The 288,358-nt window shown below is 40.7% G+C and overlaps 1 protein-coding gene across 1 annotated transcript; it reads right to left on the bottom strand.

Moving 5' to 3' along the window:
* Positions 1–250: 250 nt before the first annotated feature.
* LOC102461967 (protein eyes shut homolog) lies at positions 251–190,706 on the bottom strand. The gene is made up of 10 exons (XM_014577321.3): positions 188,505–190,706; positions 185,735–185,848; positions 110,975–111,168; positions 108,396–108,523; positions 101,134–101,248; positions 74,258–74,417; positions 44,917–45,021; positions 44,453–44,592; positions 23,735–23,901; positions 251–515 (listed from the first exon to the last, which is right to left on the bottom strand). The coding sequence occupies exons 1-10, from the start codon at positions 189,256–189,258 to the stop codon at positions 251–253; spliced, it is 2,142 nt and encodes a 713-aa protein (XP_014432807.3). The 5' UTR covers positions 189,259–190,706.
* Positions 190,707–288,358: the final 97,652 nt, after the last annotated feature.

A 288,358-nucleotide genomic window follows, 5' to 3' on the forward strand; every position in this document is an offset into this window, starting at 1 on the left:
GATTTTTCCCACAATCTGACCATTCCCCATTTTTCTTTTTCATTAGTACCACAGTCAACCCAAAGATGCTGACAGTGGATAAAGTGAGGAGTAGTAGGAAAGTTAGAAAAGCCAATCTAAGAAGTTCTATAGGTATTGAAAACATTCATAAATAAGAATCTATATATGATTTAAAATAACAATGATCAGAACTTTACTGAGATAGAGCCAGGCAATCAACTGTTTCCAGTCAAAGGTAAATATTTCTATTTTAAAACTTGCCTTTGAAGCCTCTTACACATTGACATGAAAAGTGGCCAATTAAATCCATACAGGTGGCCCCATTTTTGCAGGGTGAACTTGAACATTCATTAATCTCCACTTCACAGAAGGGTCCTTCATATCCAAGCATGCACTGACAGCTATAATTATGCAAGTTGTCCTGGCAGAAGCCATGATCCGAGCACTGGTTTACAATGCAGTAGTCTATATCAAGCTCACAGAAAGATCCATTGTATCCCAGAGGACAGATGCACCTGAAATGACAAAGGGAAAAAATAACAAAATCAGCTACTAAAGTTTCTGTACATCATAATTAGATCTAGGTGAATTAATACTAGTTTTATTAAGTGTGAGTCTTATGTATGTGAAACATTCCATGAATGGGTTGTGATTTTGTCAGAATTTGTATTATTTGAGATTATTCACTGAATAATTTTGGTTTTGTAGCTTTTTTGCAATGGTTAATTGGAAGTATCTGATAATTAAGACTACCATTTAGACATGGATACATTTAGTAATAGTCATGGACAGGTCAAGGGCAAGAAATAAAATCCTTGCCCATGACATATCCATTGTTTATTCTCTAAATACTCATAACTAAATCTTAAAGAAGGGTGTCACTAATGACGGAAGCCTGGGGACTGTCACTATAGGGTGGACTGTGAGAGGTAGACTGTACTGGGGGATGGAGGAGAAGGGCCAGTTTCCCCAACTGCTGGAAGACACAGAGTAGCCACTGCTCTAGTTGCCCTAGGACTGCTGCCAAGGGCCACCTCTGCAGATCTGTGACAGTAGCTGTTCCTGGGGTCCTCTTCAAGGGGCTGCTGATAGCACCTGATCTGGCCACTCAGGAATAACTGATGGGATGGCTGTTGACACCAGACGCTCTGTCAACATCTGTGACTGCTGCTCGAGTAGTCTCTGCACTACCCACTGTTCAGGAGGTCCCTGGGGTCAAGTGCCCAGGGTCACCCAAGCAGCTGGTGTGGATGGCTGCAGGGTGGCCCCAACAGCTAATTACAAAGCTGCTCCAGGAACAGAAAATGTGGCTACATCCAAAGCCACCAAAGTAGCTGTCCCTAGAGCTAGCTAGTTGGGTGGTCCTGGGGTCAGTCATGCTGTCCACTGTAGAAATCATAGAGGAGGCAGAAAGTTACAGAACCAATGAGTTCCACAATCTCTGTGACAAACTAGAGCTTTACTTACAGTCAAAATCAGAGCTATTTAGAGTAGGCGCATAAATTATGTAGTATGTTTCTATTTCCTGACTTGATTAACATATCTTTTAGAGAGGAAAGGTGGGTGAGATACTATCATTCGTGGACTAACGTCTTCTGGTGAAAAGTCTCAGGGGGTAGTTGTGTTAGTCTGTAACTATAAAAAAAACTTTAAAAACAAGGATCACTCATTTTTTTAAGTTTTCTTCTGGTGAAAGAGACAATTTTGGAGAAGGAGAAAGAGAATGTATGTGCAAAGCTCACCACTTTCATCAACAGAAATTAGTCCAATAAAAGACACTATCTCACTTGCCTTACCTCTTTCATATCCAGGGACCAATACAGATACAAAACCAATCCAAATAACTTTCACAGTCATATTTCCAGTAAAAATATTCACAATTACAAATTTTAAATTAATTCCCCAAATATTAGACAAGAGTCACTTAAAATTTATTGTTTTGGCAAATATCCCTGACTATAAACTCATTTGTTCAAGTATCTGGGGGAAAAAAAGCTTATTCACAGGCAGAATATTTTCATAACAGTAGTCACACAGTTCCAGGAAAAAGAATTATTGCAATCTTTTCCCCTTAGTGGTATTCAGGTGCCCATTTTTTTATTATCAACACAATGCTTACACACATTATTGTGGACCACAAGCTAAATGTGAGTCAACAGTGTGGCACTCTTGCAAAAAAAAAAAAAAAAAGCAAACAATGATTCTAGGATGCATTAACAGGTGTGTTGTGAGCAAGACATGAGAAGCCATTCCTCCGCTCTACTCTTCACTGATTAGGCCTCAGATGGAGTATTGTGTCCAGTTCTGGTCAACACATTTCAAGAAGGATGTGGAGAAATTGGAGATGGTCCAGGGAAGAGCAACAAGAATGATTAAATGTCTAGAGAACATGACCTATGAAAGAAGACTGAAAAAATTGGGCTTGTTTAGTTTGGAAAAGAGAAGATTGAGAGGAGACATGATAGCAGTTTTCAGGTATCTAAAATGGTGTCACAAGGAGGAGGGAGAAAAATTGTTCTTCCTGGCCTCTGAGGATAGAACAAGAAGCAATGGGCTTAAACTGCAGCAAGGGAGGTTTAGGTTGGACATTAGGAAAAAGTTCCTAAATGTCATAGTGGTTAAACACTGGAATAAATGGCCTAGGGAGGCTGAGGAATCTCCATCTCTGGAGATATTTAAGAGTCGGTTAGATAAATGTCTATCAGGGATGGTCTAGACAGTACTGGGTCCTGCCATGAAGGCATGGGACTGGACTCGATGACCTCTTGAGGTCCCTTCCCGTCCTAGTATTCTATGATTCTATGATTATTGGAAATATGGCCCCAGAAACAATAGTACAGACATCCATTAAAGTAGGGACTCCATTCTGAATATGTAAAACTGTGCTTCACTTTAAACATATGAAGATTTCACTTTAAACATATGAAGAAAAACTTGGGTTCTATTCCTGTTGGCCAATGGGCTGCTGTGTGACTGTCAGGTTATGTTACTGTTCTGTACCTCTGTTTTGCCTCCCTTCCATTGTCTATTCAGAGTATTCTCTTTCACACTAAGTAACTAGCTCTTGCAGTGTGTTTGTACAGCATCTAGGTCCTAGTGAGTGTTCTTTATACTGTTTCCAAAGAGAATTCAATACATAGAGGATCACTACAACTGTTGTCCCCTGACTGCCTAGGGGACATTCAAGGTAGCAAAGTATTGGTACTGTTTGAACTGGCATCACATGAGATTTCTCTCATTCCTGTCATCAGACTCAGGTCTCCAAGGTTGTGAAAAACCTTTCTTGTTTCTCTTTATTCTCGCAGAAAGGAAATAATGTAAAGTAGGTGAAGTCTTCATGTTTTTGAAAGTGAGTGGAACATGGGTAACATTTTTGTTTATTTTCCCCAACCCAGTCTTTTTCATTTATTTTATTTTACTTTATTTTCTACTTCACCCAGAAGTATTTACATGAACATAAGATAGACTATAAAGGTTTCTGATACCAGAAACATGGACTCTAAATTTAGTCTGTGAATTAAAAGTTTAACTTTTCTAACAAGTGAAGAGGGAAATGATTTTTCTCGTGCTTATTAGACTTTTTGAAGGGGCAATAAGTAAACTGTAAAGCCCAAAGAAGAGAAAAGATGACAGGGAAGAAAGTTCCCCTTTTCTTCCTCTGTCCCCTTTTTCCTAGTGTTTTGATTTCAGAAGAAAAATATAGGTCACAATGTGGAGAGGATAGACTTAGTAAAGAACAGTGCATGACTAGGGGAATCATAGGAGCAGTAGCAGCCAGGAAGCAGCATTATTTGTGCTATAGCTTCTGAGGAATAATGGGTGAAAAGATTTTTTTTTCACTCATCATCTGCACAAAGTCAGTTTATTTGGATTTTGAACAGGAGGGGAGGATTTGGGCCATAAGTACTTGCTAATTGTTTGTTGCTGTACAAGTAAACAAGCATGTGGGTATAAATAGCATTCACGTACTTATAATACAGAAATATTCTAAAGTAGAAGCAATTGTAATGACCTCATGCTAAGTAGGCATTCACTGAGTTCACAAAGGACAGTTTCATGTTTTTTCATGCCTTCAAGGTGGTTATTTGTTTGTGTAAATATGCATGTGTGTTGAGACTAGTATTTAGGTTGCTGTTACACAATTAGTTCACAGCTAACTACTTTGCAGGCATGAACATAAGTATTTGCAGGACCAATTAGTCCATGAGTAGACTGTTGAATCAGCTCTTAAACCAATCTTTGAAAAATTGGCTCTTATTATTTAAACTGTATGCAATATAGTTTGTATTCAAGAAATTAAAACAAAATATCAAACTCGGTGAAAACACTGAAGAGATGTATTATTTAACTTTTAACCTTTTCATTCCCATTAAGGATAAAGGAAAATACAAGAAAAAGGAATTCACCTAATTTAAATTAATCCTGTTACTATACTAAATTGTTTGGTTTCCAATATATTTTCTGTTGCATTTAATTTTATTCTAATTTTATGAAATGCTAGATCAGTTATAAGAGAAATAACCACAATGCTGTTGATTTAATTATTTTGCTTTCGTGTTTCATAATAAAACGCATGCTGTTATGAGTATCATATTTCACATTCTTCAAGTGTCTGCACGAATTCAGAAAAAGACGAGGCTTTAATGAATATGCATGCCTTATGTTTGTCCTAGAGTCATCATTATCACTGGGATGCTTTTCAACTTAATGCAACAGATCCACTTCACCAGATAGCTCCAGTTAACATTTGAAAGGACAGACTCTTCATTTTACACTATTGCCCAGAAAAAAAGAGTGTAACCTTGTCATTTCAATGTGAAAAGTTTGCTAAACCAAGCTGTGAAACACTGATCAATGCTTTCTCAAATATACACGAGCTGCTAATTGTTTTCTGTGGAAAACATTATTCAAAAACAGTATTATAAAGAGTAGGCTCTTCCTACTACATGGAACAGCGTGGCTGAGAAATATACCTATTCATGTCCAGGACTGTAATTAATATTTACAGTGGAAAATACAGAAGCTAATGGTATTGAAACAGCCTTTGTTCAATCAGCATTTGCTGTGTACATATAATAATTCAAAAGGAAGCATTTCTAACACTCAAGATATAAAATTGTGTTTCTTCAGTGAAATATTCATCACCCTTTGCATTAAAGTGCCATTTATAGATAATAAAGGGTTTTTATAAATGATTAAGAGATGTTTTACTAAATAAACATAAATTGTTATAGCTTCCAGAAGTTCAACAGGGCACGACTGTCACTTTCTCTCTCCTGTCTTTGGTCTTCTAATAATGTGCTTATAACACATGCTATTCATGTCTGTAGTGTTCTTATAAACTCTGTGAATAATTTATTAACCCTTTAAAATATCTATAAATTGAGCTACATGTTGAACCTCCCTGGTCTGGCATGGTTGGGATCTGACTGGTTCTAAGCCACAGAATTTGTCGGACCAGGGGAGGTGTCCCCTGTGGCCCCAAAGCAAGCAATCCCCCTGCCTTTGCCCCCCTCTGTTTTTTCCCCCATTCTACTGCTGCCAGCCCTGCCCAGGACTGCCTTTGGCAGCTGTAGTTCTCTTGCTCTGACCTACACTGCCATGTGAAGCTAGTCCTGCACTGCCACGGCAGCCAGGCTTCTTCAGCCCACCTAACCCTGAACTGCCTCTGGCTGTCAAGTTTCTCTGGTTCCGCGCTGTTGCAGGCTGCCATTTGTGGCTGGACTTCTCTGATCCCTGATCCCATGCTGTCACGGGCACCCAGGCTTATCTGGTTCCCGACCCCATGCTGCCGCAGGCACTGGGGGTTCCCTGGCGTCTGACTCCATGCTGCAGTAGGCCGTCAGGATTCTCCAGTCCCTGGCCCCAGCACTGCTGTGGGGCTTCTCCGGCCCTGCTGTCTCTGGCCCCGGATGAGCTGCTGGCCCTCTTGCCATTAGGCTCCGGGGCTATCTGGTCCATGAGCATCCGTCATCCTGCCGGACCACGGATGCTGCCAGATCAGAGAGTACCAGTTTTCAGAGGTGAAACCCGTATAAAATAAAGTGAGACTAAGTATTTTTAAAGTCTCATACAACAACCATTAATGAGTTTGGTTTGTAAAGTGCTTATTATTACTCTTTATCACAAATTGACTGCATTTTACTTTTTCATACAGGATTGATCTAGACTAGACAAGTTTTGGCCAAGATCCACAAAAGAGAGTTATAGCACCTAAGACCTAGTTTTACAGACCACAGTGATCCACACTTTTTTCCATAACCCTCACACATAGACCCCAGCTTCTAGCTATGCCTTTGGGCATGTAAACTAACTTGGTACTTAAACGTTTGCTGTAAAAAATTCTTATACTTTTTAGTTTCAGTCTCTGTCATGTACATTGCTTCATTATTCTAGACATCCAATGCTTATCTCCTGTCTGAGCCCTCAGAGTAATCCACAGATTGGGGAAGATAGGTAAAGCCCTGCAAATCTATGGATATCTGCTTATATCCATGTATGTAGCTGCGGACACCCATGGCTCATTTTGTGGATGCAGATACAAATTGTGTATCTGCACAGGACTCTTAAGCTAACCACTTAAGTGAGTGGGTTAGATCAACTCAGTAGACAAAAAATGGCTGGCTGTGGGGAAGAGGCATAACATGTTAACCCAATTGTTAGGGTATTCACCCAGGATCTGAGAAACTCTGATTCAATTCCCTTTTCTGTCGGATGAGAATAAAAAAAAAACGTTTACAGGGATTCTCTTCATTGAGGGAAAGGGTGTTAAGCACTAGACTGTGTAATATTCTGAGGTGAGTCTCTCTTGTAGAAGCTCTTCTATGATGAAATAGAATAACATGTATTGGAGCATAAACGTTCATGGGCAAAGACCCACTTTGTCAGATGCATGTAGTGGAAATTTCCAGAGGCAGGTATATATTTATATTTATACCTGCCTCTGGAAATTTCCACTACATGCATCTGACAAAGTGGATCTTTGCCCACAAACGCTTATGCTCCAATACATCTGTTAGTCTAAAAGGTGCCACAGGACTCCTTGTCACTTTTGCAGATCCACACTAACACAGCTACCCCTCTGATATATGATGAAATAGTTGAACAATAAAACATTAATGAAGCCAGCAAAAGAGAGCTCTATGGACCAGTGGTTAGAGTATGCCCCTAATAGCTGGGAACCTCTGTTCAAATCCCCTTTTTTTCAGGCAGAGGGAAATAGAACTGGAATCTGCCAGAGGGAGTACACTAACCATGGGGATAAAGTTTACAATGAAGTCCTCTTTCCCCTCTGCCCACTTTTTTGGGGGAGGGAGGAGAGTTGGAAGGTGCCAAATTCATTGTCACCATAAACAGCTTACCCAACTAAACTCTGATAACAAAGTTCCTGACTGTGGCTTGCAGAGACAGGCATCTCCTTGCAGCCCAGACGTAGGCAGTGAACTCCATCTGAGGCTATTGGTGCAGGATGAACTCCTCTCATGAGTGCATTCCATTATTTAGCATAGCTGGTTTCCTGCTTAGCATGCTGCCTTTGCTGGATCCCACTCTCATCCCACTTTTTATTGACTATATAAGGAGGTTAGGCATCTGATTCAGGTTTTGCAAATGTCAGTGTTATTCCACTAGCACCTGAAAGTTAGATATTTCAATGTTGAACATTGTGCTTAAGTCCGTTTGAGGCTCTTGTTTCCCTCCTCTGGCATTTCTTTTAACAGTACCAAATACAAGTAATAGCTTGTTAACAACTACTCTAGTTTCATTGAGCATGGCCAGTTTTAATTGACATAGCATGCATATCTTAGCTGGAATAAAATATAATGTAAATCCAATTTGGGGACTTTGGGGACAATTAACTTATGTTTTGAAAACAATAACATTCTTATAGGATAGTTAACAATACAAATGTTTAAAGTATGTTGGCAGTTTATTCCAGATTGCTTTTATGTGTTGTAGTGTTAGTGGGTCTGTCTATACTACAGCACTAATTCGTACTAACTTAATTCAAATTAGTTAATTCGAACTAAGCTAATTCGAATTAGTGCATCTAGACCTAAAAACTAATTCGAATTAGCGTTTTGCTAATTCGAAATAGCATGTCTACATTGAGTGGACCCTAAACCGAAGTTAAGGCTGGCTGGAACCAGTGCTGGCAGGGCATCAGGTTAGGACTTACAGTGTGGAGCTGCTGCCTCAGGCTAGCCAAGGGATGTGCTTAAAGGGACCTGACCCCCACCCCGGACAGACAGTTCTCAGGGTTCCTCGCTTGCTTGTCTAACTTGATGAGGGACAGCAAAGCAGACTCATAGTCTCATTGGCTGTGTCTACATTAGCACCCTTTTCCAGAAAAGGGATGCTAATGAGACAAGTCGGAATTGCAAATGCCACGGGAGATTTAAATACCCCCCGTGGCATTTGCATGAACATGGCTGCCGCTTTTTTCCGGCTCAGGGCTTTGCCAGAGAAAAGCGCCAGTCTAGACGGGATCTTTTAGAAATTAAAGCCTTTTCCGGAAGATCCCTTATTCCTGATTTTAAGAGGAATAAGGGAACTTCCGGAAAAGGCTTTATTTTCTGAAAGATCCCATCTAGACTGGTGCTTTTCTCCGGCAAAGCCCTGAGCCGGAAAAAAGCGGCAGCCATGTTCATGCAAATGCCGCAGGGGGTATTTAAATCCCCCGTGGCATTTGCAATTCCGACTTGTCTCATTAGCATCCCTTTTCCAGAAAAGGGTGCCAATGTAGACACAGCCCTAGACTTTAAGGTCAGAAGGGACCATTATGATCATCTAGTTTGACCCCTGCACAGTGCAGGCCACAGAATCTGAACCACCCCTCCTAGAATAATCCTCTCACCTATATCTCAGATATTGAAGCCCTCAAATAGTTTGAAGACCCCAAGATGCAGAGAATTCTCCAGCTGTGATCTGTACCCCATGCTACAGAGGAAGGCGAAAAACCTCCAGGGCATCTGCCAATCTACCCTGGGGGAAAATTCCTTCCCGACCCCAAATATGGTGATCAGCTAAACCCTGAGCGTGTGGGCAAGACTCATCAGCCAGACACACAGAAAGTTCTCTATAGTAACTCCATTGACCTCCATTGACCTATTTCCCACTGCTAATGAATGGTCAATTAGTTACCAAGATCATGTTATCTCATCAAACCATCCTGTCTTGGCACATCACAGCACTCGGCCGTCAGCCCGGCTGCACAAAGTCAACCTGTGGAACTCCTTGCCACAGGAGGCTGTGAAGGCTAGAACTATAACAGAATTTAAAGAGAAGTTAGATAAATTCATGGAGGTTGGGTCCGTGGAGTGCTATTAGCCAGGGGGTAGGAACGGTGTCCCTGGCCTCTGTTTGTGGAAGTCTGGAGATGGATGGCACGAGACAAATCACTTGGTCATTGTCTTCGGTTCATCCCCTCTGGGGTACCTGGTGCTGGCCATTGTCGGCAGAAAGGCTACTGGGCTAGATGGACCTTCAGTCTGACCCAGTATGGCCATTCTTATGTTCTTATGTTCTAAACTTAGGGCTCAGGGTCAGGGGTCTCACTGAGCCAACTTGATTTTCATGCAAACCTGCTCCTGGGTTCGCATGTGGCCAGGCTGGCAGCTATCCTGCCCTAAACGGCCACATTCCTGTGCCTAGTGTGGAGGTTGTGGATGTTAGAGGCCTCCCCTGAACCTCAATGAGGTCCACGATCTCCGCACTAGACCAGGGTGCCCGCCTCTTACAGCCCTGGGCAGGCTCCTGGGAGCCTACAGCCTGGTCCTGGGAAGAGGCAGAGGGCTAGGTGGCAGCGGGTGGATGGCTCATGCCGTGCCAGGTGCAGGGTCTGCGGGCTGGGTGCTGGCAGGCTTGCTACTGGCACAAGCACTGTAGCCAGACCGTGCCCCTTTAAGGGCTCCAGGGCCGGGAGGGGGGCAGAAGAGTTTCCCTGGTTGTGCCCAGAGTGGCCACCAGGGCAACCTAGGAAGGGCTAGCCTCCAACTAGTTCAAATTAAGTGGCTACACAGCCCTTAATTCAAACTACTTAATTCAAACTAGGCATTAGTCCTCATAGAATGAGGTTTACCTAGTTCGAATTAAGTGCTCCGCTAGTTCAAATTAAGTTGGAACTAGCGGTTTGCATGTATAGATGCTATGAAAGTTAATTCGAACTAACAACTGTTAGTTCAAATTAACTTTGTAGTGTAGACATACCCATATAGTGTTTTCCTATTAAACACTGCTCAGATGTAGCCCTGACATACATGAACTTGAAAGAGTTCTTCCGATCTGTCTGTGAAAGTGTTGTATGTATTAACCATTTTAAAGTAATTAAAACGCTCTTTTACTTATCCTAGGAAAACTACTATTGTCATGATAACCTCTAATGAACATGACTTTGCATTAATATCCTAGACCTCTACAACACCAACATACTGAGACAAGGATTGACTTTCTGTTTAAATTTGCTGGAAGGTTAAAATGGGTCCTACAACAAAATCAACATAGCTATAAAATGGGAGAAAAAAAATCTCCGAAACATTCTGTAAAAAGATCACAATTAGTGCACGTTTTCCATTTTGGTTTTAAGTCAACATTTGTTTTGCCTTATCTTCATTTTTATGCCTTTCCTTCCACATCAATTCTCCAAAGCCAGACTCTATGGATAGGCTAGTTGTATCAGAATCTCTTCTAATCCCTGGGGGTATGTCTACACTAGCCCCCTAGTTTGAACTAGGGAGGCTAATGAGGGCGACCAAAATTGCAAAAGAAGTGCGGGATTTAAATATCCCGCTCTTCATTAGCACGTTCCTGGGTGGTCGCCATTTTGGAAATTGACTCACCCAGAATAACTGCCTGCGTCTACACGCAGCAGTAAAACGGGAGTTCGAAATAAAGCCCTTAATTTGAATTAGCTGTTAAACCTCATTCCAGGAAGAATAACAGCTAATTCAAGTTAGGGCTTTACTTCAAACTCCCGTTTCACTGCCACATGTAGATGCGGGCAGTTATTCCGGGCTAGTCAATTTCCAAAATGACGACCACCCGGGAACATGCTAATGAAGCATGGGATATTTAAATCCCGTGCTTCATTTGCAATTTCGGTAACCCTCATTAGCCTCCCTAGTTCGAACTAGGGGGCTAGTGTAGACATACCCTAAGAAATTAAAACAAGAATTTATATTGAAACTGTGATTGAGTGATTATGTAAAACAGACATAGTCAGACCCTATCATCATTTTTTATTTTCATTACTAACCTTTCCTTGATAGAATGGAAAGGGTTAATTTTACTTTCACTCCTCATGTGCTCTAGACTGCTGTTTAGTTATGAGTGGATGTTTTGGATGGTAAGTTGATCATGACACCTGTTGTTTTCCCTAGTTGACCTGGTCAGGGACATCATCTAGTTGTATCTTTTGTCCTTATATAAGGCAGGCGTGTATGAATTCTGTATAGATAATTTCAGAATATGACATAAATCTGAGAAAATGAGAGAGAACATAAGGGCAATCAGAAACCACACAACAACAGAAGGGAAAACAATACAGGATCTTATGTTCCTCGGGCTTGTATGAACTTAATAATTTCAACAGATAGGCTGAGGACTTGGTGTCATGAAATGGTGATGACTCTCAGTACCCACAGAAGAAAACAATGTTCCTTAAACAAGAGTGAGCCAGAAAGCCCCTTTCCTAGTGGGTTTCATCTGAATTAATGTAAAAAAAACCTGAGCTAAGTTGAAATGAGTTGCAATGCTGGTAGGTTGGGAGATGACCTGAGAGAATAACGATTCTCCTTTTTTTCCCCCTTAAAACGTTTTTTTAAAAGTGCAAAGAGAGCAAAATTAGGTGGCATATTTTACCCTCATTAACATGTTCACTGATTAAATACATTTCCATAAGGCCAAACTGGAAGAGGTAACATTTTTCCCCACATTTTCTTGTTTACCATGTATAATCTCACTTTAGTCTTTGATCCATATAAGCAGGCAATTTGCATTTGGATGAATTTATTTCTGTCTGATTTTCTTGACCCTGTTCATAATATTTATTTATTGAGATTAATTTGTCCTATTTACCATGGTCAGCTCTTAGGCAAGCAAGATAGGTTCTTATCAACATTCATATCATTTTTCACAGATACTTATGGTAAATTTTAAGTCCAATAATTACAACCCACCACTTCTGTGTAGCTACCACATGCTAATAGGGATGCATTACATCTCTGCTAGTTCAGGGGAAATTCTGGGTCATTAAAAGCCTGTGTGAGATAACTTGGAACAATGACATTCCTCAAGATAGGGGAAGAGAAAAGTGTGGGAACTAGGGATGTTGGTCTTGCTTCAGCACCGCTGCACAGGTTTAGGTGGTGCTCTGCTCCTGGCCCAGCACATGGGCTTCTGGCCCAGGGTTTGGGCTTCCGGTCTTGTGATCCACCCTAAATTATGGCCCCAGCTTGAGCCCCCTTATCCATGTCCAGATATACACTTCCCAGCCCTAGATCTTGGAATGGGAGAGTCAGACATGGGTAAGAGGACTAGTTGTCAGCACCACCCTACTATAAATATTGCAGCACTACTTGGGGAAGATAATTCTTCCTCTTCTCTAAAGTGAGTGGGGAAGTGCAGCCAAGAAAGATTCCCTAGGCAGGGCAAAGAGATTGATGTGATTTAGAAGATTATAAAAGGAATCAGGATGGAAAACTCAGAGAGAGACACACAGCAACTTTTGGGCATGGGAAATGAAGAGGATGAACAGTGCTAGGTTAGGTGAAGTAAGCTGCAGGGGAAAAGATTCCATGTTTCAAAACTGAAGCCATGCACTGCAACCGGTCCCTGGACAGCCTCAGCCAATCTTGGCCCCATCCCAAACAATGTGGAATGATGAGGAAGCTCAAGCAAGGAAATACATGTAGGGTTTACAATTTTTGTATGAGTATGAATATGTCTAGTAGTATTAAAATTAAAGCAGTAGTATGATAGAATCATTTGTGAAATGTGTTTGTAAGTTACACTTATAGCTCAGTGTTTCTTAAACTTTTTAAGATAGAGGAACACCAAACAATAATTTTTTTTATGAGGAAAAAAAAGGGTTGGGGAAAAGTTATTGAGCCAAAAAAAATGTCATCTGCCCCTTTAAGGGTGGCCATTTTGAACTCTGTTGTTCTCCGCGGCACACCTCTGACTGCCTCACAGCACACCGGTGTGCCATGGAACACAGTTTAAGAGACACTGATATAGATCCTTGGAAGAGATACATGAGAAGGTTCACATCTTCTAGTGGGGTTCTGAGAGAGGATGTGGGAGTTGGTGAGATCAACACTGATTATATGAACTAAGCAATGTGATTGGGACTCTGAATGTTAGATAGACGATCTACACCCCATGAGTATTCCTGGGGATTCCAAGATATGGGATCCAGTGGCTGCGAGTTGTCCAGAAGGAGAAGTGATTGGATTCGTGATCTTCCTTTAGCTTACTTACACCTACAATATGAGTCTGTAGAGCTGATTTTGCAGTGTATGTTGACAGAAAACATGGCTTCACTCATTTGTCATGGTAATGTCATATTACATTTGATTGAAAAGATATGATATACACTAGAACTAGAGAGAAAACATAGCATTTATGGCCATCAATATTGTATATGAAACTTTATTGTGATTTATCCACTCAGAATATACACCTTAAAATAGTCTGGCAGTTTCACACAGAATCATAGAATAGAAGGATTGGAAGGAACCTCAAGAAGTCATCTAGTCCAGTTTCCTGCACAGTACACTAGAAATATCGTAATGTAACTAAGAACATAAGAACAGCCATACTGGGTCTTTTCAGTTTAGAAAAGAGGAGACTGAGGGGGGATATGATAAAGGTATATAAAAATATAAAATCATGAGTGGTATGGAGAGGGCGGATGAAGAAAAGTTATTTATTAGTTCCCATAATAGAAGAACTAGAGGACACCAAATTAAATTAACGGGGAGCAGGTTTAAAACTAATAAAAGAAAGTTCTTCTTCACACAGCGTGTAGTCAACCTGTAGAACTCCTTGCCACAAGAGGCTGTGAAGGCTAGAACTATAACAGAGTTTAAAGAGAAGCTAGATAATTTCATGGAGGTTAGTTCCATAAAAGGCTATTAGCCAGGGGATAGAAATGGTGTTCGTCAGATGCTGGAGAAGGATGGCAGGAGACAAATTGCTTGATCATTGTCTTCAGTCCACTTTCTCTGGGGCACCTGGTACTGGCCACTGTCAGCAGACAGGATACTGGGCTAGATGGACCTTTGGTCTGATGTTCTTATGGGTCAGACCAAAGGTCCATCTAGCCCAGTATCTTATCTGTCAACAGTGCCCAATGACAGATGCTCCAGAGGGAGTGAACACAACAGCTCATTATCACATGATCTCTCTTCTGTCATCCATTTCCAGACAAACAGAGGCTAAGGACACCATTCCTACACATAGCCATTGATGAACCTAACCTCCATGAATCTATCTAGCTTTTTTAACCCTGTTAAAGTCCTAGTATTCTCAACATCCTCTGGCAAGAAGTTTCACGGGTTGACTGTGCTGTGTGAAGAAAAACTTCCTTTTGTTTGTTTAAACCTGCTACCTATTAATTTTATTTGGTGACCCCTCAGTTCTTATATTGTGGGAAAAAGGAAATAACTTTTCCTTATTCACTTTTTCCACACCACTCATGATTTTATAGATGTCTATCATATGACTCTTACTCTCCTCTTCTGTAAGTTGAAAAGTCCAAGTCTTGTTAATTTCTCTTCATATGGGACCCATTCCAAACCCCTAATCATTTTTGTTGCCCTTCTCTGAACCTTTTCCAATGCCAATATATCTTTTTTTTGAGAAGAGACAACCACATTTGTTCACAGTATTCAAGATGTGAGTGTACCATGGTTTTATGTAGAAGCAATAAGATATTATCTGTTTTATTTTCTATCCCTTTTTAAATTATTCCTATCATTCCGTTTGCTTTTTTTGACAGTTGCTGCACATTGAGTGGATATTTTCAGAGAACTGTTGTATAAAGCCTCTGCTTGAGCTTTTACTTGATTTACACATAAATTTTTTTGAAATGCATTAAATTGTATGGTCCTTCCAACACATGACTTAGAGAATGACAAAAACCTGCTGCTGACTGCATTGTTGTGAACACTGTTTAAGGGGGGCAGTTGTCTTTAAGTAACTTTATTACTGATGATTTGTAAATTACTAAGATGGAAATTGTTTTCAGTCAGTTGCTGTGCTCCCCTAAGATCCTCCCCTAAGAGATGTCTCTGTCTGATCCATGTGCTCCTCTGCACTCATCGGCTTTTCCCCAGCCCTTAGGTTAAAAACTGCTCTATGACCTTTTTAATGTTAAGTGCCAGCAATCTGATTCCATTTTGGTTTAGGTGGAACCAGGGGCAGGTGAGGATTTTGCAGGGTCCAGGGCCCCCCCCCCCTTTGACACGGCACATGCACGGGGCTTCCTGAAGCGCGGGGCCCGGGGCAACTGCCCAGCTCGCCCTCCCCTATATCCGCCCCTGGGTGGAACCCATCCTTCCAGTATAGGCTTCCCTTATCTGAAAAGTTTTCCCAGTTCCTAATAAATCTAAATCCTTCCACCCTAAACCATTGTTTCACTCATGTATTTAGACTCTGAAGTTCTGCCTGCCTACCTGGCCCTGCGCATGGAACTAGAAGCATTCCAGACAATGCTACCATAGAGGTCCTGGATTTCAATCTCCTTCCTAGCAGCCTAAATTTTGCCTCCAGAACCTTTCTCCTACTCTTCCCTATGTCATTGGTACCTACATGTACCATGACCACCAGCTCCTCCCCAGCACTACTCATAAATCTATCTAGATATCTTGAGAGATCTGCAACCTTCACACCAGGCAGGCAAGTCACCATATGGTTCTCCCGGAAATCACAAAGCCAGCTATCAATGTTTCTAATGATTGAATCCCCTATTACTAACATCTGCCTTTTCCTAATGACGGGAGTTACCTCCCCAGGAGAGGTATTCTCAGTGCAAGAGGATACCATAACATCATCTGGAAGGAGGGTCCCAACTATGGGATGATTTCCCTTTGCTCCGATTGACTGTTCTCCATTCCTGAGCCTTTCATCCTCCTTAACAGCACAGTGGCTGTCTGACTGGGGGTGGGACAGTTCTACAGTGTCCCAGAAAGCTTCTGATCTTTATTAAAATGTCTAGAGCTAGATCCTCTGGTCTGATAGAGCTGTAATTATTGAAGAACTAAAGAAAGGACGAGCAAAATTGTCTTTATGCAAACTTTACACTTCTATAAATGCAGAGCAAGCCCATCCTGTAGTGTACAGTACAGCAGCCTTTAAGCAGCACTATACATATCAAATATCTATGTCTCTAAGGATATGTCTAGACTACATCCCTCTTTGAATTTGACTTTCCTGCGCTTCATTTTCATAACCGTGTCATGGCGCACTTTTAAGAAAGCGCTATTTCAAAATTAAAACTGCAGTCTACACACAGCTCTTTCAAAAATAGAAGCCTTTTTTGAAAGAAATGCATCTAGACTGAGGTTTCAATTTAGAAATAGCACTTTTTTAAAAGAGTTCCATTACGTGATTATGCAAATGAAGAGTGGGATATTTAAATCCCGGCTTCATTTGTACTTTCAAAGTGCTTCATTTACATCACTCTACTGATAGAAGGATATAGTCTAGACGTAGCCTAAGAGGCCATCTAGGCAGCAAGAGATCACTGGAGCACAAGAACAATCCTGTAACACACAGTACGCTGGGGGATGGAGAGAATCATAGAATGTTAGAACTGGAAGGGAGATCAAGAAGTCATCAAGGCCAGTCCTCTGCCCTCATGGCAGGACCAAGCCCTGTCTAGATAATCCCTGATGGATGTCTATCCAACCTGCTCTTAAATATCTCCAGTGATGGAGATTCTACAACCTCCCAAGGCAATGTATTCCAGTGTTCAACCATCATGACAGTTAGAAAGTTTTTTCGAAAAAACCCTGTAGTCTAGACACAGCCTAGAAGTAATATAAGTATGTTTGTTGTAGGTAGAGAGGAGTAAGGTAGATCTAGATGATGAAGCTTTCCTTACTATCACTGTTTCTCTTCTAAGTCCTGTATCACTCCAAAAATAGTCCAGATACCTTCTGCTTCTAGTTAGGAAACAGAAACTTTTTGTCCTCTTCAAATGGACCTTCAATATGTAAAGTTTATGCCAACTGTGTTAGGATAAAGCAGCAGTCATTCCCACTCATCACTAAGGAAACATAATTTCCTTGGGAGAAGTCTTTGTAAAATAGCCATATCCTGATCAAGCATGTGTCTATGAGGTACAATGTTGAGTATTTTTAATGGCAAAAGATTAAGCATTTTTAATAAGGAGACTGCTCTATAAAATACTTTACAACCATTTTGATATTGTGTATTTTTCAGAAGCATTTTTACAAGCTTTCTAAGGAGCAACCTGCTACATAAATACTAGTCAATAAAAAATATATCACCAATGGTGATGGGAGAATAGCAATGTGTTTTGAGAATCCTTTTCTGTATGAAGAATTTACTTGTGAAAGTTATCAAATTGAGAACACGTCAGGCAAATGTCCTCTTTCTCCATAGAACAGATATAGAGCAGACAACAATGACAGTACTGCAGTCAAATCTGGATTATTATGAAGAGAAACAGGTAATACTTTTCATTGGTCATGTGATTCTTCAGCACAACACATGGCTATCATTACCCTCAATATTAGATACCTAAACCAATGTTTCAGAGAAGTAGACATGTTAGTCTACTTTAAAAACAATAAGTAGTCACTAAGGTGCCACAGTTACTCATTGTTTCTAAAATAATGTGTTTATGACATTTTGAGGCTGAATCTTTTGTTGATGATATTGACTTTGAATTGTGTCTAAAGCCACTGTTACTAAAAAATAGCAAACACAGGACAGTAGTTCTTTCAAACCAGCCACTGTATTTTCTCTGGGCCTAGCCCTGTCTCTAATGAAATCAATGAAAATGTTGCCTTTATGTTCAATAGGATTAGAATATTCCTCTCTTTGTATTAGGGGATTAAGGTTTTCTCATTTCTTACATTGTCTACAACAAACTCTAGTTATTCTAAAAGCCAGGCTGACTTTCCTGTCCACAGCGAAGCAGAAAACATCACTATGAGAATTACAATGAAAAATGAGATAGATCCTCCATTTTAAAAAAGGAATACAAAAGTTAAATGTTCATTGATATTTCAGATCCTGTAATTCTCAAGATTAGGTAAAGTATATTGGCAAGTTTGGGTATACAGTTTGAGATTTCATTTCTTCTCAGTACTCAGAAAGGACACGTTAATAAGAACAAAACAAGACTTATAGACAAACTCACCACTTTGTTCCTTTCAGAAATCAGGTCCAGGACTGGACATAATTAACATGAATGGTTATTCTTGATTGGTACTCTTTTCTTATGCCTGTATATTTATACCTGCCTCTGAAATTTCTACTACATGCATCTGATGAAGTGGGTCTTTGCCCATGAAAGCTTATGCTCCAATAAATCTGTTAGTATATAAGGTGCTACAGGACTCCTCATCACTTTTGCAGATTCAGACTAGCATGGCTACCCCTCTGATACATGGATGGTAGAGTTATTTTCCATTAATTTAGGAAATGAAGAAAGGAAAGGAGAGAAGAAACACGTTTCATATGACTATTCTATAGGAAGCAAGTGTATTTGTGCATTAATGTATTTGTGCTATATTTCAACCAACACTCAGTACCTCTACAAGCAGAGAATGCGTAGTTGTAATTTATATTTCAAATGTGAGGAAATGTGGGAAAGAAAGAGCTGCTCACTAGCCTATTACCAAGTGGCAGCAATCTGTCACCAAGGGTATGTCTAGACTACATGGCTCCGTCTATGGAGCCATGAAAACTAGTTTACCCGGCATAGTCAATGAAGCGGTGTAGTGGTCAATTGCGGAAGAACTTTGTATGTGATAGTTTAGGGGTGGTGAGGCCTGCATTCCTTCCCCCCTTTTCTCTTTCCCCTACATCTGATGATCCAGAAGCAAGTCTTTGGGAACATACGCCATTTAAGATAAGCATTGTTGCCAGCATAGCAAGAACAAGTATAAGATAAGGTTAAAGGACAAGAACACATAAACAACTCTGTTTACCCTAAAGTACTGATCACATAAACAGGGACAAAGGACAAGAAGAACCAGATCAGAACTAGATCTATAACTAACAGCTAAGCTCTACATCAGCACTAATGAGTAAGCCCTGGAAATTTCCAAACTGCCGAACAGGGCAGGAAAACTGTATTTAAGGCTGCCTCAGAGCCTAGCAAATCGGATTTCGCCAATGGGCTTTGGGTACCAGCGCCTCGGAAGCTGAGACAACCTATCACTTCATCCGCAGCCTACCCGGGGTCCCAGGCTTGCAGGAAGGGACGTAAGATATGCTGCTTCTTTGTTATATTGTTCTTCCATTTATGGGGCACAGCTGTTAGTTTAACAAGGCATAACGGAGCAGTTGACAAAGGCTTTCCTTGTCGACCAATCTGCATCTAGACTACCATGCTGTGCCGGATCAGCTGATTGTCGGCACAGCGCAGCGGCTATTTTTATTTTAATGAAGTGTGGATAATTTAATTCTCCCCTTCACTGACTATGTCAGGAAAATTAGTTTACATGGCTCCATCGACGGGGCTATGTAGTCTAGACATACCCCCAAGTAACAGCGTTAGGAAGCGAAATCCACAATCAACATGAAAAAAATTATAAAAGAGGGCTGCATGTAGGACATCCCTCTACCTTGATTTCTACATGATATTCTACTCCTCAACTACATTCCAGTATAGAAGGATACACTTTTATCTCTTATGCTGCTGCTGTTGCCCTCTCCAGTGCAAAACATTGGCACATGACTAATGCCAAGTTCCAGGAAGGTCTGTGATTTCTCAATAACCTGAAGTTAGTTTACAACATTGGTCCAACTTTGTACTTCATTACCTGTCCATCCTTACTTATTGTGCTCAAGCTTTGCAACTAATTCACACCAAGAATCAGAATCACAGATAAAGCCAAAGATTAAATCTGAGACGAAAAACTTCTTCTTGCTTGTCTTATTTTTTAAGTTTACTTGTCTTGGTTCCCCCTTTCTCCTGGTTAATAATATCTTTTCAAGATATATGGAAGATAATAGATGACTGACAGTGGTAGAGCAGAGTTGTGAGATGGAAAGTGTAAGGAAAGGCAAAAGGAAAGGAAAATGAGAGCTAGCAAGAACTGATTCAACTCTCAAATACACTAGTGTAATTCAGAAGTATTCCCACTGAAGTCATTGGAGTTACAACAATGTAAGATTGATGTAAAAATTGATCCAGCTTTACTGAAATATTGGAAGAACATAAGAACATAAGAATGGTCATACTGAGTCGGACCAAAGGTCCATCCAGCCCTGTAACATATCTGCTGACAGTGGCCAATGCCAGGTGCCCCAGAGGGAGTGAATCAAACAGGTAATGATCAAGCGATCTGTCTCCTGCCATCCATCTCCACCCTCTGACAAACAGAGGCTGGGGACACCATTCCTTACCCATACTGGCTAATAGCCATTTATGAACTTAACCTCCATGAATTTATCCAGGTCTCTTTAAAACCCTGTTATAGTTCTAGCCTTCACAACCTCCTCAGGCAAGGAGTTCCACAGATTGACTATGCGCTGTGTGAAGAACTTCCTTTTATTTTTTTTAAACCTGCTGCCCATTAATTCCATTTGGTGGCTCCTAGTTCTTATATTATGGGAACAAGTAAATAACTTTCCTTTATTCACTTTCTCCACACCACTCATGATTTTATAGACCTCTATCATATCCCTCCTTAGTCTCCTCCTTTCCAAGCTGAAAAGTCCCAGTCTCTTTAATCTTTCCTCATGTGGGACTCATTCCAAACTCCATTCATTTTAGTTGCCCTTCTCTGAACCTTTTCTAATACCAGTATATCTTTTTTGAGTTGAGGAGACCACAGATAGTATGACAGTTCTTATGCATGATTCTAGGCTCTTGGCACAGCCTGTAGCAGTCACTGAAAGATCAAGTTAGACATGTGCTATGGATGCTCTAACCTTGCTGGGGGATCAATCAGCCACCAGTAACTTCAAGATAGGGGAAGCACAAGAAATCCCCAGGCTCACCATTAACACAGGATAAATTCCTCCTAATGGAGCTGTAGAGAATTTTTAAATATTAAATTATATTAAAATTAAATATTATTTATTATAATACTCTGAACAGATTAATGGTATTTGCTCAATATTAATTATTTCAAATGCTAACTGAAATAGGAACTGTACACACATTTGTAAATGGATTAAAGGTTATTTAGTTCCACTGTGGCTTCTTTAAGAACCTGAAGTCTCTGCAAAGATGATATTATGTAATTTGTTATAGAAATACTCCTTGAGAAATAACAATGTATATCCATATACTGGACTTACAGTAAAGTAGGGGAAAGAAGATACCTCTTTTTGGTACCATGGAAGCCTATTATTGTTACAGAAGGCTATGCAGATCACAGACCAAGCATTTTAAATGGGGATGTCAGTAAGGTCCTAGAGTTAAATTCCAGATGTACAATAGAATGAAAAAAATATGGAAGTGTAAAGCTTGAGACGAAAAAAATATATAATCCAACTCTTTAAATTTTCCAGGTAGCTTTAAGCCAAAAGCAGATCTGGATATTTCAATAAAAGCTTCAGGTTTTTTGCTTCTCAAAACTTAGCTGAATATATATCATTTATAATCATGCTGGCAGCACACAAATTGACTGTTTCATATTCCTGACCATTTTGCAACAGTGCAATTTTAATGTTACTATTTGTTAGTGAGATTATTACAAAATTATATTATACATACTGATAGGAAGATGCACTGAATATGTTAGGAATATGAAAAATTAGCAGAAAATTTAGGTGTTAGTGTCTACTTTTATTGGTTTTCTCTTTGAGAAAGATTTTTCAGTATGATTTTCTGAAATGGAGTCCTCAAAACTATTTCTATACAGTAGGATACTTTTAAAATATGAAACTAGGTTCATCATCACATTGTTTTAAAATGGTAATCATAACGATACATAACGATAGCAACAAGTATAAATAATCTATTAGCCCCCAATACAGCATTTTGATCCATGTGGGCAGACTGCTGCACCTGGGTTGAATCTACTGGGGCTGGTTTCAGTGTGATGAGAACTCAGTAGGAGTGCTGACAGACTCCGCAGACCCTTGAATAAGGTGGGGAAACCAGCTCTGTGCTCCTGGAAGGGGTTGTGCCTCAGGTAGAAGTAAGGGGCTGGGGTTAGCCAGTCCTCCTCAGCACCTGGAACGTGGCATGTCTCCCTCCCCTCTAGCCCTCATAACCATCTAGAGTGTGTGGTGTGGTTCTTCAGCAGTGATTTAAAGGGCCCAGAGCTCCAGCTGCTGACGCTGCTACGGTAGCAGCAGTGGCCAGGATCCATGGACCCTTTTGAATTGCCGGCCCAATGGCAACTGCTACCTTTGCCTCTCCCCATCAATGGACCTGCCATGCACTGCCCAGAAAGTTGCACATCCTGCCCAGCCATCAGAGCTGCCCAGAACATGTGGTGTGGTTCTCTGGAGGCAATTAAAGGGGAATGGTGCTTCGGCTGCCACCACTGCTGTAGCAGCAGAGGTAGGTCGGGAGCCCTAGGCACCTTTGAATTGCTGGGCTCCAGGGGCCTCCTCCTTCTGTCCCCATTGCCTCCTCCTATCAACAGTCCTGGAGCTAAGCATTATAAATCAGATGGCAGGATCAGGGCCATAGTTTATTTAATTAAAAACACAGTTAATTTATCATAATTATATAAAAGGTACTCTTTCTTACTAGCGTGTGGGGGTCAATTGCTATTTAAGATAACTATTTATTAGAGACTTCTAGAACACCACTTCTAGAGAGCAAGAATATTTTTATTTCATATATTTGAATAGATTCTATTATCAATCTTATAATACAAATTATAAAAAATATATGAATTATAAATATTGCCTGTGACTGGAGGTAGCCTAAAAAACACAACTTCCAAAAATATTATTAGAGATTATACAGAGATTTTGTTTACCACTTCTTTTCTGACAGAAAAATAATTCAGTGTTCACTATTACAGCTGCATCGTGCCTATGCATACAATCTTTTTCTCTCTAAATTCACTGAACTGAGTTTAAAATATGTATAGTGTGTTACAGCTTATCAAGGAAACTAGAATATGTTTGACAATTTTTTCTGAACATCCATCAGAAAAAGCCCCAAATACATCAGCATTTCTATTATCCATGTAGTTGTTTTTATCTATATTTTAATAAGTAGAGCTACTGCATTTGCCACTTCATACACTTAAAGTTATTTGCCATTTTGTAAGTGAAGATGAACCATTTTGCTGGGTTCACATTTTATTTATTTTAGCCTCCTGTCAAATAAAAATGTGTATAGTTCTGAGAACAGCCTGTGAAATATTTCAATCTAAATAGTACATTTTATTGAATGTATGTAGTTATTTCAAGTTCCTGCCCATGACATTTTAAGATTTGAAGGAGGACAGGAATGCAATAGCAAATCACATTTTAATTTCAACTTTAGGGAATAATATTTCAACTTTGCCTTTAGTCTGCACAAACTTCTATGAATACACTTATAGTGTCATGTTCGTACCTGTATTTGTTGATTCCATCTTCACAAGTGGCTCCATGCTGGCACCAGTTCTCTTCACAGTCATTAATGTTCTCCAGGCACGTTTGTCCAGTCCATCCAGGAGCACAGACACATAGAGGATTCTGGTTGTCTTCATCAAGGAAGCAGCTACCTCCATTTGCACATAACTAAAAGTGAGAATTACACACATGCAGGAAGAGGGTTTAATCTCCACAGTTTGTCCTTACCTAAGCAATTTGATGAAATAAGCTGTTTTGGAAATATCTGCGCATATGACAGTTTTCTCTCGTAGTGCAGTCAGAGACAAATCTCAGTGATAATTTATAATTAAATTATAAAATGTAATGAAGATAAATCAACCTTTGACTCTATTGTTGAATATAATGTTATGATATAATGTAACCATTTACTTTGTTATAATTGGTTATGAACACACTTGTGTTACGTAACATGACAAAGAATGAACTCGCCTATTATTCTGTTAAACGTAGAAAAAATTTACATTGCACCCTCTGACACAGTTGCAATTTAACTTAGAATAAACCTCTATGAGATGTGAACATTTTTGCATTTAGGTACTGACTAGCTAGAATAGTGGTTTTCATCTTTTTTTTTTTTTTTTTTTTTTTAATTTGAAGACCCCTAAAGCATTTTGAATGGAGGTGCAGATACTTTTGGAAACTATAGACAAAATCTGCAAGTTGAAAACCACTGTTCTGTGGTAACAACAACCTTTTGTAGACCCCTTGGAGATTGTCTGCTGACCCCCATGGGTCCTCAGTCAGGCCCTATTTTGAAATCAACTGAGCTACAAGAAGCAAAAAGTTGTATGAGAAGCAAAAGGCACACTTTAGAATATGAATGGGCAACTTTTATATTATAAAATACATGTATCAAAACAAAGTTATGTGACTGAGTGGGAAAACACCATGTTTTATCTGGTTTTGGACTTAGAATGCTAAGTCAGAGATTTGTTGTTACCGTTTAAAATATACTAAACTTCGAAGAAGAAGAAACAAAATAGTAATATAATTTTCAGATAGTCATGACAATTCTTGTTATGGTAGACCTTATTAAAAACTAGGTTGCTGGTCTAATTGAGAAAATAAGCCAAAAACACTAGAAACAACACAATAATATCAAGTCTGGCAGAAAGACTAATTCCCTGGCCTGTCACTGAGAGATTACTATTTTAGTTAGTAATTTCAAAGCTTTATAATTATATTAAATATTTTTGGGGGCATAGAAGAAGCATTGAACAAATGAATAAGACTTCTTGAACCAAACTCTGTTCTTAATTAAAGTAGGGCAACTCTACTGAAACTCATATAGAGCAGAAGTAATTTCTTTCATGCATCTTTCTACCTTTCTCTTGAGCTTAGTTGTGCTGCACTGAAGTCCTACTCTGTTTTGAGTGGCAAGAATTGTTGCATAAAAGACTCCGCTCAAGCTATTACACATGGATTTTTCTAGAAATACACTAAACTGTAAGGTCCTCACCACACATGACTTTCTTAGAGACTGATGAAAACCTCCCACTGACTGCTTTGTCAAGACTATTGAGTGTTGTGCACAAATCCAACAGCCCATGTAGCCTGTCATCTGTTTGTTTTGGGGTTTTTTTTGCAAATAGGGCTTGAACTATGAAGGGAAGGTCTTGGATGGACTTCTGTACCTCCATCAGCAGGCCCAAGGATCATAAATACGACACCCTTGTCAAAGGGATGGCTGAGGCCATGGTCCATGCCACTAAGTCAACAGTGTCCGAGGTCACCTGTAGCCCCACCCCTGGTCATTCCCTTGCCTTCTTCCATGATAGCCTGTAACTCTTTCCTGAGGTCCTCTGGGAAGATTCAATAAATTTGGCAATAGACAGCCAGATGGTGAAATCATAGTGGCCCAACAGGGCACTATCATCTGCAGGATTGATGATGAATAAACCATTCTCCCAAAAATGTCTGGTTTCTTCACTTCTTTATTTCTGGGAATAATCCTGGCTACCCCTACTTTCCCACTCATTAACAAATTTAGGGTAGGGTGGATATATAGGTACTGTATTCATATCCTTTTGTGGGCACATAGTACTTGTGCTACACATGATTAGACATTAGGGTATTGAAGAAGGTGTCTGACAGAGGGCTTTGGTAATTTTAGCCACCTCTTCAGACACTGGCAGTGCAATTCTAGCTAGCACTCCTGAGGTAATTATGTTAAAGAGGGAGTATGAGAGCTCATCTAGCTTCTTGGTTTCTAGCCCAAAGGTCAAGGCCACCCTCTTCAAAAGCTCCTGTTGAGCTTTGGCATCAACTTTGAAAACTACAGGCAGGGGCCCTGACAGCCTCATCAGGGAATGAGGAGGACGATGCAGATGCCACAGGTGCTGCCTCATCTGAGCCACTCAGTTAGCTCTTTCCTCCAACTATTATATCCGTGGAGTCCTGAGTGTGGTGGATTCTGTCTCAGGTGGTTGGGAGACTATAGTCAAAAACTTGTCAGATGGCTGTGTGAACCGCCAGAGGTTCCATGGATGCCGTGACATAGGCCCTGGTTCTGAGTCCATGAGAAACCTTGTGCTGTGAGAAAGAGCGGTGTCATTAAAGGAAGATCTTGACCCTCCTGACTCTGAGACCTGAGATGGAGAGCCATGCTCCAGTGACTGGGACTGCACTAAGACCAACCAGCTATCCCTGTCCCTGTTGTGTCCTCTACTATGTTTGATTTCGATCTGTACTTGGTTAATGACCCTCCATGTGGAGATCCCAGTAACAACAGTATTCTGGCAATCTACACCCAACACTTGCTGACTGGTGCTGAATGTTGGAATAGGAATAGGACCATGATCAACACTGAGATGTTGAGCATCAGCTCTGGAATGGTGACTTCAGCCAGTCAGTCAGAAACCTATACTGAGAGTTCTAACAGAGAACTTTGTAGGATTGGTGTTGTGCTGATGGAAAGTGACTATCACACACTCGGTACTGTGGTTATAATGTTGAGCGTGCCTTGGTACATCTACTCCACCTTGCCAGTGACTGATGCTTTAAGCCTGCAGAGTGATGTCTGGAATTCAGAGACCAGTGCTAAGGGCTCTGAGTAGGCGCCATCCCTATGTCCAAGGTGCAGTGGTTCTGAGTGGGCAAGCATTGGTGGGATGCTGTCTGAGGTGGTGAGTGCAGTCGCACTGATTTTGACTGAAACGGTGGTCTCAGGACAGGCTTTCCCTTCATGGGGAAGGTGACATCTGTAATTTGGGTGGCACCATGAGGGACAAACTGTCCTGTGCTGCTTTATATGCCACCTTGGTCAATGGCATCTTCAGGGTCTGGATCCCCAGACCATTGTCTGTTGTGGTAGGTGCATCCATGAGAGGTCTAATTTGCTTGGCTGAAGCAGGGCCCAGCTTCCACCTACAGGCAATGAACCATCCTCTATGGATATAGCTTGCTTCCTGCCTTGTCCTTACCCATAGAAATTGACTTCTCCCAGGCTACGTCTACACTGGCCCCTTCTGCAGAAGAGACATGCTAATTTCAAACTTTGGAATAGGGAAATCCGCGGGGAATTTAAATATCCCCCGCGGGATTTAAATAAACATGTCTGCCGCTTTTTTTCCGGCTTGGGGAAAAGCCGGAAAAAAGCGTCTAGACTGGCGCGATACTCCGGAATAAAGCCCTTTTCCGGAGGATCTCTTATTCCTTTCAGGTAGGAATAAGAGATCCTACGGAAAAGGGCTTTATTCTGGAGGATCGCGCCAGTCTGGACGCTTTTTTCCGGCTTTTCCCCAAGCCGGAAAAAAAACGGCGGACATGTTTATTTAAATCCCGCGGGGGATATTTAAATCCCCCGCGGATTTCCCTATTCCAAAGTTTGAAATTAGCATGACTCTTCCGGAGAAGGGGCCAGTGTAGACATAGCCCCAGTGTTCTGGGAGGTGGATATTCACTTGTTTGATGATGTTGCAAGCTGGGTGCTTTATACCGAGGGCACAATATGTTAGGTGGAGTTTGACCACGGTAGTTCCAGTGCTAGTGTCTGAGCCAACTAGTAACACTTTAAAGTGAATGTTCTGCTCTTTCTAACAGGACACATCTAGACTAACCTTGGTTTTCAAAAAGATATGCAAATTCGGCATGAATTTGCATATCTTCTGATTCCTTTTTCAGAAGATGGGGTTTTTTTCGGAAAAAAAAGCAGTCTAGAAGGGGGTTTTTGCACTCCCCCTTTTTCAAAATAACCCTGTAAACTTCATTTTCTGAGGAATAAGGGTCCTTTCCAAAAAGGGAGGGTTGTGAGAAAAACCCCATTTAGACTGCTTTTTTTTTCTGAAAAACCTCTTCCAAAAAAGGGATCAGAAGAAGATAGGCAAATTCATGCCGAATTTGTATATCTTCTTTCAGAGGCCGAGCATAGTCTGGACATGCCCTAAATGCATGGCTTCAAACTTTTACATATGCAATATCTGCCACCAATATGAGAGTCTCCTAAGCCCCATCCCAAGGATAAGATGCATCAGGGACAGTCTAAATATCAATAACACAGTAAGGGAACACTACTAAACTAAAAACAATGATTTACAATAGCAAGTTCACATCAAAAAGATCTGGAGATAACGACAGCTGAAGCAAAGAAACATTCCAGCATCATCACTGGTAGTAAGAAGGAACGGAGCGTGCGGGAAGCCGGCAGCACCTGTATGCTACGTCATTCAGGTGCCGCTCCAGAGGGCACCAGAGTTGTTCCCCCATGAATATTGCTAAGAGAAAAAATTTCAGGATAGGTGCATGTAGCAAGAACATACACTTAACATGGATTGGACATTAGCAAACACTCAAAGAACTAAGGCTTTTCTCTCTCATCTATTAACTTCTAAAGAAAATGGTGAGTTTGGTTCTATCATGATCTATGGAGCTCCCTAGCAGCTCCATTTGATTGAGTCTGAATCCATTTAAAATGTTATCAAGATTTGTAGTAATAACAATTCTTGCCAGAAATTCGCTATATTAATTTGTCTTTGATTAAGTTTTAAATTGACCTTAAAATTGGATCTTTTTGCTATGCTATTAGTATTAAATACTGGAATTATGCTGGCCTCGTTTCTCAATCTGACTATTCTTGATGGAGGCAACTACTGAGCTTGAATAAAGTTGGTAGAATTAAACTCTCTTTACAGTTATGGAAATATCTTTTATATATCTTGCCTTTTAATTTTTTTCTGAATGTAACTTCAGGGTATATCTTGAGGTTTTGCTTTTTTTTTCAAGGCTCTAACTGCTCTCTCCCACTCCCTTTATCATTGGGGCTCATATATACTATTTTTCTTGATTTCAAAATTCATTATTGAATCATACATCAGGAAATGACAAAACTGTTAAGAAAGAAGAGTGTTTGAATTAAGGAATAAAACAAAATATATGGTACTTTATATCTCCAATATGCCTATATCAGACTATTCATTCCACAGTTATTCCTCTGTTTAGTCAGAGATAATAGTAGTATTATTAGTGTCATATGTGTATGTGTAAGTGTGCTTCCTAACCAATTATAGTCATAAACCTTAAGGCCAAAAGGGACTATTATGATCAGCTAGTCTAACTTCCTGCATATATCAGGCCAAAGATACCTTTACCTGGCGATTCCCGTATCAAGCCTTTAATTTGTTTGAGCTAAAGCAGACTTTTTAGAAAGATCAATTCTTGATTTAAAGACTCCAAATGATGAAGAATCCATGATGTCCTTAGGTGAGTTGTTTCAGTGATTATCTTGGAATGCAATGCCAATGAAAAGAACCATTGTGATACAGTAGCTAAGAGAACACAGTTAAAAATATGCGTGTTATTGTTAGTCTGAATTTGTATAACTTCTAGCCATTAGATTTTGTATTGTCTTTCTCTGGTCAAAGAAGAACTGACTGCTATCACAAATCTACTTCTCATTTAGATTCTGGCAGACAATGAACAAGTCATCTCTTAACCATCTCTTGGATAAACTAAATAAATTGAGCTCTTTTCGTCTCTCACTATATGGCAGGTTTTCTGCCCCACAAATCATTCTTGTATGTCTTTTTGAGCTTTTTACACTATGTCAACATCCTTGTTGAAGTATGGGCTGGACATAGAACCAGATAAGGGCTTCACTAATTCTTTATAGGTAATAATACTGCCTCCTTACTGTTTCTGTATACATCCCTATGTTTACAACCAAGGATCTGATTTATACTCTTAGGGTATGTCTACACTACCACCCTAGTTCGAACTAGGGTGGTAATGTAGTCAACCGGAGTTGCAAATGAAGCCCGGGATTTGAATTTGCCGGGCAGCATTTGCATATTGCCGGGCACCGCCATTTTTAAATGTCTGCTAGTTCGGACTCCGTGCCCCGTGGCTACATGCGGCACAAACTATATAGTTTGGACTAGGCTTCCACGAGAAGTAACGATAGTTCGGAATAGGAAGCCTAGTCTGAACTACCTAGTTCGTGGCGCGTGTAGCCGCAGGGCACAGAGTGCAAACTAGCGGACATTTAAAAATGGTGGCGCCCGGCAATATGCCAATAAAGCCCGGGAAATTCAAATCCTGGGCTTCATTTGCAACTCCGATTGACTACATTACCACCCTAGTTCGAACTAGAGTGGTAGTGTAGACATACCCTTATTCATAGCACTATTCAGGAGTTTATGTTCAACTGGCATTTTCAATGACCCCTAAGATCAATTTATTCTCACTGCATTCCAGGCCAGTCACCCATCCAGTACATGTGACCTAAAACTAATAACACTTTAAATTGACAAAGTGCAGAAGAAAGTCACTAATTAAATATTAATTAGGGTATGATCGTTCAACATACACATTTTAGAGTGTTTCTGTGAGTCCATTTGTTCAAGTATTCTTCCTAAATGGTAAGAGGTTAGCATACCAAACGTGGTATGCGACTTCCTCTTCTCCAGTCTTAAAGCAAAGTCGGGGTTTGGTTGTGCCAAGAAAACTAGAAGCCCTGGCTGGGAAAAGGACAGTTTTCCATAACATGTAAAAAGAGGGCCTGCTGTTCAGAGGGTCGTAACATGAGAATGACCACTGGAGACAGTGAGCCCACAGGGGAGAGCTGTCCTTCAGACTAGGGACATGAGAATGACCACCAATGGACTGGCCAACAGGTCTGGGGCTCTGCCATCTCTCGTGCCAGCATACAGTAGGTAGCCCCTTTGACCCGAAACCCTTTCTCCTGCTCCTGGCCCATGGCTGCCGCACTAGGGAGGGAAAAAAAGAACAGGCTCTGATGGGCATGGGGGGGGGGGGTGGCCCAGGGTAGGAGAGAATAACAGGCCTGGGCAGGCTAGTGAAGGTATGGGGGGGGGAGGAAGAGACCCCGAGTGAGCTGGGAGAGTCACTAGAGAGGGGAGAGAGAACAGGCTCTGTGCAGGAAGGGAGTCTGGGGGAAGAGAACATGCCCCTGGCCCCCAGCCTGCTGCACCCCACCTTACATCCACAAGGCATTGCCTTGAAGGTTTTAATTGCTAGTGTGTAAGAAAAAAATACCTAGCACACATTAACAGAGTCCTCTTTCAAACAGGATAACATGTTAACATGGTGCTGTTGAAAGATACTATCGTAATGCAAACTAGGTACATTTTAGTTCACACCAACTACACCATTACAGAGCAGTACAGTGCAAGAGTACTATGAAATTAATCTCCTATAACCTGCACTTCAGTGTAGTGTAGACAAGCCCTTAGATCATTATACTCCAGATTACATAGAGAGAGAACTCATTTTAGAAGGAATTTTAAGCTAAATACAATTATTGAGGAAACAGGATGACTTCTCCCCTGCTTCTTCCCATCTTTGGCATCACTGACCAGTTTCTGCCAAGACTTTTCCCAATCCGCTTTGCCTGACTTCCTGTTACAATTGTAATGTGAGTTCTGTCCCTTTTTATAGTAAAGGCTAATTATATTACTGAAGATTACATCAAGCACTTTCACTGCAAAATCAATCTCATATCTGCAGACTGGGCAAGAAAAAATACCTTAACATTAAAATGATCAGTTAGTTTGTCCTAGATGGCAAGTATCGTGGAGCAGGTCCTCTTGACCACGGCCTCGCATGTATTGCCCATACTGCCACACTAAGGCCCCTCACAAGAAAAACACAGGCCGCTGAGGCTGATCCAGAGACAGAATTTAAAGTCCCTTGGGTGCTCAGCACAGTTCTCAGTAAACGGAACTGAACTTGGCAAGCACCTGGTCCAGGAAGATAAGAATAGGGAAATGAACTAAATTAATGAGCACTAAAAACAGGACAAGATAGGAATAGGGAAATGAGCTGTCATATACACCAGTAAACAAGCATCTGGAACAGGGAAAGAAAAAACATAGCTAGTTCTCACATGTGCCAGTCATGTCTGCATCAGGCACTGACCGCAAATCCCTGAGGCAGACGTCATGTCAAAAGGAAGGAACCCTAATATGGTACTGGATATCAAAATTATAGTATAAAGCATCCTGAACCCTAAGCTCGGGGAGGTTCTGTATCAAGACGGAAGGCACATATCATCCAGCCTGGCTGAGGGGCTGATCACCCGAAGCCTCCTCCCACCCACCGAATCAAGAAAAGGGGGGTACGAAACTTGAGCATGCTATACGTTGTTTTTGTCTGTGCATCATAACAGTTACTGGGCTTTTTAGTATCGCTTGCTATATTGTATTAACCATTTCATATTTAGAAGTTGTTAAGTATAAGTAGACCAATGTTTAATTCCACCAGCTGTTCAAAGATAACCATTGAAGGACTGGCTGTAGGACGGGTTTTATTATTTCTGTACTGGTTTTATTTGTTATATTTTTTATTGCATGCTGCGCTGTCTAAGACTATTCAGAGATGGCAATTTAATATAATCAATCTGTAGTCAATAAAGTTTGTAATTGGTTAAGTACATTTTAAGCTCGGGCTTTCCTCCTTCACGGCCGCAGCACCTCGCCACATTCACCACCCCTAGACAATCTTTTGAGACTCTGGTTCTTCAGCAAGTGAGAATATTCTTTTCTGGACTCATAGGAGGTGTAATAGGCAAAAAGCAGGATGCTGTTAAATAGCTTTCTCTTCAATAAATGAAACAAATATTTGCCTTTTTGCAAAAGAACTATGCACCCTCAAATTAAGAAATGGTCTTGAATTGCAATCTCAATCTATCATGTGTAGAAAGAGGTTAATTTTTTTTCAGAATGTTATGATGGTTGCTTGTGGTGTCTTACAATTATGCTTATAATGAATACTACTTACCGTTTTAACGGTTAAGCTATTATTACATTTTTACACAGATTTCATCCTAAAGTATGTCTCAGACTACAATCCTGAAGTTTTATAATTCCATCTTTCCCTGCCAAGGTGGATTATGGAGTTCCTAAAAATGATAACCAGGGCAGGTCAAATGTTAAGGCTCCATGAATATACAAGTATTGTACAATATCACTGAAATAATAGCCTTCTCTGGGGTAGAATGGCCCAAATAAAATCCCACAAAATTTGAAAGGGAATAATTTTATATCGTTTATATCCACAAGAGTCCTGTAGCACTCCAATGTACTATATTAAGAGAATACCATGTAAGAAAATATTTAGATTTGCGGGTTTGTCATTAGGCCACATTCAAAACAATAAAAAGTAGTTCTACTTTGAAAAGCAGTTCCTTAATTGAAAAAAAAAACTCTACATCAATTGATTGCATCTCACTGAAACCAGATCAAATCTGTTTTATTTACATTGCAAATATAGCTTTTTTCTGTCAGACCTGCAAAGTCTACCTGGAATCTAGAAGCCAAGCCATGATATTTCTGGCTCATACATCACCAGTAATAAACATTCTACCCAGAGAAGAATTATTTATGTGGTGGACAAATCTGAGATTAATAAGAAAAGCCATTTAAAAAAAATGTGGGGTTTTGGTTTAGAAAATAGTTCTTTCCCCCCTAGTCATAACTTAATAATGACTCTCAGTAAAAACTGCACATCAATCTTATAAGCTGACCTCAAGGAAGAACTAGTAGGAAGGACTCTCTTTGGCAACTTTAGAGTAGAAAAGTGTTTAGCTACTAGGGATTGCTAAAATGTTTTTAGCTACTAGAGGTTGATTTTTTATTTATACCGAATCCACTGCTCCCCTGAACAGTGCTTCTGATCCTGGTCTCCAGACAGAGCCCGAATATCTACACTGTAGTCTTTAGAGCTATAACCTGGGCATGTCTATACTTACTGGAAGATCCAAACTCCGGAGCTCAATCTTCTGGCATTTGATTTAGTGGGTCTAGTATACACCCATAAATCGAACGCTGAGGGCAGCTCCCATTGGTTCCAGTACTCTTCCTCTTGGGATGTGTAAGGAAAGTCAATGGGAGCATTTGTTCCTGTTGGTCTCCCACAGTGTGGATGCTACCACAGCGTGACTTAAAGTAAGCATTTTGCATAGCTGGAGTTGCGTACTTTAAGCCAACCTTCCACGTCCAGTGTAGACCTGGCCCCTGAGCCCCACAAGCCTGAATCCACTGACACTGGCTAGCAAAGCTGTACCAGAGATATTTGTTGCTGTGCAGATATATCCTGACAGGCCTATAGTTACCCAGATCATCGTGTTTACTGTTTTAAAATACTGATGAAATATAGGCTTTCTCCAGTCTTCAGTCTAATATTAACAGTCGTGCAAGATCCTCAAACAGCTCCTCTAACACTCTTGGACTGTAAGATAGCCAGACCCACTGATTTAAAAATCTCTAAGGGTATGTCTACACTACAAAGTTAATTCGAACCAACGGACGTTAGTTCGAATTAACTTTGATAGGCGCTACACAAGCGCTCCGCTAGTTCAAACTTAATTGGAACTAGCGGAGCGCTTAGTTCGAACTAGGTAAACCTCATTCTACGAGGACTAAGCCTAGTTCGAACTTACTAGTTTGAATTAAGGGGTGTGTAGCTCCTTAATTCGAACTAGTGGGAGGCTAGCCCTCCCCAGCTTTCCCTGATGACCACTCTGGCCAACACCAGGGAAACTCTATTGCCCCCCTCCCAGCCTCGGACCCCTTAAAGGGGCACGGGCTGGCTACGGTGCTTGTGCCAGGTGCAAGCCTGCCAGCACCCAGCTAGCAGACCCTGCACCTGCCATGGCTCAAGCCAGCCACCCGATGCCCCCCAGCCCTCCCCCTCTTCCCGGGACCAGGCTGGCGGTGCCCGGGAGCTTGCCCGGGACCGCAAGAGGCGGGCGCCCACCTGGTCTAGTGCGGACATCGTGGACCTTGTCCACGATCTCCGCACTAGGCACAGGAAAGTGGCCATCTAGGGCAGGAGAGCTGCCAGCCTGGCCACCCAGGAGCAAGTGTGCATGAAAATCAAGGTGGTCCACTGAGATCCCTGATCCTGAGCTTACAATGGCCGTACTGGGTCCCTGGAGGGGATGGACCGAAGACAGTGACCAAGCCATTTGTCTCGTGCCATCCCTCTCCAGCCTTCCACAAACTTTGGGCAGGGACACCACTCCTACCCCCTGGCTAATACCACTCCATGGACCCAACCTCCATGACTTTATCTCACTTCTCTTTAAATGCTGTTCTTGTTCTAGCCTTCACAGCCTCCTGCAGCAAGGAGTTCCACAGGTTGACTCTTTGCTTTGTGAAGAAGAACTTTCTGTTATTAGTTTGAAGCCTGCTACCCATTCCTTTCCTTTGATGTCCTCTAGTCCTTCTATTATGGGAACTAATGAAGAACTTTTCTTGATGCACCCTCTCCACCCCACTCATGCTTTTATAGACCTCTATCCTATCCCCCCTCAGTCTCCTCTTTTCTAAACTGAAAAGTCCCAATCTCTTTAGCCTCTCTTCATATGGGACCTGTTCCAAACCTCTGATCATTTTAGTTGCCTTCCCCTCTCCCACCCTCTCTCTTCCCCTCTCCCACCTCTTTTTCCCAGTCTCCCCGAGTTTTGTTCAATTAAGAGAGATTCTATTTTTAACCACATGTTTTATTTATTTTATGCATCAGGAAGGGGGCCTAGGGAAGGGTAAGTGGAAGGAGGTGAGGGAGGAATGGGGTACGAGCCCCCAGTGGGGAGGACTGGGCTTGGTCTGTGGGCTTCTGGGGGTGGAAGCTCTCCTGCAGCCCCCTAATTGCCCCCTCTCCCCAGATGGCAGCCTGCGGCAAGTGCAGCTGGGCTGATGGCCGAGTGGCGTGATGTGCCCAGTGTGGGTACTCCGGGCAATCCAAGCCAGGACTGCTTTGCAAGCGGGGCACCCCTGAGAACTGTCTGTCCGTTGTGGGGGTCAGGTCCCTTTAAGCACAGCCCTCCGCTAGCCTGAGGCAGCAGCTCCACGCTCTAAGTCCTCATCTGATGCCCTGCCGGCACTGTGTCTGGCTATCCTTAACCCCGGTTCAGGGTCCACTTAATGTGGACATGCTAGTTCGAATTAGCAAAATGCTAATTCGAACTAGTTTTTTAGTCTGTATCCGTTAGTTCAAATTAGCTTAGTTTGAATTAACTAATTCAAACTAAGTTAGTTCGAATTAACTTTGTAGTGTAGACATACCCTAACTTTAGTACCCACTTTTAAATATTCTCTTGGGACACTACTGGATTGGAAAGAGTGTTATACGATAGGATGCCTCATCTTTTTTTTTCTAAAAACATAACAGAAATATTTATTGAATACTTCTATCTTATCTGCATTATTATTGATAATTTTATCATTTCTAACTCGTAATAAATAAATACATATTAAAAATTGTGTTTGTCTTGTCTTGTTCCTAATATCCTTAGAAAACATCTTATTTTCCTTAATCATGCTAGCCATAGATTTCTCCTTGTGTCTCTTTGCTTCCCTTATCAATTTTCTATATTTCTGAGCTCTGGATTTATGTTCATTACTATCAAATTCTCCTTCCTTCCATTTGTAGTTTATTTCTGACTGATTAGACTCTGTTGAAATTTGTAATTATTAATTAACATAACCTCTAGAAGAATGGGAAACTACACGTGACTTGGTCAGCCCATAAAGTCATACATAGATTCTTGCAGAAATAAGTTGCATTTTAACATAAGAATATATGAATGGCCATACTGGGTGAGACCAAAAGACCAACTAATCCAGTATCCTATGTTCCAATAGTGTCCAATGCCAGGTATCCCAGAAGGAATGAACAGAACAGGTAACTTTCAAGTGATCAGTCCCCTGTCACCCATTCCCAGCCCTGACAAATAGAGGCAAGAGACACCAGCCCTACCAATTCTGTCTAATAGTGATTGATGGACCTATCCTGGATGAATTTATTTAGGGTTTTTTTAACTCTAAACCAATGAGGGGCAATTTAGGCTAGTGAAAGGGCCACAAGATTAACATAACAATGTACAGACCTGTTGTGCATAGACATCATGTCAAAATTGTTTAGCCCCTAGGGCCAGATTTTTAAACTATACAGGTACCTGAAGATATAGATATGCATATAAATAACAGGACTTGCAAAAGTACCCATGGTTATTAGGGGACTAAGCATTTCTGAAAGTCTCAACTGGGTGCCTAGCTTCATCTCTAGGCCCCTAAATAAGTTTAAAAATGTATCCATTTGTGAACACACTTGGTACCAACACTAGACTAAAACATTGTTTTCTCAGTTAGAAGAAATGCATTCCAATCTGTGTTTAATAAGCACTCGTCTGTTCTGGAAATCATAGTATTCCTTTAACAGTTATAGATATTCCTGAACCAGTTCATATGGATCAAGAATGTTTTAACTGGCTTGGATCCCTATTTAAGGACATTTACTTTCTCCTGAGATTTTTTAACATGTTAGAAATTCTCACATGTAGAAGCAGTACATTTGTTTTGTAAGGAAATAAAACAGGAGGAAAATACTACTATTAACTTCTATTCCTTTAAGTACAACATTGTCAAAAATGATATCAGATAACATTTTTTTGAAGTTCCCAGGGTTTCTGGCACTGTCACAAAATCTCATCTTATGGAATGACATAGACTGTAGTATTAAAAGCTTGGGACTTGAAATGCTGTCCATTCCAAATACAGCTATGTGTTTTTTCAGGGAGAAATAAAATATCCCCTGCAAGACTAATCTAATGAGAACACCATTAAGCTTAGCTAAAACCCTTAATGCTCAGTCAGGTTTCTCTGAAACTGACATGTTCATCTCCTGGTAGTTGAAACACCAGTATGATCATTTGAAGCAACAGCACATGATGATTTATAACCCTGATGCGATTTCTTCTTTCCTTACTAGCTTGACTCCAGCTAGTTCATGGCAACTTTGCATAGATGCCAAGAAACCTAGGAAATGTCATACCAGATTGAACCAGTGGTTCATTTAGTCCAGTATCCTATTGCTCACAGTAGCCAATAAGATCTTCTAAGGAAGTTGTAAGGAACTTTTAAATAAGCAGTATTGGAAAAACTTCTGGCAAGAAAAAGATTCTTCTTGACATTATACAGCTAGACTGTGGAGACGGGGGAGGGGGAAAGGTTTCGTAAAAACTCCACTGCGTCCAGGCAACACATTTGCTCTTCCGCTTTTTTTTTTTTTTTTGGCGGAAGAAGTAATGCGCTGTTTCTGAAGCCCTTGTATTCCTCATTCTACAAGGAAGAAGGGGGCTTTTGAAAGAGGTTTTTTTTTCTGACATTTGGCCCAGTTTAGATGGGCCATATGTCAGAAAAGCCTTTTCCGACAAAAACTTGTAGTCTAGCTGTACCCAAGAGAACAATGGTTTTAATCCCTGCTATAGTAACTGAGGATTTTCTCATTATCCATATTAATGTCCAATTCTCTTTTGAATTCTACTAAGGCTTCTGTATGTCTCAGGTGCTAATCTGCAGGCTCATGGTGTGCATTTTCAATCACAGCACAGAGTACCTCTAGCTCTGAAGCAATATAGTAACATCACATATGCATGTGTCAACACTAAAGAAAAAACAGTTTGACTTAAAAATGTCAAAGTCTCTCACTCTCCTTTGCTGGCAATGAGACCTGGAGAATAGCTACACAGGGGGGAACCAGAAACAATCACTTTTTGTGAAGGAGATGTATATGAACAGAAGGAAAGAAGCACTATGCAGTATTATAGATTACAGCTATTAGAAAGATGCAACAAATTAGGAACAACTCATCATGTAGCTAAAACAAAGGAAAGAAAAAGTTGAAGCATGAGCAGGAATAGCTATGGAAAGATTTTGATTCTGCTGACATAACAGATTTTCAGAGATGTTATTATATTGCTCCGCCGCAGAGCATTCATGCAGGCTGGCCATTGCTCCTATTGACAGGCTAATTGCCTGTTCTGTGTTCTGAGCTAAGTCACAGTTGATGTACTAAATACCCAGTTATCTGTCAATCCACTGTGGGTCAGAGAGACATTATACCCATCCTCTATATGGGCTGGAAACTCCAGTCTATCTACTTGAGTCATTGTACTGATATGTATCAGAGGGTATGTCTACACTACCCTCCTAGTTCGAACTAGCGGGGTAATGTAGGCATACCGCACTTGCAAATGAAGCCCGGGATTTGAATTTCCCGGGCTTCATTTGCATAAGCGGGGCGCCGCCATTTTTAAAACCCCGCTGGTTCAAACCCCATGCAGCGCGGCTACACGGGGCACGAACTAGGTAGTTCGAACTAGGCTTCCTAGTTCGAACTACCGTTACTCCTCGTTTGAACTAGGAGGGTAGTGTAGACATACCCAGAGAGATCAGCCTCAAATAGTAAAATCTTTTTGTTTACTCTACACACTGGTCACAGAATACCCTATTTATATGAAGAGGTGCTTTATTTCTTCTCCTTCCCCCGTATAGAAGAGAAGGAGCATATTTACAAAAAAGAAAAAATGGCTTTAAATATATAATAATGTTTTAAATTAATTCTTTAATGGAAATTGTAGTGTCACTTATGATATTACTAGCACTACAACAAAAATCATTCTGAGTTTGTCAAATCTTTTCAGTAAGCAAGTTATATTAATTTGCCAATTTCTGCAATAAGAAGACACAAGCAAAAAGCAAATACATCTAACAGTTTATTTTTATTTCTGTTTTTTTGCAGTTTAGAGAAAACAGTACATTATAGTATTATGAACAAATTAAATGCCTCATACAATATATAAGTTGTCATGGGAGGGAAGATCCTTTCATGGACTGAGAACTGGTTAAAAGACAGGAAACAAAGGGCAGGAATAAATGGTAAATTTTCAGAATGGAGAGGGGTAACCAGTGGTGTTCCCCAAGGGTCAGTCCTAGGACCAATCCTATTTAACTTATTCATAAATGATCTGGAGAAAGGGGTAAACAGTGAGGTGGCAAAGTTTGCAGATGATACTAAACTGCTCAAGGTAGTTAAGCCCAAAGCAAACTGTGAAGAACTTCAAAAAGATCTCACAAAACTAAGTGATTAGGCAACAAAATAGCAAATGAAATTTAATGTGGATAAATGTAAAATAATGAACATTGGGAAAAATAATCCCACCTATACATATAATATGATGGGGTCTAATTTAGCTACAACTAATCAGGAAAAGATCTTGGAGTCATCGTGGATAGTTCTCTGAAGACGTCCATGCAGTGTGCAGCAGCAGTCAAAAAAGCAACCAGGAATAATTAAAAAGGGGATAGAGAAGACGGAGAATATCTTATTGCCCTTATACAAATCCATGGTACGCCCACATCTTGAATACTGCATACAGATGTGGTGTCCTCATCTCAAAAAAGATATACTGGCATTAGAAAAGGTTCAGAAAAGGGCAACTAAAATGATTAGGGGCTTGGAATGGGTCCCATGTGAGGAGAGATTAAAGAGACTGGGACTTTTTATCTTGGAAAAGAGGAAACTAAGGGGGGATATGGTAGAGGTCTATAAAATCATGAGTGGTGTGGAGAAAGTGAATAAGGAAAAGCTATTTACTTGTTCCCATAATATAAGAACCAGAGGCCACCAAATGAAACTAATGGGCAGCAGGTTTAAAACAAATAAAGAGAAGTTAAATAAAAGGTGTCCCTAACCTCTGTCAGAGGGTGAAGATGGATGGCAGGAGAGAGATTACCTGTTTGATTCACTCCCTCTGGCATTGGCCACTGTCAGCAGACAGGGTACTGGGCTGGATGGACCTTTGGTCTGACCCAGTATAGCCATTCTTTTGTTCTTATATAGTCCACATAAATTTTTGACTGTCTCTACAATGTTTGCAGGAATAAATTAGAAATATCTTAAGGCTTTTAAGGAAATATTACAATAAAATGTTTTAGTAGCTCCCATCAGCATCCTTGGCACATCATCACTTCCCATCCTAACTAGCCATAATGATTATTGCGTCATTATAGTGTTATGCGATGTACAGTAAATTTGCACTCAGTATAGCACTTTAAATCATAAAAATGTTAAAATTTACCAGATGCTGAATAATGTAACTTTAAACCTTTAAGGTAATAAGTATTTCTGTGTTATATTTCATATTCAATGGGGTACCCAGAGACTTCAAGGTAAAATAAATGTTGATTGCTGCTTTGTAAAATCATTGCCTGCTTTGCACAATATATTTTTGCAGGAAACATATTTCAGCAAAATAATTTACTAAGGCAAATCTTTTAAGCACAGGGTATCATATTGGGGGCAGCTGTTTGAAATGATTAGGTCACAAATACTGTTTTAAAAATAAATCGCATTATGTAAAATACAATGTAATTTCATTTCCTCCAATAAAAATACCTTAAAAATGTAAACTGTAAATGGACTATTCATATGAGCAAACACTTTCTATTTCAAGATCTTCTTACATCTTTCTTTAAAAATTAGTGGAATCCTTTTAAAAATGGAATTTTTAATAATACTGAAAATAGCTAACTAAATATGCATTTGTCCTGTATTACAGAAAGAAAAAATAAACAGCGTCTAAAAAAAAAAAGCAGGAAGAAATTCTATCACGCTTTCAGTTGCACTGCTGAGTCTTTACAGTTGGATAGCATATCTTGTAGGTATGTCCATAGTCTTGAAGGTTTCTTCATGCAGTCTAACTCATTTGGTAGCCCACTCTCTAGCCTCTGGACTAAATGAACCTTGAAAAAAATTTCTACACATGGAATCAGCCTGATTGATAATATTTGCTCTGGGATGCAGAAGCAACAGTACTATTATTATTTTGTTACCATGCTGAATTGAGGCTTCTTCCACACAATTGTCCAAACAGATGCATAGTATTCAATTTAACTTTTTGAATAAGAAATAAGAATTCCAATCTTTCCTTGAGAAGCACATCTTCATGTAATAAAAATGGATTCTTATACCTTAGGGCTACGTCTACACTGCATGCTTCTTGCGCAAAAAAAGTATTCGCACAAGAGAGCGTCTACACTGGTCACAGTGCATCGTAAAAGCTATGCGCTTTTGCACCCACACTGACAGGATGCTCTTGAACAAAAACTTCACCCTGGAACTACTTTGGAGAGGGCAAAAGAGCACCAGGACATTCTGGCAGTGGGGCGGGGGCTGGAGCTCCTTTGAGACGCTTGCTTAAAGGGATCTCCCTGGACAATCGTTTTTCTCCTGCTGCGTGATTTGGGACCCCTTGTAGGGACTGAAAGCTGGAGCATTTCTAGTTGTTGTTACCCTCTGCCTTATTGGACACCACAGCTTGTGCCCTAGTGCCTTTTGTGCATTTGGCCTTCTCATTGCTGTGCCGTAGAGCCAGGAGTGGCCCTGTGCCTGCTCTGGCACCATAGGGCCATGTTGGAGTTCCTGCAGCTGCTCCTCTATGCTGCTGCGCTACTCCTGCAGGAGCTCGACACCGAGCTCACTCTGGACTCCCTCTGCACGGATGCGGTGGCATCCCTGTGGCATTCCTACCCGATGGTGGAGAGGCGATATTGGAGACTGGACACCAGTACCGACTGGTGGGACCGGCTGGTCCTGGAGCAATGGGACGACCAACAGTGTCTCCGGAACTTCAGAATGCGAAAGCAGATGTTCCTGGAGCTGTGTGCCTGGTTCGCCCTTGTGCTCCTGACACATACCACAGTAGGGTTGCTTCAGTCTCCTATCTACATCTCCCTCCCTCCCATCCCTAACCCTTCCCTCCCCTGCCTCCCCTTACCTCCCAATAAACAAAACTGTTTTTTGTTCAAACAACAGAAAACTTTTATTTGTATTTACAATAGGGAAGAAGGGTGGGCAGTGGGAGGGGGTCTGAATTGAGAGGGGGAGGAAGAAAGGGCTCTGAACTGGGAGGGGAAGTTATTGCTGGGAGGGGCTGCTCCTGCCAGTGCCTCTGTGGGTGCTGAGGCCTTGCCATCCTTCAGGCCAGGTTGGGGCAGGCAGCACCGGGATGTGGGCAGGACAGGGTGCAGCAGGTGGGGGCATGGCAGCGGCTGAAGGAGTGGCTGGGGGGGCAGCAGGAGAGGCGAGTAAGAAGTGCAACACTCACTGGAGGATCCTTCACTGGCCTCGGATGAAGCCCAGGAGATGTCCTGGCTGCTGACCACTAGCTCGAAGTGGAGGGTGATGGTGCAGTTGTGGTCATCCTCATCCTCCTCCAACCTGGACCCGGTGGGCAAGTCACTCTCTTCCTCTACATCAGGTGGCCTGGTGACTGGGGGGTGCAGGCTGGTGTCCACAGGAACCGAGGGTCCTTCCATAGCTGTCTCCCCCAGGATGGTGTGGAGGCGGTCTTAGTGAAGGCAGGTGTTGGTTCCTGCCCCCTGGCCATAGGTGGTCCGGACATAGCCCAGGTGCCGCTCCTTAACCTTAGCCCAGACCTGTTCAACAATCCAGGCCGGATGTCCCTGCTGGGTGAGCGCCTGGGCCATGTGGCTAAAAATGTCTGCATTGTGGCAAAGGGCATGAGGGTTGTGGAGGGCTTCCTCCTCAGCCCACAGGTCCAGAAGAGCCTTGACCTCTGGCTGGGACCAGCAAGGGGTATGCTGCTTTGTGACCCTCTGGGCCTGCTGAGAGCCCTTCGGTGTCTGCTGGGAGAAGGGTGCAGGCTCTCGGTGTCCCTCTGTAGCAGACATCTCTGTGGGGGCTCATGGGTGCAGCAGGGCAGAGCCACGTGGTGGAGCTTCTGGCTATGCTGATGCTGCCACACGGACTCTGCAGGCTGCGTGTGGCTTTAAGGGGGCGTCTGGCAACCAGGAAGTAAGGAGCTGTGAGTGCAGAGCGTCCAAGTAGCCACTTGGCTTTTTTCCTGGGAGGCCAGTTCTTGTGCAAAAACTCTTGGCTGCCTGTCCACACTGACCTCTTGTGCAAGAACACTTGCACATGAAGGCTTCTTCCTGATATAGAGCATCAGAGCTCTCATTCAAGAAGCCCTGTTTTCCGACGCTATACTGTAAATTTACTTGTACAAGAATGCATGTGCAGTGTAGACAGCTGGCAAGTTTTTTCACAAGAATGGTTGTTCTTGAGCAAGAAGTGTGCAAGGTAGACACAGCCCAGGTGTTTGGTTTCATAATGGATCATATAGTTGCACAAACAGTCATTGCATTACTGTTAAAGAACTCATTACTTGATAAAATATTTTGAGATACTTTGAATATGAACCAATTTAATTCAATCTTATCTATGCACTAATTTAATTTGATAATACTTACAATATTAATGTGTATAGGTTTTTTGTATACATCTCAACTGTCATTACTAGCTTGTAGTTTTATTTTATTTTATTTTTATAAGGTGTGAACATATTGCTTTATCTTACCTCTGTATTTTCAATACATGGCAGCAAACATGTGGAATTGAGTTCATGGGGTCTGTCCACACACAGTTTTCCTGAGATGCACTTTATATTGTAGAACGAGCAAGCATCAATATCCAGTTCACATTTTTCACCTTCAAACCCTACACCATATAAAGAGAAAAAAATTAATGAAAACTTACACACATATATTGACATTGGGGCTAATCACGATGACAGTAGTTAACATAATACTTAAGAGTAATTTGACCATTTTATTTCTTGAAAAGGACACTTCAAACAAAGCATAAAAGCTGAGTCCTTGCAAAAAATTATGCATTGTATTACAATGCATTAAATCAAATTTTATGGCTACTGTTATATACGGAAATGAGTGAAAGAGAATTTAAATTGGTAAATTAAATTAAATTCTCTCCTTTTTAATATTGGTATTATTCAAGAAGTTAAATTTATCTGGACTGACTTACCCATGAGGCAAGTACACTTGAAATGGCCAATGGAATCAATGCATGTTCCTCCGTGTTTACATGGATTGGAATCACACTCATTAATTTCCATCTCACAGAATGTTCCTGTTTAAAAAGCCAAAAAATAGTGTTTATTTCTCCCAATTTTTTTTTAATGAAGGATGATTAAATTCCTAATAAATAAAATATCTAACAAATAGTTTATAGAGAAAAATATTTAAATTTTTAAACAATAGTTAAAAGCCCCAGACAAATATTGACTAAAACCTAAGGACTTCTTGTTTTAAGTATCTAAGAGCCCTTACTTTCTATTACTGTCTGGAAAGATGCTTGCTTCCTTATAGAATAAGTTTCTTGAGGCTCTGCTCTTGCAGCTTGATCCAGTACAATAGGTCCCAAGCACATTAATCTACAGGTTGAACCTGTCTAGTGCAGCACTAACAGGACATGACCAGTGCTGAACCAGAGAATTTGCTGGAACCTGGGAGGTCAATATTAACTAGCATCATTACCAACATTTTCCCTGTTTACTGGTCTCTTAGAAGACATTTTAGGGGTAAATTAGACCTAAATATTATCACAGAAAAATAAGCACTGGAACTAGTGAGTATAATCAAACTTCATGGGACTGTGAGGAACTTGGCCACACCCATGATAATCATGCTGGACCATGGATGTTGCTGCACCAGAAAATGCCAGACTAGAAAGGTTCAACCTGTAGTTGAATGATTGAGGCTTATATGTAGGAACTTCCATAGGAAAAATAAATAAATAAGAACAACTGAGACAATACCTTTTGAGGTATTGAGGATCTTTTTTCTACTGTTTTTTCTAACAAGGATCCACAAAGATCTTTAGCATGGATAAGCCCAGAATGCTGTTCTGTTTTTTCTGTGACTCATTTTTTTCTGTACCCCATCTAGTGGTAGAATCCATTTGGCTTGGAAAAATGATAGCTTGTCATAGTGATCTGTTATCTTTTGTTTTATACTTAGATTGTAAGCTTTTTGTGAGCAGTTCCTTTTTTTTAGTTCTGTTTTTCTACAGCACTAAGCACATTGGGGTCTTGGATCATGACTGGCTGTCCTAAGAGTGATAATAATTAAAACAATAAATAATAACAACAGTCAAAAAAAACCTGAAAAGATTTGTCAGAAGGGAAACACAGAAATTCCTATGGAGTATAAATGTGGTTTCAAAATGAATTTTTCCATATGTTATTTACCAGAGGTAAAATGAAAGAAAAACTAGGGAAAAATCCCTCTGATGAGCATTATTGCATAATACAAAACATTAAACTGCTTTCTGGAATCTCTAATACTTTCAGTTTTACACCACTCTTTTCTCCTCCCTCCCCCCCATTTTTAAATTGTGTTGCAGTTTGTATCTTCAGAAGCAGAGCAGACAATGAAAATGCAAAATCTTTGGTCTGGGAAAGCTAGCTTAATTATGCAAAAGAAAAAAAAACCTAAGTATTTTCTCCTAAACCCAAGCAAAAATGTTAGTGGTTCAGAGGATTTCAGTAACCAAAGGGGTTATTATAATACTCTGACCTAATTTACTGAGAAATCAGATACTAACCACAAATGTTTTTCTTAAAGTGAGTTACCAAGTTCAATATTATTCATGCAGAAAGCTCACAAATGAAATACTGCTATAAGAAATGCTACTGTATACACAAATATTGTATATTTCTTGGGCTAAAAAAGCATTAAAAATTGTATTATAATTATGTGTTGGTCATCTTCATTGGGATGAATCTCATCTTTAATTAATTTATTTAATTTAATCGGAATGATAAAACTGCTCGGGAAATAGGGTTTCATTAAAGAAAAATGTTAATAAAATAGCAGAGAATTTCATCTTTTTTTAAAAATTGAAAGTTTTATGGCCAAACCCCCAATTTTTGTTCTTGTCTGTTTTAAAAGGTTGATATTTCCCCAAAAATGCAGACACTTTTTGTGAAAAAGAAAATGTAGACCTGAAACCTCATTTTTCCATCCAACACAATTCAGACAGGAAAATTTCTATTAGTCCTTCTTAAATATTCACATGTTATGTGGACATTTACATGCCCTCTGGAACACAGGGAGTAATTTATTTTTATGTATGAGTAAAATAATATTTTTCTATCATCTTCCAAATACAGACAAATATATTTTTATATTTGGTATGGTAAATTTTTGTATCAAATTTGCTGGGCTCATATAAAGGTACTGGAGGAAAACACACATATCTGAATGACATAACACAGGAAGGCTATGTTTGCTTATATTGCGCAGTGTTGATTTTATTTTAATTTCTGTAAGGCTTATTCAATGAGATTAATAGTTATATGAAGGATAGAACAAGCTACTCAGAAATAAGTGACCCAAAAGACATTTAGAGTCAGCTGTAAAGTTGGACCAATCTCAAATCTGAAAAGATATTTAAAAAGTATAATTCATAAAATAGCAAAACATAAATTGGCAATCTGTGAAACTGGCAGAGAAGGGTGTGGTAATTAACTGAGACTCCATATCAGCAAAAGATTTTAGAATGTGATTTATTCAACCCTTCTTCTTCAAAGTACTCATGCTTATTCTTAACTAGAAGATTTACCCATCATTGTTCAGATCCTTAACTCGATTACGTTTTGTTTTTTGGAAAATAAAATTAAAATGTCCATGCTTCATTTCAATCATTTCTCTGGGGTAGGGGTCAGTAGTCAGGTTTCCCCAGGAGAGAGAAATACTCCAGCCGTCTCTCACCGCAGCAGCTTGGAGCCAGAGGCTATATCTACACTCGTGGCTTCCTGCGTGAGAAATATGCAAACGAGGCTAAGCGTGGAATAACACCGAGCCTCATTTGCATACCTAATGAGCCGCCATTTTTGCAAAAGAAGTTCTTGCACCAGAAGGAGCTGTCTACACTACCCCTTCTTGCACAAGAAAAACCCTCTTGCGCAATTCCGATGCGCCGATTATTTTCAGGAATAATGGCATTGTGCAAGAGGGTTTTTCTTGCACAAGAATGGGCAGTGTAGACAGCTCCTTCTGGTGCAAGACCTTCTTTTGCAAAAATGACGACTCATTAGGTATGCAAATGAGGCTCAGAGATATTCCACGCTTAGCCTCATTTGCATATTTCTTGTGCAGGAAGCTGCGAGTATAGACATAGCCAGATAGAAGCACTTCTCCATGGCTGCTGCAGCACCAGCGGGATCAGCTGTGTAGGGGTATATGTTCCCTGATTGAAGCAGGTCCAGCTGCATGTGCCCCTCTGAGCTTCCCAGCCAGAGTGAGGAATGGAGCAAACTGTGCACTTCCCCTTACTCCCTGGCAAAGGAAACATATAGCAATGTTCCTTTATGAATCAGGATGGGAGGCTTGGGGTTGGGGCAGCTCCTAATAGGGGGGAAAGCACCTCCAGCCAGCCCCTTTCACCTGCCTTGTGATTCTGTCTCTATTCTGTATGGTTTTATGAAAAGCAATCCCATTGCAGGCATATCACATTTTCCTTGTACAACCAAACCCTGGCCTTGCTATGATAAGAGAAATCTGTCTACCAAATTTGGTGGACCTAGCTCTTACTATTTCGGAGGAGCTCTTTATCAAACAGATAGACAGACAGACAGACAAACTCTCTCAAACATATAGTACATGCCTATGAACTAAGAGCCTGAAGTTTTAGCTTTTACATTCTCCTGTGAGTGAGAGAAGTCCTTGTCCTGTGTAGGTAGCAACTCTTCATGTGCAGAGTCCCACTGGGATCAGTGGGGGTTTGTTTGCATTCAGTAACCATTTTCCCCACATTTACTCTATCCTTCTGTTCCTGACCATATATTTTGTAGCACATTATTCAGGATGTTTTCAAATGATTGAAGCAAGGAGTTTTGTTTAAACAAGATTAAAGTTAAGTGAGCAGAAAAGAAAGAAATTACATGGGACTAGTCGACGACGATTGTAAAATAAACAAAAATACAAACATGTAACAGCACAATCCTATTCTACCTAAAACTAAGGAGAACTAAAACTAAAACAAACAAGAGTGTGAGCATGGATTTAAATAGTAGACAAATTCATCATCTTGAACTTTTGCATCAGGCTGTGCTATAGACATATTCCAATTATTAACAAAGACTTTTTTCTGGAAGTTCTGCAGGTAAGATTATTTTTAAAGGAATTTTCTAATTTAAGGTTTTGATGTTTCATTTTAAAATGAATTCCATAAAAATAAAATCAGATTTAACTCTAGCCTGTTTTACCCTTGTAACATCTCCTGAGCATAGGATTTTCTTACAGATTTATTCCTAAAGGGAAATTTGGAAGCATTGTGTGTTCAGATTATTTCATAAAGATAATCATAATCAACCCACATAAAATAATCACTATATGGTAAAATTTTGAATCTTTTAAGTAGCCAATTCCATTAAGCAACTTTTCATCACCAGAAAGAGGTTGACAAACTAGTAACTCCAAACTGTTATAAAGTTTATTAGGATCTCACTGCTGCTGAGAAATGCATAATTTATGGTATTAAGATCTGATTAAGTGTTAAATAGATGTCAGGAGAGATCTCCACAGTAATCTACTTAGCTTTTAATGCCTAATTATCACTTCATAGTGGAGTGAAGGCTGAATAATTGAGAACTGCAACACTTAAAGAACTCAAACAGGATTTTTGAATGCAATTAAGCAAGATATTCCCCTATCAAGAATAAGTTTAACATGTACAGAGAACAAAGGAGAAATAAGACATTTTTAGAAATAGGAAGGAAAATCTTTTCGTCATTTTTTTATTAGTTATGCATTTAAATGCATTTAACTAGACCTTGTAATCTGATCTCCAGATGATTTTGTTTAGGAAGGATCATTTATAAAGCCCCACCCATAGCTCCTGGATAAGGCAAAACAAGTTAAAAGAAACAGAAGAAGCTACTTACTTACAATACAATTAGGTAAGAAAGCAGGGAAATCAGTTGGGCTGTGTCTACACTGGCGCGATCTGGCGCAAAAGCGGCTGCTCTCATGCAAAAACTTGCTGCCCATCAACACTGGCCGCGTATTCTTGCACAAGTAAACTGACATTCTAATGTATAAAATTAGGGTTTCTTGAGCAAGAACTCTGACGCTCCCACTCAGGAATAAGCCCTCTTGTGCAAGAGCTCTTCCAGAAGAAGCCAGTGTAGACAGGCAACATGAATTTCTTGTGCAAGAAAGCCCTATGGTTAAAATGGCCATCAGAGCTTTCTTGTGCAAGAGAGCATCTACACTGGCATGGATGCTCTTGTGAAAAAGCACATCTCTTGAGCAAAAGCACATGCTAGTGTAGACACTCTCTTCTGGAAGAGTTTTTGCAGAAGAACTCTTCCACAAAAGAGTTTTTGCATGAGAACATACCAGTGTAGATGTAGCCTTGTTGTTGTTTGTAAAATGGGGAAAATAAATGATAGGAGATGTATAGGTTATAAACAAGAATCCAACACGATTCAAAAAACAACTGAACATTTACATGGAAAAAAAATAACAGAGTAAATAATGCTAATAAACATTTTGGAAGGGATATTAAACATCATGCTGCAGGAAATTAGCTAATCTCTAACTATAAGTCTAGCATGGGATCTAATGTGGAGGGAGCTAATCATCCCACAAATACCTAGTATAGGATTCTTACACCTTTCTCTTAAGCTTCTGGTACTGGCCTCTGGCAGAGACAGGATACTGGACTAAATGGGTCTGATCAAGTCTGGCAATCCCCATGTTCTTATATTCCATTACTTAATAACTGTAAATATCACCATGCAGAAATAATCACAAATTATCCATTGACAATCCTTTGTCATAGGGAGCCTTGTCCCAGAAAACTTCCTCCATTTTGCTTCTTTTCTCTCCGTGATTTGCTTGCTGATTGAAAATGGACAAGTTGATGCATGTTTTGCCCATCATTCATCATCTCTTTGTTTCCACTAATGTGATCTATGCCATCAAATGCCAACAATGCCCCACTGCCATGTATGTTGGCCAAAGTGGACAGTCTCTACAGGAAAGAATTAATGGACACAAATCAGATATTCGAAAAAGCAGCACACAGAAACCTGTTAGAGAACATTTTAACCTGCTCAGGCACTCATTAATGTATCACAAAATCACCATGTTGTTTCAGGCCAATTCCACAAGCCAAATACAGAGGGAATTATTAGAATTTACCTTTATTTACTAGTATAAGATCTATGAGAAAGGTATGAATAAAGATATCACCTAGCTAGCACAGTACCTTCCACATCTTAGGGTAGGTCTACACAGCAAAGTTATTTCGAAATAACTGCCCTTATTTCAAAGTAACTTTCCTAGCGTCTACACAGACAAACTGCTATTTCGAAATAAATTCGAAATAGCAGAGCACTTATTTTGAATTTGGTAAACCTCATTCTACAAGGAATGAAAGTAGGAATAAGAGATCCTCCGGAAAAGGGCTTTTCCCCAAGCCGGAAAGAAAGCGGCGGACATGTTTATTTAAATCCACGGGGGATATTTAAATCCCCCGCGGATTTCCCTATTCTGACTTACCTGCGTTGCATCCCTTTTCCAGAATTTGGGGCCAGTGTAGACGTAGCCCTATTGTCTTCACTGGGGAATTATGTGCTTAAGAGTAATCAGTATGAAGTTATTGTACAGAATGAGACATTCCTGTAAGAGGGCTCAGTAGTAACTGGGAAGATGTTAGTCCCAATATATTAAGCCCTAAAAGTAGGCAACGTATTACAAAGACAGTTTTTAGCATGCATGAGAACCTCTGAGTTACAGAAATCTTGGGAATGGAAATTGCCTGTTACTCTGAAATGTTTGTAACTCTGAATAAAGCATAGTTTGGGCTCTAGATCCAGCAGCTGACACTTCAGACCAGGTTTCAGTAGGAGGTGAGCTATATTCTGGACTGATGTGAGTATGAAAGCTTTGGCCCTCTCCTGGCTCTGGAGGTAAAAGTGAAAGCGCTGCTGACCCCAGCACCGCTCCTGATTTGCTGCTGCTTTGGGCTGGCATCCCCAGTTGTACATGACTGCCCCCTGCACATGGGGGTGGGATGTGGAGATCAGGGATTGCACTAAACATTTACCAACCTCCATCACACAAGGCAGCAAGCAGCAGGAATTTATGGTCAAACAAGCTGGCAAAAGCTGTTAAGCCACCAACGAGTTTCTTTAGCTGCAGTACTCCAAAATTTGGTGATCTGTAACATCATTCATTTTAATTTATAAAAATGAAGGCTGTTTATGCAAGTTATGCTATTGCTTTCCCACTTCAAGATTTAGGATTTTGATCTTTTGTTTTTAAATAATCACGTCACATCCCATTAGATTAAATTATATACACAAAACCATTATTTTTCTGTCCATTTTTGTCAAGAAGCTAACAGGAAGATTATTTATACTTTATCTTTTTCAAAAAAGATCAGCTCTCCAGAGAATGAAAAAAGCAGACAGTATGAAATTCACTTAGAAACTGAAGCCAAAAGGTGAAAAGATCATTGAACCTGATTACTGTAGAACAAGTCACATAGCTGGTTAACCAACATTATGAACCTCAAACAACCTAGACAGATGCACATAAACTATTATTAATTTAGCTAGGCTTTCGCCATGTGCATATGTAATGCAGAACTCAGTTTCAGCCATTGCTATATGTGTCATATTAAGGGTTTAATTTAACTCTGAACAAAACAAGCTAGAGATGTGCTACATAAGCAATCCATTCTCACAGCCCACAAAATATTAATGAGCTTCTGAACACAGGCTGCAGGCTCTGGTGCTAACAAATGCAATTTGCTAGATGATATTCAGGTTAGCAGCCATGTGAGTAAAATCTTTCTTTCAAAGCACTTCATCTTCAGTCTTTTGAAACAAATATTAAAAGTTTTCACTTTTTCTGGAAATTGATTCCCTTGATCAATGTTTTGAAAGGGGGGAAAAAAACTATTATCTTCAAAAGGCCTCAGCTAGTATGATTAATGAAAATGTGAGTGCTGGTCTACTAGATTTCCTCCCACCAAGTATAGTTTTCTTTTGGGATTCTTTTGCTTCCATTAGTGCTATGATTTTTGGATGTCTACTGTAGAAAACCTCTCATTCTGCATGTGTAATATGCACTGATAGAAGACATAGCCCTGCACAGAAAATATTATCCTTTCTCTGCATTTGTGCAACACCCTACATAATGGGGTCCTAATCTCAGTTGTGGCCTTTACCGCAATATATTTATTTACTACTACTACTTTATTTTAGAAATTGTGTCAGTGACCTAGTTAAGTGATACACTATTCCATATGCAAAATTTACCTCTGTTGCTACTGACCAGTCTGTTATTAATATGCATAATGCCATTGCCAAGGAACAGGCATCCAGTAACTATGTTTTTTTACTTTTACTTTTACTTTTTTGAGGGGAATTACACTTGTGTACACTAATGCATATTTAATTCATACCATAATTTGAAATAAGCCCTAATTGTTATTAAATTATTTTAAAAATAATATTATTTTTATTACAAGATTTTCATGGCATTGAATAGTCAAGAATTCTTTTTCGCATGCTATCCAAAATGCTCCATATCATTATATTAGGGCACTATTTAAGCACCGATTTGGAGAGATCTACTGAACCACCAAAATCACTTCTTAAATTATATCAAATTTTATTTAAAGAGCTCCTATTCAAGGATTAACCAACCCAAACTTGCTTAGCCTGCAAAGTTTGGAAAACCAATACATATACCTAAACTAAATGAACTCTTAATGATCAATTTCAGTTTGGCAAATGTCACTAGAGATTGCTCACATTTCCAGTGAAGGATATTTCTTTTGTGTATGTAAGCAAAGTATTAAAAGAGCAAGCTGCTTCCCTCCAAGGTATTTTCCTACTGGAAACTTATGTAGGTTGATCACAAGAACTCTTTCAAATTAATATAATTGAATTATAAAATCTGTAAAGGTGAAAATAACTTATTTTTCATACCACAATGCTATCCTTTGGCATCTGGTTTGAGATTTTTTTAAAACAACTTTTCTTCTGTAGATTTCTCCTTTTTCATTTGTTTCTTTAAAATGGTTTGCAAAACTCTTAGCATAGTTCCAGCATCTTATCTCTTTCCTTTATTTAATTTTAATAACAGCATGCTGTTAAAATCTGTGCTCTTAATAATACCATATTTTTTTCTCAATGGGAGGGATTCCCGGAGATAAACAGAAGGAAAATGTGATACTAATGATTTGCTAATGATAGGATTATACTGATTAGGATCTAAGTTAAAAAGATAAGATGCTATTATTGCGTTATACTCCAAAATGTGCTGGAGTTGCAGATGACTATTTTGGGATTAGAAATGACTAGCTGCTAAATATTGCACACTGGATAAGCATGCATATTACTTACTAGTTATATAATGTAAGTACAGGTAAGTTTTAGCACAGTCACATTCCCATGCAAATAAACATTAGTATGCTAAACTGTATCTTCTTTTCCTCACCTAGTATTGGATTCAAAGCCTATGGAAATCAATTGAAAAACTCACATTGACTGCAGGGGACTTTGGATGAGGCCCCTAATGCCTGCAGTTACATGAATTATAGGAAGAGTTGTACTCCCAAGTACAAGACACACACGAAAAATACCATCTCTCTGTTTAGAGTCAAATAAATTATTCAAGGACTTTTAGAAACTGTCTTTGTAAACATCTTTTTTTTACCATTGTTTTAGCTACAAATTCTCTCACCTAAGTCACTTTGAGATGAGACTCTTTGTTGTCTGCTGCATTAGCCAGGAGTTATGATGCAGCTGAGTGTTCTGAAAAGTCCAGTTTGGCTCCTGACACTATCATAAATTATTTGTCCTTCCTCTTCATTTGGTCCAGGATTTTGCTAGTGATCTGAGTTTAGAAAATAAGCTCTTGACCAAATCTGTCTTTTTTTTCCCAATACTTTCTCTTTCCAGCAAGTTTTCCTATTCTCTCCTCAATTGCTTTGTCCAAAATACTGTTCATATGCCTCTCATACATACTACAAGCTGATTTCCTTAACATGTTTGACAAGAGCCTTTTCAAGGACAGTAAGGGCTATGTGAATCTGCCAACGACCCATAAAAAATATTTAAAAATCTATATAGCTGATCTGGTTGAAAAATGGTAAATACATTCAAGAAAATATTCAAGAAAATTAAATGTGTGGGGGGGAATGAGTTGTTTGGTGATTTTTTTGTAAATTGTCATTGGAATTTTCCATTTGCTTTTCATTCCCCCTTTCCACCCTCCCACCCCCCAGTTTTTTGTCGAACTAGAAAATTTCAAAGAAAAAAATCCCTAAGGAAAAAGGTCATTTTTCAACATGGTAATAAAAAAAAGATTTGTCAAAAAAAATGTGTGAGCACATCTTATGTAGTACTAAGCCATATATGCAGGTATCTGTTCTGGAATTGACAAGGGTTAATAAACTTAGTTATAAAAATTTTAGAATTTGGGATAACCAAGTTTATATGGCTTTTTTTTTTTAATTCCCTGAAACAACTACAGAATAACAATTACTACTGCAAGGCTTAGACTTTGTTTGCAGCTGGAATTGTACTCAGGTTCAGCCCGGGTCAGATAAAATGTTCAAAGGAAAACTGTGTTAAAAATCTGAACAATCAGAGTTTTGGCAATGATAGTCAAATGGATTCTGCCATAGACAAGCTTGTTCTCTAGTAATGCCTGATGACACTTTTTTGAAGGTCTTCAGAAGAAGCAAATTTCTACTTGCACTCTGTCAAAGACCATGTTAAAAACAAACATTTTCCATTAGCCTATAAGTTCACCAGGTAATCAAGCTTTGGTCTACAAAAAAATGCTACACACCTTTGTTTGAAAGAGTCATATGTGTGGGTGTGCGTGTGCACACGTGAATTAGGGTAATGTTTACACTGCATTCCTCTTTCGAGAGAGGAATGCAAATGAAGCTGAACAAAATTGCAAATGAAGCGCGAATTTGAATTTCCCGTGCTTCCTGTGCATAGTTGCATCCGGGCACTATTTCGAAATACCCTATTTCAAAAAAAGAAATGCTGTCTAGACATGATAATTTTGAAAGAAAATCCTTCTTTTGAAATTACCCTTAAACCTCATTTTATAAAGAGTAAGGGTAATTTCGAAAGAAGGGTTTTCTTTCAAAATAACCGCGTCTAGACAGCATTTCTTTTTTTGAAATAGGGTATTTTGAAATAGCGCCTGGACGTGATTATGCAAATGAAGCATGAGAAATTCAAATCTGCACTTCATTTGCAATTTCATTCAGCTGCATTTGCATTCCTCTCTCGGAAGAGAAATGCAGTGTAGGCATACCCTCAGAGTGGAAGAAGAAAGAAGGAAGGATTTGGATATTTCTTTAGGGAATAGGGCTACCTAGAGAGACATTTCACAACTGTGAGAATGACTGATTAGCAAGTGTGGGAGGAGGAGAACACAGGGCAAGGAGACAAGAAATAGTAAGTGTCCATGCTGCACCATACCAAAATATTAAAATACATGATAAAGGTCAGATAGGTCTGTTCTGACTCATGATTGGTCTTAGACCCACTTGTAGGCCTCGCCTAGAATTAATGATAACTTGCACTGTGAGGGTATGTCTACACAGCAAAGTCATATTGAAATAACTGCCCTTATTTTCAAATAACTTTCCTAGCATCTACACAGCCAAACCGCTATTTCGAAATAAATTTGAAATAGCGGAGCACTTATTTTGAATTTGGTAAACCTCATTCTGTGAGGAATAATATCAAATTTAAAATAGCTATTTCAAAATAAGTGCTGTGTAGACACTTATTTCGAAATAGGGGGCCTCCAGCCTTCCCAGGGTGCCCTGGTGGCCACTCCAGCCTCAACCAAGAACACTTCTCTCCCTCCTCCGTACCCGGAGCCCTTAAAGGGGTAGACTCTGGCCACAGTGCCCTTGCCAGCTCCAAGCCTGCCAATCCAGAGCCAGCAGTCACTGCCCCATACCCAGTGGCCCCAAAACATGAGCCAGCAAGCCACTGGAAGCCAGCCCTCCACCACTCCCCAGGACTAGTCTGCCAGCTCCCAGGAGCCAGCCAGGGGCCAGAGAAGGCAGGTGCATTCTGGTCCATGGTGGAGATCATGGACCTTATTCAGGTTGGGGGGGGATGCCCCCAATGTCCATGATCTCCACACTAGATGGAGAAACATGGTCGTCTATGGCAGGATATCTGCCAGACTGGCCACCAAAGGCCACTTGCAAACCCAGGAGCAAGTTTGCATGACAATCAAGTTGGTCCTGCAAGCCCCCCAACCCTGAGCTTCCCCTCCCCCTTCTTCCCCTTGTTTCCCCCTTCCGGGTCCCTCCTCCCAGGTTTCCCCCTCTCCTCTTGTACCCTCTCTTCCCCCCTCTCCTGCCTCCTTTCCTCAGTCTCACCATAGTTTCATTCCCCTCCCCAGTTTTGTTAAATAAAGAGACCTTGTGTTCATGAAAATACGTGTATTTTATTTGACATCAGGAAGGGGGGTTAGGGAGAGGTAAGCGGAAGGATGTGAGGGAGGAATGTGGCACAAACCCCCAGTGGAGCAGACCAGGGAGACTCTTAATTCTCCTCAGGGTGGAAGCTCTCCCGCAGGGCCTCCTGGATACTGACAGCACCTGATGGACCTCCCAGATGTCAGCCTGCAGAAAGTGCAGCCAGGCTCTCTGCAACACATCCAAGAGAAGCACCACAGTGCCCAGGGTCAGCTCTGGCTCCATGTTGCCATGTGCTGTGGTGTCCTGAGTGAGGGCAACCAGAGCATACAGAGACAAAATGCTTTGCTGTCCCTCATCGAGATAGACAAGCAAGCAGGGATACCTGAGAACTGGCTGTCTGGGGGTGGGAGAATTCCTTTAAGCACAGACCTCAGATAGCCTCAGGCAGTAGCCCCACACAATTAGTCCTTACATGAGATTCAGAGTTCACTCAGTGTGGATGTGCTATTTCGAAATAGCAAAATGCTATTTCAACATGAATTTTGTGCCTAGATGCGTTAATTTGAAATATACTATTTTGAAATAAGATATTTCGAAATAACACTGTAGTGTAGACATATCCTGAGTGCGTAACATGTTTCCTGTTTTGATTATCTTTTGCATTCTGATCTTGACTGTAATTTAGCAATTTTACCCCACTTCTAAAGTCCTTTGGTTTAGTCATAGAAGTGAAATTATTTTTCATTCAGGAGTCACTTTTACTGAGAACTAGCAGATCACAATACCAACCCACTAAACTTATGATGAATAAATTCATTGATCTTGGCACATCTCATTGCTAATTTAACAGAAATTAGCATGATCATACTTTATCTGAAGGTAAAAAATTTCACACTTGTATGACTTAGGGTTTCCATTTTAGTTGGATGTATTCCTGGAGATTTGGTCGCATGACATAAGCTTTAATTAAGAGTTAATCTTTTGTCTTTGGAGATGAGGGATGGCAGGTTTGTAGATATTTTGGTGGTTCCCAGAATGGGTTCAAGTCTCTCCTGCTCCCACCAGACTAAGGCTTTGGGAGGGCATGGGTGTGGATGAAGTCTGAGTGCTGGGTGCAAGTTCAGGGCTGGGGAAGGGGATTGTAGTTCAGGAGGGAGTGAGAGTGAAATATCTGGGAGGGAGTTTGGGGACGGGAATGGTTTTGGGGAGGTGGAACTTAACTGAGGCACTCCCTTCTGGCAGTGGCTCCTAAGCAGGCCACCAGACATCACAGTTCACATTGGATGCAGGGACAATTGAGGTGGGGGAATTTCATGGAGACACAAACCATCCCACTCTTCCCGCAGCCTCAGGTATGGCTTGGCAACTGTAAGCTTATCAAGAGTGGGCGGGAAGCCAGTCTAGCCCTACTGTGCTGCCAGTGGAAGTGGAAGGGGCCCGTGTGCCCTTTCAAATTGGGGAGAGGTGTGGCAGATGGGGTAGGGAAGCGACCTGGCTCTGAACTTTGCTGGTGCCAGGCCTTCAGTCCTGAAAAGTTCAGCATGGGATTAAATAGCTCACAGACCCTACTAGAGACCCCTGGACAATCCTGGAGGGTGGACTACTTTTATGTGCATGTACACCCTGTATTTCAGTGCGTAAAAAAAACAGAGGCCTGGTTTTCAATAGTATTGAATAACAGTGGCTGCTATTGATGTAAGAGAGTTGCTTTGAAATTAACACTTTTAAAATTAGAAGTTATTGGCTGATGTAGAGGGAGTGGAGAGAGGTGGAAAGAGGTAAGAGCAGCAGTAAGTCACAGAAAATAACAGATATAAGACCATAAAAAGAGCAGAAAGGTATAAAAGACTTTGCAATTATTAAAACAAGTACAGGAAAATTCCATTAGTCGGCATCCAATGCTCAGGCAATCCTGATGATCCGGCACCATCAGGAACCCAGAAGTGCTCTGGCTGCTGGATAATTGGAACTGCTCTGTGCCTGGCTTCCCCGATTCAGCCACTGCTGAAACTGACCAGCAGCTGAATCAGGGAAGCCGGGGGCAGAGCAGCTGGGGTGCTGCCAGTTTGGTCCCATAGTGCTGCCCCTCGGGGCTGCCGGACCAACCCGGCAGCACCCCAGCTGCTCTGCCCCAGGCGTCCCCAAGTCAGCCACTGCTGAAACTGATCAGCGGCTGACTCCAGGAAGTCCCAGGCATCCCCAAGAGCAGCTGGGGTGCTGCCGGGTTGGTATCGCATTGCTGAAGGGCAGCGCTACCAGACCAACCCGGCAGCACCCCAGCTGCTCTGCCCCAGGCGTCCCGGATTCAACCACTGCTGAAACTGACGAGCAGTAGCTGAATTGGGGACGCCTGGGGCAGAGCTGGACTATCGGAAGAGGGGGCTATGAGGGGTCTGGAGTGGCATTCTCCCCCACCCCACCCGAGACCCCTCATAGTCCCCCCTTCCGATAGTCTGGCATATCTGATAATATGGTACTCCCTGGGTCCTAAATGTGTCGAATTATCAGAAGTTTACTTTAGTTGGGGGAACTACTTCATGGGGAGACCTGAATAAAGCAAGCAATTTGTAGGCCCCTTATTCAACAACATACTTGAACATACTCATAATTTTAAACACTGACAATGATAGCATTACACTAATGCTTAAATTTAAGTATGTACGTGATTACCTTGCTGAAACAAGGCCTTAAAGCTCATCTTTCCTTAATAAGGTCCTAACTAGGTCACCTTTTTTCACATAGTAAATAGGACCTTACTGCAAAATCATTTGAGTTTATTTTAATGGGACTACTCACAGAGCAAGATATTAATCACTGTATAATGTTAGAGTCAGAACCAATAAGAGTCATTTCATTTTAAAACTCTAAACTTAAGAAGCCTCAAATAAGCTTTTGAAAGTCTAGTGAAGCCTATGTTTAGATGACCAACTTGGATGAGTGCACTAAGCAAACTTCTGGTCTATTTTTGGCAAAGTAGCAATCACAGTGGTGATATAGGAAAAAATACCTACATTTCAAGAAAAAAAAATCCAACATTTCTACTTAAAAGGGAACAGGTTACTTTTCTTGGGGGACAGACATTGAGATGGTTGCTTTTATTTATTATTATTATAGAACTTAGTTGTGCACTAGGCATTTACAGGAAAAATGAAATCTTGATGCTCTTTTATGCCTCTTTTTTGGAGGCCCATTTAAGCAGATGGGCTGATTTAGCCGAAATAATATTAGTTATTTTAAATTCTATTGTATGTCTTTTAACAAGTGCTTTGTGCATTTTTATTTGAAGTTTTTCAATTCTGTGACTGATAATAATTTTAAAGTGTTAATAAAAAGGTATATTTTTGGGGGAAAACAAAAGTTGCTAATACTGCAATAAAATCTTGAATAGCAGCTTAATTTAGGAGCGCTACCACATCAACTTTTAAATAAATTTGAAACTATCAGGACCAAAAGATCTTTCAACACTAAATATTTTCAATGATTTTATTTTCTGATTTTCTATTTGCAATTTCTCTATTTTTAATTTTTTTCCCTTTTTTTTGGTGTGTGTGTGTGTGTGTGTGTGTGTGTGTGTGTGTGTGTGTGCACCATTCACAGCCAGTGGGAGCTCGCTGGAGCAGCAGTCATTTACTACCCATCCCTAATCTAAGAGATTGTCAAAGAAGGAGATGGTGGTTTCCCTCTAACTCTCTCTCTTGCTGAAGAGAAAAGAATAAGAAAGATTTTAACATGAAAGCCTTATTTAATATTTTATAGTCCAAATGCTTTAACTTTTTCCTCGTTCTTCACTGTGTTTCTAATAAAAGGTTACAAGTTTTTTAATGGTGTGTTCAACATAGCTCTAAGCAGGCTCAGGTCTCTGCCTACCCAAAACAAAATATTGTTTAACACTGTGCCATGTTTGACATTCACTGGTTTATGCTAATGCCTTTAACTCTTTCACCCTTTATATTACTACAACACTTCACCACAGGCATTCTTCTCCCTTTTTCAGTCAGACAGCTCTTCTTAGATCAGCCCATGTGTCACTGTGTAAAGGGGGGGGGGGGGAAAGCTAGCGATAATACTTGTCTAAGGGGTATAGACAACTTACTCGCTAAAGTCTAGATTCACAAAAGGGATTTAGGTCTTGTAATGATAGTGTTGTTGTGCTGAATTCACAGCCTTCTTAATTTATGGAGGGTATTAGGTACCTAAGAATAAAGCACAGATCCACCCAACCAAGCAATTGTATCCCACAAAGAGAAATAGGTACTTATGTCCACCCATGATTCAAAGCTGTGAACTTTCTCCTGTAGTAAGATGCCTAAATCAGGTCTGCCCTTTCTCAAGACAAAAATAATAAAGAGGAAGTGGTGCCCACCCTTAATTTAGTCTGTTGGTCAGAGCACTCATCCAGGATGTAGGAGGCCTGAATTTAATTCCTTCTTCTGCCTGATGTGGCAATAAGATAGGCACTGTTCTCCCAGGAAAGTGCCCTAGCCAAGGTGCTACTCCAGGGCAGATCTCTCACAATTTCTTCTGTGGTAGTTGTTTCATTTTATATAAAACAGGAACAGAGAGAGAGTACAAGAGACTCCATAACCAAGTGGTCAAGGTTTAATGTTTTAACTGGTTTCCTCTATCCTGTCAGAGGAGTTCTAACAATAAAAAAGTAAACAAAATTTTTAAAGAAAACCTTTGTAAAAGGCCAATCTACACATGCAGATGCTATCTTACAGTATTGTCTAAATTGTGTGTTTGTTTGTTTTTTGTCTGAACGAATGAAAAAAACAACTAGCAAGTCTTCCTGCTCAAAATGTGATTTTTTTTTTTTTACTTCCTATTGGAAGCAGCAAGTAATGGATATTTTAAATTTGACTCGCTTGCTTGAAATTATGCAAATATGTTTTAAGGTTTGTATTGTCTGTTGCCCGGCCTTCAGTCACTGTACACAACTGCCTTCATTAACTATTGGTCATGCACTTTATTTTAATTGTATAATGAATTAGCTTTGACAGCTCATCAGTACCAACACTTAACAGTATTTTCTTAATTGAAATTGGATTGATATTTGCTTATACATAAACTACATTTTGGCTAATTAACTCAAAAAAGTATCTCTGTGTTGTACTACCAATCATGTGGTTAAAGAGAAAGGATAAAAAAAGGATAAAATTAGACACAGATGTTCTTTAGTTAATAGCTTAAACATATTCTAAACTATGTCTTTTCTACTTTTGATTTCATCCTACAATTTATGCTTTCTTTTGCTGTACAAGTTATTCTCTACAGTGACAGTTGGGTACAATTTATACATAATAATACACAGAACTAACACAGATTATGACACTCAGAAGAAACAGTCCATGTCAGCTCTTTCTCAAGTTATGCACAGTAGACCAATTGTCCTTGAAGAAGCTTTCTCTAATTAAATACTATCTTTCCTTTTGTGTAGAGCAATCATATTGGCAGGAATTGATTGGGCGTGTTAGACACTTCATTTAGCAAGTAGAAAAATCCTTTAATTAAAATAATCTTACTGCTGGTAAAAATTAATTGCATCCCATGCAAACTTGCCAGCTGAATTTAAAGTTCCACTTCAGGGTGGGTTTTTTTTTTTTCAGGAGAAAAAGAAATCTTTCAATACTCAGGAGATTCCCTGATACCAAGGCTTGATTTATTATCAGATTAGTTTATTGTCTTAATTTTTTTAGTCATTATTATTATTGCTATTTAATATTAGACTTGAGCATCAACCAAATCTCCAGATCCAAGAGATCCCAAACTCTGAGTAACTAAAAACTCAGATCTGTTTCCAGACAGGTTTGTTTGTTGTGCATGACACTAATATGTATATTGATTGCAATAGGGTCTATAAGGTGTTTTTTAAAATTCCACCTATACATGCCTATATATGGATTTAAGAGCCCAACTTAAGATCCATTTTTTGAATTTTTTTGTCAATGGGACTCCTTATTTTGTATAAAGTTAAGCACCTGTATAAGTCTTTGCTAGACTGCAGCCACTAATAGCAAACATGTATATTGATTCACTGTGTAAGATGATAGATATGCACTGGTCAGAAACCTATTTCCAGCCCATCAGGAACAACAATGAAGAAGCCATACACAGAGTTAATAGCCCATTAGCAAGAGAACTATCTTCCTGTAGGCATGCTACAAAGACATGAGTCTGTGTCACCTGATGCTATAATCCATCTTGAATTTTGTACCTGTCTACAGAAGTTTTAGAGCATTGATCAAAGGCTTTCTGCCCCAGGGAAATTGTACGTAAGGCAAGGGAAATAAACAATGATTGTGTTCAGGTGGCTTTATGGACTGCCTTCCTCAATCCATGAGGATATTTTAAAACACCTGAAGACAAAATATCTGGACTGAAGGGATAAAGGAGAACTACTGGACCTAGGTCAGAAAAGACATCTCTGACCTGGGAAGACATTTGCCTGAAATAAGAACTAGGGTGAGAAAATTATGATTTCTAACAAGTTTTCCTAATATATTAAGCTTAGAGTGGCATGTTTTGTTTTATTTTGCTTAATGACTTATACAAGCCAGTCCTTAGGGTAATCCGAACAAGGAGGTTGCCTTGGGGCCTGTGCCATCAGGGCCCCGTGCTGCCTGGCACCCGTCTACCCATTCACTTGCTTGCTTCCCTGGCTGTGAGGTGCCGGGCACACAGCGCTGCTATCTACAGCAGGCTGCCTTGGGCCTTGCAAGCTCTTTAGCCAGGCCTGAGCTTATATCTTACATTATATTTTCATCTATGATTTTTCTGCAACCACTTGAACCCTACTTTTTGTACTTTAAAATCACTTTTGTTTATCAATAAACCCAGTGTAAATAATTGTTACCAGGGATTGGCAAACAGCTATGAATATCTCTCTTTCATTGATAAAGGGGGCAAACAAGTTATGAGCTTTCTATATAGAAACTGTATACAGAGTAAGGCAGGTTTATTGGGGTTACTGGTTCCATTTAGTCTTTGCACCTAGTTGCCGTGACAAGTACCTTTAGACTGAGCCTACCCAGACCTGAGAACTGAGCTGATCTCAGTGTCGGTTATTCTGCTGTGGTCTCTGACCCCAACTCTATGTCATTGCTGGGGGAGAGGTTCTGGCTCATCAGGATAGGTTGATGGGGTGTCTTAGAGCAGTCTCAGTGGTATATTCAAGGGCACATCTACACAGCCATATTATTTCAGAATAACTAATGTTATTCTGAAATAACATACACTACAAACAGTTATTTCAACATAATGTCAGAATAATGTGGAGCTGGAGGACTTCTTACTCTGACTCCTGTAACCCTCATTTGATGAGGAGTGAGGGAAGTCAGAGGAAGAGAGCTCTTTCTCTGACTTCCTGCTGTGTAAACAGTGCCAAAAGCCGAAATAAGATATTTGGACTTTAGCTACTCAATTGATGTAGTTCAAGTTGCGTAGCTTATTTTGGCTTTAGCCCTGCTGTGTAGATATGCCCCAAATGACAGTCTCAAGGAGATCTCTATGGCCAAACCCATCACAAAGCACATTCCATTTTGACTATTTGTGAAGTGCCAGAAAGGAATGTATCCAGAACATAATATACCTAGGAAGATTTCACTTTTCTCTACCCTTCACATTCTGAAGCAAATCCTCTTCCCCGAGTCACTGTTGCTTTTTATCTACTCAGATCTGGGGTAGACTGAATTTCTCTGGAGTAGTGCTCCCCTGGGAAAATGAACTCTTCAAGTTCATGTTTTTATCGTATACCATGGAACTACACCAGTTCCTTTCCAGCAGACTATTTCAGAGTACTTATCTAGACAAGCAGATAGACACGAACTGTACAAAATATAGGAAATGTTATACCAGCCTGGAAGAATATAGCATTTTAGAAATAAAACAGATAGAATCTTGAACACTAAACACAGTGAGATGGTTTACAATTCAGTGTTTTACTTGTGGGAACTCCAGACAGTCTGTGACATACAGTAGGTTAAGTCACTATTTTTTCTTGGGTCTTGATTTCCACTAGAAAAATTAAGCCTACTGAATGTTTTATGCTTAAGGAAAAAACACCTCTTTTCTTCAGCATTCAGCAATAACATGAAAAACCAAACACTCTAAAAACGCCCACCCTATATTTCAAAGTGAAACATGATACCACTATTCAAATTCTGTCTGTATTTAAAATGGAGCAAAGGGTTCCAACTGAGTTTGGATATTTATGAATATGTTCACATTTCAGATCTCTATTTGAAGCACTGCATAGTGAATATATTTCGACTTTATGAATAAATTTAAAAGAAAAACTTCATCAGTGATGTATAAATATACATGGCACAACATCCTTAAAGACACTGCAGTTTGCTTCAATATTTATATCACACAAATGACTATGGATTTACAGGTTTATGTTTACATAAGCTAATATAATGCAAAATTACACCTACATATAAAAATCATAACACCGTCACAGATATATAAGACATAGTTTGGTATCATCTATAGTTCATACTATTTTCCTTACAAATGCCAGTCTTTCTATTTTGGTGTTCTTCCTTAAGAAAAGTTCTAAGTCCTACAATTCTTTACTTGTCTAAAGACAAAAATATCACTATAATCAAAGATTACAGGATCCGTTCCAATAATCAGGACTCGACAAATAGTGTAACCTACTCGCCTGTGGCGAGTAGATTGCAACCTGGAAGAGCCGGGTTCGGGTGATCTGCGCATGCACAGATCGCCGGAGAGCGCAGCTGGAGAGTGGGGCAGTTCAGCGAGCCCTGCCAATGATTGTAAAAGGACTTTGGACTGCAGCACTAAGTGAAGAGAGAATGTATTCTCAGTGGGGTTCCTCTCTTCATCATAATTTTGCTAATTCATCCAACCCAATATCCCAATAGTTATATTTGGAATTTCCTGAACAATTTATTTTCTTCTTTGATGGTTAAACCTACTAAATCCTTGTAGATGGTTAGCATGACTTCCATAGTTTATCACTAAAACACTACATAATTGGCCATACCTGTCACAGGTGCGATGCACTCTATCTTCACTCCAGTTAACAGGGCTACATTAATTTACACCAGTTGTGGTTCTGGCCGAGTTCATTCTTTTAAGGTTTCTGGTTCTGTTTTTTTTTTTTTTTTTTTTTAATGAGTCAGTTTATTTTGTTGGTCATGTTTGAAAAGTCTCCATTTTTGTGAATAGTGATAGAAATGTAGCCGTGTTAGTTGGTGTAGCTGAAACAAAAAACAGGACTATGTAGCACTTTAAAGACTAACAAGATGGTTTATTAGGTGTAGGTCTGGACCACCTAATAAACCATCTTGTTAGTCTTTAAAGTGCTACATAGTCCTGTTTTTTGCTTCATTTTTGTGAACTATTTCTTCTCAAACCTGCCTGACCTACCCTATAGCAGAAGGTCAAATTAAAATATGAAACTCCAGCTATGTTAATTATGTTGATGTATCTTAAATTGAGTTTCTATGCCATCCACACAGCAGGAGGCCAACATGAGCAAACATTCCCATCAGCTTCCCTTACTCTGCATAAAGAGCAGGAGTACCAGCATCAATGGGGGTACCTTCTGAGTTCAATTTAGTGAGTCTTCACTCGACCCAGAAAATCAAACCTCAAAAGTTTGACCATGGCAGTGTTGATCTTCTGCATAGACTAAACGTGGCCTTAAGGTCTTAGACTAGTGAACATATCCTAAGTATTAAATTTGATTTCAGCAGTGCCATAATGCCTGTGTATATCCAGAACCAAATCACTCTCAGAATTGCACTGCAAAGTCATATCTTGCTAACATAGGAACATAAGAACAGACATAGTGGGTCAGATCAAAGCTCCATCTAGCTGAGTATCGTGTCTTCTCACAGTGGCTAATACCAGGTGCCCTATAGAGAACGAATAGAATAGGTAATCATTAAATGATCCATCCCCTGGAACCCATTCCCAGATTATGACAAACTGAGGCTAGGGACATTATTCTTGCCCACCTGCCTAATAGCCATTGATGGATGTAGCCTCCATTAATTTTGCTAGTTCTTTATTGAAACCCATTATAGTTCAAAATAGTACCTATATCTTGCACATCCTTCAAATCTTGCTCTCTACTCTCAGCTCTGGCTATAACATGTGTGTTTTCTGAGAATCTCCCCCCTACTCAATTGTTCTGTTCTATTTTTTGCATGCTTATATTAGCTTGCTGTCTTTCTTTCCAAGATGACTTTTTTAATAAAAATTCCTGTTAATTAATTTAGCCTCTCTAGACCTCTTGTATTGTATCTCTGTCCTCAATAGTACTTGAAACATCTCCCAGTCTGGTATAATCTCTGAATGTGATTAATGTGTTGTTTAATCCTGCTTCCAGATCATTAATGAAGATGTTAAACAACATTGGAACTAGCATCGATCCCTGTGGCACCCCACTGGACATGTGCCCCCAACTTGATGCATTGCTATTTATCATTGCTCTAGGTTAATGGTCCAACTCAGACAGTTTTCTATTCATAGGACTGTGCTGATAGCCAAGTAACTGGAAGTGATTTGCCAGGGAAGGTTTTATGAAGAATATTTAAAGTATTTTATGGAACTCAAGGGGTTAGATTCATCCTTGGTTTATGCTGGTATGTCCTTCCTCCTCTGCAGGCATAACTCAGGACACAGGACATTTGGAAACAGAAAGTCTGCTTAGAGGTTACTGCAGCAGTAAAAGAGCCTGTAATTCTACTTCAGCCACGCATGGGTACTGTAGCCAACCAACATAGCCACAAAACTGGATAGCACAGGACAGAGAGAAATCATGGCAAAGGATATGTTCTGATTAAATGAATTATCTAAGTATCCCAAACATCTGCATATAACAAGACAAATGTTCCTTGGGGTTCAGTGGTTTCTTATGGAACAATAAGTGAATTGTGCACATTCTTGCACCAGAAGAGGCTAAAATAATATGTCCGCATGGCAAAAATGGTAATTTTAAACTTTTTTGTAACAGAATAAACTTTGTTTCAAGTGTGCGGTAATTATGGACCGCTTCCACTTATCATATATCTTATAGAATTGTTACCTTAGTATCTGAGGGTATGTCTACACTAGCCCCCTAGTTCAAACTAGGGAGGCTAATGTAGGCATTCGAAGTTGCTAATCCTCCTTCTACAAGGAAGAACATCTATTTCGAAAGAGCTCTTTCGGAAAAAGGTGTGTGTGGATGGGGAAGAGGGTTTTGTTTTGAAAGAAGAGGCATCCAGGAAATAACACAGTTACCCTCGTGGCCACTCTGTCCAAAATAATCACACCTCTATAGTTCTTGTCTCCGGGCCCCTCTTAAAGCTTCAAAAACCCTGGACAAATCTTGTGGCAGGAAGCCGACCTTGGAGCAGCATCCTGACCATGCAGCTCTCCCTGCCACAGGCCTGCTCACTCATGGCACAGCCACAAGCCCTCTGAGACCCTCCTGGCCCTCACAGAGAGCAGCATCAGGGCTCCCAGGACCCACCAAGAGGGACCAAGCAGTGGGCACCCTCATGGTCTGGAGTGGAGATTCTGTCCCTCCTTGAGCTATGGGGCACTACAGGATCTTCGCTCCAAGCACTGGAATGCAGACATTTATGGCCAGATGGCCAAGTCCCTGGTGGAGAATGGATACCCACCCCAGACCTTAGAACAGGTCCAGAGTAAGGTGAATGAACTCTGCCAGGGATACCTGAGGGCCAGAGAGCGCAGCTCAAACTCCGGGGCAGAACCCCACACCTGCTCCTACTACGCAGAGTGCCACCAGATCCTGCAGGGTGTGGGGAAGCCTTTTTCCTTCCCATCGTTGTGGACTCTGGCCTCGACATGACCGTCGGAGGTCATGGTAGAGGAGGAGGACAAGGGACAGCAGGAGGAGGACGATGACACGGCCACCGTCATGCTGTCCTTGGAGCCGGTAGCTGTGATCCAGGACATCTCCCAGGCATCGTCATTCTGGGGAGGGATCTTCAGGTGAGTGTTCTCGGTTTGTCACACACACAGGGTGGGAGAGACGGGAACAAAGGGAGTGGGGTGCAAGTTTCGGTCGGCCTGTTTGTGCATGTGGAACCACGTGCAGCATCATTGTGCACCACGTGGACTCAGCAGGCAGCCCCTGAGCCCGCCCACGCTCCTGTACCCAGGCTCAGGGGAGGCCACACACATGTCTGGCCCCTGGGGGTGGTGGTGGGGAATGCCCTCCCACCACCTGTCATGGCTGGAAGCATGCTAACCACAAGGGCACAGGCACAGCCCCATACACACCAGGAGTGCCACATACAGCACATGGGCATGCCTATACATGTAAGGCACCATCTTCTCCTGCAGACAGTGCTGCAAGGTGCAGGTGTGTATGTGGGCCCTTGGGAGGGCCAGGCAACTCCCAGCTCCTCTGCTGCCCATGGAATCTCACAGAGGCCGGGCACTTCCCTTGCCTGCTTGTTCATGGGGGGAGGAGCAAGCAGCATGGTTCCCTGGGCACCTCGGGGCCCCTGGGAGGCAGGGCCTACTGTGCAGACCACACATGGCCTTACTCCTGGGACATTCCCCATCCTCTAGCCCAAGGGCTGTTTGTTCGTTGCTCACAGAAGAGGGCACAACCTCACAGACAATGTCTGCATGGATGACTGATTGCCTCTCCCTCTTTGTAGTCTCCACTGCCAGACCAGCTGGGACTGAGGGGCGAGACACGCCACCCGTGCCAGCTGCCTGATCCAGGGGGTACCCAAAAGTGCTCCAGAGTGCAGGAAGAGCTGATGAGGCAGTATGTGGGCATCCTGCATGACATGCAGCAGACCCTGGCGCAGATGGTCCAGGAGGATGCAGACTGGTGAACCCGCATGTGGGACCAGCTTGTGTGACAGGGTAATAACATGTGTGCCATCATGCAGGAAATGATGGCACACCCAGCACCCTCCTGCCCTGCCTGCTATGCCCATTCTCTCTATCCCTGCCCCCCAATTGATGCATCTGCTCCCTCCCACTGCTATGCCTGTGACCTGCCCCCAAAAATGTCCATGCTCCCTCTTCAAGCAATGCCCGTGTCCCCTCCTGCTGCCCCCCTGCCATCCCTGTCCCCACTCTAGCCTCCCCCACCCAAGCCCCTTGGTCCCCAAAGCCACCAAACACCACATTCGACAAGGTCCTCACACCCGAGGCAGCACATCCAGTTGCCCTCCAAGCCACCCCCAGCCCTGTGCTTCCTTCCCCTTCTAGTTTAGGAGCTCCCCCTCCAACTTATGAGTCCCCTTCTCCAGTTATATTTTTTGAAAAATAAATACAAAGTTCATTGTGGTGAAATCCAAACAGGTGTGTTTATTCAGAGGTCAGGGAGGAGGAGGAGAAGGAGGGAGAGATTGTGGTGGGAAAGGTATAGTGGAGCAAGGAGAGGCCCCTAGTGGGGAGGCCCTGGGGAGAATTACTGGGGTCCTTCAGAGAAATTCTCCTTCAGGGCCTCCCATATGTGCACCCCAGTCTGATGTGCCTGGTGGATGGCAGCTCTGTGGCTGCTCAAAGGGTATCTCCTCATGACTGGCCTCTGCCCCCACCCTGGGAGGAAGACCTTCTCCTTCCTCTCCACGTTGAGGTGGGTCAGGAGGCACCTGAACCATGCCTTGAGGCATTTGAAGGCGCACTCTACCTGGCTCCTAATCCAGCTGAGGTGGAAGTTAAATTGGTACCTCCTAGGGTCCAGGTGGCCGGTGTAGGGATTCATTAACCACAGCATCAGGGGGTATCCCCCATAACTCACAGTGGCATCTGCACATCCCCAACCACAAAGTCATGGCAGGGAAGAATGAGCCCACCTCCAGCTTGCCATCGAGGCTGGAGTTATGAAACATGCAGGCATTGTGTTCCCTGCCCAACCACCCAATAAAAATGTCTGTAAACTGTCCACAGTGGTCGACCGGGGCCTGCAGCACCACTGAAAAGTAGCCCTTCCTATTAATATACTGGTTTGCTTGGTGTTCTGGAGCTCAGATTGGGATTTGGGTCCCATCTATGGCTCCGGTGCAGTTTGGGAACCCTATGGCAGCAAATCCTATCATAATTGGGTCTAGGTCTCCCAGGCAGATGATCCTGCACAGCAGAAAGGAGTTGATGGCCCTCACTACCTGCAGAAAGAGACCAAAAAAACATATAAAACAGAGAATGGGAGGGAATGCCTGAGCTCTTGGGAGGACCCCCCCCCTCCCCTCTCTTCCCCCTCTCAGAACCCGTGGAGCCACCCCCTATGAGGCCACCCCCCAGCACCAGGACTGTGTGAAGGTGGGATGGGGGCTTCCCCCCGACTCACAGGACTCCCCTGCCCCCCACCCTCCCTTTTCCTGATGGGTCCCCTTTTCCAGGACTCTCTCCCTCCCCTGCAGGGACTGCATCACAAGAGTGCCTTACCTCCATGAGGAGGGCCCTGACAGTGGACTTCCCCATGCTGAACTGATAGCTGCCTGGGATGATGAGCTTCTACATGGTGATTGCGACCCGCTTCCTCAGGGGGATGGCGGGCCACAGGTGGGTGTCCTGTCCTGGACCCGTCCTGTGATGAGAACAGGGGCGAGCCAGGCTCACTGCTCCAAAAAGGTGACTTTCCGCATACTGAAGTTTTGGAGCCACTGCTGGTCATCCCACTGCTCCATGACCAGCCGGTCACACCAGTCAGAACTGTTATCCCACCTCCAAAAACACCTCTCCACTGCGGGGTGAAGTTGCATGGGTCTTGCTCCTATACACTGGGAGAGTGTCTCTGGAATGAGCTTGGAGTCAAGCTCGTGCAGGGCCAGGAAGGCAGCCCGCACAAACTGCTGCAGAAACTGCAGTAGAGCCGTGTGGGGCCAACACATGCCCAGGGGCAGCTCTGGCTCCATGGCACAAACAAAAAAGCTGTGGCATCCAAAGAAGTTGGGCAAATCTGAGATAGGCAAGCATGCAGCAGAAGCAGAGAAACGGCTGTCCGGAGTGGTCCCTTGAAGTGTTTGTCTCTGCCAGGCTTTGGCACCAGCACTCGGAAAGCAACTGGTGACCTAAAGCCCTGGCTGAACAGGTTCCAGGTGGCCTTATATGCAAGATAGCATCAATCAATATGGGCGCTATCTTCCGAAAAAGCAGATAGTTTTTTCAATGCACTTTGGCAGTGTGGATGCTCTCTTTCAGAAGAAGTTTTTCCGGAAGATCTTTTCCGGAAAAGCTTCTTCCAATAGAAGACTGCAGTCTAGACAGAGCCTGAGTGACTTATCTCCCAGACAGAAAAGAAAAAAAATGGTTGGAATTCCTGACATGGATGAAGGGGAAAAGGTGAGGGCCTGGAATGCACGGAAGAGGCAGCTTCTGGTATGGGAAAGAGAAGAGACACACAGAATACTTGGTATGAGAGAGATGATCATGGAGGTTGCACTGAGTTCCTGAAATACACTGAGAATAGTAAAGCAGTACACAGAGAGCTTATTGGGAAATGGAGGGATGGTCAGAACCCGTGGTATACCAAAAGCTTTCTCTGTGAGATAGGGAAATGCAATTATTCCCACTTTACAGATGGGGAACTGAGGCACAGATAGGCTAGGCAATTTGTCCAAGTTGCACAAGAAGTGCGTATCAGAGTTGGAAACTCCCAAGAGTTTCCAAGTTAGGCTCATCCTCCCTCTATGTTTCCACATATGTGCTTAAAACCAGTCTTCTATTATCTCTAGATAAGCCACTCCAAGCATTACATAAAGCATGTCATAAAGGCTTCTTAAAAGAAGAGGAAAAAAAAGCAAAAATGAATGCATCTAAACAGCATTTTTAATCTCAAAATAGAGTATTTTGAAATAGCGGCTAGCCGCGATTATGCAAATGAAGCGCGGGACATTCAAATCATGCTTCATTTGCAGTTTTATTTGTCTGCATTTTCATTCCTCTCTCAAAAGAGGAATGCAGTGTAGACATACCCTAAGTCTGAGGTAGCACATCTGCATTAATGGACCCAGCCTTGGACTAATTTCAATGCTTCCTCATAGTGAAGACACACTAGTTCAAACTTATGAAATTGGGAGTAAACTTATGAAATTGGGAGTTCTTAAGTTGATTATAGTAATTTCAGAATAGTTTCCCAATGTATACATGGTCTAGCGAAATGTTATGAGACAGTCCAGGCTAAGGTGTCACAGTGATACCCCAGCTCCAATTTGCACTGTCAGAATCCTGTTATACTATCTAATTTAAATTGTGTCAATTTAAATGATCTTCTTTAGCATTAAACTGCTAGCTGGATTTAAATCTCATGCACAATACCCAGAACGATGTCTTATTTTATGAAGGAAGTTTATCAGTCTAGTATTTGTCACTGATTACCAACAGGAAGACTCATAGGCTACCGAAAATCAGTCAGACATGCAGAATGAAAGGCAATCAGTGCACTAGGATTCAGGCCCAAAATCCTGTGATTCTACTTTGATAGAATTAAGGGTAAGAGGTTAAAAAGGACATTAGAGTATTCTAACGTGAATAAAAGGGAAATTGGGCTAAACTTATCTTAATTTTTCAGTAAATGATATTGCTAACACACAGATTTTGCATCTATTACAGTCCATGGAAGTTTCATCACATAACAACAGATATGGGTATTTAAGGGATCAAAGAGATGATGAAAATACAATCAATATCATAATTTCTTTTGAGTGAGAGCCAGTTTATACACTCTCATGAATATCTTTATTCTTCATGTTCAGTTATCAAAACGGCATAAAATTATTGCTTTTAGTTTCATTGACTTTAAAGATGTGAAATACGAAATTCTTATGTTCTGATTATAAAGAAACAAAATTAAAAGTATTACTTCTGCTCAGTGTTATATTGACAATCTTTACATGCACTTTAAGTCCCTCCTTACCTGTGAAGCCTCGAAGACACAGGCATTGAAAATGTGGTTGCTCTTTAGAGTGGGTCACATCAATACAGGTAGCTCCATTGTAGCAATTGTCAGGGTAAATTAAACATGCATTTTTGACAAATTGACAGAATTCCCCTGTCCATCCAGGTGTGCAGAGACACTAGAAATAAGAAAGAAAACAGTGAAAAAGTATACAGATATTTCATATGACATTATGAACCAAATAATATCATAAGATGCATCTGGGCTACTTCCACATTGTGCAATCTTGTGCAAGAAGATATGCAAATGAGGCGTGGCAATGAATATTGCCGCACCTCATTTGCATACCTAATGAGCAGTCTGCACTCCTGAAAATAAGCAAAAGAACAATTCTTGAGCAAAAGCCCCTTGCGCAAAAATGGTGGCTCATTAGGTATGCAAATAAGACATGCCGATATTTATCACTGTGCCTCATTTGCATATCTACTTGAGCAAGAATGAGCAATGTAGATGTAGCCCAGGTATTTGCATCCTGCTAAAGGTATATTGAATACATGCGGTTACAGATGGTAAACATGACTGACACAGTACTAACTTGGTTGCTGGGAAGGGCATAAGTGGGTAGAGAAATGTTCTGGGTTCTGTACATAGCTGGGACTAAACCAGTGGAGTGAGGGAGTGCTGATAGAAGCCGCCTTCGAAAGCAAAAAGATTAGATTATAGGTCACTTGGTAGGGGTGGGGAAAACACCCACAAAATGGAAGCAATTAGTCTGGGAAGCCAAGTGACTAAGACAAAGGCTAACTAACCAGCCACAAGTCAGAGTAGTACAGGGAAGTTTCCATCTCCATTATCCAGTCAACTATTCCCATCTTTTAAATATAAAATCAGCTTAGTATGTGTATGTTATGTATGTATACGCACATACATACATACAGAGCTGGAGATCTATCTATCTATCTATCTATCTATCTATCTATCTATCTATCTATCTATCTATCTAACATCACTCTTTAATAGTTGACTTGTTTTTCACTTAGGCTTTCCTTAAAAATGCAGCCTGATGTAGATACCCTGAATGGAAATTTTCAGTCTCAGTCATTAAAGTTTGACAAAGTTATAACCACATCACATCACTCTGGTAGATGGGAAAATACTTACAGCGGGAAATACAATGACACTGGGGGTGAGAAACAGTTTGCGGTGTTGAGCTAAAGTAGGATTTTACAATAAAGGGGATATTGCATATAATTCTCACAAAATTGTCAGTTCATCACATTCACTTTCTTAGTTTCATGTTCAGCTTTCTCACTGCAAGTAGATATGGAAGCACCAAAGTCTTTTTTCTTCAATTATTTCTCCGTTTTGGGATCATATATTTGAAATCCAATTCTGTGACTTTTGAGATTTCTAGGTTTTAAAAAATGCACTAACCACACTGTGAATTCCATAATATTAAGTTGATATGAGCATAATAAAATGTTGTGTCTATTATAGGCCATTCTTAATTTTGTCTCATGAATATTCATGAACCAATCCAGCTAGGTTTTACTAGGGTTAAAATCAAAATCACCTTAGTAGCTAACATTAAAATGAAATCTTTCTTTTATGCCAGAGTTAACATTTGCAACACTCAACTAACATTAATGCTAAATGTAAGTGCTCTGGACAAAAGCATTCTCAGTAGAGGAAGTGACACACACTTGAAAATAATAGTTTGGGAAAGAAAGTAATTAATAATTAATCATTTCTTCTCACTCCCAAAATAGTCTTCCCAAATGTGTGTCACATTCTCTGCTGTTTTTAAATGCAATATAATTAATTATAATGGTGTTCCAGTTCTGGTTCATTCCAGCTTTTACCTCAAGTCAAAAGTAAATATAAAATTTACACTTGAATTCAATTTTTTTTGTGCATCATCATCATCATCATCACCATAATCATAATTACAGCAAATTGCATTCATCAGGACACATGATCTTTGTTTAACTTTATCCATTTTTACCTCACTTTATGGAATGGAATGTGATGTGATGTGATACATAAATAACATTTGTAAGGGGCCTCTCTCCTGAGAGCAAAAGTACAGAATGTGATCTGGCTTCAATACTAATTAAAATTAAAGGGAATATTGCTTTGTTGTCACATGTAGTTTTACAAAAATTCTGTATCACAGCTGTTCAGGCCTGATGGCACACTGGTTGGAAAACACAGGTATATTGCATTCAATGGCATCATAGGAAAGTTTTCTTTAAACATTTTTTCCTGAAAAAAATGGCATTTAGGTAATATGTAAGGGTATGTCTACACTACCACCCTAGTTCGAACTAGGGTGGTTAATGTAGGCAACCGAAGTTGCAAATGAAGCCCGGGACTTGAATTTCCCGCGCTTCATTTGCATCTTGCCAGGCATTACCATTTTTAAATGTCCGCTAGTTTGGACTCCATGCCTGCGGCTACACGCGGCACGGACTAGGTAGTTCGGATTAGGCTTCCTATTCTGAATTACCAGTACACCTCGTTCCACGAGGAGCAACGGTAGTTCGGAATAGGAAGCCTAATCCAAACTACCTAGTCCGTGCCGCATGTAGCCGCAGGCACGGAGTCCGAACTAACGGACATTTAAAAATGGCGGCACCTGGCAAGATGCAAATGAAGCCCGGGAAATTCAAATCCCGGGCTTCATTTGCAACTTCGGTTGCCTACATTAACCACCCTAGTTCGAACTAGGGTGGTAGTGTAGACATACCCTCAGAGTGTTATCATTAGTAGTTTTACCCATACAACCAAAAGGAAAATAGAACCCTACACCATCCTTCCCTAAACACACAACCAAATCCCATTTTACAAGAAAGGTAATTCTTTAAAGAACTTTACCTGGCTGCAGTCTAATTTCCATGGTCATGTGTTTACATAACCCACAGCCATTATCACAATGAAGGATGGAATGCCAAAGACTGAAACAACATGGAAGCAATACTACCCTTTAATTCAGAGAAGTGGTTTGTTCATGTCTGAAGAGAGCAAAATTGTCAAGGCAGTTGATAAATGCCTGCATCTGTTTTGTCAATAAATACAGGACACCAAGTCCCCGGGCTCTCAAGCAAGCAGTAAATTCACCTTTTTCATTATGAAATACTCTAACAGATGCAGCATATTGGAAGTTTTACTTGAAGGCTGAGAAATACAGTTTTTGTTGCACTTTTTAATTGTCAAGCAAAAGTTGACTTGCGAAGTGAAGGGGTAAGTGTGTTTGTATGTGGTGGTAATAGAGGGGTAGAATGATACTGATACTTCCAAAGTGGGTCTAAACAACATACAAATATGAAACAAAAAAACAGAGGACAAACCAGGTGACATCATCTCGGTACTATGTGTATTCTCTTTCCATCCCATTGACCCATCACTTTCTTTTTATGTACATATTTTCTTCATTTTTACTTATACAACAAATGTAAGATCTGTTATGTGCCTTTTCCTTTGCTATTTCTGTCCTGGGGATGTTCAGCACAGAGCCTCATGGGACTGATTGATGAGGAAAGATTTGAAGACCTCAGCATGTACTTTTTGGCTAAATGACAAATAAAGAGAAAGGAATGTACTTTTTTAGATTGATGAACGGAGTGTAGCTATGATCAATATACAGAATAAAGAAAAAAGAAATCTAAGGTGGAAAAACTAAGGGAAACATTCTGCTTGAAATCTTCAGTGTGTAAAATAATCTTCAAAGTAAAGTACAGGAAGTCACATAGGTTGTCACTTTATAACTACAATGGGAAAAATAACCACAGGAAAAATAGTAGAGTGTAAGTAACAATCCTGTACTATTTTGTTACATCAGTAGGTCCTTTTCTCAATAACCTCTTCAGTTCTAATTATGATTATCCTATGAGGAAAAAGGTTCTGGACCTTATCCTTTCAAACTGTTTATTGTAGAAGAAAATTAAATTCAGGATAATTCTACAGATGTCAATAAATTGCTCAGGGATTATTTTGGCAAATGATTTATTACTGTAATGTTGAATCATCATCTTAGAATAGATTTTGGGATGTGAATGGACCTGTAACAACATATAGAAAGAACCAGATCAATTCCTTACCTATTGTGTCATACCACAAGAGGAACTCTGCTCTTCTGAAGATTACAACTAGATAGTATACTGTGAGGCACAGTCTAGGGCTTATCTTCATATCTTCTTCTGATCTTACTTTTGAAAGCAGAGCTTTTGAAAGTGAAAGTAATCAAGACACGGCTTTTTCAGTGTGCCCCCTCACCCCTTTGTCAAAAAGCCACTCTCCTCAAAAAAAGAGGTTGACGCAGCTTTTTGACAAAGGGGGGGTGACTGAAAAAGCCGTGTCTTAATTACTTCCACTTTCAAAAACTCCACTTTCGAAAGTGAGATCAGAAGAAGACATGCAAATTCCTGCAGAATTTGAATATCCTCTTTCAACACTCTAGTGTAGTCTAGATAAGAAACTCTGTTACACTAGAATCTAAAATTCTTGGGACCAAATCATTCCTCAAAGAAAAACATTAATGTCCCTCCCACCAAAAATATTGCATCAAGGAGGAAAACTGGGTTTACCCCACACTAGTCCAATCTAGCATAATATGCAGAAATGCCATCCCCAATAGCAGATCACATGAATATATGCTGAGGTCACAATGACCTTAGAGAACTCTTGTTTCTCCTCACAGTTCTTGAGTGTTGCTGAAAGAGCTTTCCCTGGACATTTCTGTCCTAGGGAACTTCTTAAGGTAAACATCTGTCTAAAATTAATACATGTGTAGTTGTGACGGGGTGGAGCAATCCTGTCACCCCCCACTAGCGCAAGACAAAGGGGGGGGGGGGTAGAAAACGGCATCGGGACCCAAACTGCTCCAGGCGCGCAACAGGACAGCGGGGTAATGCGGCATCAGCAGGCTCCAGAACAGGGTGCCTGCGTCATGAGCGCGCCCAAGCCAGCCGCTGACATCACGGGCGCACCCGGGTGCGTCAGAGGGGAGGGCAACCCGGAAGGGCCGGGTTTAAAAGCCACAGGCGAGTTAGCCCGAGGGTAGTGGTCGGGCGGCAAGCGGGAGGAGAAGAGGGGAGAGCACGCTCCCGACTATGACTGAGGGAGGAGTGACCAAGGTCCAAGGCGGGCCGTGAAACCAGATAGCAGGCGCGTTTGGGGGAATCTCCCCGCCTGCTACCGCTGAGAGCCTCGCGCTTGGCGTCAGGGCCCTGGGCCAGGGTCCGGAGAGAGGGTGGGCCCGGACCACCACTTCGCCCGGAAGGTGGTATCTACAGTCACACTAGGTGCCCTATGGGGTGCCTTGCGACAGTAGTGCTTCTGGTGTGTGTTGGTGGCAGCAATAAGGGCTGGGTTCATTATGTGTAGGCATCCCTTCTTAGAAAACATTAGCCATGTAACAGATGGCATGGAGGTCTATGTAGTCAACTGATTGTCTTTCACCCCCTGCTTGCTTGAGGAGCCTTAGACTTAAAAGATGCTTTGGAGTAGAAGAGGTGGGAGCGCCCACAGTGCACCATTTGGTGCTACATAGTTAATTTAAAGGGCATGGGAATCTGGTGTCACCACTGCTGCAGTAGTCGCAGCAACGGCCAGGAATCCTGGGTCCTTTAGAATCACCAGGCCCCAGAGCAGTTGTCCCCTTTGTCCTCCCTATCAGTGGACCTACCATTCACTCATATAGTGATGCTCAACTGTTCATGGTTTTCATCCTAAATTCATGCCCAAGTCATTCCAGATTTTCTCAAAGCTGTGCTCTTTGTAGAGACAATTTCTGGACCGGTGCTCAGGAAGACCATGTATGTGTTTTGTCTTAGCTGTGGCAACTACCCCCACCCAGATATTCAAACAATCTAATTCCCTTATCTAGTTTGACCAATATATATAGTAGAGGGGAACTGTTGGCATTTGATGGCGTAGATCAAATTACTCAAAGAGCAGTCAAAGGACCCTGTGATTTTGTGGCCAGTGTTGTTTGGTCAAACTGGACAGTCTCTACGTGAAAGAATCTATGGACACAAATCGGATATACATAAAGAAAATACTAAGAAGCCAGTGGCAGAATATTTCTGTTTACCTAACCATAATCTCACAGATGTGAGTAGGTGGCGGTCTTGTCACAAGCCAGTTCCTCAAGCCAAATCCACAGGGAAAGCTTGGAATTACAATACATATGCAAATTCAATTCAATTAATTATGGACTTAATCAAGATTTGGGGTGGTGGAACCTTTATCAAAGAGGGTGCTAACTACTTTCTGAATGGTATCCTTCCTGCCTTATCTATCCACTCACTTTGATCTTTATCTACTCAGGTTTAGCACCTTTTCTTCTGATACCTTATGCATAGAGGTAGGGGGCTGGATGACAGAACATCTTTTGTTTCAGCTAGACCAGATTAACACGGCTGCATTTTAATCACTAATCTACATGTTTTGTTCGTCTATAAAGTGCTACCACTTTTTCTGTAATAGACTAACTTGGCTGTTTTTTTTCTGTAATAGACTAACTCAGCTACCCCCTGAAGCTCCTTATGCAGGGAGTAGAGCATCTACTTATCACTTGTGAGGTGGTACATCCCTGTTCAAATCTTTTATTCTTATAAGGCAGAGGAGCGACTTAAACCAGGAGTTCCCTGAAGGCCCTAAGCACCAGACTAAAGATTTAGGAGAGGTACTCATCCTTTGCTGTTTTCTATGAAATTGAATGGTCTGAGCACACCAAGGGTGCATCTTCACTGCACCCATAGCTCGAAATAAGTTATGCAATTTGAGCTATGCAAATTGTGTAGCTTATTTCGAGTCAATTTCAAAATAGCTTATTTTGAAATTTGCTGCTTTCTACACAGCACTTACTTCAAAATAAATCACTATTTCAGCATCTTCCTTAATCCTCGTGCAATGAGGTTTACAGGGACATTGAAATAGTGAGCCCATTATATTCCGAAAAAACGGGTGCTCTCAAAAGACATGGAATAGCTATTTCAGGATACTGCAGTGTAGATGTAGCCCTACAAAATCAACCCTTCTACATAACTATCTTCATCCAGTGCACAGGGGTTTCTGCAGGAAATATCCTTTGTCCATAGCTCAAGCGGAAGTCACCTCTCCTTTAAGCAGAGTTTATTTAGTTCCCTTGTGGCTTTTTATAACTTTAATTTTTTTAAACAAAGTGATACTAAGTGTACCCAGTACCTCTCTTGAGAGTTAAACATGATTAGCAAGAAGCAGCAGAATGTGCTGAGTGCTCACCTTGCAATTTTGAAACAGGCATCTGCTAGAAGGAGTCGCAAACTTCACGGAGCTCATGAAGTGTTTCTGATCCTACTGGTATTAATAAGCAGGTAACAGAATTTTATTATAAGTTATGTACTTCAGAATTATACAGTGCTGAGCAGGCTGGCTGAACTTTTATGGAATCTTTCCATGTCTATCCACCTTATCTCAAGGAGACAGCTCCTTATTAGATAGGGATGTGAGAAAAAAAATGGTTTGGGAACTCATTGCATCCTGGAAAAGTGGTTCAAACCTGAGCCTAGGCATGCTGCTAAATTATTTTTATTAAAAAAATAATTCAGACTCAGCTAGCCTCCTGATGATAAAACTTTTCATGAGACTTGGGAAAATAAACTTATTTTAGAACAGTCACTAGTTTCATTTAAGATTGTCAGTTGCATATTATGAAATATCTGCTTCAAATTGCAGAAGGGTGAGGGATATGAGGGAGAAATGAGGGGAAGACATTCTTACTGCTTCTGGGGGATCAATCAGCAGGCCGTCTTTATGTCTGCTTACTTTTGGTGTTCAATTTATTTGAAGCAATAACATTGAACAGAAAAAACCCCAACACACTCCACCCTGGAAGATTTGTGCTGTTGTCACTGAGAAAACTCCTTTCAGGTAGAGATTATACACATGCAAGAGAGCATTGAGCAGATGGCATTCTTATACTGATAAAGCTGGTAGTACATCAGCATAACACTGCTGAAATTTAAGGAATTTTGTTGATTTATATTAGTTGAAGATTTCCTCTGTGTTGTCTAATGTTGATCCTGACCTCCTACCCATATAGATAGGTTATCACAATTATAAGTAACAAAAATCTTAGCCCCAATTTTCTCTCAATGTTGGTTGTTCTTAGAGCTCACGAATCTCAGATCCTAGATTCCTCTACCCAGAAGGTGTTACCCCTGTCTCTTACCACCCTGGATTCCGTTGAAGCCAAATGAGTCACACTGTAAAAAATCAGGGAAGAATCATCCATTGCTTTCTTCTCTAGTTTCTTAGGTGTTGTAAGAATTTTTGTTTTCTCCTAACAGTGAGGAATCAAAACTGGAATAGATAGTATCCAGCACAACCTTCCTTTTTTCACTCCAATTTCTTTATGACCATTATAATATTCCTCTTATTATGTGTTGATGCCAGTTGAACATGTGGATGACTGAAGGGAATGAGTCCTCAGGAGATCTTATGTGGAATAATGGTTTACTGTTTCTTGAGATACTGAAATTAAAATATGGAATTTGAAATTGTAATCTTATTAGGTTTCTGCAACCCTAACACTTTAGAGAGATATTTGGTGTTGGCTTCAGTGTACCCATGATCACTGCTTTGGGAATGGCTGTGGTATGTGATTCATCGTCTCATTAAAAAAATAGTGCTTTGCATAAGGGTTTTGTAGAGGCTCTCTGTGACTTTTTTTTAGGGATCGTAAAAGTGTTTTAGAAACATGACTCAGCAGTTTCCATACTTGAAGAGGACTGCCCAAATAATACACAGGATAATAATAAATCAGTATTCATGTTAAATTTTTCACAGCTGCCTAATGACTTTAGTTAAGATATACTCAGCAGTTTATGAGTAATGCTTCAAGTGGCAAGCTGAATCGGGGAGTTTTGTTTATAACCTTTCAGTGTTGTGAATGGTTTAATATTTCAATTGTGGACTTTATGGAGATGGCATACTTTGAAGGACACTTCCGAGATGACTGGGATGGCTGGCATTAAGCCAAAGCACTGCAGTATACATATTTAAGATCACTTAGTAATAGCAAAAATAGCATTACTTTGAAAATTAAAAAAAGAAAGAAAGAAATTAGATATACCTGTAAGTTAAATTAATTATCATGTATCACTTATTTTAACTTGGATAATTGTGGAGAACTGTTGATTAGTCTCTGTTCAATACTATTTGAGATTTTTAAAAATATTAAGTTGTGAAGAAACACATTTTGTACAGTAAATGAATGATCTAAACTGCAAGTGTGACCAACCATCCACTCTTACCTCATTTAAATTAATTTTAATGGCTCACTTCTGCAGCATCATAGATAAATGTGGATTTACATATCTGACTATATTTCAAATATACATATTTTCAAACCAGCTAGATGTAAATTTGTCTAAACTGAGTAGCTGTAGAATCATGTTTCCATAACCACTGTCCTTTCTTCACTTTTCTGTGTCTTTGTGTATGTGTTTTTCCTCACTTGTCTGTCAAATCCATTATTTAGATTATTCTGATCCTTCAATGTGATCTGCATTCAATGGGTATGGGTATGTCAGAATAATAACTCCCAAAATAAATATTTCAAAATAGCATGTCCTCATTACAGGGAAACCTCGAAATTAGTCAAAGGCAGGCTCCCCTAATGTGGACGTGCTATCTCAACTTAGAGCCCCAGGAAACACTGGGGAGTAATTATATAGAATGGCCCTGGAGAGGAGCTATTTCAAAATCGCAACAGTGGAGCGTCCACGCTACTACTATTTTGAAACAGCAATTTCAAAATAAGTGTTATTCCTTGTAGTCGGCAAGAGTAAGTCTCAGGTCCAACACTGGGTTCCCAAAGCACAAAGAATGCCACACAGGTATCTGTCAAACACAAGTCGTTTATTTCTTGGCAGCTAACAGCTGTGCCCCATAAATGGAAGAACAATATAACAAAGAAGCGGCATATCTTATGTCCCTTCCTGCAAGCCTGGGACCTCAGGTAGGCTGCACACAAAGTGGGAGGTTGTCTCAGTTTCCGAGGCGCTGGTACCCAAAGCCCATCGGCGAAGTCTGATTTGCTAGGCTCTGAGGCAGCCTTAAATACAGTTTCCCTCCCTTGTTTGGCCGTTTGGAAATTTTCAAGGCTTACTCAATAGTGATGATGTAGAGCTTAGCTGTTAGTTATCGAGTTATCGATTTGGTTCTGATCTGGATCTTCTTGTCCATTGGCCCTGTTTACGCGATCAGTACTTTTAGGGTAAACAGAATTGTTTATGCGTTCTTGTGCTTTATCCTTATCTTTACTTGTTCTTGCTTTTCTGGCAACAATGCTTATCTTAAGTGGCGTATGTTCCCAAAGACTTGCTTCTGGCTCATCAGATATAGGAGAAAGGGAAAGGGGGGAAGAAATGCAGGCCTCACCACCCCTAAACTATCACGCACAACGTTATTCCGCAATTGACCACTACATTCTTCATGAAATGAGGGTTTATTATTTTGAAATGAGAAGCCTGTTATTTTGAAATAATTTTGCAATAACAGGCTTTATGTGTAAATGCTTGCCTTGTTATTTCAAAATAGAGTTATTTCAAAATAAACAGTAGTTTATGCTCTGGGAGGCTAGGCCCAGGTGTAAATGTTCATCTCTGTTGATCAAATGGAAGGATCAGAGCCATACACTGCAAGATCATTGACATAGGCATTGTTTCCCATGCATTTCATGCTATGAAATTAATTAAAGAATAATAATTACTACTGGGACTCTTAATGGATCTTTTAATAGCTCTTTCAAGCAAAGCTTTCCCATTCACCTTTTCATCTCTAAACTCTACTCCTTCCATCCTCCTGCTCTGAAACTTATTTTATGTTAACTTTTTCACTGTCTTGCTAACATATTTTCCTGTCCAGTGCTTTTGTACATCAGTGGCACTATATGAACAATATTTTTGTCTCACCTGTGTCCATCTTCCACTGTACTCTTTACTGATTTGTGCTATTTAATTTGTAATATGTTTTGTGCTTTGTGCTTTTCCTTTATTTATTTGCATTGTTGATGTTAAGAAGAAATTATCAGGAACAACTGTTTATAAAATTTTTTAAAAAAGTTTTAATGATTTCAAAATTACTGTTTTAAGCCTCCATTACGATAAAGCAGGGCAAGGGAATGTAAGGCCCAGGGGCTGGAAGTGGACCCAGGCTTGCCCGGATCTGGCCCCTGAGGTTCAGGACTCCTCTCAGAATTAGGGAGCCCACACTGGCACTCCAGCCCCCTCACCATTCCACTGTGGGGCTAGAGTACACAAAATATTCTAACCTGGGCTGCCTAGGCTCTGGTGTATGAAGGGAATGTGAGGAGTGCCTTTCTCTTTCTCAATTGCGGGCCATATCAGTGAGGGGTTTGTTTCATTTTATTTTTGCTTTTCATTTGTGTGAGGCCCTGACTGATTTTTCTGTGGGTCAGTGGCCCTTGACCCAAACAAGGGTCCCCAGGCCTGCTTAATGACTTGTACATATTACATTTTGAAGTCAATGAGACCACTCACAATGCATACATGTAAGCACAAGTGTCTAGGCTGTTTCCTATTCTGGCACTTTGAGTGCAGAGGTGGGGGCTCACAAGAGACATTAAAATATTTTGCTACTAAAGGTGAGTGATTCCCTGGCCTGGTATTGCTACCACTACACAAATGCAAAAGCCTCCTTGAAAACCCAGGAAGGTGCACATGGGAATTCTTTCCTGTGAGGTACCCTCAAGCTCTTTTAACCCTCTAACTGGAATTAGCTTGGAAAACTAGCTGTTGAAGTCAGCTGAAAATGGAACTTTAATTTCTCTAATGGTTTGGCATGCAGTGTTAGGCACACACACACACACACACACACAAACAGCCTCCCACATTTTATGACACAAGAATCAGATCAAGGATTACTTTCACAGACCAAAAAACTAAAAAAGAAAAAAGAAGACTCCCTCCCCCCCCCCCCCCCCCCACTTGGTGAAACACACACCTTGGTTGCTGGGTATGACAGAGCAACTAGAAAAAAAAAGATTTAAAAACACAGAGAATTGCTTCCCTGGGATTCAGTTGGGGAAGTTACAATATAAGGGGGCAGTTACATGGGCTCAGCACAGAGAAGTCCAACAAACTCCAAAATAAAGAGAATAACTTGACCATGTCTGACTAAACATTCCCTATTCTGCTCGTATATCTGTTATTTTGAGGCTTAGTCCTTTCCTAGGATTGCTGGATTCTTCATACCTGGCTCCTGGCTCCTTTCAGGTCATGCCATGATCTCCTCCGGCCACACAGGAACAGGGAGGCTGCTGCTTCCAATTCAAAAGCCCACACTCTGCTTTCGTTGGCTCTTCTGGTCTCCTGCCAACTCACTTCCTCCTTCTCTAGCATTCCTGTGGACTTTCTAGGACCCACTGTCAGCGGTTTTTACCCTTATAGGCAGGGCAATTAGGGTTAAATCTAAAGAGTTAACAACATGATATTTTGGCCTTGGAAAGGGTTGAGAAAAGGGCAACTAAAATAATTAGGGATTTGGAACAGGTCTCATATGAGGAGAGGTTAAAGAGACTGGAACTTTTCAGTTTAGAAAAGAGGAGACTGAGGAGGGATATGATAGAGGTATATAAAATCATGAATGGTGTGGAGAGAGCCGATAAAGAAAAGTGGTCTATTAGTTCCCTAAATAGAAGAACTAGAGGACACCAAATGAAATTAATGGGTAACAGGTTTAAAACTAATAAAAGAAAGTTCTTCTTCACACAGCATGTAGTCAACCTGTGGAACTCCTTGCCAGAGGAGGCTGTGAAGGCTAGGACTATAATAGAGTTTAAAGAGAAGCTAGATAATTTCATGGAGGTTAGGTCCATAAAAGGCTATTAGCCAGGGGATAAAATGGTGTCCTTAGCATTTGTTTGTCAGAGGCTGGAGAGGGATGGCAGGAGACAAATCGCTTGATCATCGTCTTCGGTCCACCCTCTCTGGGGCAACTGGTGCTGGCCACTGTCGGCAGACAGGATACTGGGCTAGATGGACCTATGGTCTGACCCAGTACAGCCATTCTTATGTTCTTATATTCTAACTACTGAGAAGAGACTTAGCTAACTGAATTGCTGGAACACCCTGAAAATGGTGTTATCCTCCAATTTACCACAGCATGCATTGAGGGATCAGGACCTCAATAAATATTTTTATTTAAAAACAAAAACTTGAAAAACATATGAGTATTTAATCTTAAGAAAGAAATATTGCTGAGTAAGTTCTGTACTTCTTTGAGCAGTAGTTAACTATGAACAGCAAGTGTTAAATGTACCTGCTGTGCCTCAATGCTCCATTAACTTCAAAAGACCTTTATTTTAAAGGAACAGCACAAGATAACAGATATATCAGCCGACACACTATGGGAAATCAACACTATGAGGGACCAACACAGCTATTAGGTGTTGAAGGGCCATCTCTAGAGTCTTTAAAAAGTTTTAATATTCAGGTGAGCTTTCACAGAAGATTACTGATATGATGTGTTTGGAAATGGACTAATTAACTAGTGCATGACTAGTTGCTAATGAATCTGGCTGTCTCAGAATTACTGCTGTTAGGCCAATCAGTTGGAGGGACAGATGCAAAGGAGATGGTGGTAGAATTAATGACAGTGACTAAGTGGCTTCACAAAAATGGAACAATATCTTTGGCAGAGTCAATGGGAAAACAGCAGCAGGAAAGACTCTAGGATTGTTTTTTTAAAAGAGAGAAAATCATTCATTTTATGTGGCCTAGATCAGTATAAAAGTTGCATCTGAGAGAGCAGATTTCACACTGCCAATTTTTTGTAGCTCCTAGCTTAGCTGGTAGAGACATTATAAATATGCATAACAATTTTATCACTCTAACCAACTGTTTTAATGTATAATATGCCAAACATATTAAATGTTTGTTTCCTTAAAGCTTTTTATATTCAGAATACAATTTTTGATTGATATGGTATGGAGGGCTTTTAAACAACTCTAGTGGCTTTTTAGGTTTTTTTAAAGAGCTACCATTTTTTCAACAAGGTAGCATTTTCTTTGAATTGTACCTTCTTTTCATTCTGGATTTAACATTCAGATTTTTCTTTCTTTCTTTCTCCATGTAATGGATAGAAAGGGGGGCTGGCAAGAGGGTCAGTCAGAGTATGTACCATGTCCCCCTAGGGACATAAAATCTGAGCAGAGTGACGTAATCTTGTTCTGAAGATCATTGCTAATTCTGTACAGAGATGCCTTATTTTAGGGGTAGGAATTCATCCAGAAAAAGAGCAGAATTCTGTACTTTCTGAGGGAGCAGCATATAGGGTGGAAAGGTAGACCAGGGACAGTAAGGAGTCTGACACAAGATCCATCCTCTAAAGCAAGATGGCTCAGGATGGTCTAAAACTCTAGGCTGCCTGGTGCTGGTCACTACTCTCCTGATCATGAATAGCCTATGGCCCCCACTGAGGGGGTTGCTTCTGCTCCCTCAAGGGCAATTTCACCTGTTTAGGAATGCAGTACAGTGCCTTGTACGTTTCATGGCATTTTCTACTAGCATTCTCTTGAATGTTAACAATTTACCAGTGGTCAGAATATAAAAAGAAAATATAACAGAAAGGGGAAAAATGTATGATGATATTTTGTGACACTACTGCACATGTTAGTGCGTGAGGCCATTTGGGCAGCACAGCGTTATTGTTATATGAGCAACATTACAGTAACTTGTCCTTTGGCACTTGATGTTTCTTTATTCTGTTGAAACTCATCAATCTTTCTCTTCTAAATATATTTTCTATTATTATTAAAAATAATCATAATTTCACAGAGAAACAGGAAGTTTAAAAGGTTTGGCTCTGGCTAATTATACTGAGTGATTAGGAGAAACATAAAAAAGTATAGCTATAAAACAGCCACAGAGCCATACCACGGGGAAACATTTTAGCTACATATTTTTCCATTCCATTTATTTTTGTCCTCTAACGTGTCTGCTATACAGGATCATGTCACTTGTGTAAGAGTATATGCTGATATGCATTATTACAGATGAAAAATAAAGAAAAAGGCTTAGCCAGTGGGGAGCAATCCTCTGAAAATGAAAGTTGTTCATGTTGCTACATAATCTGACTGTTCCTAGTTTGTTGCTGTTACACAACTTTCTTCATAACCAATACTTCCCAGAGCTCAGTGAACCCATCCTCATATCCACACACATTTTACATACAATTTTTAAATGTTAAAAGTATTGCCAGCTTTGTCTTGTCTCTCCTACTGGTCAACAATAAACTTTATCTCCAGCTGTGATGTATGAACACCATCCAAGAAGCAGCAGTGATTCCTGCTGTTCTTCATAAAGGCACAAGTACTTCCACAGATGATGATTCAAATGCCATGAATTCCCACATCTCCTGTCAGATATAGTCTCTCAATGAGGAATTAAATACTTGCTTGAATAACCAAGGATATATGCAATTTCAAAATTAATAACATAGTTTAAAGAGTATAGTTTTTTTTTATTCTCTAACGGTTTTAGTAGGTTTTTTGGTAATTCAAGGCAGCCCTGATATTCAAGAAATAGGAGATTTTTTTTCTTTCGTTAGCAAAAAAATCCTGATATTCAAGTGTAATTCATAAACATGGAAATGGTCACAACAACAAATAGTGTTTTTGATTTCTTTCTTTATTGTTACAGTTTATACCCATAAAAATCAATTGCCTGATAAAAAGCTTTACTAAACTGAATTTAATGTTGATATTATTATTATTATTATTATTATTATTATTATTATTATTATTATTATGCACTTGTTTGCTGAGAGAGAAAAGAAGGAAAATTGATTAAACAAAGCAGAGTTAAGATAACAATGCAGGCTGATAGATAGCTACTTATATGCAATATTTTGAAGCTAGAGGGAACATTGTAGGAGTAACTCTTATACCTGGGAAAGGGACAGAAAGGCCTCCCCCTGCACTCATTCTACCAGAACACAGGGAGTAGCCTATCCCATTTTCTGCTCACCTCGAGCAGGTGACTAGATTGTTACTGTCCCTGTCTGGATGTATCTTCTCCATCTAACACAGCTGTGTAAATTCAACTATCAATTAGCCATGAGGTTGTCAAACTGTCTGGAATGTATAATGACTGTGGATGTCAGCCTCATCACAGACTGTCAAATAGCAGGGCAGACACCCCAAACCAGCTGCATGTTCTATAATTAGATTTTACCAAACCGGTAATGAGAGTGAACTCCTGAAGCACTGTAACACAGTCACAGATAGTCCACTTGGCAGCCTCGTTTATCTTGCCACATAGGCCAGTTCTCTTAGGCTACATCTAGACCACAAGCTGCTTTCAAAGGGAGTGTCTAGACTACACGCAGATTTTTCAAAAAAGCAGCCTCTTTTTCAAAAGAGAGTCTAGGCGCTCTCTTTTGAAAAAGCACAGTTTGCATTCAATAGTACCTTTTTTTCAAAAGAGTACTTTCAAAAACAGGTATTATTCCTTGTAGAATGAGGTTTACTGTGATTGAAAAAAAACTGCCACGTTCTTTTGATTTACTTTTGAAAGAACGCGGTGCAGGTGAAGTTTTTTTTTTAAAAAAAAGGCTACCTTTAAAAAAAAAAAAAACCTGTAGTCTAGACACATCCTTAGTGATAGCTGATTGCTATACACCAAAGATCACATAAAGATTTAGATTGATTTCAGTCCCATGAGACCCCAGGACTTATCCCAGGTCAATTGCTACTTCAGATTTCACACCAGAGACAACCCTTTAGTTAATCATATTGTAAACTAATTAAGTATTCTCTAACTAGGACAAGTTAGACCATCATTTATAGGTTAAGACAAGAAAACATATGCACAAATGAATTACAAAATGAGTTATACTCTGTGGTTTTAAAAAGTGACAGATTTTTAGTATTCTGTAAACTCTGAAGGTATGTCTGAATTACATCCCTCTGTGGGCAGAGGGATGCATATTAGGCAGGTTGATGTTGCAAACAAGGCAGGGATTTAAATATCCCATACCTGATTTGCATAAAAATGGCCACCGCGTTTTGCTGACTCTTATGACCCTTATGCCTCCTGTAAGGAGGTTTACAGGATCTGTCGAAAAAGGCTTTCTTTCTCAACAGATCCCCCTCTAGACTGCTGCTTTTTGCTGACAAAGTACTGAGTTGGCAAAATGTGGCAGCCATTTTTATGTAAATTAGGCACAGGATATTTAAATCCCTGCCTCATTTGCATCACTGACCTGCCTAATCTGTCTAGACATATCCTGAATGTCTTTTAAGGCTAATCCAGTTTGACCCTCGCAATCTCTGTTTATGTTTTGTAGCTCCAACCTTATGGGAGTCCAAAGAGCAAAGATGAAATATTTTCATGTCAGCTACCTTTTATTTCTTTCAGAACCCAAACTCATGGCACAAGTCTGTGCAGGGAAAATTCTATATTATGATGTCCCAGATCTGGCCCGTTTTGTTTTGTTAGAACTTCCTGAGGGACAACAGATAATATCTTTCATAGGGATCATATCTTTCATTTTACACTTGATCTTTTTTTTTTCTTGTTTGATGAGTTACATAGCTCAGAGCAAACATTTTATAATAATGTAACAAACATTTAAAATGAGGATAGATGCATTAATGGGATTAATACAGGTAGCAAGTTATAAGCATTTCATAAAATCTAACACTAGCTATATTGTTGTAAGTCGAATACCCATCTTAACCTTACTAATCAACAGGTAAACTATGCTTGTGTGAGGCCTAAAGTTGTGGTAATAGCTGGTATATCTGGATTGCCAGCATCTTAGGCTTGGTCCACACTACGAGTTTAGTCAAACTTAACCACATTAGGACGATTTTCTAAACAATGACTCCACACCATCAAGACTGTTCCACTGACTTTAAGGACTGTTAAAGTCCATTTCTGTACTCCTGCTTGTTGAGAAGAGTAACAGAAATTTTAACCTTTCATGGTCAACTTTCCAGATGTACAGGAAAAACTCTGGGAAAAATTGAATTTTATTTTTTTTGGCTAGCCTAGCAAGTATAGCATCACACCTCAGCAGTATACTTGATAATCAGTGCCTAGGCTCACAAATGAACTCCAACATGGAGCGTCTAGAAGATCCTGGATTGATTGCTATGTGGGAGATGAATCTATGCAGGCAGAACTATGATGTTGATATCTATGTCAAAATTGCAATGAACACAGTGAAAAAGGGATACATCAGGGACACCCAGAAGTTCTATGAGAAAATAGAAGACAAAGAAGGCAAATGGACGGTCTGGATCACAGCTGCAAACTGGACGCTTTTTTGAAAAGCTGCATGGGATTCTCAGGATGAGGGGACCCGACCGTGTCCCAAACATATCCATGGATACGTCCCAAGAGACTCATCAGGCAGATTTGGGCAATGACAAGAAAGATATTGTTGATGAAGAAAAGAAGGAGAATACTCAGCAGGAGAGCGGTGCATATAATCTCACCAATAGACAGGATTTTTTTTTTCAATTTGGAGCCAAATTTCTCCTCCCAGGATGTATCATTACTGGCCTCTGATGGCAAGGAGGGCACATCTGATGAATTCACATTTTTAATCATGGTACAAGTGAATCAAAGTAATTGGGTTTTATCTGTGGTGGCCTTTCTGCCTACACAGCAGGAGCTCTCTGGAACATTTCTGGAAATGGAGTGGGAATCCTCCCTGCACATCTCTGAAAAGCTCTCATAGAGGTACCCTTCCATCCTTCTTCTGTGGTTTCTGGGGAGACCTGCCTTATTCCATCCCATTTGGGAAGACACTTTTCCATGCCAAGCAGCACTAAGTGATCTGGCATCAGTGCATCAACAAACATTGTGGCATAAAGTCCAGGTTTCTGGCCACATTCAGTCAGCATCCCCTCTCCAGCATTCTGTGTGATTTGGAGAAGACTGATGTCATGCATGGCAACCAGGATGAAGCAGGGAAACTGTGACCACATTAGTACACCTCCATTTGCTCATCTCCATTAAAGCATGGTTTGAGCCCCTGCCCTACACCATGCCCAGACCTCCTCCCCTCTCTCACCCAAACGCTCTTGGATAGAGGTTCTTAAAGCTCTTATAATAAGACATTTTTCCCAGATCTTGAATCACTCCTTCAGACTTTTCTGAACCCTTTATAAAAGTAGATACCTGAACTAGACATAATTTTCTAATAATGGTCTCACTGGTGCTGCATTCAGCAGTACTGCATTAATCCTCCTGCTGCTACTTGATAATCTTCTTCTGCTTATGCATCAAAGGCCCATGTTTGCCCTTTAATCTACAGCATTACACTGGGAGCTCATGTTGAACTGATTATCCACCATGACCTTAAAGTCCTTCTTATCATCAGTGAATACCAGAAGATACTCTCTCACCCTTGTGTGACTTACATTCATTATTCCTAGATGTATGGCTTTATATTTGTCTGTACTGAGATGCATGTTCAAATTAGCACATCTTATCAAATAGTCTAGATTTGTTGGGATAACTGATCTGTCCCTATGACTATTTAGCTCTCTGTCCATTTTTGTGAAATCTACAAATTTTACCAGCAATGGTTTTATATTTTCTTGCAGATCATCAACAAAAATATTGAATTGCATAGAGTCAAAGGATAGATTCCCAAGGAATCCCACTGGAAATACCCACACTGAATGATGATTCCACATTCACAATCCCTTTCTCATATCTTTTACTATCAGTTAACTATTTTTAATTCTTTTAATATGGGCTAGAATGACTTTGTACAGTGCTATTTTTTCATGAATTTGTTTCTAAATTAGAACAAGTCAAATGCCTTAAAAAGTCTAAGCATATTAGCTCAAAAGTCATCTGGTCACAGAAAGGCCTTTCTGTTTAATGGAAGATGTCAATATTTTGAAATTTGATTTAGTTCTGATTTGGAATTTAGACTACACATTTCAAAATTCTCAAAATGGAATTGAGTTGCAGCTCCAAGGCAGTCTGCTTCATGGGTTTTCCTGGAACCAAGGTTTCTGAAAGCCCTAAGATCTCTGAAAGTGGGGGTGTCTGGCAGGTGGGCCGATGGGTGGCTGTGCTGACAAGAAACCAAGAAGGTTTTGAAAACTGATTTTCCCTTGGAAAATCATCAAAAGTAAACCAGCTCTGTGAAATGTTTCTAGTTCAACAATCCTCAAATGCCAATACAAAAATATTTCAACAGAATTTTTATGGCTAGCTTGCCAATATAGCCAAGCTCATCAAAAAGACATAAAGCAAAACAAACAAACAAAAAACACCCCGACTAAATCAACATGGATTAACATGACCTATTTTTTTGTAAAACTATTCTGACTGGACTTAATTAAATTATCATTCTTTAATTCTTCATTGGTTGTGTCCCATATCAATAAGCGGAGCTGTAGCCATTAGAGCTGAGATAGCAAGAAGGAGAAAGTTGTTTACTCCTTGAGTAGGCATGTAGCAAGTTCTGGAGAAGCATTGAGGAAATTGTAAGTTTTGTTGGAAAGTTACAATTCCTTTCTTCATCTCCTCCTCAGGCAGTAGAACTAAATACTACCTTTTATTCAGTGTAATAATGTAGCCAAAAGTAAATAAATATATCTCAAGGACTCAGTGATTTTATAATATATGTAAATGAGCACATGTTATATTATTATTACTATGAATATATTTTACAATATATTGTGTGTCGATTACTCAGTGAGTTGATGCCATCTGGAGAAGAAAGTGAAACAAGGTTGTGGACTGACAATATCCATAAACAAAACCTTGCTGGAGAGCATTCATAAATGACTATGGACAATACAAAGAGAAAGCTGGTATGTACAGCTGGTTACCCTTTCAGATAACGATTCCACAGCAGAGGCAGACATTCAAAGGAAAGAACTAGGATTTTTAATCCTGGGTTATATGTGTTCATGTACCTAATGTTTCAGTACAATATTCACTCTCAACAGAAATGCCAGTAATTTGTGCCAAATTCTCTAATCCTCTTCTTCACAGTTCTCTTACTTTGTTTGACCAGTATTGTCTGTCAATCCTCAAGGCATGTCATGCTGGTTTCTAGGCATGTACTGTGTATCCTACTAGCCACTTCTCTCAAGCATTAAAGTTTAAACAAAGAATTTCAACCTTTGTTGTGCCAGCTCATTTATTTGTATCTGTTTTGAAAGTTTAATCATTTTCTCATTCCATAAACCCTGTTTTGCTATATTGGTCCTGAAAGCATATTTTCTAGGACTGTCATACAAAAATATGTATCTTTGGGCACATGTTTTGCTTATATCTTTCATAAACAAAAATAGTATTTTATTTTCCCTTTTTATTTTCCCTTGATGTTTGCTTAGTATTCACTTTGATGTCTGCACTTCTATCATAAATAGTATTCACTTTGATAAGTTAAGCCACTTTTATATTTTAATCTTTACCTTGTAATTCATTTATTGCCAGATGTAAAGGGACATGGGAAATAAACAGATGAAAGGAGAGAAAAGTTGTGTTTATGCCTTTCTTCCATTATAACACTGTATCTACCATGTAGATAAATTGATCAGTAGACAACTTTAAAGTCATTCTTCCTCTGCTTACTATAGCAGGAAGAAGACAGGGCTCTTGTCTTATTTTGTTAATCTTTCATGAATAAAAAGCAGATTCTCATGATAGTGAATGGAGATTTAGTTGTGTGATTCCTATTTACCTATGCTGTGCTCCAGAGATATCTATCTATCTATGGTTTGGTTGTGCCAGGATAAGAAGCCCCCATAACAACTATTTTCCACATCATACAAAGAGAGGGTCTGCTGTTCAGAGGGACACAACATGAGAGTGCCACTGGGGGTTGTGAACCCACAGGGGAGAGCTATCCTGCTGAATGTTCTCTGGGGGCAGTTGTACCACCAATGGCGTGGCCAGCAGGGCTGGGGCTCTGCCATCTTGCCTGGCAGCATGCTGAGTAAGCCTGCCTCAAAACCTTTCCACTATCCTGGCCCTTAACCACAGTGGCGGGGGTGAGGGAAGGCCTGTGTCAAAATGGGGAGTGGGAAGAGGGGAGGAAAATGGCCTCTGTTGGCCATGGGTAGTATGGGGAAGAAAAAGGCCCTCCACCACCTCCATCCTTCTTTACTCCCCACCTACATCCCCAACACCCTGCCCCTGAGTTCTGTACCTCTGCTACCCTGCCAGCCCTCAGCCTTGAAGGACCGAGGCAACACCGGGTACATCTGCTTGTTTTAAATATTGTGTACTCAATGAAGATTTTTTTTAAGCTAAGGACTTTTTAAGAGGATAGGAGTCATGGTGCCTAAAGTGACTCAGCTTAACTGTAATGTTATCAAGTATGTCATACATTTGATAGAGGTGTGAACCCTTCAGAATCACTACTATTATGTTAAAAATATATTATCTCACACATTTTTTGCTAATGATGTTTAATAATATTTTACCCATAGTGTTTTCAAATGTGTTGGCTGCTTGTTGTAAATCATAGCTAGAAGGGACCTAGAAGTGCTAGGGTTAACAATACCACATATATAAATAGAAAGGAAACCTACAGCACCTTAGAGACTAGCAGATTTATAGTCTCTAAGGTGCCACAAGACCCGTCATTGTTTTTGCAGATACAGACAAACACAACTACCCCTTTTAGACATTTATAAACATGGCTTATCTGTGCATTCACAAAACACTAAGTCCCAGATCTTCATTGATATTATCCTACTAACTTCCACTCAAAGCAGTGGAAGTTAAGTGCTTAAATATCTGAGGATCTGAGCACCAGTTTTATTCAACACCACGCTAATTAAAATATGTTAACAGAAAAGTTGGACATCCCAAATCCATAGGACTGGAGCTAATGCATTGAGGGTGCTGAGGGAGTTGGCTGATATGATTGCAGATCCATTGGCCATTATCTTTGAAAACTCGTGGTGATCAGGGGGAGATACCTGACAATTTGAAAAAAGCAAATGTAGTGCCCATCTTTAAAAAAGCAAGAAGGACAATCCAGAGTACTACATACCAGTCAGCCTCACCTCAGTCTCTGGAAAAATCATGGAGGGATCCTGAAGGAATCTAGTTTGAAGCACTTGGAAGAAAGGAAAGGATCAGGAATAGTAAACATGGATTCACCAAGGGCAAGTCATGCCTGATTAATCTGATTGCCTTCTCTGACAAGGTAACTGTCTTTATGGATATGGGGAAGGTGGTGAATGTGCTATAACTTGACTTTAGCAAAGCTGTTGTTAGGGTCTCCCACAATATTCTTGCCTCCATGTTAAGGAAGTATGGACTGGATAAATCAACGGTGAAGTGGATAGAAAGCTGGCTAGAGTGTCGGGCTCAACAGGTAGTGATCAATGGCTCAATGTCTGGTTGGTGGTCGGTATCAAGCTGGATATGAGTCAACAGTACACCCTGTAGCCAAAAATGCTAACAGCATAGTAGGGTGCATTGGTAGGAGAATTGCCAGCAAATCTAGAGAAGTGATGATTCTCCTTTATTCAGCACTGGTGAGACTCATCTGGGGTATTGTGTCCAATTCTGGGGCTCCCATTAAAGAAATAATGGATGCATTGGAGAAAGTTCAGAGAAGGGCAACAAAAATTATTTGGGGGATTCAAGCACATAACTTATGAGGAGAAACTGAGGGATTTGGGCTTATTTAGTCTACAGAAGAGAAGAGTAAGGGGGTATTTGATAGCAGCCTTTCATGACCTGAAAGGGGGTTCCAAAGAGGATGAAGAGAGGCAGTTCTCAGTAGTGACAGATGACAGAATGAGGTGCAATGGTCTCAAGTTGCAGAGGAGGAGGTCTAGCTTGGATATCAGGAAAAACCATTTCACTAGGAGGGTGGTAAAGTACTGGAATGGGTTACGTAGGGAAGTGGAGGAATCTCCATCCCTGGAGTTTTTCAAGTCCCAGCTTGATAAAGTCCTGCCTGGGATGATTTAGTTAGGGTTAGTCCTGGGTTGGCAGGGGTTTGGACTCAATGAGTTCCTGAGGTCTCTTCCAACTCTATGATTCTAAGTGTGGTTCCCAACCTTAATACACAGAAGTGCCATAAACCTAAGTACAATCTTGTGCAGTCCAATCATATTCTCCACCTGAAGACAGAAACCATTGTGGGCCTCATGAAAAGCTCTGGTGAGTTATGTATTGCTTGTGGCCATAGTTTTGGCTCCCTGGCTCTAACATATTTTTTTAACCTGGAACAATTTCCTAGTGAAGACATGACTCATGTTTTTGCAGGGTCTTAGCATGCCTCCCAGATGAATAAGCATAGAGACTTAGCTAATGAAGAGAAAGGGTGAGATAACAGAAAGTGTTGAAAGAGGGTGTGAAATGGAAGATGAGAGGAGTAACACTTGATGTATTAAAAATTTGTTTCCATCACCACTAACATCTCAACATGAGGTCCAAGAAGAGATGATCAGTGCCTGCTGATGGGAGAGGAGCAGAGTAAGGTCAGCTGGCTTCTGCAGTGTTACACGAGTTGTCTCTGGTAAGAATATGCTATCCACTTCTTTCCAGATAGTGAATTGGCAGCCACTAGAGAGAAGAGCTCAATTCCTACTCACGTTTTTGAGAGCAAATGGGGTTTGGAGTTAATACACAGATAGATACAAAGATTATTCTGATATGAATTGCATTGTAATAGAATGATCAGCAGATATCCCTCAGGAAGTATCTTGGAGTGATACCAAAAAGTCAGCGCCACATTATACATATATAATAATATATATAATAAAAGTCTTTATTAAATAGTTTTGGAGAAGAAATTGCTTTGGGAAATTTAGGACATTTACTACTGATTAAGACAAACTGATGTGTGACATAGGCTCTGAGAGGTATAAATAAGCCTCAGGAAGTAAGAAGAGAAAGAACTCTTCTGTCTTTTTATCTTTTTAGCTTTTCAATTCTCTTCTGTATATTGTTGTTGAACAAATACAATTTGAAATATGTAACTTCCACCTAGTCTTTCCCAATGGAAACAACAGTGGAGAGAAGAGAAATAACATCTCACCATGCATATTTACTGCTGCTATTACTTTTTTGGGGGAGACTATCATCTCCTAAAGGTGACATTAGGGTATTGGCACATTCCTTCTCTAGTTCCTTATATACTGTTTTACAATTTACTTCACCTGTCCAATTAAAAAAACATTTCTTCAAATTATGCCACTCAAGATGGTAAAATACAAGGAAAAGATGCCTTAAAGCCACCTTTCTCTCCCATTTCATAAGTTATATTGAGCAAAAGTTTAGTGCAACTGAAAATTTTATCCACCATCACTAGTAGGAGCATTCCGTATCAAGGCATATAGAATTGATGCTTTAATTTAACTTATGTATGATATTTTACATTACAGTTTAACTATGACACCTCAAAATGTATATATATACAGTACATTTAAGTTCTGTATGATGTCTTTACATTACAGTTTAACTAGGACACCTCATTTATATATTATATGCTACTAATAAAAAAGTTGTCCAACTAAGTGATTATTGCCAACTAAGGGATAAGATGAAAGTTTCTCTCATGGATTGGTAACCGATTAAAAGACAGAAAACAAAGAGTAGGTATAAATGCTTTCAGTTTTCGGAATTGAGTGAAGTTTGTTCTGGGACCAGTCCTATTCAACATGAAAAAAGGGGTATATAGTGAGGTGATCTAAATAAGCTATTACCAATAAAGAAAGAAATCTTGGAGTAATTGTGGATAGTTTTCTAAAATAACCACTCTATATGAAGCAGCAATCAGAAAAGTGAACAGAATGTTGAGAATCAGTAAGAAAAAGATAGATAATAAGACATCTTGAATAGTATGTGCAGATGTGGTTGCCTCATCTCACAAAAAAGATACATTGGAATTGGAAAAGATTCAGAAAAGTGCAACAAAAATGATGAGGGGTGTGGAATGGCTTCTATATGAAGACAAATTAGTAAGACTAGTACTTTTCCACTTGAAAAAGAGACCTCTAAGGGAGTATGTCACTGAGGTCTAAAAAAAATCATGACTGGTGTAGAGAAAGTAGATAAGGTAGTGCTATTTCCTCCTCATAACATAAGAATTAGAGGCGACCATATGAAAAGAATAGGCATCAAGTTTAAAACATATAAAAGGAAATATTTCTTTTAACAGTGCACAGTCAACCTGTGGAACTCTTTCCCAGAAGATGTTGTAGAAGGCCTAGACTAAAACACAATTCAAAAAAGAACTAGATAAATTCATGGAGCATAGGTCCATCAATGGCTATTAGTCAGGATAGGCCGAAATGGTGTTGTTAGCCTGTTTGTCAGAATCTGGAAATGAACAACAGGGAATGGATCACTTGATGCTTACTTGTTCTGTTCATTCTTTCTTCAGCATCTCATACTGGCCACTGTCAGAAGACAGGTTACTTGAGTAAATGGATTTTTGTTTGGCAATTTTATTTGTGATTAAATTTTGCCTCATGTTAGGTAAAAAAACAAAATTCTACACTCAGTTCAAGAGAGTTTTTTTGTTTGTTTGTTTGTTTGTTATTTTTGTAAATGCTATGACACAAATGGGACTGTTATTTGCATGTTTTTTAACACTAGATCAAAATTATTTATATAACTTTTTTACAATACATATATTGTCAAATCCACTTACCTGATACAGTCCAAAGCATAATCCCAATAGAAAAGTGGTGAATGAAAATCCATATGATTAGAGTTAATCCTTCTTGAATTATTGATTTAAATAAATAGCAAACACATAAATATGCATTTCTCTTCTCTCAGAATAATAAATGCTTTTCAAGTTCTGGTTGGCTGAAGCTTTTATAGTTTGAAGTACTGAATTAGTTTACCATATATTAAATTACTTACACTGAATCCTCCAATTATATTGAGACACAATCCTTCATTCAGACAGTTGATGCTGAGCAGCCTGCAGTAGTCAATTACTTCCTCACAGTTCTTCCCAGTGAATCCTGGCATGCAGCTGCAAATACACCAGTGTATTTAAGAAGACTCAGATTTTAAAAGTTAATTGCATTTAATTCAGTTCCATAATACCATTAAATAATGTTCTTCCGGTAACAAAACAGATATTCTGTGTTAATACAACAAATAAACATGCTTCCAAGAAATTAACAATAAGTTGTTTGATTCTGGATATTTTCACTTCTGCACAGAATTAAAAATAAATCATTAAAAGAAATGCATTTTTTATAGTAGAGCTTAATATTGTCTGGGTAGTTAGGAATAAAATAATCTTTGAGCTAGGATGGTGAACTATATAAAAGAATTTGGAAGCTTTTAGAATAGATGAGTCTATTACTGAGCAGTGGGGAAAATGATGATAAATGAGATTTAGAACCCTCAGCATAGTCTTGCTACACTGATGATTAGTGCACATTAGTCAATAATGAAAAACTTGAGTTTGAAGAAAATGTGGGAAGCTTCTGCAAAGGATAATGACATGACTGCTATTGTGTTTGTTTAATTATAATTATAGATTTTCTTTTAAGAAAGAAACTAGCATTCTGTTCTGCGGTGGCAGTTTAGCTCCATTTTAAGACTATGAAGGAATGGTTAGCTCTGTCATGGTAGAGGAAGCTCTGTGAAGTTCCTATGGCTCACTGTCATATGTTGTCATGAGTAAGGTAAAGTCCTTTTTTATCACTCCTGCCACTTAAAAAAAATCCATACTGAAAAAGGATGAGATTTTCAATTTATATTAACTTAGCATTGTTCAAGAGAGACAGCCAAATATTGGAGAATAAGTCAATATTTAAGAGTTTCATATCTGGCCCAAATTATCAATATATAATATGTGAAAGCCAGATTATTAAATCATTCTTAAATACTGAGAGGGATAATCTTCCTTTGATGTACATGTCATTCTGTTAAATTCACTCCTACAAGCACTTATAACATGCTAAGAAGCAGCTCCTGGTGACAAAGTATAGCAGGGTTGGGAGGGAGTTTATGTGGGCCATGACAGAGGTGGCTGAAATGAAGAATGCTCCCGCAACTCAAGGCTGCAAAGTAATTCATAGGCAGAAGTTAATGAAATTTGCTGAGTTTATATTGGAGGCTATTTTGGTCCCTGTTACAGCCTAGAAACTAGAAACATTAAAGATGACGTAGAGCCATCTTTGTCTCTACTTCTCTTTGGCTGTGCCTCCTGACAGGTGGAGGACAGTCAGGTTCCTCATAGTTCTCCAAATTAAAAAAATAATAGTGCCAAGTCTAGCTTAGCAGTCTATTTAGCCTTTTAACATATAGACAGTAGTAGAGAAAGATACTTTTTCTATAGAATTTTAAAACCAGCCTATAGAATTCTATGTATCAGTGATCAAATTTTTTAAACCAGCCTAGAAAAATTAATAGAAACACTCTACAGTATTGAGTTCTATAAGCTGGTTTAAAAAAATTCCAAAAGGCAGTAAATCTTTCCCTGTTAAACTCAGTAGGACTTTCACATAAAGTGGCAGCATATCCAAATCAAGTCTGGCCAAAATCTTCCCCTCACTTCAAAAATAATACAACAAAAATATTATTTGTCACCCCAAGCAAATAATACAACAAAAATATCAGCTCATCTGATGTAGTGAGTTTTACCCACAAAAGCTCATGATGATACTAAAAATATTTGTTATTACTCTCTAGGGGTGTGTCTGGAGAGCAATGCTATTTTGGGATACTTACAGTATCCTGAAATAACATTTTCCACATCTTGACAGCTTTTGAAATAACGATGTGCTATCCGACATCCCTGTAAACTTCGTTCCTCAAGGATTAAGGGATGTTTTGGAATAGGACTAAAAATTAACTCGAAATAAGCTGTATTGTGCACTGTAGATGCACCCTAAGGGCATGTCTACACTAGAGGTATATCTACACAACGGGACAAGGTCAAATTAAGATTTTCAAATTCAGCCACGTTAATTGCGTAGCTGAAGTTGAAATACCTTAACTCAACTTTTGGCACTGTCCATACTGCAGGAAGTGGAGTTGTTAATTTAGCTCCAGCTCTGTTTGATGTTAGCATATTTAAGTGAAGAGACAGCATATAGTAATACATAGTGATGTTAATATTAGACAAGGCCTTGTCATAAATAGAACAAAAATTAATGTTGAAAGATTTTGTAACTTTGTTAAAGGAACTAGAAGTATCCTTTTTTTCCATGCTGCAATTCTGTAAATGTATTGTTTGTGTGAATGAGAGAAAGAATGTTTTAGGAGAGATAAGTGTGACGACCACTGCATGCTCAAATGGTCAGAGGAGCATCTGGAGACTGAGAAGCACCAAATAATTATGAATTAAGTGAAAGCACACTGAAGACACAAACTGGAGTGAGGCAGATAAACGAACCCTGAAGTCAGTGGCAAGCACCCCTTGATATGGAACCAATAACAACTTTCGCTGGAAGACAACACCCCTGAAGGGTCATCAGCATATGGATATCAAATGACTGTGAGGACAACTTCTTCCCGATAAGCATGTCGTAAGAAGCTTGATTGTGATGCTGAATAATAGATAAAGGCCTGACAAAGCAAAATGCATAGAAGGAAAATCCTATAAAGGATGGGACGTCTTGTATGGTTCTTCGGGTTCTCATCCTGCTAACTTTGGAGCATCAGTATGGACTGGCAAGAACCCGGTTCCTTTCTTGCACCTGACCTATCTGGCCAATAGGTTCAGCCAAGCAATAGATTGGCAACTATTGTGTCAGCACGGGGTGTGTGTGTGTGTGTGTGTGTGTGTGTGTGTGTAAATGCATATGTCACTTTGTTATATTATCAAAACATGCAGCGTATTGCCTTATCTCCCTGAAAAAGATCCTGTGTCCTTCTTTCAAGTATAACAAGGGATTTTTGCCCTTCCTCATGCTCTGAAAATCCAGGGGACTGTTTTACACACCAGTGTAATTGAAGTTGTATCAGCTTGACTACAGACAAAATTTCTTTTCTGACAAGAACAGTACTTAAAATGGCAAATCAGTATTTTTCTTCTGGCAACGTAAAAAGCCTTTGGATATGAAATGAGGAACACTGCAGTTTTCAGTCCAGTCTGCTTAAACAACTGAAGAAGTCGGACGACAAGTCAGATAATAAAGAAATATATATGTCTTGATGAGGACTCTGTGTTACAGTGTACTTTTTCATTAGGGTTTATTCTTTAATTGTGTCCTGTAGATAAAGTCAGTAATACACGTCTGTAAAAAAGAGTGTGAGACAGCATTACTAATATACCTTTAATTTAAAAATTACTTTTGAGAAGTTTAACCATTTATATGGTCTAATATACACATTAATACATTATTATGGTAAGCAATTGTAAAAGATCTTCACTTGTACAATGATTGAGGGTTATTAGTATAAAGTTAAAATTTAAATACATTACCCTGAGCTGATTGTGTGTGAAGGAGAAAATTTCATTTAGAGGATGGGAAATTCCTTTTGAGATGTTTTTTGTTGCCCTGATTCAGCAATAATGTCTGGCTAAAATCTTCCCTTCACCTCAAAAATACCCTCAAATAAATAATACAACAAAAATATCAGCTCATCTGGAGAAGTGAGTTTTCCCTATGAAAGCTCGTGATACTATATACATATTTGTTAGTCTCTAAGGTGCCACAGACACTACATATACTATATACACAAAGCATATTACAGTATTTCAAGCATCAAGATCTGTAATTCTGACAAAGAAGTCTGTCTTACTAGATTTTCTGTCTAATGTTTGTGTCTCAAAATAAATTTGTAAAATGAGTGGGTGCATTCACTCCATTTGTTCAATAACATAGCTACAAGCAAAAATGCAAATATCACTTTGTGGTAACTATTAAAGGCTGAAGTTTAAATGACAAACAGTGAACTCTTTCGCCCTCCTTTTTATTTGTCACCATTGAAAGTTATTATATTTAAGACTGAATCAGGTTGCCATGTATACCTTTACCAGGGTTTTTTTTGTAACACATTTTTTTTTAAATGAACAGCCCTATTAAAGAACTTATTTTATTGATTTGCTTCCAATTATGGTCATAGATCAGGTGAGAGAGGCACAGCTTCTCTTGGTCAACTTAATTGGGCTAGAAGCTGCACAGCATTACTGAGTCAATATAATTGGCCTAGTTATTTTACAAAACTGCCATAGGTTAAGAAATGAGCCCTATTTTTAAAGCTGCCTTTTGCAGTTTCTCTATTTGCCCAATTTACCTAGTGACTCAGGCTTTTAAACAAGCAAGCCAATAACAGACAAAGGAAGTGTAAATAAATGTAAATAAATGTGTGTACATAAAGAAATGTAAATAAATTGAGATAAATAAATAAGGAATTGTAAATAAATAAACTCTCTTTCCTATATTTGTGACATTGTATTGTCCTAGATAACATGAATAATAGAAGCAGATAGTAAGGAAATAATCACAATCTATTGTGATGGATATCCTTGTTCACTGAATATTTGAATTCACTTTAAATTTTGCCATTTAAGAAAAAATACTATTATCAGATTCTTAGTATAAAGTTCTACATGATATAAAAACTGAAACAATGGAATTAGGATTCAAGGTAGTCATACATCATATCTGAAGTGAAGAAAATTAAATTGAACCGATTTGGTAATATGTTTAGAATAGAAAACAGCTGCTTTCCAAGGGAACAAAGGGTAGGTTGATAAAAGCTGAGCATGTGAGGGACAAAGGCAAAAAAAGAAGTTGAGAGTGAGCAGAACTAAATGATGCACTGACAGCTAAAAACAGAAAACTAAAACAAAGTGATGAGATCTTGTGCAAATAAAATATTCATTTGCTAATCTCAATCTCTCTTTTCCTTCACCTGCACTCTTACTCCCTCCTATAGAGAGATCCAAGCACAATGATCTTTTCTTAAATACTCTAGGGTGGCCAATTATTTTCCATATACTGAATTTTGTCCATAAAGATGCTGGAAGCTGACAGCAATTATAAACAATTAATATCTAAAAATATATGGAAAAATACCATTTTGGCCAACTCCTGCACTCATTGCTCAGGACAAATTCCCTATCATGTCACACAGGAGTTTTGCCCAAGACGTACAGGACCAAGCCCTTTGTGTGATGAAAAGTTAAAAGATGAACTGTCTACTGCCACACATATGCTATTTTGCTTACAGTGTTCTACTTTCTATCAATTCATCATTAAAAAGCAATATTTAATTCTCAGTGTTTTATAATCAGGCTTCTCAAACAAGTTTTCAGATGCCTGATGTGTTTGTCTTAATTATTTTTGTATAGTTGCTTTTGCCTATGATACCAAGCTAATATTATGGTTAAACATGTGCAAAGCGTGCAAACAGTAGGGTGAAATCTTGACTACACTGAAATCAATGAGAGTTTTAACAGTGTTTTACCCTGAATAGTCACTAGCCCAAATCAAATACGTGTGAAGCTGGCTTAGGTAATCAACTGGTCAGTGAGACTTATTTGGTGCCTTTTGTTCACAGTCCACCAAGAAGTCTGTTACAGACTCCAGCTGCAGCTCTTTATCTCAGTCTATAGACACTCATGCGTCTAGTTCTGGAGTTTCTAGGTGCAAGCATTACTGTAATGGCCAAGATGGTGACTATTATACCAGTATAAATGTAATGGGCTTAAAGTGCAGCAAGGGAGGTTTAGATTGGACATTAGGAAAAAATTCCTAACTGTCAGGGTGGTCAAATATTGGAATAAATTGCCAAAGGAGGTGGTGGAATCTCCCTCTCTGGAGATATTTAAGAACAGGTTAGATAGACACTTGTCAGGGTTGGTGTAGACGGAGCTTGGTCCTGCCTTGAGGGCGGGGGGCTGGACTCGATGACCTCTCGAGGTCCCTTCCAGTCCTATGATTCTATGATCAGTTCACTAGAGGGAGATTTTTTTCAACTGCTGGGTCTCTCATTGTTATTTTTCTTTAACTATATGTTACCCACAATTGCTTTTGCATATAACATTTTTAATCTAACCATGCACACATAAGAAAACATAGAGACAACTGTTTTAAAGATACAACCTATGTTTTTGGAATAAGTTCATTTTATATTCATTTTTTTAAAATGTAAGCTTCCAGAATCCTTTTAGACTGTTTTAGAAACATGGGTGTATTATGTAATGGATTGTATATGAAATAGTGTGTTCTAAACAGCTTCTTGATGCTAGCTGTTAGTGTACAAATGACCACAGTGTGTGTCCCATTCATCTCAGCTTGCTAGATCTTCCCAGAACTATATATCAATTATGTTCTCTTTTCCTCTTTGGGGAGTTATATTCAAAGCCCTACAAATGTATTTTAAACTTTTCTACTGTGAATCTTTTTCTGATGGACTAAAGCACTGTGGTTCTATACGTCTGTTATGTCATGGGCATGCTCATTCTAAGTTAATTTGTAGTATGTATGTTTCAGGCTTTTATGTACCCCAGGTTTTAATTCTCAGCTTTTATGAATACTGTAAATTTGTGAGGTTGTTTACTACACTTGAATAATGCTCAGCAGAACCTACTTTAAGGCAGCAAGATAAAAGTCAAGCAAGTGTGAAGAGTACAAATTGTACTTCTTAATGGTGTGAGAAAATAGCCATAAAGCTATTTAAAATGGCTGGAATTATAAGTCCATATATCTGGGTCACGTCTGTCATTTGCAAATAGATGCTTTTTTAGTATAGCCCTATTTAAATAAAGTAATATTTTAATATGTTGGTTAAAGAATCCAGTTGAGAACTACTAAAGTAGAGAACTACTAAAATCTATGAATTAGGAATGTCTTAGTCTTTTGAAAGATAATATAATCATCACACATACTGAATATGAGTAGTATTTCCGAAATTTAATTGTCTCACTAGTCTCCAGTTTGTTAGGAGTTATTTATTTTATCATTCCAAATTCAAGAAGAAACAATTTATAACTTCTTCTATAGCTTTAGATCTATTTTAGGACTTTTTCAAACATTTTTTTTAAATTACTAAACCTCATATCATATAGTACCAAATCATTAAGGGGAAGCTATTAAAATGAAAATTTAGTTTTCTGTGCTCTTTGTGACTAAGGATTTCTTTTTGCAATCAGCTGTATATCATCAAGTGATACAGTGAAGTACAGAAATAAATTCATTTCTTTATCTTACCAGCAATAATAGCTGTGCTGCTGATCTACACAAGTAGCATTATTTAAGCAGGGTGATAACTCGCATGGTCTCAACACGTTGTCACAGAACTTGCCAGTGAACATTGGCAGACAAATACAGGTCACATCCTATGGAAATGAGAGAAATTGGAAAAACATTTTTGTCACATTCTAGGCAATGTAAAAATTCTTTCCTTTTATTGCAGTAGAGGTCCTGAGTAGGTCTGGGCCCCACTATACTCAGCACTATACAAAGGCAGAATAAAAGTCAGTCCCAGCTGCAAGTAGCTTACTATCATAATTTAAGAAAGGGGAAGCAGACCTATATGCCTCCCAGCACAGATTATGCAAGAACTGACTTTGTTGATTGAAATCACACCAGCTCTGAATTTGCCTGACTTTATGATGTCACTATTGGTTCAAGCAGAAGGAACATTGAGTTTGTATAGTTTTTCTCATCTTCTATGTTTGCTCTTCTGTGAAAGTCTTGATTTAAGCTATACAAACAGTAACGTCGCACCACAGAAAACAACCCCAAAAAGAGCAGTAGAAATTTAATATGTTTGGAAGGTGCCAAATTATTATGAATTTATATGAATTTTTGTGGTAAGCATGAGTTTGGTGTGGCTTGGGATGCCTGAATTAGCTAAAGGATTTTGGGAGCAGGATTTTCTCAGCATCAGACAGTTGATGTGGAAATTTACTAAAAGTGCTGAAATTGAACTTGATAGTTAATTGAGATTCCAGCTGTGTCTGAGACTAAGTCCACACTGTACTTCTTTTTTGGAAAAAGGTAAGAAAATTGCACTCTGCAATTTGCGTACCTTTTTCTGATTTTTTTTTTGGAAGAGGCTTTTCCAAAATTTGTCCTGTCTACATTGGGCCAAATTTCAGACAAAATCTCTTCTTTCTGAAGAGCCTTTTTTCCTTGTGAAACGAGGTTTACAGGGCTTCCGAAAGAGTGCATCTACTCTTCTGCAAAAAAATGTTGGTATCCCGGAAAAACTTCATAGAGTAGATATAGCCTGAGTTTAAATATGGGACTTTGAAATGTCAGCTGATCGACCAGATCACAAAGTAAGGAAAACCTGTAATAAAATGCCCAGGATATATTTCTGGAATATGTGATCCCCTTTGAAAACAAAAAGGTATAAATACGAAGCAAATTAAATCAGCTAGTTAGTTCCCCAATTAACATTGGAAGAAATCCATGACTCTGTAAGACAGAGGGTCCCAGGGTAGCCCAAATACTGATATAAGGAACTTTTGTAGGATTTTTGAACCAGAATACCAAAGCGTAAGTCTAGATTACAGGCTTTTGTCGACAGAAGTTTTGTAGACAGATACTGTCGACAAAGCATCTGTCAACAAAGAGTGTCTAGACTACAGCCAGTTCTGTCGATAAAGCTAGTCAAAACTCTGTTGACAAAAGGCGTTATTCCTCATAGAATGAGGTTTACAGCCATCAACAAAACTGCTGAGTTCTGTCGACGTTATGTTGACAGAAATCGGTGGCAGTGTAGGCGCAGGTATAGTTTTGTCGACAAAAGTCCACTTTTATCAACAAAATCCTGTAGTCTAGACAAATCCTAAGCGAGAAAGACATTTTATAGTAAACAATATTTTGGTATTGACATTCTGATCTCTATATTTCTAATACAATATTATCTACTTGTATTTTGATTTGGGTTTATTACTGAAAAGAAGACAGTGTTGGCATTATTGTTTTTTTTTCACAGACAGTTATAGTAGCATCAGCACATAGTCTTATTGTAATCTTAGGTGAACAGATACATATAGTTATGTATTGATGTAAAATAAACTACTGAATCGCACCTCACAGTTAACGGATTTTACAAAATGTATAAGTATCTTGCTTATACATTCATAAAAGACTCAAAACCCAAAAGTACAGGATATTTAGACAGATAGGCACAAGATATCTATTCAGTTACATATGTAGACATTTATAGGTGTGTGTCACAGACATTCAATATATAATGATTTAGTCACAGGGGTTGTGGAAGTCATGGATTCCATGACTTCCAGTAACAGCCATGATTTTAGCCTGTGTTTCTCTGGAGCTGAAGGGTCCCCTTCCATCTGTGGGATCTGGGAGCTCTGGGGTACCCCTGACATCATGGGCAGCCCCCAGAGCTTCAAGCTACCTCAGGTGGCACTCCTGGCTGTCACAGGTAGTGGGGACCCTAGATCTCCTGCTGGTAGGGGTACCCTGAACCTCCCAGCTTATGCAGATGGTAGGGGCCCCTCAGCTTCCAGATGTGGACTGCGGGGGATGCTGTAATTCCAATATCCAATCCATGGTAGGAGTCCCCTCAGTTTCTAGCTGCCATGCAGATGCCGTGTTGCAGGGTGTGTGGGGACCCATAGATCCCCATTTTGCCACAAATATTTTTAGTAAAATTTACGGACAGGTCACTGCCTCTGTGAATTTATTTTAATTGCCTGTCACTTTTACTATAATATCCATGATGACATCTTAGCTTTACTCAAAAGCGCCATATAGATGGACAATATGATGTGAATTTTTCTTAGTATTTGTATGACATTTAGACTTACATTTGACATATCAATGCAGGTAGCTCCATTCTGACATGGCCTTGAAGAACATTCATTGACATCTGCTTCACAGTCATGGCCAAAATATCCGGCCAGACATTCACAAACATATCCATGTTCATTATTCTGGCATATTCCCCCATTCAGGCATGGCTGCGAAATACAATGTTCAACAGGCTCTTCACAAAATGGACCTAAATGAAATAAGAAAAAAGTTAGATGGGATATACTGAGAATATTGCCCATCATAGATTCTAAAGCCAGAAAGGTATGCTATGGTAATCTAATCTGACCTTGTGTATAAAAGCCCATAATATTTCCAAAAAATAATTCACGGATAATATTTTTTAGAAAAAAAATGTCAGTGATGGAGACTCCATCATGATTGTTGGTAAATTGTTCCAATAGTTCATTCATTTTACCATTAAAAATATAATCCTTATTTCCAGTCTGAATGTGTCTAACTTCAGCTCCCAGCTACTGGATTGTATTATATCTTTCTCTGCTAGATTGAAAACCTCATTATTAATTATTTGTTTCCTAGGCAGATGCTTACAGATTGCCATGAAGTCATACCTTGCCCTTTTCTTTGTTAATCTAAATACACTGAGTTCCCTCAATCTAGTAATATGAAGCATGAATTCTAAAATTAATCATTCTTTATGATTCTTTCTTAACATTCTCCAATTTCTCAACATTATTCTTGAATTGTGGACACCAGAGAATTCAAGCAGCAGTTGTACCAGTTTCAAATATGCATAAAAATAACTATGTGGATCCTACTTGAGAATACCCAATTTATGTATTCCTGAACCATTATAGCTGTCTGGGACACCATTTCACACGGAGAGCTCCTGGTGAGCAGACTAGCCACCATGACCCCCAAATTATTTGCATTCAGTTCCTCTTAGGATAGAGTCTCCCATGCCATAACTATGCTTACATGCTTTGTTCCTCGTGTACAGTTTTACATTTGGTCATGTTAAAAGACCAACTGTTTGTGTCCATTCTACCAATTGATCCAGACCTCTCTGGATTAGTTACCTGACTTCTTCATTGTTAATCATTCCTTGATTTTTTGTGTCATCTGCAAACTTTATCAGTGATGATTCTATATTTTTTCCAGGTTATTGATAAAATGTTATAGTGTAGGTGAAAGAACCAATCTCTGATGGATCCTACTGGAAACTCACATGTTTCATAAACATCTGCTTGTAACCTTGTGCTCCCACTGTCTGTTTTTAACATTCACTGAAACGCATACTAACACACTTATAATAGTCATCAAATGTGTGTATGAGATGTAGTGAAACTTATGAGCAACTTTATCTACTGATATACAACTTGTTCTACAGCTGCCAGAACAAATATTTTGCAGTAAAACTTGAGCTTGCAGAAATAGGGCTAAGCCATGTTTGCCTTCCTTTCACCTACTCTCTTTGGCTTCATTGAAGCCATTTGTTTCAGTAGGTGAAAACACTGGTCCAATTGCTTTAGGAAATACTAATTTATTTTCCTAACTACAGATAATATCCAGTGAAACCTTGGCTGTAGATTTTCTTTTCCTCATCACCATAGTAACTGAGCTATAGAAGGACATCTTTCTAAGAAAGGTAAAAGTACATTGCAACACATAACATCCAAAGCTTACAAATGGAGATGAGGTAACCAAAAATGACAGCATTCTAGCAGCATGATGCAATCTCTAAATGGACAGTATCAGCACATATATAAGGGAACATTTGAATCACCAAATTCAGGGGATTGACCATTTATCTTCCATTATTATATTAAATATTGTACTTCCATCTTACACTTTATTATAATATGCTCTTGAAGCACTCAAAGATGACTTAGTTTTGGAAGCAGGCAGAGGTTACAACTCAATGCTTATCATAATGAACTTCTCTTCAGCTTTAGATTAAGCTGACATCAGGGTGCTCTTGATTGACTTACACAACAAAACTGAAGTAAATAACATAGAACTATCTTGTCTTTAATCATTCCTCCCAAAGGGAACCCAAAGAGTAGAGCTCTACTATTCAAAATAACTGTATTCTTGGGCTGCTCCCACACTTGTCCCAGCCCATGCTTCCTCTATGAAAGCCTGCATGTGGTGCATGTCTTTGTATGCTGATGCTGCCCAACTACTGACTCAAAATTCTCTCATGGGCCACTGGATCTCCTTAACAGATACTATGGAAAAATACCTCACAAGCATTTAAGCTCATAACTTCCATTGTTTTCAGTTATTGTTAGAGGCTCGTGAAGCAAGGTTTTCAGGAGCGGTCTGTGACGGGGGGACTCACCCCCGCACTAACAGAGGCAGGATCCACAGCCCCGGACCCCGCGTGGAAGATCAGGGGGCGCCGGGAAGCCGGCGCAGCGTGGCAGGGCAGCCAGCAGAAGCGGAGAAAACTAAAATGGCGGGTGCGCATGTGCCCAATAGGCAAGAGGCTAGCGGGGGGGGGGGGCGGTAGGACCCAGGGAGACGGCGGCGGCCCCAGGAAGGGCGGGGGTGGGAGGAACGCCGAGCGGGAAGTTTAAAAGCAGGGAGAAAGAGACAGGAAGGGGGGAGGCAAGCGGAGAGCAGGGGAGATTCTGCTCTCAGCCTCCTCCGCAGGACGGACTGCGGGACCAGCAGGGGACCCAGCCCGGAGAAGACCCGGAGAGGAGCCGGCCGACGGGGGCAGCCGAGGTGGCCCGGACAGGGCAGACGGGGAGCCCTGCACTAGGAGCAGTGCCGGACCAGCCAGCGACCCGGAGCAGCGGTGCGGTGGACACGGCGCCAGGAGAAGCCGCCGGGGGGGCGGCGAGGACGTGAGGGAGGGACTGTCAGGCGTGGACCGTGGGGACGGCGCATTAGAAGCCGGGAGCAGGGGCAGATCAGGGTAGTGCCCCTTGAGCTGGAGGAGACCCCAGGGCTCTAGTAGGCCACCCGGTTACACGGTCGACAAAGGCTTCCCTTATCGACTGCACCGCATCTAGACTGCGTGCTGTGCCGGATCAGCTGATTGTCGGCACAGTGTGGCAGCCATTTTTATTTTAATGAAGCGGGGATTATTTAAATCCCCGCTTCTTTCACTATGCCGAGTAAACTATTTTATATGGCTCCATCAACAGAGCCATGTAGTCTAGACGCACCCCCAGTGACAAAAATTGACAAGAAAAAAATGATTGACTAGACACTATTCCCTTCTCTGGAGGCATCCAGGCCCAGTTGTCAGCTTCTTCAGAAGGGACAAAGAAATTCAGAGCAAACTATACTTACATGTCTATTCAAGAGTAAACTATATTTACATTAATATATCTACTCTGCATAGGTGTCTAGCAGACAGGAGTTGTATAGCTCCAAGTAATCAGCTTTGGCTGGTGTTGGGTTACAAATCACTTTAGTATTGAGGGGTCACCCTCAGCTGATTGGAACTTGCTAAGCTAGGGGACTGGATGCCATACATCTGTGAAAGCAAGAAGAGAGTGGAGAGTTGTCCTAGCCAGAAGGTGTGGACTCTTGCCAAAGTTTCCTGGTCTGGTTTAACCTGTTTCTGCCCACTGTTCAAAGATAGAGCTACATTATGCTTCAGTAGGAGTCTTTTTGTTATATCAAAGTGCTCAAATAAGAGCTGAATTCACTTGTGGTGGGACAGTGGTTTGTCTGGCCTGCAAAGAGATGAAAATCACTATGAGAATGATGGGCAAAGGTCACAGCAGAGAGAGAAGTGGCACAAGGTGACTGACAGATAGCGAATAAGCAGCTGGAGAGTTGGAAAACAGAATGAGCCGTTAGCAAGGCAGCAAGGAACCATAGCTGGTGGAGAGGAACCATGGTTGCCAGAGTGCCCAGCGGCAAGGATAAGTGGCTGATGGGGCAGTCAGCCAGACTGAGATGTTAGATCAAGCAAGGTGCTTTCTTCTCAAAGTGGGAGGTGAAATCACACAGATACCCTGAATACACCTCTGAACCCTGAATCTTCACTGATCTAGGACAACCACTGTGAGCAGGCTATGGAGAGGGAGAAAAGAGAAGTGTAGAAAAGGAATTTGTTGTTGTAGAACTCAAGAAAATGAAGTAGAAAGAACTGCCCTATGCACTCGGGGCTGGGTGTCCTGCCTACAATTTTCTGATGATCATTTTGCTTGTGGAATTTTCCATAATTAATATTGAGTGACTTCCCTCTTTTCATTGAAAGTTTATTTTCCACACTCAGACCCTGTGCTTGCCAGTTCTGTGTTATATTGAACCTGGAAATGGTTACTGCTGGCTCCACTGGCACCAAGGTAATATTTAGGAGGGGGAGATCATTGAGCATCCTGGATCAGTACCTTTCACAAGCACATCTTGAGTGATTAAGTTGGGGAAACAATTGTGTTCATATTTTTGGGAAATCAGAGTTTGTATAATGTCAGGTTTGTTGGCCCCTGAATTAGAAGCTGAAGTGAATGAATAGACAAAAGCACTTGGAACAAGTATTGGAAAGGGCTGCATTGTTCCATGCTATGTCAAGCCCCTAATGTAAATTAAGGTTATTTACTAGGGGGTCCCATCATAATACCTGGGGAAGAAGAAGTTTTTACCCTGGTTGGAACAAACTACTGAAATACTGAAGGGCTGTGTCTACACTGGCCGCAAGTAATTGCGCAAGAACACTGACATTCTAATGTATAAAATCAGTGCTTCTTGCGCAAATAATCTGACGCTCCTGCTTAGGGTTAAGCCCTCTTGCGCAACTGTTCTTGCGCAAGATGCCAGTGTAGACAGGCAACGTTAATTTCTTGCGCAAGAAAGCCCGATAGCTAAAATGGCCATCGGAGCTTTCTTGCGCAAGAGAGTGTCTACACTGGCATGGATGCTTTTGTGCAAAAGCACATCTCTTGCACAAAGGCACATTCCAGTGTAGACGCTCTCTTGCACAAATACTTTAACGCAAAAACTCTTGCATTAAAAGTATTTGCGCAAAATAATGCCAGTGTAGACGTAGCCAAGAAGTGGGCCATACCTGATGTAGAAAAGCAAAGATATCTAGTAGAGAGTCTCAGGGGCTCAACATAACATGTGATCCTTACCCCGATGCTCGCTTACCCTGGAGTCAGAGTGAGGGACTGCTTAGAGGCCCTTAATCACATCTTTGGGAGTGTAGAGAGTTCCGAGGCCATTTATTACAATTTCCTTAATTCCTGAAAGCACAGAGGTGAGACACCCTTTATAAGGAAGCTGGAGAAACTGCTTCAGACAGCTGTCCAGAGGGGAGCAGTGAGTGCTGAGCATATGGGCAGACCAGACTGGCTCAAATTATAAGAGGAAATCAGTATCAGAACCTGATTCTCCTTCACCTCCTGTTAAGAGACCAAGAATACCCCCAAAATTACTCCTAACTGATTAAACAAGTTAGAGTTGGAGGAAGAAAGGCAGGCTGCCAGTGGGTTTTGGAAGCCCAATCATTTGAGCCAGCCAGAACAGCATCCCTGGTGAACAGATAATGTTCTGATGGTGAGCACCAGAGAGGAAATAACATTGACTTAGCTAAGACTTCCAGGCATAAGGAATCTCTGGCTTAGGTGATGGGAAGTCATCTTAGAACCATTTTAAGCACATGATTACTTTTTGAATTTAAGTGCAATCCAAGATCTACCTCAAATATAAATACCCTTCCTAGCCCTTCTCTGAGGCCCCAACCCTTCTCACTCCATCCTCCCACTCTTGCCCATCCTTACTCACTTTCATCAGGTTGGGATGCGGGCTTTTGTCTTGGATTAAGGGAGATGGAGTGTGAGGGGCTCTGAGCTGCTCTTGGGGCAGGCAGTTGGGATGTAGGAGGGGGTTCTAGGTAAGCTCTGGGATGGCATTTGGATGCAGGGGTGCTCAGGCCTAGGACAAGGGCCTGGGATGCAGGAAGGGGTTCACGACTGGGATAGGAGTTCAAGATGTAGGTTCCAATTGGCCACTGCTGGTAGCTCCTAGTTGGTGGTTCAGTGGGGCTAAGTGTTGTAATAAAAATAAGAAACCTGGGAGAGCAAGTATATCCTCCTGAAACTCACAAATAAGTTTATGCCTTTGACATTCACCATCAAAACATGCTGGACACCTTCACAAATGCAAAGTAAGTTATTGTGCATAGCATTGGTAAAAACAATGGAAATATACTTGCTATGCAATTGTTAAAACAATGAAAAGATTTAAGAATAAATCTTCATAAAATCAAGTCAAGGAAGACAAACTGGAGGGAGGGCAATTTTATTTATGCAACAAGAAACATTGATACAACCTGCAAGTATAGCAGGAAAATGTTTAAAAGTCCAAATAATCAAAGGCTCAAATATCAAGGTCATTAGATTGGTATCAATAACTGGATAGATTGCTTCATGATCTTTTTCTATGTATGGATATTAATGAGAGGCTAAAGGCCCAAACCACAAAGATGTTGTGCACAAGTTACACTCATAGAACTCAACAGAAATGGAAGGTGGTCTGGTCCTCTCAAGATCCGGCCCCACATTTCAATTAAAGGGAGGAACTGATGTTTGTATCAAAATTTTCATTAGTGTTAGATATTGTGTGATTAGCCATCTAAAGCAATAATTGGTCTTTCAAAAATTGTCCAGGTAACCAATATAACATCAAAAAGCATTATTAAAGTTATTAAACTCTAATCTGTAAACAACATAATTAGCAACTTAAATGATTTTAGTGTCACTTAAGGATAAAAAAGAAATTATAGAGTGTATCAGTGGCTGGATTCATTGAGGCTATTTAGCACATTTAAAGCTTATTTAATTTATTTCAATGAAATAATATTACAAATTCTTATAATGCAAACATCAGTGAACAAGAAAGAGCATGTTGCAGAGCAAAGAGAAAACCTCATATGCATTATTTTGAGTAATTGAAACTTGTTTCCCAGCATCTTTTTGTTATATACATGTTTGAGGTGGGGAGGTGGGGGAATAAAAATGAACACTGATTCCCTGATAGTCTTCACAAGTTTTACTATCAAACTCTAATGAAATTCCATTGTTAATGGACATACCTGATACATCTAAAAGCATATTGGGCAGCACATAGTAGATTACGATCATAGGGTATGTCTACACTACCCCGCTAGTTCGAACTAGCGGGGTAATGTATGCATACCGAACTTGCTAATGAAGCCCGGGATTTGAATTTCCCGGGCTTCATTAGCATAAAGCCGGCGCCGCCATTTTTAAAAGCCGGCTAGTGCGAACCCCGTGCCGCGCGGCTACACGCGGCACGGGCTAGATAGTTCGAACTACGTAGTTATTCCGAACTATCTGTACGCCTCGTGGAACGAGGCGTACAGATAGATCGGAATGGTTACGTAGTTCGAACTATCTAGCCCGTGCCACGTGTAGCCGCGCGGCACGGGGTTCGCACTAGCCGGCTTTTAAAAATGGCGGCGCCGGCTTTATGCTAATGAAGCCCGGGAAATTCAAATCCCGGGCTTCATTAACAAGTTCGGTATGCATACATTACCCCGCTAGTTCGAACTAGCGGGGTAGTGTAGACATACCCATACTGCATAGTGTCCTACACACGTAGGGTACAGAGTTACTAAACAAAATAAAGCCATTTTTATTTTTAATAGAAATCACAGTTGGGAGTCTGTTTATACAGCCAATTGTGCTCGCCAATTGAAATGCATATTCATAAAAAACCTCATTCTAAACTATTATGTTTTTGTTTTAATATAATTTCACTAAATTTATGTTCTCAATCCTCTAATGCAGGGGTTCCCAAACTTTTTGACATGGGGACCAGTAAATCCATTCACGAGCTTTTGGAGGACCGGTAACATTCATTTGCATATTTGTATATTCAATAAGAAAGTGATGAATATTCAAAGAAATTGTTTCTGGTCCTCCCAAAGCCCCCAGTGTCAATGTTAGCAAAGCTTTTGATACAGTCACCCACAATATTCTTGCCAGCAAGTTAAGGGAATATGGATTGGATAAATGGACTGTAAGATGGATAGAAAGCTGTCTAGATCAGGGTTTCCAAACTTTTTACTTTAGTTGTAACCCGTTTTTTTTTCTTTCAGTACTGTCTTTTGCAGCCCTAAAATATAAATGCATATAAAAAAATGAGAGGCTAAAGGCCCAAACCACAATGAATAAATTTTCAATGTTTTATCCGGCTGCATCCTCCACCCAGCCTGGGCCAGCACTGCTTTTGCCACCCACCCGGATCTCCACGGGAGAGCTGCGCTGCTCCCAGCCCTGCTTTGTCCACCTGCCCGCCTGCCCGGATCTCCACCAAGACAGCCCCACTGCCCTCAGCACTGCTTCCCGGTGGCCAGTTCTTCCCTTCTTCCTTCCAGGCCACCCTGCTCTGCTCCCCTCCCGGCAGCCATGCTGAGGCCTAGTATTTTTTTCCCGGGCCATGGCCCATAGTTTGGAAAATGCTGCTCTAATGAAATGCTAAGATTTCTGAAGCAGTTATGGATAAAATAATGTATGTTAGGAAACTGCATATGTTGCATCTGGTGTGAATTTATTTAATCTATATTTTCATGAGGAAGAAGCAAATGTATTGCAATCTGAGCATCCTAAAGGCACTACCTAGAAGGAGAGAATTTTGCTTTTTATTTAAATGAAATAACTGGTTGCTAGGAGCTTTGCTCAGGGACCAAAAATATACAATAGGCAATAAACAAGATGAAGTCTGGGAATGAAGTACTGCAGGGGTATGTCTACACAGTGGCATGTATCTCAAAATTAGCTGCGTAATTTGTCCTAAGCAATCTGTGTTATCTTATTTTCGAAATAGTTTATTTTGAAATTTGGTACTGCCTGCACAGCTCTAATTTCAAAATAAATTGCTATTCTGGTGTCTTCCTTAATCCTCATGCAACAAGGTTTACAGGAAGCCACAATAAGAACCATGTTATTTCAAATGTATTTTGAAATAACAGGTGTGCTGTTGAGACACGCAGAACGCTATTTCGGGATAACAGATATTGTCCCAAATAGAGGTGCTGTGTAGACGTACCCAATGTGAATTAACTGCTCAGATTATTTTAATATTTTCATAATTTCAGTTACACTAGCCTCTTAATTTAAAAAACATATATCATATCATCATTTATTTTCAACTATTCATCTAATAATTTTACATTCAGAGCTGTTTAAAAACTAATTCTAAAGTCAGGTTTCTATATTCTGAGAAAGATCAAGATTCAGTCAATTAAGTGAAAGTATTTTTGTAATTAAACTAATCCCTAATTGCATAGCTCAATTAACAATTCAGTGCTGTTAGCCTAATCCAGTTCACTCCTATCTGTTTTTGTTTTCATGAGTTTAATTTAATGCTCTCTTAATTATCCATGATAAATATTTGTTTATGAATTAAATGAGTTAAGACATGTTTTAGCTTCTCCAAATATAAACAAAAAGCACCACAAATTCATTGTTGTCTGAACCTATTTTTGAACATAAATGATAATTGGATGATCAAAACCATATATGAGTTCCATAGATAAAGACTGAAAATCAGTCTTATTGGCATAATTCCAGTTAAATCAGTGTAGATGCCAATTTATAACATTTGGGCCTATGTAAATATAGCAATATAAAATTGAATTCAAGGAAATAACTTTCCATAATTATGGTTTGTGCTAGACACATTTGAAGAAAATATAATTTGTATTACTAAATGCTTCATTTAGAGATGAATAAATTCTTCGCATTGTTTTTTTTAATAGTCTTGTTAAAAAGCTGGTAATTTGTCAGCAAAGTCAACATTGTTCATATTTTGTGAAACTATCCATTATATAGTTCTTAATTTTTATTGAAATTGTTATTGAGATTTTTCACTTACCAAAAAGCATTTTTAAATTGAAAATCAATACATTAAAATGTTAAAAATTCCCGTTTGTTGATACAACACACTATTCCCATAAAAATTACTCTAACCTAAACAGGTTCTCCTTCTCTTTTCAAACTCTGAAACATACCATTCCCTTCATTGTTTCACTAAAAGGCTCACCTTTTGGAATATGACTACACTTACCTTACCTATTAATCAAAATTAAGCATCTTGATGGAATTATACTGGAGAAACTTGAGAATACTAGCAAACTTTTCCCCCTTATTTTAATCCTTCCTAAACTCTGATAAAGACTAGGATAATCAAAGTAAACAGAACAAGCCACATTCTGACCTTGCTTCTGCTCCAGTGTGTCACTGAGACAATCTCTGTGCACAGTAATAATTTGCAAAAACCTAGGATAGAATGTATTTAGTCCAGGAGCACTGCCAGGCTGATGAAAGTTAACCCATTCTAATGCCACCTTTTAAATCTTTTGCACTACTATTCCTTTCTTCTAAAAGAGTAATATCTTTAGATTTTGCTAAAATTGCTACCAACTAATAATCACATGGAATTGACTTCCCTTCTCTCAAATAATATATGCATCTTACATGGTCCTAATATCATATATATGTGCCATGTGATTATTAGTTGGCAGCAATGCTAGCATCATCTAAAGAAATTGCTCTTTTAGAAGAAAGGAATAGGGCTGCAAAAGAAATCTAGATTTAAATGGTGGAATTAGCATGGGTTAGCTTTTATATATATTCAAGGATTGCCAATGAGTCTATCTTTGTTTATTTCTTTCATAATGATTTAGCTGAATCTGTAAACCTCATATTTAATTCTTACATAAATCTACAAATGTGATTGTTCCTCCCATACTGTATGAGATTGTCTTATGTATACAAATTTGTATAATTTGAAGATACTTTGGACAAAATACCTCATATAACCTACGAATTTTAAGGTTACAGTTGCTGGATCTGTATATCTTATTTTGGTGGATGTGTCATTCTTATACGTACAATTGGAAGCATGGGGTATAGAATGATTTTTCATTTAAATGTGCAAATGAAAACCATGAGAGGGTGTTTCCGGTACTTGGATATGTCAATAACTGGGGGTATGTCTACACTACCCCGCTAGTTCGAACAAGCGGGGTAATGTAGGCATACCGCACTTGCAAATGAAGCCCGGGATTTGAATTTCCCGGGCTTCATTTGCATAAGCGGGGAGCCGCCATTTTTAAATCCCCGCTGCTTCGAACCCCGTACAGCGCGGCTACACGGGGCTCGAACTAGGTAATTCGGACTAGGGTGCCTATTTCACGAGGAGTAACGGTAGTTCGGAATAGGAACCTAGTCCGAACTACCTAGTTCGAGCCCCGTGTAGCCGCGCTGCACGGGGTTCGAAGCAGCGGGGATTTAAAAATGGCGGCTCCCCGCTTATGCAAATGAAGCCCGGGAAATTCAAATCCCGGGCTTCATTTGCAAGTGCGGTATTCCTACATTACCCTCCTAGTTCGAACTAGGAGGGTAGTGTAGACATACCCTGTGTGATCAACTTAATGACTTGATAACAGCCTGGTTTTGTCTCTTAAGATAGAGCAGTGGTTGTTCTTGGAAAGACATTTGGCCAAAACCAACTTATACTCTTATACTAGTTTAACCAAGTAATTTTCTATGGAAGGGGGGAATGTAGAAACAAAGCCACCTCTCCTCCCAAAGCGCCAGAGGAGCTGAAGGAGAAAGATAAGGTAGCATCCTATTGGAAACATATTATCCTATTGGTTAGGGCACTAACCTGACCTGTTAGAGACCCAAGTTCATATCCCTTTCTATAAAGCAAAAGTGAAAATTGAAGCTGGGTCATTTTCATCCAGCCTGTCTCAATAGACCTAAGGACTGGAATGTTCATGAGGACACAGCAAAGCACACAATGGCTTAGATTCTAACAGGTAAAAAGAAACATAACTTGCTTGTAGATACTCAAAGTTCCATATAAGGGTGATCTGGTCTAAATTAAAGGGGAAGGTCAGCTTAAGATACTCAACTCCAGCTATGTTATTTACGTAGCTGGAGTCAACATATCATAAATCACCATCCACACAGCGGGAGGTCAACAGGAGCAAATACTCCCATCAGGTTCCCTTATTTCTCATGAGAGCAGGCCTACCAGCATTGATGGAGGCACCCTTTCAGTTTGAATTAGTGAGTCTTCACTTGACCGGCTAAATCAAACCCTGGAAGATCAACTGCAGCAGCATCAGTCTTGCACATGGTGGACATGGCCTTCAAATGTTGAACCCTTCTGCAATTTCTCTGTGATCTAGACATGCACAATTTCCCAGAAGAATAAGGTGAATACAACTCAGTGTCTTAAAGGCTAAGACCACCTCCGTGTTGAAGTAGCAATAGTTCTTTTTTGGAGTGAGGACTCTTTTGTGGCTTCTGCTTTCTTTTGTGGCCTTGGTTATTTATGTGATTTCTTGATCTGCTGCCATTTTACCAATGAATAGGAAAGGTTCAGAAATTCCTTACTCAACAAAGGAAACATTGAAAACAAGTGTAAATTATTGTCAATAGGTATGTCTGGGGATAAGCCATCTCTAATGCTACTTTTTAACAATCATGTGTAATGGAAATTGAAGCAGCATTTAGTGTCATAGAAATAGGGGTATTTTGATCTTCCATAGAACATAAACCAAATACTTTTTAATCTTTTCCTCTAAAAAAAAAACCTTGCAGAACGATGCTTGTATTATTAATTTTGTGTGAGACATAAAAGGTAGACTGGATTTTCTTTATTAGATGGGCACATGGTATGAAAAAAATCCTACATATTTAAATAATGTTACTGAGACAGCCAAATGAACAATGGAGAATTATTTTAAACTTATTTTTTTAAATATTTGCAAGTTGTAACTGCGCCGCGCCGACCTGCTCCCGCGCCGACCTGAAAGCCCTTTATCAACCTCCCAGTTATGCCTCGTAGGATGAGGTTTACTGGGGAGGTCGATAAAGGGCTTTCATGTCGGTGTGGGAGCATCCAGACTAGCGCATTGAGCCGACAAACAGCTGATCAGCTGTTTGTCGGCTCAGCGCAGCAGCCATTTAAAATTAAATGAAGCCACGATTATTTAAATCGCGGCTTCATTTCCCTTTGCTGAACAAACAAATCTACATGGCTCTGTCGACAGAGCCATGCAGTTTAGACATACCCTGAGGGTATGTCTACACTACAAAGTTAATTCAAAGTAACAGCCTTTAGTTCGAATTAACTTTAATAGCGGCTATACATGCAAACCGCTATTTCGAATTTAATTGGAAATAGCAGAGTGCTTAATTCGAACTAGGAAAACCTCATTCTACAAGGAGTAACGCCTAGTTCAAATTAAGTAGTTGGAATTAAGGGCTGTGTAGCCACTTAATTTGAACTAGCTGGAGACTAGCCCTTCTCAGGTTGCTCTGGTGGCCATTCTGGGACAAACCAGGGAAACTCTTCTGCCCCCCTCCCGGTCCCGGAGCCCTTAAAGGGCCACGGTCTGCCTACAGTCCTTGTGCCAGTTGCAAGCCTGCCAGAACCCAGCCAGCAGACCCTGCACCTGGCACGGGATGAGACAGCCACCTGCTGCCACCCAGCCCTCTGCCTCTTCCCAGGACCAGGCTGGTGGCTCCCAGGAGCCTGCCCGGGGCCGCAAGAGGCGGGTGCCCGCCTGGTCTAGTGCGGAGATCGTGGACCTCATCAAGGTTTGGGGGGAGGCCTCCAACGTCCACGATCTCCACACTAGGCACAGGAACGTGGTCTTCTACAGCCACATGGCTACCAGCCTGGCCACCAGAGGGAACATGCAGACCCAGGAGCAGGTCCGCTGCAAAATAAAGGAACTGAGGCAGGCCTACTCCAGGGCCTCCCAGCCAGCGGCCGACCAGGAGGCCTGCCCTCATTATGAGGCCTGGGACCACATTCTGGGTGTTCACACAGTCCATGCCCCCCGGGCGGTGACCGACCCCAGGGCAGAGGGCCCTGTCCCTGACACGGAGGAGGAGGAGGATGTGGAGAGCCAGGAGCCTGCAGGGAGCCTGCCAAGGACTCAGGACCCCCGAGGCAACCCACAGAGCACATCAGCTGTGTCGTCCGAGGCAGGGGAGGGCTCCACATGTGAGTGCCATCATGCTCCCCTTATGTGTATGGGTGGAGAGGGAGCCCAGGGACCGTGTCCCTGGGTCTTGCCCACCATGGAGCAGCAGCTGGGTGTCATGCAGGGGCCCTGGCCCATTCCCCACACGCCGACCTCGCCTTGCAGAGGGGGCTGGGTTTCACCCACTGTGTCCCCAGGGAGAAGTGACCACTGCTCTTGTTTCACCACAGCCGCAGCACCTGAGACTGCAGGGCGTACCACCCCGCCTGCAAGAGCCACCCACACCCGGGTCAGCAGGTGCACTCGCAACCTGAAGGACTATCAGCGGCAGCACCTGTGGCTACTGGAGCACCAGCTTCGCACCCAGGACTACTGGGTATGGGAGGACCTGTAGCTGTGGCAGCAGAGCTTGGAGGTGCTGGAGAAGGATGGCAGTGCCCTCCGTGGCCACCTCCAGACCTTGGTGGACAAGTTCCTGCCTCCTCCTGCTCCAGCCCCTGAGGCCGCCCCAGCTCTCACTCCTCCTCCCACACCTGCTCCCTGTCCCACTTCCTCTGCACCCCCCATCCCTCCTGCCCCACCCTCCACACCCACTGCCCCAACGCCCCCACATTCACAGTGCTGCGAGATGGGAGAGCCAGTAGGACCCCCAACCCTGAGCTTTCCCTTCCCTTCCTCCCTGTTCCAGCTCCCTCCTCCCACGTTTCCCCCTCCCCTCTTCCACCCTCATTCCTCCCTCCCCCCACCCCATTTATGTAAAATAAAGAGAGTTTTTTGACAAAACAGGTGTTTTTATTTAACATTAGGAAGCGGGGTTAGGGAGGGGAAAAGGGAAGGAACGGAGGATGGAAGGAAGCCCCAGTGGAGCATGCAGGGAGAGTTCAGTCCTCCTCCACCTGGAAGCTGTCCCTCAGGGTTTCCCGGATCTGGACGGCCCCTCTCTGGGCCTCCCGGATGGCATCAGTGGAGGGCTACACATACTGGCCTGCCATGCAGTCAGCCTCAGCCATCCAGGCTGGCAGGAAAGCCTCCCCCTTCCGCTCACATAAATTGTGCAGCTCACAACATGCTGCCACCATGAAAGGGATATTGTGCTCGGTGAGGTCGAGGCACGTGAGGATGCACCAAAAGCATGCTTTCAGTCAGCCAAAGGCCCCCTCGACCACAATGCAGGCCCTGGTGAGCCTGGCATTGAAGGCCTGCTGGGAACGGTTGAGGTGTCCCGTGTAGGGCTTCATTAGCCAGGGCTCTAGGGGGTAGGCCACATCCCCCACCAGGCAGATGGGCATGTCCACGACCCCGACCCTGATGTGGCGGTCGGGAAAGAAGTTCCCGGCGTGCAGCCCCCGGCACACTGAGGCGTTCCCGAACACCCTGGCGTTGTGTGCCTTGCCGGACCAGACCACATTAATGTCCATGGTGGACATTAATGTCCACATTAATGTCCAGGCCTTGGTGGTCAGACACGGCCTGCAGGAGCATGGAGAAGTACCCCTTGCTGTTGATGTACTGGGAGGCCTGGTGTTCCGGGGCACAGATGAGGATGTATGTCCCATCAATGGCCCCCCCGCAGTTGGGGAAGCTGAGGGCGCCAAACCTGTGGATGACCATGTCCGGGTTGGTGAGGCAGACCAACCTGCGGAGATGCACCCTGTTGATGGCCTTGACCACCTGCAGAGAGACACACCAAACCACGAATCACTGGGGTGCCTGGGTGGCTGGAGTGTTCATTTGCTGGCACTGCCCACTCTTCCCCCTCCCAGAAGCAACCCCCACTTTCAACCTGGCCACCGCGGGCAGCGTGTAGTATGGCTGGGACAGACCGAACCCTCCTATGCAAGGGTCTTTTGCCTCCTCCCCCCAGTTTTCCCTCGGGAGGACCATCCCCTCCTAGCAGCCCCCTCGCCCCCCTGGCCCAGTGGCCATTGAGTGCCGTTCTTCCATGAGCACTGCTCCGACGGTGGATTTCCCCATGCCGAACTGGTTCCTGACGGATCGGTAGCTGTCTGGCGTAGAGAGCTTCCACAGGGCGATGGCCACACACTTCTGGAGGAGGATGACGGGCCTCATGGGAGTGTCCCGTCACTGCAGAGCAGAGCGAGCCACTCACAGAGCTCCAGGAAGATGTCCTTCTTCATCCTGAAGTTCTGGGTCCATTTTTGGTCTCCCCAGCATTCCAGGACAATGAGATCCCACCAGTCGTTGCTGGTGTCCAGATGCCAGATGCAGCCGGGCACGCTGGCATCCAGAAGCTGCTGCGGCTCCTTCATGGCCCCCAGGGAGGCCACGGGAAGAAGCGGGAGGCTGATGTGCACCAGATGGTGCCAGGCAGCCTCCAGCCATTACTGGCAGGCTTGCAGCTGCAAGTCCAAAAACTGGAGCAGAATACCCAGGGCAAGCTCGGGCTCCATGGTGCCAACTGTGGTGGCATCCCCAATGAGAACCACCGACACAGGCAGGTGGAGAGGAAAACACTTTGCTGTCCCTCAGCGAGGTAGGCAAGCAAGCAAAAAAGCTGAGACCCGGCTGTCCAGAGGGGTCTCTTTAAGCATGAATTAGCGCTGTAGTGCAGACCTACCTTGACAGAGTTATCAGATTTGGAATTGACTCTAGTGTTGAGAAGCTAAGACAAAGTGATAAAAAGTTCCAGAGCCAACTTAATTTATTAATAAAACATAAGTTGAAAAATAGTTTATATGGCTGTTAAATCAAACAATTAAAAGTAACTATTTAATTGCCCCTATTTCAATGTGTAGATTATATACAAACAGCTTTACATTTGTCAGACAGGTTAATGGTATAACACTTAATTTTGCTATTCACCCCATGTCCAACTACATTAGGATCAAGAAGTAATGTGATAACTGTTACTCGTGTCTCTCAGGCCATGGATTCTAGGGGTCAGGCCTGGTGACTGGAGCAGTGTTTGAGTCCAGATATAGGGTCAGGGTGAGACTGAAGACAACACTGAAACCAGAGTTTGGGGACAAGCTCTGGCTCAGATTGGGATTCAGTGTCAACAGAAAAGACAAATCAGGGTTATAGTCAGGAAGAAGGACAAAGGTTGAAGTCATGTTGGGGTCAACACAAAGGTCTGGGTGCTAGGACACATGACAGATCAGAAATGGGTCAGAGCAGAACATGTAGAAGGCTGAGGAAGGTTGGAACGAGACTTGGGTAAAGATGGGGCAAAAACAGTATAGGATTGGGGCAAGATGGAAACCAAGGGTATGTCTACACTACAAAGTTAATTCGAACTAACGGATGTTAGTTCGAATTAACTTTGATAGGCGCTACACTAGCGTTTCGCTAGTTCGAACTTAATTCGAACTAGCGGAGCGCTTAGTTCGAACAAGGTAAACATCACTTTACAAGGACTAAGCCTAGTTCAAACTTACTAGTTCGAATTAAGGGCTGTGTAGACCCTTAATTCGAACTACTGGGAGGCTAGCTCTCCACAGCTTTCCCTGGTGGCCACTCTGGCCAACACCAGGGAAACTCTATTGCCCCCCTCCCGGCCCCAGACCCCTTAAAGGGGCAAGGACTGGCTACGGTGCCCGTGCCAGGTGCAACCCTGCCAGCACCCAGCCAGCAGACCCTGCACCTGGCATGGCTCGAGCCAGCCACCCAATGTCCTCCAGCCCTCCCCCTCCTCCCGGGACCAGGATGGCGGCTCCCAGGAGCTTGCTCAGGACCGCAAGAGGCAGGCGCCCACCTGGTCCAGTGCAGACATCGTGGACCTCGTCCATGACCTCCGCACTAGGCACAGAAAAGCGGCCGTCTAGGGCAGGAGAGCTGCCAGCCTGGCCACCCAGGAGCAGGTTTGCATGAAAATCAAGGTGGTCCACTGAGACCCCCGACCCTGAGCCCTGAGCTTACAATGGCCGTACTGGGTCCGACCAAAGGTCCATCTAGCCCAGTAGCCTGTCTGCCGACAGCCGCCAACACTAGGGACCCTGGAGGGGATGGACCAAAGACAGTGACCAAGCCATTTGTCTCTTGCCATCCATCTCCAGCCTTCCACAAACTTCGGGCAGGGACACCACTCCTACCCTCTGGCTAATACCACTCCATGGACCCAACCTCCATGACTTGATCTAACTTCTCTTTAAACTCTGTTCTAGTTGTAGCCTTCACAGCCTCCTGCAGCAAGGAGTTCCACAGGTTGACTATTTGATTTGTGAAGAATAACTTTCTGTTACTAGTTTGAAGCCTGCTACCCATTCATTTCATTTGGTGTCCCCTAGTCCTTCTATTATGGGAACTAATGAAGAACTTTTCTGGATGCACCCTCTCCACCCAATTCCTGCTTTTAGAGACCTCTATCTTGTCCCCCCTCCGTCTCCTCTTTTCTAAGCTGAAAAGTCCCAGTCTCTTTAGCCTCTCTTCATATGGGACCTGTTCCCAACCCCTCATCATTGTAGTTGCCCTCCCCTCTCCCACCCTCTCTCTTCCCCTCTCCCACCTCCTTTTCCCAGTCTCCCCCAGTTTTGTTCAATAAAGAGAGATTCTATTTTTGAACACAATTGTCCTTTATTTTGTACATCAGGAAGGGGGACTAGGGAGGGGTAAGTGGAAGGAGGTGAGGGAGGAATGGGGTACGAGCCCCTGATGGGGAGGACTGGGCTGGCTCTGCAGGCTTCTGGGGGTGGAAGCTCTCCTGCAGCCCCCCAATTGCCCCTTCTCCCCAGATGGCAGCCTGCGGCAAGTGCAGCCGGTCTGATGGCCGAGTGCTGTGATGTGTCCAGTCTTGGTACTCCGGGCAATCCAAGCCAGGACTACTTTTCAAGCGGGGCACTCATTTAAGCACAGCCCTTGGCTAGCCTGAGCCAGCAGCTCCACGCTCTAAGTACTCATCTGATGCCCTGCCGGCACTGCTTCCGGCCATCCTTAACCCTGGTTCAGGGTCCACTCTGTGTGTACATGCTAGTTCAAATTAGCAAAACGCTAATTCGAACTAGTTTTTTAGTCTGCATGCGTTAGTTCAAATTAGCTTAGTTCGAATTAACTAATTTGAACTAAGTTAGTTCGAATTAGCGCTGTAGTGTAGACATAACCCTGGAGACTATGAAACATTATCAGGTAGCGAGTGAAATACCTGTGCCTTCGGGTTATGTGACCTTGGGCCCTGAATAGTGATAGGCTTCTCCAGCATATATGGGAGATGGATCAGTAAATGCTCTGCTAGAAGTGTGAGTCATTTATTGGCTGAGTGGCTATGCTACACATCATCACTGGATGCATTACTGGAAGGTGTTCCACCATTACAGCGATGGATATGATCTCATATGGAATAGAATAAAACTGAACACAATAAACTTTCAAAAAAACTGCCATGTTTGTACAAAATGTGTCACCAGGACAATGGCAACGTAAATTCAAAGTTACATTTGTATTCAAAGCTTTCTTATGAGAAATATTTAATCAACATTTTAGTATCAGTTTAAATAAAAACTCCCAATATTTCAACAAGCTGAGGACCCTCCAGTTAAGAATTATACAAATATTTGGCAGAGAAAGAGAGAAGCAGAACTCCCATAGAAAATGTTTCTTAATTAAAAAGTAATTGTGTCTCTTCTTTACCATTTCTCTTCTAGAAATATTATTCACTATAGATATCTCACATCCTCAAATAGAAAACAGAAAAAAAGAAACAACACAAGTAAAAAACTTCTGATAAAGTGAATTGCAAATTTTCATTGTAAAAATAACAATTAATGGACACACACACACACACACTGCAAGAAAGAACAAGCAAAAGACAAAAGAAACCTTTCTTTCTCCCAGATGAAGAAGGCACCAAATATTAACTGAAGAAAAGTCATTACAAATAGAATCAATAAATTTGTTATCCTTAGCTTTTCCCCACAAGTCCATGATTTATGGGCCATTAAACCTCAAATGAAATTAACATCCCCATTTACCAAAAAAGTACTTATTAGAAAAGGAAGCAATAACAATGAAACCTGATTAAAACTTTTGGATCCAAGATTAGTTACTGTGTTAGGAAGACAAGGTGAATAAGATAATATCTTTTATTGGACCTGCTTCTATTGGTGAGAATGATACTAGCAGCTGATATATCTTAAAAATACTACATAACTTCAGAATAGAAAAGTGCAACACTGGAAAGGACAGGAAAGGGGGAGAGAAAGGACAATGAGAAGAGGTAAAGTGGGAAGATGAAAAGGAGAAGGAAGAAAGTGGCAAAGAGGTGGGTGGGAAAATATTGAAAATAGAAAGAAACAGAATGATGAAACATGAGAATGAAACAAAATGAGAATGAAATGAAGAGAAAGGAAATTCCCATATTTAATAACTACAATTTAGTTTCTTCTTTGTTTATACATACATACACATTCCATCTTGTAATACATATCATAAGTGTTCAAATATCATGAGCTAGTCTCCCAAAATGAAGATATTGGCTTAAAACATCATAAGGTCTTTTTTGGAGGGACTCGAGAATTCTTTTTATTTTGCTTATTTTTTTTCAGTCTCTTAGGAGTTGCATTTACAAGATCTTTCTGCAAGCAGTAGAGCTAGAAATGTATTATTTTTAACAGTACAGCTGAGATTCTTGAATAATCATGTGACTCCATGAGTTTAAATAAAACAACACAAGAAACAGTGCAAGAATAATGACAAAAATCAGGAGAGTTGGCGAATATTACTTTCCTCCTGAGACATATAGCCTTCCAGTCACCTCTGTCTTCTCATAAACTCAAGACAAGTGATTAACTTTGCTATCTACCATGGAGGACATCAAATTAAGACTATATCAGAGCAAAGGTGGGAGTGAATTCAAAAGTCAAAAGGGTTTTAGGAATATGCACTGCTGGTAGCGCTCTCTGTCTTGCTCTCTCTCCCTTTCTCCCCCTGTTAAATTAAACCAAGAGAGCTCAGCTTGAGCTCCTCTTCTGCCTGCAGCTGCAGTATTATGTGAGAAGAGACACTATCTCTCATTTAAGCAAGTTCCAAGCCATTTACCAATTTAAGTCAAAACTAATACAATAAACTGCACATGAAACCAAGTACAGATCACGGAGCACCTAGTATAATGTGTTAGTGAAGAAGTAACACACTTGACAAGCAGGATGCCACATTCTTCATCAGCTTCAATGAGTGGACTTAATATGTAACCTCAAAGGAAGCACAGTGCAGTAGTCCCATTTAATTAGCCCTCCTAGGTTCTAATGTATCACTATGGTACTCTGACATGCACTGATGAAACATACAGTATCTATGGCAGGCTCCAGACCCAGATGAATTGCCATGCAACCATAGAAGAAGTGCTATTTACATCACAGTCTTTGTAAAGGGAGATAAGGCTGTTCAGAGGAGTCCAAACCCATGCACAGTTGAATGCACCTGAGGGAATTGATAATTCAAGTGAACAAAACCTGTCTTAAGGCCAGAAGATAAAGAGATTCAAAACAGCAAAGCTAGTGACTCATCTGACTCTATAACTTGTTGTAATCTATTAATTCTTGTTAAAGAGTTTATTTTAATAGAAAAGGATGGAGATGTTAGAATGTGTGTACAATCTCTTTTAAATTCTAACAGGCAGGGGATATGAAGCAGGGGAGAAAGACTATATTTTTAAGGGTAATACTCATTTCTGTATTAAAATAATATATAAAGAATTAAAATAAAATTCCTTGTTCAGTATTAGAAGAAATATTCTTTAGAAATCCCCAACCTAAATGGCAAAGCCCTTACAATACAGTGAAACAAAGGGCTTTACAGCGAGATGAACTACTGCTAAATTATTTAGCAATGTGCAGAAACCTGACTGTTGCTTTGAGACAGTATTGTAGATCTTTCCTGCAAAATAGATCCCTAAGAGACATCCATTTGAAATTCATCAAGCAGGGCCAGAGCTGAGAGCAAGAGTGGGCTCACAAGAAAATAAAAGTACATTCTACATTAAAGCGTGCACATGTATCATGGCTTTCTAATATTATAATAGCCTACATTCAAAATGGGAGGGGTTGAGTTAAAGAAATAGATAACTAAAAGCCAATGACCTGAAAATGGGTAACTTCCCCATCCCTGTTTTTGACTCAATTTTAGATGAGGAAAATATTGCAATTATCGGTGCAATGTAATATTACAAGACAAGATTTAGATTTCCTCTTTAATCATTTCCTGAATTTTTACACCCTAGAAAATGAGCAGCTGACAATTCCAGAGAGTGTTGGCTACTATCATGAACATTTCCCCACACAGATTTACCAGTGCAACTTAGTTCTAAAAATCAGCAGCCCTAGACAATCTAATTATGAGAATGTTCTAAAGCAAAGATTGCTGGTTGTGCCATATTATGGAATAGTTTGTAATGTGGGAAACAGAGAATAGCAGAAGACTAATAAAGTTATGACATTCAGTAATCTCAATTTGTAATTGGGATTCTGACTCAGGAATTAAAGGTAGTGGACAGCATTCAGCTTTTCAAAGAAGATTTAGTGCAAAAACAAGTTTTAAAATATTTAAATCAAAATTACATGAGGCTAATTAAGATAGCTGATGTGACTATGAGAATTGGGGGCAGTGTACTCTTTATAGCAGCTCAAAGGATCAGCACTAAAAAGCTGAGAAACAGTAGAGTATCAACATATTTTCTAAAAGAAGTAGCATTTTAGTGCTCGCTTGATGCATTTAAACTCTTCAGAGCTCTGCCAGCAGCTTAGGTCTCCAAGGGCATTCACTTTTCAGAAACTCATGGGTAGATAAAAACACGGCACTTCACATACTCTATCTTTTGAAATAGATGGGGAGGATTAGTGATAACCACTCCTTCCTGTACCAGATGACATAGTTTAATTCTAGCTATCCCCAAACTAAATCATCTGTGGGTTAAAGATGGTATCATATGTGATCAATGAAATAAGAAGGAGTGAGTGTTAGGTTCAGAGATTACTCCAGCCAAGATGTGAAAGCAGTGGCTACAGAACGATTTTATTTCTCTTCAATAAATGGTGAGGGAAGGTTAACCCCTGTAAAGGAGTTAAGCTGCCAAGGCAATGAAAGAGGGCACAGAACCAGTATGGAGGCACAAAATCTGTGTGCGTGGTTCAAGGATTCTTGGGAAAATACTAGGTTTAGAGTCTAGGGTGAGCAGATATCCACTTTCTGACTGGGAAGCCCAATTGAAAAGGGGCACTGGTGGCTCTGGTCAGCACCGCTGACTGAGCCATTAAAAGTCTGGTGGGCTAAGGCAGGGCTAAGGCAGGCTAATCCCCACCTTTCCTAGCACCACACTGCATCCAGCAAGAATGTCTGGCAGGCATGAGGCTCCATGTGCTTCTCTATCCTGAGCACCAGATCCATTGGCCAACGACCAGCCCGGGTGAAGGGGCAATGGTGCTTGTTGGCAAAAGCAGTGAATTGAGCCTTCTAACATACATATCCTGCCTGTGCACTGGACCTGCTGGATGCTTTCAGGGCACAGCATGGAGCCAGGACAAACAGGAAACCTGCCTTAGCTTCACTGCACCACTGACTGAGATCTACCCAAAATAATCCCACACCCCAAGCCCCTCCCTCAGCCCTGGAACTTTTAAGCCCACAGCCACCTCCTGCACTGCAAATACATCATCTCTGGTCTCAGCCAAGAACTCAAACCCCTAGCACCCTCAACCCCTGCTCGCCAACCCCCAGTCTAGAGTCTCATACCTCTCCCCCCACTCAGAACCCTCACCCACTCTTGCATCCCAATCACCTGTCTCAACCCGTAGCTTCCTCCCATGCTTGGTTTTCCTCAGACCCACCCACCGGCCCAGACTCCCTTCCTGCTCTCTAAATCAATCATCCCCAGCTCCGCCCCAGAATCCACACCCCCAGCCAGAGCTCTAACCCAGTCTCACAGTCTAACTCCACGTCCTAGCATAAAGCCTACTCTGAACCCCTGATTTCTGGGCTCACCCCAGAACCTGCAACTCCAGTTACAGCCCTCACCCTCTTTTGCACTCCAACCTACGTTCCACCCAGTGAAACTGAGCGAAGTTATGGGAGAGTGAACCACCAAATTATGGGGGAATGTACTGAGTAGCAGGTGAGGCCTTGAAGAAAGGGACAGGCTAGGATGTTCAGTTTTGTGCTATTAGAAAGCTGGCAACCCTACTCAAGGTGAGTCCCACATCCTATTCTGAGTGTAAGGGAAACCAGTCATGCCCCTGAATAGGGCAACAGAGAGGAATTCTTCAGGAGATCATAGTGAAGATTTAATTCCTCAGAAGGTAAGACTTTAGATTGTATCCCTGCTGGTTTTCTCCAAGGAGGGGGCTGATTATGGTCCATAGTAATTAGGAATAGGGTGACCAGACATCCCATTTTTAAAGGTACAATCCCAAATTTAAGCCCTCCATTTGTCCCAACTTTTTCTTAAAAGAAGGCAAATTGTCGTCTCCCCACATCTGTACTGCTGAGTTCTGTTGATGGCTCCATCCCTGCTCACCAACTGCCGGTAGTGAGTGAGGAGGAGAGAAGTGCAGTGGCTGATAATGGGGGTGCGTATTCAAGGTTGGTGGTGGGGAAAGGAGCAGTGAATATGGCTGGCTGTTGGCCCTGCCAGCCTGTCAGTGCAGCCCCTTCAGTGTGGGCCAGCTCTCAGTCTGCTCCCCGTCCTATTTCTAGTCGGTACTGCCTGCGAGCTATTGGGGCTACTGAACACCAAGAAGTACCAAGTGTTGGCCGGTTACATATAGTCTCTTCTACCCACCCATCAGCCATTTACAAGCTCTCCCTCTCATTGCCCCTCTCTGCTTGTCCTATCATCCTCTTCAGCCCCACTGTTCCTCCTTATTTCACCCAGCAGGGCATGTCCCACTCTGAGCATTGTGGAGAGAAACTGTGTGCCCTGAGAATTTTGCCTCAGGAAGATGTGGTGGAAGGCATTGAGTGCTGGGCAGGGAGTCTCAGGTTGGTCAGTCACCTATACAGTGTGATGGAGACGTATAGGTGTGTGTGTCTTCTCCCCATGTGTATGGTGAATATGTGTGTGTGTCACCCCTCCCAATATGTTCCCCCTAAGATCTTAAAGATACTTTAAATTAAAAGAATCCAATTTCACATTATTTATTTTTAACAGGGGCTTGGTCAACTTGATGTTAATTTGAACATTTGTACAATTAATTGCTGTTGCTGTTGAACTCAATTGAATATAAATAATTTTACCAGGTGTCCCATATTCAGAATAGTGAAATATGGTTACCCTAATTAGGATGATTTCCAAGGTAGGAAACAGAATCAGGTAATAAATGAAATTAATCAATCACTAATGTCATTTTTTTAAAAAGAAATAATATCTCGGGTCCAGTTCTGCATTCCTCCTCCATACAGGAATGAGAGTTTTGAGTGCATAAGGAATGCAGGACTGGGACAGTATGGAATGAAAGAACCATAAGTAATAACAAGTTTATGATTGCAATGCAATTACAAATCACACCAGAGATAACAACAGTCTCCCTCTCTACTTCTTTTTATGACCAAATCTAGAAGCCTGAATTCAGTTTTAGCATATGATTTGCAATCAAAATGCTGACAAATGAGAGGGAAGCCACAGTAGAGCAACAAATATGATAGGGTATGTCTACACTACCCCCCTAGTTCGAACTAGGGGGGTAATGTATGCATACCGAACTTGCTAATGAAGCCCGGGATTTGAATTTCCCGGGCTTCATTAGCATAAAACCGGCGCCGCCATTTTTAAAAGCCGGCTAGTGCGAACCCCGTGCCGCGCGGCTACACGCGGCACGGGGTTCGCACTAGCCGGCTTTTAAAAATGGCGGCGCCGGCTTTATGCTAATGAAGCCCGGGAAATTCAAATCCCGGGCTTCATTAGCAAGTTCGGTATGCATACATTACCCCCCTAGTTCGAACTAGGGGGGTAGTGTAGACATACCCATAAGGAGGCTAGCTGACTCACTAAAAGCCTGGACCATTCATTGTGAAGGCACTTGTGTGGGTCAACAAGGCAATCCAATGGACAAATTTTAAATCTCAGTGGTAGGGCATGACTGAGATACGAGGCTGTGTTTTCCTTTTTTTTTTTTTTTTTTTTTTTTGTGCCTACCTTGTGGATGAGCCTCTGATGACAATATGCCCCTAGATATTTACTGAGTACTTGAAGGTTTACCACAAGAATAGACGTGGGTTAATCAGAGAATATATTCTTAGCAAAGATTGATCTATTCAGCCACCTTTGAACACGGATAAAAAAATAACCTTTTCCAGTTTGTTGGTCTTCAAATATGATGTATACCTACTTCAGATATGATGCATACCTACTTCTAGCTTCAGCGATTTAATTCACATATATGTATGATAGAGGAGGTATCTGAGCCTTTAGCTATGATCTTTGAAAAATCATGGCAGACAGGGGAAATTCCAGAAGACTGGAAAAGGGCAAATATTGTGCCCATCTATAAAAAGGGGAATAAGAACAACCCAGGAAACTACAGACCGGTCAGTTTAACGTCTGTCCCAGGGAAGATAATGGAGCAGGTAATTAAGGAAATCATATGCAAGCACTTGGAAGGTAATAAAGTGAGAGGGAATAGCCAGCATGGGTTTGTGAAGAACAAGTCATGCCAAACTAATCTGATAGCTTTCTTTGATAAGATAACAAGCCTTGTGGATAAGGGAGAAGCGGTGGATGTCATATACCTAGACTTTAGTAAGGCATTTGATACGGTCTCGCATGATATTCTTATTGATAAACTAGGCAAATATAACTTAGATAGGGCCACGATAAGGTGGGTGCATAATTGGCTGGATAACCGTAGTCAGAGAGTTGTTGTTAACGGTTCTAAATCCTGCTGGAAAGGGATAACAAGTGGAGTTCCTCAAGGGTCTGTTTTGGGACCCGTACTGTTCAATATCTTCATCAATGATGTAGATATTGGGATAGAGAGTACGCTTATTAAGTTTGCAGATGATACCAAACTGGGTGGGGTTGCAACTTCTTTGGAGGATAGGGACATAATTCAAAATGACCTTAGCAAGTTAGAGAAATGGTCAGAGGTAAACAGGATGAGGTTTAATAAGGAGAAATGCAAAGTGCTCCACTTAGGAAGGAACAATCAGTTCCATACATACAAGATGGGAAGCGACTGTCTAGGAAGGAGCATGGCGGAAAGGGATCTAGGGGTCATAGTGGACCACAAGTTGAATATGAGCCAACAGTGTGATGCTGTTGCAAAAAAAGCAAATATGATTCTAGGTTGTATCAACAGGTGTGTTGTAAGCAAAACTCGTGAAGTCATTCTGCCGCTCTACTCTGCACTAGTTAGGCCTCAGCTGGAGTACTGTGTCCAGTTCTGGGCGCCACATTTCAAGAAAGATGTGGAGAAATTGGAAAGGGTACAGAGAAGAGCGACAAGAATGATTAAAGGTTTAGAGAACATGACCTATGAAGCCAGGCTTCATGAACTGGGCTTGTTTAGTTTGGAAAAAAGAAGATTAAGGGGGGACATGATAGCGGTTTTCAAATATCTAAAAGGGTGTCACAAGGAGGAAGGAGAAAATTTGTTCCTCTTGGTTTCTGAGGACAGGACAAGGAGTAATGGGCTTAAAGTGCAGCAGGGGAGGTTTAGATTGGACATTAGGAAAAAATTCCTAACTGTCAGGGTGGTCAAATATTGGAATAAATTGCCAAGGGAGGTGGTGGAATCTCCCTCTCTGGAGATATTTAAGAACAGGTTAGATAGACATCTGTCAGGGATGGTGTAGACGGAGCTTGATCCTGCCTTGAGGGCGGGGGGCTGGACTCGATGACCTCTCGAGGTCCCTTCCAGTCCTATTATTCTATGATTCTATGATTCTATGATACTAAATGACAACATGCTATGGTTGCTTACTATTATTATTTTATTTTCCTTATAGGCTTTTTTATTTGTAATCTCCTCATTATCCTCCATCTCCATTTATTCACATGATACAATTTCACTTTTGACTGACACCATATCTTAATCATTTAATAAATATGAAGTTATATCATTTTAATAAAACTCATAAAGATTTAAATTTCTCAGCAATATAAATCAAGTGCATTTTCAAAGTTTTCTAAACAGTGAACAAAGCTATTTTCATAAAATATGTTTTGCCATAATTAACAGGTTTTCATTAGCCATTCTGCAAGATAACCTTGTGCCTTGTCCACTTCATAACTTTCTATGTGCTTTATTGTAATATTAATACCTGTGATCTAGAATTGCAATTTCTAAATATTCTATTTTGTATCAAACCAGTCTGGTGATATCAGTGGAGGTGTTTTGCTTGATAGTTTAATTCACTAAAATCACTCAATGTTTATTACTGAATTTGAAAAAAAAATTTAACCATGAGCAGTCACAATAAATATGGAAATGCAAATGATTTCCAGTGTTTTTAATTCTGTGATTAATTAAGCATATACTAATAACATAGTTTCATATACTGCTGTTCTAAAACTCAATAAACCACCAATAGAAACTAAGTAGTTTTCAAGACATGTTTTCTGAAGTCACTCTTTTTAGCTCTGAAAATGAATAATATACTTAAACCTATGCGTCATACAGTCCTTCATATTTTAGCTTATTATGAGAATTATAATTACTATTGTGTTTATGTTATTCTGAGTTGCTTTTCCTGTACAGAGATTTTATTCTGTCATACATATTAAACAACTAAAAAAAATCTGTCCTGGTAAATAATTTAGCATGGAGAAAAATATTGCTTGCTTTGCTCACACTGTTTTCAGAGGAGTCCATGATGATATATCTCCACTGGAGCTGAACAACCAAATAATAAGGGGTCTACTGAGGAACAAAAATCATGTTGAGAAGTAGCGATACCACGTAGATATTTGTAGCATACCACTGACCCCTCAAGCATTTTCCTACTTAGGGCAAACCAAACAACTTTAAACCTTATTATAAATGTTACATACTTTTGTAGCCACCATTATTATAATATCAGAGTGCCACATCATCTTTGATGACTTTACCCTTAAAACAGCCCTTTGAGGTAGGGGAGTATGAGAAACTGAGGAATAGAAAAGCTAAAGGACTGACAGAATATCCCACTTCTACAGTGGAGCTGAGAATCAAGTCCATCTTTCCAGAATCCGAAGCTAGTACCTTAACCATTCATGCTCCATTCACTACATCAGCAAATGTAATGAGAAAAACAGTCAGAAATTTTCACATGGAGGAAATCTCTCACATGGGATATACTGTAGGAGAAGGTAATCCAGTCCAGCATCATTACATCTGGAGGAGATAGTTACAATGTCTCTCCAACCCATATAAAATGTTTAAATTCAGATTTGGACTAAGAGATTCCATTGCTTTGAGTGTATTATGTTTTAAATATTTTTGTGTGTGTTCCTTCAAATCTTAAGTCAAAGCGGAACCAATAGTATGTGTGTATATGTGTGAAATTGTAGATAAACTAATTGAGATATAAATTAAAACAAAATGTTACATGCCACCATGCAAAACTGTCAAATATTGCACAACTCTTTTTATGTGGTACCAAGAAGTTCCCATTCGTTTGGCCCCATTGTTACATGTTAGCCTGCAAATGTGCCAATCCTTACATACTTATCCTGAAGAATATATAAAAAGAGTGGGGCATCATTTCTAGTAGTCTGCCTCCCTCAGGGTATGTCTACACTACAGCGCTAGTTCGAACTAACTTAGTTCGAATTAGTTAATTCGAACTAAGCTAATTCGAACTAACGCGTCTAGAACTAAAAACTAGTTCGAATTAGCGTTTTGCTAATTCGAACTAGCAAGTCCACATTGAGTGGACCCTGAACAGGGCTTAAAGATGGCTGGAAGCAGTGCCGGAAGGGCATCAGAGGAGGACTTAGAGCGTGGAGATGCTGTCTCAGGCTAGCCGAGGGCTGCGCTTAAAGGGTCCCGACCCCCACCCCAGACAGACAGTTCTAAGGGGTGCCCTGCTTGCAAAACAGTCCTGGCTTGGATTGCCCGGAGTACCCACACTGGGCACATCACACCACTCGGCCATCAGCCCGGATGCACTTGCCGCAGGCTGCGATCTGGGGAGAGGGGGCAATTGGGGGGCTGCAGGAGAGCTTCCACCCCCAGAAGCCCACAGAGCCAGCCCTGTCCTCCCCATCGGGGGCTCGTACCCCATTCCTCCCTCACCTCCTTCCACTTACCCTTCCCTAGCCCCCCTTCTTATTGATGTACAAAATAAAGATAACGTTTCTTCCAACATTGACTCTGTCTTTATTGAACAAAACTGGGGGAGACTGGGAAAAGGAGGTGGGAGAGGGGAAGAGAAAGGCTGGGAGAGGGGAGGGCAACTAACATGATCAGGGGTTGGGAACAGGTCCCAGATGAAGAGAGGCTACAGAGACTGGGACTGTTCAGCTTAGAAAAGAGGAGATGGAGCGGGGACAGGATAGAGGTCTCTAAAAGCAGGGGTTGGGTGGAGAGGGTGCATTCAGAAAAGTTCTTCATGAGTTTCCATAAAGAAGGACTAGAGGACACCAAAGGAAAGGAATGGGTAGCAGGCTTGAAACTAGTAAGAGAAAGTTGTTGTTCTTGACAAAGCAAATAGTTAACCTGTGGAACTCCTTGCTGCAGGAGGCTATGAAGGCTACAACTAGAACAGAGTTGAAAGGGAAGTGAGATCAAGTCATGGAGGTTGGGTCCATGGAGTAGTCTTAGCCAGGGGGTAGGAGTGGTGTCCCTGCCCAAAGTTTGTGGAAGGCTGGATAGGGATGGCACGAGACAAATGGCTTGGTCACTGTCTTCGGTCCATCCCCTCCAGGGTTCCTAGGGTTGGCCGCTGTCGGCAGACAGGCTACTGGGCTAGATGGACCTTTGGTCTGACCCAGGACGGCCATTGTAAGCTCAGGGCTCAGGGCCGGGGGTCTCAGTGGACCCCCTTGATTTTCATGCACACCTGCTCCTGGGTGGCCAGGCTGGCAGCTCTCCTGCCCTAGATGGCCACTTTCCTGTGCCTAGTGCGGAGATCGTGGACGAGGTCCACGATGTCCGCACTAGCCCAGGAAGGTGCCCACCTCTTGCGGTCCAGGGCAAGCTCCTGGGAGCCGCCAGCCTGGTCCCGGGAAGAGGGGGTGGGCTGGGGGACATCGGGTGGGTGGCTCTGTGCCGTGTCAGGTGCAGGGTCTGCTGGCTGGGTGCTGGCAGGCTTGCACCTGGCACGGGCACCGTAGCCAGCCCGTGCCCCTTTAAGGAGTCCGGGGCCGGGAGGGGGGCATAGAGTTTCCCTGGTGTTGGCCAGAGTGGCCACCAGGGAAACCTGGGGAGGGCTAGCCTCCCACTAGTTCTAATTAAGGGGCTACACACCCCTTAATTCGAACTAGTAAGTTCGAACTAGGCTTAATCCTCGTAAAATGAGGTTTTCCTAGTTCGAACTAAGCGCTCCGCTAGTTCGATTCAAATTCGAACTAGTGGAGTGCTAGTGTAGCAGCTATGAATGTTAGTTCGAACTAACGGACGTTAGTTCGAACTAACATTGTAGTGTAGACATACCCTCAGTGACTAATAGCAAATGTTTCGAGGAGACATCGTGGTACAATGAATATCAATTTTTCCAAATCATGATTTTATCGTGAGTCTCACAACTCTTTCTAGATTGTTTTTGGTTTTATATACCCCATCACCCTTATTAAATGAAGTTTTTAAATAAGGACAAATACAATGTATTCCATTTAGGAAGGAATAATCCATTTCACACATACAAAATGGAAAGTGACTGTCTAGGAAGGAGTACTGAAGAAAGAGATCAAGGGTTCATAGTGGACCACAAGCTAAATATGAGTCAACAGTGTGACACTGATGCAAAAAAAGCAAACAGGATTCTGGGATGCATTAACAGGAGAGTTGTGATCAAGAATGAGAAGTCATTCTTCCACTCTACTTTGCACTGATTAGGCTTCAGTTGGAATATTGTATCTAGTTCTGGGTATCACAATTAAAGAAAGATGTGGAAAAATTGGAGAAGGTCCAGAAAAGAGCAAGGGATGTTAAGGATGGACATTAGGAAAAACTTCCTAACTCTCAGGGTGGTTAAACACTGGAATAAATTGCCTAGGGAAGTTGTGGAATCTCCATCTCTGGAGATATTTAAGAGCAGGTTAAACAGATATCTATCAAGAATGATTTAGCCGGTGCTTGGTCTTGCCGTGAGAGCATGGGAACTGGACATGATGATCTCTCAAGGTCCCTTCCAGTTCTAGTATTCTGTGATTCTTTTACATCATTGTCAACATTCTGTTTCTCAGGGAGAGTAGAATATTAATTATTTTTATTATCTTCTTCCTCACCATGGTAAAGACTGGGAGCATAGATTTTGTGTTTGTCTGACAAATGTATTTAAACCATATAATAGTTTTATTTTGCTTTCAGAAACTATAACTAGATTACTTTTCATACAGTATTTTAAGGCATAAAACTAACACTATATGTTGGCAATTCAGTCAAAATACTACATATTCATAATGGATCAGAATGATAATTTTCATTAGAATCTGGAAGGGTTAATTTCAGAATTGTGGTTTAAGCCTTATTATGTCACTTGAGCTGGTTATTTGAATGTTGTTGTTGATGCATAAGTGTTTGAATGATTGAGGTATTGTATTAATATTTAAACCTCCATCTTAGATCAGTGTAGGATAGGATGTTTTGTGGGTAGATGGATAAAAATGAGGTTTTGTTTTTAATTTTCTTGTCAGATCAGAAAGTGTGCCTTTTCATTTGAGATGTGAATTTATGAATTGTGTGTAATCCATTTCCTTTTACATTGCCATAATTTATTTTCTTTCTTGAAATACAATTAAAGGAAGAAATTACATTGGGGAGCAGGAGGGACCTATTGTTGATCATTTGCAATTCTGTGCAAGAGCTGAAAGCAGAGAGGAATGCACAACTCTCATACTAGTGCCTGGAATAACTCAGTATGAAGACTATTTCAAAAGAGACTGAAGAGGAGTTATTTCTGCTCCTACTGAATTCAATGACAAAACTCCCATTGACTTCAGTGGGAGCTCGATCACTGTCCTACCTGCTTGAAATCATCATTATGAGTAGGGAACTATAAGCATCTCAGATACCTATAGCAAAGAAGTTAATCAAACCACAATAGAGGAAAGGAATTTTTATGAGTAGGAGCTGGTGGATAATCTCAGGCAGATGACAGAAGCCAGGAATGCATAAATGTGAATATGTATGGGTGTGATATCTGTAGCCTTTTAGCTACATGTTAGTGTTCAGCTACCTTTACCTCCTTGAAAAGAGGTTGTGGAAATAAACTGTAGCCCATGTTGAGTTAAAAGAAGGAAACTTTTGTGACACCACAGAGCCTATGAATGTTACATTTTAATTTTAACTAGCTGATTTCATTAAAATATTTTGCTAGTTTTATGAGAAAAAAAAGAATCAATGCAGAATTCAGTAGGACACATGACCTGATTCAGGTAGTAAAGGCCCTTCCTCGATCTCTGAAAATCCAAGGGACTGATTGCTTTACACTCTGGTGTAACTGCAGTTGTATCAGCTTGACTACAGGCAAAATTTCTTTTCTGACAAGAATAGTACTTAGAATATCACATCAGTCATTGACTAAGAGGATGCCATCCAGGAAAGCGTGCACACACACACACTACACACACATACCCACATACACATACATCTTATATGGCAGGCCTTTTTTCACCCTGACATGGTAGAAGCCTTTTGATATGAACTGAGGAATGCTGTAATTTTAAGTCCAGTTCTTAAACAACCGAAGAAGTCAGGTGACAAGACATATTGTGCCATAGTATAGATTATAAATTGTCTTTGAAGAAGAGCAGAGGAAGACAAGAAATCAGAAGAGGAAAATTATGAATTGTGTGAACTAACATAAAGGAAAGCATATATATTGATGAGGACCCTATGTCATAGTGCACGTTTTCATTAGGCTTTATTCTTTAATTGTGTCCTGAAGGTATAGTCAGCAATAAAAGTGCATAAAGAAGAGTATTGGGCAGCATTACTAATACAGGCAGTCCCCGAGTTACGCGGATCCGACTTATGTTGGATCCGCAGTTACGAACGGGGCGGTTCCTCTCCCTGGTCTCCAGCAGACCAGGGAGAGGAAGCAAAGCGGGGGAACATGTGGGCAGCGGACAGGGCTGTCCGCTGCCCACGCGCTCCGCGACTTGGCTCTGCTTTGCCCCGTCCCCCCGTCCCCCTGGTCTGCAGACCAGGGGGACGGGGGGCAAAGCAGAGCAAAGCCACGGAGCACGCGGGCAGTAGACAACCCAGACGCGTCTGGGCTGTCCCGCTGCTCCCGTGCTCCGTGGCTTTGCTCCGGACACTTGTGGTACAGCAGCTGGGGCGCTGCCAGTTGGTCCCGTAGCGCCGCTCTGGGCGCTACTGGACCAACCGGGCAGCACCCCAGCTGTTCTGCCCCAGGCGTCTTGATTCAGCCATTGCTGGTCAGATTCAGCAGCGGCTGAATCAGGACGCCTGGGGCAGAGCAGCTTGGGTGCTGCTGGGTTGATCCAGTAGCGCTGAGGAGCGGCGGCGCTACTAGACCAACCCAGCAGCACCCCAGCTGCTCTGCCCCAGGCGTCCCCAAGTCAGCCGCTGCTGAAACTGACCAGCGGCTGACTACAGGAAGGCCCTGCCCCGGGCTTCCTGGAATCAGCCGCTGATCAGTTTCAGCAGCAGCTGACTTGGGGATGCCTGGGGTTCTTAAGTTGAATCTGTATATAAGTCAGAACTGGCGTCCAGATTCAGCCGCTGTTGAAACTGATCAGTTTCAGCAGCGGCTGAATCTGGACGCCAGTTCCGACTTACATACAGATTCAACTTAAGAACAAACCTACAGTCCCTATCTTGTACGTAACCCGGGGACTGCCTGTATATCTATAATTTTAAAATGATTTAAGAATAATATAACCATTTTTATTTGGTCTAATATACATATTATTATATTGATTAAATTGTGTAAGATATTCACTTCTACAATGATTGAGATATATTAACATAAAACTAAAATTTAAATACATTATCCTGAGCTGATTCTGGGTGAAGGAGAAAGTTTCATTTACAGCATGTGAATTTTCTTTTGAGATTTTTTTATTGCCCTCATTCAGCAAAGCACTGATGCTTAAACACAACTTTTTTCTTGCTTAAATCCCATTGATCTCAATGAGACATAAGCATATGCTTAAGTGCTTTGATGAATCAAGTTCTTTTTGCACTACTTTCATGAAATATTTGTATTTTTATAGTAAGTGATTTTATTGATGGTGGGAGTTTGTGACCGATGAAATTCAAAAATCAACATGAAATATGAGATAATTTTCATGTTCCTGAGAAACGCTGTTGGTTTTCTTTAAAGTCTTTTAGGCTAAATAATTTCAGTGATTCAGCCTTCTGAAATTCATTGCCTTTTTTCATCAGTAACAGTGAGTCACCAAAGGGGTTTAATTGTAGATTGAAACCTTTTCTAGTTAGCCTGATTTTTCCCTCTCTGTTTGTTCATCCTTCTGTTTTTCTTAAGTTACTTCATTATTGCATAATACTGAGATATACCTTGCATGAATATTGCTATATATATGTTGATTATTTTGATGTTGAATCTATTGAAACATATTCCCTTTTTAATATGTTCAGATATTTGTGAATTCTGCTTAGTAAATAAAACTAGGATATTTACTACATTTATTTTATTTTTCTAAATAATTAGCATTTAAAAACATATGGAAACAACTCAACGTGTCAAAAGAACCTATTAGGAAAATTCATATGAGGCTTCCCTAATTATTATGCAGTGTTTCTTGAAATCACCAAGAAATACGGAATATGACAAAACATTTGTTTCTTTTTTCTTGGGGACATTAGTATGAATATTTAGCAACAATTCTTGTGCTTAGCTATAATGTAACATGTCATAAAATAATGCCAATTTCCTAAACATTTGTTAAATCTATTTTTTTATTAAACGTGAACAATGGAGTTAAGTGTACACTGGTATCCTGTTGCTGAAAAAGTAATTGACTTAAATAGGACAGAATTTCACCCTCAGTATTTAATTTAATTTAAGATAATTCAATGAATTTCTCCAGGAAGTCATAGAACTTACTGCTCTGAATGGTCATCAATAGAAAAAGAAAGTGGAGGCAGAAGTTACTGTCTTCTGGCAATGCAAACTTATTGACTGAAATATAATGTTATTTTAAATACACCATTGAGAGCTAGGTTCAATGCACAGTGGAAGATAGTTACTCATATTTGAACTTTTTTTTCTTTTCATCTCAACCATTGTCTTCAGATGGTATTGGGAATTTGATGAGAAAACACAAGCATAATACCGTCTTCACTTGCAACATCTTAGAGAGGGAAGGCCATAATTTGTAAATAAGACAATGTCCAAAAGCTGTCACATGGAGTCAGCCAGTGTACTTGTTTTCCCATTCATCAGTTTTTTTCTTCCCTGTTCAATCTATTTAATGAACTATTCTGCAGAAACAAATCTCTCCTCCCTATTGATCAGGAAGTAAGCTCTCTGTATGGCAACTGAAACTTTTGGTGTTCATAAGGTCACAGGAACCCTTCTTCTGCAGTTCTTGGTAATCCACATGCTGGAGAGTGTATAATAATGACAGTAACAGAAAGGCTAAGTGGGATTTGTCAAATATGTCTCTGAAGGGCAAAATGAGCTCTCAGCTGTGCTTTAGCTGTGAAACTTAATAATTGTGGATTTCATCTGATAATATTGTATGGTTTATTGAATGTTACCCCTTAAGTAACCATGATAATGCCTTACTTTACGCTTCTTGCAATTCTCATAATAAATTAGAATTACTATAAAGTATCTCAGGAGCTTTGTAACGCTGTACCTAAATTTTAATTTCAACTAACCTGGTTCTCAGACCTAAAGCAAGGTTTTTAAGCTCAAGGCGGAGCCCCCAATGTAATGCATTGGAAGGCTTTTTGTACATATTCTTTCTGATGTTAAAAGTTAACACATCCCTACACTCTAGCAAATGTTAAACACAAGATACATATTTACTTTGATCTTTTACCTGTGTACTGAAGACCTCATGCTGAATTTGCTTGTAATGCAAACTTGTAACTTAAGTGTAGGAAATGATAAATGGCCCAGTAATTGATGTTTGACAATCAGCTACTACCATGTGTTGTAAAATTATGTGTGGGCACAGAAATATTTGTGTATTTAACTTTAAAAATGTGCCTATCCACAGTCCTTAGTTCAAGTAGAATTTATCAATGGGTGACTGGAGGGATTTAACTTCAAGGAAAGTAAATATTCATTGAAATGCTCCCCACAAACACTCTGACTCACTAAAATAGGTGAGGAAGAGGAATATGTGATCAGTTCATCAGGGAGGAAAGTAAATGCAGAGGAAGGGTAAGTAAGGAAAGACCAGGCTTGGATGCTTTGGAGACTTCCCCTCTCTCACTCAGTCCAAATGCACTTGGAAATCATATTTTGATGGGAAAAGGCAAGAGAAACTCTTGGAATCAAATTCTCTGGCCAGGAGGAAAATCAAAGGATTCTCTTACACTAGTAGAGAATTCACAAAGATCACTAGAATGATCCCGGCCTGTGAACTGTCTTATCAACTCCCAATCTCTCTCAGACCTGAGCATCGCACATTATGGCTATGTATACAGTACAGAGAAGATCGAAGCTGCCGCTGTCAAAATTCCAGGGTTTGAATTAGCTGTCTAGTGAAAACATGCTAATTTGAACTGAGAGAAGCACTCCAGTCAATGCCTGTAGTCCTGCTTCCATAAGGAGTAAGGGAAGTCAAAAGGAGAGTGTTCTCCTGTAGACTTCCTGCAGAGTGGACAGTGTCAGAGGTCAAGTTAAGGTCCTTAAACTTCAGTTACACAATTACTGTAGCTAACGTTGCATATCTTAATTCAGCCTTATCCTGTAGTGTAGACATACTCATAAAAATCCAGCATGTGTTCTCTATCACCCAGAACCAGGCAGCAGTGCAGCAAGTTATAAATATATCAAAATCTCAGTTTCCATTTGGGTCCACTGAGATGAAAGTCAATAAATCATATGAAGCAAAAGATTATTAATATTTGAACCAAAAATTATCAACTTCCCTCAGAAACAAGATAATGCAAAACTGAGATAGCATGGTATTTCTTTCATATTATTTTCAGTATCATTTTACTATATTCACCAAAGCCTGAATCAGCTACAATTTTTAAAGGGAGCATTGGATGAGTCAGAAATAATAAACCAAACTGCTTCCATTCAAAATATTGACCATTAAGAAATGACAATATTTCCAATTTTATTAACACATTATCTTCAATCCAATTGCCTACTTTTGCAGTAGATGATAGTATACTAAAAATAATTTTAGAAGTGAAAGTTTGACTATTATGAAAAAGGAGGGGAAAGTTTTGCTTTCAAATGGCACTACCCTATATTTTCATGTTTTGATTTACTGTGAGGACAGAGTTAAAGTCAAGGTAATGCTGAAAGGTGTACTAGCTGTTAACTTCAGAGTGATTAATGGCAAGACAAGATATCAGGTATCTGAGAGTTGAGAACCCATTAACTTAGGAGAAAGCTGAAAAAGCCAGAGGGAAAGAATAAGTCACACTAACAAAAGGAGATGGAGAAGCAATGCATTTCTCTTCATTGTAGCTTGATATGCTCCTGTAGCCATGCTTAGCTGTCAAAAAGAATTTGAAATTACTGCTTGTGCACTCTATGGCTTTACATCCCAACAAACTACTAGAAGCTGACCAGTAAGCAATTTCAGTTGAAATAAGACAAACTAATAGATGCCTGTAGCAAACTCACTTTAAATTACTATATTCAGAAATAAAAATAAAGGCATCAATTTTTCTTTGTTTAAGAGAAAAGCTTCAAAAAAGTAAATTTAAATTTATCCAGGCTAACAAAATGATCTGCGTATAGCATAACATATGTCAATATGGTTTGTGTCCAGAATTCATTTGTGTTTGCTTTAAAAGATCTAAAATAGTTTTCATAGATTATAAAGCCAGACAACACTATGATTATCTAGTCTGACCTCCTGCATAATACAGGTCATATACTTTCCATGCAATAATCCCTCTCAGGTCAGTCCCCACAGTGCATTGCCAGTAGAAAATGCTAAAATATTATGTTTTGGTATTAGGCAGGAATTTTTGTACCCATGGAAAAAGAGAAAGCAGGAACCTATTTCACATTTAAGAACAAAACCACCATCTATATAGTAAGAATACATAATAATTTATAATAAATACATATTCTTCTGTGTGTTTCTAACTTCTCTGATATATACCCTAGAAACCATCTTGTTTAGTTATGCAACAGAATTTTATAGATCATTTAACAGAACATGTAAGTTAGCATCTAAATATCACACTATGCATTTTACTGTGATGAGTACACACTTTGTTCCTTTGCAATCTTGACTGCAATTTTGGCTTCATTCTGCTTCCTTTGAAAGCTTCCTTGCAAATACAATTATACAAATTCAGCCCTGAATCTAGATTCTGATCTCCTTTACATCTGTGTAAATCTGGCATAACTCCAGTAATATGATTCTGTTTGAAAATTAAGATATGTTAGGGGAACTGCTTTGATACAGCACTTGGTGGACTGCAGAACTCCAACTCCCTACTCCAAGTAAGCCTAGAGATGATCAACTCAGATCTAAACGTGGGAATTGCTGGCTAAGGAAGTAGAATAACTGAAGTGGTCAAGGGCTAAGTTCAGTGTAATTCGTATAACTAAATTAATGTATACAGGTAAAATGTGTGTACAACTACACTATTTGACATAATATCAGCTAAAGTTGTTCCTAGTCATTAATTCCCACTTCTCTTCATCATATCCTGTTACTTAGGAAAAACACAGGTAAACACAACTTCTAGTTTATCCTGATTATCAAGTTCAGTATGAAAAGTAAGTTCAATCTATTACACAAACATGTAGACTGTATAGGGCCAAGGATTTAGCCACAGTTGCAATTTCAACTCACACTTTCATACAGAAAAAGCTTAAAGTGACCTATGTAATAATAAAGCCTCCTATTAAAGTATTTAATTAAAAATTAAAATAGCAGTAGGCAGAGTGGTGGGAGGTTAAGACTACTTAAATTCAAAGACATCAGTTATATAAAAAATCAAGCCTGGACTGCCCACCTTTTGAATTTGTTTGAAATAGGAATCTGTAACCTAAAAAATGCAGCTTCCTCTATCTCCCTCACTTTGCTCATTCTCTCCTTTCAATATTTCCTTTGTTTCACTCCCCCAATCTTTATTTTCTTTCTCTCACTCCCTTCTCTTTCCTGTTTTTATCTACGTTTTCCAAGCTCTTCATGATCATAATACCTGTTCATTGAATGTTAAAATGTTTAGAGCTATAGCTATTTTCTTCATGTTTTTTATTCCTATTATAGAAAGGCATTTTTTTTACAAAGTTCCCCTTGGCATTGCTAAATTTTATAATGAATATTAATAACAGATTAGTATGACACTTTGCCAACTTTTTCCAGATTATACTCTATAAGGTATCTTTCTCAAGAGTTCATGTACTTTTACTGTTACTGTCCATTTTCTTTTGCTGGATAAATTTGATGGTACTTAAGTTATTTAAGTAACTAGGGCTTTATCCCACATGTAAATCTATTGGTTTTATTCTGAATATTACGCATATTTCTCTGAGCAAATGTATTTTACTCATTTGCTATAATTTATTTAGGTAGCCTAACTTATCAAAATGTAAATGGCTATATATTCAGATATCGTTTCACTCTACTTCCTTCCTAGAAAATCCTAGAAAATCCTCAGAATATATATTTCCTTACAAAGTTAAAAGAAAAGCCTGAATATTGATCACTTACAACTCCTTGTAAATAAATTATCATAATTACTGGTTTTATCAGTGAATAGCTAATATACAGTGGGAAATAAATTTTTGAACAAAGAAATATGTGAAATTTATTGAATAAATTACTAAATGCAGATTATTCATTCAAATCAAGTTACCACACAAATATATAATTTAGGAAGAAATTGTGTATTCTGACCTACTACTGTAGTGAATTTTAGGCACATGCTGAATTTTTAAAATATGCCTTATAATAAATCAATTCATGCATCATTAAGACCCACTGAGGTACCAATGCATTTGTCTGGCTATACTGAAAAATGGACAGGAGACATTTGACATTTAATCAAGCTGCAACTTCATTATTAGGAGTCTGGGACTACCCAGCAGATAGCCGTGTGCAGTGCAGGTAATCTCCATGTTTATTCCATAATTACCTAGAGGTAGAGTGACCAGACATCCCATTTTAAGTCCTCCTGCAGGTGTCACAACTTTTTCTTAAAAACAGGCAAATTGTCATATATTTTCCATCTCTTCCCTCCCATCACTACAGTTGGGGTCCTGCTGCTAGCTGGATCCCTGCTTTCCCTGCTTTTCTGCTGCTGTCCCACTAGTGGGGAGTGGGGAGGATCCTAGTGGCTGATGATAGTGGTGAATGTGCAAAGCTGGTGGTGGGGCAAAGCTGCAGAACATGGGAACCACTGCTCTCTTTGCTGGTCTATCAGCATAGTCCCTGCTGCATGCCAGATACCTTTCATAAGGAGAACCTGCAATGTTCATCAGCCACAAGGAGAAACTAGCCTGCTTCAGCTTTGGTCCATATAAAAAGGAAAGCTAAAGTCACCAAGCTGCCCCTTTTAAAACCCTGCATTCCCAGGGGATGAATCAGTGATGACAAACCTTCACCAACCCAAGGCACAGGGAAGCCATGTTTGAACAGTTAAGAGGAAAGTCTTTATCTTAACATTACTGGAATAACAGGAAAACATAGCCAAAACGTTGGGGACATATATTACATTGACAAATTCCTTTGATAGGCCTTATTATTTTTATAAAATGGTACATTATTTCCAATTTTAAATCTCAAAGATTTTAATTTAATTTAATGAACAGCATGGGAAATTTAAAATATATATCTAAAATCTAATGTAGATTCTATATTATATAGTTGGCCATATTGTTATAATTCTATAACTCTAAACTTTGGAGTCTACTGACTTTGAGGACAGGGAACAAAACTTCTCTCCCCCTTTTAATAATTGTGGTTTCATGGAAGGCACAATAATGTTTTTTCTCACTCTAAAGGTTGACTTTTTAATATGAAATTACAGTGTTGGCTCCCTGATTCATGGATTTATTTCAGAACATGACAGTCAGCTTATCTAGCATTATGGATAGAATTTTCGTTTATGGGTAAAGTGAATTAACATGAAAAAAACTGATCCCAGCTTTTTCAAGTGAAATTCCTCCCAGTGAATAAGTCCTTAACAAGGCCTAAGACCTGTTTAAATTTCACATAACCCCTATTTTTAGGGCTTATGTGGGACTTAAATGGCTCATAGGTCTTTGTCAGTTCTCTAACACTGAATTCCATCCAGATTTAACATTATTGTACCATAAGGATGTGTCTGTGAATTGCAGAGGTCTCAGCAGATAACAGGGGCACACAAACTTCTGCCTTTGTGCAGTATTCATATACATGAGAACATAAGAATGGCCATACTGGGTCAGACCAACAGTCCATCTAGCCTAGTATCCTGTCTGCCAACAGTGGCCAATACCAGATACCCCAGTGGAGGGAACACAACAGGTAATCCTTATGTGATGTTTCCCTTGTCACCCTTTTCCAGACAAAATGCTGGAATGCTTTGCCATGTTTTCAGTGAATATACTTTGAGAACTACTCTGACATTTGCTTTAATATTTGAAAATACAAAATAGATGAAAATGATGTTATGTGTTGATCAAATGGCACCTGCTAAGCAATCTTTGCTAAAATTAATTGATCACAGTATACTCACTGGTTTTAAAGGGAAAAGTACCGTGACTGTATGTTGATATTTTCTTCACATCTGTAATGAACTAGATATCATTTGTGACGATGCTTCCAACCTGACCTGAATCTTTGCATTCTGTATCTCCTTACAGCAAAATTACAGAACATTGTGCAGATGCTGTTCTCTTTTACTATTTACTATGGGATATATTGTGACTAGATTTTATGTGCTCTCTCAATTGATAAAAAAGCCTATCAGCTCTTTGTGGACATATTAGTTGACTTACAGTGGACATGGAGGATAATCTAAAAGTATCTAATCAAGTATCTAAAAAGGTGTTATAAGGAGGAGGGAGGAAATGCTTCTCCTTGGCCTCTCATGATAGGATAAGAAGCAATGGGCTTAAATTGCAGAAAGGGAAGTTTAGGTTGGAAATTAGGAAAAATGCCCTAACTGTCATGGTGGTTAAACACTCGAATAAATTGCCTAGCGAGGTTGTAGAATCACCATCACTGGCGATATTTAAGAACAGGTTGGATAGACATCTATCAGGGATGATGTAGATGGTGCTTGTGTAACCCACACACACCTAGGCTGTGTCTACATTGGCATCCCTTTCTGGAAAAGGGTGCTAATGTGACACTTCAGAATTGCAAATCCGTGGAGGATTTAAATATCTCCCGCGGCATTTGCATTTACATGGCTGCCGCTTTTTTCCGGCTTGGGGATAAGCCGGAGAAAAGTGCCAGTCTAGACGCGATTCTCTGGAAAATAAGCCCTTTTCCGGAGGATTTCTTATTCCTACTTGCAATTCCGACTCATCACATTAGCATCCCTTTTCTGGAAAGGGATGCCAATGTAGACGTAGCCCTAATGTGAAGATAAGAAAATAAGAACATACGAATGGCCGTACTGGGTCAGACCAAAGGTCCATCTAGCTCAGAAGCCTGTCTGCCAACAGTGGCCAGCGCCAGGTGCCCCAGAGAGGGTGGACCGAAGACAATGATCAAGCGATTTGTCTCGTGCCATCTATCTCCAGCCTCTGACAAACAGAGACCAGGGTCAGTTTCCTTGTTAATGATCCTGTAGCTGAAGTAGCCAGGATATTTTTCCTACTGCATCTGACCCATTTCTCTCTCAGATATACTCTCTCATAATATCATTGTCACCTAACAACAACACTCTACATGAGTCTACATCTTACATCAGTTCAGAAAACAACTGATGAATAAAATGGTAGCCAGCTTTTTGAAAGAATATGTCACTATAGCATAAGAACATGCCCTGAACACTTGTGATTTCTGAATACAGTATAAGGCATCGATGTTGATCTAAAAGACTTGTAACCTGCTTCTCTTCCTAGATGTCACTGCCACAGTTCAGATCATCAGGGACATTCAACTGGTGCCAAATGGATTGATTTTGTTGAAAGTCTGTCGCAAGGCAGTCTTCTTTTCTCTCTCCGAGGAGGTAGGGTCTCATGAACCTGGGCTGAGTCAACGACACACCCTGTGTGACTGGAAAAACCCCTGTAGTAACCTTCCCCAAGAGTCCCCCCCCTCACTTTGGGGCTAGATAGCCTAATGGCCCGAATCAATGTGGAGCCCTTTAAAGCAGGGCTGGTAGGCCAACTAAGTCAGAATCAGTACAGTTAAGTCAAATGACTGGCCCTTTAATGCAAAACTATATGGCTCAATGGCCAGTCAATAGCTTAAACTCAATGGCTGACCATTTAAGGCAGGGCTAGATGGCCAACTGAGCAAAGTCATGAAGGGGGGAAGGGACATGCTCTGGTAGGGGCCCTGGGCTCACCCTACTCCACCAGGTCCCAGCTCAAGGCCCTGTGAGTGGCAGAGCAGTCCACTACTCCCTTGGTGGGGAATCCAACCGAAACACGCCTGAACCCTCTGTGGGTTGATTCCTACCAAATCCGACAGGTCGGCGTCTCACATAGCAGCTGGGTCCTCTGGCTCCTCATGGTCCACATATCCCTGGGAATCTACAGGGGCTGTGTCCCAGCTGTCATCAGAGCCTCCGCTGTTCTCCACTCTGGCCGCTGGCTGCTGCTGCTCAGGAGCTACAGAGATTGTCCTTCTCTGCCAGCTGGCCCAGACTGAGCCTCTCCCCAGGCTTTTACACCTTAGCTACTGTCTGAGGGTATGTCTACACTACCCCACTACTTCGAACTAGCGGGGTAATGTAGGCATACCGCACTTGCAAATGAAGCCCGGGATTTGAACTTCCCGGGGTTCATTTGCATAAGCGGGGAGCCGCCATTTTTAAAACCCCGCTGGTTCGAACCCCGTGCAGCGTGGCTACACGGGGCACGAACTAGGTAGTTCGAACTAGGAAGCCTAGTTCGAACTACCTAGTTCGTGCCCCGTGTAGCCGCGCTGCACGGGGTTCGAACCAGCGGGGTTTTAAAAATGGCGGCTCCCCGCTTATGCAAATGAAGCCCGGGAAGTTCAAATCCCGGGCTTCATTTGCAAGTGCGGTATGCCTACATTACCCTCCTAGTTCGAACTAGGAGGGTAGTGTAGACATACCCTGAGAATGCCCAGCACAGATGCCCAGGCAGGGCTCCTTCAGCCAGCATAGCCTGGCTAAACCTTGCTTATTCAGTGTGGGGCTGGTACGCCTAATCACAGAGCCCTTTTAGTTGATTAGACATTTGAGGTTGTTTGAGGTTTAGCATATTTAGTTGGGAATGCAGATATTTCAGGAGCATTAGTGTTATGGAAGTTAACTGTAGGCAGGAATTTTGGTTGTGTTAAATAGTTTTTTATTTATATTAAATGATCTGGAGAAAGGGGTAAGCAGTGAGGTGGTAAAGTTTGCAGATGATACAAAACTGTTTAGGATAGTCACGACAGAAGCAGACTGTGAGGGACTCCAAGAAGATCTCACCAAACTGAGTGATTGGGCAACAAAATGGCAAATGAAATTTAATGTGGATAAATGTAAAGTAATGCACATCGGGAAAAATAACCCCAACTATACGTACAGTATGATGGGGGCTAATTTGGCTACGACAAATCAGGAAAGGGATCTTGGAGTTATCGTGGACAGTTCTCTGAAAACTTCCACGCAGTGTGCAGCGGCGGTCAAAAAGGCAAATAGGATGCTGGGAATTATTAAGAAAGGGATAGAAAATAAGACCCAGAATATCTTACTGCCCCTGTATAAAACTATGGTACGCCCACATCTTGAATACTGTGTACAGATGTGGTCTCCTCACCTCAAAAAAGATATTTTGCCCTTGGAAAGGGTTCAGAAAAGGGCAAGTAAAATGATTAGGGGTTTGGAACGGGTCCCATATGAGGAGAGGTTAAAGCTACTGGGACTTTTCAGTTTAGAAAAGAGGAGACTGAAGGGGGATATGATAGAGGTCTATAAAATCATGAGTGGTGTTGAGAGGGCTGATAAAGAAAAGTTATTTATTAATTCCCATAATAGAAGAACTAGAGGACACCAAATGAAATTAATGGGTAGCAGGTTTAAAACTAATAAAACAAAGTTCTTCTTCACACAGCGTGTAGTCAACCTGTGGAACTCCTTGCCAGAGGAGGCTGTGAAGGCTAGGACTATAATAGAGTTTAAAGAGAAGCTGGATACATTCATGGAGGTTAGGTCCATAAAAGGCTATTAGCCAGGAGATAAAATGGTGTCCTTGGCCTCTGTTTGTCAGAGGCTGGAGAGGGATGGCAGGAGACAAATCGCTTGATCATTGTCTTCGGTCCACCCTCTCTGGGGCACCTGGTGCTGGCCACTGTCGGCAGACAGGATACTGGGCTAGATGGACCTTTGGTCTGACCCAGTATGGCTGTTCTTATGTTCTTATGTTCTTATTTGTGGAAAAAAGTTGGTACTGTTGTTTTTGTTTTAAATAATAATTTAGTGAATTATCCGTTAAAGTTGTTTAGAGCTTCAGAAAGAAGGATTTCACACACACACACACACACACTGAAATCAAACTAAGTGAACATACTTTATACTTATTTATAATATGAGACTGGCTGTCAATTACTTAGCTTGTTCCAGACCGATTCACTTAGCCTAGATTATGTTAAGATAACCTATGACAAACTTTTTGTGGGGATAAACAACTTTAGACAGGGGTGGAAAAGAGGCAGCTAGTAGACTGCCTCCAGCCCGCCAAGTCACAGGATCCAGCCCGTGATCACCTAGCTGCCACCTTACTACACATCAGCTGCCACTTTAAAAGCTGGCTTTACATGCTCTTCACACTGGGGAGGGACTAGGAGGCTTTGTGCACTGTCCCTGCTCCCTAGCAAAATCTCTTAGCTCCCATTGGACAGTTTCTGGTCAATAGGCACTGAGAAATTTTGCTGGAGGCAGGGGCAGTGAGCAAAGCCTTTTCCCGCCCACACTCCTCTCTCTCCATGCTGGAGCAGAGCCACATGGAGCAGCCAGCCCAGCAGAAAGGCAATGGAACCTATCTCAGGTTCCTGCAAGTCTGTCTAGGTAAGCCTCTCCCAGCGAAAGCCTGCCTCTGGCATCCTACTTTCTCTCTCTCCCAAAATTTCCTACCCCTGATCACCTCCACCCGCACCAGGTCATCACCCAAACCCTCTGCATCCCATCTCCTCACCTCCTCCAGGTCACAACTCCCTCCCAGACCCTGCATTCCCTCCTACACCCTTCCCCCAGGCCAGAATCCTCTTCTACAGCCATACTCCCACCTGGACCCTGCCCCTCGTTCACCCAAACTCCCTGTCAGACCCCACACTCTCTCCTGCACACCAATCTTCTATCCCAAACTCCCTTCTACACCCCACCCGCCATCCCAGATCCCGCACCCCCTCCATAGAAGTGTGGACTTTGACTACTTGCCAAAATCTTGGAGTGTTCCTTCATTAAAAATTATTGCCCACCCCTGGCTTAAGGAAACACCCACTTCATTACTATTCATGTTGTTTCTATATTCTTTGCCCACCTATATTGCAGAGAATAGATGGTTTCAGGAAAAGGCTTCAGAAAAGATACCCAAGTTCATCACAAGTCAAGGATTCAACATAGATTCATTTTTGTCAGAAGAGCTTAATTTATGCAAAGGTTTTAGGGAATTCAGCCACAGCAACTTTTTGGTTTGACGGTGATTCTCAAGTGTTTCTCAAAGTGTTCCACCAGCCTGCTTTGTGAAAGCCACTAGCGGGCCTCTGCCACTTAATTTGCCTAATGGGTCTGTAGCCACAGAGCATCGCAGCTCCAGTTGTCTCCAGTTCACTGTTTCCAGGCAAAGGGAGCAACAGGAAGCAGCGGCCCAGGTCATGCCACTTCTCACTGCTCCTAATGACTGGAAATGGAGACCTGTAGCCAGTAGAAGCCATGAGGCTCCATGGCTACAGACCATTTAGGATAGTGTTTCTTAAACTTTTTAAGACCAAGGAACACCAAACAATAATTTTTTTATGAGGCACACCAAGGATTTTTTTTTTTTTTTGTTGAGGAAAAAAAAAAGAAACAGGGTCAAGGGAATGGCCTTTAAGGGCGGTCATTTTGAACTCTGTTGTTCTCCACTGCACAACTCCAATTGCCTCGTGGCACACCAGTGTGCCACGGAACACAGTTTAAGAAACACTGATTTAAGAAAATGAATTGTCATGGGCCCACCAGGCTAGTGGAACACTTTGAGAAGCAGTAGGTTACGGCATCCTCTGTGTAAAATGTAAAGTGTGTGTGAGGTGATGCTGGTGGGAGTGAAGTACAAAGCTCTACAAAATGGTGTCCTCCGTGCAGCACACTTTGCCTGAGCCCTGATATATTTTCTTTACAAATAAAGCATTACTTATCAGTGAATGTTGTCTCATTTGCTTTGCCACCAAGTAAAAGCTGGCAGTTATACTACTGCCTTTTAATCCCTATGGTTACCACAGCAACTATATATCTATGCTGACTGTCTATTGTTATTACTTTTCTCTTTTTTCTTTCTTTTTTTTGAGTAAGCATTTTCAATTATTTTACACTTTCTTATTGAAGGTTTACTTATCACTTTGCTCTTTCTTAGTTTTCTCTACTGAAGTTATAGAGAATTTTTGTTGTTTTCTTCCTTCAGTAGTTTTCTCTACCAATCATTTTGGATTCCTGCTTCACATTTCCCTTTCAAGACCAGGATCTATTCTAAAATCTGGACATTAAGTGTGCCGGGTCATATTCAGTGATATATTAACAGGAGTGCATTATTAGCAATAGGATGTTATTGTGCAACACTTTAGTTGCACAAAGATTTTGAAGAGTAACCACTGAACTACATGTATATTTCATGTAGCCTTACAATCAGCAGTGCTTTTGAATGACTATACCTGAGTGTGTTCCTTGGTTGCTATGGTTATTACCCATCTGTTTGCAATATTAAGAAAAAAGGATATTAAATATTTCTTTTGTCTTTTGTCTTTTTCAGAAAAATTATTTTTAAAATATAAGAGCAGTTCCTCTCAATGCTCCATGCTCATTTTTATGAATCATGAAGCTCTGCATAATATTTGTTTACTGCCTTCAGACAACTATTTGTTTTAAATCTCTTAGGGTATGTCTACACTACCACCCTAGTTCGAACTAGGGTGGTTAATGTAGGCAACCGGAGTTGCAAACGAAGCCCAGGATTTGAATTTCCCGGGCTTCATTTGCATATTGCCGGGCGCTGCCATTTTTAAATGTCTGCTAGTTCAGACTCCGTGCCTGCGGCTACATGCGGCACGAATTAGGTAGTTCGGATTAGGCTTCCTATTCCGAACTACCGTTACTCCTCATGGAACGAGGTGTACCAGTAGTTCGGAATAGGAAGCCTAATCCGAACTACCTAGTTCGTGCCGCGTGTAGCCGCGGGCACAGAATCCGAACTAGCGTAGATTTAAAAATGGTAGCGCCCGGCAATATGCAAATGAAGCCCGGGAAATTCAAATTCCGGGCTTCATTTGCAACTCCGGTTGCCTACATTAACCACCCTAGTTCGAACTGAGATTTCACTCATTGGTTCACTTTCTGTTGTTATGACTTGCATATATTAATATGAAAGTCAATTAAACAGATATAATTCACTATAGTGCAAACCTACAGCTAAGCAGTGTGGTCTAGGGATAAGACAAGAGAGTGGGACTGAGGACAAATAAACTCTATTTCTAGTTTACTATGTGACAAAGTCACATCACACAGGTATCTGTTTCCTCTCCTGTCTTTTCTCTGCCTTGTTTTAAATTTTAAGCTCTTTGGGGCAGGGATTGTCTTTCATATGTTTTCACAAAGGTTAGGAAATAGGGCCCTCTTCACTGGGAGTGTCTAGTTGCAGCAGCATTACAAGCAAGGAAGCAAGCAAATAAATAAATAAATAAATCATAGATATATGTTCTTTGCTTTGCTTGATGACAATTATTTTCTTGCTCACCTTTATGCTGCTTCCTTAAGTCATATTATGGAACAGCCTCAGGAACTTAATTTAAATATACTGCTGTTTTGTTCTTCCTCTGAAAATGTAGATTTGATTTCATACCAGTGCTCTAATAATTTGTTTCTGTCTTTGTCTTTAGTTAATGTTGTTTTGTGTTCAGTGTGAGAGTGCCTCTATTGTCAGTTTCAGAGGTGTAGCCGAGTTAGTCTGTAACAGAAAAAACTTAAAAAACAACAAATGGTCTGGTAGCACTTTTAAGACTAATAAAACATGTAGATGATATCATGAGCTTTCATGGGCACAATCCACTTCTTCAGGTGATGGTCAGTATTAGTACACCTTGCTCACAATATTTGTCCTCTTTTAGAATTAATATTATTAGCATTTATATTGTCAGAATTTGTGAGATTTCAGCACGTCTTCTTCACATACATTTTATTCCCATGTGCTTACTTGTTTGTATTACAGAGAATATCTGTCTTCTTTGTGAATCAATAATTGTAACTTATACTCAGTCTTCAGGAGATCTAATAGCATAGCAAGAATCATGAAGCAGCGTTATATCTGTATATTTTCATAAATACGTGTCCACGGCTACTGCTAAATATTCATAATAGTAGCCTACCACTAGTCAGCTGTATTTTGTCTGTGTTTTTGTTAGTGTATAAGCCCCTACTAAATTAAATCTGTAGTAACAATGTAGTTGACAAAGGAATTCATGAAGTCTCTGTTTTCTTTTTCAGAGTCAAATATTTGTTTAGGGTAGATTTTGTTTTTTGTTATTGATTAGGGCTTACATGCAGATGGGGATGCCAAGAGGTGTCATCTTTCTACCTCTCAGGGCTCCCTTAACTTCATGTTCAACTGGTACTGTTCACACTCTGTGAATGGATTATTCAGTATACCCCTGTAGCCAGACAGGAACCCCCCGGTCACATCCATTTTTGCTTGCCTGGAGCAAACAGGGCACACAGAGCAGTAAGCCTTGAACAGAAGGCCCGGATATACAGGCTGCTGTGACCCTGGATGGCTGTAAACAGAGATACGCCAATTGCTGACCAAGAGGCTGCAGAGGAATGCCCTTGACTGAAACCCATATTGATACGAACACACACTGTCCGGGGGGAGGAATCTCCCGCCCAGTAAAAAAATGTCCAGTACTCACAATTTAGTTCTCTCTCACAATTTGGCATTTTAGATAAGAATGAGGATACAGGCCTCTTTGGGTATAAAGATGGGTCCAGCAGCACCCTTACTTTGAGTGTCAATCTACCATCTATCTGCTGGTTGGGTTAGGTGATTGACCTCCCGAGTTTCCACAGGAATGCTCACCTCATATTCGTCTTACCTAGAAATTGAGGGACCGGCCCTGGCTTGACCCGCTGGAGTTGAGAGGCACAGAAGGGGGTAAAAATTGTACCTGGACTTGGTCCTTTGTCCTAAGTGTACACATAGACTTGGAGCTCTTTAAAGATTAAGCTGTTACTTGTTACCATTCTTTCTGTTTTCTATCTTTATTTTTTTTTGTAACCATTTTTAAGATCTATATTTGCTAGCAGTTAAGAAATAGAGCAATAGCCATTGTAACCATATGATTTATAAGCTTCTTTAATAAACCTGTAACTGTTTAAGCTTTAACCTGACTTCTTCAGTTGCTGTAACAGAACCAAGCACAATTTAAAAGAACTTCAGCCCGTCATAAGGGACAGATATAGGAAGAGCTGGGCATTTGGATCGTGTCGCTTCCAGGGGACAGATCCGTAGGGGCATCTCTCAGCCTTCCCTAGGCTGCCCGGTGTGAAGGGATCCTGTATCCTAGCAGTTAAAATCTGAGATGTAATAAGCTCTTCCTATAAACTCTGAGGCGTTTGTTAGCCTGTTGGCTGCCTGCCGCGACAGGACCCTGGTCCTACCGGTAAAAGACACGGATGTTAAACTCCTTGGGGCATCCGTCAGTCTCTCCTAGACTGCCCACTGCGACGGGGCCTTGTGTCCCAGCAGTTAAAGACTCGGGTGTAACACACACATACAAACACACACACTGCCCTGACCATCGGCTGACAACTCCTTCAAAGTCTGTGCTTGATTTTTCTTTCCTTTTTTGCTCACTCACCTCCACCCACAATTGAACCCTTGGCAATTTTATATTTTCTCATATCTTCAACTACAATCTTTCCATTAATTCACCTCTTCTTTCTCTGACCCACCCCCTTCATTTCCATTCACGTCTTCCTCAATGTCCCACCCACAACAAACTGACCCGGGTAAAAAGAGGATTTTTCATCTTTTCCTGCCCACCCCCATTTTCCATAAGAGTGGAAAACTTCAGTATTTTTTGTGTTATCTTTGATGGCATCAATCTCTTTCCTTTACCAAACCATGACACAAAATCCTGCCATTTCTTCTACAGCATTTGCCTTTAGAAAGTATAGACTGCCATTACTGGTGGCATACCATTACCCTCCTTACCTGAATGCACTGTCATTAATAAAAAGAACTTATGTGACTCTGTGATTGCCATGTTCTTGAGTGAGAATAGTACTCTTGTCACATTTCACATATTCTTACATACAAATGTTTGTTTCTTGAAATCATTATCCATATGCTGTCTTTCTTGGTTCCCTAGGATAGCTAGAATTTTAGTATAGACGTACTGTTGATATTTATCTTTTTTTTAGAATTGTGCAGTTTATTAATGTACACAGTGTGCTGGACCGCTGCAGCACCCACTAGCTTGAAGTTGTTTCTATTATATCCAAGGTTTACAGTTTGATTCAATGACTCTCAACACACCCACTGCACAAATGATTCCAGCACTACTGCTCTAGCCACTATTGACCTAACCAATTCAGTTATAAGATCAAGAACACATATTCCTGCTCATCCAGAAATATAATTTATTCTATCATGTGCCAACAGTGTCCATCTGCTATGTACATTGGACAAACATCTCAGACACTTTGCCAAAGGAACAATGCCTACAAAACAGATATTAGACAGGATCACAAAGAAACAACAGTTTCTTGCCATTTCAACCAGAAAGGACATTGTCTCAATGACTTAATTACCTGCATCCTGCTTCAAAGACCTTTTAAGACTACACTTGAAAGAGAATCCTCTGAACTGTCATTCATGCTTAAATTCGACAGTTTACACCTAAGTTTGAACAAAGACTTTAATTATCTTACCCATTACAAAGATAGCTTCCCCAATTATCACGTCTAATACCATTAGCTCACAGACATTTACCTCCCCCCCCATCCCCCTTCTGTTCTGAAATTTGATTTGTCCTTTTCATATGTGTTCATTTTTTCTAATTGTATCCTTTGGTATAAATGGTTGTGACAATTTTCTTCCACTATTTGATCTGAGGAAGTGGGTCTGGCCCACGAAAGCTCATCACCTAATAAACCATCTTGTTAGTCTGTAAAGTGCTACATAGTCCTGTTTTTTATCATTGTAATATTTGAGTATATAACACATATTAATTAGTATCCTCACTGCACCCCTGTTATCTCCAATGTACAGAGAGTGAACTGAAACACCAAGGCTCCCTGTCAGTCTGATTTGGTAGAATTGTACATCTGATTTGTAAATGACTACAAAAGGCTCAGAGCAACAACAAATTGGTCCCGGAGAGATTAAATGGATTTACCTCAGGTGAAACAGGACTCCTGGGGCAGAGTTGAGCCCCATAGCCCCAGACCAGCAGCACAAGCCTGTTTTTCAATCATAATTTAAAGGAAAAGTGAAATTATTTTTCTAATTGCAGCAAGAAACTTCTGAAAGTTTCCATTAGTTTATGCTCAGTGAGATCTGCTCCTCACTAGGAACCAGAATTGATGTGAAGTTTTTACATAAAATTGACATTTCTGTAAGCGTTGCCGAAAATCTGAAGTTACAACTGTTTCCAATCCATAAAGGAGAAATTGTTCCATTTAATAGTGAAATAAAACATATGGTACTTCTCAATTATTTTACATGTGAGTTTAAAACTACTTCCACACTATAGCATGGAAAAATGTGATTTGAGGTTGTGGGGAAGACCACAGCAGGGAGGAACTCCAGGTATTTGGGAGCAAATACCAGCACTTTTACTGTACTATTAGCTGATTAGATAGATATATGTTGGGCGTAGCCCACCACATTAATAGATATTATCTGCGCAGTATTAATATGGTACATATTATATTAAATATTGATGTTAGACTGTCATATTAATTATACTGCATCCACAATCCTGTTGACTTCTGTTTACCTATGTCAATATATATACTTTGCAAAGCTGAAGTGAGCTTTGAAGCTAGAAATACAAAATATATCAAAGATAAGACACAAATGGTGTGTTCTGGTATAGATAGGGAGTGACTTTTCCATCCAACTGATTTAGAATGCTGTTTCGCAAACAAAAGATAAGTACAATACTCCATGGCACCAGAAAAGGAAGATAAAAAGCTGATAGCTACATTTTCATCTTGGGTGATGTATGAAGTGACTATGCTAACACCCTTTAATTCTTTACTGATTGTGTTCCATATTAGCATTTCCATATTTTTGCTGGGATTGATGTCAAGCTATAGTTACCAATATACACTTTTTAAATATTGTTAAAACATTAGCTTTTCCTTTGTCCTTTAGAATTTCTCTCATGTTCCAAGAATTGTTAAAAACCAATATTAATCATTCCAAGAATCCCAAGCTTACCCTTTACATTCAAATGTACGTTATATGTATTCTGCATGGAGATTGAACATCTACTAGCAGGGACTGTCAATTTACTCTAAAGTAAGGTTAAAGTGCATTTACTATAGTGAACTTTGGATCAGTCTCATAAAAATGTGCATGTTTCAGAAATATTTAGTTATCAAAAGCATATCTTTATGTTTGACTTGTGAATCCCTAGGCTAGGTCTACACTGCAATGCTATTTAGTGATACCAGAGTATCCCAAAATAGCTATCTTGTGTCTTCACAGCAAGCCCGTTATTTCAAAATATAATGGGCTCAGTATTCCAACATCCCTGTAAACCTCATTCCATGAAGAGTAAGGGATGTTTTGGAATAAAGGGTTATTTTGAAATTTGGTGCTGTGTAGACAGCGCCAAAATTACAAAATCAGCTATTCCAAAATAACATTGACATAAGATACGCAATTTGCATAGCTCATGAGGTATGGTGCAGTGTAGATTTACCCTTATAGATGTCCAACACAGTGTGCCCTTCATCAGACTGGGCTCCATGAAATTTACCAGAACAGAGCTATTTGCAGTTGACTACTGAACCTCTCATTCCCTCGTCATGCAGTTCAATCTAAACATGCCATCAGTTTCAAACAAAAGAGCATTTTCAACATCCTGGGTATGTTTTCAAGACTAACAAGAAAAAAGAAGACAAATACTGATAATAATAATAAGAAAAAGAAGAAACAAGAACAAGGGCATATGGCTTTTTGATTATTCAAAGCACAAAAATGATGAATGTCTCTGACCTTATTAGGTGTATTAAATCCTTTTTATCCCTTTTGTAAAAGAAAACAATTTTTACAGCTGACTGAGTCTGATCCAGAACAATTCACAAGTCAAACATCAAGCTAAAAAAATAACAGAGCACTCACATAAAATTACATGATTTATGGAAACAGATATACTAGGAAGAAGTTTGTTCTTTGAGAGCCTCGTACAACAACAAATGCTTAACACCACCAACACAGTGGGTGTGGGAACTTCAAGGGGCCAGCAGTGAAAAAGGAATTGTCCTGGGAGCAGTAAGCCAGAATTGTACCCATATTTCTGATGGGTTTGAGGACTGCAGCTCTTTGCATCCAGAAGAGTCATGTACTAGAATCAACTCATTCCACTTCTGAAGGGCTTGGAGTAGACACACTCCATGCAGATAAGAGTAGAAAGAAAGTAGATAAGGGGTCACAGTGGGAATGTCTACACAGCAAAGTTATTTTGAAATAACAGCCATTATTTCGAAATAACTTTACCAACGTCTACACAGCCAAACTGCTATTTCGAAATTAAACTGAAATAGTGGAGTGCTTATTTCGAAATTGGTAAACCTCATTCCACAAGGAATAGCTCCAATTTCGAAATTGCTATTTCAAAATAAGCGCTGTGTAGATGCTTATTTTGAAATAGGGGGCCTCCAGCCCTTCCCGGGGTGTCCTGGTGGCCACTCTGGGCATAACCAAGAAAACTCCTCTCCCTCCGACCGTCCCCAGACCTCTTAAAGGGGAAGACTCTGGTCACAGTGTCTGTGCCTGCTTCAAGCCTGCCATCTGTGAGCCAGCATTCACTGCACCTGACCCAGTGGCCCCAGCATGAGCCAAGCAGCCACTGGCAGTCAGCCCTCCGTTGCTCCCCAGGAGTAGTCTGCCAGCTCCCAGGAGCCTGCCAGGGGCCAGAAAATGTGCATTCCTGGTCCAGTGCGGAGGTCAGGGACCTTATTCAGGTTTGGGGGGAGGCCTTCAATGTCTATGATCTACAGGGAGGAAAGCAACCGTCTGCAGGCAGATGGCTGCCAGCCTGGCCACCAAGGGCCACATGCTAACCCAGAAGTAAGTTTGCATGAAAATACAGAAGCTGCAGCAGGTGTATGCCAGGGCCACAAGGGGCAGCTCCCAATCAGGGCAGACCCAGACCCCTGCCCCTATTTTGATGCCGTGGACTGCATCCTGGGGGGGCAGGACAGCCTGTGCCCCTCATGTGGTCATTGACCCTGGGGCAGAGTTTGCTGCCTCCTGCTGCTCCAGCCCCTGCTGCCTCCCCAGCTATCACTCCTCCTCTCACTCCTTGTCCTCCTCCCGCTTCTTCTTCCCCACACCCTGAGGGATGCTGAGGCCCCTGCACCCACAGTGCTGGAAGACCGTTGGGCCGGTGAGACCCCCAACCCTGAGCTCTGAGCTTCTCCTCCCCTTTCTTCCCCTTGCCTTCCCCTGCCAGCTCCCTCCTCCCACCCTTCCTCCCCTCCTCTCCCACCTTCTTTCCCCAATCTCACCTCAATTTCACTCCCCCCCACCCCAGTTTTGTTCAATAAAGAGGCTTTGTTGTAATGAACATGTGTCTTTTATTGTACAGCAGGAAGGGGGGTTAGGGAGGGGTAAGTGGAAGGACGTGAGGGAGGAATGAGGCACAAGCCCCCAGTGGGGCACACCAGGGAGACTATTACTGCCTGCAGAATGTGCTGCCAGGCTCGCAGTAACACATCCAGGAGAATCACCAGAGTGCCCAGGGGATGCTCCAGCTCCATGCTGCAGTGCTATGATGTCCAGAGTGAGGGTAACCAGAGCATGCAGAGAAAAAAAAAAGCTTTGCTGTCCGTCATTGAGGTAGGCAAGCAAGCAGAGAATCCTTAGAACTGGCTGTCTGGGAGGGGGCATCCCTTTAAGCATAGGTCTCAGATAGCCTTAGGCAGCAGCCACACAAGGTAACTCCTGACCTGATGCCTGGCCAGAACTGGTTTCAGATGGCCTTAAATGTGATGCAGAATCTGATCAGTGTGGACATGCTATTTCGGCCTTAAATGCAATTCAGCGTCCACTCAGTGTGGACGTGCTATTTCAATATAGCAAAACATTATTTCAAAATGCATTTTGTGTCTAGACGCTTTATTCTGAAATAAGATATTTTGAAATAACGCTGTACTGTAGACATACCCTAAGATAGTTCTGGAGAAAGGGGATACAGTGACATAGCACAGAGACATACATTATATTCAGCCAGAAAATGTGAGGGATGACTGTGTACATCTGTCAGATCAAGGTGTTTGTATATGGATATTGAATATGCAGGAATGGTTTGTACAGGTGTTGTGATAACACGTGGCGTGGTTGGGTGGAAAGTGACCAAGCTACGATAGTTGGTGTACCCCCTGTGGGTGGTTTCCTGTGTGGTTAGGCAATAAAATTAAGAGTTCCCAGAAGTATCAGGCTTTGCGTTTTGGTGTTGGCCTTGGGCTCATGTGATAGGGTGAGACCTTGTGGCCTTTACAGCCTGAACTCAGACACTGTTGTCCTCACAGGCTGAGGTCCCCATCCTGCTGCACCTCCTGTCCAACTTAGTGGTGGAAATATGCTAGGACTCAGAGAGCTGAGTTGGGTAGAGGGAGAGTAAACTGATGAAAGTCATATCAAAGTCCATGTCATATCAAAGGATTTTATGGTGAGAAACTCTGTAATCTTGGCACTAGTTATGGGTTATATGAAAAGGAACCTTGTATCTCCTGCACTGGAACAAATTAGATGACTGATAGAGGAGAGTATGCTGGATAGCATCCCTTCCCTCTGTTAAGGTATAATAAAAGTTGCAGGCTGCTGCTTAATTTCATGTACAGATCTTTCCTCATTTGCTGTTTTGTCTCCATCATTTGGAAAATCAATGAAAAAGACAACGATTGACTTTTGTGGACACTGAAGAAAGCCCTAAATGTTTATTTTTATGGAGTACTTAAGGTATACATTATCTGAATTCTAACATTAGTGAGGCAGGAATAATTTCAACATGTTTTAAAAGAAGAGCTTTGGAAAGTTTCATAGAAGCTAGGAGCTGGGATGAAGTGCGGCTTCATGGTCCAAAAATAAATTTTCTTTCCTTCCTATATAACCCATGCTTTTGTTGTTGTTCCTTTCAAACAGTAGGGCTACGTCTAGACTGGCATGGTTTTCCACAAATGCTTTTAATGGAAAAGTTTTTCTGTTAAAAGCATTTGCGGGAAAGAGCATCTAGATTGGCATGGACGCTTTTCCGCAAAAAGTGCTTTTGCGGAAAAGCGACCGTGCCAATCTAGACTCGGTTTTGCGCAAGAAAGCCCCGATCGCCATTTTTGCCATTGGGGCTTTTTTGCACAAAACAGTTTTTAGCTGTCTACACTGGCCCTCTTGCACAAAAACATTTCCAGAAAAGGGCTTTTGCCTGAACGGGAACATCAAAGCATTTGCGCAAGAAGCACTGATTTCGGACAATAGAACGTCAGTGCTTTTGCGGAAAAACTTGCCAATCTAGACGCAGCCTAGGAGGCAAGTATTTCTTTTCCAGAATAGTGGAGCAGCTGTCCACTGACTCCAGTTAGTCTGCAAAAGGAAAAATGTTCACAAACTATTAGAGCATGCTCAGTAGGGCATTTCCAAAGCCACACTTAAGTATATAAAGGAAAAAGGTACTAAACTCTTGACTTAGTTCAGTCACCCAGAGGGAGAAAATCATGGAAGACAGGGGAGATTCCAGAAGACTGGAAAAGGGCAAATATTGTGCCCATCTATAAAAAGGGGAATAAGAACAACCCAGGAAACTACAGACCGGTCAGTTTAACGTCTGTCCCAGGGAAGATAATGGAGCAGGTAAATAAGGAAATCATATGCAAACACTTGGAAGGTAATAAAGTGATAGGGAATAGCCAGCATGGGTTTGTGAAGAATAAGTCATGCCAAACTAATCTGATAGCTTTCTTTGATAGGATAACGAGCCTTGTGGATAAGGGAGAAGTGGTGGATGTCATATACCTAGACTTTAGTAAGGCATTTGATACGGTCTCGCATGATATTCTTATTGATAAACTAGGCAAATATAACTTAGATAGGGCCACGATAAGGTGGGTGCATAATTGGCTGGATAACCGTAGTCAGAGAGTTGTTGTTAACGGTGCTAAATCCTGCTGTAAAGGGATAACAAGTGGAGTTCCGCAAGGGTCTGTTTTGGGACCCGTACTGGATATTCCACCACCTCCCTTGGCAATTTATTCCAATATTTGACCACCCTGACAGTTAGGAATTTTTTCCTAATGTCCAATCTAAACCTCCCCTGCTGCACTTTAAGCCCATTACTCCTTGTCCTGTCCTCAGAAACCAAGAGGAACAAATTTTCGCCTTCCTCCTTGTGACACCCTTTTAGATATTTGAAAACTGCTATCATGTCCCCCCTTAATCTTCTTTTTTCCAAACTAAACAAGCCCAGGATTTGAATTTCCCGGGCTTCATTAGCATAAGCGGGGAGCCGCCATTTTTAAATCCCCGCTGCTTCGAACCCCGTGTAGTGCGGCGTGAAACGAGGTGTACCGGTAGTTCGGAATAGGCACCTAGTCCGAACTACCTAGTTCGAGCCCCGTGTAGCCGTGCTGCACGGGGTTCGAAGCAGCGGGGATTTAAAAATGGCGGCTCCCCGCTTATGCTAATGAAGCCCGGGAAATTCAAATCCCGGGCTTCATTAGCAAGTGCGGTATGCATACATTACCCCGCTAGTTCGAACTAGCGGGGTAGTGTAGACATACCCTGAGATAGCACCTCCTTGCTTGCTTCTGAGAGTACTTGTTCAGAACAAGCTGTAAGGTGGATAAGAAACACTTGACAGCCTGACAACCTGAAACTCTCTCCTGAGGCAGAAGGAGAAACAAGGAACTTGCGTCCAAAGTTCCTTAGCTGTGCCCTAAACAGAGAGAAAGCATCTGTGGTTAACATGATGGAAGGTTGAGTTGGAGCAAAGGGAATTGCATTGCTTACATTGGCAGGGTCCACTCACCAGTCCAGGGAAGACGGAACAATTGCAATACCGGAGGCATCATCTCAAATGGATGATGAGGGAAATAGCAGACAGACTTCAGTTACTTTTTCATGACAGATGAAATCTTTTATACTGAATCACCATGTGTTTAAGCTGTTATGTTTCCTATAAGTTTCAGGCAGTGTCTTACTGTTTTCCAGGGATAAATCTGGAATTATTTGCAGTGGTCAAATGCTGCAAGAATCCTGTGTGAGGAAAATAGCCTCTCACTGTTGTCAAGTGAGAACTGTTTCTATAACATTCATTTGTCTATATAGGGAAAATAACTTTGTATATGATAATCAATAGGCCAGAGAATGAAAGAGGAATTGGATCTTCTTGATGCCTTACTCTACTTGATGTTTGATTGGTCTAATTGTTCAGGTGTGGCTTCACTTGACTCCTGACCACCTGAGATGTGCTGAAACCATGGTCTTTCACTTTGTGAATTAGTGGAGTAGGAGTAAGTTGATAATAGGCTAAAAGGAAGGACTATGAACTAATAACGAATACATGTCCGATGAACCTTAAACTACTCCTCAGTCCACTGAAGGTGAACAGCAAGCACTACATAAGTCAGAGGAGGTTGAGAAGATGAGGATGGACTGGTGGAGCCTGGGTTGGGGCCCACAGCAGGGGTATTGGAGGTGAGGAGGTGGGAATCTACATACATAACTACAGAGAAACGAGAATCCTGAATGTCAATGTTAGAAAGCCAGTAATTGTGAGTTAAGGAAAATATGATAGAAGCTGTGATAACCAAACCAAACTATCTTGTTACATTACTAAGTTTTGCAGGTCTAAAGTAGGTCTTCCTTTAGACTTTGGAATGACAAAATAATGTGAATGGAATTCCTTATCCCATATTGAATAAGCACTTCTTCTTTAACCTTCAACTGCCATAGAGACTGAACTTCTTGAATCAGTACAGCCTTGTGAGAGTGGCCCCTTAAAAGGGACACAGAAGTGGGAAAAGAAGTTAATTGCAAAGTATATCCTAATTCGGATATGCTTTGAAGTCACCAATCTTATGTAACACGGATCTAAGTCTTTTCAAAGAAGGATAATTTGATGAAAGAGGGGAAATAACAAAAGTCAAATAGACTTTTCTGAAGTGGAAGGATGCTTCAAGTTATCAGAAGGTGATCTCTTATATATGGAATATAGTGGATATATCTATGTAATGGTTAATTCAGTTAATAAAATTATTTCTCTGCTGTACTTGAGGGCAAAAAGTTTTCTTTTTGGAGCAGGTATATAAATGCCTAAAGGATACAGGCACTAGGTGGGTAAAAATAGACTGGCTTCTATTGGTGAAAGAGACAGGATTTCAATCTAAACCTTGTTTTCTAATATCTTGGAATCGACACAGTTCCAACAATATTGCAAACAATAAAGACTTCAGGGTCAGCCAGTAATCTTTAAGGAGTGAAGAGCTTCATCTATCCTTCCCAAAATCAAATTTGGACTAACAATGGGCAAGTCCTCTATTTTTTGTCACACTTCAACAGGTATGCCTGCTCCTTGCAGCCAATGGGCCTGATATAAAGTGATTGCTGTTGCCATTACTTGAGCCATTGAGTATTCCTCATTCGGTGCAGGTAGCAAAGAGGAATGTGCAAGTAGATAGCCTCCATTCATAACAGCTTTGACCATTTCTTCTACCTTACACAGTAATTTGTCTTGAAACTTGGATATTGCATCCCAGGTGGAATAATTTTATCTAGCTAACAAATCCTGACAGTTCACAATTCTAAACTGTAAGACTGAACAGAAATAAATCTCCTTCTCTGTCAACCAAGACCAGTTTCTTTTCTTCTGTTTGTGTATTTTGGGAGTAGATTTAATATGCCCTTCCCTCACTTTCTCAGGCACAGCCACCATGAAATTGGACATGAAGCTGGACATGAATATAAGTATGCATGTCCATGAGAAGGTACCTGATACCTCTTCCTCCTCCCCTCCTCCCACTCATTTGCTCCTCATTAATGGGTAAAAGAACCAACCTCGCAGGTTCTGTTATATGTGAAATATTTTCCAGTTGGAGGACTAGTTTGGAAAAGTACAATATGTGTCCCTAGGGAGATAGCAACCTTCTTAATCAGTTCCTGATACTTATTGTACTAATTTGAAGCCAGAAGTGATGACTGCAGTCTCTCCAGGGGATGTGGAGGAGGTGTTCAGAAGAGGCACAGAAGCGTCCATCAGCTATAGTTACTAATGAACCTCTTCAGCAAGGGAGTCAAAAAATGGAGGAATAACCTTCACAGTAGAGTGTCCTTACTGACAACAATACCGTGAGAACAATGGCATCTTGATGGAGTTTTCATAGTACAGTGACAGTGAATAGAAGCTTGAATCAGGAGACACACCCCATAGGTTCAAAAAAACATAGTGGTGCACCAGTTATGTAACCAAAGCCCAACAGTCTCTATTTGCTCTTGTAAAGCTCACGGTACGGGAATCTTGATCTGCGTGCAAAGGGAATGGAGTTATTTTGCCACTTCATAAATAGGGAACCAGCTCTGGCTATGTCTACACTGCCAGGTTTTTTTTGGAAAAAGTTACAGAAATTGCAAAGTGCAATTTGAAACTGCTTGGTTTTTTTTTTTTTTTTTTTTTTTGAAGAGGCTTTTCTGACATTTGGCCCATCTACATGTGGCCAAATGTTGGAAAAATCTCATCTTTTGGAACATTCCTTATTCCTCATAAAATGAGGAATACAGGGATGCCGAAAGAACATGCCTGCTTCTTCGGAAACTGTTCTGAAAAAGAGGACATATTCCCTGGATATAGAAGGTATTCAGTATCCCGGAAAAACTCTGTAGTCTAGATATAACCTCTGAGTCAGAAGACAATTCAATATTTATGCCACAGTGCTGTATTGGTTGGAGGAACCAGTAATTAAGATTAAATTTGGCAAGGAGTAGAAAGTATCATCAGTACCATACAACAATTTCCTGTAGAAGGCATTATGCTTTATTTTTTGTTGAACTGAAGCACCAGACAGTGCCAACAAAGAGAGTTGCCAGTGGTGTCTTGTGAATGGGTACATGACCTATCAAATATCTGACATTTTCCTCTGCTAATTGTTCAGTAAGAATTTTTTTTCCAAAACAGATAGCAGTTTGCAATCGCAACCATTACTGCAATGATACACCTATCAACTGATGTGTCTGCTCTCCATACTGATTCTAATTTCTAAGATGGACAATAGCCAAGGAAATGGGCAACCTGTATTTAAGAGCAAACAATATCTCATCTGTAATGATTACCATTTTAACATTGCCTGACCAATGTTATAGAAATGTAGTGACAACTATCTTGTTCAATTCTTAGGGCTCATCTAGACTATGCTAGAGTGTTGAAAGAGGATATGCAGTTCAGCGGGAATTTGCATATCTTCTTCAGATCTCATGTTCAAAAGCAGAGCTTTCGAAAGTGAAAGTAATTTAGATGCGGCTTTTTCAGTGAACTCCCTCCCCCCTTTGTTGAAAAGCCACTCTTCCTCAAAAAATGAGGTTTACACAGCTTTTTGACAAAGGGGATGTGGGTTCACCAAAAAAAGCCATGGCTAAACTACTATCACTTTCGAAAGCTCCATGGAATTTGCATATCCTCTTTCGACACTCTAGCATAGTCTAGATGAGCCCTTTGATAACTTTGTTTTGTTGTTGTTGTTTTGTTTTCATATGAAAACATTTACTACTTGGAAGTCTAAAATGATGTTAAAATCAATAATAATAATAATAAAAATTAAATCTGCTAAAATGTATTTGATTACAATTTTGTACAAACATATTTACAGCATAAGAATACGTTTAAAAATATCTAATTCCCCACTATGACAGTTTGTTAAAAACAAAAGCAGGTTAAAGATTATACTTTCTTTTTTAGATGATAGTCCAAAAATTCTATTAAATATGCATACTTTCTATATAATTAAAAAAATCAAATAATTAATTCATGCACACTTGCAGTAATGATATGGTTTCAGAACACTTATATTTAGAAAGCTGACAGGAAAAGGCATTTGATATCAAGATGAATATTAACAAGACTGTTTCTCGTGACTAATGTTGCTCACAGCCTGAATGAAAGGTTTTCTTTAATTAGTGCTTTAGGTTTTTAAATGTAGCAATCATGAAAGACATCATCAGTCTGACACCAGTAGAAACTGAAGTTGTTTGGTTGTCAGTAGTACAGAAACAATTGTGACTGTACCAGTACAAATTTTCCCACATTACTCTGCTAATGTGTCTCACCTCTGACCAGTAAGATCATGCCTGGGTTTTACTGGTTGTTCACCATGCCCATTTATGACTTACCCTCTCTCATGAGAGTGACAGTTAATGACAACCAAAATAATATTCTTTGGAGCTGAGCACATTTTCCCCCTGGGAACTAACTAAGACTGCAAGGCAGCTGTCAGAGGTTAATGACTTGCTGTCACACTACTTTCCTTGGACTGATCCAACTGGTGAGCTGGAAGTACATATGAAAATTTTTTATGAATGATTATGATGCTGCACTTTATATCAGTAAGTGATACACTGTAGAAAGACTGTGTTACATAAATACAATGAATTCAATTTTCATAACTGCAGAACCTGAGGTAGAAGTTTATCATTCACTTTCAACCAGTGAGAAATCGTTTTTGGAAAACCAAAATTGCTGATTTTAAACAGCTCTTAGTATACATTTTAGAAATGTGCTTGTAAAATACAAGCCAACTCCTTTAAAAAAAAACCTTCTCAAAACTACTTCCTTCTCCCCCCCTCCCCGCAAAAAAACCCTCTTGCAAATCAGCTACCTACTTTTAAATGTTAACATTTCAGTAACATGCATCTATTGATTTTATAACCAATAAATAAAGCCATGTATAATCTTAGTTGAACACTTGAAGCAAATAATATTGCTCTGTATTTGTTAGGGTATGTCTACAGTACAGAGGAATATCAAAGCTGCTGTTGTCAATCTTCCAGGGTTCGAATTAGTGTTCTAGTTGGCAGCTAATTCAAAGTGAGAGGGGCACTCCACTCGATGCTGGTAACCCTGCTTTCATGAGGAGAAAGGGAAGTCAAAGGAAGAGTGTTCTTCCTTCAACTTCTTGCAGTATAGACAGGAACAAAAGCTCAGTTAAGCTACTTTGACTTTAGCTATGCAATTAACATAGCTGAGGTTGCATATCTTAATTCAACCTTGTCCTGTAACGTAGACATACCCTTACAATGCAACACTAAACTGAAATAAGATGTTTTAAAGTACTTCTCTGCCAGAAGATGGAGTTGGATGGTTGTATTGCTTCAATGACTATGGATTTATAACAGATTTATAATATCCTGCTGTATGAAAATAAGTTTGATGGGAGAAATCAGAGGTTTTATTAAATATTCCTATTATTATTATTATTATTGTGAGGGAATGAGCTATCTGTCCCTTTTGGGGCTCTCAAGAGACTTTTGGGATAAGCTGCCATAATGGTGACAACTTAAAGAAGGGGAAGGAGCAAGCTTTATATCATGACTGAACCCCCACCATCTCCTGGGACACTGGGATCCAATGTGGCATCATTGAAACTTTGTGAAATGTCCTTGTCAGGCCAGAGGGAGTGACAGATAACATTGCCAGTTCCAGCTAAATCCTTAATATCACCTGGGATATGAAACTTTGTCTTGCATGCACATGTGCATTCACCAGTGTATCCTTTTCCTTCTTTTCTTTTCTTTTTCCTATTCTTTTCCTTTAGCCCTCAGTTTAGTAAGAGTATGGCTCATGCCATCAAGACTATATATCTTTCAACTCCTGTGAGTCTGTTACCAGAAAGAGGCAGCTGAAAGCAGTGCTCTTAACAGCACCATGCTGGTACAAATTTGCAAGGTCTCTGATGACATACAGGAGCTTTTGCTATGCCTTTGTTTTTCCAACAGTTAAGTTGCAAGTGAGTCAAAATCAAAGTCAGAAGCTGCCTTTTCAATCTTTGGGTATGTCTAAACTGGGGATTTATATCGAAATAACTCCCCTTATCTCAAAATAAAGCAAGCAACCACATTAAGGATACATTTACACAGTGGCACTATTTCAGGATACTTCCAGTATCTCAAAATAACTAATCTGTGTCTTTTGAACAAGCCTGTTATTTTGAAATATAAAGGACTTGCTATTCCTATAAACATCATTCCATGAGGAGTAAGGAATATTTTGGAATAGCACTCTATTTTGAAATTTGCCACTATGTAGACAGTGCCAAATTTAAAAAAAAAAGTATTTCAAAATTAACTCGAAATAAGCTACACAATTTGCATAACCCAAATTGCGTAGCTTATTTTGAGCTCTGGGTGCAGTATATATGCACCCTACCTGTTATTTTTAAATAATGGGGTTGTCATTTCAAAATAATAAATCCTGCTTGTGAAGAGGAATAAGATTATTTCAAAATAGTTATTTCAGGAGTTATTATTTCAAAATAACTTATTTCTAAATAACCTGGTAGTGTAGACATAGGGAAATGAAAGAATAACAAAGTCTATTTGTGTACTTGGCTTGCTTTGTCTTCTAGGAAATGGGATTAGACTTGAATAATAGCCATAACTGTTTCAGCCTTAGACAAAGGTTTCTAACCATTAGAGGAGTGAGGTTCTGGAACGGCCTTCTAAGGGAAATAGTAGGGGCAAAAGATCTATCTGGTTTCAAGATTAAACTAGATGGGTTTATGAAGGGGATGGTTTGACGAGATAACATGATCTTGGTAACTAATTGACCAGTCATTATCAGTGGGAAATAGGTCAATGGAGGGATGATAGGAGTTACTATAGAGAACTTTCTGGTTGTCTGGCTGATGAGTCTTGCCCATATGCTCAGGGTTTAGCTGATCGCCATATTTGGGGTCGGGAAGGAATTTTCTTCCAGGTTAGATTGACAGAGGCCCTGGAGGTTTTTCGCCTTCCTCTGTAGCATGGGGTAAAGATCACAGCTGGAGGATTCTCTGCATCTTGGGGTCTTCAAAGTATTTGAAGGCTTCAATATCTGAGATATAGGTGAGAGGATTATTCTAGGAGGGGTGGGTGAGATTTTGTGGCCTGCACTGTGCAGGGGGTCAGACTAGATGATCATAATGGTTCCTTCTGACCTTAAAGTCTATGAGTCTATGAACCTATTGCAACTAATTTCACCTAATTCCCTAAAAGGGACAGTGTTTATAATCTATACAATTTCTATGGGAGAAGAGGGAGCTTCCTTCTGGAATATCTCTTCAAGTAAAAATAAATCAAGCAAGGAATGTTAACATGAAAATCTCTCTAGTACTTTACATTTCAAATGTTTGAATCTTGTCTCTTCTTTTCTGTATGTTTTAACACAATGATGGATAACTGGAAGCTTGGTGGGCCATGAGACATTTTGCTGATGTCGACCGTCCACAGGCACTGCCTCCAGTGACCACGGTTCACCATTCCTGGACAATGGGATCTGCAGAAAGCAGCAACCAGCATGTCACTACAGCCCCTTCACTTGTAGGCACAGCAGCCACAACTCCCATACACAGGAATGTGCATGGCCACAGGAAGATGTAGGGTGGTGGTGTTTGTGGGTAGTCAATGTCAGTAAAATATCCTGCAGCCTGCAATCTGATAAGCCTGATAGACTTCAGGTTTCCCACCACTGTTTTTGCTCTGGTACCAAGTGGGCTGATGTCTCTGAATACCAAACCTTGATTAGCACTGAAAAAATGTAAAAAACAACAAATAGACTAGTAGCACCTAAGGGTATGTCTACACTACAGCACTAATTCGAACTAACTTAATTCGAATTACTTAATTCGAACTAAGCTAATTCGAACTAGTGCATCTAGACTTAAAAATTAGTTCGAATTAGCGTTTTGCTAATTCGAACTAGCATGTCCAGACTGAGTGGACCCTGAACTGAGGATAAGGATGGCTGGAAGCAGTGCCGGCAGGGCATCAGATTAGGACTTAGAACGTGGAGCTGCTGCCTCAGGCTAGCCGAGGGCTGTGCTTAAAGGGACCCAACCCCCACCCCGAACAGACAGTTCTCATGGGTTCCCCACTTGCAAAACAGTCCTGGCTTGGAGTGCCCTGACTGCACACAATCGGCACATCACAGCACTTGGCCATCAGCCCGGCTGCACTTGCCGCAGGATGCCATCTGGAGTGGGGGTCAATCAAGGGGCTTCAGGAGAGCTTCCACCCTGAAAAACCCACAGAGCCACCCCAGTCCTCCCCATCGGGGGCTTGTACCCCATTCCTCCCTCACCTCCTTCCACTTACTCCTCCCTAACCCCCCTTCCTGATGTACAAAAGAAAGGACATGTGTGTTCAAAAATAGAAACTCTCTTTATTGAACAGAACTTGGGGAAACTGGGAAAAGGAGGTGGGAGAGGGGAAGAGAGAGGGTGGGAGAGGGGAGGGCAGCTAAAATGATCAGAGGTTTGGAACAGGTCCCATATGAAAAGAGGCTAAAGAGACTGGGACTTAGAAAAGAGGAGACTGAGGAGGGATATGATAGAGGTCTATAAAAGCTTGAGTGGTGTGGAGAGGGTGCATAAAGAAAAGTTCTTCATTAGTTCCCATAATAGAAGGACTAGAGGACACCAAATGAAATGAATGGGTAGCAGGCTTCAAACTAATAACAGAAAGTTCTTCACAAAGCAAATAGTCAACCTGTGGAACTCCTTGCTGCAGGAGGCTGTGAAGGCTAGAACTAGAACAGAGTTTAAAGAGAAGTTAGATAAAGTCATGGAGGTTGGGTCCATGGAGTGGTATTAGCCAGGGGGTAGAAATGGTGTCCCTGGCGTCTGTTTGTGGAAGGCTGGAGATGGATGGCACGAGACAAATGGCTTGGTCATTGTTTCGATCCATCCCCTCCAGGGTCCCTAGTGTTGGCCGCTGTCGGCAGACAGGCTACTGGGCAAGATGGACCTTTGGTCTGACCCAGTACGGCCATTGTAAGCTCAGGGCTCAGGGTCGGGGGTCTCAGTGGACCACCTTGATTTTCATGCCAACCTGCTCCTGGGTGGCCAGGCTGGCAGCTCTCCTGCCCTAGACGGCCACTTTCCTGTGCCTAGTGCGGAGGTCGTGGATGAGGTCCATGATGTCCGCACTAGACCAGCTAGGCGCCCGCCTCTTGCGGACCCGGGCAGGCTCCCGGGAAGAGGCGGAGGGCTGGATGGCATCAGGTGGCTGGCTCGTGCCATGCCAGGTGCAGGGTCTGCTGGCTGGGTGCTGGTAGGCTTGCACCTGGCACGGGCACCGTAGCCAGCCCGTGCCCCTTTAAGGGCTTTGGGGCCGGGAGAGGGGCAGATGGGTTTCCCTGGTCGTGCCCAGAGTGGCCACCAGGGAAAGCTGGGGAGGGCTAGCCTCCCACTAGTTCGAATTAAGTGGCTACACAGCCCTTAATTCGAACTAGCTAATTCGAACTAGGTGTTAGTCCTCGTAAAATGAGGTTTACCTAGTTCGAATTAAGCGCTCCGCTAGTTCGATTTAAGTTCAAACTAGCGGAGCGCTAGAGTAGTGCCTATCAAATTAATTCGAACTAACGTCTGTTAGTTCCAATTAACTTTGTAGTGTAGACATACCCTAAAAGACTAACAAAACATATAGATGGTATCATGAGATTTCGTGGGTGCAACCCACTTCTTCAGATGTTTAATCATGTGACCAGGGCATGTTAACAATGTTGATGTTTTGGGGCCCATTTATTCCATCTAAATTAATACATGTGGAATTTGAAGAAGAAGGAGGGGCTCAGCTCCTGTATGCGTAGAAATAAACTTTTCCTTTGTCTTTGCCCTCCCAGAAGTTAATCATCACTTTTGATTACCTGATCACCCTCCTGCTTCACTTCCTGAGATAGACAGGGGTATTTTTGTGATTTGCCCCAGGGTTACACACTCATTTAGCTGTTGTTAAAAGATCCACGTCTCCTGACTTTCAGTCCAAACTTTAACCAAAAAAAAATATTTTTCCTTTGATGTTTTTAAAATAAGAACAACTCTTCCTTTTGTTAAATTGTCCTTTATTTCGACCATTACCAGAGTAATTTATTCAAAAATACTAACTTGAAATATTTGAAAGGGAAATCATTGTCTTTGCATGCTGAACAACAAATAGTCAAAGTGATAACCCTTAGAGATGGAAATGTATCTGCATACATTGTTCAATGAATACTTAGATAAAAAGGCTAAATAAATTTAAAAACATTCACAATCAATTATTTTATCAGCCAGATATGAAATATTGCCTTATTTCTGGAATCTGACCACCGATTGTTTTTGAGTAGCCTTCCAAAGAATAAACAAATGGTAATTATTTTCCAGTTCCTTGCCAGCCTGAGCTAGGTATGAACAGGTGTCCTAAATATAAAAGGCTCTGTGTTCTATTATTATCTCATCTATATCTCCAGCTGAAGCACTGAATTTTAAATAAATGAAAAAGAAATGCAAATGGCACATGGTGCAGAGTTCGAATTAGGGTGGTAGTGTAGACATACCCTCTGGCTACGTCTACATTGGCCCCTTTTCCGAAAGGGGCATGTTAATTTCACAGGTTGTAATAGGGAAATCCGCGGGGGATTTAAATATCCCCCGCGGCATTTAAATAAAAATGTCCGCCGCTTTTTTCCGGCTTTTAGAAAAGCCGGAAAAGAGAGTCTACACTGGCCCCGATCCTCCGGAAAAAAAGCTCTAAGGAATAAGATCCTCCGGAATAAGGAATAAGATCCTCCGGAAAAGGGCTTTTTTTCCGGAGGATCGGGGCCAGTGTAGATGCTCTTTTCCGGCTTTTATAAAAGCCGGAAAAAAGCGGCGGACATTTTTATTTAAATGCCGCGGGGGATATTTAAATCCCCCGCGGATTTCCCTATTACGACCTGTGAAATTAACATGCCCCTTTCGGAAAAGGGGCCAGTGTAGACGAGCCCTCTATGTTTAACTTTAAGCATGTGAATAGTTCCATTAAAGTGAATGGGACTTCTCACAGGCCAAAATTTAAACGTAAGTTTACATGCCTTTTATGGTGAGGCATTATCATATAAGGTTATCAGACATTTTGAAAATACATTGGTTTTTTATATCTGACTTAAGTACGCTGTATACACATTTTTAGGGTTTTTTACTGTACTCGCAGGAAGGATCCTTCTGGGATTTTCTCAGCATTTATTTAGCAAAAATATACTCACCCTTAAGTTACTGAATAAATATAGTAAGATATACTTGAATTGAAACTAGTGATGGGTGAAATTCAAAAGGTTCACTGGCAGTTTTTCATTCAGATAAGTATCCAAGAGCATGGATACCTCTGAGTTGTCCTCAAATATGAAAATGTGACCTTGATTTTTTTCCCCCTTCCATTGAAGGTTAATGGATGCAGGCAGTTTTAATTTTTTTCCTCTGAGAGACCAACACCTTTTGAAATGAAAGAGTCTTCCCATATACATATTGGAACTGTTCCCTTAAAAGAAATTGGTCAAACTTATATTTCTGTCAATTGAAGTAGAAATGGAGCAATTTCCTGAAGCTGGCTATGAGTTTGTGTGTGTGTGTGTTTGTGCAGTAAAGGTAAATGCAGGTCAGTTCAAAATCTAATGGAACATTGTGCCAGCAAGGGTTATGCTACTGGATGAGGATGTGTGGGGGAGACGAGTGGTTTGAGAGAGATGGAAAGTAAGGGGCTGCTTTTTCATCCATGTGGTTCATTAACATGTTTTCATTACATTTGGGGAGGGATGTGTGGCAGTAGCCTACATTTAGAATTTGGACATTTTGGGTATCTCTACACAGCACGTATGTCGAAAAACTGACATTATTTCGAAATAACATAGTGCACGTCTAAATAGCGAGACATTATTTCAAAATACTTTTGAGATGGAGGACTTCTTACTCTGACTTCTGTAACCCTCATTTCATGAGGAATAAGGGAAGTCAAAGGAAGAATGTTTTTTCTTCGACTTCTTGCTATGTAAACAGTGCCAAAAGTCGAATTAAGCTATTTCGACTTCAGCTATGCAATTGACGTTGCTGAAGTTATATATCTTAATTCGCCTTTTGCCCAGCAGTGTAGACGTGCCCTTTATGTCATAATAGCTTGTTCAACACAATAGGACAGTGTAGGATTTGAGATTAAGCAGGTACCTCTGGATCTTGAAACCAAACAGACCTATTTAAGCCTGATACAATTCAGGAATGTGATTTTATCTAATACTAAAATACCAGAGAAGCTAGTCACTGCATAGAGCTGCCATAACTATTTACCTCCAGTTTCAACCACAGTTAGGAGAACATGAATTCTATGACTCTAAACTGGAGACACAGTTTAGGTTTAAAGGCGGAAGAATACGCATTAGGAGATAAATATAGGAATCTTTAGTTTTCATAGTAAGTGGCGGCCAATGAGAATAAAGGCTAAAAGGGACAGCTCCCACACATAAAAATGAAACCTGTGATATGGCTTGTAGAGAAGTGATAGCCTCATGTATTTGTAGTATGAGGGAACATCTATACTGTGGAGCTATTTTGGGATACTGGAAGTATCCTGAAATAGCTATTCCATGTCTATTGAAGCAGCCCCTTATTTCAACATAACTTTTAAATAATGGGTGGCTTATTCCAATTTTCCAGTATCCCTTATTACATGATGGGTAAGGGACATTTTGGAATAGTGAGTTATTTTGAAATTTGGTACTGTGTAGACAGTGCCAAATTACAAAATAAGTTATTTAAAGTACACTCAAAATAAGCTATGCAATTTGAGTAGCACAAATTGCGTAGCTCATTTAGAAATAAGGATGTTGTGTAGACACACCCTGAGTTTTCCTTGTTATTCTCTACCCTGCTTGATAGATGAAGGGTAAAAGAAAAAAACCTGAGTCCTATAACTCAAATTGAACAGAACATACTGCAAGTTATTGGTAATATAGTAGGAATCTTTAATGTTGCAGTGGACCAAATCAAACATCAGTTGTATTTGTAAGGGGAGTACACAGTGTCCCTCCTCCCTTGTTAAGTTACTAAACTTGCAGCCTGATGTTTAAATTCATCTCCATGTTTGTCTTTTGTTCACCTTCTTATCCTGTTTACTTGCATATCCTGATCAAATAACTGATTGTCCTGTTCATGCAATTTGTTGATGTCAAGGATTTTTTCCTGTAAAAGCTGATGGCCCATAGATAGTAATACTTTGAAGCTAGTCCAGTACTAGTTTATGGTTGTATCTATGGTTTCATTCTAATAAGACTATTCTTTTTACTATTATTGCTTCTGTTATTCTTGTACAATTACAGCTTCTGCTGTGGGATTCTGTCAGGACAGGCATTCTGTCAAGCTGCTCCTAGACACTGTTTTGGTCAATATAACAATAACATAGTTTTAGATGTACCCTTTGTACTTCTTTCATGAAAGCACCATAAGTACTTGATTTGAGGTCCTAGATTCTAGCTTGTAAGGTCAGAATGACCCTAACAATTGGGACCATGTGATTGTCTGTTATCTGCAGGCACTACACTACTGAATCATCAGACTGATGATTTCTAGAGGTATTTTTCTTCTTATTTCACTCTTACATACAGTTGAAACACTGAACCTAATAAAACAGAAGTCATGGACAGTTAAAACTAAGGCTGAATTATCCATGACTGGATTCGGATAGCCTTACTTAGGGGTATGTGGGTTCATTAGCAGGTGGTTAGAAACACCCTGCTATTTGCATATTATTAACGTGGGAGGGGTAACCGATATATATAAGGGAACACAGTATGAAAAGCATTGAAAACTGCTGCCATTTCTTTTGTTGATTTTCACCTTTTGCTGTAAGGTGTGAGTCGTACAAGAAATATGTGCTTATGTGAGCATTACAATTAACTTGGTTTTCCTCATAAACCTCATATTGGAAACTGTACAATAACTCAATGTTTCATGTACATTTCTGCTTTACAATTACTGTTACATCATAGGAAACAAAATGAATGTCTTACCTGTAAAGTCTTTGTTACATTTACAAAGAAAAGTATTTGGAGTAACATTGCTGCAGTTGCCATTCAAACAGACATGGGGCTGGCACTGTCCAATTATTTCTGAACAGTTTTTACCTATTGAGATGATAGTACAATAGTAAGATAGTTTTTTGTAAAGAGACAACTATATACTGAAATTTAAACACACACACACACACAAAATTTAAACATATCCACCTGCCCCTATTTTAATAGAATATTAAATTTTCAAATTTGAGCCCAAATAGTTTCCAACTTCCATACATCACTGTGAAGACAAATTATCCAAGGCCTTTTCTAACCTTACTGGGGAACTGGTGTTGCAGGGATTGATCTCCTGGGGGATCAATTTAGAGAAGATCAGGAAGAGTTAGGGGAATTAGTGGGAAAGTGGAGACATTGTGGTGTAGTGGTCAATTGTGGAAAAACTTTGTATGAGTTAGTTTAGGAGTGGTGAGGCCTGCATTCCTTCCCCCCTTTCCCTTTCCCCTATATCTGATGAGCCAAAAGCAAGTCTTTGGGAACATACGCCACTTAAGATAAGCATTGTTGCCAGCATAGCAAGTAAAAGTATAAGATAAGGTTAAAGGACAAGAATGCATAAACAACTCTGTTTACAAGAAGAACAAGAAGAACCAGATCAGAACCAGATCAGTAACTAACAGCTAAGCTCTACATCAGCACTAATAAGTAAGCCCTGGAAATTTCCAAACTGCCAAACAGGGCAGGAAAACTGTATTTAAGGCTGCCTCGGCGCCTAGCAAATTGGACTTCACTGATGGGCTGTAGATGCCAGTGCCTCAGAAACTGAGACAACCTCCCACTTTGTCCGCAGTCTACCCAGGGTCCCAGGCTTGCAGAAGGGATGTAAGATATGCCGCTTCTTTGTTATATTGTTCTTCCATCTATGGGACACAGCTGTTAGCTGTGAAGAAATAAATTTCTTGTGCTTGACAGATACCTGTGTGGCGTCCTTTGTACTTTGGGAACCCAGTGTCGGACCTTAAACTTACTTTGGCAGACTACATGTGGTAACTTAAAATAAGGTACATTGACTCTAGCTACACTATGCCTATAACTGGAGTTGCATACTTTAGTTTGAAATTCCCCTTAAGGACCTAGTCTGACAAAGTTATAATCAACTGAGAACAGTTTTAATAGGAAGTATTGGGCAATGTTAATTGTATTCATTGGTACCAGACGCAAAAGTATTAAGACACAGACATATAATTGATTCAGAGCTATTGTTAACCCTTTAATTTAATATATATTATTTGTTTCTTAGTTATTTGTTCATAGATAGTTTACTTCTTAGAAACTGCAAATACTAGAAACTACTGGAATGTGGAATCACTTTTTGAATGAATTTAGCTTAACATGAAACTCACTGGAAATTACTGCACTAGTCATAAATTGCTTGTACTTTACAGCATATGAGTCTAAATAGCATATAATTATGCTTGTCACTTGAATTGTCACTATGATATTATTCATACTTGAGCAAATATTCTGTTTTGTTAACATTATGGGAGACATTTCCTCCTATTTGCACCTGTGTAAGCACAGCCATAATATCTGATGTTTTAATCTTTGTGCTCCTCCTTTCCATACAGCTTATTTAATATTAGAATTAAACTGGCAATATAAATTGATGGTAGGATCTAAATGCCTAACATGTTAAGCATACCTAACAGTATATTCAAATAATGCTTTAATGAATTTCCATTGGGAATCCTTATCTACATTAATCGAAGTTAAATCTGGTCCTTACAGTTGGATAATTTTCAAGGCATCCTATGCAATTAGCCTTATACTTATTAGAGATCAAACCAGCATCTTCCAAAAGGAACAGGCATGCCCGGTGTGTTTTGTGTTTTCACACCATTTTTTACTAAACTTTGGAAAATATGTATTAAACCTTTTCTTAACATTGTCACTCTTTGTAAATGGACGCATTCTCTTATTTGTGAATGCATTTGCTTCTAGAACTATTGCATGGGGATAATATAACCATAAAACTGATCAATGGCCAACCTAGCCCAAATATTCAAGTTCATAGTCTATGATCATATCTTTCACTCATTTGGGTCAGCTGTGGTTTTTTTGGCACACCATTGTGTTTGGGAGTGTTGAGGAACCATAACACTAACAAGGGTTCAACAGTCTTTCTGGAAGTCCCAGATAGCAAACAAAAACAGTTAACAATACCCTTTCGTTGAGAGCACCTAAATTCTCTCTGTACAACCAGTACATTCTGTTGGCTGATATACAGGAAGAGAACCACAGCCTTGCCTCATTCCTGCCCTTTCTTTTCCACGTCAGAGTACAGTATAATTTGTCCTCCAATGAAAATATAAATGGAGGAAACATAATTTCAGGGATTCTGATTCCAAACTCATTTTTATCATCATCAAGTTTTTGGATCAAGCCTTCAGGATACGGTTTGCAATACTTCCTGACACTGAGACAAACTATGCAAAGAGTGGGAAAGTGCTAATTTCACCTTGCCTCAGAAATATTAATCAGGATAAGTAAGGCAGAATGTGATCCTAAATTATTGTGCAAATTTATGATTAAACATTATTTCAAGTGTATTTTAATCATGTCAGTAGGCCATCAGAAGCACACTTACACAGAGCAAATTATTTATTCAGTTTACTTTTTTACATTTCTTTCTTTTTTTTAATTTACAGAAGAACATTAGTTCTTCTACAAATAGTATAAATCTATTTAGGGGAAAAAGGAATATTACCTGCAAATTGTGAGTGACAGACACATTTGTAGGAATCTCCAATAAGTCCTTCTCTTGTGTCAATACAGGCGGCATTGTTGCGACAGGGTTTACTGGAGCATGCGTCGAACTCCTGACAGAATCTCCCCAAATACTGTTGAGAACAGCGGCAGTTATATGCCTCTTCCCATATATTGCTTAAGCATCTGCCATGTCTGGAGCAAAAAGGTGCATTTGAAGATTGTTGGCAAAACTGCTGCTTTACTGTTACATTAAGCCGAAGGCCCAGGTTGCATAACAGTGGTCCTTTGGTCTGAATTTCTGCAAAATAATGAGTTCCAGCTTTGAGCCACTGAAGATCAACTTGGTGCATCCCTCTTAACCTGCTACCAAAAATCAACTGCTCTTGAAGAAAGCCTTTTGTAGGGCACCTAATAAATTCTTCCAGGGAAACATACCCCAAATTTATCCTATGTAACTCAAAAGTTTCCTCTGAAGATATGAACAGACTATCACCCAACTGAAGCTGCAATGGGCATATTTGAGGGACATTCAAAGCCTTCTGTTCTAGCATATTCCTTTCGTTATTGGTATTTATATTCCAGCACTCTGTGTAGAAGTTTGAACATATATTGTTCATCAGAGTCCATTTCACAATGTGTTGTTCTGGTTGTGTGTGCCATTCCACACTCATTGGCCTTTCACATATCTTCTGTCCATTTGCAGGGTATGTTTGAAGATATACCATTACAAGAATGATTGATTTTACAGTCATTTTTTTCAGCTGGCAAATTTGAATTCTTTCACAATTGCATAGGCATTGAATAAAGTTTCGGAAGTTTGAGTCTCTTATTCACTGGGAGGTGTCTGCATTTTCTTGATTGTTGTAAAAATAACCTTTAGGAATACGAAATAGAGAAAGAATATAATATCTGTTTTCAGAGAAAGTATAGCAAAATATCACTGTACCCAGTAAGCAATTGATACATTCAGTACTACAGGTTGGATCTCCCGGATCGAACAGCCTCAGGACCTGATTGGTCCTCCATGAGGGATTTTTGCACAGACCAGCGGAAGTAATTTTTGGCCCACCTATTGCCAGCCCCGTATACTCTGCCCCCCTCACCTCTTGCCCTGGGCTTCCTGACTCTCCCCACAGCCCAGCTGAGCCTCATACGAGCTCATAGACTCCCTCTCCTCACCTGCTGAGCCATGTGCCAACTCCCATCTCCTTCAGTGGGCCCCTCGTCACCCCACCCTGCATAGTACTGAGTTCCTGACCCTCCACTGCTGCAGTGCACTGGGACTCTCTGATCCTGGAACATCCATGGCCCAGAAGGGCCATGGATGTTGCTGGAGTAGAGAGTTGTAGTTTATAGAGGTGCGACCTATAGAGGTATATGCATTCATAATGGGACAATTTGGTCTTAGGACCTATATATATATATGTGTGTGTGTGTGCGTGTGTGTGTGTGAGAGAGAGAGAGAGAGAGAGATGTGGTACAAAGAGATTAAATGATTAGAAGGTGATCCACATATTCTATGTAAAATCAGTCTCCACTTTAAACCATAAAACAATGTAAGGATCTTGTATACATTTTCTAAAATACTCTAAAATGTTGCAGGTCTAAATTACAACCTCATATTAGCAGTGCACATGACAAGGTGCTTCACTCTTAGCATGACTCTCCCTTTTCATTAAGGCTATTAAGCAGGTCTCAAACTTTCAGCAAGATCTTACAGCTCATTGAAATAAATGACACCTAAATATATGGTTAAGGGTTTTCCTGAACTGAGGCTAAAACCACCACATATATAGAGTAGGTAGTGGGCTTTGTTCCAGCCCTCCACAATCAAATCAACTTCAAACGCAGTAAAATGATGTGATGCACATTTTTAAATTGCCACAAACTTTTAGTATGTGTTAGCACAGTGGTTCTCAAACTTTTTGGGCTCCGGAGCCCCAGCAGTCTACTGATTGTATGTGTTGTACTTATGTGGAGCCCCAACAGTCCACTGATTGTATATGTTGTACTTATGCGGAGCCCCAGCTTTCCACTGATTGTGTGTGTTGTAGCTATCGATCTTTCCAGTTTGTCAACCTCGTGGAGCCCCTGGAGATATCTCGCGGAGCCTTGGGGCTCCAAGGAGCACAGTTTGAGAAACATTGTGTTAGCAGGTTAATTTGTATTTTAAAAAGTTTTTTTTCCTTTTGGTGTTTTACTTCCCCAGTAAATTTCTTTCAGACTCTGAAATAGTTGCATTCAGTGGAAATGTATGGTAAATTAGAGGCCATGTTTTACAGAAAAAGTATTTTAATAAAAAGAAATATTAACATTTCCATTTTGTCATTTGCAATCATTGCCTTTCATTTTTACTGCACGGAGAATGACAAACAGTTCCTTATGCTTTTGTTGGTATATATTTCAATGGATGAAGTATTCCATCTAAAACATTATGTAAAAGGAATATTAAGGTTGCGAAGTATAGCACATAAAAGTTAGGAAATGTTAGAAGTAAGATTCCTGTGCTGTTCTAAATTAGCTGCCTATGAATTATATGATCATATACTGTTGGGCTGTGTCTACATTGGCACCCTTTTCTGGAAAAGGGATGCTAATGAGACCAGTCGGAATTGCAAATGCTGCGGGGGATTTGAATATCCCCCGCAGCATTTCCATGAACATGGCTGCCGCTTTTTTCCAGCTTGGGGCTTTGCTGGAGAAAAGTGCCAGTCTAGACGGGATCTTTTGGAAAATAAAGCCTTTTCCGGAAGATCCCTTATTCCTGATTTTAAGAGGAATAAGGGATCTTCCGGAAAAGGCTTTATTTTCTGAAAGATCCCATCTAGACTGGCGCTTTTCTCCGGCAAAGCCCCAAGCCGGAAAAAAGCAGCAGACATGTTCATGCAAATGCCGTGGGGGATATTTAAATCCCCTGTAGCATTTGCAATTCCGATTGGTCTCATTAGCATCCCTTTTCCGGAAAAGGGTGCCAATGTAGACACAGCCTTATTGGTTTTTTTCCTCACAGGAATCTTGCCTTAGTACACAAGATGAACCTACTCTGGGGATGAATCTGAGTTGTGTATTGAAGGAAACTTGTCTGTAGGACTCCAGCCTCTGAATTTAGGTGTAAAATTGTACATGCTAACTATTGGTTCCTTGTCCAAATCTCAGTCTCCTGCATATCCAATCTTGCTCCCAAGGCTCTTTATCCCGGAATGCCTCCCAGACTCCTTGTCCAGCCAGTCCTTATCTCCTAGTCACTAAGGGTATGTCTACACTACAGTGCTAATTCGAATTTAGTTCGAATTAGTTAATTCGAACTAAGCTAATTTGAACTAACGCATCCAGACTAAAAAACTAGTTCGAATTAGCGTTTTGCTAATTTGAACTAGCATCTCTACATTAAGTGGACCCTGAACCAGGGTTAAGGATGGCCGGAAGAAGTGCCGGCAGGGCATCAGATGAGGACTTAGAGCGTGGAGCTGCTGTCTCAGGCTAGCCGAGGGCTTTGCTTAAAGGGATCCGACCCCCACCCCAGACAGACAGTTCTCATGGGTGCCCGACTTGCAAAGCAGTCCTGGCTTGGATTGCCCAGAGTACCCACACTGGGCACATCACAGCACTCGTCCATCAGACCGGCTGCACTTGCCGCAGGCTGCCATCTGGGGAGAGGGGGCAATTGGGGGGCTGCAGGAGAGGTTCCACCCCCAGAAGCCCGCAGAGCCAGCCCAGTCCTCCCCATCGGGGGCTCATACCCCATTCCTCCCTCACCTCCTTCCACTTACCCTTCCCTAGCCCCTCTTCTTGATGTACAAAATAAAGATAACGTGTCTTCCAAAATGGAATCTGTCTTTATTGAACAAAACTGGGGGAGACTGGGAAAAGGAGGTGGGAGAGGGGAAGAGAGAGGCTGGGAGAGGGGAGGGCAACTACAATGATCAGAGGTTTGGAACAGGTCCCATATGAAGAGAGGCTAAAGAGACTGGGACTTTTCAGCTTAGAAAAGAGGAGACTGAGGGGGGATAGGATAGAGGCCTATAAAAGCATGAATGGGGTGGAGAGGATGCATACAGAAAAGTTCTTCATTAGTTCCCATAATAGAAGGACTAGAGGACACCAAAGGAAAGGAATGGGTAGCAGGCTTCAAACTAATAACAGAAAGTTCTTCTTCACAAAGCAAAGAGTCAACCTGTGGAACTCCTTGCTGCAGGAGGCTGTGAAGGCTAGAACTAGAACAGAGTTTAAAGAGAAGTGAGATAAAGTGAGGGAGGTTGGGTCCATGGAGTGGTATTAGCCAGGGGGTAGGAATGGTGTCCCTGCCCTAAGTTTGTGGAAGGCTGGAGAGGGATGGCACGAGACAAATGGCTTGGTCACTGTCTTCGGTCTATCCCCTCCAGGGTCCCCAGGGTTGGCCGCTGTCGGCAGACAGGCTACTGGGCTAGATGGACCTTTGGTCTGACCCAGTACGGCCATTCTAAGATCAGGGCTCAGGGTCAGGCGTCTCAGTGGACCACCTTGATTTTCATGCACACCTGCTCCTGGGTGGCCAGGCTGGCAGCTCTCCTGCCCTAGACGGCCACTTTCCTGTGCCTAGTGCGGAGGTCGTTGACGAGGTCCATGATATCTGCACTGGACCAGGCGGGTGCTCGCCTCTTGTTGTCCTGGGCAAGCTCCCGGGAGCCGCCAGCCTGGTCCCGGGAAGAGGGGGAGGGCTGGGGGGCATCGGGTGGCTGGCTCGAGCCGTGCCAGGTGCAGGGTCTGCTGGCTGGGTGCTGGCAGGCTTGCACCTGGCACGGGCACCGTAGCTAGCACTTGCCCCTTTAAGAGGTCTGGGTCCGGGAGGGGGGCAATAGAGTTTCCCTGGTGTTGGCCAGAGTGGCCACCAGGGAAAGCTGGGGAGGGCTAGCCTCCCACTAGTTCGAATTAAGGGGCTACACACCCCTTAATTCAAACTAGTAAGTTCGAACTACGCTTAGTCCTCGTACAATGAGGTTTACCTAGTTCGAACTAAGCGCTCCGCTAGTTCGAATTAACTTTGTAGTGTAGACATACCCTAAGTTCCTTACCTGATGTTGGCTACTCTGCCCAAAATCCAACTTCTCTCATTTGCTTTCTTTGCCAGCCATTCTTTGTCTCCCCACATCCTCACAGCTCTCAGACTTAGCCTCCATCCCCTTGCCAGCTCATGGACTCAAGAGAAAAAATATCACTTTCCTGTTTGTTGCAGGGAACAATTTTAGGGTTGCTACTAATCTGGCTGCTACTAATCTGGGACTATAGGGAATTATCTGGCTTCTTTATGATTAAAATAAAAAATGACAAAAAAACTAAATTAAATATAAAAAACTGGGATAATCAAAAGATGTTATTGGAAACTAAACTACTCCACAATTCATTAGGCTCTGCCAAAAGAAAGAAAAAAAATGGTACCATTCTTACTTTATTTATACTACATAACCCTCCCCCCCCCCCCCCCAAACTCTATGCTCAAAGAACTTTATTGAGGCTCTCAAAAGCTGGTAAATGTCAGAATTTAGGTTGTCTGTGAAATCTTAATTTTCAGCCCTTGTATTATGATAACGTTATGATACATCCATTTAGTTACATTATCACAGACTATTTTAATAGGCATTTTTAAATACAATTTTCTATTTTTTTAGGAAAATTTTAAAATAAATGATCTGAGGTGAAATATAACAATATCTCCCTCAGATATCATTGGTATGGGTTGAACTTTCATAGCCAAAGCACAGCTTGAGCTATGTTGGCACAGGAGATTGCTTTTATCCTAGAAGAAAAATGAACTTTTGGGAATATTTGCTAACTCTGAAGCATGGCTGATAGAACAGAGCTTGGCCTGACTCTCTTTCTCCCTTCAACCCAAGAGATGTGGAGGGAGAAGGTGCTGCCCAGTGTGACTCATGCAGAGGGGAAAATGAGCAACTGAGTCTATATGCTTGTCCAATAATATTGGGGAGGGGGGCAGCTCAGTAATATTTTTCCTGCTCTCTGGATAGCTCCCCTTTCTAGTGCTCTAAGTTCAGCCTCTGCTGCTGCAGCAGTTGCAATGCAAGTTCAAATCTAGATTAGAATACTGATGTTCAGTGTTTAGGCATGCCAACAGTGCAAGCTGCAGAAGAAAAATGGTAAATTTCAGAGTTTATCTCTAAGCCAAACTGAAACAGAACTTCACAGGCGAAAGAAAATGAAATTCTCTGACTCCAAGGCTTTCTTTCTCCCTAATTACAAAGGCTTTCTTCAAATACTGGAGATGTTATAAGAATAATTTATAATGATACTTTTTAGGCAACTCAAACATAGGCGTCACTACCAGTTCCCCTTGTATTACTCTCTAGTTTTCAAAAGGGATGACAGTCAACAACTTTGCTACTGTGCAAAATAAATATGAAATGTCACATTAGCATTTTGCACAGGGGGGTAATTAACTACACAAGATGCAAGGCAGAGGACAGTCAATCCCAAGCTCTTTTAACGGTTGTAGCATATTCATAAGACAATTGGATGAGACTGATGAACACAGTTACAGATGATGGTAAAGGGCACTGATATGCTTTGAGACTTTATGGAATGGTTGCTTCTGTTACATTTCTTTAATCAGTGTGCCTTATTAATGGTACCTGGAGGGAGGAAACAGTATATTTAACTTTGGCATAGATCAGAGCTCAGTTTACCACATCATACTAACTTTGCTTTCATCATTTAAAGTAAAAATTAAGTTATGTACTTATTTCAATATATCCGCTACAAAATTCTTAAAGTCACTATTTAATAGTGAAAATTCTTAAAAGATTTATACATGCATGCAATGAAAACCAATATGGGCAGCTCAAAAATTACAAGAATCTAAATAAAAATGAGAACATTAAGGCTACATTTACACTACAACAAAAAGTAGACTTAAGCTATGCAACTCCAGCTATGAGCATAATGTAGCTAGAGTTGATGTACCTTAAGTTATCATGGACTCTACTGTTGGGGTCAATGGAAGAAACTTTTCTGTTGAGTTTCCTTACTCTTCTCATCTGAAGTAGAGAAATAGGGTTGATGGGAGAGTGATCTACAGTCAATTTGGAGGATCTTAACTAGACCCACTAAATCGACCACCTATGATCGATCTCAGAGCAGTAATACAGGCTGTAGTGTAAGGAAGAAGAAAACTTTACATTAATTACTTAACATGCACAATGTTGGGATAAATATGTGGGTCCCAAATCAAGTGAGTTTTATTCTCATAACTAATCACAGGGTCTGCTGCTGAATTCTCTCATAAATGCTTTTCTGCCATTTATGATAATATATTTCCTCTGTAGTCCAAATAGTATCACCTATCCTGGCTGATTTTATTATTCCCTTTGGAAACACAGTGTATTATTAAACAATACTCAGGAATGCACCTTAGATTTGCCTTCTATTTCTTATTTTACTTTATCTTTCATGTTAAACATGCAAGTGATCTAAAAACAGTTTGTTGTACTTAATGTAAATAAGTTGTGATTTATTAATAAGATACCGTGTCTTTCAAACTCCTAGAAAAAAAATCACATGTGTAGTTTTCTCTGATTTCACCTGCAATACAAATGTATAAGGATTATATTTCAGCCTGTACATTTGCACTTAGGCCAAAAATGGCAACTATTAAAAATATTATTTTCTTTACCTTGTGTATAAGAACCATGTGAAGATAATTTAATATTTGCTTATTTCTTACTTACTATCCTGTCATATTTTTAACTCAACAGATTTTAAGTAGCATATACATATTTCTCTTGTAGCCCGGAGAAATGTTTTGATATAAGTTAGACTAATTAAGAATGAGTATTGATCTTGGCATTTGTAACAAATTAATTTATATTATAAATGTTCAAAATACTAGAATAGCTACATAGCCCATCACAAAACTGATCAGATATTCATTTACAATCTGAGTCTAAGACCACTGAAAGCCATGGGAATCTTCCATTGACTTGAATGGGCTTTGAATCAGGGCTGCAATGAATTAAAGAGAAACATAAATCCAAAAGTAAAGAATGATGAAAGTAGCATAGCTCTTGGCACTATATTACAGAGATATCAGTTACTGAGTTTTGGCAACGAGTTTTCAGTTGACTATAATGTTGTTTGAGTGTACAAATTCCCGATAAAAATCTATTTATTAGTGAGGAAAGAATTTGTAGTAAATCCTAGCTCCTCATCTAATCATCACAAAGTTTGTTTCATAGATACTACAAAAAAATACTTAATCTTTAATATGAGTTATCTCCATGTTGTTATAGGTAAAAGCAAATAATATTTTAAATGTTGGTTAAAATTTGACAGTGTGAAAAATAACACTTGTACATAAATCAATAATTTTAATTTTTGTTTTAATTTCTGTTTTTCTAAATTTTTGTCTACTAATCCACACATCTCAATAATTGTTAAAACTAGTAAACTCTGAAAATATATTTTTAATTTGTTTAAAAAAGTCTGACTATCTGACAAACCACTGTTCCTACTGAGATTTTTTTAAATTCATTGTCTAGATGCTAGTAAAAGAAACATTTTTTTCTCTGGGTAAAGAAGCAAATTTAACTTTTATTTTTATTTTATTTTTTGTCTAAAAGAGATGGAAGATCCTGATTTAGCATGTGACTATTATTTAAGCATGTGAGTAGTCCCATGGAAATAATTCAGGTTGAAAACAGAGATTACTTGTGTAATTAGACGTGTTTAAATATCTTCTCGGTTAAGGGCCAAAGACTATGTCTTTTTAAGATGCTCCTTTAAATTTAATATCTGAAATTTGGATGATCCCTCTCAGTTTGTTCCACAGATATTTGTAGTTGTTAAATCTGAGGTGAAATACCATCACATTTTGTACTATTTTTTTAATTAACTTCCATATTGTATTTAATGTAACTCTGCCCAATCAGAGCTATATAAACAAAGACCAACAGCAAAGGAGGATAGTCTTCTGAAGAGCAAAGGCATTTTTTGCCAAATCCAGTCACTACATATATAATACATTAGTTTTGTTTTCCAGTCAATGGAACATCTAACATGGTTTCTTGTTTCTTGACATTCTATTAGCCAATGAAGCGTTTTGCTTTTGGAGTTGACATATGAAATAGAATGTAATTTTTATATTAAAAATTGAAAAGCATATCCTTATCACAAATATAGTACAGGATGACTTGGATGAACTAGCATATATCTTAAAACTGAGCAATGAAAAAATATTAGAAGCCATAAGTATTACTGTAAATTATAATGGTATTTAGTGTAAATTGTAAGGCATTTCAGGCCCACTTTGTGAAATGCATTATATTAAACTTTAAGAAATATAATGAGGCATGAGACCAAAGGCTCAATGTCTTTTACCACCCTGAAAATGTAATAGTTGCCTGGAATATATTGTCTAGACTCTAGAGTATTTTATTGCTACCTTGAAATGCAATTTATGTATAAAAGTTTAGCAGTCACATCCATGCATTTATGGAAGCAAATTCCATTTATGTTTGAATCAGAAAACTATTACATTACATATATTAAACTCATTTTATTTTAAAAATCCTCTACCTTTAATTATTAGAAAAAATAAAACACATAATCTATATGATTTTTAAAATAAAGATTAAACAACTCTGTTCCCTCCCCTGCAAAGATCTATTGCTTCCATAAAAGAGCAAACACATATGCAGCATCTAAAGCACAGAACATTAAAATATATTTAGACTTCCATCATGATTAGGGATGAATGCACACACACACACACACACACACACACACACACACACACACACACATTCTTTTTCTTTTTTAATGAAAATTGAGTACCTGTGGAAGTTGATGACCACGAAGACTCCCCTGTTTTCTCACAAAACCTGGAAAGGGCTTGCAATAGGAAGAGCAACTACATGTATTACCAGTATTTGCTACACAGTGGCATCTGACACAATAGTTATTTATTTTTCTCAGTGAATAAAAGTACTGTTGTATTTTTGCCACTGTTTTTAATGGTTATGGCTCTACAGAATGGACAGAAACAATTCAAGTATCTTCACATAGTTCTCCTCATGTGCTCCAAACAACCCTGCTCTAGAAAGACAATCTCTAAAGGAGGATGTTAATTCAGTTTCCATACCCAACTGTATTTTGCCTTCCTACTGGGAGTATCAAAAAGTGTGACAATAATGTCAGTTGTGATAGTGGTTTCATTTATTTCCTAATTTTTTAGATATGCTCATCATATTTCTTGGTGCAATTCCTGAAAATAGAGGAACAAGTGAATATTATATATAGGGGACTTAACAGGAGTATAAACCCACTTCTTTCATTCTTAGCTCTGAAGCCTGAATAAACAGGCTGATGTACAAACAACCCAGACTTTTAGATCATTACCAGTTCTTTGAATTGCTCCCCTAACTTGAACTAGAGCTGCATGTAGGAAATGTATCTCATCTATGGAATAGCAACTTGAATAGCAACTTGAAGCACACAGATCAAGCAGATGGTCATCCACAAATGCTGTAATCTGAAACAACAAACTGCTCTGCCTTGAAGTGAAACCATAAACAGAAACACATGTCTTTAATATCGGTTTAACTTAATCTGGGAAGATACAAACTAAACTGCTTTAATCATGGTTTTAGGGTTACTCTTTTTTTTTGGGGCTTTATAGTTCTTGTATTTATAGCAGGGGTAGTCCTTGAAAATAAGACATTAGTGCTTTTGACACATTTATCCCAGCATTAGTTTCACTTTTCTTTCCTTAAATTACTGATAGATTCAATAATAGTGACATCTTAACATCGATTTTTTTATTTGGGATTTCTTTTAAAAAAGTATACAACCACTTATGCATGTTAATAAGTAAAATAATGCCTCAAGTCAAAACCAAAGTATTTGGGGAAAATTCTCCAAGGGGATGTAAACTATACTGCAAAATCAAAGTAAGAGCATTTTTCATTTACATCTTTATCTTATAGGCATTTTATTCTTTACAAAATCTAAACACTTAATCTTGTAAAACTGCTCATGATAATTCTAGAGACGTCCAATTAAAATAGAACTCATTTTAAAAGTACTGACAAAATACGGAAGCATTCACTTCATATAATTGGAAAAAAGCCAGTCCTTGCCTATTGACAGCTCCCCAACCAGAAGCAATTACTTACCAGCAGCCACACATCACCCCACAGAAACACTTACACAGGAACCTCTCCCTGTAACAAACCTTGTTGCCAAGTCTGTCCACATATCTACACAAGTGACACCGTCACAGGACCTAACCACATAAGCCACAACATCAAGGGCTCATCTACCTGCACATCCACTAATATAGTATATGCCATCAAGTGCCAGCAATACCCCTCTGACATGTATATTGGCCAGTCTCTGCACCAAAAGTTAAATGGACACAAATCAGAAATGGTAACACACATAAACCTAAAGGAGAACACTTTAACTTCCAGGGCATTCAGTAATGGATTTGAAAATAGCCATCTTTCTACAAAATAATTTCAAAAACCAGTTACAAAGGGAGATATCTGAACTGAAATTCATTTACAAATTCAACACTATTAATTTAGGATTGAATAAGGATCTCAACTAGTTAATGCATTGTAAAGGTAATTTTTCTTCTCTGAATATGAACATCTCCAGACCAAAAGCTGTGAATGACCCATTTCCATCCTGACTTGATTAGCTTAATTAACACAAAGCAACTTCTTCCTTATATATACTCCTACTTCTGTAACTTTAACTCCAATTCATCTGATAAAGTGGATTTTACCCACAAAAGCTTATGCCCTAAATATTCTGTTAGTCTCTGAAGTGCCACTATACCATTATGTATGTGATATATCATGTATGTGAGGCTGGATAGTTTTTTAGATGCGTAATAAAAGGTTTTACCCAGAAGATGTTCAAACTAAATTGTGTCCTCATTTCTTGTATAATAAGTTTCAGATCAGAAAAGACTTGGGTAATACTGTATCTGCCTATGATTATAGGACTGTCTAATATAGATGCAGTAGGAGAGGAAATTATATTATTATTATTAAGAAATTAATATAACACCAGGTCTTATGAATTAATATAACACCAGGTCTTATGAATGGCAAAGGTTGATCTCTAAACCCCAATGTGCTATACGAATGCAGGCACAAGGCATTCTGATTCTAAAAAACTGGCTTTTGTATTCTCATCACAAGTTTCTTGAAAACCATTTTTAATGTCCTTTCTTTATCTTTCTCTCTCCTCCTTCCCCATATAGCTTTTAATAGCCTTTGTGAATGTGGCTTCTCAGCAATATGTTTCCAGTATACTCACAGACTTGCCTTTGCCACTGTTTTACCTACATCTTGTCCCAGTATTGTCTTTTCCCTGAACTATCTTTATTCTAGCCAACAGGAAGTGATGCAGGTGGTCACATGCAATTTGCTGGAGTCTACAAACATAGTTATCCATTGTTGAAATATATATTAGTCATCAATTGTTCACACTGGCTTCATCTACACTGCAGGGTTTTTGCTCAAAAAGCCTTTTGTGGAAAAAATCTTCCACAAAAACGTCTTCCGCAAAAGCACGTCCAGACCTCAAAGCACATCGCAAAAGTGATGTGCTTTTGTGCAAGAGAACATCCACACTGCATAGACACTCTTGTGCAAGAAAGCTCTGATGGCTATTTACCAAACGGCCATCAGAGCACCTGTGCTTTTACTGATAGGGGGCTTCTTGCACAAACACCTCCCCCCCCCGAGCATCCACACCTGCCTTTTTGCACAAGAGCTGTAGCACAAAAAAAGTTATTCCTCGTGGGAAGAGGAATCACTCTACCAGCAAAAGCCTCTGTTTTGCCAATTTACTTGCACAAAAATGTGCTTTAGGTGTAGACACTCCACTAGTTTTTGTGCAAAATTGGCCATTTTTGAGCAAAAACCATGTAGTGTAGATGTAGCCACTATGTTTGTAGCCTCAGGATAAAGTGAACCCACTTTTCTTATGGAAGTTCTTTCTCTTCCATTGTAAGTCTAGTAATTGTTTAGAACTGCATGAGGCATATAATCTAAACATTTAATATAATATTAGTAATCAGAAATACTTTACTATTAAAGTAACTGAACTAAAAGGGTTAAGTCCATGAACAGTAAATATTTAATTTAAATTCACACTCTGGTTATTTTTCTTTTTCTTTTAGTCTATTATGAGTTACTATTTCCATTCCTTCTTTTGTGCTCCTGTATTTTCTACAAGTCCCTGTAGCATAGACTCCCAGGCCAAATGTTGTCATCCATTGTTCCCTTGTGACTGTCTGTCACAAGTGAATCATGTTTCCTAAAACACACTGACACTAGTGTCAGACAGCTACTGTGGTTTGTTCTCAAAGTCTTTAGAAATTTATTCGAGCAAAGTCCTTGCTTTCTCCTCACCTCTTCTATTAATAGGCAATTTTCCATTTACTACATTTTGCTTCTAAAAAGCTGGCTTTTGTATTCTCATCACATAGTTCTTGAAAGCCTCTTTTAATTTCCTTTCTTTATCTTTCTTCCTCCACCCCAATATAGCTTTTAATAGCCTTTGTGAATGTGGTTTCTCAGCAATATATTTGTTGTTGCTCTCTCCCTATCCCTTAATAGGCTTTACTTTCTGTGTGGATCATTCTGAGGGGTTTTTGTCCTATGGCTATTCTGAATGGTCACAAAAAGATACATTTAAAACATGTTAAAGGTCTGACTATGATCTCACAGAATCAAGACATTTCAGAATTAAGACTGAATCTCTGGCCTGACATATGCCCTTATAACGTAAATCCAGTCCTACCAGGAATCTTCTTAACTAATTCCTTTCCCCTTGCCTTTTAGGTAAGAAATTATTATAATGCTTTGAGCACAAAAGAAAAGTACATTAATTGAAATTCTTTCAAATTCACTCGGAAACTATCCAGATAGCCATCCAGAAAGGATGTTGGAGACTGCTTAATCTTCTCCTGGAGCATCCACTTGAGTCAATCCTCATTGCATACTTTGAAATATATAGCAATTACAGCCAGCAAATAAATATCCACTGGCTTGTGAATTACATAGAAATGAACAGACTAATTGAAAAGAGGAATAAAGGTACTCCAAGAAATAATTTTAGTAAAACTGTGATTAATAAGCAAAGAAACTTTGTGGGATTGGTCAGAAAATAATTTTCTTGAGCTTTGGAAAACATTTAATTTTTCAGAGAGGGGAAAGGTTCGTAAAAAGTGAAACGAAAAATTTTCATTTTCAGATGTTTTGGGTTTTTTACTTCTGCTGGGAAAAATGAAAAAAAAACCAACATTCTAACTGGTGGGAGCATAGCATGCACTGGTGGAGGGAGTAAAATGGACCCAGCTGGAGCTACCTCTCCCTCTCCAACATCCTAGGAACCCAGAATTGTGCAGTGAAATCCCTCACTCACACACTTTGGGGGCATCAGAGACCAAGTGCTTCCTCCCTTCCTCACACTATGTAATCCTGGGAGTGAACTGCAGAAAGGAGCCAACCAGAATTCCTAGTAGGAAGGGTCAGAAGCAGTAAAGGCAGACTTTGGACTTGAAAACTTCCATTTCAGTTGGGACTTCCTCTGTCTTGCATTTATTGATTATTACCTCTCCCTCCATCACAGTCTCTCACCTGAGCTTCACCAGTACTGTCCTTCCCCTGTCCTGTTCCCCTCACCTCTTTCCCTTCATGTTTCTTTCCATTTAGCTGATTTCCTACTAAGTCCTCCCCCCTCACATACACAGATGCTCAGCATCATATTCTCCATTCCGCTTGTGTGTTTCACCTCTGCTCCCACCCTATATCTGTCTTCTGTATTTCATTTTCAAATTATTGGGATACAGACCATCTATTGCTCTGTATCTGTGCAACACCTAGTGCCATGAGTCCCCAGTTCTTGGCTGGGCCTGAGGCAATACCATAATAAATATGATTAATAATAAAAAAGAAGAAAAGATGGGGGCTGAAAACCATATACAATCATTTTATCTGATAATGAATTATTCATATATAAAATTTCCCTTCAGCTGAGTATTGCAGTGTTGTGAATTTTAGTCAGCTTAAAGGAGCTCCTTTACTGTGGCTTTGCCCCTGAGTGGAATAAGATCTTCTTCTGGATTTTACTAGTCTCTGGGCATGTCTATACTAGGAAATAATTTAAAAATAGCTAAATTAGACATAACTCTGGATTTAACAAAATTGGAATAGCATGTGCTCGCTATGGGCAAATATTGAAATTAGTCAGAATTATTTCGAAATAGCGTGTTCACACTGACTGGAGCCTGTCTCAGACTTGGAAGCACTCTAAGGAGGGTGACAGGAAGGTGGAGACTTCCTGTGGCTGTTTGGTCAGTCAAGCTGCGACCCAGGGGCTTCTCTCTACAGCCATGTCTCACACACCACTCTTCCACTGTATCCCCACTCACGAGACACAAAAGGGGTGCAGTGTGCTCTGATTGCCTTTTCAGATGCCTCAGCACTCACACAATGGAGACAAAGCTGCTGCCAAGCAGTGCTAGGCTCACGGGCCTCGTGCTGTGCTTCATGGAGCAGTTTGCCCAGACCACCTACTTGCTGATCCAGCAGGATGATGACTAGCCCAAACTGGAGTCCCTCTTCACCCATGTTCTGGTGCTCCTTCTACTATGCATGCCCCTCAATCTGCTAGACACCATGGAACACTGCTTCTGGTGGCGGGAGACCAGTTCAGTCTGGTGGGACCACATTGTCCTGCAGCTATGGGAAGACCATCAGTGGCTGCAGAATTTCCGCATCAGGCCACTTTCCTGGAGCAAGTGGCAGCACTCAGGTGACAGGACACACACATGCAACCTGCCATCCCTGTGCGTAAGAGCATGGCCATTGCCCTATGGAAGCTGTCAACACCAGACAGCTAACACTCCATCAGGAACCTGGTTGCCAAGGGGAAATCCACAGTCAGGGCCATACTCCTGCAAGTAGCCAAGGCCATAAACCATGTGCTGTTATGGAGGGTTGCCACTCTGGGCAACGTGGACACCATCATTGATGGCTTTGCCACCATGGGCTTCCCCAACTGTGGGGATGGGGGCACACACATCCCCATCCTGACCCAGGACCACCATACCTCGAACTACATAAACAGGAAGGGTACTTCTCCATTGTGCAGTAGGCCCTCATGGATCACAAGGGATGATTCACCAACATCAGTGTCGGCTGGTCGAGAAAGGTGCATGACGCTCACATCTCCTGGAACTCATGCCTGTTCTGAAAGATTCATGCTAGCATTTTTTTCCCCAACTGAACCATCAGGCTGTGTCTAGACTACATGGCTCCATCGATGGAGCCATGTAGATTAGACAGATAGGCAAAGGCAAATGAAGCCGCGATTTAAATGATCGCAGCTTCATTTAAATTTACATGGCTGCCGCGCTGAGCCAACAAACAGCTGATCAGCTGTTTGTCGGCTCAGCGCGGCAGCCATGTAAATTTAAATGAAGCTGCGATCATTTAAATCGCAGCTTCATTTGCCTTTGCCAAAAAAACAAATCTACATGGCTCCGTCAACGGAGCCATGTAGCTTAGACGTACCCTCAGAGTCGGGGAAGTGGATACATCCACAGTGATCCTGGGAGATACAGCCTACCCCGAATGGGAAGGGAACGTGTTCTTCCTTCAACTTCCTGCAGTGTGGACAGCGTCAAAAGTCCAGTGAAGGCACTTTGACTTCAGCTACACAATTAACATAGCTGAAGTTGCGTATCTTTATTTGATCTTGTTCTGTACTGTAGACATACCCAAAGTGTCCAGATTTAAGAAATACTGAGCAAGATAAAAGTTGACCTGAAATAAACCTAGTGTTATAATAGTCAGCTAACATACTCTGGATTCAATACAAATACTATAATCTTAGCTATAACACTTATCAAATTGGAAAATCCAGGTTGTTATATTTCAGCTTTCAAAATCTAACAGATACCTCACCAAATTTATAAAAGTAACCCCACTTTCACACTTATATGTCATACTCTGTCTTGGATGATTCAGAAGTGAGCTGAGTCTTAGGGGTTAGTCTGAAGGAGTTCTACTCCAATTTACTGGTTATATGATGCAAGCCTTGTAACACATCATTGGCCCCAGTTAAATGGCTGATATACAGGACCATTTGTCTGCAAGTCCTAATCAAGGAATGGTGGGCTTTATTAGTGTGTAATGACACTAGTGTAATATATGGGGCTAGTATTAAAGTATTGTTTGATTATTTTAAAAGAGGTTAATTCTAGGGCTGGAAGCAAAATAAGCTTTTCATTTTATGAAGAATATCAAGCTTTTGATTTTTTTATTTCATTCTGCAATGAACCAAAAATAGTCTTTTCAATACAAAAAACCAGAAAAACTCACTGGGATCTTGGAGACCCACATTTATGTCCTTGTCCCCTTGGTTCAAAGGAATGATTTGAACCCACATTCCAATGAGTGTCCTAACCACCATGCTACTAGCTAATCCAGGGTGGGATGGACTCACCAACCAGAAAGCTCATCCAAGACTTGAGAAACTTTCTCACTGAAAGTTTAATCAAATTCTCTGAAAATTGCTGGTTTCTGAGGCTATGTCTAGATTGCAGGCTTCTTACAAAAGAAAGTATCTACACAGCAAAAGTGCATCGAAAAAGAGATCTGCTTTTTCAAAAGATAGTGTCCACATTGATTGGTCACTATCTCGCATTTAAGTTGTGATTACTATGGACGGAATGGCCAGCATGGCATTTTTCCTGGAAGCCTCTTCTTTCGAAAAAAAACCCTCTTCCCCACACACCTTTTTACGAAAGAGCTCTTTCAGAAAAAGGCTTCTTCCTCATAGAAAGAGGTTTACTTCTGTCGGAAAAATGCCTATTTTCTTTTGACTTTCTGTCAAAAGAATGCAATTGCAGTATGGACATAAGTATAGTTTTTCTGCAAAAATGGCCGTTTTTCTGGAAAAACTCTGCAGTATAGACATACCCTGAGAATCAGTATCCTCCCACAAAACAAAACAAACTTTTTCATACACTTCACCTAAAAATATCCTTGAAAATTATGCTTGTTGTATATCAACTTTAAAACTGACATTAAAATAATAATATTTTGTTTTAATCAGAATTTGTTTTGAAAACCATGTAGCAGTATGTCAGTGTATACAGTATACCGTAGTTTACTATTCTGTAGTGATCTAATTATATTTAAATGTTATTGAGGAAGTCTTCCTTTAAAATAGGATAAAACTATGAGCTATTTTGCTGGCATCCCCAATTCATTGGTTTAAGAAGCTATCACATATATTTCATCATAACATGTATCTCTTTCCAGTTAATGTGAGGGTAGCTAAATTCACTAGCAAGCAGAATTGCTAGTGAATTTTATCACACATTTTATCACACAACATTTTTCACACAACATTTCAACTGTGTTCCTTCTTACAGATATATCATATAGACAAAGTTCCCTTTGGTTTCTTGTTTTAGTCATGTCAGAGTATACAAATACTTCACATTTTCCCACTTTCCATTTGTAAAGGTTTATTCTAAATTACCTTGACAAAATAAACCAAAATATCTGGTTTAATCAAAAGTCCATCTCTTCTGAAAGCAAATAAGCCATCCCTTCTTTGAAACAAATATATCCAACAAATAAATATCCAAGTTGCAAAAAGTAAATAGAAAGACAATGTACATTTGACAATTGCCTCTGTTTTATAATGTGAAATATTCAAACTCATAAACTGAAGAGCTTTGTTCACCTTCCCTAGGGTATTCATAAGGCAATAAAAGGACAATGGATCTATCAAAGGGAACAAAATGGGGGTTTAAACTAGGAGGCTATGTCTACATTGGCCCCTATTCTGTAATAGGGATGCAAATGTAGCACTTTGGAATAGGCAAATCCGCGGGGGATTTAAATATCCCCCGCGGGATTTGCATTTTCATGGCTGCTGCTTTTTTCCGGCTTGTAGATAAGCCGGAGAAAAGCACCAGTCTGGACGCGATCCTCCGGAAAATAAGCTCTTTTCTGGAGGATCTCTTATTCCTACTTGAAATAAGAATAGGAATAAGAGATCCTCCAGAAAAGAGCTTATTTTCCGGAGGATCGCGTCCAGACTGGCGCTTTTCTCCGGCTTATCTACAAGCCGGAAAAAAGCGGCAGCCATGTTAATGCAAATTCCGCGGGGGATATTTAAATCCCCCGCGGATTTGCCTATTCCTAAGTGCTACATATGCATCCCTATTACGGAATAGGGGCCAATGTGACACAGCCGGAGTGAATTGTTCGAAGTTTGGAGTACCATTCAGGTATTAGTTAAAGGGTGGCAGAGTCCATTAAGGTAATGAGGCAGATTGAAATGTTTTATTGAAGCAAATGTTTCAAAGAAAGTTACAGCATGTGTAAGTTAACAACAAAAGGCAAAGCGAATCTGGCAGTCAAGGGTGGGTTAAAGGGAAACAAGAAAGCATAACACATTAAAAGCAATAAGCATAATCCTGACCTCGTCCTTCATCGACATTCTTGGTCAGTCTCGATCATTCCTTATTGTCAGTTGTGCTTTTGCTTTGGTGGCAAATACATAGTTCATACATAATGAGACATAGTAAGATCACCTCTTATCCTAAACTCAAGTGAAGGGCTGGGAGTGAGGAGGCAACTTAATACCTTCAATAATAGAATCAGAGGATGGGGGGTGGGCAGAGTGGAAATTAGACAGCTTGAAGTAATGCCTTGCTCATGAGTAGGTTCTCTGATGAAGGGAGGGATTGATTGGAATGCCATCTCAGCTGATTCTGCTTGAAATCTTCATCTCCATATCCCAAAACATGTCTCCACTGACCAGTACTGAAAAAATTCAGTTTGGCTAATATGGATAAAATTTGCACAAGCCTTTTACAGCCTAAATTTCATTTTGTTAGGAAATATTGTTACTTCCTTAACCATAGGAAGACTTCCTACTACAAATCTGTGATCCATGTATGTGTCATATGATACATCTGAATGATGTTGTCCAGAATATTCAAATGGTGACCTTTTGCTGCACATTCAGTTTTGGGATTCAAAGGACAGAAGCCCTGTAAGCACTGTTTTTCTGATACTGAGTGGAAAGGAATCTGTGTTAGAAACAGGGCTAGATTCCTACAGGCGGAGCTTGAAGCCACAATTTGATTCCTGGTCTTCTTCTGAGGCAAGTAATTAAGCTCTGTCCCTTGTTTAAGGATTGGAATAAAGCCACAATTTAGCCTTTAAGTTACAATCCTGATATTTTGAAGCAAATATTTTTTCAGACAATGGTATTTCCTTTTCTGAAGACAGTCAAAATCTTTCAGCTAAGGATAGTAGTGATGATTGTGTTATGTCTTTTGAACTCCAAATCATTAACCTTTAATGTCAACATAATTAGACATGGGTGATAACAGAAGATTCAAAGAGAAGGATATTGGCAGTCAAGAAGAGTTGTTGTAGAAAGATCCTGATAATAGGGCTGTGTCCAGACTCAGGGTTTTTTTCGGGAAAAGTAGCCTTTTTCCGAAAAAATTTCCCCTGCGTCCAGACTCAAGCTGCGTTCTTTCGAAATTAAATCATTTCACAAGGAAGAACGCCTTCTTTCGAAAGTTCCTCTTTCGAAAGAAGGCGTTCTTCAATGTAAATAGGGCTTCTTCGAAAGAGAGCATCCAGACTCACTGGATGCTTTCTTTCAAAAAAGCAAGCCGCTTTTTCAAAAGTACAACGTGCAGTCTAGACGCTCTCTTTCGAAAGAGGCTCTTTCGAAAGTATCTTTCAAAAGAGCCTCTTTCGAAAGAGGCTTGCAGTCTAGACATAGCCCAGGATAGATGCAGAAAGTCACCAATGAGGATTTATATAGGAAGATACAGCCAAAAGAGAACCTACTGCAGAAGATTATACAACGGAAGTTACAGCTATTTGGGCATATCTGCAAAATGAGCGATGAGTGAAAAGTTAAGACCCTGATATTCAGCAAAATGGATGGTCTGACTAGGAGAGGCAGACCCCACAGAGACTGGGTAGATGATATAGTAGATTGGGGTGGAGCTAGTCTACTGAAAATAAGCTACTCTAAAGTGGACAGGGAAATATGGAAGGAAATAGTGAGGGAGGCATCAGACACCAATGGGCATTGAGCCTATGGCTGTTGATGATGATGATAATGATCATTTAAAAGTAGTCCAGATATGTTGTAAACTATTTATCAAACATTGTTTTCTGAAATCTAGGTCTTCAAATGCCTGCTATAGTGTATGCATAAAATCTAGGCTAGCATATCTTTGTAAACATTAAAATGGATAATGTTGGTAGGAGTTCTGCATACAATATATGAGTGATCCACCATTTTTGTTATAAGTCCTTTTAATTCCCTAGTGTGGCATATGGACTTGTATAAATAAGGCTCTGTGAATACAAAGAATCCTTCTCTACAAAGCAAAGCTTTTAAATTAATGGTGAAGTTAGATGGCATGTTGCATTTGTAAAGGATCCAATACACAAACCAGCGAGTTTAAATAAACCTAGTATGCATTTCAAAACCAAGTGACCACGCCACCTGTTTGGGTTTTTCCTACAGTTGTTATATTAATACAGTTTTACATCAGGCAGACTGCTTTGTTAATTCAGCCTTTTGCTATTGACTTATTATCACAATTCTTTACCTTTGTACTTTCAGTTGTGAATTGCCACACATATAATCGTAGCTTTCGTAATCCCAGGAAAAGGCTCAAATTTTGTCAAAAATGACATAAGCTACAGATGGCTCAATGCAAATTTATTGAATAAGAGCAGAATAAATTTGCAGTTCTCTGCAGCAAATGCGTAAAGTCCTTAAGTTTGAAATACTAAAAGACAATTAATGGAAAGTTTAAAAAGTCAATAGAAAAAAGGAGAGAAGGCTAAGCAATGTGCTACTAGCTGCCCAAGTAACTAAAAACCCCGAGAATAATAATAATTTCCCATTATGTATAAAGCATAGCTGTAGTTAGGCTGTTAGCATCTGTTCAGTTAATTAACAATAGTCATTCCATCACAACAGGCCAGAATAGTCCCTTCATTTATTTTTTTTTTAGTGTGGATGAAATAGTCAAACTTTATTTTAAGAGCTGTGGTAACCATTTTGGCCCCCAGGATATCAAAGAGGGAAAGTAGTTGAGGTTGTTCTTTTTTTTAATGGCTTTGTTCCATAAGTTAAGTCAATCCAGGTCCAGTAAATCCTCAGAGTTATGAGCACCTTGGAAATGATGGCTATGCATTAATCTGAAATGTTTGTAACTTGAACAAAACATTACAGTTATTCTTTCCAAAGTTTACAAATGAACACTGACTTAACACAGCTTTATTGTGAAAAAGAAGCATGCTGTTCTTAACCATCTTAATTTAAATGAAACTAACATAGAAAGTTTCTTACTTTGTGAAATCTTTTAATCTTTATTTTTAATAGTAGTTTTCCATAGTATTATACTGTATTTGATTTATTTTTCTGTCTCTGCGTACTTCCAGTTCAAATAAGTAGTGTTCATAATTCTGATATTTGTAACTTTACGGTTCTAAGCTCTTTAAGAGTTCTCATATTGGGTGGCAGCTAAGTGTTTGTGGTCAGTGGCATTTTTTTCTATATTAAAACAGGTTCTCTAGGGGTATTTACTTGGTCCATTCTTTGATATGACCAACTTCTCTGGTGGTATGTCTTTGTTCGGTGAAGGTAGTTTTCAGGGTGTTAAGGTGTGCATTCCAGTGTTTCTCCGCAGACCATGTTTTGTGGTATCTGTGCGCCTGACTATAGAAAACAGATTTTGGTATCTGTGGTGGTTACTGGATCTGCGGAGATAACTATGGTGATCCATGGGCTGTCACTTGCCAGCCCATATTGGAACTTTTATAGGGTATCATTCTTCTATATGTATAGAGTGTGTAAGGAGGTAACATACATGGTGAAAGGTACCAAAATCAGTTGGGCCTGGTAGGTTACCAGGGTTAGAAAACAGAATACCTGCAGGTCAGAGAAGCCAGTATAAGAATGATTGGACCATATCATTTCACCCAGAATGAGGTGCAGGAAATTTAGCCCATAGCCTATTGGAACATTTAGCACTGGACTACGCTAGGGAGTTATTTTGGAGCAACCCCCCTTATTTTGAAATAAAAAGCGGAGCATCCACAATAGTCAGCGTGGTTATTTCAAAATCTATTCTCCTGTTTCAAAGTCTGTACTCCTGTTTTCCTCAGGGAATAATGCTTATTTCGAAATAGTGTTAGTCTGGATGTTCCAGTGCTGCTAATTGGAAATAATTGGTCTCCAGAGCTGCACTTGTGGCTGCTCTGGCCATACGTGCCAACTCCATTGCTTCCCTTCTCCTGCAGAGCTTAAAACATCAGGCTACTGCAGAAGGGCTTGTGGTACTTGGCCAGCTTGGAAAGCCCCATGCCATACAGCAGCACCTGATGGAGGCATAACAGACCTCAGCGCTCCTTCTAAGTTCTCCACAGCTAACAGCATTCCCACAGAACCCTTGGCTGCCACTGACCAGGGACACAGGAGATCGCCAGCAAGGACTGTTGCAGAGATCCTGGACCTCATTAAGGTCTAGGGTGAGGAGAACAATCTCCAGTATCTCTGGGCCAGGAAAAGGAATGCTGACATCTGTGGCTGGTTATCCACTAATGTGGTAGACATAGACCACACCTGGAATCTCAGCCAGGTCTGGATGAAAATAAAAGAGCTCCAAGAGCCCTACAATAAAATCAGGAAACAGAACAGATGCTCTGGAGTGGCACCACATACATGCAGCTACGAACATCTGGATGTCATCTTGCCATGTGCATCGTAGCATCTTCTTTTCCCCGACCCCCATCGTCAACAGGTCTGGCCAGGACTTGCCCGGCATCAGCCTCCATGAGGGTGGGGTTGTGGACAATGAGGAGGAGGAGGAGGAAGAGGCTGGCCAGGCAAACACTCCCACCAGCCAGGAGATGCTCCTCACCCTGGAGCCAGTCCCTCCGCCCCCAAGGATGTCTCCTAGATGTTGGATAAACTCAGGGAAGGAACTCCAGGTGAGTTCTATAACGTTCCCTATACACACACAGGGGCACAGTGGGCTGCGAGGGGCTATGTGCTCCTTGTTTGGCTTACTCAGCATGGGATACCCTTGTAACTTTTCTTCACAACTGGGCCATCTGAGAGCATGGCATGTTCATCACCTCCCACACCATCTTCCTGACTTTGTGGAAACTGCAGGAGGAAGAGAACCCAGACCTGAACAGATTTTCTGCTTCCAGTCCTTCATCTGGGGGTTAGACCAGGAGTGCTGTTAATAGGCCGCTAACCAGGAGGAGCTCTGAGCTGACCGTGGAAGTGGAAGGCTGCCTGGGACCAGATGCCATGCCAGCATGAGGCAATGCTCCTCCCATATTTCAGTGATGGAATGCATGGTCTCATGCATGGAGAGGGCCACCAACCATCTTCCCATCCGCTTTCCCTGTGGCTTCTTCTCTCAGCCCTCCCAGGCGTTGCTGGGGTTCCAGAACATGGGGCAGTGGGGCCTCTTGGGCAGTCAAGGCCTCCTTAGCTAACTGAGTCTGGTGCCAGTCCAAGCCCCATCCCTGAACCCCCTTTCCTCCTCCTGCCCTTTTCCCCATTCCAGGTTCTTTCCCCAGTCCCTCCCATGTTGTATATCCCTCAAATAAATAGCCGTGTTTTTTAAAGGCTTTTTATTTGCTTTGCAGGGGAGGGGGCGAAGTTGGGCAGGGAAAGAGAGTTGGAGGAGGAAAGGCACACAGAGGGAATTCAGGGGCCCCTAGTGGAGAGACCCAGGGGAGAATCTCACTGCTGGCCTTGGCTGAAACTCTCCCTCAAAGTCTCCCTAATGAACATAGCTCTTTGATATACTCATTGAATGGCACTGGTGTCCAGCTGCTTGCATGCCCTAGCCAGTTGTTCAGCTTCTGCTTTCCATCCCAGCAGGAAAGTCTCCCTTTTGCTCTCACAGAGGTTGTGGAGCACACAGCAGGAATCATAGAATCATAGAACACTCGAACTGGAAGAGACCTCGAGAGGTCATCGGGTCCAGTCCCTTGCCTTCACAGAAGGACCCAGTACTGTCTAGACCATTCCTGATAGATGTCTATGTAACCTGCTCTTGAATATCTCCACAACCTCCCTGGGCAACTTATTCCAGTGTTTGACCATCCTGAAAGTTAGGAAGTTTTTCCTAATGTCCAACCAAAACCTCCTTTCCTGAAGTTTAATCCCATTGCTTCTTGTCCTATCCTCAGAGGCAAGAGAACAATTTTTCTCTCTCCTCCTTTTAGATACCTGAAAACTGCTATCATGTCCCCTCTCAGTCTTCTCCTTTCCAAACTAAACAAGCCCAGTTCTTTCAGTCTTCCTTCATCGGTCATGTTCTCTAGACCTTTAATCATTCAGGTTGCTCTTCTCTGGATCTTCTCTAATTTTTCCACATCTTTCTTGAAATGTGGTGCCTAGAATTGGACACAATACTCCAATTGAGGCTTAATCAGTGCAGAGTAGAGAGGAAGAATGACTTTTTGTGTCTTACTCACAACACTCCTCTTCATACATCCCAGAATCATGTTTACTTTTTTTGAAACAGTGTCACACTGTTGACTCATATTTAGCTTGTTGTCCATTATGACCCTTAGATCCCTTTCAAGGGAAACACCATGAAGGGGATGTTGTGCTTGGTGAGGTCCAGATGGGTGAGGAGACTTCTGAACCTCCCCTTTAAATGTCTGAATGCACTTTCAATGACCCTGCAGCAACTACACAGGCTGGTGTTTAAGTGTTCCTTGCTGGGATCCAGGCTGCCTGTGTGGGGCTTCATAAGCCAGGGGAGGAAAGGGTAGGCTGAGTTGCCTAGGATGCAGATGGGCATGTCCATATCCCCAGCGTTGAGGGCGCAGCAGGGGAAAAACATGCCGACGTGCATTTTTTGGAACAAGCATGGGTCCTGGAAGATGTGGGCATCATGTGCCTTCCCCAACAATCCACTGTTGATGTTGGTGAAGTGTCCCGTGTGGTCCATGAGGGCCTGCAGCACCATGGAAAAATACCCTTACCTATTGACGTAGTCTGAGGCATGGAGGTCAGGGTACAGGATGGGGATAAGAGTGCACAGCTGGGCAAGCCCAAAGCCATCAACGATACTGTTGCTTTTCCCCAAAGAGACAACCCCCCATAAGAGTATGTGGTTGATTGGCTTTGACTACTTCAAGGTTCCCGATGCAGCGGTAGCTGTCCGCATGGAGAGCTTCCACAGGGCGATGACGCACTTCTGCATGGCAATGGTGGTTGACATTTGGGTGTCCTGTTTCCTGAAGATAGTGGTGAGATACTCGCAGAGGTCCAGGAAGGTGACCTTCTGCTTTCAGAAGTTCTGGAGACACTGCTGGTCATTCCATCCATGTAGGACAATGCGGTTGCACGTGTCCAAACTGATCTTCCTTCACACAAAGCAACTTTTAACAGTGTCCATAGAACTTAGGGACATTTGCAACAGGTGGAGTGCCAGGATCTGGGTGAAGAGGGCCTCCAGTCTGGGTTGGGCATCATCCTGCTGGAGCAGCACATGGGCCATATGGACAAACTGTGCTATGAGGTGTAGCATGAGGCTAGTGAGCCTGACACTGCTTTGCAGCAGCTCTGTCTCCATGTTGTGAGTGCTGTGGTGTCCACAAGGGCAACTAGAGCACACTGCATCTGTTTGGTGTCCCACGATGGAGGAGGCAGAGGAGAAGCGGTGTGTGAGGTGTGACCATAAAAAGAGCCCTTTAAAGCACGCATCGCAGCTTGCCTGACCATGTAGCCACAAGAAGTGTCCTCCTTCATGGATCCCTCCCTGGAGTGCTTCTGGGGGCTTTAAATCTGAGTCAGGCTCCAATCAGTGTGGATGCACTATTTTGAAATAATTCTGAGTAATTTCGTTATGGTGTCATATGGGGACACAGTATTTCAATTTTGTTATTTAGGAAGTTATTATTTTGATTTTACTTATTTCAAAATTACACAAACACACTAATTCTCTTTCTGTTCCTGAAAAACAAATATTCTGCACCCCCTCCATATCTACAATTAGAGCTAGTCACATTCTTTTGTGACTAGAAGCACTAAGTTCAGTTCATTAATGTGATTTCAAGAATATTTATTATTTGTGAGTATTCAGATGAGTTCCTCATCCTTATTGGTAAAGATATTAATAAGCAAAAAAAAGGGTTCCAGAATTTTATCAAGAACTAATATTTTTCTATTTACCAGAAGTCTATTATTTTCTAAGTTTTCATTTTACAAATGTGAATTATGCAGTCAAGGAGCACCAATAATACAACTTAATTTATGTTACCTGTTGTACAACGTAAATGGCCAAAGCAAACATAAGCATAAGTTACTGTAGACTTCAGGTAGTTACAGTACTTCCTATTTTATGAAGGGAATATTAGAAAAAGTTAGATGAAGCTTCAGAATGAAGTCCTGGCCTCTTGAATAGCAAAGGAAATTTTGGTGATGATGTTAGTGTAGCCAGGATTTCACCCATAGAAACTTATAGATTCTGAAATTCTAAAACCAGAAGGTCCCAGCATGATGACGCAGACTGACCACCACAGGAATTCCTTGAATTACTTTCTATTTGAAATAGATCATAACTTTCAAAAAAATTAAGCAAAAACACTATAGTAAATAGAATAACTTAGTAATAAATTGGCCCCAGAAGTCTTAAACTACATGTATATATTGCCTTTTTTTTATACATGGAACTCGATTACATTTTTATCTGTAAAGAAAAGAAGTAACTTGTACAAAAAGAAAAATCTTAATTTTAAGTAAAAAATGTTGATTAATTTTATTATAAAATGTACTCAGCCACAAATTAAATATTTCAATGTGAGACAGTATGCTACCAAAACTGGGCATGGTGTGTCCCTGACAGGTGTCAATAGAAAAGGTTCTAAAATAATTCAAATATTAAATTGCAAAACTACTAACTGGTATGTGAAACACTGCCAAAAGCATCTTCTTTGCCAGATGACTCATGGATAACTAATGCAATACCATTTTAAAAAGACTGCAAAGGTGATCCTGGCAATTACAGGCTAATAAGTCTAATTTCTTAATCAGGAAAATTGGTTCAAATGGCAATAAAAAACAGAATTCTCAGACAGTTCTGAACACAGTTTGTTGAAGAAAAGTCAACAGGGTTTTTTTTAAAGGGGAATCAGGCCCCATCAATCTGTATGAATTCTTTGAGGAAGCCAATAAACATAGGGAAAAATGTGATTCGCTGTGTATAGTATTCATGGACTTTCAGAAAGTCTTTGATGAGATCCCTTAGCAAAAGCTCTTAAGTAAAGTAAGGAAACATAGGATAAAGGGCAATTTCCTCTCATGGATCCATATCCGGTTAAAAGACAGGAAAAAAACGCTAAGAATAAATGTTCAATTAATATGGTGGAGACACAGTGCCATGCACCCTCCCCCCCGTCCCACCCAGTATCTGTCCTGGGACCAATATACTCATATGTACTCAATATACTCATAAATGACCTGGAAAAAAATGATAAACAGTGAGGTGGTGAAGTTTGCACATGATACAAAACTACTCAAGATACTTACATGGAAAGCAAACTGTGAGATATTTCAAAATGATCGCACTGAATTAGAAGATTGGACAAGAAAATGGCAGATGGCATTTAGTGTTGATAAATGCAAATTAAAGCACATTGGAAAACATAAACCCAAGCAGTTAGAGAAAATGACAGTGTCTAAAATAGCTGTTACCACTCAAGAAAGATTTGTGTGTCATCCGGATAGTCCTCTGAAAAAAACAATTTGATGTGCAGCAGCAGTCAAAAAAGCTAACAGAATGTTAGGAATCATTAGAAAAGGAATCAATATTAAGGCAAAATGTTATATATATCCATTATTTCTCCACAGCTTGAATGCTGTGTTCAGGTCTGGTTGCCTCATGTGATATATATATATTTGAATTGGGGGAAAAAGTACAGAGAAGGGTAACAAAAAGGACGATGGGTATAGATCAGTGTCTGTAAAGGTATGTCTACACTACAGCGCTAATTCGAACTAACTTACTTTGAATTAGTTAATTCGAAATAACACATCTAGACCCAAAAACTAATTCGAATTAGCATTTTGCTAATTCGAAATAGCGTGTCCACACTGATTGGATGCTGCATCGCATTTAAGGGCAGCTGAAACAGGTTCCGGCAGGGCATCAGGTCAGTAGTTGCTTTGTGCGGCTGCTATCTGCGGATGTCTGAGGCTCATGCTTAAAGGGACCCCCCACCGGACAGCCAGTTCTCAGCTTTTCTGTTTGCTTGCCTACCTCGCCCAGGGACAGCAAAGTGTTTTTCTCTCCGCTTGCCTGTGTCGGTGATTCCAATTGGGGACATCGCCACAGTTGGCACCATGGAGCCAGAGCTCACTCTGGGCATGCCGCTCCAGTTTTTGGACTTGCTGCTGCAAGCCTGCCAGCAATGGGTGGAGGGTGCCTTGCACTATCTGGTGCACATGAGCCCCCTGCCTATCCCCTTGGCCTCCCCAGGGGTTGTGGAGGAGTGGTAGCAGCGCCCGAACGCCAGCGTGCCCCACCGCATCTGGTGTCTGGACACCAGCAGCAACTGGTGGGACTACATCGTCCTGGAGTGCTGGGGAGACCAACAGTGGACCCAGAACTTCAGGTTGAAGAAGGACACCTTCCTGGAGCTCTGCGAGTGGCTCGCCCCTGCTCTGTGGCGATGGGACACTCGCATGAGGCCTGCCATCCCCCTGTGGCCATCGCCCTGTGGAAGCTTTCCACGCCGGACAGCTACCAATCTGTCGGGAATTAGTTCGGCGTGGGGATATCCACTGTCAGAGCAGTGCTCATGAAGGTACGGCACCCATCGGCCACTGGGCCGGAGGGAGGGGGGTTGCAAGGAGGGAATGGGCCGCCCCAGGGAAAATGGGGGGGGGAGGAGGCGAAAGTGCCCTGCACGGGAGGGTTTGGTCTGTCCCAGCCGTACCACACACCGCCCGCGGGGGTTGCTTCCAGGAGTGGGGCGCAGGACAGTGCAAGGGAACAAACACTCCCAGCTACCCGGGAGCCCCAGTGATTCGCAGTTTGCTGTGTCTCTCCGCAGGTGGTCAAGGCCATCAACCAGGTGCTACTCCACAGGGTTGTCTGCCTTGCCGACCCGTACACGGTCATCCGGGGGTTCGGCACCCTGAGCTTCCCCAACTGCGGGGGGGCCATCAACGGGATGCACATTCCCATCTGTGCCCCAGAACACCAGGCCCCCCAGTACATCAATTGTAAGGGGTAGTTCTCCGTCCTCCTGCAGGCTGTGTCTGACCATCGGGGCCAGTTCATGGACATTAATGTGGGCTGGTCTGGCAAGGTACATGACGCCAAGGTGTTTCGCAACTCCTCCGTGTGCCAGAGGCTGCACGCCAGGACCTTCTTCCCTGACCGCCACATCAGGGCCGGGAACATGGACATGCCTGTCTGCCTGGTGGGGGATGCGGCCTACCCCCTACAGCCCTGGCTAATGAAGCCATACATGGGGCACCTCAACCCCTCCCGGCAGGCCTTCAATGCCAGGCTCACCAGGGCCTTCATTGTGGTTGAGGGGGCCTTCAGACACCTGAAAGCCCGATTTAGATGCCTCCTCACCTGCCTCGACCTTGCCGAGCACAGTATCCCTCCTATGGTGGCAGCATGTTGTGTGCTCCACAATTTATGTGAGTGGAAGGGGGAGACTTTCCTGACAGCCGGATGGCTGAGGCTGAGCGCATGGCTGGCCAGTACGTGCAGCCCTGCACCGCCGCCATCCAGGAGGCCCAGCGGGGGGCTGTCAAGATCCGGGAAGCCCTGCGGGTGAGATTCCATGTGGAGGAGGACTGAACTCTCCCTGCATGCCCCACTGGGGCCTTCTGCCACCTTCCCCTCCTTCCCCTTTCCCCTCTCTAACCCCCCTTCCTAATGTCAAATAAAAACACCTGTTTTGCCAAAAAAAAACCCCTCTCTTTATTGTACATAACTGGGGTGGAGAGAGGGAGGAATGAGGATAGGGGAGGGGGAAACCTGGGAGGAGGGAGCTGGAAGGGGAGGAAGGGAAGGGAAAGCTCAGGGTTGGATGTCCTGCTGGCTCTTCTGTCTCACAGCACTGCAGGTGTGGGGGCGTTGGGAGGGAGTGGGTGTGGAGGGTGAGGAAGGATGATGGGGGATGTGGAGGAAGTGGGAGGGGGAGCAAGGGTGGGAGGAGGATCGAGAGCTGGGGTGGCCCCAGGGGCTGGAGCGGGAGGAGGCAGGAACCTGTCCACCAAGATCTGGAGGTGGTCTCTGAGGGCATGGCCATGCTCCTCCAGCTCCTCCAAGCTCCTCTGCTGCAGCCGCAGGTCCTCCTGGACCCAGTGGTCCTGGGTGTGGAGTTGGTGCTCCAGTAGCCGCAGGTGCCACCGCTGATAGTCCTCCAGGTTCCTGGCGCGCCTGCTGGGTGCGGGTGGCTCTTGCAGGTGGGGTGGTGCACCCTGCAGTCCCAGACGCTGCAGCTGTGGTGAAACAAGAGCAGTGGTCAGTTCTCCCTGGGGACACAGTGGGTGAAACCCAGCCCCCCTCTGCAAGGCGAGGTCAGTGTGTGGGGAACAGGCCAGGGCCCCTGCATGACACCCCGCTGCTGCTCCATGGTGGGCAAGGCCCAGGCACACGGTCCCTGGGCTCCCTCTCCCTCGACCCCCCCCCCCCAACACATAAGGGGAGCATGATGGCACTCACATGTGGAGCCCTCCCCAGACTCAGACGACACAGCCGATGTGATCTGTGGGATGCCTCGGGAGTCCTGGGTCCTGGGCAGGCTCCCTGCAAGCTCCTGGCTCTCGGCATCCTCCTCCTCCTCCTCCGTGTCAGGGACGGGGCCCTCTGCCCCATGGTCTATCACCACCCGGGGGGGGCATGGATTGCGTGAGCCCCCAGGATGCAGTCCAGGGCCTCATAATGAGGGCATGCCTCCAGGTCAGCTCCTGGATGGGAGGCCATGGAGTAGGCCTGCTGCAGGTCCTTGATTTTGCAGCAGACCTGCTCCCTGGTCCACATGTGGCCTCTGGTGGCCAGGCTGGCAGCCATGCAGCTGTAGACGACCGTCTTCCTGTGGCTAGTGCAGAGATCGTGGATATTGGAGGCCTCCCCCCAAACCTCAATGAGGTCCACGATCTCTGCATTAGACCTGGCAGGCACTACCTGTTGGGAGCCACCAGCCTGGTCCTGGGAAGAGGTGGAGGGCTGGGTGGCATCGGGTGGCTGGCTCGAGCCGTGCCAGGTGCAGGGTCTGCTGGCTGGGTGCTGACAGGCTTGCAAATGGCAAAACACTGTAGCTAGACTATGCTCCTTTAAGAGCTCCGGGGCTGGGAGGGGGACAGAAGAGTTTCCCTGGTTTGGCCCAGAGTGGCCACCAGGGCAATCTGGGAAGGGCTAGCCTCCAACTAGTTTGAATTAAGTGGCTACATAGCCCTTAATTCAAACTAGGTATTACTCCTCGTAGAATGAGGTTTACCTAGTTCGAATTATGCACTATTCAAAATAGCGGTTTGCATGTGTAGCCCCTATTAAAATTAATTCAAACTAACGGCTGTTAGTTCTAATTAATTTTGTAGTGTAGACATACTCTAAAAGAAGAAATTAAAGACTGGGTCTGTGCAAATTGGAAAAGGGATGAGTGAATAGAGATTTGATATGATATAGGGTTATAAAATAATGAATTATGGAAGAAAGTAAATAAGGAAGTCTTATTAAACAGTTCACATTATACATAGGTCAGCCAATAAAATTAACACATATCAGGTTTAGAACAAACATAAGTAAAGAAGTAAAGGTATGTCTACCCTTGCAACCTAGTTCAAACTAGGGATGCAAATGTAGGCGATCAAAATTGCTAATGAAGTGGGGATTTAAATATCTTGTGCTTCATTAGCATAATCTCATCCGCGCTCTATTCTGATCGCCAGCTGATTCGAACCAGGAAGTGTGCTCCGGTACGCGTTAGTTGAATCAAACCCCTTGGTTCGAACTAATGTTACTCCTCATTTTTTGAGGAGTAACATTAGCTCGAAGCAAGGGGTTTGATTCAAACTAACGCATCCCTGAGTGCACTTCCTGGTTTGAATCAGCTGGTGATCGGAATAGCGCGTGGGCAATATTATGCTAATGAAGCACGGGATATTTAAATCCCCGCTTCATTAGCAATTTCCGTCGCCTATGTTTGCATGCCTCGTTTGAACTAAGGTGCAAGTGTAGACGTACTCTAAGTAATTTGCACAACACAGAGTCAACCTCTGAAACTCATTGCAGGAGATGTTATGAAGGCCAAAATTACAATTGGGTTCACAAAAAAATTAGAGAAATTCATGTCAGTTAGACAAGATGGTCTGAGTTGCAACCGCCTTCTCTGGGTGTTCCTAACCATCTGAGTACTAGATACGGGGACTGATCAATTGGCTTTGAATCACTGGACAAACTGTGCTGTTCTGTTCATTTCTTCTCAAGCATCTGGCATTGGCCACTGTTGGAAGATGGGATATTGGGCTTGCTGGACAGTTGGTATGACCTAGTGTGACCTTTTTAATTTTTAATGTATAAAAACTGAAATTCAGTATGATCTGCATATTATATTATAATGCTTTTTTCAGATCAGTGAAAGAAAATATACTTTTATTATTATGATTTTCAATAATTCAGTTATGATGAATTTTCACATACACTAGTTGAAAGAGAACTAGGCTTCATGAATAGGGAAGGCCTCCATACTGAAACCACATGAGAGTACTTCAGATCATTTCTAGTATCCTTTTGATTACTTAGAGTTAATTGAGATCGAAAAACAACTCAGTACATGTATTTATGTTTATAGAGTCAAAGTAAATAAAGAGGCTCTCTCCCAAATGTTCTGAGACACTTGAATCATTGGATTTTTCTCCTTCACACATGTACATTTAATAAAAGCCCACCAAATAATGATGTAGAAAATAAAAGGAATGTAGAATATGAAAGCTGCAAATGTAAGCATTCAACGTTGTTACGTACCTAAAACAAAACACAAGACTAATCTCAGGAATAAATTTAGTTAGTAAATATGCATATTGTTTACTTCAAATGGTACCTGAGTTTACTAATTCTAGTTTCAGCAACAAACATTTGGTTTGGGAAGTTATAGCCACAGTGTAATTATGCTGATGATATTACCTAATCTCACAGCTACAGAATGCTTCAAAATATTTTCTGCCATATATATAAAGTCATGGGTTTTTCACTGGATAAAAAAATATCTAAAAAATATTGTATCAGTCATAGACTCATAGAACCAGAAGAAACCTCCAAAAGTCATCAAGCCTAGTCCTCTACACACATGGCAGAACCAAGCACCATCTAGAATATCTTTGCCAGGTTACTTTCTAACCTGCTTTTAAAAATCTCCAACAATGGAAATTCCACAGCCTTCTAAGGCAATTTATTTCAGTGCTTAGTCACCCTGACAGAAAGTTTTCCCTAATTTCCAACTTAAAATTCCCTTTGTAAAATTTAAGACTATTGCTTCTTGTCCTAGCCTCAGAAGTTAAGGAGACTAATTTTTCATCCTCCTCCTAGTAATGACATTTTAGGAAATTGAAAACATTTACCATGTTCCTTTTCAGTCTTTTCTTTTCCAGACTAAACAAACTCAGTTCTTTCAATCTTCCTTTCTCTGTTATGTTTTCTAGACCTTTAATCTTTTTTTATGCTCTTTGTTGTACTTTTTTCCAATTTATCCACATCCTTCCTGAAACGTGGTACCCAGAACTGGATACAATAATCCAGGTGAGGCCTAATCGATGGGTAGTGGAGGAATTACTTCTTGTCTATTGCTTACAATAGCCCTGCTAATGCACTCCAGTTTTTGTTTGTTCATTTCTGTGTGTATTTTGTTTTTGTTTTTGTTTGTTTTTGTTTTATGCAATAGTGTCATACAGTTGACTAATATTTAACTTGTGGTCCATGAGATTCCTTTCCTCAGTTCTTCTTCCCGTGTAGTCATTTCCCATTTTTTATCTCTACAGATGATTGTTTCTTCCTAAGTGTGGTATTTTGTGTTTGTCCTAATTCAATAATTTCATCCTATTTATCTCAGATTATTTCTCCAGTTTGTCCACTTGTAATGTCATTCACCAATTGTATAAGCATACTCTCTATGGGTACGTCTACACTTGCTCCCTAGTTCAAATTAGAGATGCAAACATAGGCGAACGAAATTGCTAATGAAGCAGGGATTTAAGTATCTCACACTTCATTAGCATGATCTAGCTGGCACGAGAAATGAAAAGTAACATTAGTTCGAACCAAGGGGTTTGGTTCGAACTAACGCATCCTAGCACACACTTTCACTTTCGAAACAGCTGTTGAGCAGAATAACGCGCCGGCGAGATCATGCTATTGAAGCGCGGGATATTTAAATCCCTGTTTCATTAACAATTTCGGTCGCCTACATTTGCATCCCTAGTTCCAACTAGGAAGCAAGTGTAGACGTATCTTATACCATTATCTAACTCATCAATGAAGATATTGAACAGCATCTGTCCCAGAATTGCTTCCTGCAGTACCCCACTTGTTATGCCCTTGCAGCATGATTGTGAACCAATGTTAACTACTTTCTGGGAACAGTTAACTAACCAGTTATACACTCACCTAATAGTAGCTCCATTTAGGTTGCATATCCCTAGTGTGTTAATGAGAAGGTAATGCAAAACTCTATCAAAAGCTTTACTAAAGTCTAACTAAAAGGGTGAATAGGTTTTTTTTAAACAATATAATTCTCTCCTTTAAGCAGATCTATGTTTGGGGAGCATAACTTTTATGTTCTGCCACTGAAAGATGAGAAATAAATTTCCCAAGACTGAAGGTATAGAACATACTACTTCAAAAACACTGTATGGACCACTCTTCAAAATATTTTTCCATGTATGGCTGGAATAGAAGGCTTCTTGCATCTCCTAGTACTATTCCTGCTCAGTAGATATTGCATGTGTAGGCAAAAATTATATCAACCAGATTCTGCTGCATTATCTCACCTGTAAAGATTTACCAACAAAACAAGATAAAGACAATAAAGTAGCTCTTTTAGTTACCATCCGTGGAAGAGAAGACTAGTGAGTTTCACTAGCAAATTGCTACAAAGGCAAAGCCAAGTCACTAGGGCACAAATGTCCCTAGAAATGTCTCATCAAAGCATGCTGGGATCATGGGCCAGAAGTGAATGGGGGCAAACATGTATACCAAGTATGCCTTCTATGTCCAAAAAGAGTCTTTTAAATCCCAACACATTGGCTATGTCTAGACTGGCAAGTTTTTCTGCAAAAGCAATTGCTTTTGCGGAAAAGCTTGCCAGCTGTCTATACTGGCCGCTTGAATTTCTGCAAGAACACTGACTTCCTACTCTCTGAAATCAGTGCTTCTTGCAGAAATACTATGCTGCTCCCATTCGGGCAAAAGTCTTTTTGCGCAAAGCTTTTGCGCAAAAGGGCCAGTGTAGACAGTTCAGATTTATTTTGTGCAAAAGCGCGTCTAGATTGGCACGGACACTTTTTGGAAAAGCACTTTTTGCGGAAAAGCGTCCGTGCCAATCTAGAGGCTCTTTTCCGCAAATGCTTTTAACGGAAATCTTTTCCATTAAAAGCATTTGCGGAAAATCATGCCAGTCTCGACGTAGCTATTTATTGCTGGAAGGGTGAATGTGCTTTGCAAATCAGGCTGCAGTCAATCCCGCTCAACCTCAAGCACCATGAAAAGAAATAGCAGGGACTGGGAGAGCAGTGGAACAATATCCAACTATGGTGGCCAGGTCTGTAGAACTGTCTATTTCCTTCTCATCTGGCTAAATCTCTTTCCTTCCCCACCATGAGTAAGAAGGTTTGGGGCTAGCATTAGCCCTAAATATCTCTCACATCTAACCTAGCAAGTGTTTTTCCCCACTCTGTCACTATTGGTGGCTTAGATATCCATATTTTAAGGGATTTTATTGTGAAAGAAAGTCCTTGTTTTGAAGCTTTCTGAACAGTTGTATCTTCGTAATCATGTGTACCCCTTGTACCTCCCTGCTCAGCCCAAAATAATGATGCATTATTCCTTCCCGTTGGTATGCTCGGTTGAAAAATAGTCTGGTGTCAAAATAAGGATGTGTGCCATCTATTGCCGCACCACACTTCTGCAAAACCACCTACTATGTTCTGCATGTTATCCAGAGTCCCGGTCTTAAGGAGCAAGAGGTAATTAAAGGCCCTGCACACCTGAATGACAAAAAAGCCTCTGTGGTGAGTTTCCCAACTCCAAATAGATTATAGGCTGACTGGTAGCAATCTGCTTTTGCATCTTTTCACAGTGTAATCACCATTTGCTTCTCAATGGTCAGTACAGCGTGCATTTTTGTGTCCCTGGTGGTTCAAGTTCAACACACAGTCCCAGGGATGTGACCCTGGCACATCCAAAAGTTCTGAAGCTACTACTTTGCATTCTAAACCTGCATGATAATGCAATATCATCAGTTAGTGTTTGTTTCTTGTGCCAGACACAGTACTCCACCATCTTCAATAGCTCTTTTAAGATCACCAACAACTTTGAATAGTTTCTTTCTATGCCTTCCCTCCCCCTCCCCCCCTCCAACACACACACATTCTGGCCTCCATGGTTCCCATAGCTCCTCTTACAACTCTGCTCTGGACAATCAAACCATGCTTGCAATAGTCATAGCAGTAATGCAGAGCTGTACAAGTGCAATGCTTCTATCACAGAGGGCAGACAGCAAGTAGTGATGCCAGGGTTTCTAGGATTTTGATATCACGACAATTACGGGAGGCATGTGAAAGTATGTGATTTCATGGAGAACACTGAATTATAGGAAGTTGGCCCCAGTCACCTCTGAATGACTCGTTTCTGTCCCATCAGACACTGCAGGAACTTTCCAAAAGACCCCATGTCGGAGAGTTGCATAGTGGAATACAATATTTACACATGGTGCACTGCAATCTGCATAGATAGCAAGTGTTCCTGATGAGGATTCACATAGCCAACACAGGGAGGCAAGTGTGCACATGCAATGCAATATGTTGATGTAATTTTGCAGCCTAGACATGGCCCTAGTATTTGCTCTGAAAAAAGGGAACTTGTGGATTCCTCAAAATAAATCTATTACCCAATCTGCATATTATTGATTTATGGTAGAACCCATCGTATAGTAGACACATTCTAGATATTCAGGGCATAGCTTCAGACCTGAGGAACTAACTTCTAAAAGACATTGAGACAGAGATTAATGGAAGGGACAGAAAACAGGGATATTTTTATATACATATGCACTGAATTTATTTCAGGCAGCACTAAAAAGGTGGGTCTTTAAGAGGGATTGCAGTGTGAACAGGTTGGGGCCTTGCAAATGGGCACAAGAACCTAATACCATGTATAAGCATCTATGTGAATTAAGGCACAGAGGTAATTGTATGGTTGCAATAGACCATCAGAGTTACAAACCTTTTGGGAACGGAGGTTTGTAATTCGGAAATGTTTGCCACTCTGCACAAAATGTTATTTTTTTTCTTTCAAAAGTTTACAACTGAACATTCATTTTATACAGCTCTGAAACTTTACTACACAAAATAAAAAATGCTGCTTTCCCTTTCTTTTTTTAATGATGTTTACATTTCACAAAGCACTGTACTGGTATGTGTGGGGGATTTTTTTGGTCTCTGCTGCTTGATTTTGTACCTTTGCTTCCAAATGAAGTGTGTGGCTGATTGGTCAGTTTGTAACTCTAGTGAGATAATTCTGAGGTTTTATTGTGTGTGAGAAACTGATAATTAAGCAGTTTATTTTGAAAAAAAGATTATGAAAATCTTGGAATTGCTTACAAATGACTGTCTGTGAAGTAGTTTGTTATGAAACAACAGTAGAACAGCATGTTCTACTGACAATGTAGAACATCTTACAAATATATTTTATTAAAGCCGAATATAAGATATTATGAAGAGAATCTTCCTACTCAAAAAAAGAAATATTGGAAAAAGAAACTTGAAAAGTACAGCTTTTTTCCTCTCTTTTATCAAAAATCTTGCTTACTATGGATTTAAGAATGAAGTGAAAAACAGCATTGTACCTCTGCTTATTTTATTATGGAAGGAGAAATATGTAATTGCTTTAAAAAGTTATCTGAACACATGAATACTGTACATGCGATTTGTTATTTTTGCATTACTTTTATTTTCACTTAAAGTTCGTTAAGGAAAACCATAAAACTTAAACGAAAGAATACTGTTTGATAAGTATTTGTTAGTAATTAAAACTTAAATTATCCTTTTAAAAACATACAAATAATTTGGATATTCTTATGTGAAGAAAGAGGTAAACATTTTAGTTAGCCATTTTTGGAAGCTTCAAAGAGGTCTGATTCACTATGGCTGGACCTCTGTGCTAAGTCTTGGAAATTTAACCTTAAATCCTTATATTAACATATAGGAGGTGTGAAAGGTAGGCATAATTAGATTCCATATGCACTGATATAGTAGATGCTGTAAGTCAGGGATTGCCACACTTCTTCATAGTGCGATCCACATTGTCAGACATTTTCTTGTGGCCTACTTCTGCTTTTCATAGTTGACTGCCCAGCACTGAAAAGCAGGGAGGGAGGGAAGTGTGTTGTCTAGTCTTACCAGAAGTAATATTTGCTGGACATTTAATAACAATGGTTGTTTTCGCAGCACCAGTGGATTCAAGCATGAATGTGAGATATGCTTTGGTACCCCTTCAGCCTGTTCTTTAAAGCAGTAGGGGGTGATCACAAGGGGAAAACAGGATTGGGGAAGGGTTCAATACCAACTGCAGGTTGACTCAGCTGAAGCAGGTTATGGTGTACACAACACAGGAAGGGAAGGGGGCAATCTGGGAGCCAGGTCTGGAGGGGTACTATTAAAAACATTGATCAGTTGCCTATAGGAAACCTAATGGTTTCTGGTCTAGAGTTCGATCTCCAACAGTCCTCCAAAGTAATGTCCAGTAATACAACACCTTTCATAACCACAAGGTGGCTCCATTCACACTGAAGTGAACCAGATGGCTTGGCAATAATATTTGTGGATACCACTGGCAGAGAATGAAACAAAGGTCCCTTCCACTGCATTTACACACCAAGGTATTGTGCTGAACACAAGGGTGGGAATACTACAGCTCCCTGCTAGTAAAAGCATATGTTTCTGGTTGGCAGGGAATATGTTCTCATTTCCCAAACTTAAAGCCTTAACATTTCTTTTCCTCCCAAGCATGTGTCTGCAGTTGGATACTAGCAAAGTGCACCCACTTTGTTTTCAGCTCAACAAAGTGTGAGGTTTGCATTAGGAGCTAGGGATAAACAAAAAGAGATGTCACTGGTACTATGGAGCCATGGCATAGGAGAATGCTGGTCACCAATGTGGCACAATAGAAAGGGGTGATTGTTGCAGCATATGGCATTGGCAATCCAGGTGCACAACTGGAGCCTTTGCATAGTGCAAGGCACAACTGAGTGCATTTGGGAGAATGGGGATTCATCTCTCAGACATGGGGGACAGCATGTTTTTGGGCTGCTTCACATAAGGTCATCAAAAGATGTCTGGGAACCCAACTGGGGTTGAGGAGTGGACACAGTGGTCCAGTTCAGGTGATCCATAGGGAAAGTATTGGTAACCAGATAAATGGCCTGGTTGGGGACTTTAAAAGGAGGAGCTGGTTACCAGAATGGAATGGTATGGAGTTTGGGACTCCTATGGTTGTAACAGCAGGGAGGCAACACCCCTTTCTTATAGTCACTTTACCCCTTCTATAAGGGAGAAGAGGGTGGGTGGTAAGGTCCCAGCAGTGGATTTTTTAAGGGATTTTAGTGGAAAAAAAAGAGGGAGCTGGTGGAAGCCCCATGCATAATTACAGGATAAAGAGTGGATTACCTGCACTATAGACTATCATCTGTTGGGTAGTTCCAAATGTATAATAATAAAGTTGTTAAGTCCATAACAAGTACTTGCTGTCCTTCTTTTGTTACTGTCCCCACCTTCAATTCATGATGATGGATGACTGTGACAATTATGGCAATTTCTGAAATGGAAAATATTATAAGTATTTCATATATTTTACCTGCCTTTAAATGAAATTTAGCTGGAAGTTAAGGGTAAGAAGCCATCACCCTGTGACCAGACAGATCACTACACACCAGTAGCAAGTGGTCTATGGAACACAGTTTGGGAACTTCTTCAGTAATATCTTTGTGATAGCATCTGTCTCTTCACCACTGCCTATTTCCTTCCTAGGAATATTTGTCTCAATTTCTGTCATGATAAAATAGATCAATTTATAATGGTAGTCATATTTTACCTTTTCACTCCCCTTCTGAGCTGAATATTCCCATTCTGATGTGTTATTAATATATTACCTTTATAATGTGCTACTTTCTCTTTCCAACATCCTTTTCAGCAACAATTTCCTACCAGTGATTTCTCTCATCACCAAAAACTGGGGTGAAAAAAAAAATCTAGCCAATGTAGTGCTTCCTCTAATTCCAATGAAACACTGTGTGCTCATTTCCTTGACCAGTTTTAAACCAGACTATTTAAAAGTTCACCATGATGACAACAGAAGTATAATTCTTCCTTGCTTGGTCATAATAGCAAGAGAAAGAGGAAAGCAAGTTGGACATGAACCTAATGTGCACAAGAAGGAACCCTCATTTAACATGTCAATCTATACTGGCTTTGTTTGGAAAGATTCAAATTTCCTGTAAACTGTAATAATGGAGGCCCTGAAGTTATGAATTATTACTGTTTAAGAATTGCTCAGGCATCAAAGCTGTTTAGAAAAGATAGGACAGAGAACAAGAGAAAGAACTCAAGCTCTGTTTTCCACATTAATTCAAATAATCTGAGGAAACTTCGTCTCTAGCATTCTATGCAGCTGAAGAAATTGCCTTTTTTCTGTATCCATGAATGAATGAATGCATAAAAATAATAAATTAATATCAAGTTAGATAGATAGATAGATAGATAGATAGATAGATAGATAGATAGATAGATAGATAGATAGATAGATAGATAGATAGATAGAAATTATATCAGAAGTGCAAGGCAGTATGTACTGCACCGAAGCAACAGTCTAAGAGTTAAGTGAAAAGGGAAAGAACATATTGCCATTTTCATTACACTCTCCTAGTTGCAAGAGTTTATAACTTGAACATAAACATTTGCTCCAGGCTGTTTCTGTCTTTGTATGTGTGAGTGAATTTAGAGCTCATAAAAATAAGGTCTTAATAGCGCTGGCATGAGCTATGCAATTGCATGTGTATTAAAAGTTCAGGAAAAATCTATGAGGAAAAAAAAGCCACATTTCTCCAACACTGTATAAAAGTCCCAACTCATAAAACACTTGTAATTCAAATCCTGGACTTCTTGTGTAAAAAATAACAGTTATAATCTGACAATGGTTATTTTGCAATGTAAATTCCTGTTGCTATAAAACTAAACTGAGACTATGAAACTAGTTTAAATTTGTGTACTAACTGGGGCTATATCAGAAGATTATGAAATTCTATAAATGGGCCTGATTAAAATAAAAAATCCAACAGAACCTTTTTCCACTAAAAAATTGTGTTTTGTGGATATAAAAACTTGAGGCAAAAATCTGTTGATTTTAACATAATTTTTTCAATAGTCCAGATTATGAAAACATCAAAACACTGTGTTTTAACATTTTCAGACTACAACATATTAGGTTTTTATTTCATAATTATTTTTCATTTAGAAATTTAATTTTATATTATAGTTTAAAAATTAAAATGTCTTGACTGAAACAAAACATTCACTCTGATCCAAAATTATTTTTAATAGAAAATGTCCATTTTATTCTAATCCACAATAAAAAAAAAATCTCAATTTTTAAATTTCCCTTGAAATGGAATTTCTGATTTTTTGAACAGCTCTAAATTCAGTCTTTAAAGGTTACTATTACAAAAATAGCATAGTTAAAATAATATAGTAACCAATATTAATAACCATTTTAAAAGTTTAGTGGTAATAGCTCAGCTGATAAGAAGCAGCTGGTAAAAGTGAGGATAATTATGGAATAAACCTGGGTTACCTGCACTGTTTTATCTGCTAGATAGTGCCGGACATCTAATAATAAAGTTGTAGTCTTATTAAAGCCATGTCATATATCTCCTGTCTTACTTTTGGTATAGCCAGACAATAATTAAAGAATAGTTTGTGACAATGTGCAAGGTTATTAGATATCTCTAACTTTTTAGCAGAGCTTTAAGACATCATCCCCTTTGGCATTTCTAACTGGTCATATCCCTGCTCTTGCCGAACAGGCACAGGAGATGCAGCTAAGACAGTTTTCCTGGGAGAGATTGTATGTCATAGGAAGACACAGTATCTTCCTATCAAATACAAATTAACTAACATAAAATATCATTGCCTTATCAGGAACCAAGAAAGGTTGCTGGCATGAACAATGCAAAACTTTGTTTTACGATATTTCCATAACATTTGCATTTCTTTCAACTGCCAGCACACAACTAACTCAGTATAGAATGGCCAGCAGAACTGCTGGACCCCTGGGCAAGATATGTGTGTGGGGGAGAGGGGTCTATTTCAGAAGCAGTAGGTCTTCAGTGAAAGAGGTGAAGCTAGTCACAGCTAGCCCTTAGTGCTACTGGGACTGCACCACCCCTTCAGCCAGTCCTCAGAGCCATCCTCAGTGTGCGGTGCTACCCAGAAGTGTTTTGAAAGGCCCAGAGATCTGGCTGTCACTGCACGGCAGCAACTGAGAGCTTTAGGTCCTTTTGTATTGCTGGGCTCAAGGTCAGGTGCCCCCTTTGCTCACCCTCCAATCAGCAGTCTTGGCTCAATATAAACAGAAGTATATCTCCCCACTTAACTCTATAAATATAAAAAATAATGAATGTTGCCTTTAGTCAAACATTAGTAGAAGCAAAGTGAACTTCCCCCTTTGCTCTGTCCAATCTCCTCGATAAAATCTGAAACACAAAGCTTAATTGCGGCCATTTCAATGTTATCACTACTCAGGATGTGCAGTTTGCTGCTTTTGTTTTAAGGCTATTACACTCTCTAACAAAGATATGAATGCAAATTTAAAGCTACACAGTTAAAAATACAAGGCAGTAAATGCAAAATGTAAATTATAAAATAAGAGGCTTTCAGCCAAATTGCATGTCTTCAACATTGCTCCAACATGCATATAGGACAAATAGAAATAAATAGTATTGAATAAAACATTTAGTAAGGATAACAGACTTTTTTCTATTAACTGTACAAAGTACCTCTTTTACATTGCATTATTGTAGATTTAAGATTATACTTTATTGGTTTGCCTTTACAAGATCAAGGTGCTGTTTGGAAGTCTATTCCTGAACATTATGCCCCTTTTGATACAGATTGTAGCCAAGTAGCACAGAAGTCAGCTATAATTCTTCTGTGCCAGCTGAAGACTCTTCTGTACTCTCTGGGGAGATCTGTTAACTTTACAAGCATTTTTTCACCTATCCAGAGTAAAGAGCCCAGAGGAGGTGATAATTGGAGAAACTGTCTTTGCTTTGAAGAGCATACAATCTAAATTTGAAGTAATATTGGATATGGTTTCTTGTTTTAATTAAAATCTTTACAAACAGCTGTCATACCGAACTTCATATATCATGGACTCAGCGGGCATAGTTTATCCAGATCATTTTGAATTATAATTCTATCCCCTAAAGCATGTCTAAACCCTCTCAGCTAGCATTGCCTGCAGAAATTGCAAGTGTACTCTCTATGTTGTTATCTAAATCCTTGATGAAGATATTAAACAGAACCAGATCCGGAATTTATCCCTGTGGACCCCCTCTCATTATGCCCTTCCATTTTGTGTGTGACTCATTGATTACTACTTTCTGAGAATGGTTGTCTAACCAGTTATGCATCCATTTTATAGCAACTCCATATAAGTTGTATTTCCCTAGTTTGTTAATGAGAAAATCATGCAAGACTGTATCAAAAGCCTTACTGAAATCTAAATATACCACATCTACTGGTTTTACCTTATCCACAAGACTTGATATTCTATCAAAAAGATAGCTATCAGGTTGGTTTTCTTCTTTACAAATCTATGATGGTTAATACTTATGTAATTATCTTCTAGATATTGCAGATGGATTCCTAATGATTTGCTCCATTATTTTCCTGGTACAGAAGTTACACTAACTTGTCTATAATTCCCTGAGTTGTGTTTATTTCCCTTTTTATAGAGGAGTACTGTATTTGCTGTCTTATAGAATCTTCCTCTTATCCTGTGACTTTTCAAAGATAATAGCTAATTGCTTAGATATCACCTCAATAATTTCCTTGAGTAATCTGGGAGGCATTTCTTCAGGTCCTGGTGATTTGAAGAAATCTAGCTTGGCTAAGTAACTTTTAACTTTTCTTTTCCTATTTTGGCCTCTGAACCTTACCTCATTTTCACCACAATTCTCTATATTAGGCATTCAATTGCCACCAGCCTTCCTGGTGAAAACTAAAACAAATAAGTTATTAGGCCCCTCTGCAATTTCCACATTTTCTGTTATTGTTTTTCTCTATTCTTTGAGTAATGGGCCTATCCTGTCCTTGGTCTTCCTCTTGCTTCTAATATATCTGTAAAATGTTTTCTTGTTGCCCTTAATATCTCTAGTTAATTTTGAACTAATTTTGTTCCTTGGCCTTTCTAATTTTGCCCTACATGTTTTTATTTGTGTTCATCCTTTGTAACTTAACCTTGTTTCTACTTTTTGTAGGACACCTTTTTGATTTTTAGATTATTCAAAGTCTTATGGTTAAGCCAGGGTGTTCTCTTGTCATACTTCCTCTCTTTCCTATGCAATGAACAGTTTATTCTTACCTCAATAATGTCTCTTTGAAAAAACATTGCCAACTATCTTCAATTGTTTTTCTTCTGAGATTTGCTTCTCATGGAACCTTACCAACCAACTTCTTGAGTTTGCTAAAGTCTGCCTTCTTGAAATCCACTGACTTTATTTTGCTGTTCTCACTCCTACTATTCCTTAGAATCATTAATTCTATCATTTCATGATCACATTTTAATATAATTCCCTTACTTATCACCTCCAGCAGTAATTCAAAATAATTTTGAATAATAGAAAGATGCCTATATCAGATTGTTCCTCTCCCACACCAATTCAAATTTTACATGAACTGCTTGTAAAAACTTGATCCCATACTTTTTAATACTTAAACCCACTCTATTCTCATGAAGCTTGAGTTTTCAGGATCTATTCCAGTGGAATTCAGAGACTTTGAATAGGTAAACTATTTAGGCCCAACACAGGGCCAGGTAGGCTGCAACTCCTAGCTTTCCAAAATGATTGTTCTAACTCATCCATGCCAGTTGAATGGGATACTGTCACCAATGAGTCTAAGCAAAGGCTGATCAGTGGTTCCTCCTATCCCACCCTTGTTGTAAGTTTCAGTGTCAATAGGAAGGCCTTTCTGAAAAATTATAGGGCTGCCTATCTATTCTACTCTTGGGACCTCCATGCAAATATTGTATGGGACTTAAAAGGTGTTGAGGGCATTATATTGGCACTTTACTCTGCTGCTGAATTTCAGCTTGAAAGTATGCATAGGGATTATTTTGAACATTCATTTGTTTCTGTGAGGTACTGTAGCTAATATTGTATAAAGGAAGCAGATGTGGTATATTTTGGATTTTGTTATATTACAATGAAATTCCAAAGACAAGCAAGAGAAGTAATAAAAATGGAGAAAAAGGCTAACAAAAGGGTAATAACCTAAAATGCCTGCCAGGGAACTTACTATATCTCCATCCCAGGTCCTCTTATGGTGGTAAATATGCATTTTTAACACTGAAAGTGAAAAGTGTTATGTTTATTGTTTCTGGTTTTCATGGAAGAAACAAACAAAGTTCTAAAGAGATATAATAACAAATATTATCTAGAACATCTTGACACAGGTATAAGAGAACTACATAATAAGTTGTGTTATTCAAATATATATACAATAATGTTAACAAATTAATATTACAATAAAATATAAATTTTTGCATTTTGCTTGTGTTTATGAAGGTACACCCTTCAGACTTTGGTAAGACTATTTATAAGTCAGAACATTGTGTGTGTGTGTGTCTTCTCTGTAAAATTATTGTACTGTGCAGGGAGCTCTTTAAAGCAGAGTCAAAAGGGAACTGTTAGCTTTGCAGTAAATAATGACCAAGTGCATAAACTTCTTTCCAAACAGTAGAATCTAATAAGTAAATACTCAAGGCCCCTATGACAGACCACTGAGATATATAACTGTTGTAACTATAAGACCAAGTGGATGAAGACAAAGGGAGGAAGAACATGGATATATGTGCTGGGAACCAGAGAGATAGAAGTAAGTTTCAGTACAATAAATACAGATAAATTAATCTAAGTTAGTTATTGTGATTTATGTATTAGACTGTTTTAATTAGGGGGTTAGTATTGTAAGAGGATACAGATGAAGCAACTTGGTAAACTGAGTCTATGCAAAGTTACAGAACAAAGTGTAAAAGATGATTGACAGTATGAAAATGGAGAGTATGCAGAGACTAGAGATTTGAAAATAAACACTGTCCCCAAGGAAAGAGACATTTATTTGATCATTTCCTTTTCCGGCCTGGTCTTCTTTTGCATGCATGTATGTCATAGGTATTGATAGTATTGTCTGAAAAAAAAAATATATATATACATATACACACACACACACACACAATAAAAAAATAAACTGTTTAAGCTTAATCAGAAGGGATCACATTTCTCACCTAATACTGTATATAATTACAGGCAGTCTCCGGGTTACGTACAAGATAGGGACTGTAGGTTGGTTCTTAAGTTGAATCTGTATGTAAGTCGGAACTGGCATCCAGATTCAGCCACTGTTGAAACTGATCAGCAGCTGATTCCAGGAAGCCCGGGGAAGAGCAACTGTGCCTCGGGCTTCCTGTAGTCAGCCGCTGGTCATTTTCAGCAGCGGCTGACTTGGGGATGCCTGAGGCAGAGCAGCTGGGGTGCTGCTGGGTTGGTCCAGTAGCGTGGCCGCTCCTCGGCACTATTGGACCAACCCAGCAGCACCCCAGCTGCTCTGCCCCAGGCGTCCCCAAGTCAGCCGCTGCTGAAATTGATCAGCAGCGGCTGAATCAGGACTCCTGGGGCAGAGCAGCTGGGGTGCTGCAGGGTTGGTCCAGTAGCGCCAAGGAGCGGTGCTGCGGGACCAACCGGCAGTGCCCCACCTGTTCTACCACAGGCCCCGGGCTTTGCACCACGTCTCCCTGGTCTGCTGGGGGGGGGGGCACTAGCTGCATCTCCCCCCAGCAGACCAGGGAGACGTGGAGCAAAGCGGCGGAGGACCCGGGCCGGACCCGCGGTGCTTCCAGATCAGCAGCTGATTCCACGGGTCCAGCCCCGGGTCCTCCGCCACTTTGCTCCCTGTCTCCCAGGTCTGCTTGCTCCCCCAGCAGACCAGGGAGACGGGGAGCAGCTTTTCTTGCCCCGGAGGAGGCGGGCGGTGGGACCAGGCGTCCTGCTGCTCCAGTCCTCCAGGGCGAGAAAATCCCCGTTCGTAACTGCGGATCCGACATAAGTCGGATCCGTTTAACTCGGGGACTGCCTATAATAATAAATAATAAAAGTCTGATCTGAAATTTGGTAATTAAATAAACTAATTGAGTCCAAATTTTATAATTATCTAATCTTCCAGTTCTTAATCCTCTTGATTTCTCACTATGGTTCTGAGATATCTGCTCTTAACTAATTTATGTCTATACAACAAGCTTATTTCAAAATAAGCTATTTGGGATTTTTTTTCCAGAATAACTTATTTCAAAATACCATATCTATACACAAAAAGCACATCAAATAGCACTTAGCTATTTTGAAATAGAGCGTCAACACTTTTTGGATGCTAATCGCATTTAAGGCTACTCAGAATGACTTCAGGCAAGTCATCAGGACACAGTTACTTCCCTGAGACTCATGCTTAAAGGGCCCTGTGACGGGGTGAGGCAGCCCCGTACTGAACCTACAGGGCCCAGCCAGGGTTAGATGGCTGCAGAGGCCCCTCCCCAACAACTGTACCGAGCATGCCCAGGCTGCAGCAGGGCTATAAAGCCTGGAGAAAGACTCAGTCTGGAGGGACGGCTGGAGGAGAAGGACCGGGGCAGGGAGCTCTCATTCAGCTGTTGCCAGGGATGCCAGGAGAGGCAGAAAGGGACTCAGAGGTGAGTCGAGGCAATCCTGAGACTACCGACCGAGGGGACGCTGGCACAGAGCTTGCAGCCAGCTGGGAAGGTACAGGGGAAGGCACCCCCAGGGACTGGATAGGAAGTGGCCCAGGGCAGGAGTGGGAGCCGCCTCTCCCGCCCAGAGAACCTCGGTGCGTTTCAGCCAGACCGCCCCGCCGAGGGAGTGACCTGTTACCTGGTCGCTCACAGGGCCCTGGGCTGGGACCCAGTGGAGTAGGGTGGGCCCGGGTCCCCCTATCCGGGGGTGTGTCCCACTATAACCCCTGAACTACATTGTGGGCTCAGGCCAGAGGGCCTAGGCCTTGCTTAAAGGGCCAGCTATAAACTGTATCGTAGCGGTGTTGGGGACTCAAGTGGGAGGGGCCCGCCACACGTGGTGGAGAATGTGGGTAGTTTCTTCCCTTGCAACAAGTAGAAGGTAGGGAAACCCACTTAAAAAAAAACCAGGAGAATAAGAGATGGGGCAGTGTAGAAAGAGGAGGCGCCCCCAGAGCTGTAACTATGGGCAGGTGTTGATGGCCTGCCAGAGGGCCGGAAGGTGGGACAAGGCCAAGATTATAATACCCGTGCGGGTGAACGGAACCCCCACCGCTGCCCTGGTGGACTCTGGCTGTAGCCAAAACATTGTCCGGTTGGGGGTGGCCGTAGGAATGGACCAGCGGGGACCCCCCCGTACAAATGATTTGTGTTCATGGGGATGTACGGTCCTACGACACAGCCTGGGTGAGGTTGGAAGACAGGCAGCGAGGGGCACGCAGGCTAGTGGTGGTGGCCCCGAAGTTGTCGTACCTGGTGATCCTAGGGCGGGACTGGCCCAGGTTTAATGAATTACTGCAAGAAGGGAGTGGTCTAAGGGCAAATATTGTCCAGGCCCCGCTAAGCCCGCCCCTCGAGGTAGCGGCAGGGGAAGGGGCCTCACAGCACGCTACGTCCGGAGTCCCGGCAGCGAGTATGGGCGGCGACCCTACAGGTGTCCCACCTATTGACCTAGGGCTAGATGGGGACTTCCTGGAAGAGCAACGGAATGATCCCACGCTTAGCACGCGGTTAGCAAGTAGTTACACGCCCGGATGGGGAGGAGCCAGCTGCAGGTCAACCCCAAGGACCCCGCTTCAAGGTACAGCATGACCTCCTTTACCGCCTAGTATGGGACCACCGGACCCAGGATGAGATGCACCAGCTGTTGGTCCCACGCCGTTTCCGCCAGGGCCTGTTACAGGTGGCACACGCAAACTCCTGGGCGGGCCATTTGGGCCAAGAGAAGACCCTGCAGCGAGTGGCGCGATGGTTCTTCTGGCCGGGAATTCACCATGAAGTGCGGGAGTGCTTTGCCTCATGCCCCGAGTGCCAGAGGGCTAACCCCGCCAACATTCCCTGAGCCCCGCTGGTGCCGCTGCCTATAGTGGGGACACCCTTCGAGCGCATAGGCCTAGACTTGGTGGGGCCGTTGGAAAGAAGCCAGACAGGACATAAGTATATCCTAGTTGTGGTGGACTATGCTACGCAGTACCCAGAGGCCGTCCCGCTGCGGATGACTACTGCCCGCGTCATCGCTGGTGAGTTGCTGGAAATATTCTCCCGGGTGGGTCTACCCCGGGAGATCCTCACAGACCAGGGGACGAATTTGACATCACGACTCATGGTGGAGCTGTGTCGGTTACTGAACATCTGGGCGCTCTGGACCTCGGTCTACCACCCCCAGACAGACGGGTTGGTGGAGCGCTTCAACCGCACCCTGAAGTCAATGCTGCGCAAGTTTGTGGAGGACGACGCCCATCATTGGGATAAGATGCTCCCAGCACTGATGTTTGCAGTGCGAAAGGTGCCTCAAACCTCTACAGGGTTCTCGCCCTTCAAGCTCCTGTATGGACGACAACCTCAAGGGGTCCTAGACCTCGTCCGAGAAGCCTGGGAGGAACAAGAAACCCCACCCGGGGCTCTGTACACTACATCCTGTGCTTAAGGGAGCAGCTCCGGGAGCTAGGGCGTTTGGCCCAAGAAAACCTACGCCGAGCCCAGGAGAGCCAGACCGCTCATTACAACCGGGGATCCAGGACCCGGACCTTCCAGCCAGGAGACCAGGTACTACTGTTGCTCCCTTCCTCAGAATCCAAGCTGCTAGCCAAATGGCAAGGCCCATTTGAGGTGGTGGGGCCGGTGGATTATGAAGTACGGCTACCAGGGCGGAGGAAAGAAGTGCGGATATGTCCCGTAAACCTGCTCAAGGGGTGGAAGGAGCGAGAGGCCCTGATGATCACCCCTTACCCTATGGAACCAGAGTTGGGGCCATCCCCAGAGGCAGACCCCACACCCACACTCCTGGACCTCAGTCCTGACCTCAAACCCAGACAGCAGGAACAGCTCCGCCGGCTGCTGAGCAGCTTTCCCCAGGTCCTGTCGTCAAAACCTGGCCAGACGAATCTAACGAGACACCATATTGCCAGCCCCCCAGGGCAGAGGGTACGTGACCACCATCGCCTGCTGCCCAGGAAGTTGTGGGACACGGTGCAAAGGGAATTGGACCAGATGCTAGCTCTGGGTGTGGTGGAAGAATCCCAAAGTGACTGGAGGAGCCCCATAGTACTGGTGCCGAAAGCGGATGGGTCGGTCCGGTTCTGTGTGGACTTCAGGAAGGTAAATTCCATCTCCCGCTTCGACGCCTACCCAATGCCATGGGTGGACGAGCTATTGGAACGATTGGGGCACGCCAGAGTCATATCAACCCTCGATTTAACTAAGGGCCACTGGCAAATCCCCCTGACACCAGCATCTCGAGAAAACAGCCTTCCCAACCCCGTTTGGACGCTTCCAATTTACAAAAATGCCTTTCAGCCTCCACGGAGCAGCAACCACTTTCCAGAGGCTCATGAATAAAGTACTGAAGCCACATAATGACTACGCAGCGGCGTATATCGATGATATCGTGGTATACAGCCGGAACTGGACAGCACATCTCCAACATCTCTCCCAAGTGCTGCAGGCGTTAGCAGAGGCTGGCCTCACCGCCAGCCCAGCCAAGTGCCACTGGGGATATCTGGAGGTGAGCTATCTCAGCTATACAGTGGGGAAGGGGCAGCTCCAACCCTTGACAGACAAAGTCCAGACTTTACAGGAAAGCCCTATGCCTACCACGGAAAGGCAAGTACGACAGTTCTTGGGGCTGGCAGGATACTACCGCCGCTTTATACCCGACTTTGCGACCATTGCAGCACCCTTGACAGACCTCACGAAGAATCCCTGAGAGCGTTGCATAAAGTGGACCCCGGAGTGCGAAGCTGCCTTCCAGACCTTGAGGAAGCGGCTGGCTCAGGGGCCGGTGCTTATTCAGCCGGACTTCAACAAGCCATTCATTTTGCAAACAGATGCCTCCCGAGTAGGCCTAGGAGCGGTATTATCTCAGGTGGTAGAGGGGGAGGAGCACCCTATCCTATACTTATCTGAGCCCCTGACCATTGGACATCTGTTTACATAAACTGCACAAGCTACTTCTCCACGGTCCTACAGTACAATCACTGCAGGCAGTGTACAGACATCTATGTTGGGTGGTCGGGGAAGGCGCATGATGCCCACATCCAGTGTCATCCAGAAGCTGGAACCCAGCACTTTCTTCCTTGAGCACACAATCAGGCTCCAGGACGTGGACATACCACTGTGCATTGTGGGGGATACACCGTATTCTCTCATGCCATGGCTCATGAAGCCTTACACCAGACACCTTGATCCCAGCAGGGAATGCTTTAATACCAGGCTCAGCAGGGCCCGCATGGGAGTGGAAGGCACCTTTGGGCATCTCAAGGTGAGGCTCAGATGCCTCCTCACCCAACTAGACATAGGGGAGCAGAACATCCCCAAGATGGTGGCCACGTGTTGTATGCTCCACAACATATGTGAGTGGAAAGGGTAGGCGTTCCTCCTTGTGGCAGGAGCAGAGGCAGGCCAGCTTGGGAGGGTCTTTTAAAAGCCACATACAGCTGTCATCTGGCAAGCCCAACAGGTTGGACTGCGCATCCAGGAGGCTCTGAAGGAGTTTCTCACAAAGATCCTAATGACACTCTCCCCTAGGTCTCTTCACCAGAGGGCTGTGCCTTGTCCCTCTCCACTTTTCCTCCCTCACACCTCCCTTCCCTCACTCCCATGCAGAGACAACAAAACTGACATTGTTTTTTGGAATTTTGGAAACAATCAACTGTGTTGTTTTTATTAGGGGTTAAAGGAACTGGGGAGGTACTGGAGCAAGAACCTGGCAGAGGAGAGTGGTGGGAGGGAATGGAGGTGAGACCCTTGGCAGGGGGGAGGAGAAAGAGGATGGATAGCTGAAAGAGGAGGGATAGCTCAGTGGTTTGAGCATTAGCCTGCTAAATCCAGGGTTGTGAGCTCAATCCTTGAGGAGCACATTTAGGGATCTGGGGCAAAAATCTGTTGGGGATGGTACTTGGTCCTGCTATGAAGGCAGGGGACTGGACTTGATGACCTTTCAAGGTCCCTTCCAGTTCTAGGTGTCACTATTCATTTAGGTGCAGGAGTTGGCTCCAGGCAGGTGAGTAGAGATTGAACCACTGTACACATGGTGTGGCCCTGCAGCAGCAACTCCCTCCAGGTCTCTGCGCAACTGCATGTCCTCCTAGAGCCTCTGGTCTAAAATCTCATTCAGGGCCTGGAGCACGGAGATGTGATCCTGTAGCAGGTCCTCCTGCATCCTTCGGCACCTGCAGCTCCACTGAAATCAGGCAGCTTCCCTGGGTGGTGTCACCCAGCCCCCTCGTGCAACTGGTCCATCTGAGGAGAAAAGAGAGAGGGGTTAGTCATCCCTGGAGATGTTGTTCCTGAACCCTTGCTCTCATCTGTGAGCTGAGACAACAGTTCTCGGGTCAAATGAAGGTGAGGTACTGGGAGCAAGGCCATCTGTGCCCTGGACATCAGGCCTTTTATTGCAGAGGCCCAGATCTTCCCAAGGGAGCAGGCTCCCTCCCACCATGTCCCAGGGACAAGCAGTCATGGAAGATTGTCAGACACACTGGGATTCTGTGGGAACAAGGGGGAGCCACAGGCTGGTTGGACTTCCTTCAGAGCTGCACACACACCGGGTCCAGCAGTGGTGGTGTCCCCACTTGTATCCCCGGCCCTTGAGGAGGGGGGTGGTCAGTATGTGAGGGGAGGAGTGTGTGAGTGGCAGACCAAAAGTTGGTGCTCCCTCAAGCATGCAGGCATGCCCGTGTGTCACACATCTGGGTGTGTGTGTGTGAGCCTTGTCCTTAGCCTCTTTCTAGTGCTGACTCCTGGTGGGAGGGTGTCCCACCTGGGGACGGTGTCCCACCCAGGTGTCTGAAGTGTGGCCGACTGCCCCAGACCCTGTGAGCGAGAGCCCAGGGGTGCTCTTGTGCAGCCTCCTGGGGCTGTGTGACCCAGATTGGCAATGTACTGGCATGGACTGCAGGGTGATCCCTAGCCCAAGAAGGCCGAATGAGGAGTGCTCCCCAACCCCTCGCCACCTGCCACCTCCACCCTGTCTGTGTCATGTACCTAAAATCTTACCTGATGATTCTTCCCCAGCCTCGAAGGGTGCCTGGGATACATCTAGGGCCAGGTCGGGGTCATTGTCATCATTGTCCTCCTCTTCCTCTTCTTCCCCTCGACTGGCTCTGCCCCTTGGGCAGGTAACCATGGGTATCTCCAGCCCTGAGTCAACTACCAGGGTTGGAGAAGGGGCTGTACCACCCCCCAGAATGTGGTGCAGATCCAAGTAATAGGGCCCAGGAGTGGGAGCTGCACACCCTTGCCCTGGCATAGACGTGGCACAGATCCCTTAACTTTCATCCAGACCTGCTCCTAGGTATGGATGTGGCCCTTTGTTTCCAGACTGTCAGCCATGCAGCCATAGATGTCAGTGTTGAGCCATCTGGTGCAGAGATCCTGGAGGTTTTCCTCCTCACCCCAAACCTCAGTGAGGACCAGGATCTCTGCCCAAGACCAGGATAGTGAGGACCTCCTGCACTATCAGGTGTCAGGCTCCTGGGAGCTGCCAGATTGCTCCCTAGCAGTGAGGGAGGATTCTTGGGGAACTCAAGGATCACTCTTGATGGCCCTTAGTGTGGTTGTGGCAGCAGCAGTGTGTCTGGAGACTGTGAGGGCCAGCTTCCTGCAGCAAGCCCTTTCCCCTGTGGCTGCAGCTTTAAGGGCTTCATGAGAAGAGGAACTATAGAATCCTGATGAGTGTGGACAAAGTAGCCAGCAGGGCACCTGTGGGATTTCCTCAAGGCTCCTTATTTCCAAATAACTTCAGCTGTTTCATCTACACACGCCCTATTTTGAAATAATTATTTTGAAATGGGTATTATTCCTCATGCAATGAGGTTCACAGATTGCAAAATAAGCCATCCGTTATTTAAAAATTATTTCAAAATAATGGAATTGCTGTACTGATGCTTGCATTGTTATTTTGAAATAATGGCCGTTATTTTGAAATAATTGTGTTGTCTGGATGCCCCCTTAGTATGAAAACAAGATTCTGGCTTATTATTGTATATTTAGCATTTTGTATCCTGGAAAAAACCTGTTGACATAAATGAGACTCCAAATGGGAAAATAATATGTAGAATATGCAAGTAAGCCACAGCATATAAAAAAGATCAACAAGACCAAAGTCTGCTCTCAGTTACAGCTGTGCACCCACACATAACCATTGAAAGTAGTGTAGCATAGCAGAACCTTCTCTACATTGCATTTCTAAGAGCTGTTACTTGTTCTTAAGTTTCTGACATTAAGAAAAGCAAGTGCAAGAAAATATGGTCTTAGTGAAAGATTTTTTCACTGTTCCCCTGATTTGATTTTTTAAAATAATGTAATAGTTAATAGAAAAGTTAAAATACATCTAAATCCTTCATTCAACATTGTTTATTTGTTTGTGTTTTGTAAAAATGTTTACTTACAGTTTTTAAGAAATTTGCATACAGACTGTGTCATTTAGCAGATTGAATGAATACTAGAGGCAATACGGTGAAATTGACAGTACTCCAGGATTAAAGTAATAAAATAAAAATAAAATTCTCTCTTATATAATGTCCTCAGACACAATTATATCAAGGTAGCATATACCCCACCCCAAAGTAGCATAAATTCCACTACAAAGTGTTTACCAATATAGGTATACCCATAAAACTAACAGCAGGCCTTCCAAATATAGCCACAACTTCCACTGAAAGAAGTCACCACTCCCTTATATCAGTCCTCAAACAAATAAGCTTTACTAACAAAAGAGCTTTTTTGCTAGTATAAGTGTATCTATGGCTATGCAATGACTCATAATAGCACATCCCTGCCAATTTAAAAATCAATCAGTCATGTCTTTAACTTTTGAGTAGAAATTCTAAGTATCTGCCAGGCCTACGCCTCCATTTTCTTTGTTGAGTATGGTAAATGTTATTTTCATATTTTCTTTTGTAATTATGTAGAAATTAAGAACTCTACAGTCACATAAAGGTGAATAAATAATATTCTATGATTTACTTTTTCGATTTAAAATTAAAAGTTCATATTCCTTTTACATTGAGTGAAATTTATAAAATTGCATTTTTGTAAATGTTTTAGCATGTACAACTTGCCATTTGATTAAATTATTAAACCTCTTCTCTGATTATCTCATTTTCCTTCTGAAATATCTTCAAAACTATCATGAAAATGTGTTTGTTCATTTCCTACTTCTTTAAGTAAGCAAACTACTATAACTGAGTGAAACATTTATTGCATAATGTTTATTTAGACTATCTAACTTAGTTTTGCCTGTGATAGAACTTTCCTTTTATTAAAAGTTAGTTAGTTAGTTGGGTCTTTTTCTTTTTCCTTTATCTTTGATCAGCATCCAGCACATATGGACTTAAAACAGGAAAATCTTGGTGTCCAAACATAGATAAAAATACATTTCCTTCCCTGAAATTGTACTATTGACATTTGTTAAAAAGAGCTAGCTTGTTGAATGAAAATCAAAGTCTGGGTCCCAATATAAAACAAAGAAGGCCCCAGCAAGGTTGCATAGAATTAATTTCACATCCATGTTCTGCTGACATCCAAATTACTTATTTCCTTATGTTGCAAATCACTTCAATCCATATCTTACCCTACCATGCTGGAATAACCACAATTTGTAGCTGAGAATCAGTTTGTTACAATGTCAACCCCATTCTAATAGCAAAAGCCATAAATAAGCCATAAACCAAATCTCTTTATAAGACCATGATAAAAACATTGGATTTATGGCTTATTACAACCATCTGTAACCCACTAAGCCCCCTTTTTGTCCTATGAATGCAGGAGTGTTAACAGATTGTTTATATTGATGGACTCCTTAGAATATATGCTTAAATATTTACGCTAAATTATCTGTTCAATCTTGTGTTTAGCTGTGATATTCTTAGTACATTACATGGAAGGCTTCAGGTCTGGCAATCTTAAAAGCTTGTTTATTTCACCAAAAGAAATGGCCTAATACAAGATATTACATCACCCCCATGAGAAATAATTTATGAGAATTTGAACCCTGGGTATGTTCTTTGTTTCAACTTTTTACCCTACTGTAGGCTACAGTAGTATCCAGAAAATTCAATCAAAGATAAGGGTTCCATTGTGCTAGGCACTATATGGACAAATAACAGAATATACTGATTTTTTTTTCTAGAGAACTTAAGTGCCAGACTAGACATAGTAGTTGGATAAAAATCAACTTGGTGGGAGGTTGGCCTTTCTATGTGAGGGTCCTAAACACCAATCTAGAGAGTCTACTTGCTCACTTTCCCTTTGCTCCAGTACTGCTCCACACTATGCTATAGCCTAGCACTTAAGGAACACCCAAGTTCATGTTTGTGCTCCATATCAGGAAGATAGCAAAACTGAACCTAGCATTTCCATATCCCCAGTGAGTACCCTAAACACTAGGCTATAAGGGAGTCACCAAAACCTCTTTCCCTCATTTTTTTACTCTAGCCCTTTTAAAAACAGACACAAAATACAGTAGACTTCCGATAATCTGGAACCTTTGGGATCTAGGTGCTGCCAGATTATCGGATATACCGGACTATCAGGAGGTACTATAAGATGGTTTTTTATAGAGAAATATTTTTGATTTCCTGATTTATTTTTTAAAATTTCGTATTCTATTCAATCCAAACAAATTTTCTGTTTTTTTCAAAACTGCCATTCAAACAGAAAAATCAACCATCGCTTGTGAGCACATTATGTATCTTACCTGAAACAAAAGCCATACTGATCATAAAAGACAATCCTAAATTGCTTTGCCTCATTATTAACTCCAAAATACCTGGTCCTCAATCTTCTCTCAGGTATCAATTGGGAAGCCATGTTAGACTATATCCTCAAAGCCAATGAGGAATCCTGTGGCAACTTAAGAAATAACATTTACTTGGACATAAGCTTTTGTGGGCAAAGACCCACTTTGTCACATTCATGGAGTGGAAATTACAGAGGAAGGCATAAATATACTAGAACAAGAAAAAATGAGTTTCTGTATCAAGTGGAAGACCAATACTAATAGGACGGATGTGGCCCACTCACAACATTATGTCTACACTACAGAGTTTTCAGAAAAATGGCCGTTTTTCAAAAAAAGCTTCACTTACATCCACACTGCAATCACGTTCTTGAAAGAAAAAGATTTTTTCTGACATTGGTAAACCTCTTTCTAAGAGGAAGAAGCCTTTTTCCAAAAAAGCTCTTTTGGAAAGAGGTACATGTGGACGGGGAAGAGGGAGTTCTTTCGAAAGAGTAAAGAGGAAAAAGCACAGGTGCCCTGGTGGCAACTCCATCCATAGTAATAACAGCTTAAATGTGAGATAGCATCCACTCTGAATGGACACTATCTTCTGAAAAAGCAGATAGCTTTTTTGATGCGCTTTGGCAGTGAGGACGCTCTCTTTTGGAAGAAGTTTTTTTCAGAAGATCTCTTCCAAAAGAAGACTGCAGTCTAGATGTAGCTTTGAGGAGGAGGTGTGAATGCCAAGAGAGGGAAAGTTGCTTTTGTAGTGAGCCAACCATCCGCAGTCTTCATTCAAACCCAGGTTAATGTGAAATTTACAAATGAATTGCAGCTCTGCAGATTCACATTGAAGTCAGTTTTTGGTGTTAGTGTTGATGATGAAAGATGGCCACTTTTAAATATCTTACTGAGTGTCCTGGGAGATAAATAAAAGTAGGAAAGTCTATGTTACCATTCTTGACATCTGATTTGTGTCCATTTATTCTTTTGCACTGACACTCTCACGTACAATGTACATTGCAGAGGGGAATTGCTAGCACATAAAGGAATATATATCACATACATCAGCTGTTGTGAGTGGGCACATCTGCCTTGTCTCTATTGGCTTCGTTAGTATTGATCTTCCATCTTGTAAGGTAACTCCCTTCTTTTCCTGTGCTAGTATATTTATTCCTGCTTCTGTAATTTCCACTCCATAATTCTGATCCATCTTTGCCCATGAAAATGTAAGCTCAAATAAAATCTGTATGCCTTTAAGGTGCCACGGGACTCCTCGTTGAGTGTGCTCTTACTCAAACTGGTTCAATCAAGATAGTAGTTACACAAGTGTAGACAGCCCCCTCGTACTTCAGGGAATTCCCTCCGCATGTACTTAAAAGCAAGTTGTTACAGCAAAAATCTGACCAAACTATTCTTATTATTACTTATTACATTACTGGAATGCCAGTCACAGACCAGGACTGCACTGTGCTTCATATCTTGTAAATATAAAAACTTATAATATTTTAGAGTGGCTTACATTAGATTTTAGCTTTCATTTTCATGTATTTACAAACTTGTCTTTCCTAGGTGTGAGTTCCTTTAAATAAGTGTTTGTCTCTCAATTTGTATTTACCTGAGGTGATTTATTTCTAGCTTTTATTGTTTCAGATTTTACTATAATCAAATTTTAATTGTAGTCTCGTCAACAACTATATATTTAATGCTTTCACTGATTTTTCCATTAATTATTTCATTTCAACCAATTTTCTCATTTCTCCTCATTTTGCTTTTTGTCTGCTAGTCTAAATTCTTACACATTGTTTTTTCCTAAGATATTAGAAGTAAAAAAAAATATATTTTTTCATATTAACTTGAATTTTTCACAGAAAGAAAATCTTATCTCATTAGCTTGAATTTAAAAACAAAACTCTTCTTAGGAAGAATAAAAAGTAGCTTTTTTCAAATCAACTCACCTTATAAAATGATATAGTTTGAAAGCATTCAATGTAAAAAGTAAATGAAAAACCAGACTGGATCATCTGATGCACATACTGCTCTTTTCCATTGAAATCAGCTACTATGTTCAATAGAAGTCAACAGATTTGCCTTCGAGTTTAGATGATGTCAGGATTCAAGAGAAAGTAATGAAAAGATCCTCAAAGCACAGATTATATTGTTAAGGACAACTAAAATATATTCTAGGGCATTTAGATAATTTGAGTGATCTGACCAGCAGATTGAAAGTGAAGATTGTTTCAGTGAGGTGGGAAGGATGAAACTTTTGCTTTGTATTACATGGATAGACTGTGGGGTAAATATTCAGAGATTTTTTTCTTGGTCCATGCAGTATACCAACCATGGAGTAGGGCAGGGTCTCTTTCTACTATTCTTGAAAATATTAGAAAGGAAAGCAATTGATCCATATACCGTGATATTGTATTTAGTAGGGAGAGTTCTCAGGACATAATGGCTGCTCTTTTGCAATGAAGCTTAAGGATCACTGTTCATCTTTATATCATCTGGTGACATCTATGTGGGATTGAATCTATTGCCCATGCCTTAGGAGCTAAACCTCAGTTTTCTGACTCAACATTCTGAGAGAAAAATCGCATTAAGAGAAAAGAGAATTTGGTGTAAGCATGCACAAGGTAGTCTCCATGTTGCGGAAGAAACAGCTTCTGTACAGCACCACTAAGGAGGAGCTAGCACAGATGCTGCATAGAACTGATGGTGATATAGAATAAAATGACAGAAAAATGACAAAAATAGTGGCTACAAAGAAATCTTTCTGGACTTACTCTTGACTTCAATGGGACCAATCTTCTTAAATGAAACTGAGCAGCATTGGGCCTAACAATGTAAATGACTCCAACAAAGCCTTTAATAATAAGGCAGAAATGGTCCCCAATTCACTACTTAGGTCATCATCTATCCTTTTCTGAAAGAAAAAAATAAAAATAAAAAAGTGAAGTTTTATAGCAGTTATAAAGTCAGCGGCTGCCATGAGTAGTCAGCCTTGTAACTGCTGAGCTAATACATCACAGTAACTGAGTGACAAGCTTTCAGATGAGGCATCATAATATAAAGTATCAGCTGAACATTTGAAAGAGGCATTTAGATAAAAGCACAGAGCCCTTACAATAATTTAGATGAACTGTAAAGTGTTCAGCCAGCTACTTTTTCTTCACACTGTTTAACTGTGCTAATTAATAGCCATGGGTATAATGTGATCTTGGCAGCCTCTATGATATGCTTAATAGTCCTCACTCTCTCTTAAAATGTGCAGTGTATTTTGGTTTTCCAAACATGCTTGCTAGTAAATGCAGATAAAAATGAAATTGCAATTACATGATTAATTAGCTTAGTGAAATCAAGACCAGAAGAACATTGTAACGGAAGGAAATATGTAAATTTGATTCTTCTCCTGATCTTTGAAATAATTTGCAAATTTTCCCTTTGGTAACACTAAAATATACATTGTGATGTGGATATAACCGTATGAAGTGCAGTCAGAAGACTTTAATTTTTCAGGGTCTTGATGTTAATTGGCTTAGTAAGACTGCCAAAGCAATTAAAACAGCAATGGGTGGTTTCAGGGTGATGCAGATCTTTGATGCCCCATCAAGCTTAATAAAATTACAACCATATTTTGTCTGAATGAATCCTGAATGAACCACCCACACAACTATTTTAGAGTGTCCACCATCAAATATGCTTAGTGATAATCATATCACAAAAAGTGTTAAAGATTGCTCCTTTGCTCTCCTACTAGTTCATAGACTCATGCCCAGAACTTTCATTTAGAAACAAATTCTTAAGTAGACGTCTAAAACTATTCAGCCGAAATCCAGAATGCAGAAAAAACAAGAGATGGTTGTTTCATTAACAAAATCAGAAAGAATATTGAAATGTAAATTACAAACAAATATAATGTATCAAACATTATTTAGAACTGAGTTGTGCCATCAATATATATTAATTATAACTAATGCCCACTCATTTAACCATAATTGTTTAATATCTTTAACTACATTCAGATAATCGGTGTTGAACACCAAGTTCTATAATACAGTGCAATAAAACGGCAAGCACCAACATTATTTAAAAATATATATAATTACATGAGTAAAGCAAGAAGAATTTAATCCTTTCTTTTTGCCACTATCTTTTATCATTTTACATCATTTTATTCTAGACTGATGTAATCAAAAGTTGTACATTCCATCTATGCTATCTGTCTTTGGTGGTTACAAAAGCACTTTCATCAGCAACATGGAGACTACTTTGTTCATGCTTGTTTGCATCATAATTATGTATAAAAAAATTACCAAGTTTATTTACTGATCTCTAAATACAGTGATTACTACATTATAAGTGTTTAATCATTTCAGACACTTGAGTATAGAACCAGTTGAAAAGTATTAATATTATTATACTAAGAACACATAAATGTAATTGTGAAACCAAAGAAACATTGGCCATCACATGTAAATATGTGGATGCACAGACAAAGGAAATGTGATATACTAAATAGTCAACAATTATATGTTCAGGTTAGGAAGAAACTGACTCTGTGGACAGATTATTCCTAAGTTATCAACTATGTGGTTTCTTGATTCTTCCATTGAAGCATCTGACCCTAAACATCATCACAAATAAGATACTGTAAACTAGATAGATCACTGTAGTGGTTGTTACATAGTAATAAGAATCCATCCCCATTCCATAATTCAGCAGCACAGATCTGCTATCTGTTGCTGACAGAAGCTTTATTTTTAACCTGACATAATGAGGCTTTCCTACATTATGATTTTATTCAATAATTCAGAAACAATAGAACAAATATCATGGGGCTTCTGTGGTCAGTTGCAATAAACCAACTTTAATGATAAGAAAAAAAATAACAAAGAAAACTTGTCAGGGAATTTTTGTATGCATTCCAATGCTACTTTCTTTCTGAAGGAAGAGTTGCTGAACATATTTTCCAAATTTCATGAAATTATTCCCACTTTCGAATGTTAATTGCAAATATTTCACCTAACTTTTCATTTGAACTATGACTAAACAACACAATTTGTGGTGAAGAAAATGCATTTCAAATTTCTTAGAAGAAACAAGATGGAATTTGAAAATAAAGGAGGGAAAAAATAGATTAAATCCACAAAAAGGATGGGGAAGGGGTATAAACCGGGCCACTGCCCTGGCAATTCATAAGGGCCTGGTTTCCTGGCCACTGTGTCTGTTATTATTGCAGCAGCAGCAGAGCTACAGGCCCTTTAAATCATTGCTGGAGCCCTGGGTGGCACACTCTGGTGGTAGCTAAGGTGAGGATCACTGCACAGTCTGAGTGGCATTGTTGGCTGGCTGCTCCAGCCGAGGTCTTTTGTCTGAGGCCCCACTCTGGGGCTGTGTCTAGACTGCAGGGTTTTTTCGAAAAAAAGTAGCCTTTTTTAAAAAAAAACTTCACCTGCATCTAGACTGCAGCCGCGTTCTTTCGAAATTAAATCAAAAGAACACGGCTTTTCTTTCGACGGCAGTACTCCTCATTTCACGAGGAAGAACGCCTTTTTTTGAAAGTGCTCTTTCGAAAAAAGGTGTTCTTGAATGCAAACAGGGCTTTTTCGAAAGAGAGCATCCAGACTACCTGGGTGCTCTCTTTCGAAAAAGCAGCTGGCTTTTTCGAAAGTACTGCTTGCAGTCTAGACGCTCTTTTTCGAAAGAGGCTTGCAATCTAGACATAGCCTGGGACTTTAGTGCTGCCCCTCTGCCTACCTTGCCATGGAGCCCATCAATTCTGTTGGGCCTTCTGAAATCAGCCAGCTGTATTCATGGTTAATGTTTCAGATTACTCATAAAATAAGAAACATGACTTTACTGACTGAAACCCAAGAAAATATAGGACATGTAACTCCTATTATTTTCAATAGAAGCTCTACTGATTAAAATCCACATGCAATATTTGGGAAAATTATTCAAAAAAATCAAATAGAGATATCAAAGAAGATTTATTAACACCTATGAATGAAATCACTCTTCCTCTAGCTATGTCAGATGATAGAACTTTCTTCAACCACTGAGAGAACTTGTCAGCAATTTCAGTCTCTACACATATTTCTTTGAAATAAACTGTAAAGAAATTCAAACAAGCTCTGTACTGAGACTTCAAACAGTTAAACAAAACAAAGATTTTTGTTCAATGTTTGTGAATTGAAAGACCAGCTTTCAATATTTGTTTTACAGTATGCTTTAATATGTCTTTCTAATGTGTACCAATTTATGGCCATTATCACACAAAGAAAGGGTTGAAAATAAAGATAGTTTAAAATAAACTACTTTTGGTGAAAGATTTGTAAGACAAAACAATTGTTTGGGTTATTGGGGGGGGAGGTAGCGTTCAGTAGCCTGGAGTTATTTGCAATTGCTCATTTTTTCACTTCAGCATCAAACTCAAGGATCATATAGTATAAATTAAATCTACTAATTTTACATAACAGAAAATTAATAGTACTATGCCAATTTGGATTTGACACTCAATGTCTAAGAACAAGCTAACAATCAGAGTAAGAAAGAAAAAACATGGATGAAAGCAAAAATCTACTGAAATTGATGGCGAAACTCCCATAGACTTCAATAGGGTCAAGATTTGTATTGTATTTCATCTAAACAGAGTAAAGAAAGAGTGGGTGTATAGGGAGAAGTACCTATACCTATTAACAGTGCCATGACAGCCCATGCCCAACAAATCTTTAACCATTGTTTTTTCAACTTGAGAATTTAAAAAAAAATGCACAAAATTTCAGAAGGATAGCTATGTTATTCTGTAACTTTAAAAACAAGTAGTCCTGTAGCAACTCTTGGCTACCGGAGGTATCCCGAAATAGCTACCCTGTATCTACACAAGCTGTCCACTATTTCAAAATATTTTTCAAAATACCAGGCTTGCTATTTTGCCATCCCAATAAACCTTGTTGTACAAGGGATAAGGGGTAGCTCAAAATAGTGTGTTATTTTGAAATTTGGCTCCGTGTAGACACAACAAATTTCCAAATAGCTACACAACACTAAACTCGAAATAAAATATGCAATTTGCACATTGCAAATTGCATATTTTATTTCAAATCTATTTAGAAATAGCTTATTTTGAAGTTTGGTGCATCTGTACAGTGCCACATTTTGAAATAATGTACTATTTTGAGTCATCCCTCATCCCTTGTGCAACGAGGTTTACCAGGATGTCAAAATAGTGCATATTTTGAAATAACGGGTGATTTGTGTAGACACAGGGTAGCTATTTTGGGATACTGGCGGTATCCTGAAATAGCCATGCAGTGTAGAAGTACTTTTTAGAGATTAACAAATATATTAGGTCATGAGCTTTTGTGGGTAAAATCCATCATCAAATGAGTTGGAGTAGAAATTACAGAATCCAGGATATATAACAGCAAAAGCATTTCCTGTCAATTGCCATACCAGTGTTAATTAAGCTAATTAAGTCAGGCTGAATGTGTCCTATTCATAGCATTTGATATGGAAATGTGAATATCCAAGGTGGGGGAAATTGCATAATTATGTCTCAAAAATATGCACAGAAAATATATACCATATATCCTTTGTGCAGGCCACTGTGCCCTGATATTGTATATCTGCCAAATTCACATATGATCACCCCTTCCTGTACGAGTATAGCCATGGAGACTGTCAAGTAAACAATAAAATCCCTTAATATGGTCAGAGCTGAAAGGTTAGAGGAATACTGATTTTCTGGAGTCAGAGTGCAGATGTAGTAATTTGAAAGGTGCTGATCAGATTGGAATAAATTGGTAAGCTTTCTTTAAATCTACACACAGAAAGGAAATCCTACTAAAGTGAATATATTTCCTGATACTTTTCTGGCTGAAAATATCTACAGCTCCAATTTGCTGAAGATGTTTTATATTAATTTGCTTCTATGGGCATCATCATCATTTTCCCCAAAATATACTTCATTTCACTTTTGCCCATGGAGATAACCTACTTTACTTTATTGAAGGTGCAGTAATTTTCATAGTACATGGCACTGACCCAGGAGTTTTTGAGAATGCTGCTAAGTTCAGTTATGTTGACTATTAGCAAAGCTTTTAATGTATTCATGTCGACAGATTCTTCTCCTTTGCACTCACAGCATTTTAGCTAGCTTTCTCTTTCATAAGAGCCAGGACTTCCAAAGTAATCTTTAACCTGCAGCAATAAATAAAGTTGCAGAAAAGCTGACCTTACATGTTTACTGTCAAAACAGTGTTTGTGACCTATTAAAAAGGAATGACTTTGAAGTTCTGATTGAATTGGGTATTTTAGGTGTATTATTGTAAATGTGTGTAACCTGGCTTTAATATAGCCTGTTTTGTCACAGAGTAATCTGAGTGGTATAGTACTGGAATGTTTGTGGGGTTTTTTGTTCTTAAATGTACACAAAAATACTAAATTGTCATATAGACATAAGAAATGTGTAGATATGATTTCATAATCAGGCCAGACTACTAACTAAGTTCACTTCTGAGAAGGAAAATATGCATCAGTTAATTAAATGGCAAGAAATTAATTAATATGTCTTACATTCAGAGATATTTTTAAATGCATTTTTAATATAACAATGCAATAATTTTAAAGGTTCCAAAATGTGTAGGATGGAAGCAACCACGAGTCAGAGTCAGGATTGTGACACACCATCCAAACAAACTTTCTAAACTGCTCCACTCCACATGCTACAACAGCAACTACCTCAACCCACCGGATAATATTGTTAACCTCTCCAGCTACAAACTCAATACAGCAGAAGAGTGTCTCTTTCTGCCCCACATCCCCTACAAACTGGATACAATTTTGTGGTGACCTTGTGGCTTTTTTTCGCTGCCTCCTCCTCCTCCGAGAATATTTCCAAACCACCAATGAACATCAATCTGACCTACGAGATCCCCCCTATCAACACCAAAGGAAAAATAATTCTATATGGACTCCCCCTGATGGTCAGAATTACAATCTGGATTTCTACATACAAAGTTTCTGCAACAACGCACAGACTGACATTATTCGCAAACGGCAACAAGCGACACACAATCTCAGCCGCGCTGAACACCATGCCATCCAGAGTCTCAAAAGCAATCTGGACATTATAATCAAACCAGCTGACAAAGGGGGTGCTGTGGTCATTATGAATAAGGCCGACTATAACCAGGAGGCAGCCAGACAACTCTCCAACACCACATTTTACAAACCTCTCTCCTCTGATCCCACCTCAGAATACCAAAAGAAACTATACTGTCTCCTTAAAAGCCTCCCTACAGCTACCTGGGAACAAATCCACACAAACACCTTCTGACTCCCGACCAGGATTGTTCTATGTGCTTCCCAAAATCCATAAACCTGGACACCCCAGACGTCCCATCATCTCAGGTATCGGCACGCTCACTACTGGTTTATCCAGCTATGTAGACTCTCTTCTCAAACCCTACGCAACTTTTTACGGTTAACAGATTGGCAGTAGAGATTTTTAGCCAATATGATATAAATAAAATTGTGAACAGCACATTGACAACCCTGAGCAATCAAACCCCATGGCTATGTCTAAAGTGCAAAGCTTTTCCAGGATCCTGGAGGTATCCCGGAAAAGCTATGCCACATCCAAGGAATGCATCCACTTTTTTGGAACAATTTCTGAAAAAGTGGAAGCCTTCTTTCGCCATCCCTGCAATCCTCGTTCTACGAGGAAGAAGGGATGTGTCAAAAGAGGAGGTTTTTCTGAAATCTTGCACTGTGTAGATGGGCCAAATTTCAGAAAAGTTTCTTTTGAAAGAAAAGCGGAAAAAGATTTCAGTTTGCAATTTGTGTATCTTTTTCCGACTTCTCTTTGCCGTGTAGACCTAGCACATGATTCACACCTCCAAAAAAGCATGAGATATAAAAACACAAATGCTGAGGTTTTTTTTCCCTTCTAACTTTAGAACATTTAGGGTTCACATTCTCAAGCTTTCCTCTGTAAATACACATACTAAAACTTAAATCAAAATAAGTTGAAATTCTCTTGAAATATCCTCTTTTCAGAAGCTGAGGGTTTTAAGAAAAAAAAAATCACAGGAATGGCAATGAAATCAATAGTTAGCAATGCTGGATCAGCATTGCCTAGTTTTACAGTTTAACATATTTTCTTCACCGTTATCTTAGAAGCTGCACACATGCTACTTAACATTTAGAAGGATACTGTGCTATGCACATTTTCTGTGTATAAGCCTATTCCGTCAAAACATTTTCCTGCATAAATGTACCCTTTGCTTATTTTCAAAATTGTTATCCTGTAATGTAGCACAATACATAAATCAGATTGGACTTGTGGCAAAGTAGGGTAACCACCTTGCAGGAAAACATAGCATGTTTCTTCATTGTGGTCAGTCTGTCCTGAGCAGGCAGGACCTTGAAATGACACACTGCTATTTATGAGAGAGAGCTGTATTTCTCATTGAGTGAAGGTTTTATGTGCTGATGAATCATATTCAGAGACCCACAGCTACTGAATAGACAAATATAGTGAAAAAAGTTATACCAAACATTTTCTTCCAATTCAAGCAGATGTTCAACATCACCTCTTTAACTGATTAGGAAGCAACACTTGTGACAAGTGTGGACAATAATTTTTGATGGGGGGGGGGGGGAGAACCACTCCACGTTTTTTGTAAGTGGTCAAGGGCTACTTTATAGACCTCTGTCATACCCTCTGTTAGTCATCTCTTTTCCAAGCTGAAAAATCCCAGTATTGTTAATCTTTCCTCATATGGCAGCTGTTCCATATCCCCAATAATTTTGTTGCCATTTTCTGAACTTTTTCCAATGCCAAAATACCTTTTTGAGATGAGACCACATCTGCATTCAGTATTCAAGATGTGGGCAGATCATGGACTCTATACCTTTCTTAATGATTCCCAAATTTGTTTGCTTTTTCAACTGCTGCTGCATGTTGAATGAATATTTTCTGAGAATTATCCACAATGATAATCGCGGTAAGTGAAACAAAAGCACAAAATTGCATAAAAAAAACAAGGTAAATTTACAATGAAACATTAGTGTCTTACATAATACAGTATTTATTCAGGATCAGGTTAATATTCAAAGAACCTGGCTAAAAAAATCCAGCTTTCTGGATGGGAAGCCCTTCTCTTTTAAGTATTCTACAGGAAGTGACATGTTTCTAAATGCCAGTTGCCTTTTTTTATATTTTTCTTGTGTACATAATTGGGGTTAAAACATTTACATTACAAGGACAGGCCACATTCTACTATATCAGAATTCCATAGCTGGAGGGATCATACGTTTCCAATAATGTGAAATACAAGCATAGCTACTAACAATAAGAATTAATTTACCATTTTATTTAAAGTGAGGATTCTTTACAGAAACACTAATTTAAAAAATATCAGGAGATCTCTGGGAAGCTGGCATTTTGTCATAAAGAGAATTTAGTTAATAACTCTCCTCCTAATGGGTAAGTATATTACTCTTTCCCTCACAACTCTTCAACATACTACCTCCATAGTGGCAAAGTATGATGGATCTTAACTGGAGTCAAATGACACCTGTAGAGTAATTTGAAATTGCAATTTTCAACTGAATGGTTTGAACTCAGAAAATCTACTTCTGGATTCAAGTTTTCTAATATCAAATAAATTCTATCGCAGTTTCATGTCTCTAAATCAACAGTGATAACTGAGCACTTAATGATTTTGGCAGTGTATTTAAAGTACACACACAAATGGTTTTATTTACAAGACAAAGATAGTCATGCATGCTCAACGTGATATGCCAGAAAAATCGAAACATTCTTTTGCAGGAAAAGAAAGATTGAAAAACAAATGAGAAATAGATGCTGAGAAATATCTGATCAACAGAGGGAGAGGATGCATGAAAACTTCAAGAGAGAGGTGGAGAAATGGCCAACTAATGTCATAATGATAGGCAGAAGGGGCTGAATTTGACTCTTTTTAAATATAGGTTGAACCTCTTTAGGTTCTGATCCAGCACTCTCTGGTCAAGCAACATCCGTGGTCCAGCATGATTTTAGTTACCCGGATGCCCACTTATCATGGATGTGGTCAAGTTTCCCATGGTCCCATAAAGTTTAAGAGCCACCTGTTCCAGCTCTCAGTAATTTACCCCAAATGTCTTCAAAGAGCCCAGGAAACAGTGAAAGTGTTGGCAATGATACTAGAAAATATTGACCTCCTGTAGTCTGGTTCAGGTCCTGAGGGTACTGGACTGGAAGGTTCAAGCTGTACAGTATGTTTTCTTCCTGAAAACTGTTGTTGAAACAGTGAAGAATTTCCCCCATATTCTTCCAGTTGAGAACCAGGATCCCTCCTGTGGGCATTTGAAGACTTTAAGAGAATCCTTTTTTTTTTTTTTTTTTTTTTTTGTTCTCAGCTAATAGAAACTAGAATAGACTCTTCTTAGTCTTTTAAATGTATTTTTAAAAGAGCATTTCTTTTTTGTTATGACAGTTGATATTCTTATATACTCACTTGACTCCAGGAAACTTAGACTTTAGGAAAAATACCAAACATCACCAGATGGTTTTGGCAATACTAAGTGGCAGTTAAGCAGGGTAAAAATCAATACCATTAATTCCATATTTTAAAGTTGTAAGAAAAAGTTGTCTGATTTACTACTGTTGCAATTTAAATTCTGAACTTTCTTGTGGAGATCAGAATGTTTTCTGCTGTGATCTGATCAAATTTCATGCACTAAATAAGGATTAGTTTGGAGCAGCATATGAACATGGGGCAAGCAACATTTGAATGGGAATGATTCCAATGAGAGGCATGGAAAGTGGTATCAATTCAATAAATCTCAGAAGGATAGCAAAATTAGTCAATAACTTTAAAAAACAAGTAGTTCTATAGCACCTTAGGGCTTATCTAGACTTCGGGGAACAGTCGAAAGAGGATATGCAAATTCCATGGGAATGTACATATCTTCTTCTAATCGCAGTTTCGAAAGCAGAGCTTTCAAAAGTGAAAGTAGTTTAGACGCAGCATTTTCAGCGAATACCCCCTTTGTCGAAAAGCCATGTAAACCTCCTTTTTTAAGTTTATGCGGCTTTTCGACGGGGGGCAGGGAGAGGGTTAACTGAAAAAAACCACGCCTAAACTACTTTCACTTTCAAAAGGTTTAACTGGTAATTTGAAGTAAGTGGTTTATTTCGGAACCGCCCTTCTCTGCTGCATGAAGATGCAGGCAGTTATTCCTGGCTAGTCAATTTCCAAAATGGCGACCGCCCGGGAACATGCTAATGAAGCATGGGATATTTAAATCCCGCGCATCATTTGCAATTTCAGTCACCTTCATTAGCCTTCCTAGTTCGAACTAGGGGGCTAGTGTAGACGTACCCTATGTTAAAAAAGTCTACCAATGGTACAAACAATTTACCTTCTCTGAGGCTGAGAGATGATCAAATTAAAATTTAAGGAGATAAAAAAAATCAATGGCAAAATTTTAAACATTTTGATGCTTCAACATTTTTCATTACTCCAATGACTGTGCTGTCTCCCAGTAGACAAGAAGTCACTAAGCCAGAGTAGAACTTGGCATCCTTAGCATGCTCTATGTCAAGTGATCGCAGGTGTAAATTAGAGCAGCCTAAAATTGCCAATAGTATTAAAGGATCATTAGGATCCTTTGTGATTTCTGAGAAACTGCCAAACTCCATTCACACATCCTTCTCTTCTGTCAGGATCATTGTGCATGCTTCAGGATCGGGTCTGGTATGCAGCTGCTACATTGTCTCAGCTTTCTCAATTATTCCTTTGTGCAAGGTAGATTGGAATAGAGGACAGATATGTTTATTTTATGGGCTACTTTTCACTTGTGGAGTAGCACAAAGCAGAAGGAGCACAGCATGAGATAGACCTGGTATGAGTTCCTTGCTGGGACTAGCCCCGTTCAATATATTCATAAATGGTCTGGGGATAGGGGTAAACAGTGAGGTAGCAAAATTTTCAGATGACACAAAACTGCACAAAATAATTAAGTCCAACACAGACTGTGAAGAGCTTCGGAACTAGGTGACTGAGCAAGAAAATAACAAATGAATGTTAATGTTGATAAATGCAAGGTAAAGCATAGTGGCAAACATAATCCCAACAAAACATACAAAATGATGGGGATTAAATTAGCTATTACTACTCAAAGAGAGATCTTGGAGTCATGGATAGTTCTCTGAAAACGACCACTCAATGTGCAGCAGCAGTCAAAAAAGCCAACAATGTTAGGAATCATTTTAAAAGGGACAGAGATAGCCTCAGGCAACAGCCACACAAAGTGTGATGCCCTGATGTCCTGCTGGACCTGGTTCCGGCCAGCCTTAAATGCTATTCCACTCAGTGTGGACACGCTATTTTTGAAAATAGCAAAACACTATTTCAAAATGCATATTGTGTGGTGATGCACTATTTTGAAATAAGTTATTTCAAATTAACTATGTACTGTAGACATACCCTTAGCCTTTTTGACTGCTGCTGCAGATGCAGCAGATGCCTGAGAGAACTATCCAGGATGACTCTAAGGGAGCATCTACACAGCACTCTAAACTTAAAATAAGATTTGCAATTTGTGCTATGCAAATTGTGTATCTTAATTCAAATCAATTTCTAAATAGCTTATTTTGAAATTTGACACATTTACATAGTGCCAAATTTCTTAATACTGCACTATTTCGAGCCACCCTTTAACCCTCATGCAATGAAGTTTACCAAGATGGTGAAATAGCATACCTGTTATTTCAGAAAATATTTTGAAATAAAGGGCAGCTTGTGTTGATGCAGGGTAGCTATTTTGAGATACCTTCAGTACTTCAAAATAGCCGAACATTGTAGATGTACCCTAAGATCTCTTTCTGGATTTGTAACAGATACTTTAGATCCCATCCTTTTTTCTGTAAAGTTGGGATTATTTTTATGGTGTATTTTTTGGTGCTTATCAACACTGACTTTCACCACAGTCAGCTTTGGACCTATTTTGGAGTAATTTTGTACTGTCCGCAATTTTTGCCCCCTTGTTTGATCTACATGTAGAAATGGTGTTTTCCACTCACATAGAAGCAATGTGAACTTCCTATGTAGATTTGTTATTTTAAACTAAGGGATGACAAAAGAAAGAATATAAAATCTCTTTTAAAAAAAAAAAAACAAGTACCCCTCTCCCCCTATAACACTCTCCAATTAGAAATTCCTGACAATGCTGCCCTTTTAAGGATGCAGTGCAAGGACAACAGACTTCACGTTTCATATACATTACAGTGTGATTCTTGTTTTTATACCAATAAGCTGCAGCCCCCAAATAAGGAATTTTTGTAGTGTTGCATTAGAACCAAAACATTTTAATGCATATTGCTTAAGTTAAACTCTGAAGATCACAAAATCTGTCGCCCTCACTTACTGACTGATGTTGTGTCTTCAAAAGATACCATATTTTATATAGACAGATGGACAGACAGGGCACATCTACACAGCAGGGCTAAAGCCAAAATAAACTACACAACCTGAGCTACATCAATTGCGTAACTTAAGTCAAAATAGCGCCAAAAGGTGAAATAAGCTATCTACACAGCAGGCAGTCCGAGTTAAAGCAGTCTTCCTCCAACTTCCCTTACTCCTCGTAAAATGAGGGTTACAGGAATTGGAGTAAGAAGTCCTCCAGCTAGAAATTATTTCAACATTACATTGAAATAACTGCTTTCATGTCCACAGAGAGATGTTGCAGACAACCAACACAAATACTACATAACTCACAGATACATCTAATGAAGCTGAAACTACATACCTGGTCTTTTTTGCCCCAAAACCCAGAGGTCTTTGCCCCGGGACTTAAAATTTCCCTTAGCTGTCAATGAAAGTAGAACTGTGTGAATAACTGATTTTTCAGTTCACTGGCAGTTCCACAACAAATTGATCTTTCTTGTTGAAGTTATTCCACTTTTGGTAAAATACATAAACATTTTTTGGAGTAGGGACTACAAATCAGGTGTTCACCTTCCCATGTGAAGGTCCTAAACAATAGGAAATTGAGCAAATTCAACAAATTTGTGAATAGCACCTTGTGAATCTAGCCCTGCCATCAAAATGTTTTGTTTCAGAAATATCAAAATGAATCAAAATTGAAACTATTTGTCAAAATTGACATGAACATTTTCAAAATGTTCTGATGGATTCAAATCTGCATTTTCCAGTGAAAAATGTTCAGTTTTAAGATTCCATCCAGCTCTAGGTGACAGAGATCCCTTTTCCTCCCTGTAGACCAGACACAACAGAGCAGCATTATGTGTGCGTCACACCTGCTGGGTATGGTGTGCTGTCCCATCTATTGGCACTTAGACCCTTACAGACAGTGGCGGCCCCTGGCTATAGGCGGACTCGGCTGCTGCCTAGGGCGCTGCCACCTGGGGCGCCTGCCGATGACGTCAGTCCATTGACAGCCCTGAAGGCAGGGGCACCGATCACGCGTTCCGCCTGGGGCACCAGCTGCTCCAGCCGGCCTCAAGCCGCTCCTGCTTACAGAGGAACAATGACTTTGCTCTACAGCATTAGCTCGGAGCCAGTTGGCATTTAGCTCACATGGTGGAGGTTCATGAGAAGCTCTAGAGGTCCTAGGTTAGGTTCCGCCTTTCAGTGTTATATATACACACACGCTCATATATACTACTTTTTCTATTACTTAAAATGGGGTTGAAAATGAAATTAAGAAGATTTGACAGGTGAAGGGAATGGAGGCCAGGAAAAAAAATGGACAGAACAAATTTGTAAGACAAGTCATCGCTAACAGTGATTCCAGTGCTAACGCTAAGGTGAATAAAACACCAATTAATTTCTACAGCAAAGTCATATAGGTCAGTTAATAAGATACCTCTGGAAGAGGTACAAACAGGTCCAGTAGATTTCTGATCCTTCCATAAAATAGTGTACTATGTCATACACTTTCTTCTATTATAATAAAGACCAAATCCCATTGTGTCAGTACTTTAATAATTAGGTTACTTGCACTTCTGGTCATTCTCAGGTATTTTTTCTTTCTTAACCTATGTAATAGATTGACCTTTAATGTAACATTTCAATAAATTCCATACTAACCCACAGGTAATGAATTATTTTATGTGTTCAAAAAAGTAGTACTCATTACCCAAAATATCTGTTGAAAAATTCACACTGTTTAAGACTCCTAATAAGAGTAACACACCAGTGAATGCTTAATACATTGTACTATGGACCTACAGTCAAATGCTCTCAATTTCAACTTGGTGGTATGGGTTTACATGCTTTTTTAAATTGTTTCTATCTTTACTAAAAAAACTCAAGAATTGAAGCTTCAAGAACTAGAATCTCTCTCGATTCTCTCCTCCTTTCCTATTTTATTTAGGCTAAGTGTAAAATGGGCATTACTTTCTAGCAAATTACATGGTACTAGTTCAGGACTTTGCTAGTATAGCTCACATAATACTGTAGAAGACACTGACCATACTCTTGGGACTGTTAGTCCTCCTAGTCATAATTTATGCCCCCAAAGCACTTCCTTTTTTGAAAGGTTGGACGTGGTTTATGAAAAAAAAAAAAAACAGGATGGCAGAGAGGAATCTTTATCTGATGCTGTTCTAAACCTGTACTTTAGATGTACTGTTGCCAGATCTGCAATAGGTATACTATAGGACTTCTGAAAAACTATGTTAGGAAAGATTTTAATTCTTTTATTTATGTTTCATTTTACTCCACAAATAGCTGCACTAAAGTCCATGGTAGTTTTTGTCATGCAGGATGCTACTTAGTGTGAATAGAAGTACCCAGATCTGGCTTATAGGGTTTTATTTTTCAATAGTGGCAGCTAGTTTTAGATGCCTGATGTTTTAGAGTCCATCTTATCATAGCTACACTACTCAAAGGCTATGTCTGTCTTGCACATCAGTGGTGGTGGCTTGTAGGGTTCAAGTGGCTACATGCTGCAGTAAAAAGTAAGCTGAATACATAGCTGCACACATCAGTAAGAGGCTCTGGCAAGGAAAAGGCAGTGAGGAAAGGCTTTGCTAGAATCTTTCCCCACTGTATGAGTCTTTCCCTGTGATGGGGAAAGAATCCAACAGCACTGTGTAGCATAGAAAAGCTCTGGCAATGGAAGGCAGTGGGACTTTTCAATGAAGAGAGGTTAAAGCAACTGGGACTTTTCAGTTTAGAAAAGAGGAGACTGAGGGGGATAGGATAGAGGTATATAAAATCATGAGTGGTGCGAAGAGGGCAGATAAAGAAAAGTTATTTATTAGTTCCCATAATAGAAGAACTAGAGGACCTCAAATGAAGTTAATGGGTAGCAGGTTTAAAACTAATAAAAGAAAGTTCTTCTTCACACAGCGTGTAGTCAACCTGTGGAACTCCTTGCCAGAGGAGGCTGTGAAGGCTAGGACTATAACAGAGTTTAAAGAGAAGCTAGATAATTTCATGGAGGTTAGGTCCATAAAAGGCTATTAGCCAGGGGATAGAAATTGTGTCCCTGGCCTCTGTTTGTCAGAGGCTGGAGAAGGATGGCAGGAGACAAATCACTTGATCATTGTCTTCGGTCTACCGTCTCTGGGGCACCTGGTGCTGGCCACTGTCAGCAGACAGGCTATCTTTGGTCTGACCCAGTATAGCCATTCTTATGTATGACTCTACCTAGCTAAAGCAGATGGAGGAGACTCTGCTTGGGTGTTTCAAGAACCATATAGCATACATATGTAAGGCAGGGGTGACCAACCTGTTACAGACAAAGATCCAAAATAGTTATGCATATAGCAAAAAGGAGCCAGGGGAAAAACTTGTCAAGCAAGCAAAAAAAAAAAGTGTGCGCAGGGAACCGGGGGACATTTTTAGGGGCACAGGGGCAGCTTCATGAGTCATGGGGGAGGCTTCCTGAGCCGCACTTTAAGGAGGGAAGGGCCGCATTCTAGTTGAGAGCTGTGGGTTGGCCCTAAGGATACAGGTAAGTCTTTCTGTGCTGAAGCAGCCCTTCGCCATCTACATTGCTTCTTTTACACTTGCTAAGGGGTGGAGGGGTATGCAGAATATACCATCAGTATTCCACTAGTACAGAGGTACCAAAATACAATGGGGACTTTGACCTCACCACGCATATTGGGCACAGCAAGAAACCAAACAAACCAAAACAAGCCCATATTTCTATGCTGATAACTCAGAAATAAATATTTTATCATTACTGTGTTAACATGAGAAGAGAATGAAATACCTGAAGGATCAAATCAGAACACAATTTCAGAAGAGAAAGTACATAATCCTATCAAACATAAGTTTACATTTCAAACCATGAAATAAACTTTTTTCCCCCTCTATGTACAGTGGATCAAACTGTGCTTAGAAAATATATTTTATACAGAGATACATACACACAGACACAAAGGCTATGACTAGACTAGAGGCTTCTTTAGGAAGAAGCTTTTTTTTGGAAGAGATCTTCTGAAAAAACTTCTTCCGAAAGAGAGCATTCACACTGTAAAAGTGCATCGAAAAAGTGATCTGCTTTTTCAAAAGAGCATGCAGACTGAATGGACAGTCTCTCGCATATAAGATGTGATTGCTATGGATGGAATGGCCACCAGAGCCCCTGTGCTTTTTTCTCTTTCCTTGTCTTCCGAAAGAACTCCCTCTTCCACATCTACACACACCTTTTTGCTAAAGAGCTCTTTCACAAAAAGGCTTCTTCCTTATAGAATGAGGATTACCAATGCTGGAAAAACCCTTCCGTTCTTTTGATTTTCTTGCAGAAGAACGCAACTGCAGTGTGGATGCAATTGCAGTGTCAAACTCTGTATGTAGTGTAGACATACCCAAAGTGATTTTACTAGAATGATGTGGAATACTAAGAAATACAGAAAGACACAATCATCTTTTTAAAAGTGGTCATAAAGGAACATATAAATATTCTATAGCATATAAGGAAACAATGCAGCAAGAACAGGAATAAAAACAAAACTATTTCATCCTAAAAAATCCTCAAGTCACCAAGGTAGCAATAAAAGTTACTGTATTTAAGATTAATATACTGTATTTAATATTAATATAAGCAGCTTCTCATACTTAAATATCAGGCACTAAGGCTGGCAACTCTCAATTTACCTCTAAACTGGGTGCCTTTGTTTTAAGCTGATGTTTCCTACGTTACTCTTACGATAAAATATGAGAGCCTTATCAGGCCCCTGGGCAAAGTGGGGGGTAGGGGAGAATTTGCTCTGTGACCCTGGAAGGGGTGGGACCATGGGCAGAAGGGACGGGGCTCATTCCAGGCAGCTCTCAATGCTACCCAGAGAGTTTTGTGCCTCCCTCAGGAATCCCTTAGCACTGCCCAGAGTATGCCACGCGTTTCTTCGGCAGTTATTTAAAAGGCCCAGAACGACTATTCTTAGTGGTGACAAATGACAATAGAAGGAGCAATGGTCTCAAGTTGCAGTGGAGGGGGATTTAAGTTAAATATTAGGAAAAACTATTTCACTAGGAGCGAGATGAAGCACTGAAATTGGTAACCTAGAAATGTGGTGGTGTCCCGGTTCCTAGAGGCTTGATATAGCCTATTGAGAATGTGTCAACAACGTTTTTTAAAAAGCACAAATATGTGATGACTTTAAGAAAAGATTAATTTGGATTGACCCATTGAATCAGATTAAAAGTCCTTCACAAAATAATAACATGGTGATAGTAGAAATGATTAATTATAAGGCTAGAAAATATTTTGTTTCCTCAGCAGTTCTCGCGTTCTCTTATTCTTAGTAAATAACACTTTCTTATATACAGAATTGAGTAGAATATGCAGAGTTGAAAAAGTTTTCTGGTTTTTGATTAAAATAAAACATTACAGCAAATACAGAGAAATCTGTTTCACTGTATCAAGAGAGGAAAGAATACGATTAAAGTAAAAGGCAATGTGAAAGCAAAATACAATGACTGAAAAAAAAGCCCCCCCCCGTGAAATATTAGATTCTATTTGTCAGACAAGTTACTTTGAACTATCTCTCATATATTAAAATATTAATATTTCAACAAATTTCCATTAAAATGTCTCCTAATGAGCCTTGCGGCTGTAAGATAATGTGACACTGTAGAATTATGTCAGTTTCTATATGAATTATTACTGTCCATTGCCACAGTATCTTCAAAGGAAGAGTGTTAAATGATTTAAAAATGTAACTCCAGGAAATTGTGTTAACTACAGTTCACGTAAATATGAATTGTTAGGCTATGAGCAACAAATAACACATATAAGGCAAAGTATTATCACATTGCATTACACTAAGTTGCATTGCTATCTTGCTTTGCATTCCAAGGACAAAGTTCTTTAAAAGCTATACATCTATGAAGTATACTCATAGGGCCTACATCACCATATTATCTGAGGAGTCTCACAATCTTTATCTATTTATCTTCACAATACCACTAAGGAAGTACTATTCATCTCTACAGATTGGAAAACAAGGCACAGAGGGGAAAAAAGACTTAGTGTAGTCTGTAGTGAAGTAGAGAGTTGAATACAAGTCTCCCACATGCTAGGTTTATGCTTCTAGAAGGCCATTTTCCTTGTCTAAAATGGTAACTGAGTTATTTTACCAGATTATAGCCATCTCTGGTATTGAATGTAACCAGTTTGCTTCAGAGCACATATAGTATTAATCATTTTCAGGCACTATAATCTATTGTGATATTAATTAGAGACGTACTGAAAGCTAGAAATATTTGCTCCTTGTTTCTGCTCAAAGTGATAGTTAATAACTTTACTGTTTATTATTTTACTTTTAGATAACGTACACCAGACTCAAGCTACATCTCAGCTAGGTCCGCCGTGTCCAGGGAACAGGTCTGCTCCTCCGCTTTTTTTGCAGAAGAGTAGACGCACTCTTTCGGAAGCCCTGTCTTCCTCCTTCCACGAGGAAGAAGGGCTCTTCTGAAAGAAGAGGCTTTTCCAAAATTTGGCCCAGTGTAGATAGGCCAAATTTTGGAAAAGCCTTTTCCAACAAAACTATTGGAAAAAGGTACACAAATTGCGGAGCACATTTTTGTGTACCTTTTTCTGATAGATCATTGTATTCTAGACATAGCCAAACATATATAATTTATAGAGGCTTTGATTCCTAACATTTGAAGGCCCAACTTTGTTTCATTTTTACAGGCAATTTTCTGATACAAATAAAGTTCCAGAAAACACTGATGATGATTAATTGTGTAGAATAGGCAAATACGTTATTTAATTAAGTACACAAGTAGCATCAGGTTTTCTGGGTAATTGTCTGAGAATACCTGGAAGATAAAGTGTACAGTGTAGGCAAATCTATGTTTATTCAAATCATTATTAGGGGTTTCCTTTAGCCTTCCCCATCATTTTCCATCCAGGTCTCCGCAGATAACCCATGGCTAGGAACTTGCCACACCCCCTCTCCCCTGTCCTCCCCAGAAGTGTTAAGATGCACTATTGGGATGGAGTTGGGGAGTATTGGATCCCTGCCATACTACCCATAGGAGTCCTCAACCTCCTTCCACTATACCACTTCTTTACCCAGCACCTCCTTTTAAGTCCTTTACCAGAATATTTATCTGGTTGTTGGAAGCCTTTCCTATGGAGTACCTGCACTGGCCATCCAGAACAAGGTGGCACCAGCTATTTGCTTGACTGCCTCTCCTCCAACCCATTCTCATTCCCTTTTGTATAGCAGCCCTAATATATGAAGTCCCATTCTCCCAAAAGAACCCATTGTTCCTTACACCAAGCCAGAATCATCAAGGGCACCAGCAGTTGGGCTGTCCATGACCAGATACCATAATACCTAGTGTGCAGTGTAGGCGACTAGCATTCTGGATTCTTAAATTGAAATAACTCTTAGAAACCCTCCTTATATAGCCCATCTGAGTGCCTGACACCTAGAATCTCCATGCCACAGATTGCATCCATGTTGAGAAGCCATAGAGCTAGCAACATCTGATCAGGTTCATTGCTAGCTCCTGGTGAAAGCTCACAAAATCTGTTAAACTGGAAATGTGACAAGCCATCTGCTATGCCATTATCTATGGCCAGCATGTGCTTGAAAGAAAACAGATGTGAGGTTTGAATGCCCACTGCAATATCACAATCCTGTGAGGTATGGATGTTTGGTGTTTGATAACCTATACCACTGCCATGTTGTAGTACCAGAAGCAGGCTCTTTTATTAGTCCACTCTGGTCCCCAAATAACAACACAACTGAAATGGGGGGAAAAAAATCCAGGAAAGTCATATTATTGAGGCTATTTCTGGAAACACCACCTCTCTTGATAAAACAGCCCCCAAAGTGTACTCCCTTCAGCATCCAAATTATTTTTTAAATCCACTTGTAAATCTGTGTCTCCTAATTGACATTGAAAATGTTCTAACAAACACCTTCAAGTCTTCCTTCATCTATCTAGTGACTTGTACAATAATTGTCTGGCCTGGTTTTGCCTGCCGTTGTTGTTGCCATCTGGGAAAAACATGCCCGCCTTGGAGAAATAATTCTGCAGGAAAAGTTCAGGTACCCTAGAATATACTGCATGTCTCAAGGTGTGAGGTTTTTTAGCTCCTACAACTTCATTGTGCAATCCCAATATTTCTTGAAGCTTATCTTGAAGGAGCCACAATATGCCCTCCCTAATGTCCAGGTCAATCCTCTGGGGTTTTTTGTTTGTTTTTTTTATGCTAGGGGTACCCTCAAATCTTTATATAGGACCTGAAATGAGTCCAACAGATGAATGTTACTCATCTGAACTTGCATGTCCTGCAAACAAAAGTAGCCAATTAGTTTAGTTTTAGTGTTAATTTATTGTGTGGTGCTATGATTAATCAATATGCTGTATTGTGTATACTCTATGTTCATCAAAATTAATTTTTAGAAGTATAAATTTCAGCGAAGTTTAAGAATAAGTAATATTTAGAGGTATTAAGTGATAGGTCAGACAAGCTGAAATTCAATGAAATTGCAAGATTTAGCTTAATTATTTTAGACTTGACCATTAGACATGGGTGACCCAAAATGACCCAATGTGCTAAGATTCTGAGAAAAGAGGAAGAAACTTGCAATATTGCAGAAGCAGATTTAGGAAAGTTAAATTTAATTATAAAAAAGTGCTGTAATAAAAAATGTGCTTATGATATACGCTTTAACCAGAAGGTGAGGGTGATACATCAGTCTTCACAGCCTATTCAGGGTCCCTCATGTTTCCAGGGGACACAGATCAATAAAAAAAAGAGAGGGAAGAGGATGGTATGTGCTTGCACAGAATACAGATATGGACAGGATCACGATATGAAAAAGGGGTGCCCAGAATAGGCAAAATGAGCTTCCTTGTGGAGACTTCAGCTGAAACCACTCTAGTATTAACAATCAATCTATGCATGGGTCAGCACACTTTATGAGAGCTGACACATTCTACAACTGCTTATACTGAATGTTAATATGTCTATAGTTGCCATACAGTTAGTCCTTGGCACATATCTTTTTGGGGGATTATATATTTCGTTACTTTAATGAATGTATTGGTGACTTTAATGAGTCTACTAAAAGATAGATGCTTTTATAATTGTGCACTTTATTTGCCTATGAATTCTTGTATTCCTATAGTCTCCAGATCTAGAACCAAAAGAGACAGCAGCCACCAGAACAGAAGCCAGGGAAATATGATTAACTATAAATTGAATAAAAGGCTACCCCCAAAAATAATCTAAATAATGCAGTACTTGGCATAGTCCAGCTGCCTGCACTATTGCCCAGTGCAACAGAGTACTGAATTTTAGAAATGTTGGAAATGCTGAACAGGATACCAAGCAGCCCATGGGCATAGCCTTGTCAAGTTGAAAAGCAGACTTTCTATCACTTTTAGCATTAGTGCCCCCAGGCCGCAAGCCCTAAGCATACAAACTGCTTCATCAATGGAGGAATAGTACATGGAACATAGTCACGGGCCTATTCCATCATTAACATAGCCACTTTATGGGTGCAAAAGTTGATGAATTAATCCAGTGGAGAAACCTTGAAGATTTTATAGTAATTGTTCAAATGTCCCAAAAGCACTGCCCTCCTTTAATTCCCATGTAATCTTCTCTTGAACAATGTGTCCCTTCCTAGCTACAGATTAATTTTGACATCACATGACTCCTACTTCCTGCAAAGGTGATATAAAATCCCAGATTACACCCTTCCCAGAAATATTCCTCAAATGCCTTGTTAGGGTAATCCCATAGGACAGACTTTATTGCCTCTGGCCAAAATGGCATTGATGCCTGTGCCAACTGCAGCACCCCCACTTACTCCTCTCCCAAGTCCCAGATCCTATTCCATCCAAACAAAGCCTGCACTTGGCACATGAGCAACCCCCAGTCCTGTTTCCTTCTCTTGATTGCCCCTTATTGGTATGGTAATAATGGGCTCCAAAACATGCCTCACAAACATGCTAAAGTTTACAGGTGATATAAAAACAACTGCTGTCATTAAATATCCAGAAAATATTATTCCATGACTCAGGTCATGACCCAAACATATTGTGTGCCCTCTTGATTATGTCCATATACTTTACTGTCCCTTACTACCAGCATAGATAAAGAAGGTAGTCTACCAATTTTTCCATGTTCTAGGCATCTATGGCCACTTGGGCATCTTTCTCTTTTGCCCATGTTTACTGTCAATACCTCCCTGTGCAACAGAGATAATATGCCTGTGTGTTCCCCTCTCGGGATTGTTTCTTTAGTTGGGCTGAGTAGGTAAAGTTCCATAGAGTTAGCCACCCTGGCATAACTGTACTTCAGAATGACTGATGGGGTATCCACAATGTGCTCTCCCCCATACTGTGTCTGAAGACATCATATTTCCTAATGGACAGTGAGCCAAAATGCACTGAGAGGCTTCAATCCCAATACAGGTTTTCACACCCATGCAGGCAGACCTGCAGCCCAAACTTAAGCCCAGGTCAGGCCTACCCTGTCTCCGATCCACACTTCACACCTAGATTCCTGAGGTACCTGAACACCTGCAAATTAGTTTTCAGCATCTATGCAATACCATGTGTGTCCCCACCAGGAATGAACCTGCAAGGTGGGTCTGCCCTAGCTTCTGGAATTCCAATTTCTAGGCGAGGACTGTTTATTATTCTGCTAGGCCCATTTCTGTCTTCTCCTCCACCCTGCCCCCCGCAAGTAAATTCACAGAGGACAGTTCGAGCCCAGACCAAGCACCCCTGCCATCCATTGCCACACTGCAAGGCAGGATATCACCTATGCCAACCATCTCTGCAGTCTCTGTTTCCTGAAGATCACACTCACCCTTGGAATCAGCATTACCACCATCTCTTCAGTGCAGTGGAGAACATCATCCTGGTTTGGGGTGATCTTGTACACTTTGGAAGCCTCACAGTGCTGTAGAAACAACCTCATTAGCCACTTGACTGCTGACTATCTCATTAACTCAAAAAGCCTGCCCATCTGCATGTGTGGCTGCTTTCACTGAAGTATGTTCCTCCATCAGTCCATGCTGCTGCTTTGGATTATTCAGCATACTACCCTAGGCTTCACTAACCCCTGTCCTGCTAACAATCCATTGCTCCTGCTGCATGTTCCCACACTTGGATCCTAGCCCTTGAACTACATTCAGACTGCCTTGTGTTTTGCTCTCACCCCCCAGCAATGACTTGCTCACAGCAGGAAAAAATTGAAACCTGATTCCCCATAATTCTATTTGCAGCACAGCTGTATGTGAGACAATTGAGTTCTCTCATATCCCCCACCTTCCCTCCCAGAGCCTGGTGACTATCAGACCCAGAGCATTTTCATTTGCTGACTCATTCTCTCCATTTTCTGCATGTAACTTGACTCTGCCTTCTTCCCTGTTCCTGGGCAGAAGATTGTTAGTCCCTCCCCGACCCTCATGTACAGTGGCAAGTAGCAAGAGAGATGCAGAAGGGAGCACCAGCTAAAGGTGACCTACCTGACTCCGCCACCCCATCCCCAGCCATCACACATTCTTCCTGTCCTTCTTTACCTCATGGTGGGGCACTCTGTCCTCCTGCTGTGTCAGACCAGTCCCTCTGACATGGGGCTCCACTAATGCATCTCAGGCATCCTCCAGCCACATTTCCTGCCTGGTGTCCCATGCAGATAGCGTGGATGGCTGCTGCATGGGTTGGGAGAGAGCAGGTTCTGGAAGAGGAGAGTCTCTGGAAAAAAGGGGCTTCCCATACAAGGACGTGCACCTGTATGGTCTTCAGACCTAACTTCTTGGGGGATGAGTCAGTGCTGCACTAAAGTAATTTTCAGTATGTGGATTAGAATATTTCTGTTTGATATTTACATAGCATGCAAAAAAGTGTAAACACTTTCAGCATAACAAAGTTCACTTCTGTTTTGGAATATTAACTCTTTATTTTAATTATACAAACATGCTTAGGATTAAGAAAATAAAATTAAAGATAAATTTCATGATCAATAGAGAGATTTCCAGATACAGTGGTTTTTATTTAAATGTGTAGAACGTATGAAATAATAAATAATAATGTAGGGAAGATCAACAGTTATTGTCTCATTAGACAGAATTAACTGACATTTTCTCCACCAATTACTTGGCTGTTGGGTCAGTAATCTTTGATGTCTATATGTATGTGAAAAGAAATCAATGATTATTATCTGCTGATTAATGGTTATTATAGTGGCCAGGGAGTATGACACTAAACTAATCCTATTTAATTGCATAATACTACATACAACCCCATCTTCCCCCAACCCCTGCTCCACACCTCCTAAACCCAGTCCCAACCTGGCTCTGTCCCCTACCCATCCCAGCTATGTCCCATCCCTTCCCCTGCCTCTTCCCCCAAGTGAGGTGGCTTGTGGGAGTAGCAGAGCTGGTGCAGAGGGCTAGCGAGGACAGTCAGGGTCTGTTCCCCCCACTTCACTGCAATCACCAGCCACAGGGAGGGGTAAGTGCAGCAAGGCAGCCCCAGCTTGTGCTGCTCTCCAGCTGTTTTGCTTCACCTCTCAGGTACAACCCCCACCCCTTCCTTCAGAGTGGTGCAGTGTTGCTGGAGAGCAGTGTATGTTGAGGCTACCTTGCAGCAGATATACTTGGCTTAAGAAAACAATCTTTGGTGATATTAAACACACAATGGAAGCTTAGAAGAAGAGAAAACCTGAAGAGATGAAAAGGGAGAAATGTAAAAATATTGCTTGAGCATGCAGGGAAGTAATCAGAAAAGCCAAAGTTCACATGGAGTTGTAGCTAAGAAGGGATGTGAAGGATAACAAAAATTGTTTCTACAGGTATGTTAGCCACAAGAAGATGGTTAGGAAAAGTGGGGAATCCTTACCTAATGGGGATGGCAACCTAGTGACAAATGATCTGGAAAAACTGTGCAAAAGGTGAGCAGCCCTCAGCAGGGGTGGACTGGCCCAGCAGGATACCGGGAATTTCCCAGTGGGCCGTCATCCAGTGGGCCGTCGTGTCCACATGCTGTTATACCTCACTCCAAGTGGCTCCGTGTCCATGCTGTATGCGGCACGCAGAGCTCGATCCATTGCCTGCGCCGCATGCCGGACATGACGCAGAGGGCGGGGCTTGAGGGGCACGCAGGGGTGACATCATGGGGAGGGCTGTTCTCAACCCATTTCCCGGGCCTATTTTGATTGCCAGTATGCTACTGGCCCTCAGAGAAAGAACTGGTTAACTAATAATTAAAAAACTTGGACATGGCCAAGCACATGGGGCCAAATCTCTTGCATTCACGGGTACTGAAAGAGTTGGCTGATATGCTTGCAGAGCTATTGGCTATTACCTTTGAAAACTCATGGCAATCAGTGGAGGTCTGGGATGATTGTAAAAAGGCAAATATGGTGCCTATATTTAATAAAGGGAAGGCGAATTTGGGGAACTACAGACAGGTCAGTCTAACTTCAGTCCCTGGAAAAATCATAGAGCAGTTCCTCAAGGAATCCATTTGGAAACATTTGGAGGAGCAGAAGATGATCAGAATGGATTCACCAATGAGTAGTCATGCCTAACCAATCTTATTGTCTTCTATATTGAAATAAGTAGCCCTGGATATGGGGAAAGCAGTGGACATGATAGATCCTGAGTTTAGCAAAGCTTTTGAGACTTTAACTTTTTGCCAGCAAGTTAGAGAAATATGGCTTAGAATCGGTGGACTGAAAGTTACCTAGATAATCAGACTCTAGGGTAGATAGAAATAGCCCAATGTTTAGATGGCAACCTCAATATTTTCTGATCAGATCGGGGTGAACCATATTAAAGTAGTCCATCATTTCAGATCAGCAATGCCTATTATCAAGATAACATACGCAAGCCCCCTCTGGATTCCATAAGCTTTTCATCACTGCAAGATAACAGTTGCTCACCTAAAATGATTCCACACAGAGGAGTCTAGATCTCATGAAATTAATGCAGCACATTTATGAACATGCCTTTAATTTTAATGTATTTTACATATTCATATATTTAGAGTTATTTCTTTCCTTATTTGATTTCATAAACCACACACTGTGAATTTAAAGGAGAACTGCATTTAAAACAAAAATTCAGCTACTAGGAAAGGTTATGGAAATAAACGCAGCTTTTGTTAAATTAGACAACAATATGCTGCATTTAAGATATTGATTTTTAGAAACAACTCATTAAATCACGTTATTCAATGTGATACTACTGTGTCCTCCACCACTCAGACTTCATACATCATTTTTAAAAATAGAGATAGTCCTAATGAGAATAGTCTCAAGTCTGTTGAACAGGAATATACACTTGGCTTGATAAGCCAAGCAAATCAGTCAGGAAAAAAAAATCATGCCATCTTTGTCTCCATGTACCATAAGCACCCCAAAGTCTTTCAATACATCTCCAAAGCACCAATATATTTGAACATACTATAATATTTTAATATTATCATCCACACTAACAAATTCTATTATCTGCTGCATGAATGTACTTTCATCTGCTCACCAATAAGCAGCTCTTGTGAAATGCATTATATCACTATAGTAATCAGAAACTACTGGCACTTTAAACTATACTATTCCTTTTAGATTTTACTGTAATGCAACATTGTTTTTGTAGAACACATGAAACTTCTGATGTTCACATTGAAATTTCTAGACAAGTTATTGGCTCAGTATGTGGTAGGATCAACAGTGTATACATCTTAATATATGGAGGAAATAAAAAAAAAGTCTTATAGCCTTGAGGAATAGGGAACAATACAGACTATCTTACAAAAGGTGCTTGTTGACTTATGGGAAATTGAATGGTGTACACAACTCATCACAGAATTTGTATGAGAGTGTTTTACTGGATTTTTTTCAAATAATATTTTAAGTGACTCACCAGGTGATATTTAAGCTTTGTTTACATCGTTTAACAGAACCAAGTCTTTCAAGAATGGAAAGCAGTTATTTCCTTTTCCTTTTCCTTGATGAGATGTGCGCTGTCTAATAACATTCAGAAGTTTAAACATTGGGGAATCCAGCAGCTGCTATTATTGGAAAGTCTCAAATATGAAACAGCTCTTAGATGTCACATGGAACTTGGCCAGGAGGTAACAGACTATTTTCAATGGTGATATCTTTTCAAAGATTAACCTTCCTCGGGTACCTCAGACTACACATTTGTGGTATCCTGCTAATTCCCTTTTACTTAAAAAAAAAAAGTTAATTAGCAAAATACACCTAAAGGTGAAATTTACAGTTGGAGATAGTGCCTCAGATGGATATTGTTTATATGATTTAGGACCTTGTAGATAGATAAAAATTGAACATCTCTAATCTGATACCTTTGAGATCTGACTGTAGCTCAACCAGATAATGTGTCGAACCACAGAAGGTCAATAGTGTCTAGCAGCGTTACCAACACTTCCACTGTTTACTGGGCTCTTAGAAGATATTTAGGGATAAATTGGAGCTAAGTAACAACATAGAACACTGATAGCCAGGACTGGTGGCTGTATACAAACTTTACGGGATGGCGAAAAACTTCCATACCAAGGATAAGTGGACATCTGGCTAATTAAAATCATGCTGGACCATAGATTTTGCCAGACCAGAGGTTGTTGGATTAGAGACATTCAAACTATATCTGCACTTGGAATCAAAACAGCAGTTAGCAGAGACCATGAAGTTCAGACATTATAGGATGTCATCATTCTGTCCTATCTAAATATTGAGTAGTTGCATGCTACACCATCTTAATGATGAATAAAACCTTCACATTTTTTCACAGAAGAGTGTGTTGCAGTAGTCCAGTTCCGACTTACATACAGATGCAACTTAAGAACAAACCTACAGTCCCTATCTTGTACGTAACCTGGGGACTGCCTGTATTGAGAGATTGGAGAGGGTGAGAGGATATATTCCCTTCCCCCAATGGTGTGAAGACTGGAGAAAATGTCTACTATGAGAGATGAGTGCAATTTGTTTAGTTCATCAAAAAGAAGACTGAGAAGTGACTTGATTACAGTGAATAGGTATCTTCAAGAGGAAAAAAACCAACCAGGTACTAAATGACTTTTTAATCTGCAACACAAAGGCAGAACAAGAATCTATATCTAAAAAGTGATGCCAGACAAATTCAAACTGACTACTGGGAAAAAACACAAATCCCAAGATAAGTAGTGGATTCTCCGTCTCTTGATGTTTTCTAGTATAGACTGAATGGCTTTCTCGGAGGTATATTTTAGTCAAATAAGTTATTGAGTTCAATACAGAGGTAACTGGGTGATATTTAATGGGTTGTACTATTTAGGAGGCCAAAGTAGATGATTTAATGGTCCATTCTGCTCTTAAAATCTCTGGGAGGTCTTCATCTAAGAGAAATATTTAGAACCTTCTGGTCAAAAGAGAAAGTAGGAGTTCTGGCTCTCTGATGACCAAGTGCTCTGAAGTATACTGGCATATATCATCCATCATTGCAAGGGATACTTTTAAAAATAAATGTATTTCTAAATACATATACACAATAATATTTATTTCTAAACTGTCATGCTCTAGAGTCAGAATTTATGATTTGCCAAGTTGAGCCCGGGTATATAAATATACAATGTTTAGACAACAGACCTTTATCATTTATAATGATCTTTGTAATGTGTAGTTGACATTGGAAAAAAAATACATTCTCAAATTCCCTAAATGTTTGACAGATGCAAACATTAAAGAACTTGAGAAAATCACATTTTACTGCTTTAATTTAATTTTCCAACAGTTCGTGTGTGTTAATTCTCTTCCTGTCATAATAAAGTGTGGAACACAACAAAGAAAAAATGGCACAAATAGTGGAGGAAAGCATATAACAATATAGCGAAATATTGAAAGAAGTCACATTTTAGATTATTGTTTTGTCCAAGCAAAGATATGAAGTTTCATTGTCAAGCAGTTTAGACACAAATTAAAACTAGCAATTAATAGATAATTTATTTGATAATACCTTATATTCCCCAAAAAACTCAAAAGCATTCTATGAACTATGGACCTCTCCTACATACATTTAGAAGAATCACTTCAGTTACTTCTGGGATTAACTTGTACAACAGTCAAAGACAAGAAGTGAAGAATATTGAATCTGATTGAAATTGTTGGTATGTCAGAAAATGTCAATTTTAAATAAGAAAAATGTCACCTGATTTTGAGTCATTCTATCATCAGAATGGTCTTCTGGCTTAAAATCAATCCACTAAAAAGATATCAAAGTGTTCCTATTACACTTGTGTGTATGCACTGTCAACAAAATCAGAATAAATAGCATTGAATAATGGAAGGCACAAAACACCCAACAACCATGATTAGAGGATAGTCATATAATACTGTGTCTTTGGCTTCTTATGATACACAACACCCACTTCAGTTTCTCCAGATGCTGCCTTACTGAGATTTTAAGATTTTTAAGTATCTTAAGGTATAAGAGAAATGGGGACACCAGTATATGAAAAGTGTCTGACAATATACCGCAGTATGATTTTATACTCCGTAAAACCACATGCTAATCCACTCAGTGTGCCACAGAAATCACCAAAAGCAAACAGAATGTTGGAAATCATTAAGGAAGGGATAGATAATGGCAGACTATATCATATTGACTCTGTATAAATCAATGGTACCCCCACATCTTGAATACTGCATGCTGGTAATAATAATATAAATGGAGGCATACCTATCTCAAAGAACTGGAAGGGACCTTGAGAAATCTTTGAGTTCAGTGCTAAGCCCTCATGGAAGGATCAAGTACTGTCCCTGACAGATTTTGTCCTAAATGGCCCCTGCAAGGCTTAAACTCACAACCCTAAGTATAACAGGACAATGCTTAAACCACTGAGCTCTCCTTCTCCCAAAATATGATCACCCTATCCCAAATATATACATTGTAATTGGAAAAATTTCAGAAATGGACAAAAATGATTAAGTGTACGGAATGGCAGCCCTGTGATGAGAGATTAATAAGACTGAGATTTTTTTAGCTTGAAAAAGGGGAAATATGGTTGAGGTCTATAAAACCATGAATGATATGGATAAAGTAAACAAAAGGAAGTGTTATTTACTTCTCATAACACTAAGGGTCACCAAATGTAATTAATAGATAGCAGTTTTAAAACAAACAAGTATTTTTTTCACACAATACACAATCAACCAGTGGAACTTATTGCCAGAGGATGTTGTGAAGGCCAAGACTATAACCAGGTTAAAAATAAAACTAAATAAGTTCATAGAGGATAGGTGCATCAATGGGTAGAATGGGCAGGGATGGTTTCCCTAGCACAGTGGTCACCAACCTTTCTATATCCAAGATCACTTTTTAAATGTCAGAACAAGTCAAGATCTACCGTCCCATCTTTCCCCCAAAACCCCACCCCCTCCTTGAAGCCCCACCCTCTGTTATCCTCCTCTCCATAACTTGCTATCCCCATCCCTTATACACTCTCAGGGTGCGTCTAGACTGGCAAGATTTTCCGCAAAAGCAAGTGCTTTTGCGCAAAAATTTGCCAGCTGTCTACGCTGGCTGCTTGAATTTGCACAAGAGCACTGACTTTGTAATGTACAAAATCAGTGCTTCTTGCACAAATACTTTCACACTTCCGCTCGAGAAAAAGCACTCTTGTGCAAGAATACTTGCGCAAGAGGGCCAGAGTAGACAGAGAAGAACTGTTTTGTGCAAAAAAGCCTCGATGGCTAAAATGGCGATCAGGGCTTTCTTGCGCAAAATCGTGTCTAGACTGGCCACGGATGCTTTTGCGCAAAAGCACTTTTTGCACAAAAGCATCCGTGCCAATCTAGACGTGCTTTTGGGGAAATACTTTTAACGGAAAAACTTTTCTGTTAAAAGTATTTCTGCAAAATCATGCCAGTCTAGACATAGCCTCAGGGTATGGCTACACTGCTGCTTTTTTTTCTGATTTTGTCTAGACTGGGCCAAATGTCAGAAAAACCCCTTCTTTCGGAAGCCCCTTTATTCCTCATGGAACGAGAAATAAAGGAGTTACCTAAAGAGCATGTTTGCTGTTCCACTAAAAAAAGCGGAAGAACAAAAACATCCCTGGACACAGAAAAGTTTTTCCAGGATACCTCTGGAATCCCAGAAAAACTCCTGCAGTCTAGCCATACCCTCACTGGGTTGAGACAGGATGTGTGGGCTCTGGGATGGGAATGAAAGATTTGGGTGTGGGAAGGGGGGAGAGGTGCCAGGTCTGTGAGGGAATTGGATGCAACAGGAGGTGGAGAAGGGGATGCTGGCTCGGGGAGAGGGCTCCAGTATGGGGAGTGTTGTGGTTAGGGTACTGAGCAAGCCACATCCTTGTGGATGTGAGGGTTCAGAAGTTTGGGTTGGAGTATGTGAGGGGCTCAGGGCAGGGAGGTTGGGAATAAGATGGGCAGTGTGTGGATGGTGCAGATTTGAAGGTGTGTAGATGGTGCAGGAGTGTTGTGGCAGAAGACTGAGGATGTGGGGCTGCAGGAGTCTGAGGATGTGAGAATCTCAGGATAGGGGGTTCCAGTGTATGATAGGCTGTCTTGGGTCCTGGTGGAGGGAGGTACAGGAGTGTTATAATGCTGTGGCCAGATGGGGGCTTGGCCCCAGTTGGGGGTTTGTTGCTCAGGCTTCATTTTTAAATAAAATATTATGTCTAACACAAAAAGTTTCAGCATTGTCTTTATTGATGAGAACGGTGGGGAACCTATTTTGAGTCAGGGATCACTGACCCACAGAAAAGTCAGTTATGGCTACACAAGTGAGATGCAAAAAAACCCTCCTCCAACAATCCCCCCACCTCACTAATGTGGCCCCAACTGTGGTGGTGGGAGCAGAGGACATGGTACAGGCAGTCCCCGACATACGCGGATCCGACTTACATCGAATCCACAGTTACGAATGCGGCTTTTCTTGCCCCGGAGGACACGGACTGCGGGACCTCGCGGTCCCGCCGCCCGTGTACTCCGGGGCGAGAAAAGCTGCTCCGCGTCTCCCTGGTCTGCAGACCAGGAAGACGTGGAGCAAAGCTGCAGAGAGGCTCGGGCAGCCGGACAGCCGCCAGCTTCCCCCGCAGCTTTGCAAAGCCTCGGGGGAAGCCGGCGGCGGGACAGCCCAGGTGTGCCTGGGCTGTCCCGCTGCGAGCATGCTCCAAGGCTTTGCTCCCCGTCTCCCTGCAGACCAGTTTCAGCAGCGACTGATGCCAGTTCCGACTTACATACAGATTCAACTTAAGAACAAACCTACAGTCCCTATATTGTACGTAACCCGGGGACTACCTGTACTGGGGAAAGGTGCTAGTGGGTGCAGGAGCAGGGGACATGGTGCTAGTGGGTTCTGCGGCAGGGGACGGGGTGCCAGTGGGGACAAGGGTCAGGATACAGGGTTCCATTGGGGACAGGGTGCAAGTGGGTTCTGCTGCAGGGGACAGGGAGTCCCCAACACGTGCCTCCTCAGGGGACTCCTTCCTCTCACAAGTCCGGTCACACACCTCTTCTCAGGACTTCGAACCTCCTACCCATGTGGAGGAGGGAAGCCCCAGTGTTCGCCTCCTCTGGGGATTCCTCCCCCTCCTCCTGTAGAGTAGGGAAGCCCAGTCGTGCGTCTCTTCTCGGGATTTCTAACCAGCCCCCCACCCCGTGCATGGAGAAGGGAAGCCCCGGCACGCACCTCCTCTGGGGAGTCCTACCTCCTCCCTGCACAGAGCGTTCCTGGTGCGCCACAGACCTGCTTTGTGGTACAGCGCCAGCTGTTTGGGGGAGAGCGAGCAGCCTGCGCACTTCCTCAAACCCCAGAAGTGGAATGCAGCTGCTGGACTTCCATCTGCCCTGCAGGAAGCCAGCACTACCTCCCTCGTTGCTGGAGGTAGGTAGTGGGGCTTCTTCGGGGCAGGGAAAAATGGGTAGAGGTCCCGAACGCCTCGCGATTGACAGGTCGGGGCTTCTCGATAGACCAGTCGATTGCGATCGAGGGGTTGGTGACCACAGCTCTAGCATCTGTTTGCCTCTGGGACACCTAGCATTGGTCACCATCAGAAGACAGGACACTGGATAGATGGACTATTGGTTTCACTCAGTATGGCCATTCTTCTGTTCTTACATTTTTACGCTTCGTAGACCAGAAAACAGAAGGCCATTTCAACTTATTTTCTGAGTAAACAGAAAAGCTATAATAGGAGATCTATGAAATCATGTTGTTCTACCACATGATTCAATTCTGATTGCTTCTATTTGGAAGTTTTCTATATCAAATCATTCTTACATATAGCTACAAACTTTGCTGTCAGTGTCCTTATAATGGGTATTCATGGTACTGAAATAATTAATTAGCAGGTGCGTGGGGGGCGAAGAACTTAGTGATTACTCTAGCCTAAATATTTCTTTCTGATCTGCAGTGTCATTGTAGATTTTTATCATGATCAAATCCAGTTGGCAAGTGTATATAAACTGTGGAAGGTTATCATCTGTTCCTTGCATTTTTAAAAAATGTAGTATATCACAACTAGTACAGGGATAGACAAAACATGTACCACATAATTATACAGACTTTTGTTTTCTGATATGGGAATACCTTTATTCAACATATTAATTATTACAGGGTGCCAGTTCCTTTGCCTTTTGTCTCTGGAGATCCAAGTTCAAATCCTCATTAACTCACAAATGAAATTATATTTGTTGATCTTGTTCTATTCCCTATGTGTCCATATCATTAACACACTGTGTCTCACTGTATAATTGGTTTGAAGAATGAGATCTGAAATAATGAACATGACAGTATATATTGGTCTAACTTGATGTCCAAAATAATATTACCCCCCCCCCCCCAAAAAAAAACCTAGAACGACATTTTTTGTGCAGGTCATGATTATCATTTTTGGCTGAGGAGTGAACCTTTAGATACACCCTTTTACTATTTACATTGTACATATCACTATGTGTTTGGCTGTCTTGCCACAAAGGTAGTATAAGTATCACTTTCTTTGTTCTAATTTTTCCTCTTTGTTATCAGAAAAGGAAAGATTGGTATTCTTTTGTACAGAGTTTTATTTATTCCTCTATGGAAAGTGAATTTTCATTTTGTCTGAAGGTAGTATGATCATAATAATCATCCTGCTAAAATGAGTTTTCACTGGTGACTGAGCCTCAGAGTAGTGGAACTGTGAGCCAGGTACTGGAAGTTTCAATCCAAGCTATGGTAATAATTCACTCTGTCTACATCTAGACCACAGGCTTCTTTCAGAAGAAGCTTTTCTGGAAGAGATCTTCCCGAAAAACTTCTTTCGAAAGAGATCATCCACACAGCAAAAGTGCATCGAAAAAGTGGTCTGCTTCTTCGAAAGATAGCGTCCACATTGATTGGATGCTATCTCACATGTCAGTTGTGATTACTATGGATGGAGTTGCCACTGGGGCACCTGTGCTTTCTCTTGGAGACCTTTTCTTTTGGGGAAAAAAAACCAAACCTCTCCCTTAGCCACACATGCCTTTTTCTGAAAGAGCTCTCTGGAAAAAGGCTTCTTCCTCATAGAAAGAGGTTTACCGCTGTTGAACCCCCCCCCCCCCCCCCCGCATTCTTTTGACTTTATTGAAAGAATGCAATTGCAGTGTGGATGTAAGTGTAGTTTTTCCAGAAAGAAGGCCATTTTTCTGGAAAAACTGCAGTGTAGACAAACCCTCTTAGTGAAAGTGTCTTATCCTGATTCAGATTCTTCCAACTAGGAATCCCCAGTTTTAATTCTCTCTTACACTGTAAGAATAATAGAAAGGGACCTTAATAAGGGCTGAAGATCTGGCTCAGTCTGTGTAAGCAGAAATGTTCAAGAAGTTATCCAACTAAACAGCACTCTTTAGAAACATCTAATACATCTAATAAGAAGGTACAGAATCTATGGCAGGTAAAAAGTTAAATGCAATTAGGAGGACTCCGTAAGGCATTTCAGAGTATATAGCCTTGTTCATAAGAACAAATAAGACTTTTAAAACATATTAGCAACATGAAACTGATAACAGAAAAAGGTCTTCTGTAATGTCTGGGAGTGAAGGCATCAGTTAAGGAACATAGGGGCACTGCAAAGAATCTTGATAATTTTCTGATATGAACCTTCACCATAGACTGAGAGTGCAATATGAAATATGAAGTGCTAGAAGAAACTACCAAACTGAAGAGTAAGAAGTGAGTAGGATGGCACATAGCCATGGTTCTGAAGAAACGTAAGAATAAAACAGGAGCACTTACAAAAAAATAAAAATGTTCACTAAAACCAGCTATCTCACCAGAAAATGAACTAATAGCAATTATTACTCATTAGGACAACTATAGAAAACATAGGCTGGTGGTTCTTATTTCAGCACCAAGAAAACTGGTTAAAACACTTACAGTCAAAATCATAACATGACTGTGATATGATAGGGATAAACAAACACAATTCTGTAGGAATATTGTGACTCCATAACCTGCTAAATTCTTTGATCATGTAGGAATTAGTGGAGAAAAAGGGAAGAAGCAGCAGGTAACAATAAATCGGAACCTTGCAAAGTACTCAACAAACTCCTGTTATTATGAAAATGTATGTCCCAATCCTGCATTTGAGTCTGCACAGACACAGCCCAGGGCTTGAAATGGAGTTGTAAGATGACATTCTCTGAAGTCAATGGAAGTCTGCATGGGAGTAGGAGTTTTCCCAGATACAATGAATTGCAAGATCAATTGCCCTTTTAACATCATGGAGTGAAATATCAAGGACTGTCATGGAATAGAATCTTGTTCAGAGAAAGAAAAAAAATATGAATACATAGTAAAATGCTGTTTATGGCAAAAGGATAATGGTAAGGTTCTCAGAGAGCTTAAAGAAACCATTTGGGTTTTGAATCTTTTGTACATTCAAAGATTTAGCTGAAAGATGTAATCAAACTCTAGGGCTACGTCTACACTGGCCCCTTTTCCGAAAGGGGCATGTTAATTTCACAGGTCGTAATAGGGAAATCCGCGGGGGATTTAAATATCCCCCGCGGCATTTAAATAAAAATGTCCGCCGCTTTTTTCCGGCTTTTAGAAAAGCCGGAAAAGAGCGTCTACACTGGCCCCGATCCTCCGGAAAAAGCGCCCTTTTCCGGAGGATCTTATTCCTACTTCGAAGTAGGAATAAGATCCTCCAGAAAAGGGCGCTTTTTCCGGAGGATCGGGGCCAGTGTAGACGCTCTTTTCCGGCTTTTCTAAAAGCCGGAAAAAAGCGGCGGACATTTTTATTTAAATGCCGCGGGGGATATTTAAATCCCCCGCGGATTTCCCTATTACGATCTCTGAAATTAACATGCCCCTTTTGGAAAAGGGGCCAATGTAGACGAGCCCTAGGTGTGTTTCTACACAGAAGCGTTATTTTGTAATAATATGGCTGTTATTCTGAAATAACAATGCAGGCATCTACATAGCAAAACCGCTATTTTGAAATAAATTCGAAATAATGGATGGCTTATTCCAATTTCCGTAAACCTCATTCCACAAGGAAAAATGCCTATTCCCAAATAGCTGTTTTGGAATAGCTGTAATGTGGATGCTCCACTGCTGCTATTTCAAAACAGCTCCTCCTCAGGACCATTCAAAGTAATTACTCCACATTTGGTCCTGGGGCTCTAAATCAAGGTAGCACGTCCACATTAGGGAAGCCTGCCTTGGGCTAATTTTGAGGCTTCCCTGTAGTGTAGGTGTGCTATTTCTAAATAAGCTATTTCGGAGTATTTCTTCTTGAATAACTTATTTCAAAATAAGCGTGCAGTGTAGACATACCCTAGGTTATTGAATTGCTTCTACTTAAAATATGAGAAGGAATTAATCCCATGGGTCACCTATACATATATAAGCGCTTCATAATCGTTAATGTATTTGTCCTCACAACAACCCCTATGAAATAGGACTGTAATTAGGAACAGAGGTGGAAGAGAACTACTGGATCAACAAGTGCAATCCTCTACTATCACAGACAATCTTGTCATATAATCTGTTCATCAATTCATCAGGCACCATTTTTAATCCAGTTAGGCTGTTTGTCTGGAAGGCTACTGCGGAATTTCCCTCTTATGAAAAATCTGCTTTTAATTTCCTATGTATTCAAATAGGTATCACATTCATACTGATTTTTTTCTTATACTAACATTGACCTGTATCTTAGGGTGTGTCTAGACTACAGGGCTTTTTCGGAAAAAGTGGCCTTTTAAAAAAAAAACCTTCCGCTGTGTCTAGACTGCTGCCCCATTCTTTCGAAAGTAAATTGAAAGAATGCGGCAGTTTTTTTTGACCGCGGAAAACCTCGTTGTACGAGGAAAAATGGTTTTTTTTTAAAGTTCTCTTTCAAAAAAAAGTCCCTATTGAATACAAATTGTGCTTTTTTGAAATAGAGCATCCAGACTGCCTGGGTGCTCTCTTTCTAAAAAGCAGCTTGCTTTTTTGAAAGTACTGGTTGTAGTCTAGACGCTGTTTTTCGAAAGAAGCTTTTTCGAAAGTATCTTTCGAAAAAGCTTCTTTCAAAAGAGTCTTGCAGTCTAGACATGGCCTTACATAGTTCTTCACTCACTCTCAGCCCCAATATGCTTAGGGTATGATTACAGTAGGAAATTATTTTGAAATAACTTATTTAGAAATAGTGATAGAAATGTAGCCGTGTTAGTCTGGTGTAGCTGA

The sequence above is a fragment of the Pelodiscus sinensis genome, chromosome 3 (assembly GCF_049634645.1).
Source record: "Pelodiscus sinensis isolate JC-2024 chromosome 3, ASM4963464v1, whole genome shotgun sequence".
In the NCBI taxonomy this organism is placed as follows: Eukaryota; Metazoa; Chordata; order Testudines; family Trionychidae; genus Pelodiscus; species Pelodiscus sinensis.

Bases quoted from the DNA above. Each gene is read 5' to 3' on its own strand.
- LOC102461967 (XM_014577321.3), bottom strand. From the start codon at position 189,258: ATGACTGTAAAATCAATCATTCTTGTAATGGTATATCTTCAAACATAC. The intron at 185,849-188,504 runs GTAATATTCCTT...TCATCTCAATAG, and splicing joins CTGTCACTCACAATTTGCAG to GTAAAAACTGTTCAGAAATA. The intron at 101,249-108,395 runs GTAAGATAAAGA...GTGTATTTGCAG, and splicing joins CAGCACAGCTATTATTGCTG to CTGCATGCCAGGATTCACTG.